The 241,416-nt window shown below is 40.1% G+C and overlaps 1 protein-coding gene across 4 annotated transcripts; it reads left to right on the top strand.

Annotated features, from left to right (window-relative positions):
* Window positions 1–43,432: 43,432 nt before the first annotated feature.
* Window positions 43,433–146,939, top strand: Stim2 (stromal interaction molecule 2). 4 transcript variants are annotated; one of them, XM_048363814.1, is made up of 14 exons: window positions 43,433–44,001; window positions 82,476–82,606; window positions 97,310–97,424; window positions 114,644–114,755; window positions 117,622–117,737; window positions 120,696–120,873; window positions 122,118–122,295; window positions 125,872–126,039; window positions 126,328–126,351; window positions 126,759–126,859; window positions 127,102–127,340; window positions 138,771–139,044; window positions 143,411–143,473; window positions 144,976–146,939. In XM_048363814.1, exons 1-14 carry the CDS (start codon window positions 43,602–43,604, stop codon window positions 145,451–145,453), a joined length of 2,577 nt encoding a protein of 858 aa, XP_048219771.1. In that variant the 5' UTR covers window positions 43,433–43,601; the 3' UTR covers window positions 145,454–146,939. The 4 variants fall into 4 exon arrangements, with proteins under 4 accessions (XP_048219771.1, XP_048219772.1, XP_048219773.1 ...); XM_048363815.1 differs by lacking the exon at window positions 126,328–126,351; XM_048363816.1 differs by lacking the exon at window positions 143,411–143,473.
* The last annotated feature ends 94,477 nt before the right edge of the window (window positions 146,940–241,416 follow it).

Here is a 241,416-nt window from a genome sequence, read left to right as displayed (position 1 = left end):
TACTGCTTGTGATCATTTGGAGTGTCATGTGTATGTTCTTCTAAACCTTTTACATTCTGTCTAGTATATTTTTTAATCTGTGTACTCTTTCCTTTTTTCTTTCTTTCTGTTTCTTTTCTTCTTCTTTCTTTCTCCTCCTCCTCTCGCTCTTTCTCTCTTTCTTCTTTCTTTTGTCCTGACTCTTGACTCAGGGCCTGAGCACTGTCCCTGAGCTTTTTTTCCCTCTGTCTTTGCTCAAGGCTGGCCTCTTACCTCTGAAGCCACAGCTTCACCTCCTGCTTTTTGTTGCCTAATTGAAGATAAGAGTCTCACAGGCTTTCCTGCCTGGGTGTCTTTGAACCGTGATCATCAGTTGTCAGCCTCCTGAGTAGCTAGGATGACAGGCATGAGCCACCTGCACCTAGTGCTTTAAAGCCACAAACTTCCAAGAGCTTAGAGCTATACTTTGTTTTTGTTCTTTTCTGTTAGTGGAAGGAAGGGAGCATTGTATTGATATTGTCTAGGGGTCTTCAGGTTTATGGTCTCAATCCCACAAAGAATTGAAGGAAAGGACACAAGCAGAAAGGTAAGAAGTGAAGAGCTTTATTACTGGAGCCAAAGTAGCTGGGAGTGAACATTTAACAGGCTCCTCTGAAGATCCCACCAGATAGCCAAGGAGGAGGGAGGAGGAGTGCGAATAGAGGCAAAGTTTGTTTGAAACTGAGGACAAGCCTCTTAGCTTTTTGGGTGGGTTTGTTTAATCTCCCAACCTGGACTGTGAACTTGGAATGCCGCCTTATGTCAGATGCCACCTGCTTTCCAGGCAAGGAGGAAGTGGGGGAGAGACATACATATCCAGGCGCAAGAGAAGTGGGGGTAGGGCCTCACTGTAGGCTTGTGGGGTCCCCTGGAGAGACTCCTCCGTGGCATCTGGTTGAGTGAGCCTGTCCTAGAGACCTCAGGGCTCAGAGCCTTTCTCTTGCCTTTCTAAAGGAAGCCATGTAGGCTCCACTGGGCAGTCTGCTTTTCTCAGGTCTTTTGGAAGAGGAGGAAGTGCAAGGCTCCAGGGGTGGTCTCTGCTTTTCCTGGAAGAGAAGAGGGTGTCATTCTCTCCACTCCCACAACCTGGGTCATTGTCTCTCCTGTGTGCTTAAACCTTTCCAAATCTCCCTCAGTATGCTTTCGTTTTTTGAAACAAGGTCTCAAGATATAGTCCTGGCTAGCCTTGAACTCTCAATCCTCCTACAGGATAGTGCCACCACGCCTGGAAAGTCATGCTTTTTATTTGTTTAGTTAGTAAGTTTTGGTGCCAGTCCTGGGGTTTGAACTCAGGGCCGGAGCACTGTCCCTGGGATGTTTTTTCTCACCACTTGAGCCAGAGCACCACGTCTGACTTTTTCTAAGTAGCTTATTAGAGATGAGAGTCTCTCAGACTTTCCTGCCCAGGTTGGCTTTCAACTGTGATCCTTAACTCTCAGCCTCCTGAGTACCTAGGATCCCAGGATTAATAAGAACTTCATCAAGCCTGGAGCTGGTAGTTCATGCCTGTAACCCTAGCTACTCAGGAGGCTGAAATCGGAGGGTTGTGGTTCAAAGCTGGCCTGGGCAGGAAAGTCTGTGAGACTCTTACCTCCAATTAACCATCAGAAAACCAGAAGTGGTACTGTGGCTCAAATGGCTGAAGAGCTCAGGTACAGCACCCAGGCCCAGAGTTCAAGGCCCACAACCAAAAGCAAACAACAAAAAAGAACTCCATCCCTCACTAATACTCTTGTTACATTCTCATCCTAACATGATCTCAAGTAGAGATCTCCTACAGAGAGCTTTTACCAACATGAAATTATTGCAGAAAAAGTCAGATTAAACTTTTTGTGACCAAACTTTGCCAGAATAAAATGTAACTCTTCTGTACTTCAATCATGTCAGTTTGGCCTAAAAAATCAGGTTGTTTTCCTGGAGCTGCTCATTTCAGTGCCCCATGGGTGTGCCCCATAGCTGAGAACAATCAACAAGGTTAAGTTACTTTGAGAGCTCTTAATTGACTTCCCAGAACTTCCTCATCCCATCACAAAACACAACTTTCTGCACATATTCAGTGTAGCTTAATCCTGGGGAGTGAGGAGAGGTAGATTTTAGGGAATAAGATACATTCTGGAAGTAAAAAAATGATTTCACATGGGAATGACTAATTGATACTTTTAGCCTCCTCTCAGTCCTTATTGTTTACCTTAACCATAGCTGATGTCAAAACAGATAGACTTGTCCAGGTTTTTCACTTAGAGAGGTGTTCAGATTACTGGAGTGCAGTTGTAAAAAATTAGTGAAATTAGTGCTCGGGGCAGGGAGAAGAGGAAGGGAGAGGGGGGAATGACATTTTACCTAACCTGGGGTTATTTTGATATAAAATGATTTTGGTCAGGATAGTTGTGGTAATTGTATTTAAGTATGGTAATCATTTTTAGTGACCATAACTTGATTTGTTTCTACGTAAAGACTTTGTAGTAGCCTTATAATTCAGAAGTCATGCACTTTATATTGTTGATCAGGAACTAACTTTGTGGTATACACCTCTTCCCTTGGGCCAGCCCAGTGGATGAAACTCCCTGTGTGTGAGTTAATCAGAAGTGAAGTTCAGTTCAGCAGGGCTGTCTCCACAGTCCTTTTATCCAGAGCCAGAAAACTTTTTTTTTCTGTAAGAGCCATATGGCAAATGTTAGCCTTTGTGATTTGTGGGTTGACAGGTAGCACAGAGGTGACCAGAATGGGCATGATTGTGTTCTGATAAAGCTTTATCTACAAAACCAGAAGTTGGGCTGGATTTGACAAGAGTGGTTTGTAATTTGCCAATTCCTGCTTCTTTTTCTTTTTAATAGATCAACCATTATACTGTAATTATCTGCAACTTGCCTATCTCCTCCATAAATCTAAATGTACCTCTTCCAATAAAGACTCCATTGGGAAAAGAAAAGAATCTCTGCTGAAAGTTGATCCATTGATTAACTCATCAGAAAAATAATCAATCCACAGAGGACTCAGCAATAGGTGCTAAAATAAGGGGGGTTAATGAAAAACAGGATATTTACATCATTTCCAAATATCTCCTCACAATATACTTATTAATTCCAAGAGGAAATGATAATTTTGTGCACAGACATCTGGCAGAAACTCCCTTAATCAAGTGACCAAAGTTAATATACTGTACCTTATAAAGAGATAAATGAACACTCTGCCTTGCCTTTGTGATAATCTTGTTAAAAACAAATAACTATAATCCAATCCTGAAAAAACAGCAGGCGAACACAGACTAAGGGACACTATGTATAATGTTTGTCCTGTGTTCTTCATAAATGTTAATGTCATGAGAAATAAATACTGGAGAACTGTGCCAGAAGAGAACAGGACAGAAAATAAAACGTGACAAGTGAAGGTGATACATGATGTATGACTTTACTTTTATTAAAGATATTACTGGAAAGATTGGCAAAGTCTGATATAGAACTACAGATTGAGTGGTATTTTACATCGAAGTTAAGGGGTACACTAGTGTTTGATTTGTCTGAGACAGATGCAACTCCTCGTGGTGGCTTTCAATGTTAAAATCGGGATCCCTGGGGAAACTGGGAAGAGTGGATTATACTAGTGACAACGGACTCTCAAAAGGTTCAGGACAGGGCTGGGGATATAGCCTAGTGGCAAGAGTGCCTGCCTCGGATACACGAGGCCCTAGGTTCGATTCCCCAGCACCACATATACAGAAAATGGCCAGAAGCGGCGCTGTGGCTCAAGTGGCGGAGTGGTAGCCTTGAGCAGGAAAAGCCAGGGACAGTGCTCAGGCCCCCTGAGTCCAAGGCCCAGGACTGGCCAAAAAAAAAAAAAAAAAGGTTCAGGACAAAAATGTGTGTGTGCATGTACGCATGTGTATGTGTACGTATGTATGTATGTATATATGTATGTATATGTGTATAAAACATTTGTGGGAAAGGTTAATATTTGGAGACTATGAATAAAATATCCATGCTAATCTTACAACTTTTCTATCAAAATTGATACTAAAAATCCAATTCAGTTTGAAGAAATGTCCTTCAAAGCCACATCAGTTGTGTGTATGTGCACATGTGATGACCGTGAGGGACCTGCATCCCTATGTTGTGCAATGTTGCTCAAATAGAAACTCTTTAAAAAATTTCTCTGTCTCTGTCTTTCTCTGTGTGCCGTATTTTTAGACAAAAAACAGGTCAATCAGGGCATGCCTGCCACTCAGCTATTAGTTAGCCACTGACTGTATGTGGGAACAGACTGTTAGTAACCTCAGATTGCAGCTGGAAGAGAAAAGCAAGTTGCAAAGAAGCTGGAGAACTTGAACAAGCACAGGCAACTCTAAAATGGGCAGGGTGAGATCCAAAGCAGCTCCCAGAACCAGGAGACATCGCAAGAGCTGATCCATGGGAGTTAATTAAATAACATGACCGGCTGCCGAATACGAAGGAACTGTTCATAAGTAGGAGGTACTGTTATATATGTGACAGGGGAAGTTATCAATGATACTTTGTTATGGTACAATAACCGAGCTCTCTTCAGTTTGTGTTGTATAAATGTTCTGTGCATGTGAATCATGTTTAACATCCACAGATATGTGCTGTCTGCAAAACTACGTAATATAAAGGTCAAGGGCAGTGCATAAGAACCACTGAAAAACTTGTTAAGATGCATATTTCAGTGTCAAGGGATCTATAGCACAGTATATGAAAATAGATAGAAATCAGGCTATCTTAAACCTTCGGGAGTAGAAATGATTACTTTTTAACTTCTAAAATGTTTCCTATCCTCTGAATATATCTGAACAGAATGAACCCCTCTTATACTATTAAAATATGTTTTTGAGCCATGCCCAATACCAATCTCCTTACTACAGGCCTGCAGTGGCTGGGCACACCCTGGCAGCAAGGGTCACCTTGGAATCAGAGTGCTACAGAGCCACAATTAAAGTCCATTCTCGCTGGTGTCAGGTATGCAGTCAAGCTCAGGTCTTAGTTCCTATGTATGAGACTCATCTGTGTTTCTAGAAACAATGATTGTAGTATCCCCCAAAAAATAGCTGCCAGGGAGACCCACACTCAACAAACAAAGGCAGGGCAAGGCCTCCTGAGACAGACACTGGCAGCAAGGGCGCCAGAATTCCCTGTAAGTAACTGGTTCCTAAAACAGGTTTGCTAGCTTTCTCTTGCATCTGTGTTGGTGAGCAGCTTGCCTTCACCTTGGGCATGTGTGCTCTGCCAGGCCAACGTCCAAAGCCCTAATGCCACGCTGTCTTCTGCCACATGAATCCTTCTCTTCCTTTAACCTCAGCTTCCTACAAAATCTTAGGACATGGACAAAATGTAGACAAAATCTTTGCCTTTGAGTAACATGAATGACCTATAGTCCAAGTCTTAAGAGTTCTCCCCTCCTCCCATCCTGTACAAAACTCCATGCTTGGCCCATGTTTCTGCTGGTATTCTGGTTTTCTGAGCTTCCCACCGGAATCACCCACTCAGCTCCACTTATACCACGCTAAGCCTTTTCTAGCCGATTTCTCCAGCTTTCCCCAAGTATTTCCTACAAACCAGTTCCAAAGACTTCAGCATCCCCAAGGTCAGGTAGGCTTTGTCATTACCAATGACCTCATTTCTCCTGTAACAATTTGTCCGATGTTGGTTCACTTTCTTGTCACTGTGACAAAATATCTGACATAAGCAACTAAAAAGAAGGAGAAACTTATTTTGATTCATCGCTTCAGCTTATCACAGCAGAGAAGGCGTGGCGAAGCTGAGCAGTTAATATCATGGCAACCAGGAAGCTGAGCAGACCAGCAACAGGAAGGAAGGAGCTAGGGATGTAAATCCCAAAGACACTCACCCCCCATATCCACCACCACCCCACAGTGATCTACTTCCTCCATCTAGGATTCACCACACGAAGTTTCCAGAGTCTTCCAGAATAGGACCACCAGCTAGGGATCAAACATCCAACACATGCACGTGTGGGGACTTTTCATTTTCAAACCCTAAACATTTGACTGCTCTATCTAAAATTGTAACCTTCAACATTGATCCACTCTGGCTTTTAGCCTAAGCACTTACTCCATCTGACATATTACGTGTAGAACTTACTTGGTGATAGTCTTTGCCTCCATTAGGCTGTAGGTTCAATCAGTACAGAGATTATATGTTTTCACAGCTGTCTTTTCAGTGCCTAGAATATGTACTAGCCTTTTGTAGGGTCCAGGTAGTGATTCACTGATCTGTTTTCCTATGTGTTAAGCACTGCATTCGGTTCAGAGGTGCCTGAAGTAAACAATGTAAAGTACCCAACAGACCTTTGCAATTCATGCACATAAAGAAGCCATTGGTGCTTTGTGTCCTCACTGCCCTTTCTTTTGAAGGTTCCACTTCATGCTTTTAGTAAAGGGATTTAAATGTGTTTACTTTTGCCATGAAGCATCATTTGCGCTGGATAGTTTTCAAAGGAATGTTATAGTTTTGTTTTTGAAATCATGTGGCAATGAATAACTCATTTAATTTACAATTGGCTCTGATTTCCAGCAGTCATCAGACAACCTTAGGGATTTGTTTCAAGTGAAATAAAATGGAACCTTAAAAATTGTTTTTGAATGCAATAAAATGTTTATGAACAATCAATCCAACAGTTAATGGAATTATCTATGCCATGGGCCCATTTGCCTAAGTACATACTGGGCTCTGCAGTGCCCCTTGTGTAGTTTAAAGCAGAAATTGTTTTATTTCAAGACTCAGCTATGTTTATGAACTCCTGGAACCTCCTAAGGTCTAGGTCCCACACCTAGATAATCTAGCAGATGTGATAGTTCTGGGGAAAGTTGGACTGGAAGATGAAGTCTCATTCATGCAGTTCCTGGGTCAGTGGCTGAACTGCTAGGCTGCTCATGACTATGGGGACGAGTCTTAGCATTATGACAGGACTCACCGCAGTGGAGAGCCTTGTCCCTGGCTGTTCACCCTGCACTGGCCACCAGGCCACCTGTCTTCCTCTTCTGGCACATCTCTTGTGACCAAGCTCCTTTCCCTGCTAGTCTTCTCTCCTCTTCTCCTACCACCATTTCTTGGACCCTGGTGAGAGGAATGAGTTCACTGGCATTTTATGACACGTTTGCAGAATTCTGTTGATTCATGGGAAGCAAGATGGACCATTATTTCTTTCCTGCAGTCCTCAGCACATGGGAAAACAGATCAGTGAATCACATGGGATGCCAACCCTGCTGTTGGCTTTGAGGTGTTTTTAATCACGTCACCTCAAAGCTGTCCCTCGTTTGCAACGACATTCATCCTGGTGATTTTTTCTTCTTCTTCTCTTAAGCTGTCAGTTGATAGAGTTTTCTTGTTGCTCTCTCTGTCAGAGACATATTTATTTACCACTAAAGACTCTGTCTCTAAAGAAATCCTTCCACTTCCTTTCTGGGGATGAAAGAATAACATCTCCTTCTTAGATTATGCCACCTACTGAGAACCTTGCGAATCTAATGACTGCCCTGGTGGACAGATGTCACCTAGAGCCAACCCAGATCACTTTGTTTGTTTTTCTTGCTAGCCCAGCACGACTTTGAACCCGCTTTGTAAACAAGAGACAAGAGCACAGAGCATTCTACACTTCCTCCTTCCCTCCCAGAGTACTGACATTTCAAACCCCATATGTTTCCCTAAACAAAGTTGCATGAAAACAAATGTAACAGGAAAAAAAAAAAAAACCTATTTCAGATGACTAAAGCCCAATAGATGAGAGGCTGCTGTGGGCTCTTCAAGGCGTCTCTGAGATTGCTATGATTTTTCTCTGCTTCCTTCAGCACATAGCCCATTGGAAAGGCTGAAAATTGGCACAGCCTCAAAGCCCAGTGCTAAATGCCCTTCTTTGTTTAGTCATATAAGTTTAGCCAAAATCTGCAACACTGGTGATACTCTAGCCACAAGTAGGAAATAGAGTTACTAGGTATTTCCCATTCAAGAATGAACTATTGATAGAGCTGAAAATATGTCAGATTCCTCTAGAGTTGTGACAGATGTTTGCTAGTTCATGTTCACCTCCCCTTCCCACCTTGCTTCTCCTTGGGAAGACAACCCCTTTTCCATTTTCATTGGTAGACTGACCAGAGATGATATACCTGCACTTGAATCGAGCCAATCAATACACCTTCTTCCTCAGGTGAGCCACACTGATTGGTCTGGAATGAGCTGGTGATCCCATTCAGGCTAATGAGAGAGGTGATAATCACAGGAACTGGGGTATGGAAAATGTAAAAGAGACCTCTGTCTCCAGCTAGCATTGGTGAAATGTTGGGATATGAAGTGTAGAACCACCAGAGAGATTTACTCTTAGGGGAGACAGCTCAGAGTTGTGAGTCACCACTGGAGGGACAGGAAGAGCCAAATTCTGGGTGGCTTAGACTCACTGGAAGCCAGCCTGACCTGTGGACTTTCAGTTATGTGACCTAATAAATCCTCTCTCTTTGCTGTCAGTTGGAATCACAAGAGATCGAAGTGAGTCAAGGCTACATATGGTCTTCCCAGGCGGGAGGCAGCATCTAAAGAAATTGTGTGAAATATCGTGGTCCATGTGTTTTGTTTCTTCACTGCTGGGCTTCATTACCTTCCCAGCATTCTGTGGTCTTTTCCACAGAATGACTGAGTCTCTGGAGCCACCTTTGCCCCGCTTTGACTCCATATCATCCTAGCTGACCCTACCACTTGACTCCAGGGACAGACCTGGTGTAGTTAAAACCAGTCGGGGCATTCCACTCACAGAGCCACTTGATTGGATCAGAGATTGGTATATGATCACAAGTTGGTCATTAAAATAAGACCGAAGATTGTTATTTTAGCAATCAACTGGGTTTGTTTGCCTCTAAATGGGAAGAACATTCCTGAAACTGCAGCAATAGACAGGAAAGATAGACCGAAGGATCAAGACCCAACACCGTGTTTAGCCAAGTTTAAAATATGTGAAGTGGGGCTGGGAATATGGCCTAGTGGCAAGAGTGCTTGACTCATATACATGAAGCCCTGGGTTCAATTCCCCAGCACCACATATACAGCAAACGGCCAGAAGTGGTGATGTGGCTTAAGTGGCAGAGTGCTAGCCTTGAACAAAAAGAAGCCAGGGACAGTGCTCAGGCCCTGAGTCCAAGCCCAGGACTGGCAGAAAAAAAAAAGCCAGAAATGGAAGTTTAAAATATGTGACGCAACAACTTACTACTTACTTTGAGCTGAGTTTTATAATTTCTTCCTTTATTTTCCTCTCCTGAACTGAGTGTCTCTTGCTTACTCAGCTGGTTTGCTTGCTCCATTGGCTCTCTACCATTTGACCCATGTCTCCAGCCCAGCTTTTTGATGTTTATTTTAGTGATAGAGTCTAATATAGACTCTCTTCTCAGGATGGCTTTGATACCCCAGATCTTAGCTGAGTAGCTATCAGCATATAGCTTGAACTAAGTGTTATATTACATGCAGTTTGAATCTTGACAAGCTTTTCAAACTGGCATAAATGTTTCTATTTATTATAATATTCTGGTTTCCCTAGTTATAAAACTAATGAATGCTCAACAAAGAAAATCCAAGAAACACATAAAAGCACAAAGAAAATAAGCAAAATTCACTTTAATTCCACAACAAATTCTGAGTTTGTGACTACTAACCTCTGAGTACTTTTCATATGCATAATATATAATATAATATATAATATAACTGAACTGTAATTTAGCTAAATAATGTCTTCGAACAACCAAGGTTATTTCCTTTCCTTATTTTGATGTTATTTATTGTCTGCCACAATGAGCATCTGTGTTGATAAATCTCTGCGTATATTCACAGTCATTCCTTAGAATAATTCACACGGCCATATGTGTCATAAATTCCTAGCTTGCATATGCATTCTTTGTATAGAATATACTGCTAGAATGGCTGAGTAGAGGGCCTGTCTGCTAGGACTTTTGATGTGCAGTGCAAATTCAGAAAGTCATCTGAACTTGTATCTCAATTGTACCCAGTGGATCTTGCTGGTGCCTTAAATGAGGGTCAAGTTGAACATAAGTCTCTGGTGTTGTCAACTATTTATATTTTGATGTTCTTGCCTTGCTTCCTCATGTCTAAAGTCATGATATTTTTACTTTTCTTCTAGGAGGAACTGAGCATATAAGGGCATGCTTTATTTTTCATTGTTGTTATTTTTTCCAATGGAATTTTCTCTTTGTGGAGGAAAAAAAAAAAAAAAGGAAAAGGATACAACTCTATACCCCAGTTTAAAATCACTTAACTTATTCTCTACTGTTTTGAATTGTTGTCTCCAGTTTCCTTTATCACTGACCTGGCCTGCCATGAGTAAACAGAATGACCTTAGTGGTGGGGTTATATATATGTGGAAATTACTGTCTGGTGTGTAGTCATAATACATAAACACAGTAAGTTTGGACCTAGAATTTGTAGGTCCAACTCTTAGCTCTACCATTTAGCAGTTGTGTGACAACTGTGTACAATTACTTTAAGATATCAGCATTTTTTTATTTCTAGTCCATAAAAAGGATATATTAGAAACTGCTTCACAAAGTTGCTATATTATCAGTGAGTAAAGCCTTCTAGCAGTTCCAAATGCAAATTAAGTCATCAGTAAAGCATTTGCTTTCAGTAATGAGCAGAACAGCTAGAGTGAAGTGAAAGTTTACTATGATCTAAATAATGCAAGCATTCCCTTGACCTTCAGCAAACTGAATCAGCTCCCTTTATGTACATTTGATAATGAAGGAAAGTGAGGATCAGGGGAGTTAATCAACATAGCTTAGCCAAAGTCTCCTTGTCAACATGCATAAATGGGCACAGACCTATTTGTATTGCCTCTAACAATCTGTTTGCATCTTTATTTCAGGGCCAGAGTTTTGTAATAAAGAGAAATTTAATGCCTATCCTATGCGGAACTTCCTGCTCTTCCTGTCCATCATGTAAACCCCATATTTGAGTACTCTTGCCCAGCTACTTAATACATATTTAATGAGTACAATAATCATAAAAAGTCAAGATGCTTAAAGCAATTTAAGGTACCATGTATTAGTGTCCTAACTTCCTGCTTATAGCATGAGAATATTATATAGAAAACAAAAAGTGAATGGTAAACTTTATGTTTTAAATTCTAAACTCTTCTTTCTATGAAAGGAGATGCATTACAATCAAAACTACTTCTCATTACCTTTCAAAAGGCCTTTCATAATTTTCACTTTGGCCAGGTGCCACTGGCTCATGCCTGCGATCCTAGCTATTCAGGAGGCTGAGATCTGAGGATCATGGTTCGAATCCAGCCTGGGCAGGAAAGTTTGTGAGACTATTATTTCCAATTAGCCACCAAAAAACTGGAAGTGGAGCTGTGGTTCAAGTGGTAGAGCACTAGCTGTGAGCATAAAAACTAAGGGACAGTAATAATTCTCACTTTGAGAGAATTTATAGTCAATGTGAATGCGCACTTTGCTAGGTTGGGTTCAGTCAGGCAGTCAACAACCGTAACAACACAATCTTGTAAAGTCTGATATAACAATATGTCAAGATATATAACTCTGTTGGTAGGCAGAAACAGTCACTGATTTTAACCTCACAATGGTTAAGGAGCTTTGCAAAGTACATGTCGGTAATGGTTGTGGGTGTGGGTAATGACGTAGATTGAGAGAACAGTGGAGAATGATTTATTAGTAATAAAAGATAAACCTTTCCTAAGAAATAATAATCATGACACAGAAAAGAACTTCCCAGCCAATGCAGGTTAACCCCCCACTGCGATGGGGAGGCAAGGCCGGCTCTCCCCTGAATGGGTTATACAATATTGCTTTTTCCCCCTCAGGAGGTTTTACAATGTCTTTTATAAACTACTCAGGTGCTTAGTCAATCGTATCTTGGGTAAAGGTGACTAAATTTTAACTCAGCCGCCATAGCTTAGCGTTCCCATGATGCCCTGTGATGACTGGAAGCCCACTGGTTCCAGGGTTGGCTTTCGCTCATCAGCACAGTCAACGAGGACAAGAAATGGTAATAGATGATCGGATGTACCTATTTTCACTTTCACTTAATGACAATCCCATCTTTCAAGGTAGAGCTATTGCAAGAATCTCTCAGTCACCAGAGCCATCATTTGGGTTCAAAACATGAGGCTGCAACCCATTTATCTGGCCGGAATGCCAAACTAATTTTGACCCAACAAATCCTTAACTGGAGATTCTGAAAATAAATAACTTTGCAATGGTTCCTCTTTTCAAACATGTTTGCAAAATGATGTCTGGCAGATGCGTTGCAAACAGTGGGGTTAAAGGTAGGCTAAAAGATGCCCAAGGTTGCAAGTCAGAACTGCCCAGCCCTGGCCCCTGGCCCTGGCTCTGGTGCTCATGAAGCATGTGGTCCCCAGGGAGGTTATCAGGTGCCCTGAGACTCATTTCCTCTGCTGTAAAACAGGCCTGGCTCAGGACCAGCCAGCTATGTGTGTGAACACAAGCACCGCCCGTCCCGATTACCGCTCCTGGGTAGACAATGTACGTCAGCCTGGGACATTAATTTCAGTCTCTGGACTCTAGCCTTGGGTGCCTTACATGGCCTCTGAACTCTAGCAGCCTCTCTGGCAGCTTTTCCAGAAATCCATTATGGGAGCAGAGATGCAAAAGAAAAGTACAACATTGGCTGTGATCATTTGAGAACCAATAGTTTTTGTACTGAGAAAATTATGAAGTAGAAACCAGTGTGTCATTTCCAAATCATCTTTGAACTAATGTATTTTGCCTAGATGGCAAATAAGTTTGAAAACTTTTGTTAGGCTATAATTCTTCAGATCATATCCAAGTGTAATGCAGTATAGTAATGGACTCTGGAGTCCTACCACCTTCAAAGCCTGCCTTACTTCTTAGTTCTGTGGCCTCAGACAAGTTACTTAACCTCTCTGTGCTTTCAGTTTCGTTGTTGGTAAACAGGGATAATGAAAGTACCAACCTTACAAGATTTTGGAGATAGCTTGATAAAGTCACAAATAGATATGACTTCGAGTAGTTACTGAAATATTCTAAATTATGCCTACTGTTGGCCCTTGAAATAAGGTTTCAATGGTAGTTTGCCCCAAGTGAATGTGCATTTTAAAAAATGAATTAATTTTTTTTGCTAGTCCTGGGGCTTAAACTCTGGGCCTGGGCGCTATACCCGAGTTCCTTTTACAAGGCTAGTGCTCTACTACTTGAGCCACAGCTCCACCTCCAGCCTCTTACGTGATTAATTCCATGGTAAGAGTCTCACAGATATTCCTGCCCAGTTTGGCTTTGAATGGCTGCTTTTGAATGGTGATTCTCAGATCTCTGCCTCCTGAGTAGCTAGGATTCCAGGTGAGAGCCACAGGCACTGGCTGAATATGCACTTTTATATGACTGCTGTAAATAGTGAAGACAGAAATGCAGGAGAGAGGGAAGAACCCAGAAACAGGGATGGAGACACGTTCCTGAGTTTCCAGTCCTTCTTCACTCCTTCCTTTACCAGATCAATTATCTTCCTTGCCAGGGCCTTCACAGATGCTCAGAACTTGATTGGGAGGAAATGCGAAGCTCAAATAACAAGTGATTAGAAGACATTCACTTTAAAAATGTATTTGCCTTTCAAGTGAGCTTTAAATGAGCCCCTGGGAAGTTTATTACTAAAGTGCTTGCCTGCCACAAATGCATTGATGAGAAAAAGCTTATTTGCTTAAATATCACAGATTCCCAGGGTCCCTGTTATGGCCCTGGGAGTCAGTCAAAGGATCTGGAAATGTCCCAAAGTACTCCAAAGAAACTTCAAGAATCAGCTTAGAGATGGAAGGGAATTTAGAACTCATGTTACCTTGAGCTCTCTTTCCTTGGCTGAAGGAACAATCCCAAGGGGCTGTAGGATTTGCTCGAGGCCACTTAGCAACTAGCTGAGCTGCATCCACCCTGCAGGAACTCCAGTTCTGTGAAACTTCTGGTCAGTTCCCTTCCCACATTTCAGCTCCAGTCTGGGGCTGGGAAGGGGGATGGGGGTGGTGTGGACAAGGAGGACAGGAAACTGCTGCATGCATTTGTGGAATTTTCCTATTCCCCCCTGCCCCGTCTCACGGAGAAAATGAAGGGGGTCAGTGGATCCACATGCTTATGGAAACAGCTGTGATTTAGCAGAAAAAGCACCAAAGCTAAGCCAAGAATCCCCTTTGGCTGCTGCCAAGGTAGGAGTTTATTTAAGGCAGGTAGGAGTGTTTCTCTGTCTGTGGCTGTGTAGGTCAGGGCAGCATGTGTGAGGCCTGTGGACAGAGTCTGGTGACTGGCTGGCAGGTGAGTTTTGTGACCGGATATAGGTGGCAGCCCAGCACGTACCAGCAGAGCAGAACTCTCAGCTGGTTTACCAGCACCTGTGAGGCAGTAGGGGCCTCATCTAGGGGCCATATTCAAGGCCCTGGCCTTTCTGGCTGAGCCATTCCATCTGATTCTGGTTTCCTAATCTACAATGGCCATGGTCCACAAAAGAGATATCTGTAAGAGATCTAGCCTACCAGAGAGCAGCAATTAATATTATAAAGTTTAAATGTTGGAGCCAGGTGGAGGTGACTCATGCCTGCAATCTTAGCTACTCAGGAGTCTGAGAGCCAAGGATCACTGTTCAAAGCCAGCCTGGGCAGAAAAGTCCATGAGAATCTTATCTCCAATTAACTACCAGAAAGACAGAGAAGGAGCTAGGGGTAGAGTGGTAGAGCACCAGCCTTGAGCAAAAAAAAGGCAATTCAAGCCCCAGTACACACACACACACACACACACACACACACACACACACACACACACACACACTTTTAATTTGGAAGAAAGATTATGTAACTGTCCGTCTGAATTTGACAGGTCCTTTCAATTCACCCCTCTTTCCATCTCTGGATCAACAATGTTTATAGGCAAATGAAAACAACCCTTTTTACCAAGATTCTGGAGCCCTGTGCTCAGCTTTTCAGGGAAGACTTCACTAGTGGATCTTGGTTCTTATCTTTATCTTGGCTGAGTTATCTGTGTAGTAGGCTGATGGCTTTAAATGGAAGTGATCTGATCTTGCAGACCCAATGTTCCTCCAAAACTGACTTTCATCTTTAGGGATGGCCTCACAGAACTCTTCAGAGTTGACATGTTCTCAGCTATTTGTCACCTCTAACCTCTTCCGTAATCCTAGCTACTCAGGAGGCAGAGGCTGGAACGATCATGGTTTTAGGCCTACCTAGGCGAAAAGTTAGCCGGACTCCATCTGGACCAATAATACGGGCATGGCAGTATATGTCAATATCTGAGCTATACAAGGGGAGGACAGATTAGAGGATTCACAGTCCAAGACTGGCCCAGGCAAAAATGTGAGGCTCTACCTGAAAAATAACTAAAATAAAATGGCTGGGAGTGTAGATCAAATGGTAGAGTACCTGTCTAACAAGGAAAGCCCCCAGAGTTCAAATCCTAGTACCATCCCTCCCCCAAAGATATCAGACATCATACTTTATACAATAATGTTGTCACTTATGAAAAGTCATTTCACAGATGCTGGAGATCTCCTCCCCTCCCCCCCTCTGCTGCCTCCCACATCAAACTGCCTCCTCTCCTCAAACTGGCTGGTGTTTTGGGGTTCTGCCCATGAAGGGTCCTCCTTTGGACAGAATCCTGTTTTTAAAGTTTAGGAATGGAAATGATAAAGCCCTCATCTCTGCCAGGCTTATGAGGCGCACCAACTTTAAGCTATTCTGCAAAGCAATGCACCTGATCATATTATTCTGCTAGTTGTTGTGTTGGAATGAATGTCATTTCAGCAAATATTTCTACCTACTAAAAAATAATGTACTGTTTTGAGTGATGTTGAACAAGAGCCGGTTTTGTTTTGTTTTTAAATCAAGGACTCTGCAGGTCAAGTCTTATCAAGGCATAAGACAAAAATAATACTGAATTCTTTAAGACAGGCTCTGTCTTCTTCTGCAACTCAAGGAAATCAGATTTTTGGCATAAGATTGTGGTAAATTAATCTTTTCACCCCAAGGCTTCACTGTGGGTGGGAACCCCCTCCCTGGTCCTCCACAGGTAGACTTCTGCTTTTTGTAGACACTTGATATCTCTAGAATCACAAGCACAAGCAGGTGGTGCAGGCCTGCCCGGCTCCAGGCTGATGCTTGTCCAATGGTGGAGAAAAGTATACAATTTCTTTCCTTCACAAGGCAAAATGGCAGAACGTTTGATCCTTTTTCTCTTCCCTCCACACCTATATTTGAAGTAAGTTAGGGATTTTATGTCCCTAGGTAATGTTTACTTTTCATGCTCTCTGTGAAAGCCTTCCCTCTCTGTGCCAGAATTGGTAGTGTGGTTTTAACAGAAGAGTTCTGAAAGAAAGGGGAAAGGGCCAGGCAGATTGTAATCATCCTTCGATGAAAACAGCTCCTCAGAATCAGTGGGTTCTGAGTCACCTCAAGGAAAACAGTCAACATGCAAGTAAGGGAGACATGACTTTACAACACCAGGGAGTAGATATATTCAAAATGACACGGGTGATAAGATTTCACAAGCGCCAAGGCCAAAAGAGGTACAATGAAGAATTGGGGTGCTCTCGTGTGCAAACATAGGCAAGAAGGTCCAGCATCCATTTGTTTTGTGGTTGTTTGTTTTGAATTAGATATATGGAGATGTTGTTCACAAGAGGTAAATCATCCTTTTTAGTGTATAGTCCTACAAGTTTTGACAGATACACAGGGCTGTGAAATCATATTTGCATCACCATAAAAAATTCCCTTGTGTCCCTTTGCTTGCAGCTCCTGTAGCCACTCCCAGTTCTTGGCAATTTCTGTTCCTCTAGTTCTAAAGATGAGATTTTCATCTCAAGCAAAGGAAAGCTTTGCAAAGATGAAATGTCTCTAAAGAATCTTAAAGTAGATGGAGCAGGTGGTAAAGCACCATTAAGAAGTACTATGGAAGCTGGGAAATGTGGTTCTTATTATGCTTATTATTTCAACTATAATAGGATTGCAACACCTCATCTAAACCAACAAGTTAGGTGTGGTGGTGGTACATGCCTGGCATCCCAGCTATGTAGGAGGCATAAGTAGGAGGCTAGCTGGGCAAAAACTAGAGACCTGATCTGAAAAATAACTACAAAAGCAGCCAGGCCCCAGTGGCTCATGCCTATAATCCTAACTACTCAAGGGGCTGAGATCTGAGGATCATGGTTCAAAGCCAGCCTGGACAGGAAAATCCATGAGACTCTTATCGCCAGTTAATAATCAAAAAGCCACAAGTGGAGCTATGGCTCAAGTGGAAGAGTGCTAGGCTTGAGCAGAGAAGCTCAGGGATAGCATTCAGGCCCTGAGTTCAAGCTTTAGGAATGGAACCAAAAAATGAATGAAAAGCTCAGGGACAGAGACCCAGGCTCTGAATTCAAGTCTCACAATCAGTGTAAACAATGAGTGTGGACACTCGCGCACGCACATGCACACACACACACACACACTTAAAGTGAAAAGGACTGAGGACATAGCTAATGTCATGTAGTAGAATGCCTGCCTATCAAGCAAGAGGCCCTGATTTGAAGCCTCAATACAAAAAAACAAACAAAAAAAATCAAATTCCTCTGGATAATAGAATGTATTCAGGTCTGTTATTCTGTGAAAAAAAAAATCACAGAACATCCGGCTATCTGCTAGGGGTCAGACAGAGAACCCCCAGTACCCCTCGTTGTGGGTAGGAGCATAGAGATTTACTGAAAGACTGCCTTGTGCCAGGCACGGTGCCCACAGGCTCTGAGTGGTGGGTGTGGAGCAGCAGGCGTCTTGGGTCTGTCTGCTCTTGGAACACTCATTCCCTGTGAAACCCTTGCTGCCCAGGGGAGGGTCTCCCACCCTGCCAACACACTGAGGATGTCTTGTGCTTATGGCCAGTTAGGTCACCAGTGAATCCCCAGCTTATGTATCTAATTGTCCAACAAATATAGAGTCCCTGCCTTGGGTTAGGGGCGGTGCTGGAGGTCAGGTCCATGCCTACACTCAATCTAGGGGCATCAGAGTTATCTGGAAATTTCAATTAGGAATAGGAGACAGTAGCCAGTCTAATCTGGGAGACCAGGAACAAACAAACCATTCATCTTCCAGGAAGGCTTTGTTGGGGTGTAAGGGTATAAATAGAAATGGGAGACCCTGGGATCCTGAGGAGTAAATGGGACTGCTCCTGCTCCTAGTGTCCTTCTTGCCCTTTGGCTCCTCATCTTCACTCTCTTTTATAGGATCTTCTTTGTTCAGAACAACCATTGATAGGTGATGTTTCTCATGGCTTCTTTTTGCTCTAAGGACTTGCATTTCATTTTGATTGTTAATTTCATTGGGTTGAGAAATACTTAGGAGATTAGTAAAGCAGACCTCTGGGCGTGCGAGTGAGAGTGTTTCCAGAGACAATTAGATGGCAAAGGATGTGACCTAATGAATAGATTAATCCCTATGGATTCATAATGATGGTATTATTGGGAGGTGGTGAAAGGTAAAATGTGGCATCTAGTTGGTGGAAGTAGGTCATCAGAGGCTTATCTTTGGGAGCTCTAGCTTGACTTTGGAGACTCCATCTTGTCCCCAAGGACAAGTCACTGGTGACTTCCTGTATTCCTGGTATCTTCTCATATTTTTGCTCCCCACTTCCTGTTGACCATGAGGTGAATACCACATACTCTTGCCACCAAGATATTCTACCCAAGTGCCAGGTGCCTAGTGGCCATGAGCTAAATCCTCAGGAACTGTGATCCAAAATGATTCTGTTCTCCCTCTAAGCTGTTTATGTCAGGTTTGTCCCAGTGACATGTAACTAATACAGTATTTTGCCAGAGTGACCCTGTCCTCGTCTACATTTCTAATTGGCACCTATATTTTGAGTGTTCTCATATCTAAGAGTCTCTTATTTAGATGCTCCCAAGGCTCAGGCTCACATATCCTGTGTTCTGTTCAGTAACATCACTCAGTAACATTCACTAAGCTCCCCAAGTGCCAGACTGAACTCATATTAGTGACCTCACTCCCTAATGTAAGCAAAATTATGTTCTCCAAAGATGTCTACATCCTTAACCCTGAAAGCTGTGAATATGTGATTTTGTCTGGGAAAGGGAGCTTTGCAGATATAAGTCGAGGACCTGAGTTGTCTGGGTGAATCTAATGGTATCGAATGTGTCCTTAAAGGAAGTAAAGAATTATAGAGATTTGGAGATGCTACTCTGCTGACTTGGAAGGTGGAGGATGGGGCCAGAAGCCAAGGAATGCATGTGGCCTGCAGCAGCTGAAGAAGGCAGGGCAATCTCCTCTGAACCTCCAGATGCTGGGTAGCCCAAAAAGATCCACATGGACTTCTGGCATCCAAATCTCTACATTAGTAACTTCCTGTTGTTGTAGGTCATTAGGTTGTAATAATTTGTTATAGCAGCAATGGAAGCTAAAATACTCCTCAAATAGTACGCCTGTTTTCTGCATCTCAGCAGTGTCACTTTTGTCTACTCAGTTATGCAAAGCAACTTGATGTCTCACCTCCCAGGTTTCCCAGTGCAACCCTATTTTAAAATAATTTTGAATCTACTTATGTCTTTGCAATGCCACATCTAGTCTCAGCTAATATCCTTGCTCCTTCTACCAGCTTCCTGAACAGTTTCCCTTCCCTCTTCACTCTCTTCTGGGCTCTGGAATCACATAGGTATCTGATCATAACACACCCCTGCTTCTCATTGTCCTTGGATAAAGTCCAAATTCCTCCCTGTGGCTTTCCACAGTTATTCTACTCTTAACTGTTGTCCGGTCTAGCCCAATTCCACCCTCCCCCACCCCCGTTCTTCCCTTTCTTTTCCTGTCCTTCAAATGTTCTGGCTCTACCACACATGTTCTGGTTCTTACAAGAGGAAGCCCTCCTACTTAGTCTCTCTGTCTGTCTCTGTCAAACCTTTGCACATAATTTTCCTCCCATCTAGACAATTTTTCCCCGGCCTTACCTCTTTGACTTCAGCCTTTGGCTTCCTTGGGAAGTACTTCTTGACCTTTCCCATTTGTGATTTCCCAAATTACATTGTAATTGCATGCTTCATAGTGTCTCCCCAACCACGTTCTAACTCCATGAAGCTCCAGATAAATGGAGGCCAAGGGGGCATCATTCATAGTAGTCAGAGGCATCAGCAGAGTAGCTCCTTAACAAATATATTCAAACGCTACCAAAGAGACACAAGGACAAAAATCACAAGAAGGGGGATGTTTCATTTAGCTGGAAGTATTGGAGGGCTAATAAGAAGAGAGACACCAACAAACACATGAGGAGATCCATGGGATTTGAGTTGGCCCTTGTCAGTTATTCACCTATTGTCCTGCACCTTCATCTTACCCTTTTTTTTATACTTTGATAAGTAGAGTGGGGCTAGGTGTCTGAAAACCACAGTTCCTGAGCTCAGCTGGTCATAGACAGTGATCCAAAGGCTGTGGAAAGATCTCTAGCTCTGAAGTGCTCAGGCTTGGAGGTGAGGGATGCTAGCAGCTGCTGGAGCAAGGGCTTCTGATTGCAGCAGCCAGCTGCAGCATCACCTTTTCAGCAGGGCCCACCTGCTCCAGGCAGCATGCATTCGGCACATCTAAAATCGACAAAGCAGCATGGCAGCAGGTGCTAATGTAGGAGTTTCATCCCATGGGGGCTTTGATGTTATTTCGTGCCCCTTATCTTCTTCCTCCCTCCCTTAGGCTCTTTCAATTCTTGCAGTACCTTGTAAATCAATTGCCTGTTCCAAATATCCTTTGCTTGAAACACCTAGAGTGGTTTCTGTTCTCCTGCCTGGACCCAGACCAATACCGTATTGAGGACTGGATAGAGGGGAGAAACAGAAAGGCATTCCATAGAAGAAACTGAGAAACTGCTGTGATCAAATGTCCACAGATGGGCTGGGTTGTAGCTCAGTGGCAAAGGGCTTACCGAGCAAGTGCTTGGGTTCAATCCCCAGTACCAGAAAAAAAGAAAGAAAAGAAAACACACAAAAAAAAAAACAAACCAGTTACAAAAAAACAAACAAGGGGCTGGGTTGTGGCTTAGTGGTAGAGTGCTTATGTAGCATGCATGAAGCCCTGGGTTGGATTCCTCAGCACCACATATATAGAAAAAGCTGGAAGTGGTGCTATAGCTCAAGTGGTAGAGTGCTAGCCTTGAGCAAAAAGAAGCCAAGGACAGTACTCAGGCCCTGAGTCCCAAGCCTCAGGCCTGGCAAAAACAAATGTCCACAAATGTCTTTGGAAAGGGTTTTATTCATTCATTCATTCATTCATTTTTGTTGGCCTGAGTGCTATCCCTGAGTCTCTTTGTGCTCAAGGCTAGTGCTCTACCACTTGAGCCACAGTGACACTTCCAGTGTTTTTTAGTGGTTAATTGGAGACTTTCTTGCCCTGGCTGGCTTTAAACCATGATCCTCAGACTTCAGCCACCTCAGTGGTAGTTAGGATTACAGCCATGAGCCACTGGCTGGTTTTTTTTTTTTTTGGTTTTTTTTTTTTTTTTTTTTTTTTTGAGAATGATAAACTATCCAATTGGCTGGAGCAAAGTGAGAATAGAAGAGTGACAAGTAAAAATGACACAGGAGCCTATGAATTCATACTGGGTTTGTATTCTCTTTGGTTAATAATAGAGATTCACTGAGCTCTTGAGTCAGACACTATCACCTAACTGGGAAAAGAAATTTTAATGTGGTATTTGGGACTGGTAGAATGCCCAAAGTGGTAGAGCTTATGTTTAGCTAAGTGCAAGGCCCTTACTTTAAGCCTCAGTACCACCTCTTCCTGCCACCCAAAAAGGAAAGAAATAGGATATTTAAAGACTGTGGCACTTGATTGAATATAATGGTAGAGAAAGAAAAAAAATACAAAATGTCCCCACATTTCTCCTCAGGTCATTAAGTGATGTTAAGAAGACTGAATAAAAGTATATGTGTAAAGATTGTAAAAGGAAAAAAAAATTGACATTTTTAGTACAATGCTTTGAGTTTTGCTTATGTGATCTCATTGTATTTGAATTCCAATTTCCTAGCTCTCTCCACTACACTAATCCTTGAGATTGGTCTGTAAATTGGCAAAGAGGCTGAGTCTACATAACATGACTCAATAATCATCTGTAGAGAAGAAAGAATGGAAAAGATAGTATTAGATGACATCATTAAGGGCAAGTATAGAGAAGGCAAGAATGCATTCAGGGTGTGTGTGTGTGTGTGTGTGTGTGTGTGTGTGTGTGTGTGTGTGTATACAGAGGATGGGGAGTTGACATGTTAGAGGTAAAAGAAAGGTCCAATAGAAAGGACATAGGGACATAACTTTCATCCTGCAAGGAGAATAAAGTTTGAAGAAAAATCTATTGGGTTTGCAGGTCTTGCTTGAGTGATTAATTGGAGTCAGAGCATACATTCTTTGTGGGTGAAAGGCAGTTGAAGAAAAACAGTATGCATGGCCTAGTTTCTTTCTTTCTTTCTTTTTTTTTTTTTTTTTGCCAGTCCTGGGCCTTGGACTCAGGGCCTGAGCACTGTCCCTGGCTTCTTTTTGCTCAAGGCTAGCACTCTGCCATTTGAGTCACAGCGCCATTTCTGGCCATTTTCTGTATATGTGGTGCTGGGGAATAGAACCCAGGGCTTCATGTATATGAGGCAAGCGCTCTTGCCACTAGGCTATATCCCCAGCCCATGGCCTAGTTTCTTTCCCATCCTTTGCCCTGCTTTTCTACCTGTTCGCTTTCCAGTCTCCCCCTCCCCACTCCCTGCAGACTCACCCACACGTCTTCCAGTGCCACCTGCATCCAGGTATAGGCTAGGCCAGTTGCTGGCCTTTACATTCCACGGGCTCACTGACTTGGGAGCTTGGAATCCACACAGACAAGGTCTATGTGACTTGTATCCACCTATGGCATACACTGAGCGTCTGAGCCCGAAGCTGGGGCCTGGAGGCCTGGTGCCTATAATCCTAGCTCCTTAGGAAGCTGAGATCTGAGGATTGTGATTCAAAGCCAACCTGGGCAGAAAAGTTCATGAGACCTATCTAAAATTAATTAGCAAAAAGCTGGAAATTGGGCTGGGGATATGGCCTAGTGGCAAGAGTGCTTGCCCCGTATACATGAGGCCCTGGGTTCAATTCCCCAGTACCACATATATAGAAAATGGCCAGAAGTGGCGCTGTGACTCAAGTGGCAGAGTGCTAGTCTTGAGCAAAAAGAAGCCAGGGACAGTGCTCAGGCCCTGAGTCCAAGTCCCAGGACTGGCCAAAAAAAAAAAAAAGCTGGAAATGGAGCAGTTGCTCAAATGGTAGAGCATCAGCCTTGAGCAAAAAGCTTTAGAGACAGTGCTTTGGCCCTGAGTTAACCAGTACTGGCACACACACACACACACACACACACACACACACACACACACACATATTGATACTTAAAATGGTAGATATGAACACAAGATGTTTTTTTTTTCTTTAAAGAAGTCTAGCAATTTAGTAGGTGAAGACTGACTGACTTCTTACCTTCATAAAGAAGAATATAGCAATGAGAGTTTTCTCCTTTTATTCCACAAGAGACTCGTGTATTTCACACGTGCTGAAGTCACAAAATCACATCAACACCATTAACCATCAAATGTTACATAGCTCCCCAGGCCCCGGCCTTCTCTGCAGACCACATTCTGAGCAGTTGGTAAGAGCAGGCCACAGGGGAACAAACAGGCTTCCTGTGCTTTGACCGAGGAGCGGAAGCCAGAGTTAAAATCTGACTAGTTTGCAAGGATTCCAAAACCTGACCTAAATCACCTCTCAGGGTCTCTTAATAAGTCAAAGAGCATTTACAGTAGCTTCAAGGAAGATGCACGAAGCCCTCACAGTTCTGGTAAGTTCTACTTGGGGATCTAAAGTCTTTTTGACCAAGTTACATTCTTCACCAAACATGGAGCCTACTAAATCCAAATCTAAATATGTTCATAATAAAGTATCAGCCTTCCCAATTACATTCTGTATGAACAAACAAGCCTGTAAAACATCCAAACAACGGCACAGTAGGTGGAAACAGATGTCATCGTTTATTTTAAGATTAGTTTATTCAACAATGGAATGGGAAGGGGGACTCTGCCTACTCTACCATCTTAGGATTTGAGTAGTTTACATCTCACTTAAAAAACAAAAGACAAAAAAAAGAGAAGCTGTCAAATAGTTTTCTGAATTTTTAGAGTAGGTCCTAATTGTATAAATCTTTAATATTTCCACAATGTAAACTAAATAGATCTTTTCTAAAACTTGCCACTAAAAGATGTCATAAAGTTTTCCAGATCATGCCTATAATCCTTGTTACTCAGCAGGCTAAGATTTGAAGATTGTGGCCATCCTGGGGAAGAAAAGCCTACAAGACTCTTCATTTCCAGTTAACCAGAAAAAGGCTAGAAATGAAAGTGTGGCTTAAGTGCTAGAGGACCAGCCTTGAACAAAAAAGGCATGTAAGAATTTGAGGTCTGACTTCCAGCCTAGTAACCACATATGTGCACAGGTGTTCAGCGCGTGTGTGCACGCGCACACACACACACAATTTTTAAATTAAAGTATATTTAAAAACTAAAATGTTATCTGAATTAGTCTCAATTTAGCTTTAGGTACAATCAATAGATATAATCAATCTGATATGATCAAGACAACAGATTCTTGGGTTCTATGTCCACAGATTGAACTGAGTATCAAAAATATTTGATTAAAAAATAGAATTTCCACAATAGCCAAGTTACAGAAACAGCCCAGATGCCCTATAATAGATGAATGGATACAAAAAAAAGTGGTACCTATATACAATGAAATTTTACACAGCTATTAGAAAGAATAATATTTTGGCATTTGCAGGGAAATGGATGGTACTAGAACAAATCACATTAAGTGAGGCAAGTCACCCTCAAAGAGACAAATGGCACGTTTTCTCTCATATGTCGAAAGTAGATGTAAAATACACCAGGACACAATAACTTATACAGGTCTCTAGGCATTCACACACAGTGAATCCCAAAGAAGGATATTCTTAGGAGAAGAATTCCTATGTGCACAATTCCTATGTGCATCTGATCATACAAAATAATACTTTTGGAAATGAAAAAAAAGTTTTGTTTTGGTTTCTGGAAGCATACTATGTACTTGTTTACATAGCAGTTGCATTGTACTAAGTATTATAAGTAACATAGAGATTATTTAAAGTATATGAGAGAGAGAGAGAGAGAGAGAGAGAGAGAGAGAGAGAGAGAGAGAGTGTGTGTGTGTGTGTGTGGTATGCAAATTCTTCATGGTTGGCAATGAGAGACATGAGTATCCAGGGCCAGAAGGGCCCCATACCCATCTCTGCAGGATATTGAGAGAGGATGGTACTCATGATCAATATCTCTTGAGTACCCCCACTTTCATAGGAAATGGTAAGGCCCTGGTTAATTTCCATTTCTGGGGTGGAATTGATTTTTTTTTCCTGAAGTGTACAATTTCAAACAGTTCTTACTGCATTTCATGTCATTTTCCTTCTTTAGTTAAGGAGGGTGTGTGGGAAGACACATGAAGGAGGAATAGGGATAACTGGGTGGGTTCAATCTACTTTTCCTTCACCTTCTCTTATAAGGAAAAAAAAAACTGCTTGACAAATTAGTCTGTACCCTTGCTGTCTCCACCTCCCATTCACTCTTCAACCCACCACCATCTGGCTCCCAACCCCAAACCCCATTCAGATTGTTCTCATAAAGCTTCATGCTCCCTTTTAACTTTCCAGATCCACTGACCTATTTTTAAGTGCCCCTCCCAGGTGGCCTTTCTGCAGCATTGGACACAGCACAGAACCCAGTCCCAAGGGCACATGCCTGTGGCCGAATAGGGTCTACTTTGAGTAGCGATGTCAAGTGAAGCCTGTGACTCAGAGAAAGCCTGTCAGAAGAGTGGCATGTATCTGTCCTTGTCCCTTCTCTGGTTGATTATAGCCACAGAAGAATGTGGACATAGCATGGTTGCCATTTCTGATTTTTTTTAAACAAGGAAAAGCCTAGTTCTTATGAGAATGTTTGCACTTTCCAAAGGTTGGCTCCAAGTTTTCAAATGCTCGCAGGAGAAGTAAACATATCTGTAAACTTCAAAGGGTGTGCCTCTGTCCAGATGATTTTTCTTCTTAGAGCTTCTGGGTACTGTTCTCGCTCCCTCCTTCCTACTGATTTCTGCCCTTCATACCCACCCACCCCCCTCACCCTGGGACTCTCCTGTATTTTTCTTGTCCTCTTTTATTTTCTCTCCATCTTGGGGCATGTCATTAGACCAGAGCTGGCTTTCTGGGCATGCAAACAGCGCAGTTGTCCAGGGCCCCACACGCAGTAGGGTTTCGTGCCTTTGGCTTAATGCTCTGCAGCTGCTGCCTTGAAATTCTTATAATACTATGTCTGAATTTGCATTTGACCAGAGAAGTTCCACGAGCCAGCAGGACATGTGCCGAGGGCCTGGCATTTCTGCTGAAGAGCAATCCATCAAGGGTGCTTGACCACCTGCTCCTCTTCCTTTCCCATCCTGGGTCCCTCCTCAGCCTCCTTCTGACCCTTCTTCTAAGACTGTCATTGCCTTCTGTCCTTGGAACAATCCAAGAGCCAGGGGTATGAGGTTCAGACCCATGGACCTGCACTAAGGTGGCATCCTTAGCAGCATCATACTTGTTAGAGGGCAATGTGGTGGGGGCCAGTCTCTCCACACCCCCAGTCCACATACCTAGCATAACCTGGTAATACCCTTGTGGGTCAACCCCGGACATATGTTTGGACTGAAGGCCCATGGAAGGTCCTTTCCAATCCCTTGCTGAGAAGTGGTACATGAGTCTGAAGGCTGATAGCAGAGGGGACACAGAAGTCACCAGACCTTCTTTATAGAGACCTTCTGAGTTCTAGGATAGGACCTCAGAGAAATTGTAAACTCACACTGAGAGTATTCCCACATCCCTTAGGTGACTCATGTCTGGGAACTCTCTGCTCTCCTCTTCCAGAGGCTTGTGCTTATTCTTTCTGGCTAGTTTGAGGCACCCTCGGGGTCAAGTCATGGGAGATACATTTTGTGTTTAGTGGCTCCTCACAGGAGAGGAGTCACACAGCTCTGGCTATTGGTGGCATCACAAACTGGCACTGTACAATGTAAAGATGAACAGTAACCAATAATGGGGCCACCAATGTCAATTTTTCTTTATTTAGAACTACATTAAATAGCAGATGAAAAATGACCATGCTATGTTGAAAGAGAAAACACAGGCCAAAGGAAATGCTTTGTGTTGAGTGCCTTACTACTGTTAGTAACTTTAATGGCATGGTTTTCCTGCTTTCTGAACACGGGACCTCACAATTTGCCTTCTTCAACTTGCTTACCACTTGAGTGTCTCACCCTTCCCGGGCCCTTCCATTGGTGCTGGCTCCCCCTTTGTCTTTAGGTTGGATCCAGCTCTCCCTCATCATAGCCACACATCCCAGTGCACCCTTGGCCAGCATTCCTGGAAGGTTTGCAAGCAGCTACCGCTCAACCTGTTCTATTTGCTCTCACCACCCCTCCTCATCTACTTCTTCCCTGTATTTCATTTTTCTTTAATACAATATCTAATATTCTCTTATGCCAGAATAGATGCTAAATTCTTGAATGAACACATGGATGAAGGAATAAATGGACAAGAATTTAGAAACATTTTCAGTTCTGTGATCTCAATTTCCCATATTCAAATGGGCACCAAAGTCTATGAGTTCTACCCAACCCTCAGTGCTCTCTCATATTCTCAGGATCCAAAGGAGTCTCTGGCCACCCAGATATAGGGCCTGCCTTTGACTTGCCTATAGAGGAGACAGACGTGTAAATGAGTAATTATAGTACAACATCATAAATGCTGAAATAGCAGGCTGTAGGACCACAGAAAGAAGAATGACTTAATTCTTCCTTGGCAATTATGAGGCTTCTGGGAAGAGACAATATATGAGCTGGGTTTTAAACAATAAATAGGGGTTTCCAGCAGTAGGGATGGAGTATTTCCAGGGACATCTGAGTGACTAGAGGTTCATTCTGAGCAAATAGTTGTGATGGAGGAGAAAAAGAAGAGGCAGCAGGATTTTTTTCAACTTCCAGAAACATTATATAGTATAAACAAGTGAGTTGTGAAACAAATTTTTCTTTATTGTCAAAGTGAAGTACAGAGGGGTTACAGTTTCATATGTAAGACAGTGAGTACATTTCTTGTTCAACTTGTTACCTCCTCCCCCATTTTCCCTCACCTCCCCCCGCCATGAGCTGTACAGTTGGTTTATACCAAATGGTTTTGTAAGTATTGCTTTTGGAATGCTTTGCCTTTTTATCCTTTGTCTCTCGATTTTGATATTCCTTTTCCCTTCCCTAGTTCTAATACATGTATATACAGTATCCAAGGTACTCAGATGAGATACAGTGATAGTGGGGGTAGAACCACAGGAAGGGAGTACAAGAGAAACAAAACAACAACAACAAACAGGTATGGTTTCACATGGCATGTTGAAAATAATTACAACAATGATATAACACTTGTTTCCATAATGTGGAGTTCATTTCACTTAGCATCATCTTATGTGTTTATAAGGGCATAGCTATTGGGCTATTGTGATCTTCCTAATCATGTACTAATTATTCCCTATGAGGGACACCATAGGGTTTACGTTTGTGAAATAATTTTTACACAGAAAATTTCTGTGGGGGGAGTATTAAAATGAAACTTTGTTTTGCAATTTGGTCAAGGCCACAGAAGGAGAAAAAGAGCAATGTGATGCCCATGTAAATTTGTGCCTCTCAAACTTTTCATCTAACACACACACACACACACACACACACACACACACCCCTTTTATATTCATGTAATGTTTTCCTAGGTGTCATACAAATAACCCACCTCCAGTTAGGTGCCAAGTATAGGAATAAAATATCTTAAGTTGTCAGAGAAAGGAGAGATGGTGCACAAATACACTGGTTAGATCACTGCAGTGCAGGATCATGATGCTATCAGACAGTGTTAGAGCATAGGCTATATACTGTATGCATTTTAATTAACATTAATATGTAACTGGAGATACTGGCACTAACCCAAACTTTATAGTAAAATTGTAATCATAAAGGAGTTTTCTAGAGCTAAAAGTAGAATCATGCAATCTTGATAATGTCAGTGTTGGTATGACCCTCACCGTCTTTAAAACTGTGGGAGAGCCCACGGTGGCTCAGGCCTGAGCTACCCAGGAGACTGAGATCTGAGGATTATGGCTCAAAGCCAGTACAGACAATAAAGCTTTTGAGGCTCTTATCTCCAACTAACTACCACAAAAGCCAGGAGTGGACCTGTAGGTCAAGTGTAGAACATCAGCTTTGAGCAGAAAAGCTAAGGAACGGGACCCTCAGTTCCTGTATGTACAAGTATACACACACACACACACACACACACACACACACACACACGCACTGGTGTACACATACACCAAACAAATCTGTGGGGGCTTGAGGTACATTTGAGCAAGGAGGGGATGGAATCTACCTCTTCTACTGTAGAGTAGCAAGTATGAGTATGTTCTGAGCTAGAGGACTCATAAAGCAGAGAACTAACTGCCTGGCAACTCCTAAATTGTCTTATTAGTCATTGGGGTTGTCTGTTAATGCTGGACCCAGAGCTTCATCCCAGATCCATTAATACATGGTCTTGGGAGAGGGAGTGACAGAACTCGATTTAAATTAAGCTTTCTGCCCTGGACACTACATAATACATCCCAAATCTTAGAAAAACACAATCTCCAAAATTAATTCAGGAACTTTAGACTGTTGAATAAAATATTTTTCATTCATTTTTAACAATTCATCTTTAACATCTTTGCAAAATGAGAAGTTCCTGCTAGGTGGATTTTTCCAGAAGAATATTGGTTTATTTATGTAACTCCTAGAACTTTTAAATATTTTAATGAAAACCTTTTCAAACTGCATTATATAGATGATAGATGTCATCTTCTCCACCTGAATATACTGCACAAGTTGAATTTTCTAGTGGTGACTCAAGATCATTATTATTATAAAAATAGCTTTAAAAGTTATTCAAGTCTATAAAACTGTCCGATCCTACACTTAATGGCTCTAGCCAGCTGGGTTTATGGCTCTACAGTTGCTTTTTTGTGTACTAATTAAATACTTTTCCTGTTTTTTCCCCCTGGCTGTCAGGTAAGTTTTATTAATGGCACCACTACTTTTTTTTCCTTCAGACTTTCTGCTTTGCTCTTTAATAAGCTCTGGGAAAGCATGAGGAGCTCTTTATGAGTGAAGTTCTTGTGTGAGTGGATCAGTTAGGAAGCTTTGAGATGTAATAAGCCACAACTCACATTGGCTTAGACAATAAGGGGATTCATTATGTTGCCTAATGAGAACCTTTGCTTAACGTAGTTAAAATCAAATTGCATATACAAGTTTTATCTTCTGTTTTTTTAACTCACTGTATCAAGCCATTTCTGGGTCATTAAAATCCTTTGTAAATGTCCTTGTACTTAGCATTTCACCATATTAATTAATTCAACAAGTACCCATTGAATGTCTTCTATGCCAAGGGCAGAAAGGCAATAGAGATAAAATGCAGAGCAAGAAGAAACAAGGTCCCTGATGTTCTGGTGCTGGTTTAGTGGGAGAATTCCATCATTATGTGAACTCTTTCCTGCTGGCAACCTAACACCAATTCCTATCCTTTACTCTTTCTTTGTGCAAGTTCTTTAAGTAATCTGCCCCTTGATCAAAGTTGTAGCTTCTATTCTTATGCGAATGGCATTTTTTTTTAATCTTTGAAAGAAACTTCTACTTGGGTTCCCAGATGTGTGTGTTCAGTCATTGATTCATTACCATATTCACCTAATATTACCTGACCACCTACTCTACGGGGCACTTTTGTAGGCTCCGGAGACACAGTGCTTATGCCCTGAAACTTATACTCTTGTGGGTGACACCATTCAGACTTTATATTGATGTGATCTATATTTTGGATAGTGATAAGAGCTATGAAGAAAAGTAGCATAGTCTAGGAAGTTAAAAGGTGTCTTTGGGTGGATATGAGGGTTGTGATTTTTCATCTGAGTCATCAACAGAGGCCCCACTGAAGAGATAATGGTGTAATAGGCTAAAAGGGGAGGATGTGGGAGCAATCCTTCTACAAATCTGTTGGAAGAATGTTCTTGGCCAAAGAAAAACTATTGCAACCCAAAACCAGGTTGTAACTGGCTTGTTCGAGAAGCAACGAGAAGACCAAGTAATTCCAGCATTCTGAATGAGGAGATGAACAAAAATAAGGTTAGAGAGGGGCTGGGAATATGACCTAGTGGCAAGAGTGCTTGCCTCATATACATGAGGCCCCGGGTTCGATTCTTCAGCACCACATATACAGAAAATGGCCAGAAGTGGCGCTGTGGCTCAAGTGGCAGAGTGCTAGACTTGAGCAAAAAGAAGCCAGGGACAGTGCTCAGGCCTTGAGTTCACTGCCTAGGACTGGCCAAAAAAAAAAAAAAAAAAAAAAAGAGAAATAATAGGACAAAAAGTATAGAACCCCATTGGCCATATTATTGCTCTTAGTCCAAGCAATAGGAGGCTTTTAAAGCAGATAACATAATCTCTGGTAGACATGTCAAGAATAGACATTGGAAGGCAGAAACAAAACAGGGAAACCTTTGAAGAAAATTTTTATAGCAAGGCAGGAGATAATGGTTACTAAAGTGTTAGCTGTAAGATAGTAAGTGCTTTAGTACCCACTCAGATAAATTAATGTTCTATTGTTGTCAGGTAGAGCTCTAAATCTATATTTTGTCAGCTTTAAATCCAAACTATGTTTAAGCCTTGGTACTGGTTAGTTGGTCAGTCTATCTATCTATCTATCTATCTATCTATCTATCTATCTATCTGTCTGTCTGTCTGTCTGTCTGTCTGTCTGTCTGTCTATCTGTCTGTCTGTCTGTTTTCCTATCCATCATCATCATCATCATCATCATCATCATCATCATCATCTATTTAATTGGTTCTTTCTTTCTGGAGAATCCTACTACATCCTACCCAGTAAACCAATCAGTATTTTATGTAATTTACTTTCTCAATTGCAAAGTGTTGGTTGATCACAGAGTTCACTGGTTCCGGTGACCTTTCCATATATTGTGATAGGTTCTCTAACATCTCACACTTTGAGTGAGTGATCCAAGCACCTTGGATTTCTTGTTAATAAACTAACTTGGAATCACTTACCATTAAGTTAACGAGATCTCTGCTGTTACTAGATATTTTTATGCTACTTCTATGATTAGTGAGGGCTATAAATCATATGAAGACCCCGAGGCCACGAATACCTGCAGGTAACCCTCAGAGGGCCATGCATAGAACTGTGAGAGTAAAGCCCAAGATGCAGTGGAGACACCAGGAAGTTGGAGGTGTCGAGAATGTGGAAATATCTGTCAGCAGTGACAGCTAGTCCGGAGAGAGGCCATGTGCAAGGTCATAGAAGAGAGGATGTCCACGCCCTTGGGAGCTCACATCACACCACCACATGCCTGGGACGTTGGACATGGAGCTGCAGAATTTCATGTTTGCTCTCCTGGGTCTTTGCTCTTGCTTTGGTTGAATCCTTCTTTCTATCCTCTTTTCCCACAGTTGTCTGCTAGAAGTATGTAACTTTCATATTTTGCTAGGGCTCACAAGCTTGCCTTGAGTCTCAGAGGAGATTTTGGACACTGATTTGTGAGAAGTAATGGACCCACTGAGACCTTTGGAGCTGGACTAGACACATAGGGAGATGCCCATGACTCTTTGGGGACAAGAGGCAGAATGTTATGGCTTAAATATAAAATATTCCCCACAGATTTATGTGTTAAAGGCTTGGGTTATTTTGGGAAGTGCTAGAAATTTTAGAAGGTGGGAGAAATCGGTTGCTGAGGGTGACCCTCTGAAGGGTATATTTTGGCCCTGACCCAGTCCCCTCCCCCTCTCCCCTTGTTTCCCAGCTGGAATGAGGTGACTAAGCCTGTTTCATCATGCCCTTCTATCATGTCCTTCTACTCTACTGTAGGCCCAGAAACAATGGAGCCAGCCAGCCAGAAATGGTAACCACTGAAACCATGAGGTGATATAAAGTTTTCTTGATTTAAGTTGATTTTCTGTCATTTAGTTACTAACACAACTCCAAATCCCTTTAATTATCATTATGTTGAACATGGCCTACATGCCTCATTGGATTTCCTTGGTCACAGTGTTATGTTTGATGCTATTATTACTGTTTAGGAATATTATATCACAATAGCACAGAAGAATGTTTCAACAGTCATTGGAGTGAGGCTAGTTGAGCTCTGAGGCTGTCATGGTAGTAGTGACTAGATGTTGTGATATTCCCTTGTTCCAGGTCTCATATGTGTGCTTAATAATAATATTTTGTTTAATAATGCCTTACCTCATCATTCCCGGTTGATCTGTATTTTTGTTCCATATTCTTCTCAGAAAATTGGATTGAACTTAATCAGATTCAGGCAGTAGCTTCTTGGAGCATAACTCTCGCAGAGCTGTATATAAAATCCTGCTGCCTGGAAGCCAAAATACAGTTTCATTAATTTCAAGTCCAAATCTGAGAATTGCCAACCCTGTGACAGCAGGGTACCATACAATGCTTTGAATTCCTGGAGGGGGAGGGGTATCTCTAGACCTCTGTCTTCATTTTCATTACCTAACTTTGTAGAAACAGCTTTACAAGATGAGGCCCAAATTAGTTTGTAACTTTGACACCATGAGAGCAAATCGTTATTAGGTTAGCTATTGCAATTACTAGGGAAAGCAGTAAGGGAAATGAGGAAGGAGTAAGAGTGATCAGATTATAATATCACAATAAAACTCCCTTCCCCCTTTATAATGAATCAGTTATTTTGCTAACAAAATATCATTATGTTATTTCATCTAGCCTTTCATCTCCTAAAACCTAATGTCCACTATGAAATAACATTATGTTAGGACAAGCAGAGTTTGGGGGTTTTCAGAATAATGAATGTTTACTCTTTTATTATAGTCTAAACATTGCAGCATTTTTAGATTTGTTTTAATCCATAAAAAAATATTGAGCCGGGCACTGGTGGCTCACACCTGTAATCCGGAGGTTGAGATCTGAGGATTGTGGTTCAAAGCCAGCCTGGGCAGGAAAGTCTATGAGACTCTTATCTCCAATTATCCACCAGAAAACCGAAAATGGCCCTGTGGTTCAAGTGGTAGAGCTCTATCCTTGAGCTGAAGAGCTCAGGGACAGCTCCCAGGCCCGGAGTTCAAACCCCACAACTGAATATATATATATGTCAGGTTCTGGTGACTAATGCTATCTTCTCAGAGTCTGAAATCTGAGGATCATGGCTTGAAGCTCAGCTTAGGCAAAAGTCCCTGAGACTCTAATCTGTAATTAACTCCCCAAAAGCTGGGAGTGGTGTTCTGGCTCAAGTGGTGGAGCAAAAAAGTAAAAATAGCACTGAAACTCCAGGACATGCACACTTACATAAAAAGTTGATTAGCATTGAAAGAATTTAAATCTTTTTTTTTTTTTTTGGCCAGTCCTGGGCCTTGGACTCAGGGCCTGAGCACTGTCCCTGGCTTCTTCCTGCTCAAGGCTACCACTCCGCCACTTGAGCCACAGCGCCGCTTCTGGCCGTTTTCTGGATATGTGGTGCTGGGGAATCGAACCTAGGGCCTCGTGGATCCGAGGCAGGCACTCTTGCCACTAGGCTATATCCCCAGCCCGAAAGAATTTAAATCTTTAAATGTTAATCAATTTTCAAATCCATTCCTATTACATCTACTTAATATATTCCTTCCTCTTCCAGAATTCTCTTTGTGCCTTTCTTTGGTTGTTTATGTGCTTTGTTACCCAACCAGTTAGTAATATAAGGACACCTTTGGGACTGATAAATACAGTCAGCCCTCTTCTCCTGTAATATTGACCATGATTTTTAACATTCTTAAGGATCTAGATGTTTCTGGATGATTTAAATGGTTAGAGATCTTAATATATAAATTAAAATGTTGTTTCTGTCCATTCACTTCTCATCATCATACCCATCATTTCCCTTAACATGTTCATTGATTAACCTTCTCTTTCAAAACAGAAAATTCATAGTTCTCAATTTTTATGTTAAATTTTTGAATATGCACCCCAGTGTATGTGCACCCTTAAATTATGTGGTAGCTGAACAGTCAACTTTCAGTTGGTCATTTTTGCCCATTCAGTTTTCTCTATTCTTGCACTATGTACATGACTCCAAACCATTTATACTGTATTTATGCTAACTAGCCCTTATTGTGTACTTGAATAATGGTTAAAATTAGAAAAAAATAAATTGTTATGAACAAAGAATTTTGTAAAAAGGATATAGTGCCTTACCTGTTGTTTTAAGTCTCCAGTCATTTTTTTCCCCTGGGATTTTCGTGTGGTAGGAGGTGGCAGACTCTGCGGGAAGCTCCAGGCAGGCTGCAGGTGGGCAGCTGGAGAGTGCCCTTGGCTCTCATCAGTAGCTGGCTCAGCTCTTGCATAGATAATGCCTCTGCTGTTCAGGGATCCGGCTTCCCTGGCAGCTGCAGGGAGAGGCAGGTGGCATGATTGAGAGGTGTGGGGGAGTTCCTGTCTCCTAACAGGAACCTTTGGCTGATGGGAGCCAGAAACTGCAGTTTCCTCCCTCCTTTTTGTATGAATCCAATACACCAGGCTCTCCCAGGTCCTCTCTGGCGACATCAAGGGAAACTTAGCTGCCAGCTGGGTTTTGTTGCAAAGTTGTAGCTAGCTTAGTATTTATCTCGATTTTCTGCCTCCTTCCTTGCTTCATGCCTCCCCCCACCAACACCCCCTTTGCTTTTGCTTCTCTGGGATTGTATTATCTCAGGAATTGTTACATAAGTTTTCTTATTATGGTTAGTTTTTAAAAATCAGATCCTGTTTTCTAGGAAACCTGGATTAAAATATAACCTTTGTCTGTTTTGAGGAGGTTGTTCTGTATTGTAAAGGTCTCTATGCCCATATGTGAAAGGCTTGGTTGTTAGCCTGTGGTGCTCTGGCTGTAGAGGGACCTTTAAGAGGAGGGACCTAGTAGAAGCAAGTTAGGCTATTGGGGTTGTGCTCTGGAAGAACTGGGAATCCCAGCCCCTTCCACTCTCTGCTTTCTGTCCCCAGAGATTAACCATTTTCCTTCTCCATGTATTCATGTCATAACTGGGCTGCCACAGTCCCCAAACCACTGGCTAGGCCAAGTAACCTTAGACTAAAAGCACTGAAACCATAAAACCAAATAAACCAAGCCTCCTTTTTAAGCTGATTTTTTCCCCATATATTTTTGTCACAGTGAAAAACAGCTGCCTAAGGCATTGCCCTGTAGTGATTTTCATGTACTTTTGTTGTATGTGCTGTTGTACATATTCTTGTGTTCTTGCTTTCTGTTGGGGATATTGAGAGTACATAATTGTCCTCTACATAATTTTTGTGAGTATTACAGGGAACCCTTTTAGTGGCTTCATGACTCATCAATTATAGATGTTATGAACACTTAAAAATGAAGTTTAATTAGCAAATAATAATTATGTATACTTATGAGGCACCATGTACTGTTTTGATCTATGTAAACATTGTAGAAAGATCCAAAAGAACAAATTAGCATATCATTCATCTCACCTACTTATCATTTTTTGGCAATATTTTAAATAAAATATGTGCTTTTGGCCATTTAAAAACATACAGTGCATTATTAATTATAATCTTCCCACAGTGCAGATTGCTTAAACTTACTCTTCCAGTCTCAATGATATTTCATATCCTATCACAAATATCTTCTCTATCACATCCTTCTTTCTCCCAATTAGCCTTCAGTAGCCACCTTTAAATTCTCTGACTCCATGAGATTTACTTTTAGATTTCACATATATAAGTGAGATCATTACGTATTTTTTAAAAAAAATCTTGTTTATTTCACTTAGCATAATGCCCTCTAGTCCCACCTATGCTATTGAGAATGACAGAATTTCTTCCTTTTTGAATAGTGTTATATGGTGCATATATAAGCATTTTATTCATCCACACATCTGTTAGTGCGCACTTAGATTACTTCCTTACTTGAGCTAGTCTGGATGATGCTGAAATAGGCATAGCAATGCCATTGTCTCTTTCATATGCTACTACCAATTTTCTGGTAGTAAAGAAGAGGCCAGAGGAGACTGCAGGATCATTTAGTAATTCTATTTTTAGTTTTTATTCTGCTATTTTAAAGGTTTATTTAGGTTATGGTTCTGAAGATGTAAAGGTGAGGGTCATGTGTCTGTGGTGGGGGTCCCAACTGGCAGTCTCCAGCTGGTTAGGGGTATAAAATGGAAAGAGGAGCATGCATGAGGTGGATTGGGTGGGTGCATGGGTTTGTATCTGTGTGTTTGTCCACTGTTTCCATCTTATTCTTTCATATTTTTTCCTTTGTTGTTTACCACTTCATTCATACTTTCAGTCCTCCTACTTTCATTTTATTTTTTTAAGGAGCCTCTGCATTATTTTCCACAATGGCTATAATAGTTTACATTCCCACCAACAGTGTAAAGGGAACCCTTGTCTTGTCATTCTTTTTCTACTGTTGTATAGCTTAAAAATTATTAGTTAAGAAATTATTTCTAAGCTCAGTGCCATGGAAATGTCTTCTGTTTTCTTCTACTAGCCTAAGTTATTCCAAATCTTAATTTTAAGTCTTTTTGTCCTGGTGAGTTGATTTTTGCTCAAGACATAGGTCTGATTTTATTCTCTGATAGGTGGATCTTCACATCTGAAAATGACACTGGGATTTTGGTAAAGGTGTATTAAGTCTGCCCATATGTTTGAATAATTGCGAAATTTTAATTTTCTTCTACTTCATGATTTATAGGTGATCTCCCCATTTATTTGTCTTCTTCAGTTTCTTTTACATGCAGTTTTTGGTGGACTAATCTCTCATTTACTTGGTCAAATTTACTCCTAAATATTTTACTTACATGTTTGTGACATAGTTTATGTTCATATTTCTTTTGAAAACAATTCCATTTATTCTTAGTGTAATTTTAATGTGTTGTAGCCTGCAACCTGTTTGAATTTATTATAAAAATTTTTGGTGGATAATGAAAAACACTGAATGAAAATGAGCACTGAACCTAGAACCTATACATGCTAAACATATATGCTACCACTGAACTGCACCCACATCCTTCCTGTTAAGAACATTTGCTTGGTGATTTGGACCCATAGGACTTGGTGTAAAACCTATTTTACCACTCAGTCTTTGGTTCTTCAACAAACACTGGGCATCTCACTTGGACGCTTGAATTATTTTCATCATATGCAATAGTTTTTCCATGTTATCAATTCTTCTTGCATCATTTGCTATAAAGTGAGAGGTATTTCTTGTTTTGCTTACTGCCATTTATCTTGAAAATTGTCATTACTATCCAAGGATTCAACCATGTGCAAATGAAAGAGTCTTCAGTTACTCATCATGTTCCTTTGTGAAATGTTTACTTTTATCTCTATCACAGGCTGTTTTTTGTTTTTGGAGGGAGGGGGGTGTGCCTGTCCTGAGGCTTGAATTTAGGGCCTGTGTGCCCTTGCTGAGCTTTTTCACACACTCTACCACCTGTACCACAACTCGACTCTAGCTTCTTTTGGGCAGTTAATTCAAGACGAGTGTCACAGGCTTTCCTGCCCAGACTAGTTTCAAACTCTAACTCTTCGATCCCAGCCTCATGAACAGCTAGGATCACAGACACAGACCTGAGCCACTGGCCATTTTTGGCCTTTTTTTTGGGGGGGGGGGTGGCTGGGAAGGACAAGAACTATCAACATTACTGCTTCATTACCTGATTGATTGTACTCATTTAACAGTTCAAATTCAAGAGTAACAAAGCAAACATACCTTGCTTAGTAACAAAATTACACACAGTCGCTATTTGGCTGTGGTGGACACAAGTTAACTTACTTATTCTAGGTGAAATGGATTTTTGAAAATCATGTTAAAAGTTCTGGGTGACTTCCTACCTCGAGTTTAGGACATTAAAAAACAAAAGCCTTTTTCTTTCCCAGAGATAGATGCAATGATAAGTTCTCTACCTTCTCTTGACAACATTCACAAGTTCAACATTCCACAATTTACCTGTGTGTAGCCAGCTAGCCCTAGCTAATGAACTACTCCCTGTTATCTTTTTTGTTGTTGTTGTTTTTAAAATTTTTTTGTGTGCTTATGTAGTACAGGGCCTCATGCATGCTAGGCAAGCACTCTACCATCAAGCCATATTCCTTGCCCCTGTTCTTTTTTTCTTAGTGTTTTAATTTACTCAATGATTGGAGGACCCTATTTGATAGGCCTAAGTTTCCTTGTTCTGATCACATGAGGGCTGTCGTACCAGGAGATGTCAAAGCTCAAGACCTCAATCCTCTGGCAAACCTGAGGAAGGGAACCATGAGTAGCAGGGTTTCCACCCCAACCAGCATCTTGCATTTTCCCTGGGCACTACATCCGGAAGAAGGGGCACAGTGCTCCCTCCTCCCCCGATATTCCTGGCACACCCAGGCCAAGCCCAGAAAGTTCACTTGCAGAAAGGCCCCTCTTCCTTAAGCCTCGTGCAGGAACTCTTCTCTCAAGACGCCATCTCGGTGACGTCACCACGCGGCGCCCGGGCGCGCGGACGCACCGCCCACGGAGTTGGGAGCCGGAAGCCCGGCAGGCGCGGCGCAAGCTGAGGAACTTCTGGAGCCTGAGCTCCTGCAACGGGGTGGGGGAAGCCGGCGAGAGGCTGCCAGCGCACGCGCGAGGCTGTCGGTCGGCGCAGGCGCACTGCTTGCTCGACAGCTGAGATCCGGTTCTCCCGGTTGGAGTTGGCTGCGCGTCTTGTTTCGTCCAGGATGCCGGGGAGCTGGGAGAGCAGAGTGGGAAGGCTGCCCGATTCTGAAGAAGAAGGGCGGGTTTGCTTGTGGGATGAGGAGGAACCAGGTGCTCTGCATCTGTGCTGGGTGCGCCCCAAGAGTTGGGAGTTATTTGCAGGAAGAGGAAATCGAACATCCATTAAGTGTGATGCGTGGAGGTGAATGGAGCCAAATGCACAACTTGGAATTTACGTCCCGAGCCTGGGGCCGGTTCTCCACCAGGGATGACAACATCCCCGTGAGCCAGGCACCAGGCTGAGGCTTCCCTTACTCGATTGGGCTCCTGTCTCCATCAGCAGTTAGGGGTTCGGTGGGGTGGGGTTTGCTGCCCTGAATTTCCAGTGTACACTTGGGGAAAGTGGGAAGGGATCCGCTTGCCCACAGGCCACAACTGAGAAGTGGTGAGGTTGCCGTTTCTACCAGGTTTGTACGGTTACAAGGCGCAGCGCTGCCCATCAGACGCCTGGAATCGTGACTGGGTTAACATGGGACAGTGAGCACATTCTGTCAAGAAATGGCAAGGGTTGGAAGTTAAGAGGCTTGTAAGATTAGGGTAGTTGTCAAGGGAAAGGGGCTTGAGGTAGATTTTGGATCGGGTTTGGCAAGGGGAAATGAGGAGGAAAGCTTTTGAGTGGGGAGGAAAAAAAAAGAGGGGGAACCTGAGGAGACAAGAAGACTGAAATGGAGCCTGCGTTTATGTGTGGCTTGCCAGTGGAAACGTGTAAATTCTAGACGTGTACTTTCTTGCAGAGAAATAGATTTGCTTTTCCCCCTATCTCGATTTATGATGCCGTGCACAGTGACACTGTGCCTCTCTGTTCACAATCAAATTTTGGTAGCCATGGCAGAGATGATATAGAACATTTATGCTTGGCCTGGGCCTGGAACAAAAAGGTTTCAAATGATTGCTGATTTCTGTCCGTGCCTCCAGTCATGTTAAGAATATAACTCTCAAGTCCAGTGCATTTTCATTGCCACTACCCTATTTAAAAAGGGAAAAAAAAATCATTTTTTGTTTCACAAAGTTTGGGTTCAGCGATTTGTTAATTTGCTCATGATTTAAAATTAGTAATGCAACAATACAGTTTGTACTACCTAATTTGGCAACTGATTAACTATGACTTTCTGTTAGCTTTGAATTATTGAATGGTTGTAAATATATGTCTGAAGCAAGATCATAAGGTTCTCCAGGCAACGACTGTACTGTCCATCTCAGCGGCGAGTGCTGACTTAAATGATTCTCTACTGGATCTCTTATTCTGCTGAGTCCCCATCACTCGGTGCCTTTCCTGTTACATACTGGGTGTTGTCAATATTGGATGAATTAAATGATGCCTCCTGGAGAGCAGGAAACAGCCAGTTATTTACTTTTCCCCCTAGTTCCCAGAAGAATTACCATCCTGTTGTAGGTTCAAAGTAAATGTATGACTTCATTGCTGTGCCTTTCAGCGGGGGAAATATAATCTCCCCTTTGCCCTATGAAGTCCTGGCAACAGAACACCTTGCCCCTAAGAAGTCAGTCAAGAGGTAATTGTTCTTAGGAGAGGTTCACAAGGGCTCAAGCTATATGCATATGATCATATAAAATGATGCGTATCAAAATGAACTCCAAGAGCTTTATTTTTTTTTTTAACTTATTCTTCTTTTGTCGCTGTTTTGCTTTTCTGTACCTTTTGTCTTGTATGTAAGTTTATCTGATTTGGGGAGGGGAAGGGGAAGCACAGAAACGGTGGGACAGAGGGTGAACCAATTCAGCCGTGATACTCACTAGACAATATGTTGAAAATGAACTATACATTTTGTGGGGGATGTCTAGAGTGAAAAATGGAGGCAATGAGGGAAGAGGTGACACTGTTCAGAAAGAAATGTGCTCAATACCCGACTTACATAACTGTAACCCCTCTGCACATCACCTTATAATATATTAAAAAATTGTTGATAGATTGACTAGCTTCAAAAGTATTTTATATCCTTTTATTTTCTGCAATATGCATTTCTCCTTCCACAATGAATGATATTTGTGGCTATCTTGGTCTGGTTGCCTAAACTCTTGAGATTGTGTAATTGAGTATCTTCTGGAATACAGATAACAACCAAACAAACCAATAAATAATCAGCCGGACCTCTGTGCTTAAGGACACTGTCTTATATAATGGTCCCTGGCAGGCTCTTCTGCATGGTTGTATGCTTGTATGTCTGTGTGTATTCAACACTTTTTGCGTTTGAAAGGAGGTGATCTTAAAAGTATGATTTTTGGGGGCTGGAGGTAGGTGTATTTTTGTGGTAAGTTCATGGTTATAATAATCTACAAGGTCCTGGGATCCATCCGAACCTACCTCACTCCCAGAAAGCTATCTGTATGAGAAAGAATCTGGATTTCAGTTTGAACTCATGACCATGTTTATTCCTTGACAAGTTCTATTTACTTAAGCTACCCCTCTTCCATGCAGCCTGCTAGTTCATAACTTCTCATGCCAATGGGCCTGCTCTGAACCGAGGCTGATCAACACCAGCACTTGGCCTCCGGAGAGGTGGGCAGCGCGATCAAGTCTCTCCCTGTGTTTTTTTTTCCGGCTGCCCATTCCGCCAGCAGCAAGGACTCGGGGCAAGTAGCAGGGTGGGGGGGTGGGGTGAGGCGGTGAGGTCAGGTCTACTAAACACATAAGGGTAAGAAGCCAGTGCAAATCCAGCCATTCAGCAGCTGCTGAAGTCCGGCCGTGGGCTTAGCTGTAGGTAATATATATAGCCATATATATATATATATATATATATATATATATATATATATATATAATCTTCGGACTTTTGAGTTTCTTCATTGCTAACATGGCGATGATAAAGAGGAGTGACCACGTGTAAATTCGCCGAGAACTTGCTGCAAGGCCTGGCACTAGGCACGCAGCGGGTGCTTTCCACGTTGGACGAGTAAATACAGCGCGAGGCTCCGCTGCCTTCCGCACGGCGAAGCCGCTTGTCAGCCCCGCCGGTGCCGAAGCCACGGGGGGTGGCACCGCAAGGCCCGTCTCACCCGCGCCGTCTACACCGGGGAAGCTCGCGCAAACGAGCTCCCACTTTCCGCGTCGCCTCGGGTTCGGGGCGACCCGGGCCTCAGCTGCGGCCGGGCGGGCGTGGGGCGGGCCGCACCCGCCTCCTTCCCCGCCTCCCCTCCAGGAGGCCGAGTCAGAAGCCGCCGGGAGCCTCGCCCATCTGTCTGGGAACGCCTTGGGGAGGGGCGGGGCCCGAGCCCCGCGCATGCGTGCGACCGCCGCGACGGCCCACGCGCCTGCGCGGTGGCGGTGCCAGAGGGAGGCGGGGGATCGGTATGCCAGCGAGTGTGTGAGGGGCGGAGGCGTCCCGGCCGAGCGTGGTACTACGACAGGCGCGAGCCGGAGGGGGCGGGGGGGATGCGCCGCGGCGGCGGCGGCGGCGGCGGCGGCGGCGGCGGCGGCGGCGGCGCGGGCGCTGGGCTGGGGTTGAGCCGCGCCAGAGCAGCGGATCCCGGTCTCGACGCGGCAGCAGCGCGGAGTCGCGCAGGGCCCGGAGACGCGGTGCTTTTCTGCCTCCCACCACTTTTTTTTTTTGTTTTTGTTTTAAATAACCGGAACCAATGAACGGCGCCGCGACCCGAGCTCCGGAGGCCGCCGGTGTCCCGGGGACCAGGCTGGCGCCCAGCGGGAGCCAGCGTCTGGGGTGGCGGGGGCGGCCCGGGGAGTCGCCGGCGACGGCGGTGCCTCGCGGGGCGAGCGAGTGGCCGGCGGCCGGGGCGCCGCCACTTCGCGGTCCCTTCGCCCCGCATCCCGCCGGGACTCCCGCCCCGGCCCCGGCCTCGGGCTGGCTGCCGGGGCGGCGCTGGGCTGCGCTGCTGGTGTTCGGGTTGCTGGTGGCCGGAGCCGCGGACGGATGCGACCTGGTGCCGAGACACCTCCGCGGGCGACGGGCGGCTGGCTCGGCCGGGGCTGCCGCCTCTTCTCCGGCGGCGGCGGGCGACCGCCGGGCTCTCCTGACAGGTGAGGGCCGGGGAGTCTGGGCGGGCTGCGGCGGGATTCCCCCCCGGTCCCCGGGCCGGGCTCGCGTCCCGGCGGGTGCGGGTGTTGGACGGCCCGGGTCGGAGCCCCGCGGGGCGCCGCTGCTTCGTGGGGGGTCCTTGGCACTTCGGGAGCCTTCCTGCTCCCACCCCCCCCCCCGACACCCCGCCCTCCCGGGAGCCGCTCGACGGCATTCGCTTCCCCGCCCTGCGGCGCGGCTCGCCCGGCGTTCCAGACCGTGCGATCCGGCGCTTTCTCTTTCGTGCCGCCGGAGAGTCGCCGGGGTCTGCGGGAGCCGGGGCCGAGTTTGTTCTATGCTTTCTTTTCTTTTCTTTTTTCTCCCCCCTCAGCTGCTAAATGGAAGCCGGCGGCCGCAGCAATGCGGTACCCGTCGGCCTCTAGTGCGGCTTTTGCAAAGGCAGCTGAGCTCGGCGTCCCCGGGGAAGCGCTGAAGAGGGTTCCTTGAGAGCCCCACTACCGGGGACACCCGGCGGTTAGGGCTTTGCACGGAAACAGGTCTAAGCTGCTTGTGTATTTTCTGAGTGGGTGGAAGGAGGCCGTTTTAAAGTGTGTGTGTGTGTGGGGGGGGGGGGCTTGCTGTTGGGAGCATCATTGGGTGCAGGAAGCTTATTAGCAGGCAACCCCAAGTCCACCTCATCTCTCAAGTGCAGGGCATTTTGGACGTGTGTTTGAGCACAGTTCTGACAGATTGCACCAGCATCGTGTGAAATAGAGAAGGTGCTAGCGATGACTGAAAACTTGCACACAGGTTTGGGGGAGGGGTCGAGTAGACATTGAGAATACTTTAAAAAAAAAAGTCTTCCGTTGCCTCGGGTAACCGATTCGTTGTGGGTTAAGTCGTTATGTCAATAAAGATCCTGAAATGATTGCTTTGGGCAAGGGAGAGCTAAGGTAATACCTAGGTTTCTTAAGTACTTCGTTGCTTTTTGAAGTAGATTTTTAAGTTTTCTGCACCAGGTGCAGGATTTCAAGAGGGAAGTAAAGTAGAACGAAATGGCCTATCATTAACCAAAGTAATAGTCCCACAGGCGCCTGGCACTTAATAACAGCTGCTCTGGGAAGTGCTCAGGACCTATGTGCTTTAGGACTAAGCAGCTAGCTATTCTCTAGGTTCTGTAACAATATTTACACTTCTTGGGAGAAGAAGGATGTTGGTAAACTTTGTTAGACACTTTGGAAGTTGTAGGGTGTTGAACATATATATGATCAGATCGGATTTACTTCAGAAACATACCAATAGTTTTTTTTTAATGGAACTTGCCACAGTAAACTTACTACTGATAAGATATTTCAAATGATCAGGATAGTAGCTTGAGTAGGGGTCTGGTAGAATAGTTCCTTGCTTATTTTTTATTCGGACGAAACTATGGCACATGTCAAGAATGGTGATTCTCATAGCTTTGAAGGTTTATTGCCTCATTTGGCAAAACCCAGAAGTTTTAGAAGAGTGGCTCTTGATAGCTTGAGCAAAAGAGCTTGACTAATAATTGCCAGTACACTCAAAATGCAACTGGAAGAAAAAAACAACAGGTGAGAGTTTTGCTGTTTATTGACCACTAAGAAGGATATAGTAGGTACATCATACAAGACAACTATTTCAGATGTAATTTTATTTTAATAAGCTGTTTATAATCTTTTTAAGATTGAAATTTTTAGGTAGTTACTTATGGAACTGTAAAAAGACAGTCTTTCTTGGGGAAAAATCTAATATACCACACAAAATGCATTTAAATTGTGATATATTAAAGTAAACTTATCAAAATAATAATGGCCCTTGAATTGCTATTGGTATCCCTAATTTTTCCTTTCTTAGAATATTGATTTTGACTAAACATTCTCATATAAAGTTTAAGGTGATAAAACTACACAGTGTGCCAGTTGAATTGCAGTGATTTTAGTAAGTTTTTGTAAATGCAGCCCATAGCACTGGTATTTTGTAAAAAGTAAATGAAAAAACTCATGAAATTTAAACATTGAAAATGGCTTTGAACTATGTGGCCTCTGCATGTCTCTTTCCTTTCTTTTTTAAAACACTACATGAGTAGTTCTTTCTTTTATGGTTTATTTGTAAATGTTCTAAGCCCAGAACATAATCTATTAGTGGTATTGTGCAGTTCAGGAAGTAGACCCATAGACAGAGTTATAAACTACTGCCATGTTACACTCTAGGCAATGGAGAAAGACATCAGACATAAGAGAACTAAATTCATGTGAATTTTGAAAATTAAATATTTCTGAAAGCATTTTGAGAAAATTGTTCTCTCTGGCTCCTGATTAAAGCTGTCAGTTAATTGTCAGTATTCATAATAGCTGAGTAAAATAACAACGCAAATCACTTTCTATTTTCCTCTCCAAACTGGTATTTTAATACTTGCTTTTGGAAATTTCTTAAAACATGGCCTCTTGCTAATAAAATCTAGAAAGCATCCATTTTCACTGAAGTTTGCCTCCCAAGGGCAAACTTTTAGTGCATGTTAAGAATAAATTGGCCTTTAAGTCATGTGTCTTTTCCTGAGTTTTGCACCAAGTGTTTGAATAGAAACGCACAGCAACAAATCATCAAAATAAACATCCTTTGTCATAATGAGTATAGGTTTATATTTCCATTTCCTTTTTAGTATTTCCTTTTTTTGAATTAATTGTGTAAATATTTTACAGTGTTATGTAGTAAAAGTAAAAGTTTAAAACTTTATGTGTATTTTTAAAAGTTACTATTAAAGAGGTGATGTACATAGGGGTTATACAGTTACATTAGTCAGCTAATGAGAACATTTCTTTTTTGCACAATGTTATCCCTTCACTCCCTTTCTCTTTATTAACTTTTTGAGGGCTCTTGGAAAGTGCTTACAATTGAAAGCATGATTTGAACTGAAAGAGATTTATTTATTTATTTTTGTTGGTCCTGGGGCTTGAGCTCTGGACCTGGGTGCTGTCCCTCAGCCTCTTTGAGCTCAAGGCTAGTGCTCTACCACTTGAGCCACAGTGTCACTTCCAGTTTTTTTTCTGGAGTTTATTGGAGATAAGAGTCTCATGGACTTTCCTGCCTTGGCTGTCTTTGAACTGCATTCTTCAAATCTCAGCTTCCTGAGTAGCTAGGATTACAGGTGTGAGCCACTGTCTCCCAACTAGGATGTTTGACTAAGAGCTTGGTAAGTATATTTCAAAGTAGAACTTTAGTAATTATCACTTTAAAGATATTATATATATATATATATATATATATATATATATATAGCCAAATAGGTATAGAGTCAGTGAGTCAATCTCACTGGGGTGATTGATCTCATTGAGATATTGTTCCCAAGAAACAGTTTATGAAAGAATAAAGACTACCTGTACAAAATGGGCAAAATATATAGAGCAGCTAAAACATTGTTTTTTTTTTCTTGTATGTACTACTGTAGCTAGTTTCAGAATTTTAAAAACATTTTTTCTTAAAGCATTTGCAGCTATAATTTTTAAAGTGGCTTAAAGCATTCTATAATGTCTATATATGTTCTATCTCAATTATATCATTCCACTAATTTGGTATACACACACATGTATTTTGGATTGTAAAAATAAAGGTTTATTCAGCTCATGATTCTAGGGCCCGGGAAGTCCAAAGTGAGAAGGATATATCTGGTGAGAGCCTAGCTGGTAGGGTCTCTGCAGAATCTCAAGGTGTAACTGGGCATCACAGGGCAAGAGGCCTAATTTAGTATATTATAAAAATATAAAATGCATCTTTAAAATGCCTGTTAGAAGTGTTTAAATCTCCATAAAAATTTAAATATTTTTAGTTGTAAGTAGAATACCATTATGAAGGGTCAGTACAAAAATGTTAAAAAAAACCACACTTGTAGAGCTTTTATTAATGTGGACAGAAACATCTCAAATTAGCATCACTGTCAATGGAAAATCCTTGAGACAAACTTCTTTCTTTGCACTGCTAACATATACCCAGAAAACATTTCTGTTTTGCATTGCTAGCCATAGGATTAAAGAATCTGCTGGTATCTGTTTGATCTAGATTTCCTAAACATTTAAGAATTATTAATAGTCTAGTGGCTTCAAAACATGGAATACTTTAAGTCTTCTGGAAAATATCAGGAACTATTTGGTTTCTGATGAGGATGTCATGGCACAGGAATAACTTGAAAGGGACAGTTAGAAAAATAAGATTTAGCTTAACTTTATACAGAAGGAAGGCTCACATGGGAATTTTCTAAGTACTTGATTTGTGGCCAGATGCATGCTAGTTTTTAGATTAGTTTAGATTTTTCTTTTGAGTAATTATATCAAACACTTTAGATATTGGCCTAGTCATTGATAACTTGAGGTAAGAACTTCCAAAATTGTACAAACATACATATGTGGACACACACGTAGTAAAGTATAAACTGTTCAAGCTAATTGTATAATGAACAACTGATTAGAAGACATTTTTGACAGATGTTAGAGCTTATAACTAGGAGTATTATCAAGCAAGTGCTAAACAAAGCAGAATAAAACAAATGAGAATGAGTATGGAAGAGTATGATATAGGACAGAGCCCACTGGAAGCTTAAAACTAGTGTGGGCCAGGTACTTGATTAAATAATTAATGATGTCATTATTATACTGACTGCTTTATATGCATCCATGTTTGGGGTTCTAAGGTTACATCGGGTAGATAATTGCTTTTATCTTCAAACAAGAGAAGAGGAAACATGCACCATGAACTCAAGTAACTTGACCAAGATCATACAAAATAAGTAGCAGAAGTAGGCATTAACATGATTGCAAAGCTTACATTTCTTACCAAGTATGTTGCATTTAACCTCATCCATACAAGTAAATAGTATGAGATAGATTGAATATCTCAGTAAAGATTGCAAACTGCTGGAGGACAGTAGGAGGCTGATTTGGAGGAATGTAGAATTTGAAGTAGAATAGGCATAATTATGTATAGGATGTATGTAAAGTAGCGGGGAATGGAAGGAGAAAAAAGGTTGGGTCTCACTCATCAAGTATTTTTGTGTTCCATTGTGTATTCCATACATGTGGAAGTGTCATCAGCTTTAAAATTGGGATAAATAGCCATGTATTGGGCAATATGGGAAGCCATGGGACAAACGTGATGAATTTCTTGGCATATCCATTTTCCTAGGTTATTTGGGAAGCACATTAAATATTTAATTGTGAACATTTAACAAATGAACATGTTATAGACCACAAATTTATTTTATATTTTAAGGAGAAAAAGACACTTTGAATATCCTCAATTTTGTTCTTAAACTCATGGAATTCTAAATATCCTTTCATGAATGGGTGAGTGACACTGTGATGCTTGAATATGATCTATGAGCAAGTTAATTCTGGGTTGTTGATGGAAGAGGGGGGGATAATAGAAGTCAAGAGATAGGAAACAGTGTAGAAGTAGGTCTCAAATTTAGTGATACAGTGCTTTGAAAATGTTAGACATTTTTTTTTTTTTTTTTTTTTTTTGGCCAGTCCTGGGCCTTGGACTCAGGGCCTGAGCACTGTCCCTGGCTTCTTCCCGCTCAAGGCTAGCACTCTGCCACTTGAGCCACAGCGCCGCTTCTGGCCGTTTTCTGTATATGTGGTGCTGGGAAATCGAACCTAGGGCCTCGTGTATCCGAGGCAGGCACTCTTGCCACTAGGCTATATCCCCAGCCCCTAGACATTTTATAAACTTGCTTTTCTTCTAAAATTAGAAGTGAATCTGACTTTTGATTTCTAAGAAATATAAGTTACTTTTAAACATTTAAGATTTTGATTTGTATGAATAATTTAGGCAAAGCCTTTTGAAAATCCAAGAAACAGGCTTCTTTCCCTTGTTTTAATATAAGATTAGTTATTTTGTATATGATTGGACTTGCAGGATAATCTGTGAAGTTATTAAGAAAAAGTTAGTTGCAAGTATATTTTCCAGTTATTTGACAAATAAAACCAGCTACATCAGAGCTGACGTCTTCTTTCTACTTCATAAATAGCACTGTCTTCAAGTATAGGTATATCATTTGTTTTAAAATTAACTTTTGAAATTTCACTCATTTCTAGGATCAGAAGTAAATAGTTTGTTTTTTTTTCTTATCCAGCCTAGGTATTCATCTTAGTAAGTATTTGATTCAGACTTGACACTACTAATCCTACCTTCAGTAACCATTTTCCTTGACTAGTTCCTTTGTTGCTGATGTTAAGGGTTGGTCCTGCTTTATTGTGTGTTCTTAGTCTTCTGTTCTTCTAGTTGAACATTTCCTCCTCAGAGAACTTCATTACTAGGAAAAGTTCTAAATTGTAGGTAGGGAGCCCCAAGCCAATGATTGATTTGATTTTTGGCTTTATTTCATTTGGCCCTTGTAGTGATTACTGTATAGCCATTGTGGCTATAGTCTTGAGAGTAATTTCCTTTTTGCTAGGATTTGTTAGCTATACCATTTTCAGTTTAGAATATGCTGTAGGATGTTTAAAGAAGCTGTACCGTATTTATTACTACCTTAATTGTTTTATTATGTTCTACTCATCTCCCTGTCATCCCATTTTGTGCTGGTTCTGGGGCTTGAACCTAGGGTTTGAGCACAGTCCCTGAGCTTTTTTGCTGCCACTTGAGCCACGGCTTCACTTTGAGATTTTTGGTGGTTAATTTGAGATAAGAGTCTCATGGGCTCTGCTCTGGCTGGCTTCTCTGATCCTTGGAGCTCAACTTCCTGAGTAGCTAGGGTGATCCACTGCCATTGGCTTTCAACTCCCTTCTTATTTATTTTTTTGAGGTGTGTTGGGGATTGAATCCATGCTAAACAAAGGCTCTTCCACTGAGCTACGTTTTTATTCCTTTTGGAATAGGTGTGATGTAAAGGAATATATTTAGTTCTCTTTTTCCCTTTCTTTTTATAAATTATTTTTCTTTCTCTTTAAACAAGCTAACAGAAAACTGGCTATGTGCCAGGTTTCAGCTAGACATTTGGCATTTCAAGGTTAAGATATTTACTTTGCCTTGAAGTCTACTAGGAGATGTATCCACTTAGAGGTTGATAACACATTATGATGATAGTATATGGTATCGAGGTATGCAGTGTTTTCTTGCAGTACAAAGGTAGAGTTCTGTGAAGAAGTTCTTTTTCACAGGAGTTGTTTGCTGTCATGTAGGGTAAGTGCATAGGAAGCTGAGTAGAAAAGCCTGTGGAGCATGGATATTGATACTTGAGAATGCCAAATGGAAATGGGAATAGCCGATAGCCAGAGGAGCAGTCAATGATGTGTCTGCTTATAGGGTACCATGTGTATTTGCATGTGGGGGTCAAATACTATCAAGAATTTTGCATGTTCTATGTTTCCTTTAATCCTTAGAGAGTCCTTACAAGGTTATTGTTACATAATGTATGATAGAGATGAAATATATTACATTATAATAGAGATTTAGGACTATTCTTGTTAAGGGAAATTGTCCCTTATCCTCCAGTGCCAAGGATTTTTATGTTGAAACATAAAATACGATTGAAGTTAAATTAGGAAATGAGCCTGAAGAAGCAATCAAATTATACATTGTTAGTTGCGTTAAATTCTAGATCTTTATTGTCCAAGCACCTTCTGAGTTCCATGTTCATTTGTCTTTGGCAACTAACTAAATTTTGCTATTAAATATTATGAAGTCTTAAAAACTTCCCATAAGATGTGTAATTACTGAGAGTTAAGGCTATTTTCTAAGTGTAACTTTTTAAAAAGTTCCTATCCAATAAATTAGTTATTTCTATTTGAGCGTTTTTCATCAGTATAATTTAAGGAATGTGGTCATAAAGGTGAGTAGTATATTATATCCAGATCTTTCAGCTGAGTCTGGTTCTACTTTTGTATAGCGTGATGGAGAACATAGCTTCTACATCAGAGCAGAATTACCTGAGTTTGAATTCCAGCCTGACAGTGGTTTGTATTTGTGGGCCAATGTCTCAGCCAATCAGTGCCTAAATTTTCTTACCTCTAAAATAAGGTTTGAAGAAAAAAAATGAATTGTATATATAAAATGGGCAAAAAGAACCTGGCAAGTGTGTTAGTTATTGTTAATTTCTTTTTGTCTAAATAGGTAGATGTAGGATAATTATAGAACTATGCCATGATCTCTTGAGGATTTTTAAAGTTGTTTTCTGTTGCATTTGTTTAGTTAATTTTGCAATACGGGGATTGAACCAGAACCTCATGCTTGCTATTCAAGTGCTGTACCACTCAATTATACCGTCAGCCCCCATTTTGCACTTAGTCATATAGCATCATTTGAGACACTTTTGTGACCTATGTAGCCAGATCACTAATGGCCTGAGATTGAGATTGAACTAAATAAGAGCAGTGAAATTGAAGAGTTCTATATTTTTAGAAAGCCAAGTGTATCATTAAGCTCTTTGTACATTTTTACTTTATGCAACCAAAAGGTTTAAAGCTTTTTGCTGTTGAAATGTCAAACAACAAATATTTTTCTTAATGTAAAAGATTTATAATAGGAAATTTGTTATATGTCATAGAAAATAGGGAAATATAAAACTGGAAAGTGCTCATAGAGTGATTTTTTTTGAATGTGAAATTAATTTTAGTATTTGAATACTAAATATATTACAGATTTATTGGGGACTCTGATGAGTGATCGATGAGGTCTTTGTTTCCATGGAGCTTGCCTCTCAGTTGGGAATATAGGAGAACAAATAAAGTTGTGAGAAATACCATTAAAGAATGAAAGAGAAAACAAAAGTAGAAAATGATGTGGGGACAACTCCTAGTTTGGTAGGGTGGTTTAAGGTGGAATCTGAGGGACAATAAGGAGCTAAGTCTCTGAAGAGTTGGAGTACACCTTCTCACATAGAAGAAATAGCTTGATAAAGACCTTGCTGTAAGAAAGATCGTGGAACTGAGAATGACCAGATGTTACAGAGCCTTCTAGACTTTGTTACAATTTTTAGGCTTACTAAGAGTGTGGAAGGAAGAAATGGAAGCATATTAAAGAGAGTAGTGAAGTGATACTGAAGCAGGCAGATAGACACAGAGTCATGGTTGCCAGCGCCACTCAGGAGACTGGCCCATAAATCCAGCCACAGATCTTGCTCTGCCTAAGGAATGCCTCAAGAGCTTCCCAAGTACACCAGAAGGTCCTGATAAAAGGTACTCATAAAAATCCTCCAGCTATTCTGACTGGGATCACATCCTGATAATCAGGATGTTTTCAGAGCAAACTAGCACCCTCACTTGGTGTGTATAGGTGTGTGTCTGGGAGGACAAGGATAGTATGCTTACCTCCCAACCCCAAAGATGCCCACGGTCTTGATTCAAGACTGCCCAGTGTCTGTGAGGAGCATGCACAGATTCCTTTGGACAGGTCCTGACAGATTTGAGCAGTTGCAAACACCCATCTGTTACATAAGCCCTACCTGTCAATCTGTCCATCAGAGTTTATGCCAAAAGAATGCCCTACTTTTCCCCAGTGACCCACCCACCTTTGCTGATTTCCCCCATATAAAGACACAATAGAGAATGTTAGCCTCACTGCTGTGGCATCCATATTCAGTCTGCCCTTCCATTCTCAGAGTATGATTTCACTTCACTTTCAACAAACTTTTGCTTTACTGCTGTTTGGCTGGGTACTGCTCACTTCTGTGGGACACAAAAGAATTAGAACCAAGATCTATCCCAGAAACCCTCACCTGGGTAACATCATGATTTATAATTTTTTTGTTTGGTCTGCATAGTTATTTTATTTTGCCAGTCCTGGGGCTTGGACTCAGGGCCTGAACACTATCCCTGGCTTCTTTTTGCTCAAGGCTAGCACTCTACCTCTTTAGCCACAGTGCCATTTTTGGCTTTTTCTGTATATGTGGTGCTGAGGAACCGACCCTAGAGCTAGAGCTTCGTGCATCCTACACAAGCACTCAACCACTAAGCCACATTCTCAGCCCCTGCATAGTTATTTTTAATTGGTAGAAAAATACATAAAATGAAATATTTTTAATTGTACAGTTAAATATCTCACATTATTGAAAAACTATTAGCTAGAACCTTTTCATCTACAAAACTGGAACTGTACTTATTGAAATTTCATTTCCCCTGTCTGTGGCGACCACCATTTCACCTTTTGTTTGTGTTTGACTACTTTAGAAGTTTCATATAAATGAAATCATACAGTGTTTGTCTAATTGTGACTGGCTTATTATATTTAGGTTAATATTATTTATTTTTTAACATGTGACAGGATTTCTTAAGATTGAAGAATAAAGTGGAACTGTGGCTCAAGTGTTAGAGCACCAGCCTTGAGCAAAAAAGCTGTGAGGGACAACAATGTAGGCTTGTAGTTCAAGCTTCATTACCATCACACATGCAGATTCAAGCAAGAATAATCCATTTTGTATGCCTGCCACATTTTCTTTTTTAAAAAATTGATTCATTTATTGTCAAAGTGATGTACAGAAGGGTTACAGTTTCATATGTAAGGCAATGAGTACATTTCTTATCAAACTTGTTACCTCCTTTGTCATTTTTCTCCTACCTTCCTCCTTCCCTAATCCCTCCCCCCCGTTGTACCGTTGGTTTATAGCATATAGTTTTGTAACTATTGCTGTTGCATTGGTTTACCGTTTACCCTTGTCTCCCCATTTTGATGTTCCCCTTCCCTTCCCTAGTTCTGATACAATACCCAGGGTACCACATTTTCTGCATGCATTCATTTGTCATTGGACAATGAGATTGTTTCCATTTTTTTTTGTTGTTGAGAAGATGAGTGTGCAAACACCTTTGTGAAATCTTGCTTCACAAAAGCTTAACTGTATACTCAGAAGTGGTATTGCTACATGATACAATGGTTCTACTCTTTGTTTTTTGAGGAGGTTCCTTAGTATTTTCTATAGTGGTTACACCATTTTACAATCGTACCAAGAGTGCATAAGGGTTCCAGTTTCTATATGTGGTGTGTGTGTGTGTGTGTGTGTGTGTGTGTGTGTGTGTATTTAGGTGTTGAACTCAGGGCCTGGGTGCTGTTCCCAAGCTTCTTTTGCTCAAGGCTAACGCTCTACCACTTGATCCACAGTTCCACTTCCAGCTTTGTTGAGGTAGACTTAACTCCCCGAGCTGGATTTGAACCACGATCCTCAGGTCTCAGCTTCCTGAATGGCTGGGATTACTATCATGAGGGCACACAGCTTGATTACATTTTTAAAGGTCTCTCATGCTGTCTTGGGTGGGGAGTGAATTCTTGGGAGCACAAGTGTCAGGGAGATTGTCTAGGATAGTAGTTACTAGGAGTCCAGTTTAGAGTTGATAGTGGCTTATACCAGAATGATAGGAGTAGAGATTGATAGAAGAAGAAAGATTGGAAAGATGCTTTGGAATGACATTTGGTTTGTCTTGTTGATAGGTTGGGAAATAGTGAAAGTGAGGAGGCGGGAAATCAAGAACTATTCTGAGCTTGCTCTCTTCAAGCTTCCTAAAGACTTCCAAGATGCATATGCTTGATAGCTGTGGTTTTCCTGGAAGTTCCCAGTGTCCATCTAGTGTCTCATTGATCAGACTTGGTTTATTGGCCAAGGGAAATTATTACTTTTGTTTCAAACAAACATCGTTTTGCTGGGAAAAGTACTTGTCTTCCTTGAATGTATTGCTGCCCCATATCTGAACAAAATGGAGGTTCTTTTAGGAAGGAAGAAGGGAGGATGGCATATATGTAATTAGCTTTTGTGAGCTAATTTAGTACCTTATAGGGTTATGATTAAAATACTCTACCTGAAATGCTCAATAATTACCATTTATTATCTCATCATTCTTTATCTCTTTCCCCGTCTTTTTATTTTGTTGTTGTTGTTGGTACTGATGTTTGAACTCAGTATTTTGCAGATAGGGTCTTGGTCTTTGCAGATATGACTTCAGATCAGGATCTTCCTACTTCTGTCTCATGAATAGCTTGGGAATGACTTCGTGTTTCTTTTAATGGTGCCATTGTTTCTCTAGTCAATCAAACACAAACTCTTAGACATTTGACCCTTTTCACAATCTGTTCATTCTTGCTGTCACATTATTCTGAACTAAATCATTTGGATTAGATGAGATAATATTCTTGTAATTCACATTGTACTCTCTTAACATTACTGTCGCTAATACAACTTTTAGTATTTTTGGTTAATACTAATTACATATAAACTTGCTATGAAGTTTATGGGTCCTGGATCAAGAGGGATTCTTGTTATTTAATTGTAAGAGTTGTCAGCTTTTACCTTTATTTCTCTAGTAGTAGGAGCATTGGGTCTTTGTCTGGTCTTGGGAGTGAGTGATACACCGCCCAGAACTCTATAACCTTGAATGTTGAAATCCCCAAAGGTCAAAATTCCTGAATCCTAAAATCTGCTAAATCCCAAACCCATGAAATGCTGGAGTCCTAAATGTTGAAATCCTGACAGCTGCTATTGAAATATATCCAATGAAAGAAAAGCTATTTAAGGATAGAAATCTGAAATCTGAGAAAGGGATTAGTGCATTTTTATGCATTATATTGGTTGGAATGAATAACTACAAATGGTATAACAGTAACACATTACTTTGGGTGTGTGTAAGGATGTTTCTAAAGGAATTACTGTGTGTTTATGAATGTGAATTATTCTCCCAGTGAATACCCACAGTGAAAAAAAGAAAACAGCTGTTGATTGTGATCGAAGAGACTTTAAGATGCAGTTAAGGTTCATCAAAGTTGATCAGTTCTTATAAACTTTCTCTGTGAAGTTCCTACAATTTTCCTAGTTCACTTTTTTGTATGCATGTTTTCTTTTTGGTTTTCCTTTTTAGTCTCCACCTCACTATTTTATTATTTATTTGTTTGGCTATTTTTTTTTAGTAACGGGAATTGAATTCAGAGCCTCACTACTAGTCTTTCAGCTATTTTAAATTGTAAACACATTTTTTTTTTTTTTGGCCAGTCCTGGGCCTTGGACTCAGGGCCTGAGCACTGTCCCTGGCTTCTTCCCGCTCAAGGCTAGCACTCTGCCACTTGAGCCACAGCGCCGCTTCTGGCCGTTTTCTGTATATGTGGTGCTGGGGAATCGAACCTAGGGCCTCGTGTATCCGAGGCAGGCACTCTTGCCACTAGGCTATATCCCCAGCCCCTGTAAACACATTTTTAAAAATACAGCTTACTATGCTATATACTTGTTTTTGCACCATTTCCAATCCTGGGAATGTAAATTATATGGAGACTTTTAGGAGAATACTAATTACTCTTGTGTATTTGTTGCAAGTTTGACTTCTTGTGCATTATTACAACATTGACTTTGTTGTGTAAAACAATTATGCTTGTATGCAGAATTGTTGAAACTTCTTGAGTCAATGAAAATGTCCCACCTGCATTTATGAAAGATAAGAGGGATCTTAGCTCCAGTCTACTGCATGTTTGGTGGTGATCGTTCACAGTTTTTGACTGGTAAAAAGACTTCAGGTTATTTGTCAGGATGTACCAGAATAAAGTTGTAAAGTTGTCTGTACACAATTGTCAGCTGTAGTGATATCTATTTACATATCTTGCTTTTTAGCTTGTTTTAATGAATACTGTTAGACCTTGCAACAATCAGTATACCTAAGAGCTTATAAAAATATGTTATATTTTTGTCTGTTTAATTGTGTAAAGTTACGTTGAATTCTTTCACCATGTTTTGGATGTTTCTCAAATCATTTAAAACTATAATCAAGTCTTGAAAAAAATTAAAAACTATTTTCCAAAATTATATTTTCAGGACTTTGATATTTCATTACTTTGGACTTCAGGAATTTTGATGTTTTGGATTTTCAACATTTGGGATTAGGGAGTTTGTGGTTATACTTTTCAGAGCTATGTTTAAACCCATGAATTTCTTCTCCTCATGTCAGAGATAGAGTCTAGTTTGTGATTCTCTGGCAGACTGACTAAACATGTTTTTCAGTTATGATTCTTTGGTCATTGCTTCCAGGTTTTAGATTCTGTTTTCTTACCTGGACATTCCATTCTGCTCTTGATGTCTTATTGGTAATTCCTAGTCTGTCTTGGTTTAGCTGAATTCTGTGTTATGCATTCTCTTTGCATTCAGACTGACTTACCAGTCTATAAGTAGGCCAGTAAGATTTTCCAATTACTTTTATAACTTAGAAATATGTGTGTATTAATCTAGTTGACTGCATATAATACCAAACCCCTAAGGCCTTAGGTTTGGCTAATTTGTAAAAAAAAAAATCTATTAATAGTTCTCCATAGTTGAAATCTAGCCCTATCTCCTTTCCCCCTTTCCTCCCCTCCTTCCCTTCTACTCCCTCCCCTCCTTTTCCTCCCTTTCTTTCTCCCCTTTATTCTAAAATTTTCAGCAATACATTTTCATTACACAGTCTAATGTATATTGCTATAGCAGATTGAATAGACTAAGACAAGTTGTTGTCCTCTTGGTTGCACTTCTATGTCTTGTTTTTAAAAAAGTAACATCGAGCTTTTTCTTAATTATTAAATGGAATGGAAGATACAAATTATTTATTCATTCTTATTGCTGGATAGAGTCGCACTGTCAGATAGTTTCCAGTTTTTCTTTTAAAATTTGTATAAACATCTGTGTGCTTAAATCTCTTCTACATTTTGGATTTTAAGGGTACACATGCAGAAATATACTATGAACTAAAAAGACATTTTAAGGCTTAAAAAGCATACATTTATGTATTTTCATTCACTGCCAAATTGCTTTTAGGAAGGTTTGTGTTTTTGAGTGCCCATTGATATTTTTGTTGGAAAAGAATCTTTGCTATTTTTGGTGGGATATATTTTCTTGTCTTTGATTAGGAAAGACTTCAAATGTCTTCTCTTTTGTGTGTTTGTTGTTAAACACATTCTCCTTTGTGATAGAGGTTTGAGATCCTGGCACATAATTGCACTCTTAACAGACTAATGAAGAAATGAAGACTGGTATTTTTCTTGAGTGTTAATGATTACTGTATAAATGAGCCATTAAAAGTGATGAGCTTTCTAATAGGTTAAGTGTGTGTGTGTGTGTGTTTTTAAATTCTCCCCAGTTTTGTTTTAACACTTTTCTGTTGATAGGACACCCCTCCAGTTTTATCTCTAAATAATCCCTCCCTCTCTCCTCTTCTTCCCTCTCATTCCTCATTCTCTCTCCTTCCTCCTTACTTCTTTCTCCTTCCTCCTTCCCTTCTCCTCCCTCTCCTCCTCTTCTTCCCTTCCTGTTTTCCCTTCTTTTCTGCCTTCTTCCCCTTCCTCATTCTCTTCTTCCCTCCTCCCCTTTGTTTTTCTTTCTCTGGGATCAAACCCAGGGCCTTGCTTATGATAGACAGGCAGTCTACTTCTGAGCTTCATAAACTGAACTAAACCACTAGCTCTTGAATTTCTTAATTAACAGATCAGATTTCTGTGTAGTAATTGTGAGTTATCACACATATTACAAATATTGGTTGCTTTTACTTTCTTTTTTTTTTTTTTTTTGGCCAGTCCTGGGCCTTGGACTCAGGGCCTGAGCACCATCCCTGGCTTCTTCCCGCTCAAGGCTAGCACTCTGCTACCTGAGCCATAGCGCCCCTTCTGGCCGTTTTCCATATATGTGGTGCTGGGGAATCGAACCGAGAGCTTCATGTGTAGGAGGCAAGCACTCTTGCCACTAGGCCATATTCCCAGTCCCTGCTTTTACTTTCTAATCCTAGTTCTTCTCAATATGATCTTTTGCTTGCTGTGATCTATCATACCGACTTGTATAGTCTGAAGTTTGTCATTAGCCTCTTTTTATGGCTTGTATATATAAGTCCTGGTTCTATCCGTGTGATTGGTGCTCACACAAACCTACCGTGTAAAGTAGGAACAAGAGATTATTGAAAGGGAAGTGTTCCATTGGATAAGAGAGTTAGCAAGAGTTCAGAGTAACATAACCCTACTAGTAAATTATGGGTTGTTAGCTAGCGCAAATCTTTGTGCCTCAGGTTTTCCTTGGTGTGGGGGGAAAAGGACATAATTCCTCTCCTTTAAGGTCATACTAATGATTAAATCACACACAGAAACACATGCACATATATGTATGTCTAAACCATTTAGAACATTATCACTTGCTCTTCAGTAAATTAGATGTTTTTGTTCTTTTGGGATATAGAGGAGCTGTCCCAATGCTGTATTTGAGAAAACTTTGTTGCATAACATTGCTTGAGGCTTAAAAAATATACTGTAAGTTAGGCTGGGCAGAGCAGTTTTAAGGACTCATTTCTGCCATAATGCTACAGTTGATATAGAATTGTAGTACTAAAATATGGTATGAAAATGACTTGATATTTAAGATGAACGTTTTGTTTTATATTTATTAATTTATTTGGAGGCTTAATGTTACATCAGTTGGTGGAAAGAAGCAGCAAGTAAGATTGGAGTGTGTTGCTGATGTGCTGAGCCAGTCTTGTAAATCTCTAATGTTAATGTTTCAGTATGACACTGATAATTTCGTTATATAGCCATCAAACTGATCCTCCGCACTTATTCTCTGAAAAGCTACTGTTAACAATAAGATTATCAAATTGACACATGGATTAACACCTGGCAAATGGATAAGCTTCTTAGTAAACCAAGAAAGTTATCTCAAGTGAGATTGAAATAATGTGATTAAATACCTGAGTTGCTCGGATCCTCTGGAAGAGAGGTACTTGCTTTAGAATTCAGTTAAATGGAAGTCTTGCTGAAGAATTACAATCTTTTCTTTAAGATGAACTGTTTCTCCAAATAGTCTGAGTCCCTGTGACCTCAATGAAGTGAAGAAAATGAAGAAAATAAATGTACTGTCCAGGAAAATGGACTTACATAATTTTAATGAGGATGAACAGTAATATGTGTACTTAATTGGATTGTCACAACAACAAATAAGATCAATACAGAAAGTATGTTTTGCATTTACCATGTAACTACTATAAAACAGCAGTTATTGTCATTTTAAAATCCTGCACTGTATTCATATGGTGCTTTGATGTTAATTTAGTTTTCAGAACTGTGTAGCTGTTAGCTGTAATGAAGAATTAAGAACTGGAGTGGAGCTGAGTGCAATTTGTGTTATAGCAATTATTTTGGTAAATTCAAATTCAAAGAAAACTGTTAGTGATACTGCTTTTTAGATAGAGTAAGGTGCAAGTTATTTTAAGAAGCTCTGTTGCATTTCAGTGCTCATCTGTCAGTTGGCTATAGCAGAAACAATATTTAGCATCATTGGGGACTAAGTATCCCACAAGAGTGAAGAACCAACATTTATTGAGTACTTAGTATGTCTTGTCACTCTTCTCAATGCTGTACACAAACGTAGTATTCACAATAAGCTTATGAAGTAGATCCCCATTTTGTAGATGCAGTAACAGACTCAAGAGGGAGGGTAAGTTCAAGTTCACAGAGCTGGCAAGTGGTAGGGCAGGATTCTCACAACAGGACTCTTATTTGTTTTGCAACTTGAGTATTTTAATTTGAACTCATTTGAATTATAAAACCTGTTTCAGACAGTTTGGGAGCAAATCATTTCCAAAATGTTGAGCTTATCAACTTTATCTTTTATGTTCTTGAAGTGCTGTAATGTTTACTTTTTCATAAGTTTTTTACTTGTTTACTTGTTTTTACTTTAACAACAAATTAATTAATTGAAAAAAATCTAGTCTCAGGGGGCTGGGACTATGGCCTAATGGCAAAGAGTGCTTGCCTCCTATACATGAAGCCCCCGGGGTTCACCTAGATCAAGAAGTTTAACATTGTTTTCACCCCAGAACTCGTTATAGTTATTGCATGTCTCTGCCAAAGGTTATCTTTGAATACCATAGACTTTTTTTGAAGGTAATTTAAATGGAATCATGATCATATGCTTGATTATATCACATTTGGGGAGGCAGCTTTTATTTTTTGGTGTTTGCTGAGGCTGGAAGAGCATTATAAGTTGAATGGTTATAAATATTAGTAGTGTGAAGGTCCTCCATTGAGTAAAGTATAATAATTATAATATTAAAGACATAATTTTCATTTGTGAGAGTTTTTCATTTTTTAGGTTATTTGTATTGTGCCTAAGTAGAGTCAGAAGGGAACTTCCAGATAAATAGTTTACTATACTTATTAGAGTAAGTAGTTTAGGAGCAAGTGAAACCTATCTTATAGGATCCAGTGCTATTTGCATTATGAGAATGAAATCCAATTTAAAGCTAAGTTTATGTTTAGGTGGTATGAAAATTTCATATAAATTTTCTTTACATCTGACTTTTAGAGACTAGATTTTTTTTTTTTTTTTTTTTGCCAGTCCTGGAGCTTGAACTCAGGGTCTGAGCACTGTCCCTGGCTTCTTTTTGCTCAAAGCTAGCTACTCTGTCACTTGAGCCACAGCACCACTTCTGGCCTTTTCTATATATGTGGTACTGAGGAATTGAACCCGAGGCTTCATGTATATGAGGCAAGCACTGTTTGCCACTAGGCCATATTCCCAGCCCCCGAGACTAGATTTTTTAAAAAATTAATTAATTAATTTGTTGTTAAAGTGATGTTACAGAGGGGCTACAGTTTCATTTGTAAGGCAGTGAGTACATTTCTGATCAAACTTGTTAGCTCCTCCCTCATTTTTCTCTCACCTTTCTTCCCTCCCCAACTGCCCCCTCCCCAAGTTGTACAGTTGGTTTACAGCATATTGTTTTCTAAGTATAGCTGTTGCATTGGTTTGCCTTTTACCCATTGTCTCTCCATTTTGATGTTCCCCTTCCCTTCCCTAGTTCTGATAAACAATACCCAGGGTACCAAAATCAGTTACAGTGATATCAGGGGTAAAAAACATGGGGAAGAAAGACAAAAGAAAAGGGCATGATTTCACATGGTATGTTGAAAATAACAGTAATAAAGCACTTGTTTCCATCACTTGGAGTTCATTTCGCTTAGCATCATCTTATGTGTTCATATGTACATAGCTATTGAGTAGAGACTAGATTTTTAAGAAGCTGATCACATGGACCAGTTCCTGTTATTTGGCAAGTAGAGAAGTTGGGACTATAGAGCTCATAATTTGTGGTTAAATGGGGGAAAAATGTGAAAGAGTGGAACATTTACTTTCATATTCTCTGTAAAATCAAATCACTGAAAAGAATTTAAGCAGAACTAGGACTGTTTGGGACAGATGGGGAGAATGATGGAGGGGGGTGACATGGAACAAGATGTAGAATACTCATAAATTAACATGTGAATTAAAACCTCTTTGTACAACTAAAGATAATAAAAATTTTAAAGAATAAACAAAAAAGATAATAAAGAAAAATTAGGATGGTGCATAACATTTTCCTGTTTGATTTTTTTATTATTTAGTGTCAAAGTGATGTACAGCGGGGTTACAGTTTCATACATAAGGCAGTGGGTGCATTTCTTGTATAACTTGTTACTTCCTCCCTCATTTCCCCTCCTCCCCCATTCCCTTTCCTCCTGATGAGATGTTCATTTGGTTTATACCAAATTATTTTGTAAGTATTGCTTTTGGAGTCGTTTGTCTTTTATCCTTTTTCTCTCGATTTTGATATTCCTTTTCCCTTCCCTAGTTCTAATACAAGTATATACAGTATCCAGGGTACTCAGATGAGATACAGTGATAGTGTAGGCAAAAACCACAGGAAGGGGACACAAGAGGAATGACAACAACAAAAGCTACAGTTTCACATGGCATGTTGAAAATGATTACAACAGTGATATAACACTCGTTTCCATACCATGGAGTTAATTTCACTTAACACTTTGATGTTTTTGTAAATAGCATTTTCACATAAATGGAAAGATTTGAGTTTTAACTTAAGGCTAATATGTTATTTCAGTTTGTGCTTCTAGAGCACATGTTGGCATTATTCTAGGTATTGGAAGAGTGAATGAAATAAAGAAATGAGCTTACATTTAAATAGAGGAAAAGAGTATTAACAAGTAGAGGAGGATGGATATACCTCAGAAGGTGGTTAGTGTACTCAGGAAAAAAGAATTACATAGGCGAAGGATATACAAAACATCAGTGGAAAGTGTTGAGTATTTGCTATTTTATATATAGTGCCCAGGGTAAGCTTCTTAGGAGATATTTGAAAGAAGAGGCAAGGTATGATCGTATCATAGACTGAGAGCCCTTTCCTCTCTACTGGGGTGGAGAGAATGACATGGTTGGACATTGGAGTGACTTAAAACCACTGGGCTGTTCTTGAGTTAGCAGTTGATAGAGGAGTAGAAGAGTACAGGTAAGAGAGGTAGGTAAGAGAGGTAGTCAAGGCACACTCAGTCCTGAATTCAACTCTAGCACCAGGAAAAAATTGATACGATTTTTCTATCTTGCATATGTGATTGTATCAGCCAATTTAGTGATATGTTAAGTGTTAGGTTTTAACTATTAAAATTAATTTAATTGTTACATACATGTATCTATATCTCTCTCACTTACATGGACAGATACAGATGGTTGAGGTGATTGTAGGGGCTGGCAAATCTAAAATTCTGCTAGCAGGAGATGGTCCTGTGCTCTTGAACAATTTTACTTGTATCTTTAGGTCATGTTTGATCTCAATCTTGTATATACTCAGTTTTTTTTCCCCTTAGGACAGGATCTTGGTAAGTAGCACAGGCTGGCCTTGAACTAGTTTGCAAGCTCCATTCTTTGCTTATTGATTCAGAGCTATGGAAAGTCTCTAGTGTCAACATCCAGTCTTAACTCCATTCTGAGGAACTAAGATTTCTAGAATATAAAGAGCATATCATAGTAATGATAGAAAACAAAAAATTTGTGATTTCATCACCATGACTAATAGTGAATGCTTTGTGAGTTCTGGCAATCCTAGTAATAGGAAAATGCAAATAGGAAAAATGGATTTTCCTCACTTCCCTTCCAGCATTTGTTGTTTATATTCTTGATAGGTGAGATGCATTGTCAATGCTGTTTTGATTTCCACTTTACAGCCAGAGATATTGAGCATTTCTTCATGTGTTATTGGCCATTTTTCTTCTTCTGAGAAGTCTATATTTAGCTTCTTTGCCCATTTATTAATTAGGTTATTTGTTCTTCAGAGATTTAGTTTTTTGAGTTCTTTGTATGTTCTGGATATTAGCCCTTGTATAGCTGGCAAAATCTCCCATTCTACAGGATGTGGTTTTATCTTAGTAACTATATCCTTTAATGTGCAGTATAATTTTTAATGGCCATGAATGAGCATATCTTCCTATATTTATTGGCCATTCGAAAAATTTATGGGAAATTAACATTTTGTCTGGATTACTGATTCTTTGAGTTTTAGCTTTTTAAGCTCATTGTATAGTCTAGTTATTAGACCCTTGTTAGATGTATTGCTGGTAAAGATCTCCTATCCATTGTCTTTTTTAGCAACAATGTCCTTTGCTGGGCAGAAGCTTTTTGAAGCTTTTATTCTTATAGATGACATGATGATGTTTGGATGTCTTGGAATTATTAGGAGCCAGTGTCCAGTCTTGGAAAAGCTGTTCATTTGGGGGAAAATTGTCAGTAAATTTTTTTTTTTTTGTAGTGAGGTATAATAATGTCCTTCCTTGATAGAATCCATGTTTCTCATAAGAATTCATTGACAGGGCTTTTACTCTTAGTTTTTGTGATTTAAATAATTATTTAACCTGGAACTCTTCTTACTTTGTAGATGAAGTAAGGATTAATATTTTTCTAGGTGCATGGTGGTCAACTCTCAACTCTGTCTTTGTGAGTGAGACTACTCTGGTTATTTTCATTGTGCTATCCGTTATTATTATCATGCTTTTCTTGTGTTTGGCTTTTAAATAATGGTATTTGGACTCTGTTTTCTCAGTATCCAATTATTCTCATTGCATTTAAGGATCCCAGTCAGTACTAGTGGTTACTATTTATTTTATTTTTTAATTTTATTTTTTAATGGTTACTACTTTAATTTCTAGCATAGACAGGAATCACAGAACTCTTTAACAATGTTGAAAACTTCTCACAAATTTATTTTTCATAGTTGTGGAAGTATTATTCTCACATTCTGTCTTCATTTAATCTAGGACCTAATTTGGTCTGTGCATAGCTAGCTAACCAATTAAACTGCCCGAACCCTTTCTTATCTGTTGAACTGCAATATTAAAAGTAATATCTTTTAGTGAGTCCTTATCAATAAACTTTGCTTGACCAAAATTTATGTTTTGTTCCTATTACTCTGCAACTCTAGCATTGATTCCTATCTATATATTTCCAGCTTTCTCTCAGTATAAACTGGAAAAAACTATTTGGTTCTTTTGGAGAGCATCATGCCTCCCCATGGGTCATACTTTGAACTTGGGTCTGCTGGGTCTGGTAGTATGTAAGTCTACAAGTAGAGTAGGGACTGAGCCTACTTGTCTGGCAAAACATCCTCAGGAAGCCATTAGAGAGTCTTCATGCAAATAAAGTAGATTGAATTTAATTTTCTGTTTTCACAACAAAATATCTGATACTGGGTAATGTGTAAAGGAAATTTTCCGATGGATATTTTAATATGGGTATGTTCTCCACAATAAGCTTATGTAGTAATTTACTTGATTCTAGATAGTAACCTTAGTTTTGAGTGATGTGTACAATACAGAAAAGGATATAAAAAGTGTGTACAGTTTTGAAAATTTTAAAGGCATGATGCGGGCATTGGCACTGTTCTTAAGAGGAATTATGTGGTGAGGTAGGCAGATACAGAGTGAGGAGGGTATGTATATATGTGTATGTACATATATGAATATATATGCATGTATTCATGCATATGTACATACATAAAAACAAAATACTTTGATGATATTGACCCTCAGTCACCCTACCAGTTCTGTTCTTTGAAGACATCTAGAACACTGTAATTCTACAAGAACAATGTTAATCACTTCCCAGTGACCTCCTACAAGGCTTCATCTGTCTTTCTTGCACTACTTTTGTAATTGCCTAAGCAGTGGTACAAAGAACTTTCAAGGCTTCATCCCACAAAGGCTTCATATGGTGAATGAAGCCTGGTGACTGTACTAACATAGGGACACTAAACTATGGTTTTAGTGTTTCATAGTGTTTCTAGTCATAACAGCAAGATGGTAGAGGGTCTAGGAATTCCTTGCTTCTTCTAATAAAGACCTGATAGAACTTGCTTCTACTAATAGATAACCTGACAGAATATAGATGTTTATTGTCCCTGTTGTTATGAGGCTCTGCCCATATGTCCCCATTCCAGTTTTCAGGATCCCATTTCTTCCTACTCAATGCTGTCACTTGTATACAGAGAATTCTGTGATTTGGGGGGACTTAGTTTCTTTTGTAATTAAGCAGTCAACGGAATGACTTTCTGATTTTGATCTTCAGAAATCTGGTTCTGCACTTACAGAGGTTTTTATTCAGGCAGACATAGGCCATTTATGCACTGCTTAAGCTTGGCATATGAAACCTTGGGTTTTTCTTTTGATTTTCCTACTTTATCTAGCAGTTAGGAGCCACCTGCTAATTTTATTATACTTATTAGTTTACAAATACTCTCAGGTATCACCTATATGGTTATGCAGAGCCTTGCTTTTCTATTTTCAATGATTGTATCTTTATTAATATGTCATGTCATGGACTATAAGTTCCTCTTTACCACAGGAAATCCAGGCCTTTATTGCCTAAGTCTAATTATAGTAGAGAACTAATTTCAGAAACTCCACAACCAACTCAAACTTCTCTAGGACTACCCTCAATACCCGAATCAATATCAACTAGGGTTCTTCAGAAAAAAGTAACCAGTGGAAATACAAAATAAGAAATTTATTTTAGGAAATTGGCTCATGCAGTTGCAGAAGTTAGCAAGTCTGAAATATGTAGGGAAGGTGACAAGTCTTAGAAACTTTTGGGTTGGATTTGATGCTATATTCTCTAGGCAGAAGTTTTGTGTTTCTGGGAAAGCCTCTGGTTTTGTTCTTTTTTTTTTTTTTTTTTTTTTTTTTTTTTGGCCAGTCCTGGGTCTTGGACTCAGGGCCTGAGCACTGTCCCTGGCTTCTTCCCGCTCAAGGCTAGCACTCTGCCACTTGAGCCACAGCGCCGCTTCTGGCCGTTTTCTGTATATGTGGGTGCTGGGGAACCGAACCTAGGGCCTCGTGTATCCGAGGCAGGCACTCTTGCCACTAGGCTATATCCCCAGCCCCTGGTTTTGTTCTTAATGTCTTTCAGCTGATTGTATGATGCCCACTGACACTATTAAGAAATCTCCTTTGCTTATAACAAGCAGATTTTAGATGCTAATTATATCTACAAAATAACTTTGTCAGCAACATTTAAATTAGTGTTTGATTGACTAATTTGGTACTATGCCTACCTAAGTTGACACATAAAATCTGTGGCTACTGACCCCAGTGGCTCTCCACCTAATTTTCAGATGGATATTTTAATATGGGCATGTTCTCCATAATAAGCTTATGTATTAATTTATTTGATCCTATATAGGAACTTTTTATATAAGTAGTAGGTTTTTTAAAAGAAATATATAAAGTTTTGAAGTGATGTGTACAATACAGAAAAGGATATAAAATAAGTGTATAGTTTAATAAATAATGGGAAACATTTGAAAATCACCATTCTTATCTTCTTTTTGAGATAGGGTCACCTTAATGTTTTGCTCCAATTGGACTCTAGCTTTGATCTTCCCATCTCTACCTCCTAGATAGCAGAGTTTATAGATTTACACTACTGTGCCTGTCCTTGATATGTGTATGTGTGTGTGTGTGTGTGTGTGTGTGTGTGTGTGTGTATTGGAGTAGCTTGAGTTGATTTGCCTCCATTTTTTTTTAGTTGCATGCTACTTTGTAAATGGTTGAATGCAGATACATTAAAAAATAAGTTGTGTACTATGTAATTTTAATATAGCGATTTATATTTGTATATTAGGATTTTCAGAATTGCTAAGATTTCTGAGTCATCAGTCTTTGAGGAAACTGAGGGATTTTTACTTAGATTTTGCTTCTGGCTCTGACGTCTCTGGACCTCAACATTCTTCATGTGCAATACAATTATCTACTTCATATAGCTTTTATAAAGATAAACTGACAAGTGCTTTAAACTGTAAACTACATAAATGGAAGATTTTGAAGTTAACAAATGTAGGCAAATATTTAAGCAGAGTGAAAAGGAACCATTGGGATCTGTCTAAATTCCTTGAGTTTACAGAAAATTAAAGAGGCTAGAGTAGAGAAGTTCTCAAGGTTATGAATGAGTAAGTAGTGAGTATTCAGTGCTAACTCTGAGATCCATTTTTCCCAAATCATTGACTTCTATTTTGCCTTTAAGTGAAACAGTAGGTAATTGAGATACGTTGACTTCTTTGGTTTTCTATCATTACAAGAGTTTAGTAGAGAGAACATTTGACTATATTGAGAAAAAGGAATTTTAAGACTTTGGTTTCTTAAGTTACCAATAATTAAAACTATTGTCAAAGTAGTTATTGAATTTTTTCCTCCAGGATTTACACAAAGAGAGCCTTGTTATGATTTTCAGGGATTAAAATTCAAGTAATACAGTATGAAACAAAGCCCTGTGTGGTTGCTCCATAACTTTTAACTGGAAATCCAGTTGAAAATTTACTTTACAAAAACTATTAATTCAGTGTTATTTTTAGTAAAACTTTACTTTGTATGGAGATTTTCAAACAAATTGTTGAAGGTAGTTCTTTGAAATCCAATTTTTCTCTTTAACTTTTTATTCTCTAACTGTACTCTGGGTAATTAATATTTCCTTTAGATTCTGAAACATTGGTGGTATTATAGGAAAGTTTGTTATTTCATCTTTGAAAGGTATAGTTTCTTATCCTCCCAGAGATCGATTTTTTTTTTTTTTAACCCCTGCTTCTGCTGTTTGATTTCAGTTAAGGATTTGTTGGGCTGGGAATATGGCCTCATGGTAGAGTGCTTGCCTCATATACATGAAGCCCTGGGTTCGATTCCTCAGCACTACATTATGGAAAAAGCCAGAAGTGGCACTGTGGTCCAAGTAGTAGAGCAAAACAGAAGCCAGGGACAGTACTCAGGCCCTGCGTTCAAGCTCCACGACTGGCAAAAAACCCAAAACAAAACAAAGAATTTCTTGTTTCCTTTCTTTTGTACCCATTGTCCTCATAGGAATTAACTTAAAAATTTTTTTTATTGTTCAGAGGTTATAGTTTACATAAGTCAGATAAAGAGTACATGTTTTCCTAGGAATTTTGGTGCATGTAAAATGATTGATGTCTAAGGTCATAATAAAAGATTTCCTAGCTAGGCACCAAGCGGCTCATGCCTGTTATCCTAGCTACACAGGAAGCTGAGATCTGAGGACTGTAGTTCAAACCCAGCCCGGGCATGAAAATCCATGAGACTCTTGCCTTCAGTTAAGTACCCAAAATAAGAGCTGAAAGTGGAGCTGTAGCTCAAGTGATAATCTGTTAGCCTTGAGCAAAAAAGCTCAGGCCCTCAGCTTAACTAATAAGACAGGCACACCCATACACACAAAGCAATTTCTGAGTTGATTTGAAATCCCAAGCATTCTTACCTGTGTAGCTTTATAGAAAATATGAGTGACGTGTTTTAAATGTTAAAATTCTAGTTTTACCTGACTCATTTTGATCACCTATATTTATAAAAAAGTGAACACCAAAATGGTAGAGTTGTCAGTTGTTTGGAAAATTCTAGGGAATGAGGCTATGTATTGCTTAAATTGTATGAACATTTAATAAGCATTTACGTACAATTATATTATTGACCAAATGTTGAGGGACAGATTTAAGTGTAGACTTGTGCCTTTTTCCTTTTAGATGACATTTTCCTAAAAAAACAAAACAAAACAAAAAAAACTCACTGCCTTTATCACAAAGGCACTCAGTGCCTAATAGAGAAGAGTTCATCTATTATATTGTAAATGTTCCTTTTTGGGTTTACTATTAAGTACAGTTTAACTGATTTTTCTAGAACAACTTATATATTTTATATTTACTTATATATTTGTTGTCCTTAAGAGCCCATCTGATTTGATTTTTTATGTGTTAATTTTGTAATTGGATAAGTTAAAATTTGAAGATGTTGAGAGATATGATGAAGATTAGATTGTTAATAATGAAGTTGAATTTTGAGATCAGATCTAGCTCCAGAGGAGCTGATGGTATTTCTTGAGGAATTCTGCTTATTCCTTAGAGAGGTAGATTAGTTAGTGAGGATGTCGGTTGGGAGGTAAAATGTTATTTGCAAGGGTAGTCTTGATGCATAGATGGAGAATAGGAGACATCTATTAGGAAGGTATGGAGGGCTTTATAGAGAGTTTTATTTATCATCACTGACAGAAGATTCCTAGGATCAGAATATGACTAGTGTTTCAAGCTGAAGATTGGGCTTTATGTTTTACACCACTAAAAGGTACAGAATTTCAGAGGCAGGAATGATGTGATTGGATTCATAAAGAGAGATGGTTCCTATAGAGTGAGCTATATTTGTAGTACAGTGGTGCTGGTGAAAGAGGAAGCCATTATAGGAAGGTTTGGGTATAAGCAGTGGAGGTTGTCTCTTAGGGAAATGGCAGCAGAATGGAGAGGAGGGATCTAGATTTCCTTTTTTTTTTTGTTGTTGTTTCTCCTTCTTGTCAGAAGTACTGAGAACTATGTCTAAAACACTGACCCAGCATTTTGATCATTTTTATATTGTGTCTCTACAAACGTTACCTTTAATTGGTAAGAGTATGGCGTGTAGAAAATCAGATCTTTTAGTGACAAAGCTGTTTCTTTCAATGGGAGTTAATTTTTTTTTGGCCTTGATTATGGTAATAATAGAAAAAACTTTTTAGTATAGAACCTACACAGCAGTTCAGCTAATATTACCTAAAATGTTCAGTAATATTTTATGAATGACTTCTTTTATCTCATTCTAGATCATTTGAAACCATTTCTTAGAAATTTCTGAATGAGTTCTGCAGGCTGGAAGAATGAGTAATTGTTAGTCTTTTGACCACACCCCCTCCTAGGCCCAGTTCTACCTATTTGATGCCACTCGAATCTCATTCTTTTTTTTTTTTTTTTCCTCAAATTTTTATTATCAAACTGATGTACAGAGAGGTTACAGTTTCATACGTTGGGCATTGGATACATTTCTTGTACTGTTTGTTACCTTGTCCCTCATGCCCCCCTCCCTCCCCCCCTTTCCCTCCCCCCCCAGGTGTTCAGTTCACTTACACCAAACAGTTTTGCAAGTATTGCTTTTGTAGTTATTTCTCTTTTTTTACCCTGTGTCTCTCAAATTTGGTATTCCCTTTGAATTTCCTATTTCCAATACCAGTAAACATGGTTTCCAATATACTCAGATAAGATTACAGAGATAGTGTAGGTACAACCATAGGAAGGTGATACAAGAACATCATCAGTAATAGAAACTACACATACACATAGGACGTTGAAAGTAGTTACAACTGTGATATATCAATTGTTTCCATAACCTGGAGTTCATTTCACTTAGCATCATCTTATGTGTTCATAAGGGTATAGATTGGGCCTTGTGATGCTCTGCTATGGCTTGCCTAAACCTGTACTAATTATTCCCAATAAGGGAGGCCATAGAGTCCATGTTTCTTTGGGTCTGGCTCACTTCACTTAGTATAACTTTTTCCAAGTCCTTCCATTTCCGTACAAATGGAACAATGTCATTCCTTCTGATAGAGGCATAAAATTCCATTGTGTATATGTACCACATTTTCCTGATCCATTCATCTATGGAGGGGCATCTGGGTTGGTTCCAGAGTCTAGCTATGACAAATTGTGCTGCGATGAACATTGTTGTGCTGGTGGCATTACTGTGATTTTGTTTGTGGGCTTTTGGATAGATACCCAACAGTGGGGCTGCTGGGTCATAGGGGAGTTCTATATTGAGCCTTCTGAGGAATCTCCATACTGCTTGCCAGAGTGGCTGAACCAGTTTACATTCCCACCAACAATGAAGTAAGGTTCCCTTTTGGCCACATCCCCTCCAACAATTGTTATTATTGAATCTCATTCTTATCTCCTATTCGTCATGAGTTGGGAGGCAGTTGTTGCATTTGTTCCCCCCTGTCATGTGAAAGGTGGAGTTTTCTTAGATCCCTTTTAGGAGCAGTCTTCCTGTTGCTGAACAGGAACAGAAATAAAAGTTTATGATAATAGAGTTTAGTTTGTAGTATCAGATCACTTAAATATTTACTTTATGTATCTTTTTCTAAAATTATGAAATGCAAAGGAAAGTGGTAGTAATCTTTATGTTTGGTAATGAGTAAGGTCTTTTCTTACTTGATGTCATCTCTATTATAGGGGCTTTATACGAAAGTGTCTCTAGTGAGAGTTCTGTGAGTTAGTGAAATTTAATCTTCTAAATACTTTTTCGTACTCACTTTTAGCACAGCCTTAGTTTATACTCTTTCCCATTGCTTGGAATGACAACTTGTTTCCTTGGAATGACAACTTGTTTCCTTGCCTCTATCTGTTATCCTTAAATTCATATTCTGCAACTGCCTGAATACAAGACACAAACCTGACAAGGGACCGTGTCCCACCCAGTTTCCATGAATCTCTTGCTGCTGAGTTTGGTTAAGTACTTGAAATTGTGAAATAACCAGAGAAGGTCCTTGGACATTTGAGTTTCATGAAGTCTGGTAGCTCATTTTTTTGTGCACATGTAGACACATAAATAAGATTGATTTTTGTAAAATATTTAAGTGAATTCAGTTTCCTATATGTTTTAAGTGATATTTTATTTTATTTTTTAAAAATTTTTATTGTCAAACTGATGTATGGAGGGGTTATTAAGTGATATCTTATTTATGCATAGTATTTGTTAAAATACCTGGTTCAAATTGGTGCTATTTGAGAGGGTACAAGGTTATTAAAAAGACAGAAAATATGATGCATAGTTGTTTGTAAATAAGAAAATGGTACACATATTTTCTAGCTATCGTTTAAATAATAAAACCAAACAGCTGAGGTATGCAGAGAGTGCTAAGGATAATAAAAGTCATTTTCAAATGTTGCATTTGGAGAAAAAACAAGGAAGTCAGCAGGTTATTTCTGATGCTGTAATAATAGTTCGTGACAAAAAGAATGTCAAACTACACCACCCATTTGATTTCCTTCTTTGTTAGGACAGTCAATATTTAATTGAAAATGGTAGATTATTATTGAAAGATAATTGTATAAGAATTGAGCTAAATCTTCTCAATGATCAGGATTGTTTTCATCCAGTGCTCTAAAAATCAAGTTTAATATCCCTGTGATCCTCATCTATGGGCAATCTTATTCTAGTAGAATATGAATGGTATGTGAATGAATGCTGACAGTTTGTAGTCAGAATAATTTTTAGCTCAGGGGCAGCATTCAGTCCCTGAGTTCAAGCCCTGACAACAACAAAAAATAATTTTTAAAGTATAATTAACATGCAATAAGTGATTCTTGGTTAAAGCATATATAATTTAATGTCTCAGTACATTTATATATTAATAGCCAAAATAATGAGTACAATCATGATCATCAGGTGTTTCCTCCTGCCCTTTGTAAGGAGAAGAAAAGGATAGTCAGTCTAGATAATGTTGTGTTGTTTGGAAACTAAGAGAATGATCATTTCTGTCAAATGCTTCCTGATAGGCAGAGTAACTTGAGATGTGAGATAGATGATTATTTGATTTAGTAGTGTAGAAGTTATGAATTTCTCCTCACCAGGCTTTTTTGGGAGTATATTTTTAAAAGAGAAAAGGAGGAGAGAAATTGAAGATGGTCATTAGGAATGTTTTCAGGCTATTTTCTGCAAGATGAAAAAAGGAACAGAACAGTAATGAAATGAGTCTTTCATTTTTTTTTTTGTGATACAGAAGAAAACCTGTATGCTTATATACTAATGGCAGTAATTCTTTTGTAGTATAATGTTAAGGATAAATTCCAAAAGTGAGTTGTTAAATGGGATGAAATGCAGCTCACAAATGTAGAGCTAGGCTTGTATAGAAACTTGGAGTAGGCAAGAGACACAGTATGAAGATACAGACTATTGAGAGGTGGTTCTGTGAGTCATAGGGATTTATGGAAGTTCTCTTTGGATAGGTTCATTAATTTTGTTTTCTTCCATCGGAAGTATAGTTAGCAGTCATTGCTCTGAATAAGGTTGAGGAGGAGGCAGTTAGGGTTGAGGATCAAGAAGGTGTGAAATAGAGTGGGGGTGTTAATAGGCCAGGGAGTTAAAATATGCTTGCTTGGCAGCTTAAGAGTGTAATTGAGGTCTGTGGTTATGAGTTTAAAGCATGATCAGCCAGGTTTAGATGCATAGTGTCAGTGCAGAGTTGATGGAGAATTCAATTTAACCAGGGTTGTGGCTTTGCTAAACCTGTGTGATGCAGTGAGAAAAAGGCAAGGAAGTTAAGGGTGTTTGTAGGGGAGTGATGAGTGGCTATCTATTAAATAAACGGTGGAGAAGAGGTGAGAAGACATCAAAAGGCAAGAATAGTAATTATGCAACTGATGATGGTGCTCTGAAAAAGAGTAGAGTCTGGAGGATATATTGAAGGTAAAGCCTACAGATTTCTTGGTGTTGAACAGAATGAGAAGAGGGAGGATTTCAGAGTTTTGGCCTGAACATTTGTAAGACTGGAGTTGCTTGCTGTCAACTTGAATGTCTAGTACGTTGTGACATTCTGTAGTTTGGCTATTTTTGCTGATTGTTCCATGGAGGGGAATAAATGAAAATTTTCTAGTTCAATTAAGCCAGCCAAATATACAGACCACCTCAGTGCATGACCACCTATTATATTTTTACCTTGAATCACTTATTCAGTAAGTACACAGTATATAGGTTGTATCCCTTGTGAGCTAGTAGGCAATCGAAAAATAGAACTGAGCAAACTAATACAAGTCAGTAATTTGTATTGGTTTTAGTTCTTACTTAAAAAACTGTATTTTGGAAAATGTTTGAAATAAAAGGATTATTGTTACCTTAAATTATGTTATATTGTCTTCGTATTTAACAAATTAACTTACTGTTTCAGTTAAATCTAATGTGAGCACACACATTTGGCAATTTCATATCTGTAGTACTTTTTATTCTGAAACTTAAATTGTTAAAGTTATTTTTTAGATGACAGTAGAAAATTAAGGTATTTCATAGGTTATAGGCTACATGAAAATCTTTACCAGAAGCAGATTTTTTTTTAAACAGGAGCAGATACAAATGATACTCTGCAAATTGATTACTTGAACAGTTTCCAAAGCTTAAATCCACCCTAAATGGAAGAAATCAAACTATTAAGAATATGAAGAAAATATTACTCTTTTTTGGATAACTCTTTTGGGTTAAACATGAACATTATGAGTTTTAGACAGTTGCTGAGTTTTTGGAGTAATGTATATTTCTTCCTAAGGAGAAATCTTTGATTAGGAAGGGAAGAATTAATTTGTATTCATGTATTTTGATATAGATTGAATAATTTTATAACATTCAGTATGATCTTCCATTAAAACCTAATATTTAGAAAGAGAGCCCATTCCTAAATACCAGGAAAGATTCAGATGAAATAAACAACTTCGCAGAAAAAAGAGAGATTTTAATGTGCATACTCTAGGTATAAAGAAGGTTTTCTGTGTATGAAGAATTGTCAAGCATCTTTGGCACTGAACTCTCTTCACCTACCAATTTTAAAGCAAGTAAAGATCTTTTTATAATTTCTAATATGAATAATTGGTAAATATATATATATATAATCTATAAATAACCTATAACAGTAACTTATAAAATATTTCTGAAAGGGGCTGGGGATATAGCCTAGTGGCAAGAGTGCCTGCCTTGGATACACGAGGCCCTAGGTTCGATTCCCCAGCACCACATATACAGAAAACGGCCAGAAGCGGTGCTGTGGCTCAAGTGGCAGAGTGCTAGCCTTGAGCGGGAAGAAGCCAGGGACAGTGCTCAGGCCCTGAGTCCAAGGCCCAGGACTGGCCAAAAAAAAAAAAAAAAAATATTTCTGAAAATAACAACTGTTTGATAGCACATATAAAATGTAAAAAGGATAGCATCAGTTGTGTTACAAACTATTAAACAGATGTTTTTCCTGATTCAGCTATTTGTGAAGACTTCTTGCAGTGCTCAGTCATGACATCTCCAGTTTCTCTGCTGCTTTTGGGTATCTTAAACAGGCTGTTTTAAAAAAATTGTGGTAAGATGGTTTCAAAATTAAGAGATGTTGTTATAATATTTTTGCTTTAGTGTTTTTAATTATAAGTTAAAAAGCTTTAAATTTGAGTTTAGAGCTTGGTATTTTGGGAACTAAGTTATAAGCTTTTATTTTGTTTTTAATAGGGATTTTGTGAGATTTTTTTTCCCCTTCCCAAATAAACATCTTTTCTGCTTTTGAATTTTAATGATTGAAAGGATTGACTGGCAGTTTGTTGGTACCTATTCTTGAGTTCAGGGCCTTGTAATTACTTGAGGTATACTTGATTACATCTGGTGCTCTACCACTTGAGCCATGCCTCCAGTCCAGCATTTTGCTAGTTAATTGGAGTGGAAGTCTTCTGGTCTTTTCTGTCCAGAGCTGATGTCCAGTGATCGGCCTTTTGAATAGCTAGGACTATAGTTGTGAGCCATGGACTCAAGTCAGTTGGCTGGCTTTATATACATTATGTAAGTAGTTATCAACTTAGAAATATTTGATTTGCAGATATGATTAAATGTCTGTTCTCTGGTGTGGCCTTGTATTTATGCTGTTATCCATATGATTGACTCTTTCCTTTTCCTTTATGATGATAGTAGAGGTTTTCTTATGTGGAACAGATGGTGGACAAAGGGAATTCCATGTTTTTATTGCTGTGACCACATTTATTGGGTAAATGGACTCTGCTAATTGGAAATGTGGATTTGTTTTCTTTAAAAAACTGCAAATTTCCTGTAATAATTGTTTGCATCATTAATAAGCACATAGCAAAATATATCTAAATGAGACTTTTATTTTTAAAATTAATGCTTTTGAGAGGTTTTATACTTCTGTTCAGTAGTAATTTCAATGATCCTGTCCTTAGATTCCTGTTTTGGAATTTGCATACAAAATATTCCTCTTAAGTATTCTTTTAAAGCTAGTAGCTCTTTTCCTTTTAACAGGCTGTGTGTGGGGTATAGGAAAGGAAGGGATAAAGTTCTTTGGATTGGGATAGATAACCAGCTGTTTGATTTAGAGTAAATTACCTGTGAGAACTTACCTGTGAGAACCTTGGTTTATGCATCAAAAGAGAGAATGTGACACTGACATGACAGGGTTAGTGAAAGTACTTGAATTAAATATCAAGTAAAGTACTCAATGTTTTCATATTAGTCACTCACTTTCATTCATTATCTTTGCTATTTGTATTTTAGTTTTGGAATGAGCCAGAATGTAGTTAGAGTTAAGTCTTTTTTTGTTTGTTTGTTTGTTTCTTTAAAATCACACAGTAATATAGTAGAAAGATTAGACAGATGTCAGGAACTACATTATGAAATTCCTGCTGTGCCATTTATTAGCTAGTTTTTGTGGACACTTCACCTTTCTAGATAGCAACAATTATCTTTTTTGTTTGTTTTATTTTGTGCCTGTCATGGGGTTTAAACTCGACCTAGGTGCTGTCCTGGAGCTTTTTTTGCTCAAGGCTAGTTCTCTGTCACTTGAGCCACAGATCCACTAATGTCTTTTGGGTTTGTTTCTTTTTAGTGCTAGGTTGGAGATAAGAGTCTCATGGACTTTCCTGACTGGGCTGGCATTGAACTGCTAAGCTCAAATTCCAGCTTCCTGAATAGGGTTATAGGTATAAGCCATTGGTGCCCAGCTCCCACAGTTATCTTTTGAGGGCAAGCTTTGAGTTCCAAATCAGTTACACACACTGCTTTATATTTTCTATATATAGCTATCTCACTTAATTCTAACATAAAATTGTGTGTGTGTGTGTGTGTGTGTATGAGAATGAATTGATTTTTTTTTTTCATGTGGTACTGAGGAATTGAACCCAGGGCTTCATGCATGCTAGGCAAGCACTCTACCACTAAGCCATATTCCCAGCCATTATGAGAATGAATTGAATGCTCTTTTGGTTCCCTTGTGTTCATCCATAATACTGTGATACCAATTTTATTTTACATGATACTAAATTCTGAACTGATACAAATAAAACAAGTTGCTCTTGAATTTTGTGTGCTAGTGGCCCTGGAGACTGAACCCTGGGCCTTGTGGATGCTAGACATGTGCTCTGCTACTGAATTACAGTATTTCCAGCCTAATGGATTGTTCTTAGATCATAACAAGATATTGTTTGGAATTAATGTAACCTTTTAAAATTATTTTATTTATTTTTTGCTTACATGGCACCAAGGGCTTGAACCTAGTAACTAGTACTTTAGGTGTGAGCCATTGGCATCCAACTAAAACATTTTTTTTTTTTTGTAGCATTCTGGGAAGCCACAAGTCAAATAAGTATGTGAATGTACCTGTATGCTTGTGGTTTTTTTTTCCACACTTAGTAAAAAATATTTTCCCACATGACAGATGCTATTATATTATTGCTTTCTAGAAGCTTGTAGTATAAAAGAAAATGGAAAAAAATATAGGTGTCAGTGCATGTAGAGATAAATATAGGTGTATGAAGACTCCTCTTTTATTTATGTGCAGTGAAGAAACTTATTGGTTAATTATAAATACAAGTGTGGATATTTTTTGGATAGAGGGATTTGCTGGGCAATGAGAAGGAGTCTCATATTAATTTAGTTTTGAGATGGGACTTACGGCTTGTTCTGAAAAGATTAGCAGGAGCTTAAGATGCTTTGTGGTATGGTGGTAGGTAGGGGAATAAATGGGAGTGAAAAAGCTTAGAAGGAATAAATGTTAAAATGCTTTTAGAAAGTGAGAAGGTTTAACCTAAGGAATTTATGATATGTTACATGATACTTTAGTTCAAACACTTGGAATATACAGGTGAAATGAGCAGTTTTTCAGTGGAATTTTAAACTACTAGTCAGGGGCAGCTTCTTTCTAGGTAAACTCATAGGGATTTTCTGTGCTTAGTGGTTATAGAGGTTTGGATCTCGAAATGTTTAGTCATCAGTCAGAAGTTTCCAGCAAGGGTCATACTACTTACGTCATAGTTACATATATTTGCAATGGTTTCTCAGCCCTTGATTAGAGGGTGTGTCTTGTTTAAATGTTTAACTTTTCAAATGTCTGAGTACATTCTCGACATTCTAGAACCTTCTGTCTGCATTTATATGCCAGGTCTAGTATGGTATTCTATGTACAAATCCAATGCCAACTTCTCTTTTTCATTTGTTGTTCTGGCATGTAATATGCTGTCAGCAGATTCTAGCATATTTTGAAGGCCTGTTATGTACCTGATAATAAGAGAAAAATATGCCATAATAATTCTTACTAATTAAATTTGTTTGAGAATGACTGATAATTTTGTATGCAGGACATTTTAGTATGCTAAATCCTGGCAGCATTAAAGAATACTGAGAATATAAGATAGACTCTGTAGAGTGGTCATTAGAAGAGAAAGTAGCCATTGTTTACTTTCCTTTTTAGTTTGAATCAGATGTTTAAGTACATTGAAAAATGACACCAAAGGATAATCCCTGAAGATACTAGAGAAAGTTTATTCTAAAAGCATTGAAGTTGAAATATTTGATTTATGCCTGAGCTCTTAGTAAAAGCAATAAATACATGTAAAAACAATACTTATTAAAATTTTTCCATCTTGGTAATTAAGAATATTTCTCAACCATGAGATTCATAAATAGTTGCCAAGATAGTAAGCCAAGAGCTTGGCACCATCAGATGCTGTTCATTGTTAGTAGGCTACATTAATTGGTTTATGATTAAGTCACCCGGCTTACTTAGTTCTCTTCTGCATGAAGTTCACTGGCTTAAATGGTATGATAGAAGGAAAATAAGCTCTAAATACTGCCTTTTCTTTTCTTTAGCTTCATTTTTTTCCTTAGAGATCTTATTTTCTTAGGTTTCCAAACTATTCCTTATGTTTTTCAGTTCACACATGACAGAATGGAAAATATGGCATATTTGTCTTCCAGGTGTAACAAAAATCATTTGATGCATTTTTGTAACTGTTTTGGTCTCAGCTAAACTAAAGAGAAGCGTGGCTTTGTCTTATCTAGACAACTTTTAGCCGTAACATGTCATTCATATATGTCATTCAATTGTCTCTTCAGTGTGACCTTTTCTCTTCACTGCCCCCGTATAGGTTGTACTCTATAATTTCCTATTTGGACTAATGTGATAAACATTTTTTGTAGCAAACTTGCTCCTCATTAAAATACAACATAGAGCCTATCAGAGAAGAGATGACAAATAAGTATATGAAAAAGCATTCCATAACTTAATTTATCGAAAAAAATGCACATTAAAACAATGAGACATATAAACCTGCTAGTATGTACTTCTAGAGCAATGACAATAGAGCAAGTGCACTACTATGAACTGCAGTCTCAGTCCTAGGTACTGTCTTTCTTAACCATCAGTGGCTTCTTTCAGAATGTTTTTACTGCTGTTTGTTGTGCTTCACTGATGATAGCCCCAGGCTGTCTTTACAGGTCTATTGCTACTCCACCCATACTTGCTAGTGTTTTCTTCCGTCCCTTGGAAAGTACTGTTGGGCTAGTGGGAGAACAGTTCTTGGTTGTGTACCTCTTGCCGGTACATTGTAGTTATTTAATGTTCTTGCCCCTCTCCCCTCCACTAACTTTCAGTAGTAGTGGGGAGGGGTTGAAAAAAAGAGGAAGAAGGGAAGAATTCTAAGCTCTCCCAATTGGAAACCCCTTTGCTTGAAAAATTGTATTATTTGTGGCTTCCAAGCTCTTTATATTTCCATCTGAGTTTGCTTTGTTGTTCCTTTTTCTAAACATACTTACTAAAATCTAGTTTTTTTTCCCCATCAGGCCAATTGCTTATATGTAAGAGTCAGGCACATCATTTATTAGTTATCCCATAGTTATAATGTACACATATAGAAAACAATAATAATATGTAGTGGTAGTAATAGTGATATAAGTATGTTGGAAAGAGGAATGATAAAACAAAAGCCTGTCATCTCATGATTGATTACAGTGTGAAAGTTAGGAAACAAAGTGGGTAATATAATAGGCTGCTAGAGTACTATGAAGAAAAATCAAGTCAAGAGTAAAGAAGAAGGCTAGTTTAGGAGGAACAGAGTTAAATGAAAGAAGTTTGTTTACCATGGATGTATTTGAGAAAAAAAGAGCTTTGCAGACAGGAAACTGCAAGTAGGATTATTAATTTTAGTCAGTTGTGTTCATATATTATATTTTTGATGTGAAAAATGTACTCTGATATTTCAAGCATCTTAGTCTAAAGTTTAATTTTATTGCAAGTTTTCCCTTTTAAATTACATTGTTTTACTCTGGCCTGTGTTTTGGTGTGGCAAGTTTGTAATTATCGTTTATTTTATTTTAGATCCCTGCATGTCACTGAGTCCACCGTGCTTCACAGAAGAAGATAGATTTAGTCTGGAAGCTCTTCAGACGATCCATAAACAAATGGATGATGACAAAGATGGTGGGATTGAAGTAGATGAGAGTGATGAAGTAGGTGGAAAGCTTTTTCCCTGTATTTTCTTACAAGAGAATGACTGTGTGGCCAGTCTTAAGTTTTCTTTTTATTCTGTATGACTCAGCTTACAAACCCTTAGTATCTTTAGCTTTTCTGTTTTCTATTTATTTATTCATTTATTCATTCATTCATTCTTTCTTTCTTTATTGTCTTTTTTCCTGTCATGGGGCTTGAACTCTGGGTGTGGGCGCTGTACCTGAGCTCTTCAGCTTGAGCCACAGCACCACCCCCTTATTTATTTTTTTCTTTTGGGTTTATTATGGTGTTTAACTTAGGGCCTCATGATTGCTAATAGGAATTAGGTCTTCTTAGATAGGCTTTTGTGTTTTGCGTGTAGATGGCCTCATATGACAGTCCTGCTACATATGCCTTCCTTGTCTCTGGGGCTGGAGGAACCATCTACTGTACCTGCTTCTTGTCGAGATGAAGTCTTGATAACCTTGTTTTTAATTTTATGGCATAGAATTTTGATTCAGTGTTTACTTACTGAAAAGCTGGGAATACAGATGTATACTGCCATGCCCAGCTCATTTTAAAATTTTCTTTTTTCTCTTTTTATGCTTTAATTTTACCCTCACTATTTAAATGGCTTTCTTTTTTTTAAGTGCCTATTTGTATGTAAGACTTGTCAGTTATTTTTTTCTTGTTTCTTTTTTGTAAATTTAATTTTATTGTCAAGTTGATGAACAGAGGGGTTGCAGTTACATACATAAGGCAGTGAGTACATTTCTTGTCAACCTTTTTACCTCCCCCTTCATTTTTATCCCACCTTTCCTGCTCCCCAATCTTCCCCTCGAGTTGTACAGTTGATTTCCAACACATTGTCTTGTGAGTATCACTGTTGCATTGGTTCACCTTTTTTATCCTTGTCTCACCATTTTGTTGTTCCCTTTCCCTTCCCTAATTCAGATAAACATATATACAATACCCCGGGTACCAAAATCAAATACAATGACAACAGGAACTAAACCATAGGGAAGAAAAATGCAAGAAAAAAGAAATAACAACATAGTAAATTTAAAATAACCACAACATGAAAAACCTCTTGTTTCCATATCTTAGAGTTCATTTCGCTTAGCATCACATGATCATCTCCATAGATGCAGAAAAATTATTTGACAAGATCCAACACCCATTTATGATGAAAAAGCTCTGGAGAAACTAGGAATTCATGGAACATTCATGAATAAAGACTGTTTATCACAAACCTACAGCTAGCATTATACTTAATGGTGTAAAGCTAAAGCCATTTCCTTTATTATCAGGAATGATAATAAAAAGAGACAAGGATGTCTCTTTTCTCCACTCTTCTTCAATATAATACTAGAATTCCTAGCTAGTGCATTCAGACAAGATGCAAATATAAAGGGGATCCAAATAGGAAAAGATGAAGTAAAACTCTCTTTGGAGATGACATGATCCTGTATTTAAAGAACCCCATAGACTACTATCCCCAACTTACTTAAGCTGATCCAAAATTTTGGTAAAGTAGCAAGGTATAAAATTAATCCTTAAAAATTATTTGGACCGGGAATGTGGTTTAGTGGTAGAGTACTCACCTAGTATGCATGAAGACCTAGGTTTGATTCCTTAGTATCACATAAACAGAAAAAGCCTGAAGTGATACTGTGGCTCAGGTAGTAGAGAGCTAGCTTTGAGCACAGAGAGACTCTAGGACACAGCCCAGGTCCCTGAGTTCAAGCCTCAGGGGTAGTTCCCCTCTTCCCCCCCAAAAAAAATCAGTGGCTTTTCTGTATGCCAACAATGAGAAGAGCGAGGCTAAAGGAAATGAACTCTTGTTTCTTTTGTAGAGAGACAAGTGTCTTGATGTATTATCTAGTTTGTCCTCAAACTCCTGGGTTCAAGTGATCTCCTGCATTAGTCTCCTGAATAGCTTTGTAGGCCACCATCATGTCTGGTTCTTTCCAGGTATCAAAATACCTTCAGTCTCATACTCTTGGATTTTTTAAACACATATGCTGTTCTGACTATCACTTATCTACTGTTGCTTTACAAACAACCCATAATATAAGGCAATGACAATGGTGTATTGTGTCTCCAGTTCTGTGAATTGTCTGTGCTCATCTGATGGACAGTTTTTCTGTTCATGTAGGAATGGGTAGAGGTCACTTATGGCAATCAGCATTCATTTGTGAGGGTTGGGACAAGATATCCTTCTGTCCATTGTGATATTGCCTTCTCTACCTATCATCATTCAGGAGCCTGGCTCAAGCTTTATTACAGCCCGACAGCTGGCTTCCAAGTACTGGTATTCCAAGAAGATGAGTTCCCCATGTGAAAATGCTTATCAGGCTTGCCAGTGCTTGCTAATATCAGATTGGTGAAATTGAGACATTTGGCTAAGCTCAGAGTCTGTGGTAGAGGATTGTACATGACAGAGACAACAAGGAGAGGCACTTTACTGATTTACTATACCTGCTGTCTTTAGTTCTTAAAATATTCCCATCATTTTTCTGGTATTTTCAAAGTTTTTAGTTTCTTCACAAAAGTTGTTTTATTTGTCTTGGTCTCATTCTAATCAATCCTCCTGCCATTTCTTAGGCCTTCTTTTTGACTTTCTTGTCTGTCACTGTTGACATGCTTACAGTATTTCTTGTATTATATTATGTGACACGGCAGTGATATCCTTTAATAACATTGTCATCTAACAGTAAGTTGTTAAACAATAATATTCTCTAAAGATAAATTCTTGATCTGTTATGCAAAATATTTGTTTTGGGAATGTCTACCTAGTTTCAGGTTATTTCTGATTCTTGTATCTCTTAAGTCAGTTTGTATGTTCTACATGTATTGCTTTCTTTTGATAGTTATTTTTTTTTATTATCTTTAAGTAATTGTCCAAGAGTTGTCATTTAACAAAGCAGTTGCTGCATATAATGCATCTTGATCAGTATCACCCTCGATACTTTTTGAAGACTCTTTCTGTTGCTTTAAATTTAGTATGGTTAAAGCAAAATCTTCATTTTAGATCTCTTACTGTTCAATATCACTTCTGCACCTATGTCTCCTCAGTTCTTATCTTCTAAATTAGGAGTCGACAGACTTTTTCTATAAAGGGGTGGATTACAGATTGAAATGTGTCTTTCAAAAGCATATGTTTTGGAAAAATAATCCCCAGTACCACAAGATATGACTCTTTTGGAAGTAGGGTTGATGCATGTGCTAGACAAGTGCTTAGAGCACTACCCTGGCAACATAGCCATCTGAGTCCAATGTGTGCCTTTTTAACAGAATTCTACAGACTGGGCGATTTATAATGGGCAGAGATGTATTGCTTTACAACTTTGGAGGCTAGGATGTTCAGCACCAAGGTGCCAGTAAGTTTGGTGATTCTGATCCCGTGATGGCTACTTGCATGCTGTGTCTTTTGGAGAGGAGGAACACTTTGGATTACATGGATTACATGCAGAGGCTAAAAGGATGCACATTATCCTTTTATAATGACATCCATTCCACTCATGAAGGTAAGGCCATTGTGGCCTATTACCCTCTCTCCCACCCCCAATATCCCAATTTCTAAAATGATAGCCAAATTTCATGATATTTTGCAAGAGACAAGCATCCACTATTATAAAGATATTTAAATCTAGAAAATAGAAGAAATTCACATTTTTGAATAGTAGAAATACCTTTTTAAGGGAAAAAAGTTACCATTGTGCATAATCTATAGATGGGGAAACTATTATGTAAACTTTGACAGGTATTTCACATAATAGTACCTCAATTACAAGTTACAAAATCATTTTTAATTCATCAGATGTTAAATGCACATATGTGGAGTGTTACCACTGTGAACAAGTAAGCACATCAGAGCCTCTTGTTTTCACTTGGCTTTTTCACTCAGGGCTGGCGCCCTACCACATGAAACACACCTCTGCTTGCAACTTTTTTTTTATTGATTAGTTGCAGGTATGAGTCCATCAGATTTTTTTGCCTGGGTTAGCTTTGAACTATGATCCTCAGATCTTAGCCTCCTGAGTAGCTAGGATTATAGGCATGAACTACTTGTACATGGCTAAATGCTTATTATTTTTAAGTGAAGCTTTGTATGTCAGAAATTGTATCAAGTTGGGTGCTGGTGGCTTACACTTGTAATCCTAGCTATTCAGTAGGCTGAGATCTGAGGATCAAGGTTGGAAGCCAGCTGGGGCAGGAAAGTCTGTGAGACTATCTTCAATTAAGCACCAGAAAACTGAAGTCGAGATATAGCCTTGTGCACAAAAGCTCAGGGGCAGTGCCCAGGCCCTGCGCTCAAGTCTCATGACTGATCCCCCCACCCCCATGGAGGGGGGGAAATCTCTCTAGTATCTGCTTGTTCCTTAAAGCAAACAGTGTAGTACCTGAAAACTTTTCCTTACCCTACCATTTTTTTTTTTTTTTTACCATCCAGTCTGTCTTGCCTCTGCTTTTACAATTCTGGTTTATTATGGTTCTGCCTTTGTTAGGCTGCCTAAGTCACAGGCCATTTGAGAAGCCCATTAGCACATCATAGTTCATGTTTTTCTAGTGGAGTAGGAACTTAAACATCACAGTATAATTTTTGTTTAATGATGTGCTTGAAATGCTAAATATACTTCTAAATGAAACCTAATAAACTGGAAGAGTAGCCTCTAGTCTGAGATGACTCTTGGAAGAACTAAAAATTTGTGACTTTATTTTATGGTGGGACAGAACAAAATGTCAAACTTAGTACTTTTGCCTGTTTTGGGGTGGGTGTTACTAATACCCCTGCTTCAACTAGTAAATCTTTTTTTAAACCCCTTCTCACAAATTCTTTGTTTACCTTCGAGTGCATGTAAATGACACATTTTCATTAAAAATAATTTCTCATTCCTGTGCCATTAATTTTTAATTTGATCTCACAGCATTTTATACTCAACATTGTTACAGACTGGAAGGGGGCAGAAGAGTAGGAGTGCGAATCAGGATTGTACATCTGGACTTCTTCATTTCTAGCCTGACTGTACTGCCAGTCCTGCTCCTCTCCCCCTCCTTCCCTGAGCATTTTCAGGATCACAGCATGGCATTGCATTTATGTAATCTATTTTTTGAGAGTTTAGCACATTCACATATTGTCTCATCTTCTACAAGATGTCTGAAATTGAGTGTATACAGAACCTATCCCCATTTTACAGGCGAATAAATTGTATAATTGTGCCTTACTGTAACATTGATGTTGTTAGTCCTATATAAGTGCTGTTATAGATTGACAACATAACTCACTCTAAAGTGGCATACTTTTGAGAGTTCATGAGGGTGCTATTAAGAATTACACTAAGACAACATGTCTATCTATCTCAGGCCCAGTGGGCCATATAGTTATCCTCACTGCATGGCATATCATAGTCTGCTTTGTATTGTGCTTAGCATTTGTCTTGCCCCTTCATGAACTTGTTGTTAAATGGATCTAAGCATTATGCCAAGATTGGTATTATTAGTGAGATTCATATCTATTTCATTGTAGTTAATCATTCTGAGTCTTCTCATACTGTACAGCTTTTTTCCTAGTAACATAGCAGATGCACTCAAGCTGTTTTATTTCTTTAATGTTAAGTGATTTTTTCTCCCCTAAAAACAATATAGCTGGAAAATATTTTCTACATAAAAATGATATTAGTGTTGTCATTGACTGATTTTAGAAATTTTTTTAGTAACTTTTCTGACTTTCCTCGATTTTCTTTGAAAATAATTCCCCTTCAGCCTTGTCGAGAGATAATTATCTGGAATAAGAATTGCCTGGAAAGTGTACAATATGTTAACTTGATATATGTGTACATTGTGAAATGATTACCACAGTCAAACTAATGAATACATTGATCACTTTACCTACCAGAGGGTACAAACTTTCAGTTATAAGATAAATATGTTTTGAGACTCTATTGTACAGTAGTTAGTAATATGTTTACAATACATTTGAAATTTGTTATTCTTACCATGTGTATAGACAGACATACCCAGACACATACACAATGGTGGGACAGAAAGAGAGCTCAATTGTAAAGTGCTTCCCTAGTGTGCTTGAAACATTGAGTTTTAATACCTACCACCAGCAAAAAAGGCAAGACAAACCAAAAAAATCCCTACATTTTCATATCAGAAGAACTGACTAGTGTAAAAAGTTCCTATGACATTATGCATTGTTTATCCTGAAATTTATCTGAGTTTAGAGCTATAGTCACCTTGGGTCCACTGTTTGGTTTTAGAAAGCCATTTGAGTGGTCAAAGATGTAAGGAAAGTTGCTCTTATCCTCTGACATTATTTGGTAGTACTTTTTTGAGGACAGGAGTAGTAGTCTCCCTGTATCATAGATGAAAACACAGAGATTAAGTTACCTATATCACCTGGTATATGTAAGGAGAACTGGGATTCCAGCTGAACTCTCAGCTCTTGTTCGTGCTCTCACATGTTCCAATACAGTTCTGAATTATTATTTTTGTTGGTACAAGCTAGAAACTGAAAGAATGTGTTTCCATGCATTCTTCAACCTGAGTATTGATGTCAGCTCATTGTCTAGGACCTTCCACTCTGTGAGTATTGCTGTTAGTTCATACCTTGCTTGTTCCCATTGTATTGTGTGAATCTCAGGATATTGACTTATATCTTGAATGTTAGTGCCATGGTATAATTGTGCTACCACAAGCCCAAATCCACAGGATCAAGCAACGATGGATTATGAGTTGGGCCTTATTAAGTAGGTTTGGTTGATAGGTAGTACAAACATTCTTTCATGTGAAATCAGGAAAAGAAGTAAAGTAGAACAAGAATATAGAGTGTTAATTTATGCAGAGTGAAATCTTTTCTTTCTGGAGTGTTAGTTTGTTGAAGATAAAATTGAAAAGCACTTGGTTGGTGGTGTTCCTTCTTTTATCTGCTTTGATTTCTTAGTAATTCTTGATTTTCTTGCATCATCATTTATTTCATAACTTTTTTTTTGTCTTTTGGCTACTTTCATTTTCTAGAAGTTTTGTTCAGGCTCATGGATTTAATTATCATTTCTGTGTTTGTTAGTTCGGACTTATCTCCAGAATTCCATTCTCATGTTTGGTCTGCTAGAGTCTCCAACTTATTGTTCTAAATGCCAAAAAATTACATTGCTCCTTTTCTATAATAGTTTCTACTAAACTAGTTATAGCTACTGTAAAACAAAATTTAAAAACACAACACAAACCAAACCACTTTCTCTTCTCTGTGTGTGTTGTGTTTTTATTGTTGCTATCACTATTTTAGTTAGTACTTGGGCTCAGTGCATCAGTCTCAGCTTATCTGTCTCCTCCTGCCTCTGAGTTGTTGTTTTATTCTTACATGATTTCTAACTGGTCTTCCCATTGCTATTTACGTCCTCTTTTTAAATCCATTTTTACTATTATTGCTTGATTAAACACATTTTAGAATATGTTATTTTGCTATTCTGTTTCCTACTTAAAGGGATATATTGAGGAATTGGGGATTTAGTTCAAGGGATGAGCACTTAAGTACAAGGCTGAGTTTGTTTTTCAGCTCTGAAAAAAACAAGCCTATGGATCTCCATAGTCCAGTGGTCTCAAACTTTAGTATGTATTAGAGTTGTTAGAGGACTTGTTACAACACAGATGGCTTGGCCCACCCTCAGAATGTCTGATTCAGTAGATCTGGGAAGAAACCCAATAATTTGAAGTTCTCACAAGTTCCCTGATGATGTTGATACTACTGGTCCTGCCACACTCTGAGAACCACTGCTATAGTTACTATAATCTAGATTCATTAGTTGGGCATTCATGATCTTTATACTATAGTTACACTCTTTTACTATGCAGCTTCTTTATGTTCTCTTTACCTGTCAAGATGAACAGTTGAAGCTTTATGTATACATCCTATGTTCGTGCAGTGTTTTGCTTAGGATTCTTCTTTTTTTTTTTCAAATTTTTATTATCAAACTGATGTACAGAGAAGTTACAGTTTCATACGTTAGGCATTGGATACATTTCTTGTAATGCTTAGGATTCTTTTTGTCTTTTTTGCTTAATTTTGCTTGTCAAATTATAGCTATCTTGTAAGGCTAATTTTAGTTTAAATAGAACCTCCGTATAAAGCCTTCCCTGTTTCTCTGTATTACCTTTCACCGATGTTCTTCCAACTCAAAGTTATTCTTTGTTTTGTACTGTAATTATCTAGTGGTGTTTATTGGCTTGTACTTTAGCTTGATCATATTCCCACTTTCATGTTTTTCATTAAGTACTCTGTGGACTTCACATTGATTACGTAGCACATAGATGGTGAATACGGGCATTTCTTTCTGTAGGCCACAATGAGAAGCCTAAGAAGCCCACATTCCCTAAACATTGATAAGAGGATTTTCATAGTCAAAGAAATGGGTTATAGTTACTATAATGAGCCTCACTAATGGAAGTATTAAAAACTCCTTTTATTCTTTTGTTTTCCCTGTAAAACAGACGTTAAGGATATTTTAAAATTGCTTTAGGTGGCAAATTAGTGAAGTCTCTTAGTGATCGGCTTTCTTAAAATTCTGAGAGATGAGCAGTAAAATTAGATGTTGGTATCTTTTTAATGGGTAAATTTCTTCCTGTATGAAATGATGAATGATGAAGCTCTTGATGACCTATTCCTTTAAGGCATAATTTATTCAGTGTATTTTTTCCCCTCAAAGTTTGTAGTTTTAGGTATAAAATTTCAACTTAGGTCTTTATTTTTAAATCTGAAAGAATTTTAATATTGTATCTTGATCTCCCTCTCTCCCCCTCCCCCCTTCTTCCCTCTGTCTTTTGGTGACAGCCCTGGGGCTGGAACTCAGGCCTGGTGCTATCCCTGAGCTTTTTTGCTCAAGGCTAGCTCGCTGTCACTTGAGCCACAGCTCCACTTCCAGCTTTTTGGTGGTTAGTTGGAGATGAGTCTCATGGACTTTTCTGCCTAGGCTAGATTTAAAACATGATCCTCAGATCTTAACCTCCCAAATAGCTAGGATTACAGGGCATGAACCACTCCAGGTTCTTGACAAGCTCAGTATTTAGTTTGTTAAAAATATCTTCTAGGGCTGGGATATAGCCTGGTGGCAAGAGTGCCTGCCTCGGATACACGAGGCCCTAGGTTCGATTCCCCAGCACCACATATACAGAAAATGGCCAGAAGCGGCGCTGTGGCTCAAGTGGCAGAGCTCCCCTTGAGCGGGAAGAAGCCAGGGACAGTGCTCAGGCCCTGAGTCCAAGGCCCAGGACTGGCCAAAAAAAAAAAAATATATATATATATATATCTTCTAATACTTTCTTTTAAAAATTAATTCTTTCAGCCTCACCATTTTTAGGTTAGGTTTGATTAATTGACTGTTCTCTTGAGCTTTGACATGTATTTTCTTATATCTTAGCATGGCTAGTAACCTTTCACTATATAGCAGATATAGAATTTTCTTTTGGAGGGGACAGGATATTTTTGTTCTATAAATGTATTCTCAAGTTTTGTTCTAGAACTGGACTAAATTACTGGGAAACAGTGTAATTATTTGAGCTTGTATTTACCTATGTTTTAAGCAAGATTTGTTCATTTAATTCCCAGTAATGAGACAAAACCCTTCTCAGCATTATACCTGGTGATTCACAAATTATGAATTTACAGTCCCGATTGAAACAGGCACTAGTATTACTCTTACCCTGTGTGATCATTAGTGTGCTTTTCTCTAGTTTTTTGTTTTTCCATGTAGTTTTTAAAACTTTTTGGTTAGTCAGAGCTTCTTCACACGCACATGCTGGTCAGTAAGAGTTCAAGACAACCCTTTCTAGCTGTGCAGACTCTTATCTGTGCAGCTTACTTTTCACTAAAGCTTAGCTCTGTTGTCTGTAGAATCCATAGTCTGTCATACTCCCAAAACCATGTCTTCATCTCAGAAAAATTGCCTGGTACTGCTGAGTTCTTTCTTCCAGGACTCTGTCAGGGAAATTTGCTCTTGAACTAATTTGAACATTCTTTTTTTTTTTTTTTTTTTTTTTTTTTTTGGCCAGTCCTGGGCCTTGGACTCAGGGTCTGAGCACTGTCCCTGGCTTCTTCCCGCTCAAGGCTAGCACTCTGCCACTTGAGCCACAGCGCCCCTTCTGGCCGTTTTCTGTATATGTGGTGCTGGGGAATCGAACCTAGGACCTCGTGTATCTGAGGCAGGCACTCTTGCCACTAGGCTATATCCCCAGCCCCTGAACATTCTTAAAATCATAGTTTCTTGTCTTTCAGGGAATACTATTCTTCACTGCCTCACAGTCAGTTTTAAAAATGATTGTTTATATAATTTGTTTCATACCTTAAATATTTTTGAAGGGAATGGCAAATACGGTCTTTGTTATTTCATCTTTACTGGAAATGCAAATTCTTACTAACTGTAGAAAATAAAACACAGATCTTTTATTTATTAAATACTTAAACAGTCACATATTAATATTAATTCCAGTGACTCACCCTTTATATTACTGATGTTGTGCTGATTGGATGTAATATTAAACTTCTATGATTGCATGAGCATTATTCTGTTTAAGTTCTTAGATGGCACAGAGATAGAAATTTGGACACCTGTGAGTTCAGGAATTTGAGACAAAAGCCTTTTGCTAGATTTAGAAACAAGGCCAAAGCTAGATTTTGGTATATCTCTAGTTGTCTAGTTTTAGCTCCACCCCTATATGCAGGAGATATGTTCCAAGGCCCTTCGTAGATGCCTGAGGTTGAAAGCTTTCATCTTTTCACTTGAAATAAGTACTCTACATTTTCTTTTCTTTTTTAGGGTTAACTTTAAACTCAAGCACTATGATTCTGATATCTAGAAAGCTGATCTGAAAACTTGAAATGGCTACTCAGTAACTAGTGGAGACACTGAACAGTAAGGTGATTCACATGCAGGCAGGAAGGAATGGGATAGCTTGTGGAAAGGTTAGGTTCCAGCTTTACTGGTATTGACAGTAGTTTTGGGGTCTGTTGAACTCAGAACTCTCAGAATAGAATCCTAAGGTAAGTCATTTTGGGGGTTTAGTATAAATAAACTAGAGATTGTCTGTTGATTTTGGATGTTGGTAGCCCAGGGAAGGGTATTAAGACTGAGATGGTATGATAACAGTAAGGAGGGGGTTAACAGTAGTAGGAGGTAGGGTTTATGTTAAAGTATAAAAGCTGTAGACATTACTTTGATATTTCTATTAATATAGATTAAATATTTGAAATTAGCTGAATAACTTTTAAGTTTAATGCAGTTTACTTTTTTATTGTGAAATCTTTTTTTTGTGAAATCATCTTGAGTGGTAGCTTTCAATCAAGATTTGGTATTTCTGTTCTTTGTAGATTTAATTCTTAGTTCACTGATTAGTAGTTGTTATAATGCATTCAAACTGTCTTCACCTTTTCAAGAAATGGTATAGATTGTGCAAATAAAGGTAAAGATCTCACTTGTTGGTTTAAAATAATTCGTGTTTTATAAAATTTAAATAATTGGCACTATTGATTGTCTTTGACTTGTACCAGACATGGTTTTTTATTCTTCATGCAGAATGTGTAATTTAATCCTTATAACCTTTTGGAGGTTATTAGCCTTTTGTAGATGACACTGAACCATTGAGGTTAAGGTCATAACTGTTGAGGGATTTAGGTTATCTCAGTAGTCTGTTGGCCAAAGTTGTTCTCTAATCTACCATATTTTTCAGTTTAACAATTTTAGGATGGAGGGAGAAACATTAGTAATTTAGTAGTTACTATGGTATTTGATCTAAGAGCTTGGAAATCAATGTGTTAGCATAATGACAAATGTTAGAAATTAAAAACAAATTACTCCCAGTATTGAGTCTTCTTTTAATGTTGTGTATTTTTCCTGAAACATTATACTAAACTATTTGAGTAGTATTTCAAGACAGGAAGACCCTATAATTGTTTATTAGGAACCCATCTGCTTTAACTGACTTAAATATCAGACCTTGGACATGGTGTTATTTTGATGATAGGTGTCCTCTGGGAAAATCTCTGCTTACATTGTCAGTGAGGAGTCTTTGGTGTTTCTCTCCATCTTTGCTTTATGTTTGTTTCAGAATATCTGAAATGGAATTCTAACAGTATTGGGCAATATTACATTTTAAGTATCTGTTGGTTCCTAAAATATGTTAAATCTAACAACACAATCTGTGTGAACTTATTAATACTTTATTTATACTGTACTTATGCTTGCAAAATATTTTTCTATGCCTAGTATGTATGTATTTTAAATTTTATCTTTTTTATAACTATATGTGGTGCTTCCTTGAACAGAAAAGAATTAAGAGGTTCAAGAGAAGCTTGCAAATGTTGACAGTCTATTTTGGAGTCAGATTTCAAATATATGTCTGTCAGACTCTGGGATCTTGAGTGCTTTAACTGTGGTTATTAAGTCCTGTCTCCTGGGTTTTGAGGTCTCAAAATGTGAGCCTAAAAATAAAAGGGGTAACACAGTTTGTATTGATGAAAACATTGATAAAAGTTGTGCTGCTCAGGCTTTCTGAGAAGCTGAAACTGGAAAGTAATAAAGTACTGAGGCAGATCCCAAATGCTGCTCATTTCTGTCTCCCTGTTTGCCTTGGTTTCTTTCATTATTTTTTTTCTGTGCATATTTATTGGTGTTATTGGTTTCCTTTACTACCTGATCAATCTAGATTGCCCATAAAATGATACTTTGAACACCATTACATTTATCCCACTTTAAGAAATCTACGAGTAAGGGGTTCAGCCCTTTATGATATTAATTGCAGTTTTTTTTTGTTAGAATTTTTCGAAAGAATTCTGTTACTCTGGTATAGGCTTGGAATTGTTCTCTAGAGAGGTATCTTTCAGGGGCAGGTTGAGAGAAAAATGTGTGGACACATGAAGGGATCTGTATTGATGATGGTGGGTAGTTCCAGGGGAAAGTGATGGACTTAAAGTCCTCAAATAATAAATTCTGTAATGTATCAGATTTTGTTAAAGTGGTAGGTAAAGTAATTTAGCACAAATGTATGTGTTATAGGTACAAGAAACAAATCAGTTTATTATGTTAAAACTAAATTCCGAAGTTTAATATAAAGCAGCTTTTTAAAGCAAGTTCTTTCAATGGTACTAGAAGAGTTTATATAAAAGAATTATCTGGATGAATATTTTTGAGAAGAATATTCAATAGATATTTATTTCTTACTCTCTTCTCTATTTGTATTGTTATTGTAAATTTCCTGTAGTAGGTTTGCATATGATTGAATATGTTTACAGGTGAACTCTACATTATTTACTATACTATCACTTGAAGATTTTCTTAATAAAATTTCAGATTCTGTCTTTAGATTTCTAGATTTCAATATATAAAAAGCATTTGTCTTTTATTAATGCCTTTTTGGTTATTCTTAACTGTTTTTTCAATATGTATTGATATCTTGTCTTTTTAAAAAAATAAAATTAGCAGTTTTCTATAAAGCTTTTTTTTTTTGTAGGATGTTGAGAACAGAGTTTGTGGAAGCTAATGGGTTTTAGTGTTTAGATGGCTCAAACATTTTCCAACTTAGTTTCAATAAAAAAGTGTGATTTCAGTGTTTTTCTGTTTCATTATTCGGCCAGAATAATAAAGAGCTGTAAGATACAGCTGTGAGATACTTTTACTTTCTCGTAGTTTATGATTTATGTTAACCTGGGGTCAGGTTTTAAATCTGAAACATATTTCTGGGTGGTAATTCCAGGGAAAGTATAATTTAGTAGATTCACTTTTTACTCAGTTTTCTTAGAACTAGATAGTTCTGAATAAGTTTACCTATCTTTGCAAGCTTTTATTGTTTTAACTTGCCTTTCTTGGATGTCTTTTATTTTGTTAATTACATGTTTAGTAAACATACACAAATTCATCCTGATCTTTTAAAAACTAACAAATAGCTAGAATACCACATATTGTCTCCAGGAAGTTAGCTTCTTTCTGAACTGTGGTTCTGAAACCACAGGATTGAACTTTTCCTGTTCTTGGTGTTCATATGGTGAAGAATCCATTGTTTTAAATATGTATCACATAAATGAAACAGTTGCCATTTGTTCCAGTTGGACTGGACAGTTTCCAAGACAGACTTCCTGCCAGCCCTGTCAATCATGGTTTTCAGTCTAGATTTTCTCTGCAGCTCTTGGGCCTCTTCCAAGATTGAGGCAGTTTCTAAGCATCAGTAGCAGTGATCTTTCCAGGTATCTCTACTGGATTCTAAATGTGTCAAGTCCAGAAGAGCAGGAGGGAGGGATTGAGGGCAGGCCCCCTTCCATATACCTTCAGAAAGAAGTTAGAGTAAAAGAAGATGGCACTGTTGAGAGCAACAAAATACACAAATGCTGAAGTAAATCATTTACATTAGTGCTTTTCAAACACATTGATAATGCTGTTGCAGATTTTTAATTTCCCATCCATTAAGGAAAGAGGCCATAAAATGAGCACATTGATCACATGCTGGCATAAGTGCTCCGAAAGCATTTTCTGATTCCTTTAAAAGGTCCTTAGTGGCTATTCTCAGTCCTTTTTTTCCATAAAATATACCTAATAAACAAGGCACATAATACAACTAAAATACCAACAATCTACTAGTTATTGTATGAAACTAGTCACCTACCTCATGTCAAATGTTAGTTTTTAGTTTATTAAGACTAAAGGCATGTTTAACTTAGTGTTTTTCTTCTGTAGTTTATCAGAGAAGATATGAAGTATAAAGATGCTACTAATAAGCACAGCCATCTGCACAGAGAAGATAAGCATATAACTGTTGAGGATTTGTGGAAGCGATGGAAAACATCAGAAGGTAAGACTCATGGTAGTGATCTATATCCTTTATCTTTGTGATCTACGTCCCTCATTTGTGCTTCTGCCAGCGTAGCTATTGGCAGCCCACTCATTGTGAATGATTTTGCCAAAAATATATCAAGTTATATTTCTCTATGAATATTTCTATTTTAGTATTTTTCTGTTTTTATTTTTTGTTTAATTTGGCAAGTCAGGAACTTGGATTTGCTTGTCAGGCACTCTACTTCCGAGCTATGCCTCTATCTCCCATTTAAAATTTTGAATGGTAATTTTTATCTTTTTTATATTCATAAAGTATCATGCTGTTTTCCTATGGTTTCATACTTTATTCTGGAATAAATCATGCATATCTGAGAGTTTAAAGTTTTGAAGCACTGTCTCAATTATTAAATTGAGTTTTTTAAATAACGGGTTTATCAAGTAAACATTTGGGAACCAAAAGCTTTTTCTTTTTTGGCCAGTCCTGGGCCTTGGACTCAGGGCCTGAGCACTGTCCCTGGCTTCTTCCCGCTCAAGGCTAGCACTCTGCCACTTGAGCCACAGCGCCGCTTCTGGCCATTTTCTGTATATGTGGTGCTGGGGAATCGAACCTAGGGCCTCGTGTATCCGAGGCAGGCACTCTTGCCGCTAGGCTATATCCCCAGCCCTTTTTCTTTTTTTTTTTTTTTCAGTTGTGGTGAACAGTTTCTAAAGACTTTATAAGCAAGATTTTTGAAGCTTTTTCTTTTTCTTTTTTTTTTTTTTTGCCAGTTCTGGGGCTTGGACTCAGGGCCCTGAGCACTGTCCCTGGCTTCTTTTTGCTCAAGGCTAGCGCTCTGCCACTTGAGTCACAGCGCCACTTCTGGCCATTTTCTGTAGATGTAGTGCTGGGGAATCGAACCCAGGGCTTCAAGTATACGAGGCAAGCACTCTTGCCACTAGGCCATATCCCCAGCCCCTTGAAGCTTTTTCTTAAAAAAATAATTTATGAAATCTTATAATACAGTAGCTGCCCCTTGTCAGTACCTAGGCTGTGTTCTAAGACCCCCCCCAGTAGGTACCTTAAACTACAGATAGTACTGTACCTTGTATATTTTTTACCTTTTTTTTGTGCATAACATCTACTTGCAATGAAGTTTACTTTGTAAGTTAGTCCCAGTAAGAGAGTATAATAGTAATCAAATGGAACATTTATAGCAATGCTTTATAATAAAAGTTACATAAATGTATCTTCCTCACTTGTTAAAGAGTTAAGTACTGTATACAATGTGGATATACTGAACAAAAAGATAATTCATATCCTTGGTAGGACAAAGTAAGATTTTGTCACACTAATTGTAGTAAGTTGCTTATTTGTGGAATTTTCCATTAATAGTTTCTCATTGTAGTCCAGCTTTGGTAATGAAAGACACAAAAAGTTAGACTGTAGATGTGGGTGGAAGGGGCACAGAAGGTTCATGATAAAATTGGGTAATTTGTGTTTTACTTGTTTTCTAAGTTTCCAAGCTATCTTATGGATGGTAATTCTTTAGGGCAGGAAAAGTTTCTGATCTAAAGCCTCCACAATCTCTAATGCTTACAAGCTACTAAAGTTGAAAACTAAAGCAAAAATGTTCATTAAGTTTATTTTTATATTTTTGAATATCAGTGAACTAGAACATAATTTTTCTAATGTTCTTTTATGAAAGTTAAGCAATTACGTTGTGCTGAGTATTTCTCTGAAAGTTTTTTTGTTTTTTTTGCTAAAACTAGGAGGAACTAGGACAGATACCATGAGTGTAAATTAATCACAGTTTTGCTCTTATTGATAATGTTTCAGAAATGCAAAACTATAGAAAACTATCCTAGTCTTATTTTTCTTACTGTAGAAGTTTATAACTTGTTTACATGTTTGTGTTTGCTTTTCTAAAAAAAGGAATCTATTGAAATATACAGTGGAAAAGGAAAGATAAGAAAGATCACTGACCTAGTCATACGTTAGCAACGAAAGTTCCTTTATTTCCCCTTCCCACATCATTTAAAAATAATAGGAACTTGGAAATGAAAAGGAATAGAAATAAATTGGTATAAGTCCCATAGGGGAAACATGATAGCATAGTGACAAACTCAGTGACAGACTTTATTTCTATGAAATGTCTCCACAATTCCTAGACATTATTAAAAGAATTGAAACTTTACTGTAGATTCTGTTGCTGCTACTACTTTTTAGGATTTGAGTATGTTTATAATGAGTGGAGTCCACTTAATTATTTTTTAGTGAAGGAATAAAGATTTGGCAGCTTAACTCCCATTCTGTTGTCTGGTTCAGTCACCATCATCTCTGACTTGGATAGTTAGGCAGCTGCTTAATTGGTTTTCCTTTACATGGTAGGGAAAATTTAAGTGTATTCTTTTCCCTCTGAAGTTTCAGTCATTTTATTATATTAAATGAACTGATCATATAAGTATGCAGAGAAAGAGGGGGAGAAAACAGTGATTTATTCATATGTGTAAGCAGAAGTATGAGACTTTAAGAAGGTTGAATTTTGTTGTAAAGAGCTAAATAAATTGATAGATCTTTGGCTTCTACGGGAAAGAAAGAGGTGGCCCTAGATGTGGAAAGTCTGGTAGAGGAAGTAGTCAGAGCTAGGGTTATCTTGTTAGGCAAATGGAGTCTCCCAGGTAGCATGCTTTGTCCAGACCTAAGGTCAGATCCTTAATCTCTTCTTTCCTAAGAAAAATCCTGAAACAGGAAGATGTCATAGAAACGGCTCTGCTATTTACTAATCTAGATGGATGTAGACTTGTTTTTATAAAAAGACAAGATTCCACAGCCATTGCGGTGTCTGCAGAAGTCTGCAGTTTCTTGGAATATGCTGAAGAAATATATTTGAGCTGAGACTATTTCGTTCTTCCACATTACACTTCTGTTTCAGTCCATTCTTCACCCAGTGAAGCAATCTGTTTAAAGTATAAGTCCGTTCTACTAAATACCTGATAGTTGCTCAGAGAAAAACCTAAGGTCGTTACAAAGTCCTTTAAATCTCTCTACATGTCTGTCCCTCTTCTCTCATCTATATCATTTTCTCTTAGCCCCTGAATTCTCATCTCCCTCCTTCACTGCTCCATGTAAGCTAGACCCCTTGCTGTTCCACAAATGTAGCAATGCAAATGTCCCTTTGGCTAGCTCCCTCCTCTCCTTTAAAGTCTTTATGAAGGGCTGTTGTGTTCTGTGAGGCTTACTTTGGACCACACCCCATTTTACACTTGGAGTGGGCACTCCCAGTGTTTTTCCCCATATCATTGTTCACCTTGTGAGTATATGGAATTGACTTCTTCAACACTGTTGTGTCTGTTCTCAGAGAGCAGAAGCTCATTGTCCATTTTATTAATACCTCTCCAAATAAAGGACTTTTAAAGATCTTTTGTGATCAGAGTATTTGTTGGTTTGTTTTTATTTCTTAAGGCTTTTCCATGGTGAATGGCTTCTTAAGGATCTTTTACCTTGAACTTTCACTTTAATCTTTACGTGCTAAGATCTTTTACCATCGTCCATGCTGTTGGCTCACGTTATCTACTGTTGGTATCTCTGCAAGCTTCAGTTTCCCACAGAACTGACATAGGGGTCAAGGCTAGCACAGCTACATGAAAGGAAAGGGAAATACATGGAAGGTTCAAGCAAGATAAACCTCCCCGAGAAACTACATAGTGACTGTTTTCTCAAACTATCATAAAGGGTCCGGTTAGGTGGGGCTTGTTGCTGGAACAGTGGGAAGGCAGGGCATGCTGCTGTGTTGTTTTTTTTTTTTTTAAATGATTTCTCTTGGAAAACAAATGAGTCTTCTGAAAAAGTTCAAAAACTGCAAAAGAAGGGATTGGGGTGAACATCAGACACTAAGATGATATATATCATTTAGTTACATATGTCCAAAAATCTGTTGTATGTGCATTATACCATGCACTCATTCTTTGCTCATTACTATGTCTAGTAGCCAGAGCAATGCATTATTAACCTAGATATTGATAAATATTTGTTGAATGAATAAAAATTTTGAACATTGACTAGTGCATTATTTTGTTCTTGAAATAGCTTTAGTGTTTGCTATAATGTAATATGTGTTTTTCGGAAAAGAAAATATGGGCTTACAGGGAAAATGTCAGTGAAACAGACTACACAGAATCTATGGTGCTTTGTAAGTAGAGCACTAACAGTAGTATTAATAAAAATAGTAGTACATGTAAAAAAATTTAAATTTGTTAGAGTAATTACTATAGTCAATACAGGTATTTACAATGGAATTAGTAGGGCTTACACTAGAAGTCGTTAGTACAGATGATGATGGAAGTGGGAAAGGTACTGTATTAGGTAGGGTTGAAGGAGCTAGCTAAAAATGGAAGGAAGGGCAAAGTGCACCATGATGAGGACTGAGCAACAAGTAATACCAAACAGGAGGGTGTGACCAAATTGAGCTAAGAGGAAAAAATGTGTTGATGGTTAGAATATATTTCACATCTTTTTGCTGTTGATTGGAGATAAGCAATAATAACATGTTTGAAAAACATGTTTGAAAAAGTTGCAGATGAAATAATATGACTTATTATTGACATGACAGTTACCAGTGCACTTAAGATAATTTATGTTATACAAGAAATGCATCAGAATATTAAGTGCTGTGTCATTGCACTGGACTCTGGGAATTAAACTGAGTTAACATGGATTTGGGCTACAATGAACAAATTGCTGAGTAGAAAAGATAAAGTAAGTAATTGCAATATCAGGTGATATATACAGTAATACAAATAAACTTAGGGGGTTGAGGTCATTCACTGGAGGGAAAGATTAAATATCTGGTAAGACTTTGCACAGAATGTAGTCTGTGAAGGTTGATCAGGAGTTCTCAAAGGACGCATGAAGGTGGACCTTAAATTGTAGCCCCCACAGTTTCTTTAGTTATCTGACTTACTTGCTGAAAGTGGAAGTGGAGGTAACATGGAATAAACAACATGTGAACTTTGTAGCTGTGTAATATAAAATGCTTGCTCCTCTCTTTGTAAACGTTAGATCCTAAAAGTCACTTATAAAATATACTTCTTGTATCTTGTATGATATAAATAAGATCTGCTAAAGGTGCATCTCCCACTAGATCTAGAGTAATTTCTGAGATACTTGATAGCATTTAGTATATCTTAATTTTTCTTTGCAATAATGTTTTATAAACTAAACTAGTTATACTTAAAGTTTTGAAGTATTTTTGATGGTGTCTCATCTCTACATTTTTATTTGGAATGAACATATTAGGTTATATATTTACTAACACATCATGCAAAAGATAGTGATATGTACCAAGATCTTTTGGAATGTTGTCAAGTAGTAACAAGTAAAATCAAGTTATATAGAATTTGATTCTGACTATAAATAGAAAAATTTTAGTAATGATTTGAATGCATCTCTCTCTCTGTGGAATGTTTGATCATGCTGCACATGGTAGTAGTTAAATGCAAATGAAAGCCATTTTACAAACTAATGTTAGGTTCTGATAGATTTCAATAAACTAAATTGTGAGACGTATTGGATATAGTCGAATGGTAGTAAGATCTCTAATGTAGGAGAATGTTAATAAAACCTCTCAGTTATATACAAGATGTGGCAATTATAATAGATAAAAACTAAATGTACTATTTTAAAAATGAAAACACACTGGGATGGTTATAGAACCTGTGCTATCTATGAAGTAATGTTTCTGTTCTGTTCAGTGTGGGTCTTATTTTACCTAATGTCGTTTTGTAATTTTGCAACTTACAATTGATTGAATAGATGTTTGAAAATTTAGGGGAAGTTTTAATTTTTTCCTCTAAAAAATAAAAAATTTAAAGAGCTGAAATTAAGAGAGATGTAGGCATTTGATAGTAATCACTTTCAAGTATATGTAAAGCCTAGCCAGAAGAAAAAAATAAATTAATTTAAATAATAAAAAAATTAACTTCAAAAACAAAGTTAGCTTTTTGTTATTTCATGTGTAGAGATAAAAAGTTAAAAAGTAATATAAAAAGTTTGATTAGCTACTTACTAAGTGGCACTAGAGTTTAAGAGAATGAATAGATTTATTATCGGAAGGCTTCATTTAGCAGATGATTCCCTCAGTGAGATTTTAAAAGACATGGAATTTTCTTAGAAGTAAGAAAGGGGCATATATGTTCACATATTAATATGAATAAATGAAAAAGATTGAATACTTAAGTGTTTAATCTTTGAAATATAACTTAAAGACAAGAAATCTAATTTTTAGGGAATGTGAGATGTTACTGTTTGAACATTTATCTGAACATTTATGTTTTGTTACTATCATGTAGTGATTAGCATTTGTTTTAATTCTGTTATCTGTTAATGTGAAGGAAAGGAATGAAGCGAATGTAAAGCATATGTAAAGTGCTTAGCTCACAGCAAATGCTCAGACAATATGTTATTGCTGTTTCAGTAAGACAAATGTGACCAATGACAGGATTAGTGGACATTGGAGTGCCACATAAAATGCTACTTGTGTGTCAGGGTTTTATTAATCTATAATAGTTCCCTGGAAAAACTTTCAGGAAGTTTGGTTTGTGTCTGATTTGGGTAGCAAAGGAGGATATTATTGTAGAAAGTATCATCAATCCTTGTTGTTTTTGTAGGAAATTTTAGAATATTTAGCATTTTTCTTATTACGGCAACAAATCTTAGGAGTTAGGGCAAGTTATTGTAAAGATAAAAGATTTGTTTTGGTATAGGTAAGAAGATTAGCATTAAGCTTACCATGATGTGTACTTGAGTGGGAAGAATGAAACATTCATTTGGAAAAATGTTTCAAAGGAGGATAAATTAGTTTTGCTTCTTTGTATCGAATAAATTCCAATTTTGCCCCCCTCCCCCATTTGATCTCGGAACCACTGGGGCTGAGTATATTTATCTAACTGGTTCTAACAGTAAACATTGTTATAAATTGTTTATTATGAGCAAGGTAATGTCCTAGATATTGAACACAAACAGATAAAGAATTTGTCTTTTGTCCTTTACTTGATTCATATAATAAAGGAATCTGTAAGGATCTGTAAATGAGATTGTACAAAAGGTGCGATAATAAGAGAAGCACATGCATCTGTCTATCGAGGTTAAGTAAGGTGAGTAGAATTGCATTATGGGACATTAACCTTTCTTCTCTTGTCACCCTTTTACTGGGAACATTCTGCTAGATTAATAGCCTGAAGATATTTTTAAATTAAAATAGCACGTTAAAAAATCTTCAAGCGCTAATACATTACAAAGTGTGCTGTTTTTAGTAAATTAGATTTTAATACTTTTCATATTCCATACAGTTCTTTCAGGTAGAACTCTTGTTGGCAATATTATTTTATTGGTTTCACAGAAAGCAGTGAAAAACAAGGGAAGGCTTCTTCTTGAGATAGAGTCAAGTTTCAGGATGACAAATGTCAGTGTTTGTACTACTAACAAAACGTCTTTTGTAGTTTGTCTCTTCTGTGTAAAGAAGAGGTCACATAGCATGTTGCTCATAGTGGATAGAGTCCACTAACATTTAAGAAGGACAAATGAGTTTTTGCTAGACAAATAGCATAACTTTTGTGGTAAGTTTTCACATTAGTCCAACATTGTTATGTATCAGTCAGAATTGACTTTTGTACCTCTTACAAAGGTGTGTGTGTTTGTCCTTATTACTTTATTATCAAAGAGCTCTATAACATTTGAATGAGTAAAAGCTCTTACAGTAAGTTTCTGATACATCTTTTTTTCTTCCTTTCTATTTTTAAAATTTTTTTTTTTTTTTTTTTTTTTTTTTTTTTGCCAGTCCTGGGCCTTGGACTCAGGGCCTGAGCACTGTCCCTGGCTTCTTCCCGCTCAAGGCTAGCACTCTGCCACTTGAGCCACAGCGCCGCTTCTGGCCGTTTTCTGTATATGTGGTGCTGGGGAATCGAACCTAGGGCCTCGTGTATCCGAGGCAGGCACTCTTGCCACTAGGCTATATCCCCAGCCCCCTTTCTATTTTTTTGAGACAGGATCTTGTTATGTAGCTTAGGCTTCTTGAATTGACAATCTTCTACTACAGCCTTCTGAGTGTGGGAATTATAGACATTCAGCTCTGCTTCTATTTCTTAGTTATGATTCTATGTTAGCATTTCAGTGTCTTTGTTTCTTTTATTTCAGATCCACTCATTAGGCTTGCTTTGAGTTTTTAAAATTTGTTTTTCTTATTTTTCTATTTCTCTTGATACTCTTTTTCTTTTACTTCAGGACAACTATATTTTGTAGATTTGGGTTATTGGATGTATTTATTTGCCAAAGTTTAGAAGGCCTATTTGTAGTAGATATTCAACTTTGAAAAACTGCATTTAATATACATGAGGCCCCGGGTTCGATTCTTCAGCACCACATATACAGAAAATGGCCAGAAGTGGCACTGTGGCTCAAGCGGCAGAGTGCTAGCCTTGAGCAAAAAGAAGCCAGGGACAGTGCTCAGGCCCTGAGTCCAAGGCCCAGGACTGGCAAAAAAAAAAAGGCATTTTTTATTGAAGTAGTGAAGTGAAATTCTGAATGGAGTGAATAGGTAAGCAAATAAGTAAGTAAAGATAGTAAATATTGTCAACTTTCAAAAGGTAGAAAAATAAATGAGGCTTTAGTACCTCAAAGTAAAAATGATGTAAAGAAAATTATTTTATATTTTAAAAGATGGGAGATTTTATAGTGTTTATATATGAATAGAATAAATGAGGTAAGAAATAATTGATAAAGGAGATCTTACTATTTTAATTTAAAAGCTATCCCTGCACAGAAATTATGGGACAAAGGGTGAACAAATGTAGCAGTGATACTCATTAGACACTGTGTTGAAAGTGAACTTTATATCTTGTAGGGAGGGGGGCTGAGAGGGGAAAAAAACTGGGAGAAAATGAAAGAAGAGATGACACCATTCAAAAAGAAGTGTACTCATTACCTGACTCATGTAACTGTAACCCCTCTGTACATCGTCTTTACAATAAAAATAAAAAATAAAAGCTATCCCTATTTTATTATAAAGTGCAAATATACAATGAGAGACATATTCTACTCTGTTCCTATCTTTCTCTATGTCGTTTTTGACAGTTGAATGTTTACCTTTTCCAGGATCATGACCGAAAAGGAATGAGAAATCTAACCTGACTGATATAGTTAGAAAAAGGTGGAGAAATAACTGGTTTAAGTCATATGCTCAAGCCTAGACCTATCGCTTTGACCTACAGGATGAGCCCTGTGCTCCCTTCTTCCGTGTCTCCTTCCTCTCAGAAATCAGGGAAGAGCTACCTAGTAGCCAGCCAGCTTCTGCAGTTTGATGAGCAAGAGAATCTAGAGTATGAGAACAGGTTATTTGTGATCCAGGGATAGATGGGAGAGAGAGGGTCAAGCGGTTTTTATATAAAATACAGTGACTCTTTCAGGATAAACTGATAGGCTATTGACATTTGGAGTTCAAACTTTGGACAATGAATGGATTTTCTCATGGCTCTCTTCCCCTTCTTCTCTCCCTCCCTCCTTCCCAGCTCACTGGCCCTTTGCTGGGTGTCAAGTACTTTTCTACTGAGCCATTCCCTCACTTTCATTGTTTTTGAGATAGATTCTTGTTTCCTACCAGGCCTATAATCCATCTAGTTTAGGATTTTCATCATAGTTGTGATAACAGGCACTTGGAAGAAAGAATAACTAGAGATTTAGCCACTCTTTTCCTAAGGTAAAAAATTTCTTCATGACTCCTATAATGAGATGTTTAGGAAACATTTAGTTCCCTTAAAACTACTAAGCCTTCTGTTTTGGTTTGAAATGAAGAAAACCAAGTCCTAGAATTTTCATAATTATACAGTGATTCTGTTTCTATACTTAATTATTTTGTTATGATGATAGTTTATATTTGTAGAGTATATTCTAAAGAGTCATTTGTGCATTTTATCATCTACAGGACAATCATAATTCTCTAGTTTTTTTTTCAAATTTTTATTATCAAACTGATGTACAGAGAGGTTACAATTTCATACATTAGGCATTGGATACATTTCTTGTACTGTTTGTTACCTCATCCCTCATACCCCCCTCCCTCCTCCCCCTTTCCCTTTCCCCCCATGAGTTGTTCAGTTCACTTACACCAAACAGTTTTGCAAGTATTGCTTTTGTAGTTGTCTTTTTTTACCTGGTGTCTCTCAATTTTGGTATTCCCTTTCAATTTCCTACTTCTAATACCAATATACACGGTTTCCAATATACGCAGATAAGATTACAGAGATAGTGTAGGTACAACCACAGGAAGGTGATACAAGAACATCATCAATAATAGAAGCTACAGATACACATGGGACGTTGAAAGTAGTTACAACTGTGATATCTCTCTTATTGGGAATAATTAGTACAGGTTTAGGCAAGTCACAGCAGAGGATCACAAGAGCCCAATAGCTATACCCTTATGAACACATAAGATGATGCTAAGTGAAATGAACTCTAGTTTTTGTTTTTAAGATCTGTTTTTGTTACCTCTTTCAATCTGCATGGGACTAAGTATTGATAATACACTTAATTTAAATGCGAGTAAGATTGTAGTTTATAGTAGTGATCCTTGAACTACTTATTGCAACCAGGGCACCCTGGTAATTTTTAAGTTCTGAATAGTCAGACATTTACCAACATTTATCTTGAATAAGACAAGACAAGGAATTCATGAGCAGAAGTGCTAGTATAGCTTCCTAGTATCTGAACTTCCGAAGTTCATGGTGTGGCTTTATGTATCCAAATATAGCTTGTTGCAGGAATGTAGTCCATGTTGCAGAGACATGCCCTGCTGACCGACATGCAAAGGAGGAGTTCACATTCTGGTACTGTTCTAAAGATAACCCTTTCTTGACTGTGCTGAGCAGCTGGTCATCAGAAGTGGCACCACAGAAACTATGAAACCGATGGAGAAGGCCTGAAGCTTCTTCACCTTTTACACTGAACAACTTGCTATCTTCTTTCATGTTTGCATTACATTTAATTAAAATTTTGTTATTGAAGCCCTGCCAATGTTGTACCCTAAGTTCGTTGAATTTTCCTATGAGAAGTTACGTTTGTTATTGTAAAGGCTTTTGTAACTTGAAAGTCTGAAATTGTGGTAAATGCTAGTGTGTGTGTGTGTGTGTGTGTGTGTGTGTGTGTGTAGTTTTAAAATGCAGTAATTTATACAAAGATGCCAATATTTCTAATGTTTCTCAAACTGCTAAGAAGCTTCAAAATAATTTCTTTCTATAGATATAGTGATGTTTATTTTTCATTTCTCTTCCCTAATGCCTTACCAAATCTTTTGGTATTTATGAAGAAGCTTTTCATGGTTTAGTAGAAAATAGTGAATTGTTATACTGTATTGACTCTAGTGTTCTCTCTTGTTACATTAGAGGTTGATATTGCTAACAAAACTTGTGCTAGATGCTTCCTTAACATTAAGACAATACATATATTGTACATCATAAATTTGGGATATAATAATTAAATAGTAGGAAAGCTATTTAAAAATTAAGCATTGAATATTAGGATGTGTATGTCTCATGTTCAAGCTCTGCCACAACAGATGGTGAATTTGTTTGAGATTTTTTTTGTCAGCATGCAGAAATTTTTGTTATATTCCTCCTCCTTTTTCTGGGGAAGAACTGTGGCTTTGAAGTTCAAAGTTGTTATAAATCCCATTTCTTACTTGTAAGTATGCGCTTGGGCATTACTTAAACTCCAATCCCAGTTTTCCTTGACCCATAAAGCAAGGAGTGCAATATTAGTTCTGACACCTGCCTTTAATGTTTTTGAGAGAATTTCCTGAAGCAATTTCTGGAACGTTTTTATCACAGTTAACTGGAATTGTCAAGTGTTCATAAAATTTACCTTCTACTGTTATTAATATTTCTCTACATGTATAGACATGAGCTATAATTGGATATGTTTTTTCACTTACCCAATTTCATAAATGTTTAAAGATTATAGTGTAGCATATACTTACTATTACTATTTATATGGAGATCATTCTCTAAGCTGCTTTGTATTTTTAAGCCTGAGTGCATTGGTTTTGAAAATTGTTTTCTATAGACTATATGAGAGAAACAAGTAAATACTGTGGGATAGTTAATAGATACTTAAGTAGAAACAAAACAAAATGGATTCTATGTTTTAAAGAAGGAGAAAACAATACACTCAGCCAATACTTAAATGGCAGCTCTATGCTGGGTTAAGTGCTTCATGTCTTCTGGAAGCTCACTATATAGTAGGAGCATATGTAAGGAGATAGTTATAAAATAAGGCAGCTCATATGACATGTCATTTGGTAGAAATAGTAAGTACTATAGAAATTCAGGGAAGGGGTCACTTTCTTCTGGAGCATTTCATCTACTTATAACTTAGCTGTACAACTGATGTGTTCCTACATGACTCATGTCTTTTTTTAAAGTCTGCCTTATTGGGTAGTCACAAGATAACCAGTTTCTTTACCTCTCAGTTAATAGCTATATTTCTCTACTTTTGTCTCTCCATTCTCATTAGTAACACCTCTTTGTTATCAGAAAGTTTTTACTTCTTAGGTCTAGTTTTCTTTAGCTTAACAAAGTGGTAGTGACTGACAGTAGAAATGTGAAAGAAAGTGCCATTGTTTGGGTACAGAGTCAGAAATTTCATTTTTTTTCTTTTACAAAAATTGTCCTGTTACCAAGGGGTAGGGAGGATGAAAAGAATTCTCAGTCTAATCAAATTGATAATCATTATTAACCATCATACCCCTGTACTTAAGGTGTGTGTCTTTTTAGTGAAAAATGGTATATGTCAAGTGAAAAAGTACTGTTCTCGCCCCTGTGAGAACTCTGGAACTCATCAATCAGTAGGTTAAGTTGGTCAAGGACAATAACATTGTATGTTGTAGGTCTTATGGCAGATACATGTTAAGCTAATCACAAGGCATGAAGAAGGATACAGGTAACTTTAATGTGGAAATGGGATGGAAAACTTCCTAGAAAAAGGAGTTCCTTATCTGAGTTGTAAAGAACAAGGAGGAAAGAGCCTGGCAAAGAAGGAAGAATGGAAAACCACTCCCAAATTTGAAACTGGCATGGGAAGTATAGTCATTTTTTATGGCTGCAGGTAGGAGTGGTCCAAAAAACGATGAAAACTGCCTGGTCTCAAGTTTGTGAGGACCTAAGGCAATGTTACTGTATAGTGGTCAATGATTGAAGAAACAGGTTTGATCTGAAACTCGATTTGGCTATAGACAGATCGGTTTGCCTAGTTAAGAATTTTACCTTCATCAACTTTTAGATTCAATGTAAAAATAAAAGTGCCACTTTGAAAGTTGTTGCAGCGACTATTTGATTATTAAGAATGGTTGTATTTAATAAATATTAGCAAGTTTTTATTGCTATTTTCTGAGTTCCTAGAGTACTTTCCTAAGTATTCCCCTAAGTATATTTTACTGGTGTAGTTAACCAATTAATTTGCAGTGCTTTACACACCACCTTGCTTGGAATTATTTAAAAAACACAGAATTTGAATTAATTTTAAAGATAGTCTAGCTCATTTTCATTATTTTGTTTGTTAGGGAATTGAGCCAGAATTAAATAACCTGGCTCTGATGTTACGATAAGTCAGTGGCCCAACTGGGACTGAACATTGCCCCACATCAGTGTGGGGACATGAACTTCAAACAGTGGCCACAAGTTCAAACAAAAACAATGTAGAAATGTCCATTTTTGTATCTCTTTATAAATTGTGAATTACATAAAAAACCCCCAAAACAAAAAAGCTTTCCTCTGTGCCTGCTCTCTGGTGGGTGTGCTACAAATTGGCAACACATGTAAAAGGCTAATCAGAGATGGCAGTGGGAAATCAAAATTTTTTTTTTTTGCCAGTCCTGGGCCTTGAATTCAGGGTCTGGACACTGTCCCTGAGCTGCTTTTGTTCAAGGCTAGCACTCTACCTCTTGAGCCACAGTGCCACTTCTGGCTTTTTCTGTGCATGTGGTACTGAGAAATCAAATCCAGGGCTTCATGCATGCTAGGTAAGCACTCTGCCACTAAGCCAGATTCCCAGCCCAAGGAAACCAAATAATTTCTAAATGACCCACTCTTTTGCCACCAAGAATTTCTTATGTACATAATACTTATGTTTTCTTTTAATCTCTTCAGTAAAATACTAAAATAGATTTTCATAATACTTGTCAGTTAAACAGGTCCTGCCTCTTTTATGCAACAGTACCTAGCCATTTGTTGATGAATCTTCTGGGTACTGAACACTATGGCTAGAATGGTGAGCAAGAAACTTCTACTTCTTTTTGTGGATAAACAGATAATTGAAAGAATAGTCCTAGTAATAATTATAGTTAAATTCTGGATGTAAAAGTACAGACTGATTTATGGTCATATTAACTGTGTTAGGAAGACTTCCTTCTGCACTACACAGCTTTAGCTGAGGTGTGGGATTCAATAATATAAAGTAGGCAGAGTTGAAGCAGAGGAATAGAAGAAAATGATTTCCTCTGAGTCTTTTTACATGTGCTGTTGGTTTGTAGCATACCCTCCAGAGAGCAGCCACAGAAGGACATGCTATTTTAAAAAATGTTCTTCACAATGAAAAGAGGAGGAATGAGTATGATCTGATCTGTTCTAAGAGTTGAAAGACAACCGAAATATTTGGACTAGATGAAGCTAATGTAATATGCAAGCCCTGGTCATGAGAAGAGAAGGTGTTCACCAGATATCATCCGAGACACCAGATAGGAAAAGAGGACTCAAGCTTCCTCCAAGTTTTGTGTTACAATCTTGTTTTACATGTTAATTTTTAAATAAAACATCTTAGAAACACTGCGTGTTTTGCTTATTTAGGTAGAGTAGTACTAGGACTTAGACATTTTAAATATGCATTCCTTCACACTTGAGTTTTCTCCCTTTCTCTACTGTCATTGGAAATGAAAAATATTTTGATGTACTGTAGTGTTTAGATCATGGCCTATTATTGTTGAACAGTCAGACACAGAGAGAACCATATCCTGTTTTTTTGGCTAAGCATTTTATGTGGGTGTGTGTGGTGCAGCTGTGCTATGGGTTTCTTGGCAGTCAAGATAGGGCAGTTCTCAAAGCAGTTCATCTTGGAAAGGAAGAAACATAAGCATAAAAGGGCCACTTTGAATGTATTAGATTCAATGGGAAGAACCCAGGCCTGAACTTTTGGCTGCTAATAACCTCAATTTATTTCGTTAAATGGGTACTGCAGCATCAGGCCCATATCCAGGCTCTATGACAGGAACAGGTGAAGGAGAGAGCAATAAGACGATCAGTTTTGTCCCAATATAACATCATCACTTAACTTTAAGTTATACCATTTTAATGAATTTTTAAAATTAACTATTATTGTTTTTTCTCTATACAACATAATTTCTGAAAAAGGCAGAGCAAAACTTAGCTTTGTTTGCAAATGTGAATTCAGAATTCTCTGTAGTTAAGAAAAAATATTTCTTAGGTCAATTTATACACAGATTCCCAGTTCTGCTTTTTTTGCTCACTTATTTTCTTTGTTATCCTATTATTGTTTGTCTTCTTGTTTGGTCTGTGAGCAATTTTGATTTCCCAAATCTTCAAATTAAATGGAAGTTAAATATACAACCCCTCATTTTTCCACCACTCTTCTAGCATTCCCATTGGATTAATTCATAATGCCCTTTTTATTCTGCAGGCAAGCAAAAGCATCTGATATTCTTCCAGTGTTTTAACTGCTTATATCTTTACTATTATTTAGTATTGTTGCTTTTAGAGAATACAGTATTTCGTTCTGTGGTCAGTTTTCATGTGTTAGTTCGACTACTCTCTTGGTCTCATTGGCTTCATTTCTTGCCTCCAAAATGGAGACAGTTAATTTAGCACCTTATTATAAGATTTTTAAATACTGGAGATTAAGGTTCATGATTCAGTGGACATGTTACTTTTAGATCTCTGTTGCAGGGCTGGGATGGGGTGGGGCAGCACATCATGAGAGGAGAAGCCATTTGCCTTAGGACCAGGAAGTAGAAGAGAGAAAGAGGAAGAGAATAAGGTCCTGTGCTGTCCTGTGCTGTGAGGATACACCTTCAGTGATCCTAAATGTACCATTCAGCCTACCTTAAAAGTGCTCATCATTTTCCAATAGCTCTGTGGACTTAGGACCAAGCTTTTAACACATGGGCCTTTGAAGAACATCTCAGTTCCAAATTATAGCTCAATTCTTTTTGAATTTCTTTTTGAAATCTAATCTTTGTTCATTTCATTAATGCATCATATTAATGGTATCCCTGTAATACACTCCAAGTCTGACCCTGATCACTCTACTCTGTTTTACCATAATAGTGTAAGGCAATAATCTATTTTATCTGGCCAGGAAGACAGGAACGAAGGAATGCCCTTATTTCGTCATGTTTCCTATATGAGTGCTTCTTTGTATCTAAGAGTTGTATTTTACATACTATTTCATTTCCTTATTTTTGAAATTGAAAAGACTTATACCTTGGCCCCTTTCTGATTTTTCCAACTTACCTGTTAAACACATCTAGTCTTTTCATATCTGACTTATTTCGTGCTAACTTTCACTTCTAATTGGGATGTTTTTCTTAGAACTTCAGAATGTGGTATCCAGCAATTTTTAGGTCTCATTTTAGATGTTAACTCCTCAGAGATGGTTAACCTGACAAAATATCTTTCCTTTTTTCCTTTATAACTAAGTTACTACCTGAAATTTCCCTCCCTCCACTTGCTTCTAAGTTGTCCCAATTGTACCTTTGCCAGAGAATCTGAACTTGTAAAACATCCATCTTGTTTGGTGTTAATGGTCCCAGTTGATTACACTACAACCTGACATTGCAGTATAATATCTGTATATGGCTAGGTGAAGGAATACATAGCTATAACTTAAGTTTTCTACAACCAGGAAAGTGATGGGTTATTTTATTCTGTACAAACTTTGTATGTAGGTGCTTACTTTAGAATTGTCATTGCTAATGTTTTTCCTCTCTATTTTTTTTTTGTTTTAGATTGTAATCCTTTAAGGGTTTAAGGTTTTTCTTTAATTGCTTTTTAGGTCCTCTGCACAGAGTGCTAAATATTCTTTTTAGTACTTTCCATTGATTGAATTGAATAAAAAATTGACTCCAACATCTTTTAGCAAATGTAAAGATTCTGAAAACATTGTATTTTCAATATGCTTATTTCACTTATATTTTGCAGTTCATAATTGGACTCTTGAAGATACCCTTCAGTGGTTGATAGAATTTGTTGAACTCCCACAATATGAGAAGAATTTTAGAGACAATAATGTCAAAGGAACAACACTTCCCAGGTGAGTCTTTATTATTCAGATGTGTTTTCCACTTAGGAAGAACTGTATAGGAGATGTCACTTTTCAATGCTCTATGTGTAAGTTACTTCTGTAGCTAAAGGTACAAAGGAAGTATTATAAATATGTCCATTCTTAAGTCTTTCCAAGGTGTATATGATCAAGTTTTATAAAATTTTATTTTTCTTTATTTGTAGTGCTGAGCATCTACCCCAGGTATGCTAGTCAAGTGCCCTACCACTGAACTACCACTGAACTATATGCCAAGCCTCTCATTTTTTCTTGTCTAAGTAACCAAGTGTTTTAAACTTTATTCTTGCCAGGGGTCAGTGGCTCATACCTGTAATCCTAGGTACTCTGGAGGCTGAGATCTGAGATCCGGCTGCGCAGGAAAGTCCATGAGACTCTTATCTCCAATTATCCACCAGAAAACTGGAATTGGCTGCTTGGTTCAAAGTTGGTAGAGCGCTAGCCTAAAGAGCCCAGGCCCAGAGTTCAAGCTCCATGGCTGCCAAACCAAAACAAAACCCCACACCTTTATTTTCAAGGAGAATAATTTTGAAAATTAAGTGGTGGGTCAAGCTTGGTGCCAGTGGATCATGCCTGTAATCCTAGCTACTCAGGAGTCTGAGATATGAGGATCATGGTTCCACCAGAAAACCGGAAGTGGCACTATGGCTCAGGTGGTAGAACACTAGCCTAGGCATGGAGATCAAGCCCCATGATTGACAAAAAAAAAAAAAAAAAAAAAAAAGATGGATCCAAGTATATTATTTTTAGATAAACATCAAAGGGTCAACCTTTGACTACTTAAGAATACTAAAGAAAATTTATTTGATATTGATCATTTTATAAAGCTACTTTGAATGGATTAAAATACAGATCTTTCATAATTGGTGTTTTAAAAATGATAACTACTGATAGTGGCCATAAATTATATTGCAATTAAAATTAAATTTTCTCTAGTGGCCATAAATTATATTGCAATTAAGATTAAATTTTCTAGAAAATTTAGCTATTTAAAATATATGTTACATAGAAGGACCTTATATTGTCTTATCTACATGATTAAGATGAGATATATATTGTCATCACTGTTATAGGCTAAAATTTAAAGGTAAGATCCAAGTTAAATAGTTTGCCCAAAGCAGCATTTAAACCCAAACAGATCTACAATCATATACAAGGTTGTTTCATTATTTGTTAAGTATCTAGATCCAGTTATTAGTTTCTCAAATTATATATTCAAAAACTTAATTAGTTAACCTAATAATCCTCAAAGATTTAAATAGAAAATGTACAATGCTTCTACCATAACATTACCCTTGCAAGGTGGCTACATATGATCCATTTCTTACCAAGTTGATTTCTTCATCAGAAAAGATTACCTGTTATTTTAGCATTTTACTATATGTGATGAAATAATTACATTATATACTTTGTAAACTTGCTTATTACATGCCTGGTTGAAATAAGCAGCTTTTATTACTTTGAGATTTGTATTTTTCACATTAAGTTTAATGTTGTTAGGTTTACCAAGATACATTCTCAGTGTCAAAATCAATGTTTTTAATTTGTTTATACAGATAAGTAGAGTGATGGTGAAATTATGAGGATTAAAGTTAATTCATCAAATACTAAATATTTTTTATGTTCATGGCACAAATAGGTTCTAGAACAAAACTAAATAAAATAGAATATTCTTTTAAATAAAACAAGTTTCTAGGTTAAGTCATGTTAGAGCATTAAAATGCAATTAGGTTTTTAAAAATATATATATATTGTTCTGGATATAAAGAATTCATACTTTTTCATATTGTCTTTTGGGAAAGAAAATTGGCAGATCCAGATTTTGTTAATAAAGTTATAGGTAGTTTTTTCTCTTGGGTAAGTAAAGATTATTAGAGATGCCCAAATTTCTGTCTTAAAATTATAGAGACAGCAATCACATACTTACCAAGATCAGAGATTTAAAATAAAGAATATGTCTATGGAGAAAAGTGATAAATGTAGACGTTTTCAGGTCATCCCACTAAAGCTTTTTGAATTGTCTTTATTAATTATGTTAGTATTACTAGGTTTTATTATAAACTTTTTTTTTTTTTCGCCAGTCCTGGGCCTTCAACTCAGGGCCTGAGCACTGACCCTGGCTTCTTTTTGCTCAAGGCTGGCACTCTGCCACTCGAGCCACAGTGCCACTTCTGGCCGTTTTCTATATATGTAGTGGTGGGGAATCGAACCCAGGGCTTCATGTATACGAGGCAAGCACTCTTGCCACTAGGCCATATTCCCAGCCCTGTTATAAGCTCTTTACTAGCATCATATTTGGTTAAGAACTCCTAGTTGAACACTAGGTTGCCTTGATTTGTAATCCCAAAGTGACCTTACTACCTTCTTCACCTTTGTCTCCCTATGCACTTTCTTTTTTGCTAGTAAAATGTTTCTGAATTCTTACTATAAAAACTTTCCTACTTACTCCAACCCAAGAAAACCTTATACTTTCCACTTAGGTCTTTGGCATACTTCTTCCTTTTCAAACAGGTTAAATATTAGAATATTATGGTACAAATGAAATTGAGAGAAATTTAAAGTGTACTAATGATGTAAGTTACTTCTGGTCTTGTTTTTAAGTGACAGTAAAATATCAGTTATAAATTTCTAAATTATAGTAAGTTACAGCAGAAATCAACCCTTAAAGGTAACCTATCCATGTGGCAACTAAATTATTCATATATAGGGATCACTGAATAGCAAAGTTATTAACAATAATCACTAATATGTAAAGTATTTAATGTGGTGTTTGAACATTTAAATTTATGTACTAGAAATACTTTGACTTAACCTATATATGTGTGTTTTAAATGAACAGGATAGCAGTGCATGAGCTTTCATTTATGATTTCTCAGTTGAAAATCACCGACCGGAGTCACAGACAGAAACTTCAGCTCAAGGCGCTGGATGTGGTTTTGTTTGGACCTCTGACACGTTAGTATCTCTCACTCAGAGTATGATGCAGAAACTGTCTCTGTGTGAGGAGAAAGTAAGAGAGATAATTCACTGTTAGTAATCATCTATTAACTGAAAGAAATTAATAGTCTTTAAATTTTATTGTAAAGGTGATGTACAGAGGGGTTACGGTTATATAAGGAAGATAACGAGTGTATTTCTTTTTGAGCAGTGATACTGTCTTTTGAAATAAAGATTTATAAGATGGAATTTTCTGTCACTGAAACATTCATTGTGGTTTTCAAGACTAGTTGCTAATCTAAAAAGTTGTTAAGCTATGATAATTTAGAATTTCTAAATATAAAACTTTGGTCTTTGCAGTACTCTTAACAATATTGTTACTATACTTGGATATTCACTGAAGAAGGCTAAGAAATATGGTAGTTTAACTGTCCTGACTGATGACAGGAAGTCATGAAGAAAGAGACCCTGTTGAAGTTTCATAAAGAGTGTTCTGGTAGGAGCACAGGGTGGATATAGCTATTTATTGCTTTGAAGAGGAACATTTGAGAAAATATGATGTTATATTTGTAAAGAAAATAAATCTTGTATTTTGTTACTTTGACAGGAATATTTTTCTCGAGAAACAGGTTTAATTTCAAATTTCAGAAATTTTTAGAAGAAAAAATGTTTGAAGAATCTCTGTTACAGGAATTACGTTTTATGTAAAACGTAGAAGCTAAAAAGGAATAAAAAACAATACAAGTGGGTTTCACATTAGACAGACTAGGAAGACAATATTTATTCTACCTGAATTCTGGAGTTAGGAAACTTTTGGGTTTTTGTATAAGTACCGTGCACTAACCGATTGTGCCACTAGAGCTCCTGCTTTTGGGTTTTTGTGATACCATCTTGGGGATGAGCCTTTTAAAAAGCATTACCGAGTGGCCAGATGAATTCCATGACTTTTTAGTAGTGTTTTTTTGCCTTGGGCTGAGAGTAGCTGGTGAAACATCTGGAATTCTCTCCTTTGTGATAATTGATGGGAATTACAAACTAGGAAGTGGAACACTGCTAAAATGCCAATCCACAGATAGGATCCCTTTACTTCCTTTCTCTTTGTCTTGAGTTCTTTACTGAATCTGCTGAGGAATTGTCTTTGGTGAAATTCTCATTTTGTGTTTTTCAAGTGAATGTTTAGTGAAATTAGGAATTATAGAATTTCTATATGCACTTTGGTCAGGAATATTTATATTCCCTTTATTAATGAGAACAAGCCACTTTTAAATTCAGAGAATATGATGTTATTAAGTCATTTGAAAAGAATCAAACTGATCTGAAAGAATGTTGTAAACAAGTATTTTAATAAGCAAGCCAGTTAAGAAGTTAATGAGGCATTACTTTTTATGGGTTTGTTTAGGATTTTTTGAGTGAATGAGAGCCACAGTCAGATACTGATAACAGATTCATAAAAGCCATGTTGTCAAATTAGCAGAGATACATTTAAAGGGAGCTTTTTCTTCAATCTTTTCCAGTTTGTGGTATTTTCTATGGAGTTTGGGACATGTCTTTCTATTTATTGTTATTCCAAGGTGGTTGTTATTTCAGCCAGAGTCAGAGAATAGGGCTCAGAGAAAAGTCTGAGAATAGTTGAAGTAGAGCCAGAGCTGAATCTATCGGAGGCAGAAATAGAAACAAACCCTTTGAGACTAGCACTCTGCAGTGTATCTCTTCCACCATAGGTGAGGGTGTGTGCTCTGGAAATGTTGAACACCGAGGGTCTCTGGCATGGAACTTACTACCTATCACACCTTGTAAACACAGGTGAACTATAGCCTTGTCATTAGGGAATTGGGATTTCTGTAGATTTCTTCATCTCTTCAAACATGTAGCGTGTCTTCCTGTGGAAGGTCTGACCATTTTAGATAGTTTAGACCACTATAATCTATATTTCCTTGGCACATTAAAATAGTGCATTGTATTTTGTTAATTATCATTGTTTCTCTCTTCTAGAGAGTCTCCTGAAAATTGCTGTGGATTGATAGTTGAATAGCTTTTGTTTTTCAAGGCTTGAAAAGGCACAGAAAGAAAACAGATGTTACTCTCCAAAGGCCAAAAAAAAAAAAAAAAAAGAAAGAAAGAAAGAAAGAAAAAAGAGAAAAAGTAGGCCTTGGCACATTCCTCCTTTTCTTCCTTACTTTAGAAACCCCCATACTGAGGTACATCATGCCTACCAGGTCAGGGTAGAAGTTCCTTGCTTTCCCTTTAATAACCCTTGTATCTCCTAAGAATACTGTGACCATTTAAACCAGTTTCTCAGACTGTTTACATGTTGGTCAGTGCAATTGATAGGGGTAAGGTAGAGTGGGCAGGATGTTGTCCTGTGCTTTGTCAGATGTTGAGCACTATCCCAAGCCTCTACCCAATAGATTCCAGTAATGGCTACCTTCAGCTATCACCTCCCAGTTGGGATATATAAATACTGCCAAATGTCTGGTGGGGGGAGTATCTCTCATTGTTGAGGACCAAAGGTGAACTTAATGACATAGCTACATGATGATAAAAATGCTTTTTGGTGAATGATTAGATTTCCAGTTTGTCACAGTGACAAGTGCCTAACTTGACTGATAGAAAGGACCCAGAGTAATAATGGTGAGATTCCTCCCTGGACCCTGTTAGGGGCCCATTTCAGCAGCAGCACATGATGGAAGATGCTGTTGCTTTTGGAAGGGTCCCCATGACTTCAGTTTCTGCTTCCTTTACTGACACTAGGCCCATAGTATGTCTTTGTGCATTATCTTTGCCCTTCTGTAGATTCAGTATATCAGGTAAGCTAATAAGCATAGGAGTATCTGAAAATAGGAATCTTACAAGGGCAGAATTTGTATATGGGGAAGATTTAAAAAAATTGGTTTTAGGTATCTGCTCATTTTTTAATGCCCCTGTATATTTACATTGTGTTATACTAATAGAGTAATTATGTGATTTTCTTTATAGGCCCACCTCATAACTGGATGAAGGATTTTATTCTCACAGTTTCTATTCTAATCGGTGTTGGAGGATGTTGGTTTGCTTATACACAGAATAAGACATCAAAAGAACATGTTGCAAAAATGATGAAAGACTTAGAGAGTCTACAAACTGCAGAGCAAAGTCTTATGGACTTACAAGAGAGGTAAGTTAGAATAGTTACAAACTCTTGTTACAGGGAGAGCAACTTGTTAACATAATGTGAGCATGTATATCAATATATGTAGGTTAGTACATAAAGAATGCATTCTCATTTTATTTCATATTATTAGAAATATACTGTCATTATAAATGGTACTTGGGAATGAATGAGTCAAACATCAGAAGTAAATCAAGATATAGGTAGGATTATATTTTTGGTTTGATTTAAATAATAACGAATTTCTTTTTTTTTTTAAAGTTTTTATTATAAAACTGATGTACAGAGAGGTTACAGTTTCACACGTTAGGCATTGGATACATTTCTTGTACTGTTTGTTACCTTGTCCCTCATACCCCCCTCCCCGCTCCCCCTGTCCCCCCCTGAGGTGTTCAGATCACTTACACCAAACAGCTTTGCAAGTATTGCTTTTGTTGTTGTTTCTCGTATTTTACCCTTTGTCTCTCAATTTTGGTATTCCCTTTGAATTTCCTAATTCTAATACCAGTACACACTGTTTCCCATGCACTCAGATAAGATTACAGAGATAGTGTAGATACAATCACAAGAAGGTGATACACGAACATCATCAATAGTAGAAACTACAGATACACATGGGATGTTGAAAGTAGTTACAACTCTGATATAACAATCATTTTCATAAAATGGAGTTCATTTCACTTAGCATCATCTTATGGGATCATAAGGGTATAGCTATTGGGCTCTTGTGATCCTCTGTTGTAACTTGCCTAAACCTGTGCTAATTAGTCCCAATAAGGGAGACCATAGAGTCCATGTTTCTTTGGGTCTGGCTCACTTCACTTAGTATAATTTTTTCCAAGTCCTTCCATTTCCTTACAAATGGGGCAATGTCATTCTTTCTGATAGAGGCATAAAATTCCATTGTGTATATGTACCACATTTTCCTGATCCATTCGTCTACGGAGGAGCATCTGGGTTGGTTCCAGATTCTCGCTATGACAAATTGCGCTGCAGTGAACATTGAATAACGAATTTCTTAAAAGTCTTTTTGCAGAGTGTTTACCTGTTGTCCTGTTTTGAGCCCAAGGTAACCAAAATAACTATATAGGTTGCCTGATGTTTTTTCACCCAAGTTTAAGATGAATACAAAATGCCGTCAATTGTAATTAAAATATGTATGAAGTTGCATGACACAGTACTTTTTCTTTCATCAAAAGTGGTGTTCTGGAAATTTTTAAAGGAAATTTAAATTTTTGTTGTTTCTTAAGGCTTGAAAAGGCACAGGAAGAAAACAGAAATGTTGCTGTAGAAAAGCAAAATCTAGAGCGCAAAATGATGGATGAAATCAATTATGCCAAGGAGGAGGCTTGTCGGCTGAGAGAGCTCAGGGAAGGAGCTGAGTGTGAACTGAGCAGACGTCAGTATGCAGAGCAGGAACTGGAGCAGGTACTTACATTTCATAAAAAGCATTTGTTAGGATTTTAATTGCTACTCTGAGCTTCTAGGTCCTTCTTTGCCCAACTTTCTACATTTAGTTCTATTGTATACTGTTTCTCAGTTAATAAATGAATCAGTAGTATTGTTAACATTGATCAAAGCCCAAGTAACCATCATGTTCATTCTTTCAAGAAGTCTTGTTAATTGTCTTGAGTATATTCAAAATGTTTATTTAACATCTGTAACATGTTGAGTTTCTATCGTGTACTAAAGTACATCTAATGTTGAACTTTCTAAAGGTGAAAGATCTCTTATTAAGTATCCATTTATTTAATTCTTTTAAATGGTTTAGAGCATAACTATTAAGCTCTAAAGCTGTCTGAAAGATGTCCTACCTATGATCTGTTTTCTTATACTAGAAATAGAGTATAGTAAACATTCAACAATGAACAGTCTTTTAAGACTGGAAAGGTTCTGAGAGAATTAATTATAAGCTCATACCTATATATGTATGTATATATATATATATATATACACACACACAAGTATGTATATATATATTCATTTTCTACTCTTGTTATAAAAAATTACCACTATCTTGACGTAAATAGACAGAGATTATCTTGAAATTCTGGAGGATAATCTGGTATGTATTGTTTTGTGTGTAATGTTTTATTTTCCCTAAAACAAAGATTTTTGGGTGACTAATAGTACCACTTTTTATTTTTTTTTAATTTTACAAAATCAGTTATTTTGTTCTTTAAAAAGTCTTAAAGAGGGGCTGGGGATATAGCCTAGTGGCAAGAGTGCCTGCCTCGGATACACGAGGCTCTAGGTTCGATTCCCCAGCACCACATATACAGAAAACGGCCAGAAGCGGCGCTGTGGCTCAAGTGGCAGAGTGCTAGCCTTGAGCGGGAAGAAGCCAGGGACAGTGCTCAGGCCCTGAGTCCAAGGCCCAGGACTGGCCAAAAAAAGTCTTAAAGACTAGTCAGGACAAGTACTGATAGCCTCCTCCATTCTAAGACAATAAGGCTCAGGAGGAAGGACACTCTGAAGGTTTCAGAGATAATAAATAAGAAAATTGGTTGGAGAAGCCAGGTTTTCAGGTAGTTGTTTCTGGGACACAATATTACTCGTTGCTGTTTATTTCTAGCATACAAAATTGTTCTAATTATATTTTTAAGCAGTAAATTATCATTTGACAAAGTTATTAACTTCTAAATTTCACTTTGTCCATTCTCATAAATAATGTCATTTCAAAGTAAGAATTGGAACTTTGGTCAAATAGTGGGTTTATGTTAAATGTGTTTGTATTGAGTTTTTAGAGGGGATAACTTTATGGAAATAATCTAAAATCACTAAGAACACATTTAACACAGAAACAATTTACTGGATTTATTTTTCTCACAAGATTTTCACCGAATTTTTTCTTTATAATCATAGAGATATATGTATACTACATTAGAATTAAAAATTATGTAAAGAGGGGCTAGGAATATGGCCTAGTGAGAGAGTGCTTGCCTCATATACATGAAGCCCTGGGTTCAATTCCTCTGCACCACATATATAGAAAAAGCTAGAAGTGGCACTGTGGCTCAAGTGGTAGAGTGCTAGCCTTGAGCAAAAAGAAGCCAGGGACAGTGCTCAGACCTGGAGTCTAAGCCACAAGACTGGAAAAAAAAAATGTGTAAAGGGTTTAGTTTTAAAATCTTGTGAGAAAAATAACTTTCTGATGTACACTTTGTAGTATTATGCAAAACTGCATGTCTCAGAATATAGGCACAAAATTCTCTCTTCCTGAGAGATTAGTAAGGATGCCACACAGTTTACCCAACTGTTTTTGTTAAACCATGTGGTCCTCCTACACATTGCGTAGTGACTTATGCTAGGCAGGTGCACAATGACTTATGCCAGGCAGGTATTGCCTTGAATTTGCTTTTTCAAAGGAACTCTTATTTTAATGCTTCTCTTTTAATAATTTAATTATTAATTGGTAATAATTTTATTATATACATTTTATATATATACAGGAGATTGTTTCTATTTTCTCTTTTTGAATATTCTGTTTAGTATCCCATTGTGATTATTAAAAAAATTTTTGGAGTTTAAAAGATAGTATGCAAAAAAAGGATAGTAAGCAAGAAAATCTAAAAAAGAAATGTTTTTCTACATGATTCTTTCTCCACAGTATCTGACAGCTGTTCTGTTTCTTTATCAGAAGTTTGTGTATAGTCCTCTTCTTAGTTTATTCTGGCACATGATAAAGTTTATTTAAGTAAGCTGGGTTTGCTCAGGTCAAACATTCCTCTGCATTTTAGTTTAGGAATAGTGTTACCTTAGTTAGCCTTAGCTTCAAAAGCAATTAACTGCAGTTATTGTGCGCCCGAAAGAGGAAGCTCCATAGATCATTCATAGCTTTGAAGGTCTTGAATTAAACATACAAAATTCTACATTCTACAAATTGTACCATGTGTCTTCACACATGTTTAGATTTCATTCTTGATGATTTTTGACGTAATCATTCCAAAAATCGTCCCTCCCAGCCTCCCACCTCCCTCGTTATATTAAAGGGTATTCATTTTCTCAAGAAAGAAAACCAAGCAAGATTCTCAATCTGAATCTGTGCCCTTAAAATTTGCACATGGTCTACAAATGCTTGCTATTTACTTTCTAGTATATTAGAAAGGGTAAGTTAAGTAGAAGAGATAAAGTAGACTAAATAGGCAAGTAGTAGAGTGTGAAATAACTCATTTACAGTTGAGTGTTGGTGGCTCATGCCTATAATCATATCTACACAGGAGGCTGGGATCTGAGGATTGTAGTTCAAAGCCAGCTGGAGCAGGAAAGTCTGTGAGACTCTTATCTACATTTAACTGACAAAAGAGCTGGAAGTAGAGCTGTGGCTTAAGTGGTAGTGCCAGCCTTGAGTGAAAAGCTAAGGGACAGCATCTAGGTTCTGAGTTCAACCCCCAGGACTGGCACAAAAAAATGAACTATTTTAGAAAAACTAAAGAAAAAAGTATAAATAATAATTACTTTAAAGATGAGTATATGGTTAAGTAACTGTTGTAAGGGTTTTCTGGGAACATTAGAAGAGATAACATAAAAAGCGTCCACCTGATTTTAGATATATCTTCATATCCTAGTTTATGTGCACAAAATGCTTTATGGGTAAATACGATCAGTTTTAATTGGCATGTATGTCATGAATTAATTTGCAACTATGAAATATAAAACCTAAACAGTGTACTAAAGACATATGTACATGCACACACATATATGTATATATGTACATATGTTTATATAACACATACACACATCACACATGGATATGTACATATATGTGTATATATGTACACATATATATGCGTTCTCTGGCTTCACAGTTTTGTTTAGTGAGTTTAAGATGCACTTAAGACTTCAGCTTTAGTTTTAATGTGAGAGATACATTGTATTTAGATATAGTGATTTAAAAAGTTGCTTTTAAAGAATGTAAATGAACTTGTTTTCTTTTTTTTAATCCTATTTACTATAAAATACCCTAACTCGTTCATCTTCATGTCTTCCTGCCTTCTCTTCTAGGTTCGCATGGCTCTAAAAAAGGCTGAAAAAGAATTTGAACTTCGAAGCAGTTGGTCTGTTCCAGATGCTCTTCAGAAATGGCTTCAATTAACACATGAAGTAGAAGTACAATACTATAACATCAAAAGACAGAATGCTGAAATGCAGTTAGCCATTGCTAAGGATGAGGTACTCTTTTTTTAATTTCAAAGCTTACTAAATTTGTTTCTTAGGCTACATCACATCCTAGAGGGACTAATCAATTTAGATGGAAAAGAACTGAATAAAAGACTTACTGTTGATTGTCTCCTTGAGTTAGACTTTATTGTGTAAATTGACTCCTGTAATTATAGGCATTAAAGTAACATCACTTAGTGTAAACAAGTGCATATATTGCTCTCAAGATAACCTTAGTGTACTTTAGAAGTTATTATCATCATTTTCATAAAAGTTTTATACGGAGCTTTTCTCCTCTAGGTTGCTGCTTCCTATCTGATTCAGGTTAGTAGTTACTAGAAATTAATGTTTGCACTTATTGTGTGAAATAAGAATAAGTCTTAATCTGAATTCTAGACAAAAAATGCTCAGTTTACTCACTAACACCTCAAGTAGTATGATATAGTCAATAGTTTTTTTCTGTTCGTGTTAATAGAAGATTCAGGTCTTTTCTCAACCAAAGAAATGAAAAACTTCTGCAGAACCAAGTTTTGAATTCCACTGATTGGCTTAGGAAAGCATGCTTTTCTCACGTTTTCTCTTTGGAAAACAAGGCTATATCTTGGCTAATAATCTTGGTTTATGATTATTAATATACTCAGAACCAAATCAGTTTCACTAGTATATATATATATATATATATATTGTTTTGTTAAAACTAGCTTTACTTTTTTCTTCTTTGGGTTTTCTAGGCAGAAAAAATTAAAAAGAAGAGAAGCACAGTGTTTGGGACTCTGCATGTTGCTCATAGCTCCTCCCTAGATGAAGTAGATCACAAAATTCTGGAAGCAAAGTAAGAATGTTATCTATCTGGGTATTGACTGATGTTTAAAAATGCATACTTTACAGGAGGTATATATTTAAATCATATATTAATCACACACAATTACATAATGTAAGCTAATTTTAAGATTTGGTCATCTCTTCTTGAAATCAGTTAATCATCATGATCTATTTATGTAGTTAATTGCTGTTTTTCAGTGTTATACTAAAGCTTCTTTGGCTCAACAAGTAATTCCTCTACTGATTTTTCAGAAAAGCTCTCTCAGAGTTGACAACTTGTTTACGAGAACGACTCTTTCGCTGGCAACAGATTGAGAAGATCTGTGGCTTTCAGATAGCCCATAACTCCGGACTCCCCAGCCTGACCTCTTCCCTTTATTCTGATCACAGCTGGGTAGTGATGCCCAGAGTCTCCATTCCACCCTACCCGATTGCTGGAGGGGTTGATGACTTAGATGAAGACACACCCCCAATAGTATCTCAATTTCCTGGTAAGTGGCAAAATCTAGTATGGTTTTGAAAGAAACTCCCTACTGTGCCTTGTGAAGAATTACTTACTTTGAAACATATGACACAAATATTTTCCTTCTTTTTCCTCCTTTTTGTTGTTAATAATTTAAGTGTTTACTGTTTGAGAATAGTGCATGTGGTGTGCATATGTTAAATTTTTTATATAAATGTATTTTTAGAACAATATTGGTATATTTCTATACTTACCTGTTTTATTTATAGATTATTCAGGAATGAGTGCTTGTTTCACTTGCATAATTGATCACAAATGTTTATTTGAGCAACTGTTACATATAACTCATTATATTCAATAAGTTTAAAATATTGGAGTTTGTTTATAATTGAAATGAAGAGTCATTACAAACATAATTTGCAGTAGAAATAAAAGTTAGGGGAAGGTGCATGGAGGTAGTGACTCATCCTGTAATTCTTGCTACTCAGGAGGCTTAGATCCAGAGCATTGCAGTTGAAAGCCAGCCTAGATAGAAAAGGCTGTGAAGACTCCATTTACAAAAATAACCCATAAGAAGCCAGGCTGCAGGTGTGGTGTGGCTCAATTGGTAGAGCACCAGCTTAGCGAAGCAAACTGAGCAAGAAGGAAACCTTGGTACTGGCAGGGGGAAAAAAAAAGGGAAGGTCTTAGAGAAACCCGAGTTCAAATCCTAGCTCCTCTTAACCAGCTACTGATTTTGAGTCCTCTGTGATGTATTGTAAAAACTGTACGACTTGTCATTTTCTTTTTGTATTTTGTTCTGCTTTAAAAATTCTATCATTTTATTGAAAGAATATTACCTTGCTCTGTTTAACTCAAAAAATACTAAATCAGTGCATCTTTTAAAAATAAAACTACTGCCTTAGGGTTTAGAAAAACATTATAGATACTTAAGATATGTAAAATTTGTATTAATTTTGTATTTAAATATATTTAAGTGTATACTATGTTTTAATACAAATATATGTACACACCTAAGTGTGTAATATGTCATATGTATGCACGTTACATATGTGTAAATAAATATATGCTTACATATGTGTATATATATGTTATACATACACATACACATATTTCAGGAGTAGAGGAAGTCGTTTTCTGTAACCTGGACTGGCTTTGAGCCCACAATATTCCTGATTTCACCTTTCTAATACTGGGGTTACAGGCATGCACTACCACACTTTGCTATAATGCTATTTCATTACTAGAAAATTGAACTTTTTTAAAAATGATACTTCTTTTTCCTGTGTAGTATTGCTTAACTTTGCACTGTGGTTTGAAAATTTTTATATTGTGAAAATACATTTCACTGGGGAGGTGAAATGTAGTATTAGCTTGGACCTTTTGCAAAAATATTTGTTTTGAAGTATTTTATTTCTTGGTGTTACTAGTGTTTGAACTCAGGGTCTTCTACCTCCTTCCCAGGTGCTCTCCCACTGAGCTGCCCCTAACCGAAGTTTTGAATTTATAGTAGAAATCATTTGGAAAATTCTTCATCTTTGTAACTGCCTACCTTGCCCATTTCCCCAATATTTGTGACTTTTTATAATGTAGATAGAGCAAGGTTCTAAGGAATGGAGCTAAAATGAATGTTGTCCTCCAGTATTTGGTGGGTTGAAAATGTACATGGAAATTTTAGTTTTTGAGACCAATGAAAACATGATATGTACATATTTTTGGTTTAAATTTTTCTTTCCAACAGCTTTCTTGAAGTGAGGATTTAGAAACATTTCTAACTTTATAAAACATTTTGTGAAATAAAGCCCTCAAATTGCCAATTAATTGTTAGTCAGTAACTACACTGTATCGTTTCTCTGGTTTTGAAGTCTCTGGTTTAAAGGCCCACCTACAGGACCAGGAAAGAGAGGAGGCAGGAAACTCTCCAAGAAGGTGAGCGGAGTAGGCAGATTGTAAGTGCAGTGATCACTAGAAGTGTGTGTCCTCACTCATCTCCTTACCCATGCTGCAAGGTAGTAATAGTTGCTAAGTTTCATCTAGATCCTGGCTGGCTCTGCAGTGTGACTGTTGTCAGTTGTGTTTGTTCATTTGAAATACATCTGTTTAGCTTTTCAATTACAACCCTGATAGATAAAATACATGCACTCATTTGCAAACTATAGATTTGTAGGATTGTAATTTTTCTTTAAAATACCTAATTATACAGTATCAGAAATGTGTTTGAAGATATGTTTTGTAAATTAACTATTTTTTCTCTCTGCTTTTATTTGTATTAAAAAAAAACTCACCATGTTATATGCAAGCATAAATATCCACACACTCACTAAAATACTTAATATGAATACTTGGTATATGTTTTAAATGATTGTAGTATATTGAGTAAGCTATATTTTTAAATGTGAGAAGAGTTGGATTGCAATTTAATATATTTTTAAAATGTTGCGGTCAAATGTATTATCTTCAATATAACTCATGCTACAGATTATAGCTGGAGATCTTTGCCTCCTCCTGGTGGCACTACAGCGGTACTCCATTCTGCTAAATATAAAACAGTACTTAGCAACAGGTGCAGTCACAGGTTGGATAAAGGTGCTTCATTTAAATGACAACTGAGGTTCTCATTTAAATTTTTTAAAAAATCACCTTTATATGTATATTTGATATTTGAAATAATAATAAGGAAACATGCAAAGTCAAAGAGTCTAACACAATAATCAGAAAAGAATTGTCTGTGCTTAATTATGTTCGAAGAAAACCAGAAAACGTCAACATTAGCTAAGTGTGGGTAGAGGAACAGAGAGCATAATTTCTTCTTTTTAAATATGCGATAATGGCTTTTAAGATAGGAATATAGTAAGTTTATTTCAGGTTTTTTTTAAAGCCATTCAAATGTAATTAAACTACTGAAACAAATATGCCTATCCACCACAGAGGAGGTGAACAGGTTTTAATGTTTTGCCTTTTCAACTTTATTTTTCTCTGAAATAAGCCATTAGAGATACACTGAAACCTCTAAGGTAAACATGTTTTAATATTCTACCTTTTCAACTTTCTTTTTCTTTGAAATGAGCCATTAGAGATACACTGAAACCACAAAGATAAACAGGTTTTAATATTTTACCTTTTCACTTTCTTTTTCTCTGAAACCAGCCATTAGAGATACACTGAAGCCACATCGGCTCCCCTTGCCAATAGTAAAGTTGTGTACAGAAGCATGTTTTCCTTTTATTAAATACTTGTATATCCATAGCAATTTAGGATGTTTAAGAATTTAGATGTTACCAAATTATAGATATCATTTTGTAACATTTTTTGCTCAGAACTGTGTTTCAAATTTTTCTGCTTATATATTGAAGTAAGTTATTGGAACTGTCTAATATGAGTTAATTGTAGTTAATTTTTAAACACTGTAATTGATCTACTTTCCCACTTCAAATTTCTCTTTTTTTTTTTTTCTTGTTCAAATAGTGTATGAAGTGTCTTTACCTGGGTCTCTTTGCATTATAACTCCTGAGTTTCTCTTCCTGGACTCTTAGGAATGAATTGCTGGTCATTGGGGAGGCACTCTTTATCATTGCCAAGTTACTCTCAAAATGGTTCTCTCAGTTTTCATGTGCACGCTTACAAAGAGTGCTTATCTGCCTGTATCCTCACTCATATTTGGAATGTTGTGATTTATTTGTTTTGTAACTAATTGACTGAAATAATTCCTCATTGTTCCTAAAGTTATTTCCTTGATGTCTGTTAAAGGTTGAGTACCATTTCATCTTCTGACATTTGTTGTTAGATTTCTCTTCTAGTTACATGTATTGTGTTGGAATCCCTCCAAGATTCCTTATTATTTGGAACTGTTCCTTGTATTTTCTGGTTATTTGAAAGTTGCAGACACTTTCTCCTAGTCTTTGGCATTTTAATAAGTTTGAAAAGATGAGTTTTGCTTTTTAGAAGATGGTAGACTTTTATTTGTTCTCTTAAAGTTTTTAAGATTTTCCTTTAATCCTTTAGTCCTTTAATCCACCTGGAAGTTATTTTTGCTCATAGTGTGAGGTTGGAATCTAAATATATCTCTTGATGTATGGGTTAACAGTTGTCTCAACATCCTTTCCACTTTATCTCTGCTAGCTTGTAGTAACCCTTCTCTCCAGGGATATAGAAGCATATCCAGCTATTCTCTTTGCTTCTGTCAGTTCTGCTCTCCTTTGGTCATCATAACTTTACAGGAAATTTTGTATTTAATAAGACTAAATTCTGAATATTTAACTTCAGAAAGTCAACTAATGAAATGCCACAAAAATTTCCACTGGAGATAGGGTTTTTTGTGTGTGTCACTTTGAAAAGAATGTTTACAACATTTTACCATCAAGTATTGGTTTTTCTGTGTTGGTAGATTACTCTTAAGGAAATTCATTTCTTTTTTTTTTCTTTTTATCAGTGCATGTTACAAAATTATTTTTCTGCATATTCTGAGGTGATTGCTTTTTTTACTTTTTCTTTATTCTGTAAAATCTTAATCCATTCAAATAATTTCTATTTAATATCAGTGAAAGTGTATTTCTATTTAGTATCAGTGAAAGTGTAATTTTTTAACTTTTTTTGCTTGCTTGTTTTGTTTGCAGTGCTGGAGATCAAACCCAGGGTTTCACACATACTAGGCTTACATGCTTTAATCATAGAACTATTCTATACATTGACGTGTTTGCTATTTTTAGAATAAGTTAAGATTTCATTTGCACTATTATTTTAGTTACATTTCTTGTATCTTTAATCATACACTGTTTTAGCCATTAATTTTCCTTTCTAACACTTTCTGTTTGATTTTTTTTCAAATTTTTATTATCAAATTGATGTACAGAGAGGTTACAGTTTCATACATTAGGCATTGGATACATTTCTTGTACTGTTTGTTACCTTGTCCCTCATACCCCCCACCCTCCTCCCCCTTTCCCTCCCCCCCCCCCCCCCGGAGGTGTTCAGTTCACTTACACCAAACAGTTTTGCAAGTATTGCTTTTGTAGTTGTTTGTCTTTTTTTACCCTGTGTCTCTCAAATTTGGTATTCCCTTTCAATTTCCTGCTTCCAATACCAGTATACACGGTTTCCAATATACTCAGATAAGATTACAGAGATAGTGTAGGTACAACCACAGGAAGGTGATACAAGAACATCATCAATAATAGAAGCTACAGATACACATGGGACGTTGAAAGTAGTTACAAATGTGATATAACAATTGTTTCCATATCATGGAGTTCATTTCACTTAGCATCATCTTATGTGTTCATAAGGGTATAGCTATTGGGCCTTGTGATGCTCTGCTATGACTTGCCTAAACCTGTACTAATTATTCCCAATAAGGGAGACCATAGAGTCCATGTTTCTTTGGGTCTGGCTCACTTCACTTAGTATAACTTTTTCCAAGTCCTTCCATTTCCTTACAAATGGGACAATGTCATTCTTTCTGATAGAGGCATAAACTTCCATTGTGTATATGTAACACATTTTCCTGATCCATTCGTCTACTGAGGGGCATCTGGGTTGGTTCCAGATTCTCGCTATGACAAATTGTGCTGCGATGAACATTGTTGTGCTGGTGACCTTACTGTGATTTTGTTTGTGGTCTTTTGGATAGATACCCAAAAGTGGGGCTGCTGGGTCATAGGGGAGTTCTATATTTAGCCTTCTGAGGAATCTCCATACTGCTTGCCAGAGTGGCTGAACCAGTTTACATTCCCACCAACAATGAAGTAGGGTTCCCTTGTTTTTAACTTCTTTGTCAGGATTTTTGTTTATGTAGTGGCTTAGACTCAAGGCATCAGGCTTACTTTATAACTAGGTATTTTGCTGAGCCACACTTGGAGCTCTTTCTTTCACTGGTTATTTTGAGATAGAGTCTCCCTTTTTGCCCAAATGTATGCCTCATTTGTGATCCTCCTATTTTGTGCTTTCTGCTATAGCTGGCTTGACAGGTGTAGCTATTGGTCAAGAAGGGAATTCTCATGAATGTTTTATCTGGGTTGGTCTTGAAAAGTGAAGCTCCAAATCTCAGCCTTCTGGAGAGCGAGCTAGGATTATCCATGTCTGGCTGGTAATAGGGTTTATTTGTCCTTTTAATACTTGGCAATTTAACTTAATGTCAGTGTGTTTTGGTAGGGTAGAGAGGAGACATATTATAAAAACTATTAATTCAACTTCCTTAATTGTTAAAAGTATAAATTTGTTAAGTTATATAGTTCTAGGATATTGCTTGTTTTATGTTTTAAAATTTGTTGGCAAAAGATGCTTATAGTATTTTACAAGTCTCAAAATAACAGTTTCATCTTTAAAATATATCTTCATCGTCTTTATAATTACTTATTTATAGTACCTAGAAACATTATTGATTAATCTGGTATAGTTTTTTCCTTGATTTCATTTTTCACTCCTGAAAAAACGGTTAGCTTCTCTATTATCTCCCCTCTCATCTTTTATGTCCTTTCTTGGAGCATAAGCATTTGTGTCAACATTTAGGCACCTAACTCTGGGATTTTTCAGTTCTTAGTTCCCTCTTAATATATGATTATAAAGTTGTGACATTTTCATTAACTGCTTTACTCATATTGACAAAATTTGATATGTGTAACTTTATTATCACTAGAAATTTCTGATTTCTAGTATATCCCTTCCTTAATATATGTATTACTTGGAAGTATGTGTTTTAAGTGTCTAAATATATGTATGTTTTGTTTTTTCTTCAGTTTTTGTTTTTAATTGATTTATATTAAATTATATGTAGGGTTTTATCATGACATTTCTACACATAAAATATAATACACTTTCATCATATTTTCCCCATCTGTTACTTTTTATTATCCCTTCTTTTTCCCTTTCCCTCCCACCTTCCCACTGGTCCTCATTTCATTTTCATAACTGGTCAGGTAAAGAGAGGAAACATGATACTTAACTTTATGAAACTGGCTTATTTAACATGTTGATCTCCAGTTCCATGTATTTTCCTACAAATGACATAGGTTCACCCTTCTCATGTTTTTGCATGTATATGTACACCAAAATTATTCCATTCATCTGCTTATGGACATCTAGTCTGATTCTATAATTTGGCTAGTATGAACAGTGCTGCAGTAAATATGAGTGCAGTTTTTTCTCTATATATCTAATTTAATTCTTTGGGAGTATAAACAGAAATGATAGGGCCGAGTTACGTGGGAGTTACATTTTTATATTTTTGAGTAACCTCTATATTGATTTCCATTGTTGGAAATCACTTAATAGAAGTGAATGAGTAAACATTCCTTTCTCTCTGCTCTTATTATTTTTTAAAATCTCTCTTTTAAGTAGCTGTACCAAGGGGTTACAACTAATTAGTTTATATCTTGATTGATATTACTCCTTTCATCATTCTCTACTATCCAGCTATTTTTTTAATGATTTTTTTTGACAGTCCTGGAACTCGAACTCAGGGCATGGGCACTGTCCCTGAGTTTCTTTTGTTCAAGGCTAGCACTCTTACCACTTGAGCCACAGCACCACTTTCTGCTTTTTTCTGTTTATGTGGTTATATGGTACTGAGGAATCAAACCCAGGCTTCATGCATGCTAGGCAAACACTCTACCACTAAGTTACATTCCCAGCCCCAACTACTTTTTTTTTATGATAGCCATTTTTACAGGTCTAAAATGAATCTCTGTGTAGTTTTGGTTTGCCTTTCTCTGATGGCTAAAGATGGTGAACATCTTTTTATTTGTTTATGATCATTTTTAGATCTTTATTTGAAAAGTGTCTGTTTAGCTCATTTACCCATTTATTGAGAAGATTATATATTCTCTTGATTTAGATATTTGCATGTATTTATAGTATTCTGGAAAACAACCAAACACTTTTGTGAGGGAATCAGAGTGCTGCTAAAAATTTCTTTGCTTATGGCAGCAGTTTTAAGGATTCACTACCTCAGGGCCAGTATTTAGGTTTACCTAAATGTTAGGTTAAGGTTTCACATCTGGAGATACTTTTTGGTAGAATGAACTTAAACTCCAAGCTCCTTGGAGATTTAGGCCCAGAGTATGGTGTTTTTCATAGAGTCTTTGGAATACTTGTCTAAGATTATAGCAGTAGGAAAAGTTCACTTATTCACTAAGGATGTGACCCTTCTTGGTACTTAGTTTTTAATTCTTTGCTTCACATGGAACCAAGACCTCATTTTATATTCATAAAATAAAATAATTTCCTTAGATAATTGAAAGGATCACCTCACAAAGCAGTTGTAACAGTCCTTCTAGCATTTCTTCTTATTCTTTTTGCTTTGGCAACTGAAAATTTGATATTCTTGTTAGCTAGCTCAGCTGTGCATTTAAAGCAATTATATATTTAGCACAGCAGATTATTCAAAAGCATTTAAAATGTGTTTTGGGAGCATAGAACATTAATAGTCAGATCTTTGACCTCCATATTGCTAGAATCAGAAGTAAATGTATTTTTTTCATTCTTGACTCTCCTTCTTTCATCATAATCAACATAAAGTTGACCAAAAAGTATTTCCACTTCTATGTCTGTAGTATCTGTCAAATCTACATGTCACTGCCAACAGATTATAATAGACTTCTAGTTTATCTTCCCTTCTCATGTGTTATCCATCATATTACCCTTCATATTACCGCCAAAATACAAAAGGGAAATGAAATATTACTACTTAAAACCCTGAAAGCCAGACTCTTTAAATGGATTAGATTGCCCCGTTATCTAGTTTCCACTCAGAATTGAGAGAGCTTCTCTCCTGTGACAGGAATACTATATGCCTTCTATTACAGGAACAGTATGCCTTTCTTAGATCCTCAGAAGTATCACATTCTCTCACCTCTGTGCCTTTTTTTCCCAATTTCCCCCTTGACTTCTCATTTCAGGTCTCTGCATAAATGACTACCTGATGTGTGGTGGTGATGTTGATTGAAACAAGGGATACAGGAGTAGAAGTACAGTTCAAGAGGAAATGTTGCATTCAGTTAGACATCTGTGGAAAGTTGGTTATAAGGCTCTCAGGTTAAAAGGAAAGATAGAATATAGTTACAGATGTGGCCTTTTACACACTACAAATGATCTGTGAAGTCATGAGAATAGATGGAATTGTTCAGGATGAGTAAGTGAAACAAAAATAGAATAAGGCTTAGAATAGAACTTTGAAGATCACTCAGGAACAGGTAAAGATGGAGGTAAAAATGTACTGAAAGAAGTCAAGGAAAGAACTAAGTCGTGTTAGGTTCTGGTCAGAGGTCAGGGAGAATTAAAATACTCACTGAAGGCAGGTGCAGGTCATGTCCCAGTGTAAAATATTTTCACTGAAATTTTGACTGTACAATTTTTAAGAACAGCCTTAAGAGGTAGAGGAAGTTTTGTTGTTGTTGTACTTGTTGGCCTGTATTTTAGGTTTGTCTTCTTGGCATTTCTGTTTAAATGGTGATGGTTAAGTAGCAAGTGAGATGATGAAAATAGAGATAAGAGAAGGCCTACTCAAGTAGCATGCGAGTTTTAGGATAGAAGTGGGACAGATGACGGAAATGTAGTCAGAATCTAAATGTCTCGTGTCCTGATAAATAGAGAAGGATAATCTGTTTTGAGGAGTTTGGCTTTAGGGGGTTTAAGCAATAAAACTTCAGAAATGGAACATTTCTAAATGTAGTCAAGGCAAGGCATGGATTGACTATCTGAATGTCAGGGGAAGAGAAATGAAAATCCTGATTGGTTAAGTGTCACATCAGTCTTAGAGTTGAAGTTGCTCATGGTGATGATGGAGTGCAGTAGGACTAAGAAGTAACCTGTGAAGTAAAGGCAGTAGACTGTTATTGCCTAATAAATAGCACGAGGTTTGGAAGGAGCCTATTTTTATAAACGGGTGAAGGAGTAAGAGTGTGCAGACAGTGCTGGAAGGCAGCCAGCTTATTCTTGATGCATATATGATATGTGAAATGAGTAATCCTAGCTTGAGAAAGTTGTTCTCAGGCAAGTGATGCTTTAATACGGGAAATAAATGGAATGCCTTTGTGGTGATGACATTGAGGATGAATGACAGCCCAAGTTAAGCCTGAAGCTGAAGCACACAAGATTGATGGCACACATGGGATGAACTTGGCCTGACATTTAGTCCCATAAGAATCCATGTTCAAGGAATAGAAATGTTCAACCGTATTGTGATATTTCAAGAGATAGCCATTGATGAATGTCTGGACATTTTATTTTTGGTTATTTTCATTTCAATTTATTCTGTACATTTGAAAGTGGAAGGTAAAACATACAAACTAGGGCTGGGTATATAGCCTAGTGGCAAGAGTGCCTGCCTCGGATACACGAGGCCCTAGGTTCGATTCCCCAGCACCACATATACAGAAAACGGCCAGAAGCGGCGCTGTGGCTCAAGTGGCAGAGTGCTAGCCTTGAGCGGGAAGAAGCCAGGGACAGTGCTCAGGCCCTGAGTCCAAGGCCCAGGACTGGCCCAAAAACAAAAACAAAAACAAAAAACCATACAAACTATGAAAGCTTCATAGTACCGAGCAGTTTTAAAACAGAATACTAACCATTTCTCATAATTAAATTTTATTTCATGTTATGCATCTTCGTTATATTCAGAGGTAAAGATAATATTAACACACATACACACACAATACCCTCCCCTCCCATTTTTTTCTGGTACTGGGGTGTAAACTCAGACCTTGCACATGCTTGGCTTGCTTGCTCAGCTGGTACTCTACCACTGGAACCATGCCGCCAGCCTTGCTTTTTGCCTGTTAATTGGGAGATGGAGTCTCATGAACTTTATTGCGTGGATTGACTGGCTTCAAACTACAGTTCTCTAGATTTCAGCCTCCTGAGCAGCTAGGATTATAAGCATGAGCCACTGGTGCCTGGCTCATAATTCTAATCCTTTATAACCTATTTGTCAAACAAAAGTAAAAATCTATTAAGTTCTATTAAAAATTTTTCTACTTGAGATAAATGTTTAAAACCTTATTTTAACAGTGTTGTATAAATAGTGTTTTGGTATTTAAATGTGAGCAATAGCACTATAGAAGCAGTTTTTACAAAAGGCAAAAGAAATTAGATTTGGGAATAACAACTTTATTTTTGCTAACTCTCTGTTTTAAACTAACATCTATGTGTAAAAGAAGTATTGTTAAGTATAGACTTTTAAAAATAAATATGCTCTACTAATTTATATGTAAGGGTGGGTTGTATTGGGTAAATTGTATTGGGGTTAGTAATATTAGGGTTTTTTTTGTAAGACTGTTTATGTTCACTTATTTTTAGACTTGTGACTGTTTCTGCTACATCTTATATTTTAAATATTTCTAGCATTGGAGGTAGAGAATGATAGTATAATGTAGCTACTGGAATAAAGAAAGATCAAATCATGTATTTGCAGTAACCATGAAGCGATCACTAGGCATCACACGTGTTTTCATTGGCTTTTGTCTTTCAGGGACTGTGGCTAAACCTGCTGGATCTTTAGCCCGAAGCAGCAGTTTGTGTCGCTCTCGTCGTAGCATTGTGCCCTCTTCGCCACAGTCCCAGCGAGCCCAGCTTCCTCCACATGCTCCTCATCCAGCCCATCCTCGCCATCCTCACCTGCCTCAGCATCCCCAGCACTCGCTGCCTTCCCCTGATCCAGACATCCTCTCAGTGTCAAGTTGCCCTGCGCTCTATCGGAATGAGGAGGAGGAGGAGGCCATTTACTTCACTGCTGAAAAGCAATGGTAGGGGCAGTGAATAACGTGCGGAAAATGGGGTTGCGTTGGAATGAGGGATATGAGGATGGGCATGGAGGTGGGAACTGACGTGCATTGTATTGGCTCTCTGTGGCTGTGTAACAAGGTGCCACAGACTCAGTGGCTTCACGCGAGCACTCGGGTCTACTTCAGGAGTCCAAGCCTAGAGTGTGACTTATTTTTGCTCAGAGTCCCAAAAGCCTAAAATGAAGGATTGGCTGGGCTGTGTTCTCTCTCATTAGAGTCTAGGGTCCTCTCTCAAAGCTCGAGTGCTGAGTAGCAGAATTCAGTTCCTAAAGGCTGCCTGCCATTCCTTGCAGTGTGACCTACATCTTCACATGGAGCCAGCAGCAGCATTTCCCTTCTATAAATCCAGCCTTTGCTCTGAATCTCTAACCTTCTCTATCTCAGATCTCTGGACTCAAATTTAGTTACTTTGACAATAATCTCTCGTGCCAATTTGAGAGCTTAGTTTTATCTGTGGTATCGTTTCCCAGTAGTGCTTACATTTGCCTGTGATTAAATATCTAGTCAAGGTAGGTAGACACTAGAGGCTAGGAATTTGTAAGCCATTGGCTTACATTAGCCTCAGGCCCCAAATGTAAACTTGTTAGATGAATCTTTTTTTTTTTTTTTTTTTTTTTTGGCCAGTCCTGGTTCTTGGACTCAGGGCCTGAGCACTGTCCCTGGCTTCTTCCCGCTCAAGGCTAGCACTCTGCCACTTGAGCCACAGCGCCACTTCTGGCCGTTTTCTGTATATGTGGTGCTGGGGAATCGAACCTAGGGCCTCGTGTATCCGAGGCAGGCACTCTTGCCACTAGGCTATATCCCCAGCCCTAGATGAATCATTTTATATTAGAATATAAATGTTTGAGCCTGAATCCCAGCTACTCATGAGGCAGTGATAAAGAGTATTATTGTTCAAGGCAAGCCTGACCAAAAAATTAGTGAGGCCCCATCTCAACCATTATGTTAGTTGTGGGATGTGTAGCTGTGATTTCAGCTGTACATGAGGCCACAGGTAGGAGGATTACGTTCTGAGGCCACCCTCAGCTTAGAAACCACAACACTTCACAAAAGGATGATGTATGGCTCAAATGGTAGAGCAACCACCTAGTAACGCATGAGGTTCTGAGTTGAAGGCCTACTACTACCAGAACAAACAACAAAAACCAGTTGCCAAACAGACAAGCCAAAAACAATAACAGAAAACCCCATTAATTATTACAGAGAATTTAATTTGTTGCTACTTAATGATGTATTCTGTTGTATAATATATCCCAAAGTTTAAGAAATGTTGGAGAACCTAAAGGAGAAATGATAAAAGTAAGTAAATATGTTACATTTGTAACCTGCCTGGCTTCACACAACGGATGAAGCAGCATGTATTCTAGTCCAGCTTGAGACCCCTGTGTCCTGTTGTGGCTGAGAAGCTTCTCTTCCCTAAATCATATTCCTCCTTTGAATTGAATAGCACCTAGTCGCCTCTTGGCAGTCATGTGTCTTCAGAGTTTTAATATCCCTGTAAAGCAAAACAAAGGCAGCACTCCATGTGCTCTCACTTTCCCCTTAAAGCTCTTTACCCTACTCTGGATGATATTTGTCATTAAATGATCATTTTTTTAACCATAGTTAGCTACTCGTTCAAAGTTACTTTTATGACAAACAAGTGCTTAGCACAGCTTATTCTCAAAGGAAGAATGTATCCCCATTGCAATTTGGTAACTGCTCAGTTAGCACTTTAGGATTCCTTTTGTATGTGTCTTTACAGTATAACCATGGTTATCAGTGAGATAGCTTTGTCTGGCTTCTGGAAAGGGGTAGGAAAATTAGGCAAATATTTGCACTGTCCAATAAAAATTTTCCCTTCGAGGTTAAGCCCTCATGTCAGATAACAATGTCAGTGTCAGAAATTCACAGCTGTTTCAGAAGTAGAATTTGAATTCAGAAAATGTTTCTTCCTCTTTTTTTTTCACTCTCTCACTGTTGAACCACTAGAATCTTTACAGAAGAATAACTATACTTAATGTTTTCTGACTTTCATGTGCATATATTATGCATATGTTTATTTGAACTGTGCCTTGAATTGCCTCTTTTAATACTGTATCAAACCTGAATTTAACTGTATGCACGGAGAAAAAAGAATAAAAAATTAACATAAACAGCATATACAATTAAGTTCACCATTTCAAAGAAAACTTGTGCTAGAATGTAAATTTTACATTGTGCTGTGTCTACACTGCAAATTAATTAGTTATGGGGAAGAATCAGTATATTAGACTTTCAGTTCCTTTGATTTTAGAACTAGAAGTAACAGTAGATGTCAGTCAAATTCTCTTACTGTAACAGAAGAATTGAGAATCCACATTTCCTCACTTAGGCAATATTCTCTTCACACATTATTTAATGTATGTTTGATAAGTTTTTGATATATTTTAAACTCATCTTAGAAGTTAACATGCATAGCCATATAGTTGGCCTCCTCCTCTTCCTCCTCCTCCTCTTCCTTCTCCTCCTCTTCCCTCCTCCTCCCTCCTCCTCCCTCCTCCTCCCTCATCCCTCTTCCTCCTTCCTCCTCCGCCTTCCTCCTCCTCCTTTCTCCTCCTTCCTCCTCCTTCCTCCTCCTCCTTCCTCCTCCTTCCTCCTCCTTCCTCCTCCTTCCTCCTCCTTCCTCCTCCTTCCTCCTCCTTCCTCCTCCTCCCCTTCTAAATGGCTTTTTTATGAAGCAACACTGGTGAAGTCTCTTAGTTCTGTCTGTGCAGAGGAGAGGTGCTTTGGCTCTTTTTTTAATTTCATGTTTTTAATATCAATGCTAGGGCTTGGATTCTGGGACTCACTTAGCTTTTTCACTCCCAGCTAGTACTTCAATCACTTAAGCCATGATTCTAGTTCCTAAGTCACATAGTGCTAAGACAATTCATAGAATTGTAAGTAAATAAGTTCTCCCCTCCCCTCCCCTCCCCTCCCCTCCCCTCCCCTCCCCTCCCCTCCCCTCCCCTCCCCTCCCCTCCCCTCCCCTCCCCTCCCCTCCCTTCCCCTCCCCCTCCCCTCCCCTCCCCCTCCCCCCTCCCCTCCTACTTCCTCCTTCCTCCTTCCTCCTTTTGCAGTACTGATGTCTGAACTCAGGTCCTTTACACTTGGCAGGCTGGTACTATACCACTTGATCTATGCCTCCAGCCATATTTCTCACTGGTAACTTCAGAATTAGGGACTCCCTTCATGCCTGGGCATATGCCTACACTGTGATCCACCTATTTTTAGGCTTCTCATCATTGATGGGATGACAGGTGTTTGCCACTGAATTCAGCTTGTCTCTGTGGAGATGGAGTCTTGAAGATTTTTTTTTTTTTGTCTAATCTAGCCTGGAACCATGGTCCTCCCACTCTTAGCCTCACAAGTAGCTAAAGATTATAGGGATGAGCCACTGGCACCCAGCTAGCAAAGCAGCTTTTGGTCTTGGAAGAGATCCTCATAGATTGGGATGACAGGCGGGTGTCATTGCATCCAGCCAACTGTGGTTAAAAAGGCCACGAACTGGATAGATATTTGCACTGTCTAATAAAGGCTTCTTCACTCATGGTATGTCCTGTGCTGCCCTTGAATTGTGATCCTGTGATCCTCCCCTATTCCACCTCCCAGTTAGCAAGGATTATAAGTACGGGCCACTGCCATACAGCTAGTAAATTAGCTTTTGATTTGAGAAGCTGGATAGCTTCAAGGAACATCAATATATTCCATTCAGTTACTAATCATCCACTCAGCAAAACGTCACTTCACAGAAATATACCTACTGTGATTGATTTCTGAGTTTAGTCACTTTATCACTTCTAAACTGCCTTTGGTAGCACTATCAAATTCTGAAAGCATTGGAAGCTATGTCTTACATATATGAAATCATTAATTAAATTTTTAAAAAACGGTTTAGCTGGGCATCAATGGCTCATGCCTACAAATCCTAGCTACCGAAGATGCTGAGATCAGAGGTGGGAAAACAGCCCAGACAGATTCACTGGACTCTTATCTCCAACTGGCCAGCAAAAGCAGGAACTGGAGTTATAGTTCAAGTGGTAGATATATCTATATCTATATGTCAATATATATATATGTATATATGTTATCTCTAATACATTATTTAAATCTTCATTAGCCTAGGGGGGTTTGTACCTTATAATAAAGATACTCTTCACTTACCTGTATGAATAAGGTACATAGAAATGTATAAGTTCAGTCTAACAGATATCTAAAATATGGCTTTATCATGAAGTATTTGTCAAAAGTAAATGAAAAAAAAAAGCAGTAGTAATTAAAGGCCACCAAGGTGAGAGCTCATTCAGTTTATTCATTCTACAAATAGGAGTTCAGTGTTTGCTGTATGCTGGGTACTTGATGCTGAGCCGCATGAGCTGTTCCTGGCCGGGTAAATGCGAATCACTGTGTTCTTGCCTTCTGCCCTGTCTATTGTCTCACTTTATTTCTTTGCCAGGTTACTTTTACCTTGTCTCTATATCTTTTGTTTTTTAATCTGTCTTTTTCACAGAGTAAATAATCAGGACATGAAAAATCGAATTAGGCATAGTTCCTACTCCTCACTATTCCATTTTTTTCTTTCTCTTTCATTTGTTACATATTAATTTCTCACTGTGAGCTTTACACAGTTCTAGTGCAGAGAATACAGAAGTCTTTAAGACCTCCTATCCTAAAGTTATTTTTTTCTGGCAGTAGCATAAACAAGTTAATATGAAATGCCATTTTTGCTACTGGTACATTCTGAGATGTTGAAGATAGGTAAAAGGAAAATGACTGCTCCTTTCCACAGGTGACTGGGAGGGGCCTCTCTGGGGAGAGAGCAGTAGCTTAAAGGATACAAGCACTAAGCCACAGAGAGTTGAAAAGGAAGATAATAACAGACAGAGGAAACAGCAAGTGCTAAGCCCTGTGGGAGTGTCCATGCATGTTGCTGGAACAACACAGGATGTGGGGATAGAAAGCTAGCCAGACCAGATGTACAGGATCTTGTAGGCAGGGACTTTGGATTGGAAGGTCTTGAAGTGAGTGAGGTGTGGTGCTTGAGCTTGTGTGAAGTCCCCTTACTGGCTGTCTAGAGAAGTAACTGAGAGAAGCACAAGGATGGAAGGAGAGACCAGTTAGGAGCAATGGGATCACTTAGTGGTTCTGGAATAGGGAGTCATGAGGAGCATGCCCTTGAGCTATGTTTTGAAGGAATGGCAGGATAGCATTTACTGTATGCTGGCTGTTGGGTTATGAACTCCAGTTTTGTACCCTTATCTTTTTACCATAAAGAAATAAGAGAAACAGTCACAAAGGATTAATTCTGCAAGAATTTATTGAAAACCCACATTTCAAAACTAGCATTGTGGAGTTACCTTTCACCCCCTGTCCACTCTTTCACACTTCAGTTCTGTCTGTCCCCTTTTGAAAGCTCTAGTAGACTTTGCATTTTAGTGTAGTATGTTTCTTTTCTTCCTTAGGGAGGAACTGTATTTCATAAAGTCAATGAAACTTAAACAAAGGGAAAAGCAGTGACCAAAATTCCATCATTTCAAATATATAGATTCAGAAAAATGTAGTCAAAGAAAACAAAACTTGAAGTGTTAAAAAAGTGATAATATTTAGACATTTTTATTTCCCTTTCAACTGAAGAAATGATACTTATTTTCTTATATTCTTTCTTTGTAAGATTTCATTATAGTATATTTAAAAATTACACAGCTTTAATATAGCCTTAGTAAGTATATTAAAATTGTAATTTCCTAGTTAGATTGAAATGTGTACAGAGTTGTAACATTTCTTTTTTAAAATGTTTTAGCAAATAATAACATGTAGTTTTAGTTTGACTGTCTGTCAATACCCTTAGGAACACACTGACTTAGAAGTTCTGCCATTGACTCTCTCTTTCAGGGAAGTACCAGACACAGCTTCAGAATGTGACTCCTTAAACTCTTCCATTGGAAGGAAACAGTCTCCTCCTCCAAGCCTCGAGATATACCAAACAATGTCTCCTCGAAAGATATCCAGAGATGAGCTCTCCCTAGAGGATTCCTCCAGAGGAGATTCACCCGTCACGGCAGATCTCTCCCGGGGCTCTCCTGATTGCGTAGGTCTGACAGAAACGAAGAGTATGATCTTCAGTCCTGCAAGCAAAGTGTACAATGGCATCTTGGAGAAATCCTGTAGTATGAACCAGCTTTCTAGTGGCATCCCGGTGCCTAAACCTCGCCACACATCATGTTCCTCTGCTGGCAATGATAGCAAACCAGTTCAGGAAGCCCCAAGTGTTACCAGGATAAGCAGCATCCCACACGATCTCTGTCACAATGGAGAGAAGAGCAAAAAGCCATCAAAAATCAAAAGCCTTTTTAAGAAGAAGTCGAAGTGATCTGGCTGACTTGCTGGGATTTCATTTCAGCGGCACCTGTAAACTTTTTTTTCTCCCATCCTCTACTCTCTGTTTTTGTTTTAATTTTAGGACTGTAACTCCATTGGGGCTTTCGAAACTGGATGCCATAGTGGAATGTCCTTCAAGGCAACTGTCTAACTGTCTGCTTATTTAAGTGACTACATAGCCAATTCATCAAGCCAATTATTACTGAAAAATCAATGAGACGAGACAGTTTACAGTCATTTTCTGCCTATTTATTTCTGCATTTTTGATGGTGATGTATATACAATATTTTGTTGAAAGCCACTATGGACTTACAAGCTTTAACGGACTAGTAAGCCAGCATGGGCTTGCAAAAATTTCTTGTTTACCAGAGCATCTTCTTATCTTTCCACAGAGCTATTTACATGATGGACTAAATAACTTAAAAGAAGTAAAACTAATTGCACTACTGTTTTCCAGACTGGAAAAAAAATCTCTGCAAGTGAAACTGTATAGAGTTTATAAAATGACTATGGATAGGGAACTGTTTTCACTTTTAGATCAAAATGGGTTTTTAAGTAGAAACTAGGGTTTCTAATTGACTTGATTTCTGGAAACGAAAACCCATGCTTTTATTATGGGACGCTTCTTCAAAATGCATTTAGTATAAAGGTTCAAGTCCTGCTGTAAAGATCATGTTTTGTTTTCCCCAGGGCTTTCACTGTGATTTCCTGCATTTCAGGCTGTATGATAAAAATATAAATAATTTAAGGAGAGAAACCTCTTGATTCCTTATGCGAATGGAAGAGTTAAAGCTCAATTGGAGGACTTCAAACATTCACAAGCTGAAACTGAGGCGGGGCGTGGGGGATTCAGACCCTTGTTTACAGACTTCGAATAACTGCAAAGGACTTACGGTTTGTGAAAAATTTGTACTGTGGAAAAGATAATAAATTGGAGACAATATTGTGTGGGACTGCTGATATTTGTTGATAACACTCCACTAAAAACACTATGTTTTCTGGAGAGCCGTGTAAGCTATCTTGTTGCTTAATTGCAATATGAGAAATAGTGATAATTTGGAAGTTGTCAACAAATTTTCTTTCTATTTTATATTGTCTGTCATATTTTTATGTAGTTTGAAATGTTTAAGTGTTCTAATATCGAGATTAACAAATATAAATTTATGGTGCATTTAGATTGTGTTGTATTAATTTGTCAAGTTTGGTATTCATTAAATCAATAGGCTGTTGTAAAGCTTTCCTGTGACAAATGTCACATACAGTCCCAAAATGCATTACTATCTGGGGAGTTCCTGTGTGTTCTGCCTTGAAAAATTCAGTCATAAATGCTCTGATTAATGCACTATGGGTGGATGTTTGGATAGTCAGCAGATACACGTTAGCTAGAATGTGCTTTAGGATAATGGCTAAAATACATCATGTCTCACTCACTGGTCTTTAGATGAAAATGCTGATCGATAAATGAGAAGTTTCTTTGATATTTGCATCAAAGGAACCACTAATTAAGATTACAGAAAATTTTACAAAATCTCCTATAAATTATGATTGTTTACTTTCCCTTGGTTCTTTTGCTAAAAAATAAGGTGTTAAATGATATTGCTATAGGATGATACTTTTATATTTAGCAGATCAAATATTGTAAGGACAAACATTGACTGAAATGAAGGTAGCATTTTGGATAATAAATAAATAATAAAGATAATCTGAAAGGTAAGGTTCCAGAACAAACTCCTTAGCTATCTAAGAAGGGAAGTAGTTTTGCATAAAAAGCTGAAAAGCTTATTCAGAGTTAAGGGAATGCCTTATCTTTCATTTTCATATAACCAGGCAGGAGGAACTTTTCTCTTTGAAAATTTCAAAAGGGAGGGAAAGTTTATTGTTTGATTGGTAGGGAAGGTAAGAGCTGCTGGAGCTTGGAGGCTGGGGGCGGCACATGTGCTTCTAGCAGGATCACGCTTGTCTCTGCATGATGCTGTGGCTCAGCTGAGTGCCATTTGCCCGGAGGCTGGCCGGGGAGGCTGGCCGCAGAGAACATACACACTTTCCATCAGGGCACCTTTGGTGGATGCACCGTTTTCCACATTCATTTATAGATTTAACCAAGGAATATACTTACTACTTTACGTTGTTTACAGTATTAATTTTGAGTTAGTACAGTACTCTGTGCACGCAACAGGAAAGAAATTTGGGCAAGTGACAGTAAATTTTTTATAGCATTTATATAATGATAGCATTTCTGTAATTTTTAATTACCCATTTGTTTTATGTTAATCTTAAAAATTATTGTGTCTTCTTGCTTTCAAAAGTAATAAATTCCTTACTGTTAAAAGGGGGAAAAAAAGAACATTAGTTATAGGAAAAGTATAAAGAAAACAAAAGGAAGCAAATCAAATTTTACTACCCAAAATAGCTACTTTGAATATTTTGGTATGTTTTCTGCCAGATATTTTTCTACATACTGTTGTATATTTTACATAATTGAAATCATACTATCCATTTTTATATCATGCTTTTTTACTTAACATAAGCATTTCTGCAAATCATTAAAATTCTTTATGAGCAACATTTTAATGGCTGTATAATAATATGCTATTGTATGGATTTATCATAACCTTCTTAAACACTCTCCTATCATTAAACATTAGGTTGTTAACCAAATTCATGATATGTGGAGTGATAGCATGGAATATTTATTGAGCACTTTATTGCCAGACACTAATTTTAAACTCTAATATATATTCTCACTTTTTCACCAAACCCTGTAAGGTAGGTATTTTTTTAAAAATTTCCATTTGGCTGATGAACCACTAGCCCAGATACTTAATACTTTGCTGCAGATCACATACTAGTCAGTGGTAGAGCCATGTTCTTAACTTTTAAGCCATATAGTATATTTTTAAAGAAGTACATTGAAAATGTAGCACTGATAGCATTCCCAAAATACTTGTATGTGTGACTACTGTTTTATTTCATACCATTGTTTCTGAGTTACCATCTGGTTAAAACTTGAGCTGATTATTGTTCTTCAGCTAATCAGCATTTATTCTTCATGTATTCTTCATTCTTAAAAAGTAAATGAAAGAAAATCTAGGTTTAAAGTTTAGTCATATTGACCCTGTTTTTAGATCATAAATAAGTGTTGTCTTGTTTAAAATGATTTAGGTGGGAAGAGATAATATAGTTTTCTTAATTCATTAAACAAGTGTTTACTAGTTTACCATGTATCACTGTTTTGAGAAGCTTAGAAAGTAGACTAATATAACATTTGCTTACTTTAGCAAAATAGGACAGAAGTTCTTGTAAGGGATAGAAATGTAAAACAAATGTTGGGAAGGTGTGAGCTTGTAGAGGAGGGATTTTGCATTTCAAAAGTATTAAGTTGACGAGTAATTTAATGGTGCTCTTTTGCAAAAGACTTGGGAAAGCTATTAGGGCCAAGTTATAGGGCTTCTGCTAATTAGTAGTCTGGTTTTAGCAAATGAGTGGGCAATTACTGAGTTCCATCCACACTTGATAATAGCAGTGAGGGTGTTTATTTGTGGGTAATGTTCAGAAGCATAGCATCTGAGCGGTCTCATATAATCCTAGATAGTACTGATTAAACAGTTCCTCTCACTAGCCTTCAAATGGGCCAGTCTTGGTTGTTCAGATATCCCTGGGTAGATCCACATTCATTTTGAATGAATGGGGGTCAGGTTTCTGATTTCACATCCATTTTGAGATTGGGTTGGTTTTTTGTTTGTTTGTTTGTTTTTGTTTTTGTTTTTTTAAATTCTTTGTAAGTCTGAAGTGGCTTACAGGGACCTCTGTGTGGCTGTAATTGCTGCAGATCCATATGTGACATTTTAGAGGTTTTGGTTCAGATCTTGATTTCTTCTTTGGATTGAGAACAAATGTCCATCCTTCTCTCAAGTTATACTGCTCTGCCTGCAATGTCTTCAACATCGGCCTCAAGAACTGGGGGATAGCAGCAAGCTGGAAGGTAAGGCAGGCAGTGTATCTTCAAGCAGATGTGCAGCTATCCCACATCTCCAGTCCTTAATGGCCAACCTTGTGCTTCCCAGATGTTCCCCCCTCCAAGGTTCTTCCCTCTCAGAGTTGGACTATAAGAAATCGTACCTGGATCAAAACAGTTCTTTGTGTCTTGCTTTCAATCTCTTCAGTTTCATGTAGTCTTGTTCATAGCAGCTGCTTATTGTTGCAGTTTTCCTAAGAATACTGTTATTCCCTAACTGTTACTGTAGTCAAAGCATTATAGCATAGCTCCAAAATACCCAGGTAGGCTAATTTTTCTGTCTGTGAGAGTGTGAGAGGGTAAGACCTCTTCCCAGCCCACCTGCGTCCTCTGTTGTGTCGCCATAGACCAGGAGAATTAAGATCACCAACAGTGAGGGCCTACGAAGTTTTCCAAAGGAAGAATGTGGCTTTTTTGGGGGTTAGATTCTTCTTGAAAAGTTCTGCCTATGACATTCAAGATCTTCATCTCTATCAAAAAAATACCGATAGCACAACAACAATAACAAACCCCAAAACACCTCATGATACAAAGATGACTATTAAAAAAATACAATTTCAAGAAATTAAAGGGGGTGTTGGGCAAGGGGATAAAAAAAAAAAAGCCTTTGTGCCACAGTGAACTACTATACCAGAAGTTGCCTTAGACATTTAAAGGTAAGAAAATTAGCCTGAAAATAGGATTGGGACTTGGGCTGTGGAAAAGGATTGAAGAAGGAGAGGAAGGGTACATGAGGATGGGTGCATTTAATTTATAGATAATCTCTTCTCTGCTGTTTTGGACCCTGCCTAATTTTCTATTTTTGTTAATTAAAAAACTAATTGAATCTTTAGTTGGTGAACTTTCTAACTGCACAATAGACTTTCTCTGGATGAAGCATTTCTGTGCCTTTTCATCCTTGACAGATAAAATGTAAACAGGTTAACAAGGAATCTTACACTCTGGCTGTCGGCCCGAATTGCCTCAGGTGTGCTGCTTTTGGACACACCCAACCATCATTCAGGACTCCAGTTTCCCTCCCTCCTCCCTGCGCTCCTACTGCTTTTTGCTGAGGTGTGCTAGCTAATCTTGGCGAGCCATCTAAATCTTTACCTCTGCTCCCATCTCCAGGAAGCCTCCTCCCATGAGTGCTTCAGACTGAAAGAGACCATGTCTGTGTGTGTGTCCAGAATTTTCTGTTTCATCATACCACTTGTCATATTACTTTACAGTGACTTGGCTACTTGTTTGCCCAATAGACGAAACTACCTAAGTGCAGGGACCCTTCCTGTCTTAGCTGTGAACTCCCAAGAACTGACAATTTAGGCACTGAATACATTACGTGCCTGGTGAGTGGATAAATGAATAATAGCCACCATTGCTGCCTTCAGGTTCCAGATCACGAAGGCCCTTCATGAACTGATTTTTTAGAAAACAGTTTAAGACTAATAACCAATACAAGTGAGTATTGTGTACTGATCTTTCATTGACTTCTGCGAGGCTTCTGGAAGGGAAAGATCAAGATGGCATGGAGTGATTAGTGTGTTTTCTTGAAGAAATTTTTTTTTTTTTTTTGGCCAGTCCTGGGCCTTGGACTCAGGGCCTGAGCACTGTCCCTGGCTTCTTCCCGCTCAAGGCTAGCACTCTGCCACTTGAGCCACAGCGCCGCTTCTGGCCGTTTTCTGTATATGTGGTGCTGGGGAATCGAACCTAGGGCCTCGTGTATCCGAGGCAGGCACTCTTGCCACTAGGCTATATCCCCAGCCCCTTGAAGAAATATTTTTAAACTCAGACTCTGCAATGAGGGATGACTCAATAGGCCTTACAAGAGGGAAGATTCTTTCAAGCTATGTGTAGAGCTCAGTGTCTTTACTGAGCATATTCAGGCTGGTCTCTGCCCTTGTCCTAAACTCAGCATTTAATGGCAATATTTTTTATCTAGTAATTAGTGTGAGTCTTTGTATTAACCAGTACATTATGTTGTGAGAGTACAGTGTGCTGGACAAATAGCAATGATAAGCCTAGTTCTCATCTATTTCAATGAGCAAATTCATAATTATTTTAGTTACCACACTTGTGTGGTTTGTTTTGGTGTTGGTGCTGAAAATGGGGCTTGAAATCAGGGCCATTTCTACCAAGGAAGGCTTTGAATCTCAATCCTCAGGTCTCAGCCTCCTGAATTTCTAGGATAACAAGCATGAGCCACCAGTACCCAGCTACTACAGGTGCTATGAAGAAGAGTTCACAGGACTCTGGAATGATATAGAGGAAGTTCGATTGAAGTGGAAGGAAAAGGCCTTTGCTGAAGAAATGGCCCTGCAGAATTAAGAGGAAGCTGATCAGGAGAAGAGATTTCCAAACCAAGCAGTGGTAGTAATACCATGTATAGAAAGATTATATGAAGGAACAAACCAGCTTCAAGAAACTGAAAGCATAGCTGGCTGGGTTTGACTGAGGAAAGGGAAGGGACAAGATTGGCCTTCAAGCAGGCGCCATATTGGAGCTATTTGGACTTGACCTTGAAATGAACTCAAAATCACCAGCGAGGTCAAGGATATGAAAAAGTCCTCTACCTTGTAGCATCATTACTTCCAGATGGGTTGAGAGGAATACACCAGTTACATACCTCCTGGAAGTGTCTCAAGTACTCAGAAAAAAACCAACTGGTTTCCAAATTGAGAGAGACAAGAATAGGGTGAGAATGAGTGCTGTATTGAAGGGGCTTAGCAAGGACCCCAGGGAGAACATGGGGTGTGGCTCAAAGTTGTACAGCACTAGCCTTGAGCAGAAAAGCTTAGGGACAGCACCCAAGCCCTGAGTTTGAGCCCCATGACTGACAACAAAGCTCATGGGAATATTCTTAAAACTGACAAGTAGAGGACCTGTCTTGCAAGTTGGTTTTCCTCCCTTCTTTGTCTTCCTCTCCCCTCCCTCCCTCACTTGAGAGACACAGCATCCTCTTTTTTTTTGTTGCATTTTTAGTGAGAATATATATATATATTTCTGATTAGGGAGCTGCAGGCAGCGGCTGGTCTTGCATTCACTATGGTCTGTGTTGTTCGTGCTGTATGCCTGACTGGATGGTGAAGCAAACTGAACTCTCTTGCGTGAAGCTGGCTTGGATGAGTACCAGCGATGCCTGCCTTTCCACGCCGAGTCACAAGGCCTTCATGTGGAGGAGAACACAGTGAGAAGCAACCTTCACCTCAGGAGGCATTTTTGTTCAGCTGCAAATCGCAGAAAACATACTAAGCAAGTGTCTTAAATAATTAAGGTGCATTTCCCCCTCTTCTCCCCTTCATTGAATAGGATACCCACAGGAAAGTGGTCCAGGGGGGAGTTAATGTAGCTCTGAGATGCTACCAGAGCTTGAGGACATCCAGTCTTTCTATTTACCCAGTCGCAGTTGCCTGGTGGCCTAAGTCAGTTGCTGGCATCCCATTCTTCTGCAGGCTGGAAGAAAGGCCAGTGGGAAATGGTGCATTCTGGTGCATGCTACTTCTTTGTAAAGAGATTGTTAAGACCTCCCTTTTTAGCAGACAGCCAGAGAAATGTCATAAAGCTACTCTTAACTAGAAACACTAGAAATGTAGTGAGTTGATATCTGATTGCCTGCTGCCTCAAACACAATTGGGGTCCTACTGATAAGAAAGAGAAGGGGAGTAGATTTTTAGTAAAGAATGAGGCTTCTTGGCCACTTTTCAGTGTCTCTGTGTGTGTGTCTGTGCACGTGCATGTGTGTGCCTGTGTGTGTGCTGGTACTGGGTACTGGGGTTTGCTTTTACTTGGCTTTTTCCCCTCATGGCTGATACTCTGCCACTTGAACCATTCCTCCAGTTCTGGTATTTGCTCATCAATTGGAGATAAGAGACTCACAGAATGGTGTTTGTTTGTTTTTTTTTTTTCTTTCTCAAACCCCATTCTTCAGATCTCAGCCTCCTGAGTCTCTAGGATGCAGCAGTAAGGCACCAGCACTTGGCACTTTTTAGAGTGTCTTTTAATAAGCACATAAGACTTTAAAACAGAGATGATTACATTTCAGAATTTACAACACGTAGAACAAAATATGTGACAATGATCACAAGAGACATATAACTATATTCTTGAAAGCATCTTTCATGTCACACAAAATAATGTGACTTTATGTAGTGTATGATAAGTAAGATGTGGGTGAATACTGAAATCCCTAAAGCAAGACCATTAAACAAAATAAGCAATAGCTGAAACCTCAGTGGGAGCCACAGAATGCTTAAGATTTGATTAATTCCAAAGAAATAAGGAGAAATAGAAGAACCATAAAAAGAAACTGAAAATTGGAGAGATAACTAGCAATATCATAATTATTTAATAATGATATTAATAATTACTTGAGCCCTGGGAATGTGGCATAGTGGCAGAGTGCTTGCCTAGCATGCATGAAGCCCTGGGTTTGATTCCTCAGTAGCACATAAACAGGAAAAGCTGAAAGTGGCACTGTGGCTCAAGTGGTAGAGTGCTAGCCTTGAGCAGAGGAAGCTCAGGGACAGTGCCTAGGCCCTGAGTTTAAGCCCCAGGACTGACAAAACAATACTACTACTACTCACAACCACTTGATTTAAGAGGCAAACTCCTTAGATGGACAAGACTGTAAGACTGTCTATAAATGGTGTAATTTAAGTACTGTATAAGTAAATAAGGGGGGAGAAAATTATATACCATGAAAGTTGTAAGCACTGGAAAGCTTCGTGTGAGAAGAGGTCAATTCACCAGGAACATACAAAACCTCTAAATCTTATATGTATATAAACAACAGCTGCAAAACACATGCAAGAAAGCCAAACAGGATTGAGTCAAACCCCAATTAAAATGGAAGTTTCTTATATTCTCCGTATGTTGATGGGAAACAAAAATAACCAGCAAGAGGGGAAGTTGTACCTGTCCTGACCACTGAGGCCCTTACAAACCCTCCTCCTCCTGCTGTCATCTGTGCACATATTTCAATGTCCTTCTTTCATCAACAGCATGTGAGCTCAGCTCAATAAACAAACTGCTTGTTCAAGAGGGAAAAGACAACATGAAATGTCGGTCCAAGTCAGCTGAAGAGCAGAATGGCTGTAGTATCTCATAGCCTAGTCCTTTGCTGGCCACCTGCAATGTGTTTAATAGAGACATTCAGAGTTTCAGAGTTCACCATCACTTTGACACAGATTTTCCTCTTAGTTCCCTTTGGTTATTTGATGTTTGGATTTTTGTTGTTGTTGATCATGGGGCTTGAACTCAGCCTGGGCACTGTCTCTGAGCTCTTACACTCAAGGCTAGTGCTCTACCACTCTGAGCCACAGTCCAACTTCTGGTTTTCTAGTGGTTAATTGGAAATAAGAGTCCCATGGACTTTACTCCCTGGGCTGGCTTTGAACTGCAATCTTCAGATCTCAGCCTCCTGAGTGGCTAGGATTATAGGCACCAACCACCAGCACCTGGCTTGTTGTATTATTTTCCCTTGTTCAGTATGATTACTTTGAAATCAGTATTCTAACAAAAGCTTTGGCAATTTCTATCTCTCTTTGGCTTTATTCAGTTATATATAGGCATTTTCTTTTTCCTTTCTCTTGTTATGTCTTCCATCATAGTTCTTAGGTGCAGATTCTTTGGGTGCAGATTGAGCACATGTGGCCAGGTAGAGAAACAGCTTATTTACTGTAGGAGAAATTTTCATTAAGTCCTGCACTGTAGAGGTTGAGAATTACAGGGGCAAGGATCACTGGAGCGAATGCTGTGTTTAAACCTTCTTCTCTCACTTGGTCCGACTGGCATTTTGATGCATGGTACCAAGCTTCACTTGATACATTTCTAAGAGGAGAGCAAACCTGTTCTGTGCTTTCTCCCTTCCTCATCAGCAAACCTTTTCTTCTACTGCAAAGGACACAGGCTGCCTCTGTTGGCGCCAGAGTTGGCTTCTGCACACATTTTATTCAGACTGTGTAGTCAAATTCCTTTAAAATTGTCGAAATAAAATATCTGGAGATTTCACATGCATACAACACATTTTTTCAGCTTAAACGAACCAATCAAATCCAGAAAAGAAGGTTAGGCAAGACTAGACTGAAATCTGCTCATTCATTCTGGTTCATGACCCATGCAAGTTGGGTGTCCGATTCCTCTTTCTTCCTGGTCAGCAACCTCCTCCTCAAGTTCTCAAACAAGTCTTGGCTCAAATAGGAGAACAAAAATTTGACAGTCTACAAGCTAGGAATCATATTATTTAAGATTTTGAGAGCACATATGCCAGACACCCCCTTGTTAGGCTTATTTTTACATCTCCGGAAGTCAGACAAAAAGAGGATGTGGTTCCTCACTGTGTCCACTAGATGGCAGTACAGTACCAATATTGTCAGCTAGTTCCCCAGCAAAATGGTTAATTTTATAATTTTTCAATGGCAATATTTTTTTGTCTCAATTTATTGTAGTATTTTTCAACAATTCTAGGTTTATCAGTATGCAGGTAGAGTCCATAAAGCTGCAATTTTTAAAAGACCAAAATTAGGAGGTGCTCCCTCCTCCCCAGCTTCCTGAATTGGTAGTAGAAATAGAGCATATTGCTACATATAATTGTCACAATTATGCAGGCTGTTCATTTAGAGTTTGTGTGTGCACATGCATTCAGTGGCCACATCTGCAGGGCACATTGAACAAACAGCCCTTTCCTTGTCCAGTTGGAAACGTCAAATGTTTCTCATTTGGAGCAATGTCTTTATTTTGCTTTGTTCATAATGAATGGTGCCCACAAATATGGAAAGCAAGGAAGCAGAAAACAGTCTGCATGGTGCGGGGAGGGGTGGTCTTAGAAATATCTCTATACATAAACACCCAAATCGAGTTAGTGCTGGTAGTGGTCTCATATTCATAAATGAGGCAAATGTTGCTAAGGGGAGTAATGGCTTGAGAGCAACTCCATTTCAGCATAGCTAATTAAATATCTCATTTCAAGTTATTTTGTATAATTTGTTTTGGTAGGCATCAGACAAATATTAAGTATTTCAATTTAGTCTTCAAGCACAACCTACTACTAGTTCACTGCTTTAATTCTTTTGGTTTTGATGCTCTGGGCTTTTAAAGTGCTTTCTTCAAGGCATGGTTAATAACAAAGACCCTGGAGTTCTCATTTATCAAAGCCTGGTCAATTGTATTGTGGACCAATCCAAGGGAGATGGAAGCTTTCTGTTTGTTTGTGTGGTTGGTTGAGGGGTGTGTGTGTGTGTGTGTGTGTGTGTGTGTGTGTGTGTCTCGCTGTGTCCCAGCTGGCGGACTCTGCAGCCCCACAGGAGCTCAGGGATGGGAGGCTGGGGGTGGCTTTGTGTCAACACAAGAAGGTCCCCAATGAGGGACGGGGAGCTGGCTGAGACGTTTTCCTCCCAGTGAGCCCAGGGCAAGGCTGTGGTGGGGATGAGGAGGGCTCCGTGGACTGAGTGCACAGGGGGCAGGCTGTGGGCTTCTGTGAGGCGCTTAGTCCTCCGTAACCCTCTCGGCAGGTCCTTCCGTCTCATCAGAAAGGACACTGGGGAGGAAGTCGGCCTGCGGGGCTTCTCCAGACAACTCCAGTGTGGCAAGTCCCCCTCATCCTCTTCCGATGTGGGCCTTGGATTATCAGAAAGCCAAGTTTGCTGGTGCTGGGTCCTGAGTCCTCCCCAGCCCTGGCTAAGATGTACAGGGCACATTGTACAGCTGCTTTCCCCTGTTCCCACACTCTCCTGGGAGACCGGCTTCTGATTCAAGCCAGGTGTTGGCCCTGTTAGTTGTTCTCTGGTGTGTGTGTGTGTGTGTGTGTGTGTGTGTGTGTGTGTGTGTGTGTGTGTCCTGACCTGCAAAGGCAGACAAGCAGCCCACCTTCCTGGAGAAGTACAACTCCCACCCATTCCTGGCCTGGGCTGCCCTTGACTTAACATTCGCACAAGCCCTTCTGAGGCAGGATCGGTGAAGGGATACAAGGCATGGAGAGCAATGGCCAGAGTTCTAAACTCAGCTTAAAGCAAATGCAGGAGACTAATCTTCACCCTTAAGATGAAAGGAACAAAGGCATTTTAGGGGAAAACGAGGCAGGATAGATTAGGGAAAATGAAGCCCGGTGAAGGCAACTCAGAAACTAAGTGCTTAGAAACATAGAAACACTCTCTTTGCTTCTAAGACAGACAACAGGAAGCATCTCTTATCTCAAGAATTAGTATCTGGATCTTTTGCTGAATGGGATATATGGTGAACTCTACCTGGTAGTGGTGTCTGGGTGAGGAAAGAGCCTGGTGTGTATCAAAACTGAGAAGATTCAAGGAGAAAGATGGCGCCGAGACAATAGGGAGGCACCCCGACTCGCACCAACTGAATAGCGAGCTGGGAACTCCAACACCCAACACTCCACCAAGAACCCAGCAAAACCAGCATCCAGAAGCAGTGGAGAAACGCAGGAAAACAAAAAGGAGCAAAAAAGAAGAACCGAAAACCTACACGGAGCCGGAGATTAATCGGGGCACCCTCCCCCCACCAGCCGGCCCTGGCCCAAACAGGGTCAGGCTGGGAAAGGGAAACCCGGCGATCGGCAGACAGGTTGCCAGGAGCGCAGAATCCATATAGCGGGAGACCCCACGGACACAAAGCAGGGTGCGGACCAAGACACACCCAGCAGCGACGAGAAGTTCGGGTCCACACCGGATTCGGACAAGGGAACCCAGCGCGGCAGAAAGAGGGAACGGGGGAGCCACCACGACACTTCGCCAACCCCTGAAGGGCCAACGGCGGTGCGGGACACGCACACAAAGCAGCAAAAGTGAGTCCCCCATAATCCCTTCCCCCAACGGGAGACCCAAGCCCGACAAAGACGATATATCTCCCTCCCTCCCCCTCCCCACTCCCGTGGGAACAAAGATTCCCCAAATCAGGCGGGAAGCTCCCAGCAGGCACTGGGAAGCCAGTCTAGCAGGGGAAGGGCGGAACAGCCCCAAGCCCCCAAAGGTTCCTGAACTGGCAGAACCGGCCCCGTCCCCTTCCCAACAGGGGCCAGGGACGGCCGGCAGGGCAAGCCCCACCCGAGGCGCCTAGACCTTGCGGACTCTTACAACTAAAATCACAGGCGCTGGTGGGCAATACCAGCCCAGCAGGGTCACCTGAGCCTGATCTCGTTCCCCCTCCTCGAAGCGGAGGCGAGGTCTGAGGGTGCCAAGCCACACCCGGACAGTCGATCCCACTGGGCCCCACACATACTGCTTCCCCCCCCCAACGGACTCGCGGGAGGGCGCAAGCACAACCCAACAACCCAGGGCTCGCTCTGGGAGGCAGACCCCACTTAAGTGCCTGTTGTAGGGGACTCACAGTGCACAGGAGGGCGGGGCCCCGGCGAAAGCGCCCGCTCTGATAGGCGTGCCCTGCACTGGTGGGCGGGGCCACAGCGACAGCACCTGCTGACGCAGACACGCCTACACAGAAGGGAGGGAAGAACTACACAGACTTCCAGATGCGCAAATCACAAAGAAACATAACTCAGTTCATCAAAGGACAAGCCAACTCGCCAGCTCCAAAAAGCAGCACGACTGGAGAGGAGATGGAGAATAAAAAAGCAAATGAGGACATGTTAACAGGAATGATCGAAACCGTCAGAAATGAAATCAGAAAACAATTCCAGGAGTTTAGAGCGGAAATCTGGAAGGACACCCAGGAAGCCAAGAAAGAAATGGAAGCAAAACTGGATACAATGCAAGCCTCGTTTAAAGAAATGGAAGCAAAAATGGATACAATGCAAGCCGCCTTTAAAGAAAATCTCCACACCCTGAGAATTGAAATGCATGAAAAAATAGATTTAAAATACAACTCTTTAAAGGAAGAAATTTCCACGATCAGAGCTGATATGACAACCATGAATAGCTCTCTGACATCCATAAACTCCGCAATTGAAACCATAACACAAAGAGTGGACCATATGGAATCCAGAATCTCTCGCCTGGACGATGAAGCAGCTGACAACAACCAGAAAATGACCACACTCCAAGAAAAGGTGAAGCTTCAGGGAAGATTACTCCAGGAACTAATGGACAAAGACAAGAGATATAATCTGCGTATAATTGGAATAGAAGAAGGAGCCGAATATCAGAGCAGAGGGCTTAATCATGTTCTCAATAAAGTTATTGCAGAAAACTTCCCCAATCTCACAGGGGACCCCATCCAGGTAACCGAAGCCTATAGGACACCTGGCAGGCCAGACCCCAGGAAAACCACCCCAAGGCACATAATATTCAAGACTACAGACCTCAAGATTAAAGAGCAAATTCTGAATTCAGCCAAAGCGAAGAAGGAAACTTTTTTCAATGGGAAGAGGATTCGAATAACATCCGACTTATCCACACAAACTTACCAAGCTCGAAGTGAGTGGAAGAACACCATCCAAGTACTTCAGAATAACAATTTACAACCTCGGATCAAATATCCAGCGAAACTGGAGTTCACATTCGAAGGGAGAACCAGATCTTTCCACACCAAAGAGGAGCTAAAGGAGTATGTGAATAAAAAACCAGCCCTACAGCGAATATTAAGAGGGGAAGCCCACCCAACAGAGATCGTAAAAGACACACAGACAGATTCAGAAAGAAACTTCAATAGCCAAAGTCCAGCAGAAACACAAGCTCACTAAAGACAAGAAGAAAAAAAAAAAAAAAAAAACAGGAAAAAACAGCCCAACAAGAAAATGGAAGGAGAAAAAACACCCTTATCCTTGATCTCTTTAAATATAAATGGCTTAAACTCCCCGATCAAGAGGAGCAGACTGGCAGAATGGATCCGCAAGCAAAAAGTTGACATCTGTTGTCTACAAGAGACCCACCTTACAGCAAGGGACAAAAACAGGCTTCGAATGAAAGGATGGAGCAAGATCTACCAAGCAAATGCACCCACCAAAACGGCAGGTGTAGCCATCCTGATCTCAGACAAGCTGGATTCCTCTTTAAAGTCCACTCAAAAAGACAAAGAAGGACACTACATATTGATACAAGGAAAAATCCAGAATCAAGACATCACGGTGATAAATGTATACTCACCGAACAAAAGAGGCCCGACATATGTCAAGCAAATTCTCACAGAATTACAGAGCAAGATAGATGCAAACACAATCATAGTGGGTGACTTTAATACTCCTCTCTCTCCAAGAGACAGATCCAACACCCAGAGGATTAGTAAGGGAGCTGAGGACCTAAATAACACCATTGCCCAAATGGATCTAACAGACCTATATAGAACCTTCCACCCTACAGAGACCCAATACACCTTCTTTTCAGCAGCCCATGGATCATATTCCAAAATAGACCACGTCATAGCCCACACAAAGAACCTCAGCAAATACAAAAGAATTGACATCATCCCATGTATTATATCTGATCACAGTGGATTAAAGGTAACCCTCAACAACAAAGGATACCACAGAGCCTATACACACTCTTGGAGGCTAAACCCCACGCTGCTATCCAACACTTGGGCCACAGATCAAATTAAAGATGAAATCAACGAATTCATAAACCACAATGACAAAGAAAACACATCACAAAGAAACCTATGGGACACAGCTAAGGCAGTACTGAGGGGCAAGATCATTGCACTCAGTACCCACATTAAAAGAATGGAAGCAGAGCAGGTGAATACCCTCACGATGAAACTAAAACAACTGGAGAAACAAGAAATGACAGAATCTAAAACGACTAGGAGGGGAGAGATTACAAAGATTAAAGAAGAGATAAATCTGATTGAAAATAGAAAGACCATTCAACAAATAAATAAGACTAAAAGCTGGTTCTTTGAGAAAATAAACAAAATTGACAGACCCCTTGCAAGACTCACAAAAAAAAGAAGAGAAGAGACTCATATACGTAAAATCAGGGACTCCACAGGAAAAATTACAACAAATACACACGATATTCAAACAATCATAAGGAGCTATTTCCAAAACCTCTACTCAACAAAAAACAATAATTTTACAGAAATGGATCAATTCTTAGAGAAGTACAAACTGCCCAAACTGAACCAAGAAGAAATAAATCAACTAAATAAACCAATAACTTACGGTGAGATACAGGAGGTAATCAAGAACCTCCCTACTAAGAAAAGCCCAGGCCCAGATGGATTCACCAATGAATTCTACAAAACCTTTAGTGAGGAGCTAATTCCAATACTCCTCAAACTCTTCCGCGAAATAGAAACGGAGGGAAAAATCCCGAACTCATTCTACGAAGCTAATATCATACTCATCCCCAAACCAGGCAAAGATCCAACAAAAAAAGAGAACTACAGACCAATATCACTAATGAACACAGATGCAAAGCTCCTCAATAAAATATTAGCTAACAGGATCCAGAAAGTGATCAAGAATATCATACATCATGACCAAGTAGGCTTCATCCCTCAGTCACAAGGATGGTTCAACATCCGTAAATCAATCAATGTAATTCACCACATAAACAGAACTAAAATCAAGAATCACATTGTTATCTCAGTCGATGCCCAAAAAGCCTTTGACAAAATACAACATCCATACCTATTAAAAGCTTTGGAGAGAACAGGAATAGATGGAACATTCCTCAAAACAATAAAAGCCATATACAACAGACCAACTGCTAATATCATATTAAATGGAGAGAAACTTAAATCATTCCCCCTAAACACAGGAACAAGACAAGGATGCCCACTCTCCCCACTTCTGTTCAACATAGTACTGGAATCCCTAGCCATAGCAATAAGGCAAGAGGAGGACATCAAAGGGATCCACATCGGCAAGGAAGAAATCAAGTTATCCCTATTCGCAGACGACATGATCTTATATCTCAAGGACCCAAAAAACTCAGTACCCAAACTCCTACATCTAATAAACCAATTTGGCAAAGTAGCAGGATACAAAATCAATCCACAAAAGTCAGCAGCTTTTCTGTACACCAGCAATAGACAAACAGAAAAGGAAATTATGGAAACGATTCCATTTACAGTAGCCAAAAAAAGAATAAAGTACCTAGGGATCAACTTAACCAAGGACGTGACGGACCTATTCAATGAAAACTACAAAAATCTAATAAGGGAAATCAAAGAAGACACAAGGAGATGGAAAGACCTCCCATGCTCATGGGTAGGCAGAATCAATATAGTGAAAATGGCCATACTGCCCAAATTGTTATACAAATTCAATGCAATACCTATCAAAATCCCAGCCACATTCTTCACTGAAATAGAGAAACCAATCCATAAGTTCATATGGAACAGCAAAAAACCTAGAATAGCCAAAGCAATTCTAGGCAAAAAACATAGTGCAGGAGGTATCACCATACCAGACTTCAAGCTCTACTACAAGGCCATCATAACAAAAACAGCATGGTATTGGTATAAAAACAGATCGGAAGACCAGTGGATTAGAATTGAAGACCCAGAAATAAAACCGCACTCTTACAGCCAACTGATATTCGACAAAGGAGCTAAAGACATACAATGGAATAAACATAGCCTCTTCAACTACTGGTGCTGGGAGAACTGGGCAGCCATATGCAGAAAACTCAAAGTAGACCCAAGCCTATCACCATGCACCAAGATCAACTCAAAATGGATCAAGGACCTCAACATCAGACCTGAATCCTTGAAACTACTGAAGGACAGAGTAGGAAAGACACTAGAACTTATAGGCACAGGAAGGAACTTCCTGAATAGAGTCCCAGGCGCACAACAAATAGGGGAAAGACTCAACAAATGGGACTACTACAAATTAAAAAGTTTCTGCACAGCTAAGGTCATAGCCACCAAAATAGAAAGACAGCCAACGATATGGGAAAGGATATTTACCAGCACAGCAACAGACAAAGGCCTGATATCTGTCATCTACAGAGAACTCAAAAAACTAAGCCCCTCCAAGCCCAATAAACCTATTAGGAAATGGGCAAAAGAGCTAAAGAGAGACTTCACAAGAGAAGATATAAAAATGGCAAAGAAACACATGAGGAAATGCTCAACATCCCTGCTAGTAAAGGAAATGCAAATAAAAACAACCCTGAGATACCACCTCACCCCAGTTAGAATGGCCTATACTCTGAACTCAGGAAACAACAAATGCTGGAGGGGCTGTGGGGAAAGAGGAACCCTTCTCCATTGTTGGTGGGAGTGCAAATTAGTACAGCCACTTTGGAGAACAGTATGGAGGTTTCTCAAAAAGCTCAATATAGACCTACCCTATGACCCAGCCATACCACTCCTAGGCATCTATCCTAAACAGCAAAACCCAAGATATCAAAAGGACATTTGTACTTCCATGTTTATCGCAGCACAATTCACAATAGCCAAAATTTGGAAACAACCCAGATGCCCCTCCACAGATGAATGGATCCAAAAAATATGGTACTTATACACAATGGAATACTACATAGCGATTAGGAATGGTGAAATATTGTTATTTGCAGGGAAATGGTCAGAACTCGAACAAATAATGTTGAGTGAGACAAGCCTAGAACACAGAAAACAAAGGGGCATGATCTCCCTGATATATGACTGTTAACAAAGGGAGATGGAGAGACAGTAGAGACCAAGTCTGTGAACACTGTATATGTGCTTGATACATTGTATACTGCATATGGGTCTACCTGACCTAGACAAGGGATGGGAAAACAGGTTGTAAGATATCACAAGAAATGTACACAATGCCCTACTATGTAACTGCACCCTCTTTGCACAGCACCTTGTAAAAAAAAAAAAAATTTATGTTCAATTGATAATAAAAAAAAAAAGAAAAAAAAAAAAAAAAAAAAAAAAAAAAAAAAAGAATTAGTATCTGTTTAGTGTCAGGATGTATTCCTTCTTGAGAGAAATGCCTGAGAATTAAAGTGAGTGGTAAACCAGTGCCAGCAACTTAGTGAGTGTAGCAACACTAAGAATAATGAAAACCAAAGATGAACACTTATCTTTCCTTGACTTTGAAGTGAGGCCCCCCCCTGCCTTTATCATGTAAACACTCTTGATGCCAAAGAGTTCCATGTCTCTCCCTTTGAGAGCACCCACACTAGGTTGAAGTGTGCCTTGGCCTTTCTGTTTGTCTGCTTGTTTGCTTACAACCATTATCACATAGCCAGAAATTCTTATTCTGTGATCAAAGTCAAGAACCCTAAGGGAAGAGTCCTTACTTTCACAGGGAAACTTCACAACTCCTCACCTAGATTGGGTGACACGTCAACTGACCGTTCCTGCCTCCTTCACCTTCCCGCTGCCCATCTCCTTTCTGTGCCCTTCAGGACCTGCACCAAGCCTGGGCACCTTTCAGCAAGCATTCCTGAACTAGCTCTGTCTCCACCAAATTTACAGGATGAAGGCCGGTATCTCCTAGCTTTCCCTTAGAATCAGTTGATTCCAGAGATTTCCCCAATAGAAAGAAGCATGGCCAGTCCTTTTGTCTATATTTTCAGAGCCCTTCAACCATGGGGTGAATGGAATTCAGATGAGAACACATACCCATCTCCTCAGGAGCATTTGAAATTCGGACAAGCTTCCTAGTTGCAATAAAATGTTAAGTCCCTTTTTATACAGAGCGCGTATTGTTTGTTCGATCATCTTTGGCTAAAGGGATCTTGTGATGGGAAGCTCCACGTCTATATTTCCACATCAGAACAATCTTGCCTCCCTTCAGGTCTAGAACTTTCTTGTCAAACCCGTCTCCACTGTCAAAATGCTCAGAGTGCAGCTGACAGCATTTACAAGGGCTGACTCACGGGGGTTGGGAGGCACTGAGGGAGGAAGAACAGGACTGAGAGATGTATTGAGAATAGTTTTAAGGGTTTTTCAGGAAGAGCAGGTGCTTTCTGCAAAGAGGGCACAGAGAGCAGGTTTGCTAGGAAGGGGAAATGATACATGCAAAGATGTGGGGCTAGGTAGGCAGTAGCCAGCTCGCTACCTGCCCCCTTTGTGTCAAGCTCCGCCTTCTTTAGGAGATGCTCTCCATAAAGGCAGCCTCCCTGATTCTAGGAGCCCACAAGCTGGGAACGGCTCTATGTACTAAGCGCACTGGCTTTGGCCTGTCTCACGTTGACAGGGCTAAGCAGAGGCCTCTGGGAACCGTTGCATCCTTCTCCTTGTCCTGGTTGGGCCCAGGTGATTGCTCTGCCATCAGTCACTGAGGTCTTGTAGGAGGGGGAGCCCACATAGGTGGAGAAGCCGTGTTCAGGCTGCCAGCTTCTTCCTGATTGTGTGGCACAAGAAAAGATGTTCCTGCCTAGAATGTAAAAGATTGGGGACAGGCGGGGGGCAGTTGTGTGTGTGTGGCGGGGAGCATCCCTTCTTGAATCTCTTTGGATGGATAACAAAGGGGAAGTTTGCTTCCATATTGCGGTGCCTTTTCAGCATGGAAAATGTTGTTTTTCTGCAAAATGGGGTTTTTAATATTTGATATGTTTTTGAGAACCGTGCCACGGTATCAACTCTGAATTGTTGGGCTCGGCTCAAAGGCTTGTATAAATATTTCTGAAGGAGTACCACATTAGAGTCTTGTTCTCTCACTTTATAAAGCTTTTGTTTTATTTCCACATAAATCTTGGAAAGAGTCCCTCTTCTCAACTTCACATTCCTCCAGACTCTAATGCTGGCCTTTTTTTTTTTTTTTAATGGGCCCCAAATCTGGTGATTTGTATTCCTTCAGTTTCTTCAACAATAAAGCCACCCTCATTACAGAATAAAATTTAAAACCATCTCCCCATTGTGCAGTTGACTTGAATGAAATCCATTATGTGTGCCTGAGTGCATTCGAATCCGTGATCGATGGCAAGGGGGGCGTGGGCGGCCCTGGGGATCCTGACACTTGGCATCTCAAGTGGAGCTGCAGCCCAGAGCCATCCATCACTAGGGAAGCCAGGCCGCCCTGCCCAGCTGAGCTGCCATGCGCCTTCAAGTGACAGGGCCGGGCTTGCTCCGATTAGTCACGCTGGGCTTGCGCTGCAGGTCAGGTAAGTGCAGATCTGCTGAGAAAAGAAAAGTCATGGTGCTTTATGTGTGGACATCGTTTTAAAGAAAACATTTCTGTGTGTGTGTTGGGGAGGGCACTACTATCCATCTTTCCCACCTGATAGGATTTCATCCTGTTGGCGATGTGTGCTGCTGTTGTGAGTGTGCCTGTAGTCTGTGTCCTGGTTTTCCTTGAGCATCGGTAAATACAGCTCTAACGATGGACAACTGCTCATTCTTCTTCTTGTTCCCCCCCGCCCCGCCCCCTACCATTCTCTTTAAAATTGAAGAGTAGTCACCTACCCTTTGGTGTGGCAGTGAGCTTCTAGCTTGCCCTGCTTTCTGGTAAGAAAAACTTGGTTAAGGGCATGTTTTAAATGAGGACTGCCTTAGCATGCTAACTGTTGCCTGCTGTCCTTGTCCTGAACTAGGCCATTAAGATGTTGTGGGAGTGGAAGCTGTTAGGGACCATCTCTTTTGGCTTGTCCTGAGTGCATTTGGCTTAAAATGGAAAAAACAAAAAGTAAGAGGTACATTTTTTTTTCCTTAAGAGCATTCTTAAGAGAATTCTGCAAACATTCTGGTATTGAGCGGAGCTCAAAGCAGGGGTGGGCTTGAGGATGCTCTTCTAGTTCTTTTCTCCAGCCAGGCCTGGGATAGTGCTGGTAGATAATTTGGGTGCTGGCATCTTTGTGGCTTCAGGTTTTTTCTTGGGGGGTGGTGTTGACCTGCACCTCCTGTTCTACTGGAAGTGAGAAATTCATTCCTGCCAGTGCCAAAGGCAGAGTCCATTAAGGCTTGAACTCAGGGCCTGGGCTCTGTCCCTGAGCTCTTTCGCTCAAGGCTGGCACTCTACCACTTTGAGCCACAGCTCTACATCCTTTTTTCTGCAGGCTGGTTGGAGATAAGAGCCTCATGAACTTTCCTGTCTGGGCTGGCTTTGAACTTCGATCCTCAGATCTCAGCTTCCTGAGTAGCTAAGATTATAGGCATGAGCCACCAGCACCCGACTGTCCAGCTAATTTTTGATGCTCATTTGTCTTATTGGCTTGTTGTTGGGGTCCATCTTCCCCCTTGATGGAAGGGGCTTGATGCACCTCCCCCAGCCCTGGGGAATGCGGCCCTTCTACCCCCTCTGGACTGGAATCCAGAGGAACGGGTTGGGCAAACAGCCCCCAACCTAGCCAGCCCGGCGCCTACCTACCCGCCCTGGTTCGGCACGCTCGAGTGACGTTAGCCCTTGGGGGTCAGGTGATACCTTTCAGCCTATCGACATCCTGGTCAAACCCCTCCCTCGGAATCATCTCCCCTTGTCCTTCTCTTAATAAAGCCAGTTCGCTCTAAGAAGCCGGCCCCGTTGCATATGTTCGCCAGACTTTTAGCGTAAGGAGGCGATCACATATCTGCGGCAGATCCCGTGCACGTCAGGTCGGAGCTGACCCCCCGTTCCACTCTAATTTACCTGCAGGCGGGGTGATTAGGGGAGAGGGCAAGAAAGGAGGGTGGAAAGAAAGAAGGAAGAGTCCGAGCTGGGAGGGGCAAAAAAAACCCCAACAGCTTGTAAAGGAAAAATGCTTGCCAACTTTGGAAAAATATGTGGGCCTGGCAAAACTAGACCCAGCAGGCAACTGAAGCTGTATATTGGATCGCTTGACTTTTTTTTCTCCCATAAGGCTTTAGTGTATTGAATTTAGGAAGCATTCTTGGGAGTGAACAATTTAAAGAGCTCAATTTTCTCTTGTCTGTTTACAGGACCTTCTACTTCATTTCCATACAGGTAAGAAATGAATATAGAAAGTTGTCTTCAAACAGTGTGTGTGCTAACTCATTAGCAATGAGTTGCTGTCAGGTGTCTGACAAACTTTGCACTCTACACATTTTAATAACATATATGAACCCTCACTGGAAATAACCTGAGTATCTAACCACAGTGAGTGAATCCTTACCAACTTCACGTGCTTATTCTCTCCTAGGTTCTTTGTATTCTGTTTATACCTCCTTTGGTAGCAGCTTGCTATTTCTTTTCTCTTTTCTTTTTTTAAATAAATCATCACCCTTCATTTCCCTTTGTCTCTTTAGATGTAGAGTGAATTTCTCATGCAGCACATCTTGGGAAGATTATCTTGTAAAATATGACTGATTTGACAAATGTTTTAAAATTATAAGACTTGATTATAAACAAATGGCTGCCCTTATCTCTCCAGGTAGAAAGTGACCACGAAAATCAATTATCCTTGTCTACCTTTTCCCAAGTGGATGCTCTTATTTTTCTTTTCTAGTCAATATAGGTTCCATTTCTTTTTTTTTTTTAAGTATCCATCATCAATTTTGAGGGCTCTTTGTCACCAACTTATATAAAGCGGCTTCTAACCTAAGTCACAGGTAATTGAATGAATAACCTATCATGGATACACAGAGGAAGAAGTTGGAAAGGGGGTAGAAAGAATTAACATTTCCTGACTGCTGACTCTGTGCCAAGTGCTGGCATACCTATTCATTTCCTTTTCCCAATGACCCTGTAAAACAGATATCAGATGCAAGCAGTGGGACTTGAGTCTCTTACCCAGAGCCATTCAGTGGCAGAGATGCCATTTGAACCAGTCAAATATGGCTTTGGAGTATAAGCTAGAGGATTTCACAGGTGTGGGCAGATGAGAGGGCCAAGGACAGGCTGAAGATGATAAATTTCACTCAGTAATAAGCAATTAGTTAGAACACATGTTGGGACATACATTCACCTGTTATACCTAGATAAGAAAGATTAGTCTCAGGACCCAGGAACAAAAAAGCAGTGTTGCAGATCATAGCAAGTATGCTGGTGTGCTCCCGTGGGGACCTCTCCTGGTGAACCAACAGCTTAAAGCCCCAGGCCAAGCTCCAGGCACAATGGCACCCTTGCCCCAGGCCCCCAGTGCACAGTCTGCTTACAGTCATCCTTCCTCCTATTCCTACAATAGCCTGTGGCATGGGGACCATCGGTAGGACTACTTCTTGCTGTCTACCTGCCACTCTGCCACCATGGCCTTCCTTTGTAACCTGGAGTATTTGTGTCTCCCAGAAAGCCTTTTTCAATTGTTTCCTGGGACAGAGTTCTGATTTACGTCTTAATTTGCTAGAGTATGACTAATATCTTACCCAGGCAGAGCTAAATGGCACACAGACCTGAAGTGGGAGTAGGAAGGAATCCAAGAAAATGAATTTATGAATGTTTCACTGCCAATTGTAGGCTTTGGTTAGATCCCTCCAGGGTCCGGGAACAGGAAGTAAGCACTCTACATTAATCATGCGAGGAAAGAGCAAATGGATGACGGATGGAAGGAAATACATCCAGTAATGCCTCTTCCAGTTCTAAACATTGCCAAGTTGTCTATATTAAGCTGACCATGGAAGTTGAGCACTGCTTACCATCTCCTCAGTTTTGAAGTGGGGAGGCTGGGTCTAGCCAGTGCCATGTTGACCACATGGTGGATAGGGAATTAGGCTTAACTGGTGCCATCTTGTCTTCATGGTGAAGGAAGGGGAAGTCCCACCTCCCAATTGATGGGTGTGTCTGAATTCCTAGAGGCAGGGGTGAGGACTTGGATGATAGGTTACTGGACCTGTCAGTCCTGTGCCTTGAACTTGGGAGATTCTTGGGTTTCCTGTGGCCCTGCCCCCTGCCTTGACCTCATTTAGGCCCAGACCAGTTCAGGCACCATACCCCAGGCCTTGCTCCTGTCTGTGTTTCCTATCTCCTGGCTCTCCTCCAGGTAAATGTGGCATCCTGCTTCAGCTCTCCATTGGGGTCGATCTAGTTTGTTGGTGTTGTTTTTCTGCTTTCTTTCCTCTCCTGCTCTTGTGGATGCTCTCATGATGGTGTTAAGTGTAGTCAAGGGTCTGCAGGTCTTTGTGACAGGAGTCCACCTGCAGTCACCAGCAAATAAGACTCCCGATTTGCCCTTCAAAATGTGGCTTCTCTGTTTCTCCTAATTGACTTGCCTTATAACAGCTTTATGTCAGCCAAAGTGGGCCTTGCTAGGGGTGCCTGCAGCTGGTTTGGCACAACTCAGAAGACCTGCTAGTCCTGAGTCCTGGCTAGTCCACCTTAGGCTGGGGATGCATATTTACCTCATTGTCTCTTGCATTCTCAATGTATTGTGTAGTTCTCACTTCTGACTTTGCCCTTCCCTTTACAGAAACAGAACACTCTGCTTGGTTTGGATTGTATGTGTGGAAGAGCACGTATTTGGAGAAGTGATTCTTCAAGAATGGGAAACAAGGTCTACAGTCATCTTAAAGACTTCACTGGAATCAGTGTCTTTCTGTAGGAATTTGTGCAGCTGCTAAGGGTAGTGGACTTTAGGTCACTGGGTATGTTGGTGTTAGTGCATTGGTTTAGGGAAACAAGTCTGTATTTATGTCCTGTTTGGGTATCACTGTGAAAATACAGAGATAGCGCACATGGTTCTCTGCCTTTCTTTCTTTCTTTCTTTTTTTTTTTGCCAGCCCTGGGCCTTAGACTCAGGGCCTGAGCACTGTCCCTGGCTTCTTTTTGCTCTAGGCTAGCACTCTGCCACTTGAGCCACAGCGCCACCTCTGGCCATTTCTCTCTCTATATATATGTGGTGCTGGGGAATCGAACCCAGGGCTTCATGTATAGGAGGCAAGTACTCTTGCCACTAGGCCACATTCCTAGCCCTCTCTGCTTTTCTTGATCCCTCTTTTGTACCTGGGAGCTACTGGGGAAGGGGAGAGGGGTGAGTAAATGCTGTTCTGCTTTAGTTTGGGGAATGTACATCTCCTTAAATGAAAAAAAAAATCACAAAATAAATGCAATTAGAACCTCTTCCTCTTAGACACCTGGAAGCTGGGTTTAAAAACTTCACATCTATACCAAATCAAAAAGCAGAACAGAGACAAGGGGAAACCCTCATAAAGTGGAAGAGTTGATCTCTCATCATGTGTGAACCAAAAAATTCTGACTTGTTTGACGTGGCACTGAGGAATTTCACTTGTTCTACAGGGGAGAAGCACCCAGAATGACTGGTGAAGTTCATGGAGCTGGGAATGTGTCCTGTGAATGTGACAACCAGGTGACCTTGCACAGAAGTTTAATGTCACTTTATCTCCCTTTGCCCATTTCACACATCTGCCAAAGATGCAGAATGACCCATCCTTGTCTCATGTGGGGGCCGATAATTAAAAGTGATAGTAAATGACTTGACATACTTTGGAGGATGTGTGCAAGAGCAAAGGATTGTTATTAAGGAGCAATTCAGCTGGCTCTGAAACAGTAATGACCTCAGGGAAAGTGTAAGAAAATTCACTGAGATCTTTCCAGGTTAGAAACCAAATGTTCCCCTCTCAACCCTGCTCTAAAACCAGGCATTCTCCCCTCCAATAAGCGTCTGCTCCATTGATGGTATTGCATTGCGTAAATTATGAAAGCAGGTATCTTTTTCCCTGCTTCAGCCTGGAAATTCACAGCAGGGCAAACTCGTGCTGTACAGATAATCCTCAGAGCACCGAGCACACAAGGGAATGAAATGAAAAGACCCGATGGCTGCTGAGGTTTGGGGGTGGGAGGGCGACAGCACACACAAATGCCTTTCTTGTGGCACTTAACAATCTAGTTCAGTGCATTAAAGTCTATCCAAGAACTTTAAAACATGCCAAGCCTTATTTATCTTACTCTTTCCTCAAGTTATTTGATTCATTTGTAGATGTCTGTGAAAGTCGCAGTCATTACACTCTGGAAAGTGTGTACCCAATTGGAATGGGCTTCTTTTACTAGTTGGTGGGGCTCGTTTCTCTCCCCTTTGGATATAGGAAGCTCTTGTGAGTTGCTTTGGCTGGAAGGGTGTGCTGGAGATGACAAGATACCAGTTTCGAGCCCGGAGTTCAGGAGAGTCTGTAGCTCCACTTACATCCTGGGAATTTTTCCAGTTTCCCTGGGAAAGAGCTTAAGCAAACTTTCTAGAAGGTGAGAGCGATGTTGCTTTTACAACCTCTCTGCCAAGAGCCAGCCATCCTAAGGAACAGTCTCCCAACCACTTTCCTTATTGAAAGCTGACCACACCCCGCCCCCCCCCCCCATCTCATGCATGAAAGGGGCCAGGTTTGATGGGTTTTTATTTTAAACCAGTAAATGTCCAGGGGCTTGTTATATAGCCATGAACTAATGATAAAATAGGGGGTCCACTTTCAAAAGTATAATCCCATTTAGTAATCCTAGGTAGAAAAATTGGGATCATACGTTTTCCATGTATTTGCTTCTTTTTTTTTTTTTTTCCTGTGACAGTCCTGAGACTTGAACTCAGGGCCGGGGTGCTGTCCCTAAGCTTTTGTGTTCAAGGCTGACACACTGTCACTTCAGCCACAGCTCCACTTGTGGCTTTTGTGTGTGTGTGTGTGTGTGTGTGTGTGTGTGTGTGTGTGTTAATTGGACATAAGAGTCTCACAGATTTTCCTGCCAGAGTTGTCTTTGAACCGTGCCCCTCAGCCTTCGGCCTTTTGAGGAGCTAGGATTACAGGCTTGAGACACAGGTTAGAGCATAAGGGATGCACATCTCCCTCACCATCTTGGCTAGGCTGACATTGGTCAGCCTAATATAAGAACTTTACCCATTGTCTTCTGCATTGCAGGGGTAAAGTACGAGTGTGAAAGGCCACAGGTCATGTTTCTGAATGGTTCCGGGTCCGCTGCAGCAATCAGAGGCACTCCATGAGAGTGTGGAAAGCGGGGAGAAGTCGAAGCTGTCATCCTTGGTAGAAGTGAGCCCCAGCACGAGGAGAAGCTGCTCGGGGTGTGGAGATGCAGCTTCCATGCATGATCTTGGCAACAGCACCTGTTGGGGTTGCATGCTGCTTCCCCCAGGCCTGGTACTTTGCAGGGTCAGGGACTGGAGCAACCACTTGCAGAGTCTCTGCTTCCCCAGCCTGTCAAAGGGCTCTGGAGCTCCTGATAGGAAAGGCTTTAATTAGATCACAAATTAGAGTGTCATGGCTTTTCTAATGAGGGAACTTCTAGAGTCTGGCACACGTCAGTCCCTGTAGAACCCCCACTCCAATTAGGAGCTCAGTGGCCACAGAAGTTCCAAAATCTCATGCATCATTTGACACAAGATCTCCTCAGGTGTCAAACAGAGACAAGAGTTCTTACACCACGGGGGATGTTGTGAGGAATGGGTAAGACCCATGGCTGAAGAATCTGTAGCACATTGTCCTGCTCAAAGTGGCAGTTGTCGCTTAGCTTGGGCTATGTCCAAATTTCCAAAAGATAGGCTCTCCACCATTGAGTTACTGTCTTTCACTCCTCTCCCTTCACTTTCCTCTCCAATCTGTTGTACTAGTAGATCTCACAAAAAAGATCTGGGACTTTCTAAGCAGTCCCGTCGCCTCTGATCTCTGATTTCTGGGTCTTACGAATAGCTCCTTACTGTGGCAAAGATTGTTTTCTAATAAGCAACAAAACACTTTCCTCAGGTGAATTTGAACACAATCACTGTGGTACTTCCCAGGGAGTTGTCTTGGAAATCAACAAACAAATCAAAATGCCTCCTTCCCCTGCCAGGGTCTCAATAGGATTGCATTAGAACTCAGAGGCAAGGCGGGGGGAGACAGGCCTGGGAAAACAGCCATCCATCATTCCCGGTGCAGAAGCGGAAGCTGCTGGGTTAGGAGAGATCCACAAGGAATTAGGATCTGAGGAGGCAAGGGATGACTTCTTGAATGTTTTATGGAGCAAACCCCAAACAAACCAGGAAGAAACCCCCCTCATTAAAGCCCCATAAACCTTGTATGGTCTGAATCCACAGGCCAGGAATATATTTATTCGATCTTAAAAAATAAGTTTCATATTACATATGACACACACATGTACACGTGTGCACGCACACATATATGTAGTATATTCATGTTTATTTTAACAAGGTATATTAAAGGTATGTATGGAGAGAAGATAGAAGAATCGGGTTTATTCTTTGTATAGTAATATTGTGAAGATGATGGTTGCAGAACTCAGAAAAATGTAGGTTTGAATTTTGGCTCAGTTATTTTATAGCTATGTGCTTTCTGTCTCAAAGCAAAACAAACAAAACCCCTGTAACATAACAATATTTATTTGCTGGGAGGATGAGAATGGAATGAGAGAATTATGTAAAGTGCTCAGTGGAGTAACTGCTAATGTGTACACAGGACACAGCGGCGGTGAGTTTTATTGTTCCTTCTTAGGAGGAAGAAAGGAAAGCAATGTGCTTTTATTTTTGTTTTGTTGAGGGGTGGATTTTGAAGTCAAGGCCTCACATTTGGCTAGGCACTCGGCTAGGCAAGTGAGCAGCCACTTAAACAAGACCCATATCCATGGGTAAACAGCTCCAAAGAAAAGCCACAAGGAAAAGCCGTGGAGGCTCAGAATGCAGAGAGTTTGGTATTGCACTGAGAATGCTTGATTTGTTCTACCTACAATCCACCCAATCTCAACTGAAGATGTGGCTGCCATTCAAGAAACCTAAAAATTTCCCTTGATTCTTTCTTTCTTTCTTTTTTTTTTTTTTTTGGCCAGTCCTGGGGCTTGAACTCAGGGCCTGAGCACTGTCCCTGGCTTCTTTTTTCCTCAAGGCTAGCACTCTGCCACTTGAGCCACAGCGCCACTTCTGGCCATTTTCTGTATATGTGGTGCTGGGGAATTGAACCCAGGGCCTCATGTATAGGAGGCAAGCACTCTTGCCACTAGGCCATATCCCCAGCCCCCTTGATTATTTCTATTCAGGTCCTTATGTGACTTTTTTTTTTTGCCATGGGAAGATTACATAACTTTTTGCCTAGCTTTTGGGGCACCATTTGCTTTTGGGGGACAGATTTTCACAAAATCAAGGACATGCAAACACTTGGGATCACACACAATGTTTTAAACATGACCATTTTGTGGAGCTTGCTGGGAGACTTTCTGCAGCAACTGTACTGTACAATGTGCATGTGGAAATTTAAAAAATGCTTTTGAACTTTCTTTGGATTCTTTTAAAGAATTATTACCATTTTGACTGCACTTGGTCAAAACCATGTATAATAAATTCATAAATATGTCTATTTTTCAATAGGATCCTGAATTTCTGCCCGGGCTGGCCTTGAACCATTCTTCTTTGGTCTCTGCCTTCTAAGTAGCTGGGATGATAGGTGTGTGCCCCATGTCTGGCCCTAAGAGAAGTATTGCTTTTAACTTTTGCGTCTTGAGGTCAAGATTGTAAAGCTGGACACAGTGAAGTTTGGCTGTTGTGGAATTGAGCAAGGATCTTGGCACAGTCAAAGAGGAGACAGTGCATGACTGTGAAGAATAAACTCCCTTTCATCGGCAGCTGTGGTTGTCTTCTGCCTTCCAGAGATCTGCTCTTGGAAGTCATTATTTTTATATGGCTCCAAATGTCTACTCGATTCCTCACAAGGCTAAGCAGTACAGGGGGGATGGTGCGGAATTATACCATTTGTCTGGATTCATTTGTTTCATCTCATCTGCTTGTATTTTTTTTTTTTTTTTTTTTTGGCCAGTCCTGGACCTTGGACTCGGGGCCTGAGCACTGTCTCTGGCTTCTTTTTGCTCAAGGCCACTTGAGCCACAGCGCCACTTCTGGCCATTTTCTGTATATGTGGTGCTGGGGAATTGAACCCAGGGCTTCCTGTATAAGAGGCAAGCACTCTTGCCACTAGGCCATATCCCCAGGCACTGCTTGTATTTTTTTTTGTCTGGATATAGGGATTTTTAGGCACCCAGGATGCTTTTGTCAAGTAAATATGTGGTGGAATAAAATTAGAAGGGAATATCCAATGTTTTCCTTGGTTGCTCCCCTCCCCCAACCAAGAGTTCATTGCTTTAGGCGAGGAGTGACAGGAAGGATCATGGATTTCTGAAAGTCATAATGAATGCATGAGTCTTGATAGCCTTCTGCAAGGTGTTGTTACTGGTGTTGTTGCTTTTGTCAGACTAAATGTATTCCGAGGCTATAGAATTAGACATAAACCTTAGCACAAACCTTGCCTCGGATAAATATGGTGTCTGGGGAAATCTCACCTCAGATTGACATCAGTTCCTGATGGGTGCAATCAGAGTATATGAAACGGACTGCATTCACATCCCAAAGCCTCCGTGTCTCCTTGAATGGGCAGAATCAGCTTCCTCCCTCTTCAGCAGTAAATGGAATCTGGAGGACGAGGAAGAGAAAAGATGACCCTGTGGTCTGTGATTGTGTCACAGTCATGTCATCTACATGCATCGTGAGTTATAAGAAACACTATCAGCCATAGCCATACTTCTGAGTCGGGGAAAAGCAAAAAGTTCAGAACATCTGGATAGAAGTAGCATTCCTGCAGTTCTTGGATACGTAAATTGCAAATTATGACAAGGCAGAGCTCCCATCCCTTCACCTTTCCAAATAAGGGGAAGAAATGCTGTTCAAAGTAGTAAAATAGTTCCCCCCTTTTTACTTGTGGTCATGTTCCAATTTGTCTTGACTATTTTAATATGGTAAGGCGAAAGGAATGATACTTTTCATTATTAACATGGATTTCACTATTCATCTTTGTATTGGGCAGTGCTACTTTCAAATGCTAATGTGTGCATTTAACTCATTTGCAGAATCCCCATGACATGACTCCCCTTTCAGAGCTTGCATTGCATCCACAGGAGGACAGTGGCAGTGCCACACAAGAGCAACTCAGCTGGTAGCTATCTCACTTCTTGACATGTGCAGATTCTACCGACACTCTCCCTTTTGGCCTACAAATGAGGAAGGAGGGAGGGGCAGGGAGAGGCTCTGGGGGCTGCCTGGCTTCCTCTTCTCTTTCATATCTTGTGTTTCGTGCTGGTTGTTGACTAGCCCGGGACAGCAGCATGAGGAAGGAATGATAGGCTAGGCATCTGTATCTGTTTACCAGGGTTGCCAAAAAGTAGCACCGATTAGGTGGTTTAGCTGACAGAAAGTTGTTGTCTCAATATGGGGGAGGCTGGACCCCCAGGTGTTGACAGGATGGCGCCCCCTCTAAAGGATCTAGGAGAGGATCCCCACGCCATGCCTTGCTTGCTTCAGGTAGTTCCTTGACTTGTAGAAGCGGAACTGAGGGCTTCACATTGTGTTCCTCGTGTTCCTGTACCATGCTTCAATTTCCCCTTTTTGCAAGGGAGTCAGTTCTGTGGGAAAGACGTCAAAAAGGAGACAGAATGCCGGACCCCAGGGGCTCATGCTGGACACTGGTGGTTCATCTCAGGAGGTTGAGATCTGAGGATTGCTGTTTGAAGCCAGCCTGGCAGAAAAGTCCATGAGACCTTTATTTCCATTTCCATTCGATTAAAAAAAAAAAAAGCAAAAAAGCACTCAGAGACAGCACCTAGGACCCGAGTTCAAACCCCAGGATCAAATCAAAACAAGCAAAAAGGATACAGTGCAGTATCATCTTCACTGCGCTTATTCTCACTAACATCTGCAAAGGTCCTATTTCCAAGTAAAGTAAGATTTCCATGTGTGAGGGGTAAAGAAATTTGTGGAAGGGGTGGCATGATTCAACTCTGAACTGGTGCATGGTTCTTCATGTTTCTTAGATAGCATCCTTTCCCTTCTGCGTTGGAAGCAAGTCCTGGTTTTCTCAGAAAGTATGACCTCTAAGGCTGTCAGTGTCCTGTTCATTGAAGTCCATGAGACCCTGGGCCCGTGGGAGCTGAGCACGCATGGTAGAAAGGAGCAGAGGCAGCCATGTGGCTACACGTGTCTCCTCTGCTCATGGGCATGCTCTAGATGTCCCCTCTGGCTTCGTTACAAAAACCCAACTTCAAAGACAAAATTACCAAGAATTTCAAGATGGTAATTAAGCATTGAGTTAAACCTGGAGCCCTTCTGAGCCTGGGGCACTGTGTGCACAGCTACAGAAGTCCCATACCCATAGAGCTACATATGTTTACAGAGTGGCCCTAATCTCTTGCCCAATCTTCATGCCCTATTCTAGCAGATCCAAGAAACTGGTTGACCAAATTCAATCACTGCAGATCAGAGGTCTGGGGAGGTGAAGTGCCTCTCCTCTCATGCCCCAGAGAACAGACAAAGCTGGAGCTTCAGTTAGCAGATCCCAGATCCCTGGCCCACTACTTCCTTCCTTCATCACTTTACCTCCTGCTTTGACAACTACCCCATTTGCTAAGGATTAGCTCAGTATGGCTGCTCCACAGCACAGGGAATTCTTTAGGGTTCAGTCATCCATTATATATTACAGGGCCCTCCTCCAGGGGGTGTGTATAGAATGACTTAGCCTTCCTTCTTCAGTGGAAACTAACGCACATGATGGGCTGGTATGCTATTGTCTGGCAACACTGAAGAGTTCAGGGCAAGGGGTAATATGACAACTGATATTTAAGAACAATCCAAGTGTTCTTGTTTATTATTAAAAAAAAACACCAAACAACCAAACTGAAAACTTTGAACATTAGGGGAGGAGAAGCCAGAGGATTGTGGTATCCCCCCAGCAGACAAACAGTGGTTCAGCTGGTTCTGGAATGTTTTCTGGGGAGTTGCTCTGGCATTCCTTGCCAACCTACCCACAATTTGCTGCTGTGCTTTTTTTCTGAAGGCTGCTCAGGGCACTGGGCTCAGAAGTTGGTGTCAAGATTTTCATCCTATTCTTGAGATGCTTTCACACTCCTCTGCTGGAGGATGACAATCATTCTGTAGCTATGCACATATAACCATATAAAATGATGCTCCTAGAAGGGAACTCCAACCTAAGAAAACAGGAATTTTTCCCCCCTTTATTACCAAAGTGGAGTACAGAGGGGTTACAATTTCATATGTAAGGCGGTGAGTACATTTCTTGTTCAACTTGTTACCTCCTCCCTCATTTCCCCCTCCCCCTGCCTCCTCCCTTCCCCTTTCTCTCTCTCCCCATGAGTTGTACTGTTGGTTTACACCAAATGGTTTTGTAAGTAATGATTTTGGAATGGTTTGTCTTTTTATCCTTTGTCTCTCAATTTTGATATTCCCTTCCCCTTCCCTAGTTCTAATACACGTATATACAGTATCCAGGGTACTCAGATGAGATACAGTGATTGTGCGGATATAACCTCAGGAAGGGGATACAAGAGAAACAACAAAAAAAGCTACATCTCATGTTGAAATGTTTTACATGGCATGTTGAAAATAATTACAACACTGATATAACACTTGATTCCATAACATGGAGTTCATTCACTTAGAATCATTTTATGTGTTCCTAAGGGCATAGCTACTGGGTTATTGTGTTCTTCTGCTATGACTAGCCTAAATCGGTACAAATTAGTCCCTATGAGGGAAACCATAGAGTTCATATTTCTTTGGATCTGGAGGAGTTTTCTTTAAATGTACCGTGTGAAGTTATTTTTTTCCTGCATTCCCCCCCCCCTCCTTTGGTTTATCTTCTATTATCACTTTTTGATCTTGGTATCCGGTGGTGTGTGTGTGTGTGTGTGTGTGTGTGTGTGTGTGTGTATCTAATTTGGGGAAGGGAAGAGGTATCACAAAATGGTGAGACAAGGGACAAGGGGTGAATCAATGCAGCAGTGATACTCACAAGACACTATGTGGAAATGAACTGCCCAACTTGGAAGGGAGGGGAGTTGGGGGGCTGGAGGGAAAGTGGAGAAAACAAGGGAGGGAGTACTCATTACCTTACGTATGTAACTATAACCCCTCTAAACATCACCCTTACAAAAAATCTAAACTCAAAACACCCCTCCTTTGCTGGGGTGGAGTGCTAAGGAGCTCAGGAACCACAGGGGCAGTTGGTGTGAAGGGTCGTTGGTCCTACAGATTTTCAGATGCACACTCAACTAGCAAAGAGTGCAACTGTGTGCATCAAGGCATTTTAGCAAGGAAAAGTGTGGCAAGTCCCTGTTAGGCAAATTGGCCACTGGAGTTATAGTTTCCAGCACCAGAAGGCCACGAGGAAGGCAGGAGATGTAAGAGGAGAAGAGGAGGCAAAACTCCAGCCTGGGCCTGCAGAGTCTGACGTCGGATCTCCAGGTCCAGCGCACGTGGCTGAATGAGTTGCTCAACGCCTTCTCTGTGAAATGGGTCATACATTTAAACACCTTCCCCTGGACATTTTTTGGAATATGCTTATCATATGAATACATGCCAAACAGAAGTGAGAAAAATAAAACAGAAGTTAGAAAGGGAGTAGAGATTGATGATGGGAATACGGAATTAGAAAATCTGAATAGTAAGCTAGATCCTGAGAGCTCAGCCAGCCAGGGGAGGAGGGTGGAAAGTTCTTTCTTGTTCTTTCAGGTGAAAGGAGGAAGAGAATGAAGGTGGGTGAGGGGCAGGTGGGGCCTGGGGTAGTCCACTCTCTGAGGAAACCTTGAACCAAGTTAAAACTCCTCCTCTCCACCCCCTGCCCTTCTTGCTACTTCCTCACTTGCCCCCTGAAAGTTGCTAAGGTTGCTGTCATGTGGGTTTCCTTTGCTGTGGTGCGGACATCCGCAGTAAAGCCAGTAGCTCCTCCTCCATTTGCCTTCGCTGATGTGGTCCTGTTTAATGATTGCAGCTGCCAATGCTGTTCTACTAATGAGGCATCAGATGACGTTGCCAATGGGAAATGAGTCTTGGAGCTTGGAGAAGTACAAAACTCCTACCCTTCGCTACTTATGCAGATGAAAAGGTGACAAATGCTATTCGTAGGTTCACAGTGAAGCAAGCAGCCAGCATGGTGTAGATTTGCAGGAAGATCAGGATGGAGAAGAAAGAGTCATTCTGTATTTCCTGACATGCTAAGGGTAGAAATGGAACAAGACAACTTCCAAGGGGAGAAGAGGCTGGCTACCAACCATGGAGGTGGGCGGTGTTGGCCCAGATAAGCTGATCCATCAGATCTTGACAGCACAGACACAACTCCATGTACAGATGGCGGGCCATGCGGGCTGATGGGAGAGCTCCATCTTAAATAGGAATGTCTTTCATTTGCTGACACTTGTCATTCATATAGACAAAAATTATGTGGGCTAAAGACCTACTTGTGGACTTATTAGGATAGTCTAAAAGCACAGGAAAATAGAACACTTTTGTGACCTGTATGGAGAGTGGAACTTATAGAGAAGGGAATTTCATCATATTCCAAAGTTACAAGTCATAGTGAAAAAAACAAAAAACAATGGTTTGAATTAAGACATTCTATTTGCCAAAGATATCTCTAAGAAGTTTAAAAGATAGCCTGCAGTAAAGAAGACATAAAGAATGGATATCCAGAATATATTTATCTCTAATTTACAAAGAAAATGATTGATCGGAAGGGGGAAAATGGTTGAGATAAGTTATTGAAGTAGAATCATCAGTTCCCAAAACACACCTGAAACTAACTTCACTAATAACAGAGGCAATACAAACATAAGCTAACATTTGATGCTATTCTATACCATCAAACTGCCAGAAACTGGAAAGTCTAAAAGTATTAAGTTTTGGTTAGGAAGTGGTATAATGATATCTCTTATCTACCTATGCTGTGAGAAACAAAAATCAGTAAAGCTGCTTTGGAAGAAAACTTAGCAACATTAGTTTAAGTTGGAAATATGAATTCTGTATTACTCAGAATAAAATTTCTAAACTACACCTTAGCTGAATTATTATTTTATTTTTGTCATGAGGCTTGAACTCTGGGCCTAGGTGCTGTCCCTGAATTCTTCAGCTCAAGGCTAGAACTCTACCACAGCACAACTTCTGGCTTTCTAGTGGTTAGTAGGAGATAAGAGTCTCATGGACTGTTCCTGCCCAGGCTGGATTTGAACTGTGATCCTCAGATCTCAGCCTCCTGAGTAGCTAGGATTACAGGTGTGAGCTACCTCCCAGCTCTTAGCTGAATTCTTAGATATGTACCATTATATGTATATGTATTCATATATACATATAAACACACACTTATATAAATATATGCATGATATACAAATATACACCTATATGTGGATATATGTACATGTGTATATTACAGTAGACGTAAAATAATCACAGAAGTAGCACTTAATATAGCAAAATACTGAACACTCAAATCATCAGAGGAGAAATAAATTGTGCTATGTCTTTAACGGAATTTCACATGGCAGTGAAAAGGAATGAACTAGAACTACATGAGTCAATATAGATTAATTCCATGGGCATAATATTGATCAAAAGAAAGCAATCTGCAAATGAGTATTTGCAGTATGATATCTACACAAAAAGTCAATACACGCAGACATTCTCTGAGCCAGAGAAGGGGGGGAAGAGAGAGAGAGGAGGGAAGGAAGGGGTGATAGGGAAGAAAGTCAGGGAAGGAGAGGACAGCAAAGGGAGGAAGGAGAGAGGGAGAAAGAGAGAGACAGACAAGTAAATGATGAATCCCTAAAATCTCCTGGGAGGAAGTGGGCATGAAGAGGATTTAATAACATTGGCAGTGAACGCTTTAAAGCTGAGCTCAGAGTACCAAGGGGCTGTGTTGTTGTCCTTCATGCTGTTTTGTGTGTCATAACGTCACACAATAAATTCAATAGTTGCAACCCTCTTGGTTATTGACTTCACCATGTGTCTTTCTTCAGGGACAATCAATGGTGAATTAATTATAAGAAGTGGACAATATTCAGACCTCAAAGGAAGTCGATTAGAGCGGGAGGACACGGTTCTGGAAAGCTTTCAGTTTCTGAAAAATGAATCTTTTTTTTTTTTTTTTGTCCTCTGCTTCTTTCTTCCTTCTTAGCACATGTGCATGTGGTGTTGTGATATCTGCTACTCTAACAGCCATCTTGCAATCATGAGGTCACATGTAGAAGGATAGAGAGGCAAGGCACTGAGATAACTTCTGAAGTAGAAACATCAGTTTCTAAAACACACCTGAGATTAACTTCACAGGTAATAGGGCGAATGCAAACAAAAACTAAATCTAGATGCTATTGTATACCATCAGAGTGGCTGAAACTGAAAAGTCTGGAAGTATCACCTTCTGGTTAGGGCGTGGTATAATGAGAAGGGAGGGAGAGTCTGATCCTTCTTATCAGATGACATAATCGAGCCATGGAACCATCTAGATCCCCTGTATTGTAGATTAAGCAAATAGTAATTGTCTTCATGTTTCAGGCGCCTGCTGGTGTAGCTTTCTGCTGCTTGTGGTAAAAAAAATCTTCCTAGCTGGAATGAATGCTGCTAGTCTTGGATCTGTATTTAAGAGGGAAAACAAACCCCACGTGAGCAAAAGGTGAGGAGCTGTAGCAAGTGCCTTTGATGGTCTTGCAAATGAACCTCTCTCAATGCAGCATTTTATCCCTTGTATCTGTATTTGTAGATGATTTTATGAGTTTCACAGAACTGCATTGAACCTCAGTAGCCTATTTAAATCCCGATGTCCTTCCATTTCCTCCTCTTAATCAGACAATCACCAGGAATCAGTTTTAGCAGGAAGATACATGAACTCTATAGGGGATGCTGGGCTCTTGCAACATGGTTGCTTTCCCAGGACTTGAACTGCAAACGTGTGAGCAGCTTCTGTCATTAGAGAGAGAGAGACCCCTTTGTTTAGAGACATAGCAAATGCCTTCATCCATAGAAGTACATCATGGGAACCGAACCAGGGGGTCCATGAAATATTTTTGCTGTCTTTGAAAGCTCCTTTCCCTCTTTGTAAAAGTAGCTGGTGTGCGCATGTGCACAGGAGTGTGCGTGCACATGCGCGCGTGTGCATGCGCGCGTGTGCATGTGCGTATATACACTCCCACACATGCGCATGTGCGTGCACGGGAGCACAAGTGTGTGTGCGCACTGCTCCTGGGGCTTGAACTCAGGGCCCGGGCACTGTCTCTGAGCTTTTGTACTCCAGGCAGGTTCTTTACCACTTGAGCCACACCTCCACTTCTGGCTTTTTGCTAGTAAATTGGAGGTAAGAGTCTCATAGACTTTCTTACCCAGGCTAGCTAGATTACAGGCATGAACTGTGAGTGTCCAGCTTGACAGCAACATTTTGTGTTACTTATTATTATTAGCACCTGCGCATGCTCAGTACTTTACACCTATCATCTCATCTAATTTACAAAAGAGTATTGGGAAAAATAATTACTTTATAGGAAACAGGCATGGAAGACCTCTCCTGGGATCAGAGGCCTGGGAGAAGACAAAGCCCCCAACTCTAGTTTTGTGGATTTAGCAAACATTGGCTGCATTTATGAGGAGCCCAGGTGCCTTCTGGGAATGAAAGTGTCTAGACCTCCATCTCTGCTGCCTAGAGGGATGATGCCAGGGCAGGTGACAAGACTGAGAGACATTATAGTGACAGAGTCCTTGAAATGTTTACTACCACACTTGAACATGATCACTCCCATTCAGCCCAGCTCAGCAGATTCCTAAGAGCACAACATGCATGCCTGTGTGCCTTAGGTTAGACTCATGACGCCATGCTCTTAGCCTAGTTTCCCCCCACTGTGCTGCGACCCCAATGTGCTGTCTTGGGGCTGTTGTTCTCCATACTCCAGTCCTACTTCTCCGAACCCATTAAAATATGCATGCTTTCTTCCTATTTCCCTGGGGGCCCTAACGTCTTTTAGAATTAAGAACCTTCATTAAGCTTCAGTTCTTTCATTAAAATGGAATTTAGGAGTCAGATAGCAGCGTAAGGGCTCTTTTTAGAGCACTGGACCCAAGGTTAATGGACAACTTCCTGTTCTGTCCACATCAGACCTGCCCTCCCCAAGTACCTGTGAAGATGCCACGGGACAGGGCCTGAAGGCAAGCTTCCCCTTCCTCCTTCCTTCCCTCCTTCCTTCCCTTTCCCTTTCTTTGCCCTCATTCCCTCCCACCCTCCTTTTCTTTCTCATTTCTCTCTCCCTTTCTTCCTTCCTGCCCTCCCTCCCTTCCCTGTTTTCCCTCCCTTCCCTCCTTCCTCCCTTCCTGCCTTCCTGCTTTCCTTCCTTTGTGCTAGGGGGAGTTTGAACTCAGACTTTTAAACTCTTGCTCAGCTTTTTACTTATGGTTGGTGCTCTGCCACTTGAGCCAAGCCTCCGGTCTGGCTCGAGGACAGGGACAAATGCTAGCACCAACCAGAAACTTGGGAGCATTAACTTCTAGCCTCTGCTTTTATATTAGGCCACAGTGAGGCAGGACGAGTCTCAATTTTCGTGGTCCCCACCTGTCAAGTGCGGCCACTGAACCAGAGTCTTGCTGCTCTTCCTCCTTCTCTGACATTTCTGCTTCCCCTCAGCCCATGGAAACTTTTTGTTGTTGTTGTTGTTGTTTTTGAAAGCTGGGAAAGTACTTTCAAGATGACATTTGTCTGCTGTAATTTAATTTAGCTTCATTATGATAAGTGCCTCTAAGTACTTCTTTTTTTACTGTAGGTTTTTTTTTTTTTCTTAATGTTGCTTTTCCCTGTGATGCGATCCTAGAGCACACTGATTATGACAGACTTCATCCTAGCTGCTTCGCCAAGGCTGCTGGGCTTTCTCTTCTCCGGGAGGTGTCGTTTCTAGTGTCTGCTCTAGTGAGTCTTGTATCTCATGTGGACCGGAGTGGTAGGTGTGCTGTGCTTGAAGAAACCAGCCTTGAGCTTAGGGGTTGGCCTCCCCTCCCTGCTCTGTTTCTCTAGCAAAGATGGCTGCACTGCCCATGTGATTAACCAGTGAGAGCCCAGGGGAGTCTGGGCCTTGAGTGCAGGGCACCAGTGAACTACAGAAATCAATTCTCATGTACCCGTGAGCCATAGTGGGGGCTGGTGGCATGGGAGAGACAATGGGTGGTTCCAGATGTCTGAAAGAAAGACAAAGGGCAGGTTAAGCAGGGGTGGGGCTATCTCCTGGGTTTTGTCAATGTCTCCTTGCTTTAAAAACTGTAAGGGAGCTGGGCATTGGTGACTCCTGCCTATAACCCTATCTACTCAGGAGGTTGACCTCTGAGGATCATGGTTCAAAGCCAGCAAGGGCAGGAAAGTCTGTGAGACTCTTCTCTCCAATGAACTACCAGAAAATGGAAGTGGCACTGTGGCTCAAAGCAGAAGAGTGCTAGCTTTGAGCAAATAGAAGCCCAGGAACAGCGCCTGGGCCCCAGGTGCAGGTGGCGGCTCAGGAAGCTCTGCTTCTTTCCTTGTCCCTGATTGAATAAAAGGAAGATTCTTTACCTAGGTCTGGCCAGTTAGGTAATCTGTGAGGACTTAGCGTGGGGAAAGAGAGTCACTCTTTTGGGTGAATGGACCACTCTGAAGGAGATATAGCCTTCGTGGATCTTAGTGGGCAGAAATAACAAAATAACCCCCCCCCACCAGCATCCCCTCCCCAATAAAAAGAAGGCACCTTGTGCCACAAGAAAGAAAAATAAGGCATCTTTGTGTGTGTGCGTGCGTGCGTGGGTGCACATGTACACAGAGGTGTTTGATGGATGGAGCAACGTTACTGTTAATGGTTTCCCTTCCTAAGTCCTCTCAGGTTCAGTCACATGTCTATCCCCATGACTTTGCACATAGCTTGGATTAGCTTCCAAAACTTGCAAACAAAGGAACATTTTCCAATATGGTACTTCTGTCCTCTACCTTTGAAAAAAAACACTCAAACATTTTTTCCTATGATGCTGTGTGCTTCACTACTTGCCTGTCCGTCCATCGATCCATCCTTCCATCCATCTAACAAACATACAGAGTTCTTTGGAGAAGCGGTAAGCAAGCTGGCCGGAGTGAGTGCCTGGCCTCAGTGGACCTCAGGGTTTAAGGAAGAAGGATGGTATATTAGCTTACTGTGCTTGTCAAGTTGGTTACCACAAATTCAAGACCCTGATACACAGAAATGTTTGCTCTCATAGCTCTGGAGCCAAGGTGTCTGCAGGGCCATTCTCTGCCTGAAGGCTCTTGGGAGTGAATCCTTCTCACCACTTTCAGCTTCTGATGGCTCTAGACATTTCTTGACTGTGACTGTGTCACTTCAGTCTTTGCCTCCAATGTCACACAGCCTCCCCCCCTGCCCTGTGTATCTGATAAGGACATTTTTATCACATTTAGAGCCTACTCGAATTTTCTGGAAAGAATTTCATCTCGAATTTGTTATCTAATACCCGAGAAATCCCTTTGCCCAAATAAGGTCATGGTCACAGTTCTGGAGGTCAGTATTGGACATATCTGTTCGAGCCACCATTCAACTCACTGCAGATTGTGGCTGACTATTGGGAGTATGAAAGAGTATCTTAAGAGGTACTCAGGGTACCCAAGAAATTGGTGCCATGGTTATTCTTTGCAGGTCAAGAGGAGTGACATTATTTGAGAATGGAAGCAGGAAGAACTTTAAGACCAGCAGCTGAGCACAAAGAAAGAAGGGCCTGGGGTGGGGGTGGGGTCCCAGGAATGGAGGAAGGTAAGCCAGGCTGGAGGAGAGAGGGCATGTCCAGGGGGAGGAAGCACAATGGCATATTGGAAAGAGAGTTCTGAGGGCTTTGGCCAGCTATGTATGGTTTTAGATAGAGTGGTCTGACCTGGAACCAAAAGCATATTTCCTTGAGCCCCCTTTTTCTCCCCTGTGTCCAGCTCCCTATGTCCTCCATGATGGTGGAGTGTACCCCAGTTAATTCCAGACAAGCCAGAGAAGATGCGTAAGTTGGAAATACCCAACATTTTCTCCTTTACATCTAACTTTACCCACCCCACATCTACTTTCATTCTGCTGCTTCCATTCTGCTTTTGAAAATTGTAAATCAGTGAAATATTGTACCCAAGGCAATTTAATATTGTGAACAAATAAGAGGCATCTTCGCCATTCAAATATTTATGACTCCCAAGCTTCTTGTTTTTCTTAATGAACTACTCCTCTGCCTTCTTAATCCTTATGGGCTTGCATGCCACCTCTGACCTGCTGTGGAGAACAGGCTGACATCACAAGTTAGGGAAGGACGGGGGAAATTTCAAAGTAAATAGCCAAATGCTACTGCAAAAGCACGCTGGAAAAATAAATCTGCACTGCTTCGGAGAATCTGGGACCCAAATGCAATTCCATATCCCCAGTGGTATTGGCTGCAGCGAGGGGGTGGGGGTGGGGTGGACATGTGACTGATTATTCAAATAGGCCCACGATTAACTCGGTTTATATTGATGCAAATAATCCTGCCGGAGCCTGCCACAGCTAATGCATTCTAGAACTGTTTTTCTTTTTCTTCCATGGATAGCACAAAATAGTGTAGAGGAAAGCCATTTTCCTAATATTAATAATGGAATTACAGAATCAGGTCGCTTAAAGGAACCGTGCTGACTCAGCGAAAGCAGCCTGGAGTGGAATGTGGAGATTAGCACAGAGTAAAACGAGGCACGAAGCTTCTGCCACTAGCTCATCGCCTAAACCACAGTCCCCTTTCCAGGGTCTTTCTTTAAATACAGAAAGAACTTAAAAGACAAATAACTGCACCAAAGTAGTTCTCAGAAAAAGGCATGAGGAAAGAACTGTCCAGGGTTCTGATCCCCCCCCCCCCCCCCACACACACACACTGGGAAAAATAGGTCTCCTTCCCCTACTCTGATTAAACATTGGATTTACTTTCCTTGCCCGTTTTCTGCTTTGGTTTATTAGTCCTAGAACAAAGTCTGCAATTGCTTTCTAAGTGAATGATTAAAATCGCAAATGAAGATGGATCCCACCCCACCCCTCAGCCCCAATCCAAGAAATGAATGCATTTGTGCATGAAGATCTAGGATTGAGGTGAAGTTCTGAGAATAGAAATCACTCCTCTCCTTCGGTGGAATGGAAAGGAGCCAAGGTGAGCTCCTGGGACTCTTGTGGGCCGGAGATTAGGGAAAGACAGGGGACTGGAGCCCAGGAGATGCCTCTGGGGAAGAGACAAAAGGAAAAAGCTTTGGGAATGTGCAGAGGAGAGGACAGAGAGGTAGCTATGAGACCACCCACTGCAATGCAGGTGCCAGTGATCCCAACCCCCACACTCAGGTTTATTCAGATACAGCCAGAAACAGGACATTCTGCCGGTGTTAAAGATCCTGTTGTGTATGGTATATTAAGTGAAGAAATAAATAACAAGACTATTTTTCCTTTTTGATGGTAGGAGGGGGTTGAACTCATAGCCTCAGCTCCAGACTGCTGGGCCATGCCTCCAGCCATAGTTTTCACTGGTTATTTTGAGAACAGGGTCTTGCTTCTCCCTGGATGGATCTGAGCAGCAATCCACCTACTTTTATGTTTTGGGTTCTTGCTGGGATCACAAGCATAAGCCAGGTTTGAGGCACTCCATCTAGCTTCTCTACATAGAAATCTCTACTTTTTAACCCAGGGTAGCTTGCAAGTGTGATCCTCTGATCTCAGTTTCCCTGACACCTTGGGACGAAAGGCATCCCCATGCTACTACCTCCATCTATGAGTTGAAAAGGGGGTCTCCTGCGCTTTTCTGCTGAAGTCAGCCTTGAACTTTGTTCTTCTAGTTTTCAGCTAAAGTTACAGGTATAATCTTTTTTTTTTTTTTAAAGCAATCTGGGGCTCTTGTCCAGCCCATTTATCCAGCTGATTCAGCCCTGTTTTCTGGGGTCATGGTGCCCACGTGGAATAGAGCATAATTGTACCCGGTGAGAAACAGCTGCTTCTACCTCTCAGTCTAAGGACGGGACTTGGGAGAATTATAAGACAAGGAAGGACTTGGCAAAGAATCACAGGTGATTAGAAATGAATGCACAATGTGCTTTAAAATTTTTTTCTTTTGCACTGAATTTCATGTAACAGAAATTTAAATCATTTTAAAATGCACAATTCAGTGATACTGTACAACCATTACCACTGTCTAGTTCAGAAAATCCTCCGTGCTCCTGAAGACTTCTCCTCTCTTTGCAGTGCCTGGCAGCCTCTGCTAGTTTTCTTTCTCTCTCCCACCCTCCTTCCTCTCTGTTAACCTGAGCTCAAGTTTTTAGAATAATCATGTGATGGCAATAGGAAGTTCCTAACTGGTCCCTGGACACAATGATAGTGGGTAAGAGAGAAAGGACCATGGCCAGTCCCTCTAGACTTCAATTTTGGCCCCCTCCACATCTGTGAACAGCTGTATTACATAATGGCTAAGGACAAGGATTCTGAAGTCCAACAGCCTTGGTTCACATCCTGAAACCTTAGGGAGTTGGAGGTATGGCTCAGTGGTAGACCACCTAGCGAGCAATGGAGAGGCCCTGAATTTAACTTCCACTGCCATCAACCCCCCCACCCTTGGGTTTCCGTTTTATTCACAAATCTCCATTTAGCTAAGCCACACGTTCTCATCTAGAACATGCGAATAGTAACAGCATTTAGTAAGTTGTATGAATCAGATGCTTTCCCACTAGTGGTTGGAACAGACCTGCCACAGGGGAAGTGCCCAGTAACCGTTTGTTGTTATAACCGTATGAGTTTCTGTTTCTCTAGCATTGAGCTCTTAGAAAAGAACACAATACATGGTTGAAGGTTTTTCTGTACAGGTGGAGTGAGATGCCATTTGAAGGCTGATTGTCCCATAACTACTCAAAACAGTGTAGGAGTCTTTCAGTGAAGTTCAAAGCTGAGTCAAGACAAACAGTTTTCCTACCTCACCCTCAACCCATTTGCCCTTCATGGCACTGGGGTATTTTCATATAGAACCATCCAGATTGTTCTGCTTTCCAAGCTAAGCAGTCTTGAGATTTAGTCAGCAAGTGAACCAGGAAGTACACACATATGTGATAGGTAAGATGTGGGTACATGGATGGATGCAAATGAGCTTGCCTTAGCAAGGGTGTAATGCCAGGAAAAATGAGGCAAAGGGGTCCTGTTGAACATTCTTTGGATGGTCCCCTTTGTTCTAGGGACTAATCGTTGCTGTTGCTATAGCATTTTGAAGTTATCAGCTCATAGGGAGACAGCCTGAGAAGATGGTTAGTTGCAGGACCTTACAACATAGATTTATGCTGCTTGTGGCTTTTACTGATCAGCTATCCTTCAGATCAAGGAGGAGAGGGGACCAGGCCAGGCAGTTTTCTCAAAGGTGTTACTTTCTGATCTCTAGGGCACAATTATCTTCTGAAGGAAAGACATAGGTAGGGGAAGAGAAGCTCATCTTTTCATTGCTTACTTTTCTTCAGTGAAGGGACATGAAACTTAAAGAAAAATAAAATGATATTTGTGCATGTCTAATTTATAGTATACATTAATACAGTGTTTATCTCTGAACTCCTGATCTCAGCTTTGTTCCAATTTTAGTATATGTACTGCCGAAGCGAGCACGTGATCTCAGCTTCTCTTGTACCATGTCACTATTGTATCCATCCATCAGTGGGCAAGGTCATGGGATCGCCAGCCAAGGTCATTGTCCTTGGTTGTGTCTGCCTCTTTCTTCAGTTTTCTGGGATATTTCCTTGGCTGGGTAGTACTGAGAGAGCAAACTGTCAACAAATGTCTATTGAGCGCCTCCTACAGGCCAAGCCTTGTAATAGTGGACAGGGGTCTGTAGTAGTGGAGACAAGAGGTCTTAGTAAATGCCTTGCTGGAACTGGCTCCTGTAAGGACCAGCCTTTGAGCAGAAAGAGTTGACAATCCTCTTCCTATCCAAAGTGTCTGAGGGGAGAGGGAGCAAGGAAGACAAAGGAATAAGATAAAGGTGTAGACAGGACTGCAGCTTCGTGGAAATAAGTCCTCTGTGCATTAGGGATGTTTTTCTCTTAAGACCCTTCTTTCTTCTTCATGCTCACCTTGTGGATGTTGCTTAGTTGTCAAGGCACCCGCAGGGGGCACTGTGCGTACATTTCCTGGGTAGTGCTCTGGGCTTATGTTTGATTGAGCCTGGGTTCCCTGGTAGTTTCTAAGGCAAACCTAACCACCTTCAGGATAATAGGAACGCTGGGCTCCTTGTTTATAGCAACTGCAAGGGAATTCAGTAAGCAAAGGGTGATAAATATCCCTTTCCACTAAATGTTTCACAATAATGAAAAAGCAACCCCTGTCTTAAAATTGGCCATTCTTTTCAAAGTAATTTTTTCCTCTTCGAGCAGACAAATTGGCTAAGTCAGGATGGGCAGACGTGGCTTTCATCAGCTCTGGAGAGATTTAATGGTGGCTGGCCCAATGGGGCGTACAGACTTTCTGGCTGCGATCTTCTGTACACATTTATCAGCAAGCGGATGCTGGGGAATGCTGCTGGCGGGGAAGCAGGCCTGGAGAAAGTATTCACCTTTGTAAGTAAATAATTCCTAGCTCTGAGAACAGCTGGGCTGTAATGTAAAGCCCCTACCAGCAGGTCAACACCCTGGGCTTCATTTACACCAGGATCTGAGCAGTTCTTGGGAAATTCTACCTTTCCTGATGATTAAGGAAGCAGTGGGGGGTCTCTCTGACCTCAAGGGCAGAACTTGGCTGCCTGGGACTTTGCTGTTTTGTGCTTCTGGACTTGGTGGCCTGGTTGTGGGGTTTGGGAGCCAGGAAGGTTAGTGTTAGATGTATGCATATGCATACATCTGCTCAGCTGGGCGTTTTCCCTCCCTCTCAGGAGTTATTTCTATTTGCCTGGCTGTCATTTAATCCACTTATGTGCCTTGCTAGACCAGGAAATATTTTCTTCTGTAAGGGGAGCTCCCAGGGCCACTGCCCTGCCCTACTTATAAATTAATAGTTTGGATTTTATAGAAAAATGGAGCAGAAGTTCCGAGTTTGGCTCACATATTCTCCCTGGCCATCCTGGCTTCGCCCTATCCTGCCCTGCAGGGGTGCGTTTGTTTACAGTTGATGAACCAATATTGGTATAACACTATGAACTCAAGTCTATAGATTCCATTGAGGTTCCCTCTTTATGTGGTGCGATTTTGTGGGTTTGGCATGATATCCTTCATCTCCCTTTATAGTTCTATCCATGATTAGGGACAATATGTGTGACCATGTTTATCCTGCAGGATGGGAAAACAGATCTGGCCTCAGACCTAAAGAGAGAGGCCTCTAACTCCTAAGAGAGGTCACTAGGAGAGCTGTTGAATTTTCTTTAAAACAGAAGAGGAGGCTTCCATTCTCCTCCACCCCTCTCCCAACCACTCAGCTAAATGTCTCTGCCTATCACTCTTTGCATTCCTGAGTGGCATGTATTCACTTTCTCCTATCCTGCACCCCAGGCAGCTGGAGGATTCTGGGGAGGGTGCTAGGAGCTAATGTGAGCCAGGTTGGTCAGGACCACAATGCTTTGAGCACTGTGGTTGTGGCTGCCACCAAGGACTCAGCTCCCACATGGAGTTGGGTTCCTCATGAGGCCTTTGCCCTAGTCATTATCTAAGGTCTCTTATTCATTTGCTGCTAGATTTTCATACATATAAGGCCAGTGGCTAAGGCAGATTTCTCCTCTATAGGATTTGGAATATGGAGAGGATTAATCTCAACAGATGTATCACCTATAAACTGTTTGGATGGCTTTTGTGCCTGAGTATTGGGAGTTGATGTTCATAGAACTGGCCTACAGACAGAATGGAAGAACTCTGGGGAGTTGTTCCACCTTCCCAAGCCTTGCTTCCAAGTCTCTAAAATGAACATATTGAATGATCAGTAATTTTTAGGAAATGATGCGGAAGCTTCTCTACCCAAACTACTTACATTGCTTGTTAAAAATACTGATTTCACCAGAATGTTAGCGCCCTGTCCTGGACTTGACCTCAGGCTCAGGGATGGGGTGCTGTCCCTGAGCTTTTCTGCTTAAGGCTTGAGCCATGGCTCTACTTCTGGCCTTTTGATGGTTAATTAGAGATAAGAGCCTCTGTTGTTATTTTTTTTTTTAGTATGTAATTAATAAACTTGGTTATTTTTAAAGAGCAGTTTTAGGTAGACAGTATAGTGGAGTGGAAAGCAGAGATTGCCACGTACCCTCAGGCCCCCGGCCTCCCTCAGCAAATGCTGTTTCCAAGACACACCTACAGTGACCCAAGAACCAGCCAGATTTCCTTTCTTTGAAAAATGATCACCAAATCTGATCGTGAACCAACTTAATGTTGGCAAAAGTTTTGCGGCTGTTTCTCCAACTTCTGGTTTCCTGTGTCTGCCAGGGCTGCAGGGGCTTCCCGGGGCTCTGCCTCCTTAGAAGCTGCTTGCAGGGTGTCTGCCTGTGTGCTCTGTGGGCAAACAATCTTCCTTTTTCCGGGCTGCATCTGCAAAGCACCCCGCGTGAATGCGCATAGAGAAGAAGGCTCAGAAATGGATTTGAGCAGAATTTTGTTCAAATCCCCTTGGAACAATGGAGCTATTTCTCCACCTCCTATTTTGCCCCCATTTCTTTCTAAAAATGTCTCCAGCTTTCTGCATGGCTTATTTTCATCATTTCTCAGCTTCTTAAATACAAAAATATTCCAGTAGGGGGCGCTTCAAGACTGAGCAAGAAAAACCCTACAGCTGCTTGGTGATAACAGATTCCATTTTTACCATTAAGTAGGTAAACAGTCCTGCACAAGACAAAATATAAAAAATACATAAGGAATTAAATATGTATTTAGCTGAAACTGTGATTCAATTTCTGTGAGCTGTTCTCTATACCTGTTTTCTTGAAGCTGGACACAGGAGGACAACGGCATTCCGAATTTTTCTGGCAATTTTGACTGGAGGATTAGAATAATAATAATGACGACAAATAACAGTAGAGTCTATTCATCTGGTTTAAGATAGACTCCTTGCTTATTGCAATGCATTTGTGCAGCTGGGTGAGGCTTTATTAGAGATTTATATGTGTAAGAGATGCTTTCTCTTCCAACACTAATGGAGAGAGCTGTAATATGAGAGTTTCAAGAATACTGGGAGATTTTTCTATGGAGAGAAGCACTGTATGGGGAACTGAGACCTGAGTTCTAGACCTCACTTGTTTCTTTTGTTTGGTTTTAGGCCTGAACTCAGGTTTCTTTGCTCTGGATTGGCAGTTTTGCTCATGACTGGCTCTCTATCTCTTGAGCCACGCTTCCACTTCCAGCTTCTCGCTGGTCAAGTGAAGAGTCTTTCATATTTGTACATCTAGGCTAGCTTCAAACCCTGATCTTCAAATCTCATCCTCGTGAGTAGCTAGGATTCTAGGTGTGAGTCCTCAGGGCCTGGCATTCTTTTTTCTTAGAAGTGCTGGGGCTTTTACTCAGTGCCTCATGTGTACAGGGCAAGTTCTCCAAGTACTGAAGCCTGGTTAACACCTATGGCCTGTTTCTACTTGGCAGTATGACCTTGGGTAAGTCCCTGTTTCTTTTTGGTTCTCTGCATCCTCATTTGTAAGATGATGGCATGGGGCGAGAGCACAGTGCCTTTCCCATCTGCATTCTCCCAAGCCTTTTCCCTGTGGGTGGATGGTAAGCACTTCATTGTATACCAAAGGCAGTTGTGGGGAGAGGAGGAAGACAGCACGATAGATGACATTCTTGCCAGTTGGGGAGGTGAGATGAATTTTAGTGATGTCTTTAATGATCAAGGATGGCTCTAACCCAGTATGGTTGTCTTCCTGGAAGAAAGGGGATTTGGATATAGAGATGGACCTGGATAGGGGGAGCAGGGAAGGTAAAGTCAGAGGCTGGGGTGAAGCACCTGCACCTTTGTGAGCTTAGGAATGCCAAGGATAGCCAGGAACCACCGGGGCTGTCAGCCCTCAGAAGAAACCAATGAATGGCACCTTGATCGCCTACTCCCAGACTCCAGGACGGCCAGACAATACGTTTCTGTGGTTTTAAGCCATTCAGTTTGTGGTACTTCGTTATGACAGCCCTAATGTGGGAAAGTACATCCTCTGAGCTCCTAGGATGAGGGTGAGGACTAAGTCTAGCATGAGGAAGGTGAGGATGGAGGGATGCTAAAGGAGCTCCTGATGTTAGCATCTGTGTAGAACGACGGCCTTATCTTTAGGTTTCACTAACGATCATTCTGGGCTTGGGTGAAGTTGTCTGAGGAAGACAACACAAAGCTAGGAAGTGGGGACCATTAAACTGAGCCTTCCTGAACAGGAAACCTGTGGGTTTTCTACGCTTGTGATTAGGACCAAGTGTTAATTAACTTGCCTAGATAAACTTCATTCACTCATTAATTATTCATTCATTCATTCATCTAGTGTTGCTTCTGTGAATTGCATGTTTATGAGATGTTTTCTATAAAGTCAATTGCATGTTGATGTTGTAGTTAGCTTTTTTTTTTTTTTTTTTACTTCTTTTTTTGGTAGTCCTGAGGCTTGAACTCAGGGCTTGGGCATTGTCCCTGAGCTTTTTTATTCCTGAATAATTATTTATTGTCAAAGTGATGTACAGAGGGGTTACAGTTTCATATGTAAGGCAGTGGGTAAATTTCTTGTACAATTTGTTACCTCCTCCCTCATTTCCCCCTCCCCCTCCCCCTTTCCCTCTCCCTGAACTTTTTTGTTCAAGGCTACTTTTCTACCACTTGAGCTATAGTTCCACTTTGGACTTTTTGTTTGTTTGTTTGTTTATTAGAGATAAGAGTCTCACAGACTTCCCTGCCCAAGCTGGCTTTGGTCCACGATCCTCAGATCTGAGCCTCCCGAGTAGCTAGGATTACAGGTGGGAGTCACCTGTGCCTGGCTGTCAGGATCTTCAGAGGGTCTTCTTCATGCGGGTTTCCAGTCTAATTGAATTCAGTCCAGTTTAATTCTGGAAACATTGCCTTCCTCATTCTGGTTCTCCTGAGCTCAGCGTGGGGGGCCTTCCAGTGTCAGCAGTTAGCACAGGACCAGAGCATTTGTTCTTAGCACAGCAACTTTCAGAAGTGTTTCCTGTGGAGGTGCCTGCGCAGAACCCCTTCCTTCTGCTGCCTGGGTTGCTTGGTTCTCCACCGAGCACTTAGCAGTCACGCTGAGATGTTAAGTACTGAGGGGTGCAGGACGTTTGTGTTGCTGTGCTCGGCAGAGCCGACTGCTTTTTACAAACACATTAAACATTAATATCTACAGAATGGGCAGTTTTATAGTGCACAAGCACGCGTTTCCTGGACATGGATTTATTTATTTTTTATTAATGTAACCTTAGCATGCCACATATTTCTCGCTGAGCTCCAGATCTGAAAGGCCCTGGCTGGACCCAATGAATTCTTTATGATTCCATTTAAGACCAAGGGAACCAATAAACTCACCCCCATTTACATTTCAGTGGAGTCTCATAAGTAATGCATGCGTGCATGCTGCCTGCCTCTCCACTGTCCCTGGGACTGCCTTTAATATCTCATCACACGCGTGACCTTTCTAGGAGGCAGAAAACAGAGAAATGTGCTCTACAAACTGTTTTCTTTTCCTTGACTCAACTGCCTGAAATCTCTTCTCTGAGGCCATGAATAGATCATCATAAGGAACCAGTTGCTAGAATGTTCTGGGTTCTCTTCTAGCTCACCCCTGCTGAGCTCTGGGGCCTGTGCTTCCAGCTACCAACTGTGAACCATGCCTTCAAGAACTTGGATGCAGTCGGGAGCCAGCTGGCAACCGGGAGCTGGAATCCCCAAGTGCATTTGCTCGGGAATGTCATATACTGCTTTTCCAATTCAGATCTGACGTTTCTAAAACGAGAGCCAAGGGCCAGCATCGCATGGATGTCTTCATGTCTGTTCCATGGCTGACTGGGCATGGGAGACAATAGGGCTATCCCCTGTGATCTCTCTTTGCTCCATCCCTACCGATAATTCTAGTGCTATTGGCTTCTCAGGATGTCATCAACTGGAAGCCAAGGAGCATCTGTACATATGTGTGTACATGTGTATCTTTTATCCACCACCCATCTACCTATATAATATCTACCTATCCTTAATCTGTTTACCTACCGATCTATCTATTCATGTGGGCAGTCTGCTGCCAGAATCCTCTTCCTCACACCAGCAAAAGCAGATCCCATAGTCCTCTGCTCAGAAGGTCCCAGTGATTCCAATCTTCCAAATCTTCCCTAAATTTCCAGTCTACAAGCCTGAAGTTCAGATTTGCCAGCTCCTAGAGATGTGCACTAGCTTCTTAAAATACATGCACTGCTTCTATGTATGTATGTACCTACGTATGTATATATGTATGTATCTTATCTCCTTACCTATTTACCTATCTATCTCTATTACATATCTGTATCTACCTACCTACCATCCTAAGGTGCCAATACTGGGAGGAAGCCCACGGTCCATGGAGAGATCACATGACATTGTTTCCATGAACAGCCCCAGGAAACTAAATGAGGTATCAACTGCCTCATCAGCTGCAGATAAGGAGAAGATGGCACAGATCTGCTCGGGGATGTGAGTAGAGCCGAGGTGAGCAGAATGGAGCCATCCTCACTGAGACCTACTTACACTGCAGAATCCTGAGCAAACCAATCATTGTTCTTGAACGTCACAGTTTGGTGGCCTTAACAGTGCTTTAATAATAGATACCTGAAACATTCTCCATCCTTTTATTGTGTTAGCTTTGAAAATTCATGTTTGCTTATTTATTATTGTTATTATCACTACTATTTTGTGCTGGTCCTGGGGCTTGAACTCAGGAGCTGGGCATTGCCCTGAGCTTTGTTGCTCAAGCCTACCAATTGAGCCACAGCTTTACCTCTGGCTTGTGGTGCTTACTTGAAGCTAAAAGTCTCATAGACTTCGCTGCTCAGGCTAGATTTAGAAGATTGGGAGCAATGGAAGATTTTGAGCAGGAGACTGACTGTGTGAACTGATTTTGCTGGTGTAAAGAGGAGGATTTTGAAATCCTTCAATCTGAGCCTCTCGAGTAGCTAGGATTACAGACATGAGCCATTGGTGCCTGGCTCTTAAATGAAGATTTTCCAATTATTTATTTGCCAGCTTATTTATTATTAGTCTCATTCATCAAATGTAAACTCATTGAAGGGAGGAACTTTCCCTATCTCATCTATTTTATCTTAGTATTTATAAGAGCATGGAGCACTTAGTAGGCTCTCAGTCAATATTTTTTTAATGAATTCACCAATGACATTGTATTTTTTATTTTCTTCCTTCTTTCCCTTCCCTCTCACCTTTTCTGCATCAATCTCTTTTCATTCATCTTTGTTTTGTTCTTTCGTTCTCATTATCTCTCTGGTTCTTCCTTTAAAAGGAGAAAGAGAGGACGAGGAAAGAGAAGGAGGAGGAGAAGGGAAAATAAGAGGGGAGAGGAGCTAAAATCCCAGGTCAGAAAGTCCAGTACAATAACAGGAACTTGGGGCCTGACTACAAGGGCTAGCCTTAACAGTTGGAATTGTTCTTGGGACTAATATCTGTTCTCACGAGAAGCAAGGAGGATGGGTCAGCTGTCCTTGCAGGAGACATCTGCCATGTGTCCTAGATGGGCCCCTAGCAGGTGCAGACCTGTGGGCCACTTCCACATCTGTGCATTGGGAGCTTCAGCCAGATGTCTCTGTCTTTACTCACTTGGTCAGGTTGTCCATGGCTCCACTATGACCTTGACACACACTTTACTCCCTTCTCAGGCTTCTCCCAGAGGCGATGAGAGAACGAGGGCTGCTGTTACAGAATGGGAAGACTCACACAGCAGAGCCCAGAGCTGCTCACCCCTCTAGGCTCATTTCTCCTCTGGATTTCTCGGGTATCTGCCTCCATTTCCTCTCCTTTCTCTCCTTTTTTCTCAGAAGCAGAGCAGCCACGCTGCTTCTCTCATTCCCCAGGCTGTCTGCTCTGAGTCCCAGAGTGTGTTTATCAGAGTGTTTGCCTGACAAAGTGCAGCCCTCCCTGGGGCGAGCTTCTCCTATCAGCTGCTCTCAGGACAGCTGGGATTGCAGGGAAGATGAAAAACCCTGGGAACTCGGCAGCAGGAGGCCTTGTCTCAGGTCAGAAGGTCTGAACCCACTGAGAGTCAGCTACAGGAAAGTCCTCACTCCCTAACACCCAGGAGTGGAGTCGCTCTCCTCTGGTTCTCAAAAGCACCCTGCAGGTAGCGAGCTTATAGGCAGGAAAGCTGGCTGCCAGGGCCAGCCCTGGTTTCCTGTATTGCTCCTTTTATTCTCTACTTCCTGCTTTTTACCATTGACATTCAATTCATATTTACCAAAGGCTTTCCCTCTTTAGGAATGAAAGTAGGCATGCAGTGAGGAAAGAAATCGTCCCAGATGGGTGTAGAGAACATTAAGGGGCCTCCTGCCCACTGTCCTTTTCTGCCAGAGAGTGGCCACCTCCTGTTGCCATGGAAACCACACACACCATGTACCCATCATCCACCATCATGTTGAACAGGGTGACCCAGGCCAAACCAATGAGTCTTGGAGTTGGTTTTTGACACGAGAAACCTTGGTTCTCCTGACGCTGTATGATGTCAAGCTCCAGCGCTTTGAGATGGGCACACGTTTCCCTTGGCCCAGTGCTAAATGTGGAGGCAAGCCATGCGTTGAAGAAGGGACACCTGGGCACAAGAGCAAGGGGTTCTAGGCAGAAGGTCTGGTGATAGCCCATCTCAGGCTGTCATGACGCAGGAGGCCTCCCTGCCCCATGCAGGGGCTGTTCTCACAAATTGTGCTTTTTGGAATTGAGCTGATTAATCTGTCCCCCCCATCCCCAATAAAACAACATCAAAATAACGTGTTTGAACTGAGCTTCAGTCATGTGCAAGCAAACCAATACTAATACTGGACATAATAAAGAACTGTGTAGTGAATGGGCTTTTCTGGAAAACCCCATTCTGACCTAGACTATGTGGGAAGGCCTGGGATGCACTAGCTAAGCATCTGACACTGAGCCTTTATGCTTCTTCTCTCCTCCCCCCACCTCTCTTTTCTCCTCCCCTTCCTTCCTGGAAGTCTAAATCAAGGATGGTGCTGGAAAGCAGAAGTCATTCCGCGGCTTTACCATGCCCTGTGTCCTTGTAGAGCCCTCATCTCCTAAGTGGTATGAGGTAGCAGTGATGATCTAATACCTCTCTGATGTCCTGCTTACCATGGGCTCCAGCTGAATGTGGACTTAATACATAGCCAAAATTATATTGGGAAAATCCGAGTCACTGAAGCAAATAGAGACATATAGATGGCTCAGTTACTGGCAAACCAAAACTGTTAACAAAATAGATTTTATGCAGAACACCAATCATGGGTCTTAGCTTGTGCCCTACACTCAGAAACAATTAGGTTTAATGTGTGCGACATCATAGGTCACAGCTGTGGCCTTAGTGTGCCCCTCCCCAGCTGCCGTTCCCCACCCACCCCGGCCCCCGTTTGGCAATATGTGAAATCATAACCTCCAAGGGCCTTTGCCCCCATAATCAGATGAGCCCCTATCTCTTATGCCCTAGAGGACACAGCCATGAGGAGATGTCTATAGGCCTGGACGTAGACTTTCTATAGACATTGAATCTTCTTGTGCCCAGACCTTGGATTTTTCAGCTTCCACAGCTATGAGAAATAGATGTCTGTTGTTTAGATACCTGTCAGTCCATGGTGATTTTATGATCGCAGCCCAAACCAATGAAAGCAGTCATTTCAAAACCTAGAATATCCCAAGTACTAACCCGGAACATTTTCCTTGTATGTTGTTTACCATTCATTGATTTGTGAGTCCTATTAACACAGAATGTTTTGAATCAGTCATTACTTATGACTGAGATCTGTCTTTAGATTAGATCTCTGTCTTAGGGGAGTCATTGCTTAGTCTCAGATTCTGGAAGGTAGCCCTTTATGTCTAGAAAAAAACATTTACAAGAGAAAAGTTAATTTATAAGGAAACTACAATACTTTGGTATATTAAAAATGAATTTTAATATCCATCTAATTATCTATCTGGAAAAGAAAAAGAGAGAGGCAGAGAAAGTGAGAAATGTAAAATCTTGCTGCCATTTCTGAGTGACAGCTGTCATGAGAAATCCAGGGGCTCTGATATCTGCCTTGGAATCCCAACCAGCATCCTGGTTAGAGCTGAGCCGCGATTGGAATTATTATGCATAGCTCGTGCGCAGCATAAATAGTTGTAACCTTTCTGCAAAACGCAAAGTCAGGAAATGTTAATCCATAGGGAAGCCATCCTCTGGGCTCTGCAGCTCCAACCTGATCGCTAATTCCCCTTCTTGTTCTCTGATTTCAGAAAAAGGAAAAAAAAAGCGTGCGATTCCTCTGCCTCTGGTAGCGTAGCCTCCATTATGCTGTGTGTGCATTAGTAAAATTGATCTCTGTAAGAGTTTTTCAAACTGAATTACTGAACAGCGTCTTGAGGGCTGGCGTGGAGGGCGAGAAGTCAGCAGGACCGGGATTTAAGGAAGTTGTTAAGTGCTGAGACTTGTTGAGGCTCCTGTACTTTGCAAAGCCCTGCCTGCCTGGCCCAGGCGTCGGCTCCCGGAAAGTGTCTCTGCGCCTGGAAGACAGGCACCCGGAGCCCGGGACTGCATTAAGACCCCTCATTGGGAGGTGATGTGGATTTCATGTATTTGTTACAATTCACCTCCTGGTTTTCCTCAGGGTAATGGCCAAATCTAGGCTGATTTTCTCGTGGAGACTGCTGAGCCTTCCAATTCAAAACTTCTCTTTTCTCCTTTAAACATTTTTATTTGATAACATTCACAACAGAGCAGGCCAAAAGAAAGGAAGGAAGGAAGGAAGAAAGAAGCCCCTAGATTTAATTGAAGGCAGGCATTACTGACCTGAAGAGCCATTTTGACTGGAGTTTCGGGCCTGGGGGGCTCTCTTGGGAGGGGAGGCCCTCAGGCTGCTTTGCCCAGGGTGCCTGCCTTACAGGGACCAAGAGCAGGGTGACAAATGGAAAAGGGCACTAAAAAGGCTCATACATAAACATAAATAATATTTTGGATACAGAGGAAGCTATGCAGAACAGAACAGCATTTTAGGAAAGACAGGATCTGCCCCTTGCACCTCGTGTCTCTCCTCACCCCTGCGCAGCTGAGTCTATACTACACACCTATGCTCCAGCTTTTGGCTTTTGCCAGTGCTCCCCACCTCCCCAGGGGTGCCTCCCAGGAGCACTTTGGCTAGGTGAGAGGGGCAAGGCACAGTTACCTTCCTCACTGGCATGTCCTAATGTCATCCTCGTGGTTCTGTGTGGCTGGTTGTGTCTACGCTAAACAGTGTCCCACTATGTCACACGCCTCATTCACTTGATTCCAGAAGGCGAGCAGGTTTGAGTGTTCACGGAAGTAGAACATGAGGCACAGAGGTTCATCGCATAGCTCATGGGAGTGAGGGGCCCGGCCTCTCTCTGGGCCTCCTGGACCCCAGGCTGTGTCCAGGGAGCTGAGCTGAGCTGAGCGCCTGGAACAGCTTGGGAAACACCGCATAGTTCAGTTAAAATGCACCATGAAGAGCTTTTGTCAACATAGGCCAGGGATACTCAGACCTCTGCAGGGACAAGGAGGATGTGTCTTTTTTTTTTTTTTTTTTATTTTGGGGCCCTTCATGATTTGATCTGCTTCTTCATCAGGTCCAAGTTTTGCTTTCACATTTCTCCACTGAGATAACAAGTTACTTTGTTGGGAATGGCTCTCTTGCTCTTGTTCTCTGACTTTCTCCTCAGTATCCTGAACTCTTTATTATGCCTCAAAACCCAGATCACATATCCTACGATCTCCAGATGCTATGGATCAATTACTCCTCCCATTGTCTCTCATGGCATTTTATGCTTACATTCTTGTCCTTATTACATTTTTTTGATGGTGTTATTTGTGGGTGCATTTATCTCACCATTAGACTGAATTTCTCAAAGGAGAGACCATAGGTCCTGTTTATTTTGGGACCTCAGCCGAGGGGCTGGCACACACTTAAAATATATTTGCAACAATGGGTAGAGATGAATAGCTCATCTAGGATCTCTCCTTACAACAGTACCTTGGTAGGCAGTAACCCCAAGAAGAGAGAAAATGATCTTCTGAATTGAAGTCCATTCTCTCCTACTTAATAAACGAATCCCCTGGCCTGTCATTTAAATTCTCATTTGCTTCCTGCTTTCTCATTCCTGGCCTTCTCTGCTTTCCCTCGCCCCCAGACTCTTTCTGATTTGCTCCCACAAGGCAAGCCTTGTCCAGAGCCTCTGACAGCTCCTCTCCCCCAACCTCCAAGGCTATTCCCAAGCTTGCAGAGGGTTCTGTCCTGTGAAAAATCTGTAGGTGAATGACTGCTTGAAATCTGAGGGGCACGGATTGGCCCAGCAGAAACCCACACATAACGCAACATCAATCTTTGGTTTTAATGATGCAAAGAACAGAAACATAAGCCAGTGTCTTTGGTGGTGATGAGGAAACCTGTGTAGCTAGCTTTCTGCTGGCCAGGTGTGTTCAGTTCTGCCTGTCCCTTAAGCACAGGTCTTGAAAGCGGGGTCAGTCTTTGGCACCAGCCTTTCTTAATGTTTCCACAAAACATTCTTCTTTGGGCAAGACTGATCCCATTTGCCTTCTTTGCCCACCTCCCAGCTCTACTGCATGCAGCAAAGCACTTTAGGCACTGACTACATTGGCCGATTTTCATAGATGATGCTCGATAATGCCTGGGATATGAAGTCTGGGATTACGCATAGAATCAGGCGCCTGAGAAAGAGGCTCACCCCAAGTGTGGGAAAATTTTTGGATTATGCGTATCATGCCTGTGGGACTTTCACCTAGATGTGGGGTGGGGGTGGGGGGTGGGGAGACAGGAAGGGAAGGGGGACAGAGCAGCCTGAATCCCCCTGAAGATTTGGAATGGGAGTCTTGTCATTTCCCAAGTAAGCTTGTTAAGAATTCTCCATCTTCAAGATGTGTGCTTGCTCCAAACTAGAGAGGCCGTGGCATCTCTTGTTCTGCTATCTCCTGCCGCTTTGGAGAAATTCAGAGAAATTCAGAGGCCCCATTTAGTGAATGAAGGACTCAGTTTCCCTTGCTGCACTAGAGTCTGGTGGTGTGTTCCTCTCAGCATCAAACATCCAGGGACTGGAAACAGAGTTGGAGCCAGAAGTAGTGCACTGTGTGTGTGTGCGCACACGCGTGTGCGAGCGCTTGCACAAGGTTCCTGGCTGGGAAAGCCAGGGTCTGGAGAGCAGACATCCACGTTAGAGAGAGGGGAGGCCTAGGCGTGGGAAGCAATGGGCACTGGGCTGCCCTAGGTGACATCTGTTCTTCCAGGCACTGGATCACAGTGACTCTGACTGCCTAGCAGAGAAGTGGCTGTTGTTTGGGGGTTAGAACTACCTTTTCCTTAAGTGAGGGGTCAGAATGTGAGGGACAGGGAGATTCAGGGGTGACCCCAAGTTCTCAGCAAGATGGCAGAGGCACAGGTGCTTCATGGAATGAGGAGAACGGATTATTAGTTTGGGGATAGCTCCTTTGCTGCAGGTTTTATATCTTTGAACTCAAAGAAGCTAGAATTGAAAATATCTGGAACCCTTGACTCATCTCTATTGAATGGGCTGGGCCATTTTTTCTTGTCCTTGGGCCCTAAACACTGCAGAAGAGCAGCTGTTTCCATGGCATCTACCTCATGGCTGGTAGGTAGGGCAAGCCACGCACAGGCAGTGTGGAGGACACAGAATGACACGGGCAAGTTCTTTGCAGATATGGGCCATATGTGGGTATCTGTGGGGTTTGCTACCCATGGGGCATGGAGCCAAAGCTGCCTCAGGCTGAGGGGCCTGAGTAGAGGCTCGAGTCTGTCCTTATGTCTTCTTTTAGAACTCAAGAGGGCCTGGACATGGTCCCTTAACCTTTTGGCTTTGCGGGAGTTCCCGAAGTTTCAGGGGCTAGGCTTACTTAACCTCATAGGACTGCATGGGACAGCTGGGAAAACAGGCAGAACTTATTGTTGTATAAAATCAGTGAAGCAAAGCATGGCCCAACACAGATCTTGTGCTAATGTTCCATGGGGGGCTGTGGCCCCCCCCCCCGGGCATAGGCAGAATGAATCAGTGTTATGTCCCCCTAATGCTTTGGGAGCCCTTGGCCATGTCTGGTGGTTGTGCCGGAGATTTTGAAGAGTGGTCACCTGGTCACTGAGCAAAAAGGACCCAGGAAGCCTCAGGTACCAAAAGGATAGGGAGTTGGTGTCAGAGCCCAGAATTATTTGGTGGTGAGATATTTCTACCTGTACACAATCCCAAGGAACTTATACCGCTGCTGGCATGTTCTGCCAGCCTCTGGAATCCAACATTCTTGCCTCTCAGAAAGAATTTCCCAAGAGGAAATGTACAAGTGATGTTCTTTCCCAACCAGTAACTCTGCAGTACAGGCAAAATTCTCCCTTGGGTATCTGATTGATTGAGTCAGTCTTTTCTTTCCTTGGATGTATTTTCTTCTTTAGCATAAGGTAGATTCAGATTTAGCAGCCAAACGAATGTCATTGGGTAACTGGCTCAGGTCAAATGCCATTAATCATTTTCACTCAGTGTCCCTATCACACAGGTTTTCTTTGTCAGTGAAATGTTCTACAGGAAATTCCCTAGGATGGAAATTGATTATAGAAAAAGGAAAGGGGAGGCTGTTTGCTTGGTGCTTTCTTCTGTGTACCCAGAAAATGTTGTGCCCACTCACAACATTGCTTTACTTCTTTCCTCTTAGTTCTTTCATAAAGGAAATATAGGTTGAATTGAAATGCAAGAACATGAAAAGAAGGGATAGGAATCAAATGTTACGAATTTTGACTCAATAATGATGGTAACTGAGAAACTGATTTGCTTTCGAGCTGCCGGGTCGACAAGGCAAAAAGTAAAGAGCCAACACATACCACTGATTATCACATAGAAACACCCTCACTCTTTTGAGGGTATTTTGTTTTTCCAGGTGTGAATTTCTTAGAGAAGAACCTCCCTTGTGAAGGATTTCATAAAATATAGTAAGAGGTTTTTTTTTTTTGGTGAATTAAAAAGGTACTTTCATTTATTCAGGCCAGTTTAGAGCTTGAACTCAGGGCCTGGACACTGTCCTTGAGCTTCTTGGCTCAAGGTTACTGCTCTACCAACTGCTCCACAACTCCATTTCTGATTTTTGCTAAGTAATTGGAGATACAAGTCTAACAGACTTTTCTGCCTGGGCTGCTTTCAAACTGCGATTCTCAGCTCTCAGCCTCCTGAGTAGCGAAGATTACCAGCATGAGTCACCAGTGCACCAGTTTATTTGGACTTTTGAGTTAGGGTCTTGGTGTATTGTTCAGGGTAGCCTTGGATTTCTGATTCTCCATGTAGTTTGGGGCCAGCACTGGCCAAAGTTAGTGAGACCTCAACTCAGTCAACAATCTGGGTATAGTAATATGTGTCTGTAGTCCCAGCTATGTGAGAAATAGGTAGGATTGTGGTCTATAGGAGCAAACTTTTTTGTGTACTATTGAAATGAAATTGGTATGAATATGATTAGACTTTTAAGATGTTAAGTATAGTCCCCACAGAAACTTTGGAGGAAATAACTCATGATATACCAAAAGAAACAAGCAAATTTAAATGGCTACAAGAAATGATAGTTCATACAAAAGAAGGCAGTGATAGAGAAATAAAGGGATAGAAAGGACATAGAAGAAACAAGACCCTCTCCTAGCTAAAGAGAAGACATGAATCCTTTCCTGCAAGTAAGTGGCTTTAATGCTCCAAATAAAAGGCATACACTGGCAAAATAAATAAAACTTTGATCCAAATATATGCTGTCTACAAGACATACTCTTTGTTGTTGTTGTTGGTTGTGGGGCTTGAACTCAGGGCTTGGGCCCTATCCCTGAGCTCTTTCATAAGCTAGCATCCTACCACTTTGAGCCACAGATCCACTTCCCATTTCTGAGTGCTTAAATTGGAGACAAGAGACTCATGGGGACTTTTCTGCCTGGGCTAGCTTTGAACCATGACCCTCAGGTCTCAGTCTCTTGAATAGCTAGAATTATAGGAGTGAGCCACTGGCACTTGACATACAAAAGACACTTTTTAGGATCAAAGCCATAAAGAATTTGGAAGTAAAAGAATGACAACATATATCACATATACATACTGTCCTTAAAAGAAGGCTAGTGAGGCTACAGAATCAGATATTACAGACCAGGTTAAAACAATTGTTACTGGCGACAATGAAGAACAGTTCCTAATGCTTCAAGGGAAACTCATCAGGAACACATCACAATCTATCTATCTATCTATCTATCTATCTATCTATCTATCTATCTATCTATCTATCTATCTATCTTCACATAATGAGAGCCCTCAAAATACCTAGAACAAAGACTGACAGGAATGAAGAGAGGTACAAGACAATGTAGTATAACAGTTGGAGACCATTAGACCTTCTTTTAATAATGGGAAAAACAACTAGGCTTGAGGACAATAACAAAGCAAAGCACTACAAATCAACTAGACCCATACACATTAATAATGGGTTATGCTTTGCCACAGTGGAGTCCCCATTTGTCACAAGGTCACCCAGAGCTCTCTCTGGAATAGGCAGTGCTGGAGGCCATGAAACAGACCTCGGTAAACTTAAAAGAATTGAAGCCACAGAAAATACATCCTCTGGTCATAGTGGAATGGCATTACAAATTAGTAAGAGGCAGAAACTGGATGCTTTCAGGTACATGGAAATGAAACAACACACTTTTAAGTAATCAAAGATTACTTTCCTTGTGATCTCACAAGGAAAATGAGAAAGCACTTTGAAATGAATGAAAACCAAAGCATTGGGGATACTGCTTAATCAATATCTACAAGTACATTTCCAGCTCTAACCACGTATATAAGAGATTAAAAAAAAAGTGCAATGTCTCCTAACATTACACTTTAAGAAACTAGAAAAGGAGAAGCAAACCAAACTCAAGAAAACAGAGGAAGAAAATAATGAAGATAAGGTATAAAAATTAAGTTTTCTTTTCTACAGATTTTCTGAGTTAGTTCCCCAAATCTGAACTTTGGGATTGTCTGAGACACCAGTGATTGTTACAATTTGAAGCTAACAAACCTACCTGCATGTCAATTACTTCTCAGAGACACTTGTATTTCTAAAAACTGGATGTTCTGTTTTTCCTTCTTGTTTTCTTAGATGCCACAAAGAGCAATTGGTAAGTTGGAAATGTGCAGGATACGTGTAATCATTATTTAGATATCTATATTATGGTCCATTTGAATCCCATTTTGGAGAAATGAACAGGGGGAGTGAAGAAATATTCATAGAGCAGTTGTGTCTGTCAGTTTGGGTCTCTATTTCTCATCTGTTTGGTTATCACTTGAAAATTTCTCCTCAGATTGTATATTTGTACTTATGTTATTTTTGATGTCAAATGACATTTTTTCTTCGTAATATTATATATATATATTTTTCTAAAGTACACCATCAAACTGACTACTTTCCACCATGTTTTATAGTTTTCATTTTAATCTATTAGTTTATACATCAACTTTCCAAAAGACATAGGGCACAGAGAAAAGAATAGCTCCATTAAAGATCTGGGCTTTTAACCTAAAAGATTTATTTCTATGTGGTTTTCAAACATAAGTACAACACATTATTCCACGGAGAAAGAGTAGTGCAGATCATAAAGTTTCTATTTCCATACCTACGTTCATCAAAATATATTAGAAACATAGACCTTCGCTCTCTCAATTTTCCCAGTCCTATGTAATACAAATTGTTTCCCAGATTTCCTACTTTCAATTTGAAATATGATCTTCATAAAGCTCCATGGAGCAGTTTCTTTATGCCTCCTTCTCTTCTCTCATCGCTGCTGAGTGTAATTTATAGGACATCTCAGACAGTCTTTGTGCTTTTGTGTCACTTGAGACTCTGGTGTCAAATCTTTACACTGAAGAGCTTAGAATTCAGAATCCAAAGCTTCGGGCACTCTGTAGAATAAAGCAAGCAATGATAGCGGTGGGTGGAGGTTTCAGGGTCGAAATCTGCTCTTACAAACTCTTAAATCATCCTTGTAACATGTCCTTTTTCTGCTCCACTGGCAGAATTAAAAACAGCACCTTGGGTGACCCCCACTTCCTCTCCCATGGGACTTGTCAAGCTCTAATTTCCTGAAAATGTATCGTAATGGAGGTTATGGAATTCACAGTGATGAATGTCTGCTCCTGGAGACTATGATAGTTATTATTTTAACTAATACATGCGTTTCTTGTGGGAACAGTCTATATTTTGTATTTTAAAAGGACACATAGTATTAGATACACACTTGGATAAATCATTACAATTTCTATGTAGACAAACAAGCCTCTACCACATGTGTAAACAAACAAGCAAACAAATAAGTATACACAAAAAGCATTCGTTGACTGAAAAGTGTAGAGGATCTTTCCTTCAGGCGTGGCTGGACTCAGGTTCAAAAGTCACCAATGAATGTCAAGCCCTCATCTCTCTTTATCCTTTAGTTCTAATTTCTGTGCATTGATTCTAGAGTCTTGGACAAGATGACAAGAGAGCTTCTACCTCAGTTTCTCTCTATCTGTTTATTTCTTCTTTTAATCCAGGTTCTCCTGGAAAAGACATTGGTTTTGGCTGGAAAGCTCATTTACTCTAGCCCACCATGGTGGCTGAAGATGTAACGTCCTCATTATCCAGGCCAAATGTGGCGATACTATAATCAAAACCTCATCAGCATGAAGGGAAGGAAGGGGCATGGCACTGAATAGAATGGAGATGTTTCTATATGAGAATGCAGGATACTGGACAGACCACCACAATAGACAGCTGTAATTGTTTATTGATGGGGTGATCTGAATCATTTGAAATGGACCCCCATATAGATTTATCAACACTCCACAGAGTTGACAAAAGAGACAAAGAATCACCTTCTTCTTCAGAGTAGGAGCTGGTCAATGAACAAGTTTCCTTTTTCCTGGATAAAGAAAAACTTAAAAAAAAAGCTTTTAACTATTCTTGGGGCTTGAACTCAGGGCCTGAGCACTGTTCCTGAGCTTCTTTTTTTTTTTTTGCCAGTCCTGGGCCTTGGACTCAGGGCCTGAGCACTGTCCCTGGCTTCTTTTTTGCTCAAGGCTAGCACTCTGCCACTTGAGCCACAGCGCCACTTCTGGCCATTTTCTGGATATGTGGTGCTGGGGAATCGAACCCAGGGCCTCATGTATATGAGGCAGGAACTCTTGCCACTAGGCCATATCCCCAGCCCCCCTGAGCTTCTTTTGCTTAAGGCTAGCACTTGAGCCACAGTCTCAAGTCTGTTCTTTTTTTTTTTTTTTCTGTTTATATGGTACTGAAGAATTGAACCCAGGACTTCATGCATGCTAGGCAAGCACTCTACCACTAAGCCACATTCCCAGCCCAAGAAAAACTTCTTAATGTCTGATTGTTTCTTATCCTTCCCAAGATTTCTTCAGGGTTTGTTAATTCAAACATGGCAGGAAGTGAACATGGGGGAGGGGGTGGCCCTTCACACATGGAAATCAAATCTCTGGCCAAATCTGGCCAGCCATATCTACATGTTCCTATGGTTCTTTCCTCCCTCCCTCCCTCCCTCCCTCCCTCCCTCCCTCCCTCCCTCCCTCCCTCCCTCCCTCCCTCCCTCCCTCCCTCCCTCCCTCCCTTCCTCACTTCCTCCTTTCCTTCCTTCCTTCCATCAGCACATCCCATCGAGTTTCTGCTGTTTGGACTTTTCAAGCCCATTTGCAGAATCTTGTATTTTTGCCAGCCTGAAGAACAATATGAAGGCTCCAATCAGATGATGAGTGGGCAGGCCTGAGATTGCTGTGGCCTCTTGGAGATTCTTCTCTATTTATATAACTCCTGATTTATGTAGCTTTAAAAGGGTGGATGTAATGACATGTTATTGGCTTGGGCTAGCGGACGAAGATGAGACTTCATTACCTTTCCCCCCTCTCTACTGCCCTGCACAAAAGCACTGGCAATTCTATCCATCGTAGGCATGAATGCAAGGAAGGGCCTGGCGCATATATTGGATAGCAACCTTGCTCTCTAATGATTCATGAAAATAAACGATGACCCTGTTCTCTCTAGGTCTGATTACAGGCCTCTCCTTATAAGCTATCACTTTTTCCAAGTCCACTGAGGTTAACAGTCCCTGCCTCAGGACTCTGTGGAAGCTTCAGTGTTAATATCTAGGTTTCAACTAAGCATAGGAAAGTCGCGTATGACACAGAGCACTCACACTTGTTTCTAATCAAGTATCTAGACAAGTGCCACCTCTTTTGGCCAGTCTTTCTGGAAGGTCGGTTGAGAGAGAGAGAGGCCCTGGTCACCTCTTCTTTGTACAGCAGTCTTGGGGATGTTGATCATGGTGATGCCTAATAACACCACTCAGGGAGGAAGGAAAGCAGAGATGGCTGGCTGCATTGATTCCTTGCTTTAAATGGCATCTGCACAGTGAAAGGTTGGGGACGGGACATGACATTTCTTCTAATAAGTTCCACCACTTCTGGATGGTTTGCTGGAAGTTAAACGAGCTCTCCTTTGCACTTCCTTCAGGCCAATCCTCTTGCAAGGCAAGACAGTTCTTTCTAACCTCAAGCCGTCATTAGAGACACTAGCAGTGCGCCAGGAAGGGCCCTTGGCTTCCCTGCTTTGTGTGGCAGTCTCTGAGGTCCTGATTCCCCATCCACCGGTTAAATCCCAATTCCCGGTTAACAGTGCCTATTAATTTGTAGACAAAAAAATAACAGTTAACTAGCAGGAAAGTAACGCGCCCTTAAGGGAATACCCGAACAGCGTGCTGGAATCCTCCCAGGACCACCTGCATCCATTTAAAAACAGTTTTCACCAGCACAGGAAGAATTTTCTGCAAACGTTTGTGTTTGCAAAGCTTGTTTACCTCAGCTGGAAATTGCAGAAGATTGCAATTTGAAGTGTGTTTATTATTATTTTTTTTCCTTCCCTAAATCATACTCAGTGGTAATTATTGGGATCCAGATTTTGTTGCTGTTTGAAAATGATGGGAAATAAACTTGGATGGGACACAGGATCTTGAGACCGGTTGAAATGGAATATATTCCAGATGGTTTCGGGGAAGAGAGAGCAGATCCCCAAGTGACCTGTGGGTGGAGTCACCCTGGGCCACGCCCCAGGCCACGCCCCAGAGCACACTGCAGGCCTCACCTTCTCTACATGCCTTGGGTGGGGTCATGCTACCCAGAAGACAGCATCTTGTGAAGAACCCAGGAGCTTGAGGGGCTGCACAATTCAGAACACGAGACCCTTTCATGTTTACGTGAGTCCATTCAGTAAATCCCAAAGGTAGCTACTTCAGGATGGACTTGTAGTAAAGGCCTGGCATAAACATTCTTCTTTCTTGAGTTTATTTCTTCAACTGCTAAGTGTTCTAGTGTTCCAGGATCTCCTCTTTCTGAGCCGCAGAGAATAAAAGTTTGGTCAGATCCAGAGGCAGAGGTGGAGGTGGGCACATGAGGACCCTGTCTGAAGCTGCACCTACACACAGGATGAGCTTTGGGGTGCTTTCATGCAGTAAAAATTAAAAAAAAATAATTGAAGTGTTTTTATTGGTACCAAGTTCTAAACGTTCATCCCTTGAAAAGAGAAGAGGTTGTTGTTGGCTTATTTGGGTGGTACTGGGGTTTGAACTCAGGGCCACGTATTTATTTGCTGGGGTGGCCCTGCTGTGAGAGAAGAATTCCTTTTCTTTTTTTTAATCACGTACATTCACTGGGATGGCAGCCCAAGTCCTGTTCGCAAAGTATTCCATTTACTCTCGCATGCTTCCCAGTGCATTCATGAGGCTAGTCTCACGAGGAGCTTTTGCTGCTGGGCTCTGAGCAGAATTGTATGCCTCTCCTCTGAGTTAAGAGACAGAGTAGGAGCTGGTATGAAATTCCCCTGTGCTGTCTTGGCAGCAGCTGATCGGGCTGTGTGTACCCCTGGGAACAGCTATAGCATGATGAATTTCCTGTCTGTGACAGACTGTACACACCGTCTCCTGAAGCCTGTGGTGGGCCTATAGCATGGCAGACACTGAGAATTGGGGCAGTCACTGCAGAATATCCCTGCTTATTCTGTCCAGTACACCAAGTGTGGGAAATGTCTGTCCTGAGACAGAATGTTAATTTAAAGATATACAAAGATAAACAGCTGTTTAGAGACTAGAGCCTTAAGTTTTAACATCGATACCACCTTTTCCTCAAAGCAGGCCACATATTGGTTTCCTGGGAGCTACTGTAAAATAATCCCCTCAAAATTGTTGGCTTAAAGCAAGAGAAATTTCTTCCATTACAGTTCAGGAGGACAGAAGCCCATGCAAACTGTTGGAAAGACCACACTCCTGGCAAAGGCTCCTGGAGAGAATCTCTCGTGTCTCCTCCAGATTCTCCTGACATTTCTTGTTTCCTAGAAGCAGACCCTGAACTCGTCTGCCTCATTTCTGTGTCTCTATATCTTAAATTTCCTAGTTGTTTCTTCTATAAAGACGGACTAGGGCCCGTCCTAAAGGCAGGCTAGTCTCATTTTGGGATCTTTAATTAAACCACATCATCAAAGACCTTATTTCAGTACCAGATGTTAGTCTTAAAGTTGTGGGAACATACTTTATCTTACTACAGACCATTTATTTACAGAAATAAACTTACAATAAAAAGGATTACATTTTCAAAACAGAACCTGAATTAAGGGTGTTTGTTTTGAATGCCTCTATTTTCTTAAAATGACTTGGCCTATTTCTTTTTCTGATCCCTTTTTAGTGGTTTTAAAATTCTAAGTGCAATCTTCTTTTCTCTCTCTCACAGTCTGTCTCACCCTCCCTTCCTCCCTTCCACTCTCTCTCTCTCTCTTCTTTCTCTCTTGCTTTATTTCTCCCAGTACCAGGGCTTAAACTCAGGGCTTCATGTTCTTGCTCAGCTTTTTTTTTACTCACGATTGGTATTTTACCACTTGAGTCATGCCTCTGGACCACCATTTTGTTTGTCAATTGGAGACAAACTCTTGTAGACTTTCCTATTTTGTCTGGTCTTGAAATTTAGTCCTTTGTATCTCAGCCACCTGAGTAGCTAGGATTCTGGGCTTGAGTCACTGGTGCTGGAATTTTCCTGAACTTGTCGTTTGATGAGGATGTTCCCTTAAGAACATGTGTACTCATATCAGGCACGGGGCTCAGTGGAGGAGGGCAACTTCTCTGGCTTTGTTCTTGTTTCTCCATCCCTGGGGAGTAGGGTACCTTTTACCTTGTGGGTTAAATGGGAAACTGTTTTTATATCCTGCTAACAAGATTCTTTCAATGCTCTTAACAGAGTGCTAATGAGGCCTTGATATGTGCCAGAAGTACTGAAAGAAGTAACCTTTCTCTGTTTAAATTTTCATATTCTCAGCTTCTACCTGAGCATTTTAACAATATGGAAATTCACTTTTGCCATTCTCTCTCCACTGTTAATTCTCATCTCATTTCTTACAGTATTTTTCAGGATTGCCTATGGCATAAAAAAAAATCTATGGACGCCATCATTTTCTCCTATTTTATTATGAGCGAGAGCCTAAATCAGAACAGGAGCCCAGACTAAACAAAGAATCCTGGGCCTTTATGTTCTTCGGGAAGTGATTGAGCAGGAAATCCTAAATATTTGTTGGTAGGGTGAAACCTTTAGCTTGCTTGGTAACCTATCAGATTATGACCTGTTTAGTTTTAGGAGGAAATTAATTTGTGATGAATTCCATTTGGATTCATTAGTTGGACTCAATTTGGATTCCATTTGGAGTCCACAGAATTTAGGAAGAAGTTAACTCGTGCTGAGTTCCATTTGGTTTCGCAGTGCAATCACTTTTCTGAACTGCACTCAGAATCTGGCAGGGTGAGGGGCAGCTGGCTGGTGAGGAAACTGCCTGGTACCAGTGGTTTCAGCTAGATTGTGCTGAAATGCTTGTCTCAGAGTTCCTAGCATATCCACACAACAGAGGATGAAGCTAGCTTTCATGCAAATGGATTCTAGTTTCCCTTAAGAGGATCTACCTTTTGGCAGAAGGTAGGAAGACAGACAAAGGAACCAGACAAAGTGACTCATCTTTAACTCATCTAGACCCGTGGCTTTCTCCTAGATAATTTCTCTTGTTTCTCATGCAGAATAAATGAATGCATCTTGGCCTAGTTAATTAGCAATGCACGACTCCTGGTGACTTACACTTTTAATCCTAGCTAGTCAAGAGTTGAGATGTTGATGACCCAAAGTTCAAAGCCAGGCTGGGTAGAGAAGTTCTTAGTGTTATGGTTATCATGCCATTAAAGTTAGAGTTGCTAAATTCACCCATATTATAATACTGTTAAATCTCCCATGTCGATGGCAGACATTATTAATCGATCATCTTGGTCTTTCCAGAGAGTCTCCATCAGACTCTTCTCTAAAGCAGAGCTTCACTTGCCAAACCATGGTGAATAAGTAAGAATATATTAAAATTTGAGTGGTGTATTTTTTTTTTGTGTGTGTGTGTATATGTGTGTGTGTGTATGCCAATTGTGGGGCTTGAACTCAGGGCCTAGGTGCTGTCCCTGAGCTTTTCTGTTTAAAGGTAATGCTGTGCCTCGTTGAGGCATTACTCCACTTCCAGTTTTCTGATGGTTAATGAAAATAAGAGTCTTACAGACTTTCCTGCCCAGGCTGCCCAGCCTCTTCAGTAGCTAGGATTACAGGCATAAGCCACCAGTGAGTGGGTGGATTTTTGCAAGACGGTTTCTTTGTGTGTTTGAGTGGGGAGATAAAGGGAGAAACTCAGTAAGAATGATCTTTTTAGAACTCAGTGAATCAGGCAAAGACTAGTACAGTGTGAAATTGAGGAAGACATGGGCTGGGAGGTGGGAACTGTACAAAGGCAGCTGGATTTGCCGTTGTACTAGCTCCCAGGGTCAGAATGACCCTGAAGAGGGGGCAGCTCTCTGAGAGTGGGCCTGAAATAATTGGGGGAATGAGGGATGTGGTGGGGGGAGGGGCTCCTCCTTGTGATTACTGGAGGGCTTAGGAGCACAGACAGGTGATTTGGAAGCGAAACTTAAAAAACAAGTGTTATATCATTGTTGTAATTATTTTTAACATGCCATGTGAAACCGTACACTTTTTTTTTGTTTCTCTCGTACTCCCTTCCTGTGATTGTACCCCCACTATCACTGTATCTCATCTGAGTACCCTGGATACTGTATATACTGGTATTAGAACTAGGGAAGGGAAATGGAATATCAAAAAAGAGAGACAAAGGATAAAAAGACAAACGATTCCAAAAGCAATACTTACAAAACCATTTGGTGTAAACGAAATATACAAATCATGGGGGAGGGGGGTGGGAAGAAAGGGAGGGGAAGCAGGGAAAAATGAGGGAAGAGGTAACAAGTTGAACAAGAAATGTACTTACTGCCTTACGTATGAAACTGTAACCTGTCTGTACTTCACTTTGACAATAAAGGAAAAAAATACCATCTGCATTTCTGTAATTACTTCTTCTTCTTTCTCTTTTTAATCAAGTTCTTTATGAAAATGTCAGGCTGTCTCAAGGATAGATGTGCTTGCTTCTTCTTAGGTCACACTTTTGAAAGAAGAGCCACTCAGGTCTCAGCTCTAGGTCAGAATGAGAAAGTTTGAAGGGAAAATGAGAGGGAAAAAACCCCCAGTATAAAGCAGTTCCACTTGTATGTACTTTCAAGGTTTTAAGAATTATCATGCCAAACACACATGGGGAAAGACCAATCTTAGACACTTCAGATCTTCTTTGCCTCTTTTCTGGGGAATATAAGAGATGTTTAAGGCTACCAAAGACTTGAAGCCTCTGTGGCTTTGTCTTGTGTCCTCTTAGCTCTTTGCTAGAAACTTCTGTAACAGACAGTAGTAGGCAGATAATAAACCTCCCCTAACCTGGTAAAGTCCTAGTTTAAAATACTCTACTGGGATAGGAAACTTCTGGAAAAACACATCCTGAGTCCTGTATCCCAGGTTCTGGGATGGGATTGATGGAGTCCTGATAGTTTCTTGGTGCTTTTCGAGCAAGCTTAGCCACCCAGAGCCATTAGATTTGGTATGCAAGTGTGACACAAATGTAATTCTATTTCTCTCAGTTTACAGAAGGGCAGAAACTAATGTTATATGAGCTCAGTTGTGAGATACAGAGAAGCCACATTCGGGAGGTTGAATTGGGAATCTTTATTAGAAAGTTGGTGACTGTAGGTGGACTCATGTCCCCCCAAACCTGCAGTCCTGAAGGCTGCTAGCACAAATCTTATAAAGGCAAAAACCACATGACTCAGGTGGGGAACTAAAACCTATCAAAAGCAAGTTTACTGAAGTAAAGCAAGCTATGTGGAACAAGGGGATTCCGAGTAGGGCTTAGGGCAAGAATTCTCAAGAGCAAGACTTTCCTGGAGCTCACCACCACCACACATCTGTGATGTAAAGAATGCCCTATTTCACCTGTAGGGTTTTCAGAAGCGGGTGAAAAGTCCCTGTCATCTATGAAGGTGCCAGAATGGTGGTGAGGAGGAGATGAAGTTACTTTGACCCAATATCCATATTTCACCAAGTTTGGGCCCTACATATGTCTGTTGGAGCATCTTGCTAATGCTTGTCCAAGCGATGGTGCTCCATCCATTCACAATGGTCATGGGTTGGCAGACAGCACATGAAGAGACACTTTCTAATGGCCTAGCTTTGTGTGACACTGTGAAAATGACCACTCACACCCCAGATGCCCACAGTCCAATTTTGGTTGGCCCCTAGGGAAGGTATTATCATCCGCTGTAGTGGATGCTGAGGTTCCTTTTAGGGAGGAACTATGCATCATACTTCTTTTCAAGAAATATTATTTGAAAACACTAGTGCTTTGTGACTATTAATACTTGACTTTTTTCTTTTTTGCCAGTTCTAGGGCTTGGACTCAGGGCCCGAGCACTGTCTCTGGCTTCTTTTTGCCGAAGGCTAGGCACTCTTACCTCTTGAGATATAGCACCACTTCCAGCTTTTTCTGTTTTTGTGGTGCTGAGTAATCGAGCCCAGGGCTTTATTCATGCTAGGCAAGCACTCTATTGCTAAGCTACATTCCCAGCCCCAACATTTGGCTTCAAAAAAATTCTCAGCCAATAGACATGTCCACCATTTCTCTCTGACCTCAGTGTCAAGCAGTCTAAGTGTGGTATTTAAAAAAGTTAATTTATGCATTGGATAGCTCAGTCCTGGAAAGATTCTTGCACTTAGAGTACCATTGGCCAAATATTGCTTGTTTCCCTGAGGGGACAAAGTGAGAGGAAAGTGAATTAACTGCCAGGAGAGGCACTTAGGTTAAACGAAGGTAGAATTCCTTGCAAGAGAGAGTGGATGGAAATTGGAAAGGGTTACTGAGTGGAGTTCAGATTTCTATTTCTTTGGGACAGCTTTTAAGTACATTCCAGCCTGAAGGCCAGAAGAGACTAATCGACCTCTCTAAGTCCCTCCAATCCTAAAGACACAATCTTTCTAGAGAAGAAAGGAACCCTAGAGGGTAATGGCTGTTAGGAGCAATTACTTATATCACACAGCATTGTTATCCCATGACCAATGGCTAAATGGGAACAGTTAAGAGCTCTCAGGGGCATCTTTAAAAATATAAGTGAAATCTTAAAGGTCAGGGAGTTATGTGCATTAAACGTGGTCTCCGGAATATGAGTGGGTGTACTTACAGCATTACTAATATTATATCAAGAGTTAAGGACCCATTAGCATTTCCATTTGCAAAAACAGGTTTGCCTAGATACTGCTACATGGATGTGGTCTCCTTGGCTATATTATGTGTAAGTGTGTGTTCATTTCCTGGCTTTAATTTCCTTTAGTTGTTCTTAGCCTCAATGTTTTAGGATACACGGACAGGGTTTCAAAATGTAGCTATCGATCCATTCTGAGTTGGCTGATTTCTTCAGTGAGAAATCTTATTCAGAGGAGAGAACTGACTAAAGAGTAGTTGTAATTTATAAGTTTATAAATTTCTCTCTTGATTTTCTGGTTCCTTGGTTGTTTAGATAATTTAGTAATTTAAAAAATATAGTCCATAGATGGTGCTGTCTGTCTGTCTGTCTGTCTGTCTATCTATCTATCTATCTATCTATCTATCTATCTATCTATTTATCTGTCTATCTATCTATCTACCTACCTACCTACCTCTGAGAGAGTTGTCTTCCTTTCCATAACAGAGTTATAATTGTTTTCCAGACTCTTGCTACTGAATATGATCATATCAATGTGTATTGACCACTAAAGTGTGTGTCTGTGTGTGTGTTTGTGTGTGTATGTGCCAGGGTTTGAACTCATAGCCTCTTTCATTCAGCATTATTTTTTGCTCAAGGCTGGCACTCAGTTACTTGATCCACATCTTCACCTCAGGCCTTTTTTTTCTGGTTAATTAGAGATAAGTCTTAAATACTTTATTGCTTTGCTCGGCTTTGAACCATGATCTTCACATCTCAGCCTCCTGAGCATCTAGGATAATAAGTGTGAGCCACCACTACTCAACTATATTCTTTCCCAAATATTTTCTTAGCTCTAGATTTTAAAAAGTATGAATTTTCGTAACTTATCTGCCATTGTTGAAACTTCCTATACCCTATACCCTAACAAGAGGTGGGGTCTTGCTAATAATTTTTATTTATTGTTGTTACTATTATTAGTTGTGTGTGTGTGTGTGTGTGTGTGTGTGTGTGTGTGTGAATGCATATGTATGTGTGCTAGTCCTAGGGCTTGAACTTAGGACCTCAGTGCTGTCTCTGAGGGTTTTTGATACTATTGGAGCCACAGTTCCACTTCTGAATTTTTGGTAGTTAATGGGACATAAGAATCTCCGAGACTTTCCTGCCCTAGCTGTATTTGAACTGTGATCCTCAGATCTCAGCCTCCTGAGGAGCTAGGATTACAGATGTGAGACCACTGGCATGGCTTTCTAATGAGTCTTATTTGTAAGTAATGTGAATTGTCTCAGCATCCACAAACTTTCCAGCCTTTCTCCTCAGTTTACCTAGTTTTTAATGATTGAGTTAAATTAGTTGGCATCCTAATAGCTTTGATGGTGAGAGAACCAGGTTGTCCCTAGTAGCCCAACAAAGTCTAACGAGAGTCTTATTCCTTTTTCCATGTATTTCTTGGTCTCTTTTCACAGTTTTGCTAAATTCACTTACTTACCTCTCACTACTCACTTTTAATGACTATTCCTTTTTCCTTGTTTCACATTAACTCCATGTAGATGAAGACAGGAATTTTTAAATTTTTGGATAGGAGAAAAAATAAATATGTGGAGGAATTAGGACACTTTGTCTTTTTAAACACTAAGAGATGAAATTAAATATTCTCTGTTGTATTTTCCTACTCTGATCATCATTGTCATTTTTTATGGTACTGGGGCTTGAACTCATGGCCTAGAGCTCTTGGGTAGCTTTCTGCACTTAAGGTTAGCACTCTATCACTTGAGTCTGGCTTTTTGCAAGTTAATTGGAGATAAGAGTCTCATGAACTTTCTGCCAGGGCTGGCTTTTAATCATGATCCTATGACTCAGCCTCTTAAGTAGGCATGATTATAGCCAGGAGGCCCTGGATACATAATGATTTTATTATTAAAAAATTTGGGTAAAGAGTTCTGCTTGAGTTCTGAGTGTGGTCACTTTTTAAGGGTCAAGATCTAGGTAGTTACTGTTGAAAATAATGGTATGATCTAAAGCCAACACTGTCACCATTTCATTTCCTACTTCTGATGCTAAGTGGACAGAGACAGTAAGGAAGATTGTATGGGCTGACAATCAGTGTGGCTCATTCTCTCTCATCTCTGTCCTTCGTAAGGCTCTCCTAAAAGCCTGTTTAGGAGGTCTTACCATCCATCTGATTCTTGGAGCAAATAATAAGTAAAAGAGAAACTTTGTGCATTAAAATGATTCAGAAAATTAAGAAAAAAAACCCTTTCATCTCAGAGCATCACTGTACTGTCATTCAGACATATAAACTCAATGCAGTTGTGAAAACAGTACATGTGACTAGAAGGTAACATTCAATCTTGGGTAAGTTTTAGAAGAGCCATGTTCATTTGAAAACAAAAAGATGAGAACCAACGATTGTTATATCACAGTTGTAACTACTTTCAACGTCCCATGTGTATCTGTAGCTTTTATTATTGATGATGTTCTTGTATCACCTTCCTGTGGTTGTACCTACACTATCTCTGTAATCTTATCTGAGTATATTGGAAACCGTGTATACTGGTATTAGAAGTAGGAAATTGAAAGGGAATACCAAAATTGAGAGACACAGGGTAAAAAAAGGCAAACAATTACAAAAGCAATACTTGCAAAACTGTTTGGTGTAAGTGAACTGAACACCTCAGGGGGGGAAAGGGAAAGTGGGAGGAAGGAGGGGGGTATGAGGGACAAGGTAACAAACAGTACAAGAAATGTGTCCAATGCCTAACGTATGAAACTGTAACCTCTCTGTACATCAGTTTGATAATAAAAATTTGAAAAAAAAAGATGAGAACCACAGTAATGCAATAAAACATGACAAAGAAGGACACTATAACCACTTCTGAAGGACAAGTTTCTTGAATGGCCTTTGGGATGAGGTTAAGAGAAAGGCTTGTATGTGGGGTGGGAGGTTCATAGGATTGCATTGCCACCCCCAGCCTTGAGTTTATCCACTTTGGATGTACTGATGGACTGATCCCTTTTGAAGGTCTTTCCCTAGCCAGAAGGGCAGCTGTAATGTCCAGTGAAGGACTGGAGAGCCTCTCACAGCTGAATAAGGATGTGTAGTCTTTTCCTTTGTGGCTCTTTGCTGAGCAGGCTGCTATTTGTACATTTGCCTCCAGCTACCAGAGAAACAATTCATCCCCTCTAGGGCACCACAGCCCTTTGTTCAGACATTTATCATAGTACTTGACACTCTGCATGTAGCATGTCTCCCTGCTTTGTCTCTGTCATGAAATCTGCATTTTTTTTTCAGAGAAAGGAACTGTATCTTGTTTGTCTAATATCCCCAGAGTCTAATACAGTACTTGGCAGGCAGCAGGTACTCAATAAACATTTTCTGAAGAAGAGATAAATGAATAAATGCATGGATGAAAGAGAGAATATATATGTAACACATCAAATGTAATTTTGGGAATTAAAAATACAACAATCCCTGTAAGTTCAGGAAAAAAAAATCTAAAACCAATCTCCAAGAAGAATTTCTAGCATTATTTTAAGTGTGTGTGTGTGTGTGTGTGTGTGTGTGTGTGTGTGTGTGTGTGTGTGTTCTCAGTATTTGGGTGCTGTCCCTAAGCTTTTTTGCTCAAGAGCCACAGCTCTACTACTGGCTTTTTGGGGGTGGTTAATTAAAGGTGAGGGTCTCAGGGTCTTTTCTGCCCGCCTGATTTTGATCCTCAGGTCTCAGCCTCCTAATTTAGTTAAGATTACAGATATGAGCCACTGGCACTGGGTTTATTTTAAGTTTGAATTAAAAGGGAAAGCCTGAAAGTATTTCAAGATGGGTTTTGCTTGGCTGCTATCAATAGGGAACTACCTATAGGAGCTTGAGCAAGTTAGGGGTGAAATTTTGTTTGGCAAAGTGAAATTCAAGAGTAGTGGTTTCATCAACTTAGAACTCAGATTCTTTGGGCTGCCAATCTGTCCTTCCTGCTGGTTTCCACTGGCGAGGTTAGCAAGGTTATCATTGTCAGGACTAGCTAGCATGTCTGCATGGAGCCCACAATTTGTCTTGTCAATTTCTAATTGCACCCAGTATAACTAACATTGTTTTCAATGCTCAGTTAGCATAGCTTAAAACATTGCTCTTTGAAATTCCTTCTCAGATTGAGAAGCTATATGAAATCAAGACTAGAACCATCATAAGCCATATTTCATCAGTCCAGGTTTATCAGAATGCCAACTTCTATAGCTTTGTTGGGGTGGGAGGAAGTTTGACTACTGAGCACCCTTTCCTCCAGTCAAGACAGATTCTGTGGTGTAATTTCTATTCCACAACACGTCTGAGATTTACACTGTTGCTGGTAGTGACCACACATTGAATCCTTGCTTCGCTTTCCCTTTTCCTAATCCCCTCTCACCTACCCCTGGCAGCACATTCTTAAATACTGTTTGTAAATGAGTCTTTGTGTTAGAATTTGCTTGTGGGGAACCCAATAATCAAGAATTCCTTTTTAGGAAAAGTTAAGCAGTATTCAAGCTTAAGAAGATGTTGAGGTGGAGTATTGGAGTCTTCATGGCCAATTTATCCCACTCAATTTACCAATCAGATATATCATTCCATTCCCCTTCTCACCAACCCACGTTGTATGGATTTTAGAAGCCCAGGGGTTGGATACTGACAAAGTTCCCACATCATGAAAAAACATATGCCTCCTTACATGTTTGGACAGAAATTCTTTGTTTTATTTTTTATGGTTCTAGCGTTGATACAGAGGGGTTACAGTTACATGAGTCAGGTAATGAGTGCAAGTCTTTTTGATCCATGTCTCCTCTTCTGTCGCTCTCTCCCAGTCTTCCCCTCCTGTTCCACCTGTAAGATATCCAGTTCATTTTCCATATAGTGTCTAGTGAGTGTCACTGTTGTATTTGTTTACCCCTGTTCCACTTTTTCAGTGCCCTCCCAAATACAAACAAACTAACAAACAATAGGCAAAGAAAACAAAAACAGCAACAATGACAAGTAAAGAAAGTCTTCCAAAAGGGAACCCTACTACATTGTTGGTAGGAATGTAAACCTGTTCAACCACTCTGGAAAGCAGTATGGAGGTTCCTCAGAAGGCTAAACATAGAGCTCCCCTACAACCCAAAAGCCCCTTTTGGGCATCTACCCAAAAGATTACAAGCAAGACCACACTGCAGCCACCAGCACAACAGTGTTCATTGCAGCACAATTTGTCATTGCTAAAATATGGAACCAATTCAGATGCCCCTCAGTAGATGAGTGGATCAGGAAAATGTGGTTCATATACACAATGGAATTCTATGACTGTATCAGAAAGAACGACACTGCCCCATTCATAAGGAAATGGAAGGACTTGGAAAAAAATTATACTAAGTGAAGTGAGCCAGACCCAAAGAAACATGGACTCTATGGTTTCCCTCATAGGGAATAATTAGTACATGTTTAGGCTAGTCACAGCAGAGGATCACAAGAGCCTAATAGCTATGCCCCTATGAACGCATAAGATGATGCTAAGTGAAATGAACTCCATGTTATGGAAACAAATGTTATATCATTGTTGTAATTATTTTCAACATGCCATGTGAAACCATACCTTTTTTTGTTGTTTCTCTCTTACTCCCTCCCTGTGGTTGTACCCCTGCTATCACTGTATCTCATCTAAGTACCCTAGATACTGTATATATGTGTATTAGAACTAAGGAAGGGAAAGGGAATTTCAAAATTGAAAGACAAAGGATAAAAAGACAAATGAATCCAGAAGCAATACTTACAAAACCATTTGGTGTAAACAATTGTACAACTCATGGGGGGTGGAGAGGAAATGGGGGAAGTGGGGGAAAAATGAGGGAGGAGGTAACAAGTTGAACAAGAAATGTACTAACTGCCTTACATATGAAACTAACTACTCTGTACTTCACTTTGACAGGGGGAAAAAAGAATGTCTCCTCTTTCCTTTTCTGGGAGATCATTTCATAGATGATGATGGTGGTGATGATGATGATGATGATGATGAGGGGTGATGATGATAATTATTTTGCCAGTCCTGGGGCTTGGACTCAGGGGCCTGGGCACTGTCCCTGAACTTCTTTGGCTCAAGGCTCACACCCTACCATTTGAGCCATAGTGCCATTTCCAGCTTTTTCTATTTAGGTGGTACTGAGGACTCAGGGCTTTATGCATGCTAGGCAACCATTCTACCATTAAGCCACATTCCTAGCCTAGAATATTATTTTATATAATTATCTGTACATAGCTATTGAGCTATGTCCACCACTCCTATGCATAGACTCCTTTTGTCTCTATATGATGACTAGGGTTCTATATAATATATCATGTCCCATATATACATATATGTATGTATGCACACACATATATACATACACACACACTTATACACATACACAGTGTGTTTACTTGTAGATTTGTAGGTTGGGAAGAAATTCTTTTCAGGCATGTAAATATTACCATTACTATGTGCTTTCAAGGATGTTGGTTGTAGCTCTAGTCTCAGTTCCCAGCGGAGAATCAGCTGGACATTTTGGTTCTATTTCAGTTGACTATGATTGGCTTAGGAAGATGGAGTTTGCTAAGGTCCAATCCTGAGAGGATTGAACTTTCTTCTCTACACATATATTTCTCTTGAGGTATATAAATTTTTCCATTTCCATATTACTATTATAATTTTGTTGGCTCATGTCAACTTGTATAAAATTAATCCCCCTAGGCTAATTTTACATGCATAATTATTAAACCAGACTACAGCCTTCCATAGCAGCACCAGTGATTTTTCAGAACTAAATTCAGGCTTGATCATCTTTCTCCAACTTCAAAATATACTAAAATAGAGTGAAATCTACTTCTGCACACCTGTCTGGTAACTGTCGGAATTTCAGTTCCAGAAAATCAGAGTCTCGTGGACTGTGAGTCACTTCTGCTGGGGATAATTAGCAAGAGAGGAAATTGGGAGTTGGGGATAGAGGGAGGAGGTAAAGCAGATGGCTCAGGGAAGGATAGAGATTTTTTCAGTGAATCCTCAGGGAGACAAAGGAAGATAAAACACAGTAAACTCAGAAGGGTAATCAGGTGACATCTGTGAGGAGGAGTGGAGAAGTCTCCAGCCAAGATGTGCAAGAAAAGACTTGACAGGCACGCGGAAGAGGAGGGGGCAGGAAGCTTCTGAGTCATGCAATCAAGGAGGCATTGATCATTTGAATGGGGGGGAAATAAATGGAAATTACAAGTATGGTACTGAAAATTTAAGAAACCTTCCAAGTTTCAAGCAAGAATGGTGAGTAGAAATTAATACCATAGTACCCATTATTACTAATTGAAGATAATTAGAATGTTTTCCTCTTGTATTTCTGTGAATGCAAAATGTATTTAAAAACTGGCATTGTTCAATTATAATTTCTGTTCCTCCTGTTCTAGATTTTTCTCTCTCTCATCATTTCCTAATCTCAAAATCTCTGGCAACAAGGGTTTTCTGAACTTTAATTTGGAGTCTGGTGAAGTATGATAATATTTGCATTTGTTGCCATGAAGTTTGATGTTAGGAGTATCACTTAAAGTGATAAACTGTTTAGATCTTTATATCTGTTTTTTGATACTCTGAAGTGGAAAAAATGTAATGTTAGGCTAGAAGAGAATATTTGCCATACATGCGAACAGCAAGGGTTCATCTCCCTCATTCTACAAGGAGCTTTTTCGCATTGTCAAGGAAAAGACACATAGCTCAACTGTGGATGAGCATCTCGCAGTAAAGACCTGAAAAGCTGCTCCTCTGGTCATCAGAAATGCAAATAAAAGAAACGCCCATATTGACATACTGCAGATTGACCAGAGTTTAAAAAGCTGTGTGATGAATGGAATGTTGTGTCTCTCCAAAATCCTCATGTTGAAGACCAAATTCCACATGTGAAAGTATTAGAGGTGAGGCCTTTGGGAGAGTAGAGCCTTTTGTGTGTGTGTGTGTGTGTGTGTGTGTGTGTGTGTGTGTGTTTATCCTAGGTCTTGGACTCAAGGCCTGGGTGTTGTCTCTGAGCTTTTCTGCTCAAGGCTAGCGCTCTCCCACTTGAGTCACAGCCCCACTTCTGGCTTCTTATGGTAGTTAGTTGGAGATAAGAGACTCACAGACATTACTGAGATCTCAGCCTCCTGAGTAGGTAGGACTACAGGTGTAAGCCATTGGTGCCTGGAAGATGACTGCTCTAATGGAAGGTGCAGAGACCTGTACTCTACCATGTCAGAAGTCAGCTGTCTGCAACAGAAAGAGGAGAGGATTGTCCCCACAAACAGTCTGTGCTTGATCTTGGGCCCCTCTCATTCCAGAACTGTGAGAAATAAAGCTCTCTTGGTTATAAACCACCCATTCCATGAGACTTTAAATATAGTGGCCTAATTGAGGACATGGAACTACTTCATACACATTGCTGGTGCAATTATAAATTGCTATGGACTGTTAAAATTGTACTTTGCTTACAATGAACATGTGCTTTAACTCAGAAATCTCCCTTCTGATGATCCATCTCCCAGCAGTCAAAGTAAATAGTAAGTAAGGATCTATGTGCAAAGATGTTCACTGGAATATTTTTATAATGGAAAAAATTTGGAAGCATCCTGAAAGTTGAGCAATTAGGAGGTAGATGGTTGAATTATGGGATATGTACCATATGGAGCCTCAGAGAGTTATAAAACACAATAAAGTATTTCTCAAACATACTTTGCCAGTGGTTTCCAGAATGCTCTCTATCCAGATGTTTGTATGACTCACTCCTTTACCTCTTTCAAGCCTTATACATTGCTTTATTAGAGTGGCCTTTCCAGACCACTTCATCTAAAAAATCATCTCCTCACCATCTCCATCATTACCTTCTCCATTGCCCAGGTTGCTTAACTTTTCTACACGGTACTTTCAAGGCCTTGATCTTGTGATGAAGAGATTTATTTTTTGCTTGGGTATCGGTCTCTTCCACTTACACAAAATCTCCAAGAAAACAGTCATTTAGGTGTTTTTAGTGTACTGTTGTATAGTAGCTAGTGAAAGCTCTTAGTGATTTCTTTTTCAGGGAATAAATCTATAATATTGACCTAGAAAAATGTTTTCCTCTTTTTCTTTTCACTCATGTTGTTCCTGAGAACACTCTTCAATAAACTAAACATATATGTTAATAACCATCTTGGAATTTTCTTTCCTAGATACAGGAAATAAATGTATTACAAATATATACATTGAAAATATTTTTCATTTATAAAAATGCAATCATTTTGTTTTTCAGGATCAACCTGCTAATCTGAAGAACAACCTTGCTTCAGAGTTACTTGTGGTATTGTCTGAGACTTTGGTGAAGGCTGATTCACAAACCATCTATCCCCAATGCCTAATATTTACTTCCCTTCCCTTCCCTTCCCTTCCCTTCCCTTCCCTTCCCTTCCCTTCCCTTCCCTTCCCTTCCCTTCCCTTCCCTTCCCTTCCCTTCCCTTCCCTTCCCTCCCCTCCCCTCCCCTCCCCTCCCCTCCCCTCCCCTTCCCTCTACTCCCTTCCCCTTCCCTCCCTTCCCTTCTCTTTCCCCTCTTCCTTCTCTCCTCTCCTTTCCATTCCCCTCTTTCTCCCCTCTATTCCCTTCTCCCATCCTCTTTCTCATCCATAATTGTTAACTTCTCTGACTTATCTCCCTTTATTCCATTCCTATTTCATTCATTTTCTTTGGAGGAACTCATTAGACATATGCTTTCTTCCACTATCAATTTTCTAGCCTCTACCTACAAATAATAGCCACAGGTAACTATCTGATTATGTCCCCATCCCAGCTTAAATCTTTACAAGTCTCTTTATTTCATGGAATTAAAATCAGCATCTATGGAAAAACTAATCAAATTGGAGACAAATTTATAAGGATATTTATAAAGAGAGTGCTTGATCTCATTACAAACTGCTGGAATGTAGAGAAAACAAATGAAGGAAGGTTTGGGAGGGGAAGGATGGGCCTGAAATGCTGGCAGACATGGGGAGTGATCATTTATTCCTTAACATAGTTCCATTTTATTTCCCTATTGAGAAACCAACCAGATGAGGACATAGTCTACAATGTCTATCACATCTCACTCAACTCTGTATGAACTATCACTTCCTAAGGATTGTGGAGGAATATGAGCAGCTGATCTTTAAAGTTCCTATCTATGATAAATGCTAAGGTGCACATACGCTGCCAATTCTTGGTAGCACTTGACGATTGAGCTAAGACACAGGATCAGAAAGACTGAAAGACCAAAAGCGATAGAATAGATTCCTGTAGCACCCATTGGCATGTGAACCGAATGTGCAGGCACACCACTGTCCTGCAAATGGCACTAGCAGTGTATTACACTCTTGAGGAGACCGCTGCTTCAGCAACTTGTTAATTAGGATGCTACCTGAGGCTAGTACAGATTAATCTCCTCAAATATGCTTACTGTATAGAGTAATCATGATTAATTAGCACATAAGATTGGAGAGAATTTAAGGAGAACCTTGCTTTGTTTATCTCCGGTTGCATAAGCAACTGAAAAGCTTCCAGCTGAGACAACCTTTCCTATCATGTCTTCTAGCTCTTCTTAATAGGTACCATGGTGTTAGGTGATCAAGATATGATAAATAGACAGACAGTAATACCCTTTCATTTACCCTTGTAAAGCTGCTGCTTAGCACCCTCAAAGGTATTGGATCTGGACACAGGCAAGCTAATAGGCAAGATGTTTATAGAGAGCTTGGGAACTCTAGGGTTTGAGAAACTTAAATTTCTTTTCATATCTGATGACCCCTTAGTAGCTGACATTTCTCCCTTCATATTTACAGTGCTTGCCCAAAGGTGACCCGCTCTGTGTCCTCTGGGGAGTCTGTGAGTGATCACTGGGCTCATTTTATTTCCTGTTTGAATATTTCTGAAGGCCTCTGCATGGTCTTCTTACACTCTGTCCACTTGTGATTGTAGCAACTGAGCTTGCACAAGAGCTGTGTGAGCTTGTGCCTTGCCAAGTTTTGTTTTATCGAGTTCTTCTTTGGATCATGCTTCTACTAAGTGTGTCATTCTATAGTCAAGTGTCACAGTTCCCATGTGTCCTGTGCCCTATCAAATAGGACTGTTAGCAAAACCTATGGAAGATGAAGGGTGAGATGGGCTGCCTTCTCATTCCCATAGTTCTTAGCACTCTTCCAAACTTCTGTGTTCATATGTCTAGCCCCCATGGCTTTTGGGAAGAAGTCATCTGGCCTGTGACTCATGCCTGTAATCCTTGTTACTCAGGAGGCTGAGAGCTGAGGAACTCAGTTCAAAGCCAGCCAGGACAGAAAAGGTTATGAGATTGTTATTTCCAATTAATCACCCCTCCACCAAAAAAAAAAAGCCAGAATGGAGCTGTGTCTCAAATGGTAGAGTGTTAGCCTTGAGCAAGAAAAGCTCAGCCATGGTGCCCAGGCTTTGAGTTCAAGGCCTAGCACCAGCACAAAACACAAAGAAAGAAAGAAAGAACAAAAAAAAGAAGGAACGAAGGAAAAGAAAAAGGAAGAATAATGAAAGGAAGAAAGACACACAAGCAGTGGCTAATTTGAAGCTGGAGATGATGATCCTGGAGGTCTCTGAACCATCTTAGTTGTCCATCTTCCCTTATCTTCAACAGTGGGGCGTGTTTAACGCTAAATAGCATTACGTCTTGAACTGCAAAGCCTAAGGGACCTGACAACCTTCCTTCATCCTTTCCCAGCTCTTTCCTTCAGATAAAATTCGTGATGTCCTTGCTATGGGGCCTGATGAAATCTGAGGCTCGTGCTTATGTTAGTCACTATCACTTCCTGTTCTCTCTGACTGCCTTTTATGACTTGGAATGTGAACAGGCAGAGAACTTTTCAAACTTTTAAGTTCTACCCCCCCTTTCCCTCTCTAGTCTTAAGTTCAGTGGATCTCTTCCTTCTTGCATCTTTTCCTAAGTACCTCAGAGAAGTCAAGCTGCTCCTTCAACAGTGTTTTAAGAAATTTCATCAGCTAAAATGAAATTGAATATTTTAACACATAAGTTAGTGGATTTGTTCTATGGAATTGACTTTCATTGACTTGATGTCAGAAAATGTATTCTATCATTCTTACTAACTTTCTTACCTTCTATTGACAGTATTGCAAATTAGACCAAATCCTTTGAATGATTCTTTTCTTCTCTTTTTGAATATCTTTATTATCTTTAAGTAGTTGTGCAAAGGAGTTGCCATTCACGAAGCAGTTTATGAATACAGTGCATCTTGATCAATATCACCCTTTTCAACATTCTCACCCACCCATCTCAACCCACATCTTCCCTTACTTAATTTTAGGTTATGCATTGAATATTTTTACCATTTAACAAAACAGTTTATGTGTACAATGCATCTTGATTAAAATGTTTTTAGTATTTGTACAAAGAGGTTTCAATTCAATAACTCAGTTTATAAGTACAATGCATTTTGATCGATGTCACTCCTTCCATTGTTCTCCATCTTTGCCAATGTCATCTATATCCTCAAGATATGTGGTTCCATTTTCACATATGTACATTGAATATTATGGCTGTATCCACCCTCACTTCCTCTCTCCATTCATCTGCCTCCTTTCCCCTTGACACCTCTGACAAAACATGTGTTAGCTTCACAAAATACTAGAGCATGAATACAATCCTGCTCTTTATCACTTTTTTAAAATAACAAGATTGTCTTCTCTCCATTGTTTTAACATGTTCCTTGTTTCCATCCAAGACTTTATTGGAATCACAATTTATTGTCTACATTTCTGCCCACATTCTGCTCATAATTAGTTTTATAGCTTCTCTGGGAAGGCCATGCTTTCTCTGTGACCACCTCTATCCTTCACCAGAACCACCTTTAAAAGTCTATACACAGGAATGTAAGTCTTAAGTACATTACTGGGTTCCCGAACTTCTCCCACATGTTTTAGATATCTATCACTGCACTATCTGACTCAATTTTGTATCCATCAACTCAATGTGACTCGAATAAAATACCATAAATTTGTGGTTTAAATAACAAATGTTTCCTTATCACATTTCTGGAGGATAAATCATCCAAAATGAAGGCCTTGCAGATTCAGTGTTTGGTTAGAACCTGATTTGTGGTTCATAGATAGCAAACTTTTCCCCATACCCTCCTATGGTGAAGAAAGGAAGGTGTCTCTGGAGACTGTTCGCAAGACACTAGTCCCATTCCTGATGGCTCCAACCCCAAGCCCTCTTCTAATGCTGATTATTTCCTGAAGAAAGGTTGGAATGTTTGAATTGTGTATCTGGAAGGAAGGGAACATAAGCATTCAACATATCACTCCAAGTAAACATGCAGTGAAAGTAAAAACACGGAGTTGCAATGCAAATAGCTTCAAACAACTCCCCATCAGTTGGTAAAAACAAGTAAATCTAGTGTGCTTGTTATAAACATGGAATGTCAGATGGGTCCCAGTGGGTTGGTATCTGTAATCCTAGCTGCTCAGGAGGCTGAGATCTGAGGATTGGGGTTCAAAGCCAGTCCAGGCAGGGAAGTCTGTGAGACTCTTATCTCCAATTAACCACCAGAAAACTGGAAGTGGTGCTGTAGCTCAAAGTGGTAGAGGGCTAGCCTTGAGCAAAAGAGCTCATAGATAGTGTCCAGGCCCTGAGTTGAAGCTCTGGGACCACCACCACCACCAGCAGCAGCAGCCACAGAAAAGGAATTCCAAAGTGAAGAAAGAGTCTCAGTACAGACACAAATAAGTGAGAAGAGAACTTTAATTTAGATATAAGTGCCTTGAGAGCAGAGATAGTGGGTGAAGAGTTTAGACTTTTGTAGCAGAAAATATTGAAGAGAAGGCATATCTATTGATCCTAAGCAGAGTTTTCTTTTGGAACAAGAGCATAGCTAGAGAACAAACAAGGAACTCTGTTTTGCTGACTCAATGGGAGAGCATCACTGAAACTCACAGCCCTGAGCTTTAACTAAGCCTCGAGGAACCTGAGCTGCATTTCATGTTAGAGTACCCCACAGAAGGGCTCAGAGTGTGGGTGAAGTTAAACCAGGGGTGAAGAACTTAAGCCTGTGATTGAGACTGTGGACTCATTAGTTGGGAAGTAAAGCCTGCAAACTAAGCTATCTGGCCTTGGTCTGAAACCCTGGCCGTGACAGTGAGCTAATAGACTCTCCCCAGGCCTCTGTCAAGAAGGGCCTTTCCCTCCGTGAAAACTCGAGATTATGTCCCTGGGAGGTTATAGAGCTTCTCTCAGGGCAGCCAGTAAATCAATACTGATGCTGAACAGAATCACATAATTCTGCAGACTTGTAGCTGTGACGCTAATGTGATCCCACGAGCAAGAGCCACGGGGACGATACTTCTGTTGGAACCTTGCCTGCGTGAGCGCATGTAAGCATGTGCGCATGCGCGCACACACACACACAGCCCTCTCTCTCTCTCTATATATATATATAGAATATATACTACATGTATATTATAATATCATCCTACCTTCCTTTTGTTTATTATTCCATTGCTCCTTTAACTCATTTATCCACTCCTCATCCCTTCATTTGATTCTGAGCACCACATGAGCAAGGAAAGCTCATTCTCACTTTCTTTATATATCACTCACAGTGCGGAGGACATGATCACATACTGTGTAGGCTTGTGGAGTTATAAATGGCCATTCTGTCTCTCCCCTGTTTAAGGATTAATGTGACAGTGACAAGAAACGCCAAGCCTATCTCTAGGAGATAGGAGATACAGCTCCAGAGTTATAAAAGGATAGAGGTATTTCACTCAGCCTGGGTAGCACTGTGTCATGCATGTAAATCCTCTTCAAATTCATAAGTCTCCCATATCCCTTCCTAGTTGCCTTGCTTACTGAGTCTGTGTTCATTGATATGGTAGATGCTACTTTGTAGCAGAAGCACCCTTATGGCACCATTGCTCTGGCCAGTCACGTGTATCTGTAGAAGTCTCTCAACTCACTGTAGTTGGACCTTAAGTTGACATGAAGCTCTTAGAGAGTAGCCCTTGATAACATCTGGCTGGTGTGCTTATAAGAAGCAATTAGAACAAGGGAGAGACATGAGGGTGTAGGTACCCAGAGCCAGAGGCGATGAGAGGGCACGCGGGAGAGAGAGCCCTTAGGAGAAACCAATCCTGCTGAAACCTTGACCTTGAGCTTCTCTAGGCCTGAGAGAGAAATCGTCTCTCGTGTCATAGTGTGGTGGCATCTTGTGTATGACAGCCCTTATTAGCTAGCTCTACGTTTTAAATAAGTGTCAATGTTCTGTTGTCATAGAGGGAAACATATGGTTTAGAGCACTGTTTTATATAGCTTTCAGGCTCTTCCCCCCCCCCCCCACCATCCCATACTGGTATTTGAACTGTTGCTTGGCTTTATCTGCTCACAGCTGGGACTCTTCCACATGAGCCATGCCTGTATTTTCTGATTTTTGAAGGTTATTTGGAAATAAGAATTTTTCAGATTTGTCTGCCCAGTCTGGGTGTGAAACCTTGATGTTCATATTTCAGACTTCTGCTAGGGTTATAGCTGTGAGCCACTTGCCCCTGGCTCAGGTTACTAAAAAAATTAAGTGACTTTGGGTAGTGTAAGAATATGACAGAACACTTTAAAACTTATTTGCTTATAATGAGAATTTGTGATCTTTCTCTCTGTATTTTTGGTGGGCTGATTTCAACTGCTTCCTTTCAGTTACGTAACATAGTGAGCTTTCCATGGGACCTACTCTCGTCTGAAGACTCATCTGAATTAATGTTCAAGTCAGCTGGACCGATGTCCAGGATGCTTTCTTCATTCCCAGTGCTTGCACCTGGGCTGGAATGATGGCTAGAACTAGAGGTCTGGTAGAATTGTTTCTCCACGGGGGGCTTTCACCAGCCTTTCTAAAGTCAGGGTGCCATAGCGCTTCCTCAAAGTGCGCGTTCCAAAAGATCAAAGCAGGCTTCTGTCTCAGGATTCACTTCTGCCACCATCTATTGCTTATGAGCAAATCACAAGGCAGTATTGTCATCTGTCACCATGGAAGGGCTGGCTGGAATAGCTAAGATCGTCAAGTCTCTTTTCTGTCCCTGCCCCACAAAGCCTTGCCTACTTGAGAAAGCTGGTGTGGTCTCCCCACAGGACCACTGAGTTCTAACTGCAAGTCTGCTGGAGGCCTGGGCTTAAAAGCTGCGCCAGCCACTACCTTTTTATGGAAGACTTAAATCCCAAGGCCAGTGCAGATCCAAGGAGTGAAGATAAGGACTTGTTTTGATTGACAAAATGGGCAAAAATGTTGATATTTAATCTAACACATTACCCCCGCCCCCGATAGTTTATTTATACTACACTGTTAGGATTCCCACTTCAAAATAGTACAGATTAGGTGGCTAAAAATGACAGAAATCTATTTTTCTCTCAGCTCTGGAGACTGAAACTCCAAGAGCAACCCATTGGCACATTATTATTATTTCTTTTTTTGTGGCCTCTCTGCTTGGCTTGCTGATAGCCTCCTTCTGTCTGCATCCTCACATGGTCTTTCCTGTGTTCCTTTGTAACCTTGGTGTTTCTCTGTGTGTAAATCCTGTTCTGAAATCTCGCCTCTTCTGTTATAAGCAACTTTCCCTCAGGCATGGCTAATCAGAGTCAGAAAGACGATTCACAATTGGGCATATGGCCCGAGGCAGGTGTCCTAACTTAGTTCCATATTGTGTTGGAACTCTTAGGAGAGAATGTTCTCCTTTCCTGGGGTTGTTAAATTGGTAGACTATAAACTTGGATCCTCTGGTGAACATTGCTTTGTCATAATATGGGGAGAAGCAGCTGGGAAATAAAACCAAAGAAGCAGAACCTGGATGTGAGAGTAAAAATACACATCTCGATGATGTAATTCAAGGCCTACGATAGGCGGTAACACTGAAGGCTAACTTTGCTTAGCTTTTCCTAGTGCAGAAGTCAGTACATTCCATTCTCAGTTTTTGGGAGGATGTTATAAAGGTGAGGATCCAAAAAAATTGGGGTTTCTGCTACAGGGAATCAAGAGTCCAAACGGGTAGTCTCTAAACCCATCTGAGAGTAGTCCATCTGATGTTTTATCAAATTACTTTTATTTAAGTAAACTGTACCTATGTACAGCAAGCCAGTTTAGTCTAACTACATGATGACTACCAAGAAAAAATAATGATTCATTTACAACTGTAGCTTTAGCGGCTTATGAATCTCATTTGATTTCTTTTGTTTTTCAGCATTGGGGATCAAATCCCAAAGACTTGAACATGCTACATATGTATACTACCATTGAATGACATCCCTGCCCCTTTAATCCAAGCCTGATTTTCTAGCTCCTTTCAAAATCCTACAGTAATTTAATATTATTACAGGACAGGGTTATTTCCTCCTGTGAAATGTAACTTTTATAATAACTTTAATGCCATTTATAGTATTTTCCAGTAAATATGTCCTGTTCCTTCATTTCATTCTTCATTTTTCATACCTGTATGTCTTCCAAGATAGAGGAGATATCATCTTTCAAAAGCCTGTCCCCAAAGTCTTGTTCTAAGTGATTTCCTACCTTTTAGATCCTCATGTCTTGTTTTGGATGTATCTTGGTACTATGCTTTGCAAGATCTCCTTGCAAACCTGGTCAGCGTTGATTCTGTGTGTAGGGAGTACCTTCAGTATCAGCTGGAGCTCTGCCCATTCTCAGATAAATGACCTTCAACCTCGGTTTCCTCATCTTTACACCAGTGATTGCTGTATTTACAGCAGAGGGCTGGGAGAGCACCTCATGACGTCACTTCACTTACTGCCACATATCAGCCATTCCAAAGTAAGATTCTGTATCCTATCAGTTTAGCACTGTGCTGAGCATTTGTTGAGTGAATAAGGCAATTATTAGAACATAATTTCTGAAGGATTTCAATATGCGTAGACCAGATTTTGCTTCATTTTCCCTACATGAAAACTTCCCTCTGTGAAGGCAGACTCTGTCAGGCAACATTGGGTGCTAACCACTATCAAGCCCAGTACTTGATACATCATGTGTCCTTCAATCAAAACTCAGTGACAAAATGAATTGACAAATAGGCAGCCAGATCTGAAACTTATAAATAACTGGGCATGGGATGTAGGTGAGGGGCAGCATCACTATGGAAAGCATCCTAGTGTTGTGGAAATGTATTCTTGAGGCCACAGAACCTGCTGATGCTGTGATTTCACAACCCATCTCTGTTCTGCTTCTGTGGGACGTGTGCGGCTCACCAGCTCCGCTTCCAGCGCTTGTGGTACCACGCTCCCTCTCCGCTCACCCATGCATGGGTTGCAGAGTGACTGCTGTGTGGACCAGTGCTCAGAGGAGAGCAGCAGGGGGTCACAGCCTCAGAAGTAAGAAGTGTGGAAGAGTGAGAGGATGGATTTGGTGGAGACCTATCTGCCCTTCCTCCGATGGCTTCTTCCATTCTGGTTAGGTTAGGAGGCACAGTGCTGAGTCTGTGGGGGCAGGGAGAAATGGGTGATGGGACAGAGTCGGGAAGGTGCTGACTCAGCTTGCGGATCCAGTCATGTGAGACTGATGTAGTATTTCTCCTGAACACCCCGGACAGAGTCCATTTTGTATGGCTATTGCAGAATTACTGCAGTAGCATTCAAAAGTAAGATTCTCTGTCCTGGGAAATTGGTAAGTAAAAGAGGTGTGTTTAGGTTGCAGCTAGATGCATGGTCAGGGCCTCCCTGCAGAAGCTGAAAGCAGGTAGGAGGGAGATGGGACTTTCTAGGCCCATAACAACCTAGCCCTGTGAGCGAACTTCATGAGGGCGGAGCCCTTAGGACACCATGTCCGCCCGGAGGCCTCAGCACGTCACCTCGATATTGGGAACTTACTTTTGATACCATGTTCTTCAGGGCAAGTCACATGCAAATCGTAGCAGTCTTTTCCTTCTAGACTCCAACCACAGGCACCTTTCTGAATTTGCAGAGAGCCCTTAAGTTAGCAGTTAGAGTAGGACATTTGCAACTTAGAGCCATCTTGCCTTCATTTTTTAATGAAAAAGTTGGCACCTGTTAATGCTGACATTCTGCCAATCGTGAAGAGATGACAGAGTAAACACACATATCAAGAGGATAATCTGCAAAAGCTTTTCCAGAAGTCTACCATTCTCTTAGAACATTAATCCATTCTCCGCCCTCCCCCATACACAGGGGTCCTTTTGTGATTGTACTTTGTACTCCCGTCATTTGGTCATTTGGTTGCTTCCGGTTGCCTGTGATGGATTTAACATAAGATCATTTTGTGCATGTAATCCTCTGCCCCCAACTCCTAATTGTGCCTTGACCCGAGTGATTCTGAGCACTGTGGGCTTAGATGTCAGGGTGACCCACTGCTTCATTTCTGTAGTGTCCTTCTCTATCTGATCCTGATGGGAGGTGTTAGGGTACACTAGACTGGGGGGGGCAGTTCCTTTGAAATGTTGCTGGAGTTTGTTGAGGGTACATGTACACACACACACACACACACACACACACACACACACACACACTTCTTTAACCTCTATAAGATCCCAAACTGTGGGTGTGGGAGGAATCTGGGTACCCATGTTTCCCTCTCGCCTTCTTCCTGAAGTGTACATCCATTGGTCAACAGGTTGAAATTTGCACTTAAGAAGCTTCATTTTTTTCCCCTTACCTTCCTCCCGCCCCCAAAGGACAAGCCTCTTTCGGGTTGACATATTCTTTGAGTCAGCCTGGTGGGGCTGAGGCCCAAGTGAATGAGAATGAGACCTTCTCTTCTTGTGCCTGCCGGGGTGGGGGAGAGGGGGCGCTTCTCCACGCTCCCGATGAGGCCAGTCCTCAGGGTCCTATGGGCCTCACCAAATTCTGCCTCTGCCCTGCTGATAGCAGCCCCCCTGGGAGTTGTACTCAGCATCCCCAATCAATAACCACTGCCGTCAATCAGCGACAGGCCTCCTCAGCTGGACGGCCACCGGGGATTTGGGGGCGAGGCCTGGAGCTCTGGTTCACAGCCGCCAGCTTAGTTCTCAGTGAAGTTGGCTAATTCTCACGATTAATTGCCTCATTAATGAGGGAGATTCACACAGCATACATATATATTTATATATATGCTTTTAGCCAGGTTGTCAGATACTTTTGAAAGGGTTTAATGTCAATAAAACTTTCATCGTAGTCATTAGCTTAGTTAAGCAAGCATTTAACACACCCCGCTTGGGCACTCGATGCTCAGGGAGAAGACACGGGTAGGTTATCTGCTAATTTCAATACTTCATCCAAGATAAAAGCCTTGATCGAAGTCTACAACGGTTAACGGTGCAGCGTGGCTGGGGGCAGTGAGGCAGGCAGTGGAAAAATGAAAATGAATAGAAGCGAGATCAAGTCTAATGCATTGCTATGGTGGGAAATTAGGCACGCCATCCAACTTACTGAGTGCTTTAGTTCAAGTTTGGAAGTTTCTGGACTTCCGGTGTTAGTGTTACTATATGTGTCCTGCCCCAGGACATGTGTGCTTTGCTTTCTCCACCCTTGTTTCCTTCAGGTCTGTGCATGGCTGTTTCTTTGTACTTCTTTTGGTTCTTGGCATGAATGTTACCACTCTGCAGTGGTTTCTTACCACTTTTGTAAAAATGGCTCCTCCTGCCTTTTCTGTCTATGCTTCCATGTGCTTCAGTTTCTGAAATGGTAGTTGGTATTTGTTTATTGTTTATCTCTTCTCTGGGTGGAGCAGCAGATCTGAACAGGAAAAGCCAGCATGTTTATCTTATATGTGACTAATAACCCAGAATAAGAGCAAGTCTTGTCATATTGTAAGTGCTCACTCAACTGAAGAGAGGAAGTAATATAAATCATAATTGTAGTGTGCCAAATACTTTCACCTAGATAGAAACACCATTTGCATGTGTGCCAGATCATTCCAGATATTGTTCTATAGATATTTTATAGAACAGATTGCAGCTAGTGTTGCTATTTCAAGTAGAAAATAAAATGCATACAGTTCTGGTGGCTCACACCTGTAACCCTAGCTAGTCAGGAGGCTGGGATCTAAGAATTGAAGTTCAAAGACAGCCTGGGCTGGGAAGTTGGTGAGACTTTTTTTCACTAAAATTTTTTTATTGTAAAGGTGATGTTCAGAGGGGTTACAGTTATGTAAGTAAGGTAATGAGTACATTTCTTTTTGAACTGTTACTCTCTCCTTCATTTTCTCCACCTCTTCATTCTCCTTCCTCCTTAGTAAGACTCATTTCCAATTAGTCACCTAAAACCCACAGATGGAGCTGTGGCTCAAAATAGTAGAGCACTAGCCTTGAGGAAAAGAGCTCAGGGACAGCACCTAGGACCAGAGTTCAAGCCCATGACAAAAAAAAAGGCGATTAATTTTATTTCAACTGATGAGAAGAAATGAAAATGTGGAATTTAAATGATTTCTTTCTCTTCCTCTCTCCCTCCCTCCCTCTCTCCCTCCCTGGCTCCCCCCCTCTCTTTCTTTTCTTTCTTTCTTCCTTTTTCTTTCAACTGTAAGATTTAGTATTTTTGCAAAACACCTAGAAATTGAAGTCACTATTGTGTTCAGAAAACTACACCTGGC

This window comes from Perognathus longimembris, chromosome 16 (assembly GCF_023159225.1).
Source record: "Perognathus longimembris pacificus isolate PPM17 chromosome 16, ASM2315922v1, whole genome shotgun sequence".
NCBI classification, from domain to species: domain Eukaryota; kingdom Metazoa; phylum Chordata; class Mammalia; order Rodentia; family Heteromyidae; genus Perognathus; species Perognathus longimembris.
The sequence above is the reverse complement of the archived record's forward strand: the minus strand, read 5'-3'. Positions and strand labels throughout refer to the sequence as shown.

Excerpts from the sequence above, each read along its gene's own strand:
- Stim2 (XM_048363814.1), top strand. The coding sequence starts at position 43,602 with ATGAACGGCGCCGCGACCCGAGCTCCGGAGGCCGCCGGTGTCCCGGGG. Across the intron at positions 44,002-82,475 it reads CCGCCGGGCTCTCCTGACAG|ATCCCTGCATGTCACTGAGT; the intron begins GTGAGGGCCGGG and ends ATTTTATTTTAG. Across the intron at positions 126,040-126,327 it reads TAGCCATTGCTAAGGATGAG|GTTGCTGCTTCCTATCTGAT; the intron begins GTACTCTTTTTT and ends TTTCTCCTCTAG.